The 288,358-nt window shown below is 36.7% G+C and overlaps 1 protein-coding gene across 2 annotated transcripts; it reads left to right on the forward strand.

Annotated features, from left to right (window-relative positions):
* The first annotated feature begins 3,130 nt into the window (after positions 1 to 3,130).
* Positions 3,131 to 126,519, forward strand: pcdh19 (protocadherin 19). Of its 2 annotated transcripts, none has more exons than XM_039766001.1 (5): positions 3,131 to 6,556; positions 11,741 to 12,068; positions 60,638 to 60,696; positions 65,485 to 65,657; positions 123,318 to 126,519. In XM_039766001.1, the coding sequence occupies exons 1-5, from the start codon at positions 4,422 to 4,424 to the stop codon at positions 123,884 to 123,886; spliced, it is 3,264 nt and encodes a 1,087-aa protein (XP_039621935.1). In that variant the 5' UTR covers positions 3,131 to 4,421; the 3' UTR covers positions 123,887 to 126,519. The 2 variants fall into 2 exon arrangements, with proteins under 2 accessions (XP_039621935.1, XP_039621936.1); XM_039766002.1 differs by having other exon boundaries at positions 11,741 to 11,855.
* The last annotated feature ends 161,839 nt before the right edge of the window (positions 126,520 to 288,358 follow it).

The following is a 288,358-nucleotide window of genomic DNA, read 5'->3' on the forward strand; positions in this document are numbered from 1 at the left end:
GTCAGTGTGCCGTGTAATGTACTGGTATGATGTGCAGCGTTGGTTCCTACTCTGCAGTGCTGTTGACATAGCAGCGGTTTCCCACATACCTGATCTGCATAAGTAAGTTAGATAATGGATGGATGAATACTACAGTGCTTACATGTGTGTGTATAAGAACAAATAGGGTTTTAAAATACAGAAGTTTCACTTTGGCAATCTAATTTATTCTAGATATCAACTTTCAACTGCTATCAATCAATATATTACTATATTGCAACTAAAAGGACTCACAAAATCAGGTCATCTAAGCATAAAGGGGGAGGCTAATAAATATGAATTCAATAAATCAGTAAATCAATCAATGTTAATTTGGTATGCTTTTATTGGACAACAGCACATTAAGGTATACTACACACAAAATACAAATAGTAATAGCCAGATAAGAAAATCAGTTTTATTCAATATATGTCTGTATTATTAATAAACATAACACACATTTGTATATGGTATATATCAGAATACTATTGTAACTGTAAAATAAATTATTTATAAACTATTACAGATCCATAAAAGGAAACATCAATAGTGGTAAACTTATATTAAGCATGCATATTTATATACTTAAAAGCACTTCTAACATATTCTTAAAACAACAAAAGCAAACACAATAAACAAAAATACTCATAATAGTCATAAATCACCATCCTGGAATCTTTACAAAAATAAGTGGACACTAAAGAAAGTTTACTCTGTGTATTGCTGTTAATATACCATATAAACCATTAGAAATAAAAAGTGATATGAAAACACTGGTGCAGTGCTTAAATCACCGCAAAACGAGATCATCTTTATTTTATTCCCAAAAAAAGCAGACTGCTTACAACACAAGTCAATAAATCTGGACAACTGTTTAATGTTTATCAGTGATCAGTTATCTTTAATACAAAACAACCTCCATTAATTGAAGACTGTGTACAAAGTCGAGGAGCCTCCACAGACAGCGTCTCATAACCACCTGCTGCACATGAAAAATCCAGAGAGCACTGGTATGTACAAAAATCGCCTTCAAACCACATATACGCGTCTAATTGCTTTGGCGTTTACTAAGAATTTCGCCCGTAAATGTGTAAAAGCAACATTAACTTGCTTTTAACCATCACTGATGAACTCGCCTTTAATACTATTGCAAAATGCTTTTAATAGTGGCTGCTTCCATCTAAAGGATGATTTCTCGTCACTCCTGATTTTCACCCTCCAATAAGGAACATGCACATTGACCCATGATACTTGAACACTGCGCGCATACACGCACACGCCGACATCTATGTATGTATATAGAGATGTGTGATATAGATATGTACGTGTGTATATATACATTATATAACGTATGCATGTGTGTAAATGAGACAAAGGCCATCATAAAGCTGATAAAGAGACGAGGGAGGCAACATTCTCGTCAAGCGTTAATTTATATTCTGATCAGGAGCAGCAATGCGAACAGAAAGAGTGATGAATGCTTTGGAACTTTTCAGCAAAAGCCGCTTTATTCTACTGTGCGCTATCAAGTATAATTAGGCGAATTTCGCGTGTTTCCCGAAACAAAGAGGAGACTTGTAGACTTAATACACTGTTAGCAGTACTTTCAGCAAGATACGTATAATTTCAGTGGAAAACAAGGACGATCATTTCTCTGGTGGCAATGAGCCTGTGGCGCTTTTATGTACCTATTGTGTTTGGCTTTTCGCCTTTTCCACATCAGAGGCTGTATTTTATCCAGCTCAATACACGCCGGGTTCATATTGTGTAGTCAGTGCTCTTTGTGTGAAACCCAGATTTTATAGTCTGTTTTAATGTCTCCACAATTTACAATGTCACCCAGAGTAAAAACTGTCAATGTAAAACAGAACAGGCAATGGAGAGCGTAAGAGAGCATTCATTCTGTGACAATGCGTTGAAATATAGACCTTAGATAATGAGCTTGAATTATGAAAAATTAAAATACGTGACTGCGTCGTCACGTATTTTATAAATGTGTGTATCGCGTGTGCTAACAAGGCTCCCCAAAAATATTTCCTGAAGATAGATAAAAAAAGGCATATGTTATCGATTTAAGGGCGGTTGTTCGGTTTAGTCGTTATTAAAATCTGAACCCCTTTGCTATTGGCTTTGCCAATAACGACCTAATAATGCGATAATTTTAAAGAGTTTAAACGACAACACAGATGCTTCAACCTATCATTGCCCAGCCCTCCTAGCAGTACCAACCCCACCCCCTGCTACGCCTCCCCTCCCTAAGAAAATCTTTTATCCCGATTCAACAAGACAAAACGGCCAAAGAAAAAAGCCATCGACCCCCCGTGGCGATTGCCTTAGAGAGTCGGAAAGAAGGGTAGAAGACACGCTGCAGCTCTCCGAGGTGCTGCTCAGAGTACAGCTTCATTGAAATAAATGCTGCTTGGATTTCTGCCCGATGCGAAGTCGGAACTAGGAAACATGCAAGCCGTTTTCATTCAACTTTGCCAAAAGGGGTCTATTTAAATATCGGTCTTTAACTTTCAGGATATACCAAGGTGCTGTCGCCTTAACCCCAAATTTGTCCGACTTCAGTTTTTGTTTTTTCGCTACGCAAACCGCCTATCGTATAAATCGTATAAAAACACACAGGTTTTATTTCAGTCACCAAACATATAAAATAGAATATAATCACAAAAAAAAGTTTGTGTCTGTTATAAATTCAAAAAGGATACGGGAATTCACATAAGTCATACGGCACTTTGGTCTTCGTCCTAAAAAGTATAAAATTTTAAAATTCTACTTGAAGCGTGTAAATGCAAAAGCAGCAACAAAGTAAGCCAGTCATACGCAATGAATGAATGAATGCAAAAAATAAGGGCGGAGTGGTTGTGGGGCAAATCCTCTGGCGAACAAATCTTCAAGAATGGCCATTATAATGCAATCTTTTCACACAGCCTTTTGAAGCAGCAGAAAAAAAAACAGTGCAGGGAAGTTTGCCGAGTTTCAGCTGCAGCTGCACTCGACTCCGCCCACCAGCCAATCAATCCCTCGGGTGTGGCCTCTGATTGGCTGAGGCGGGTGCGGGTCTTGAGACTGAGCGACAGGCGCTGGGCTGTGCAGCCGGCAGTTTGCACTGGAGATGCAAGCTGAGAGCAGGCTGGAGTCAGATGCACAACTGAAAAACATACTGTCTCTTTTGCTCCCCCATTTTCGAACTGGAATTTCATTGTGGCTACTTGGATTTTGGTTTTGTTTTATCCTCTTTTATTTTTTTAAGCGAGATTCACTCTTCTCATCGTTTTACAGCCTCTTGATTTTGTTCATTTTTAACTGGACCAGGACAGGATATCGCACAAACTGCATTTAACGCAAAGGAGGATCCTCTTTTCTATATCAAAGACAGCAACTGCAAATCCTAGCCGAAGGAGCATAATTCTATGAAACGGGTAATACTGGATAATTCAGCACTAGACTGAACTGGACTAGGCTGGAGCATAAAGGCGTGCTTGAACAGCGTCTTTTGCATGCTGTGAAGATCTCAGGTTGAATTTGCACGACTGGATATAGAATTTTCGTGTAGATGTGGATCTGAATCAGAAAGCTTTCTCGTTGTGCACCTGCTCAGCAACAGCACAATTATAAATCGTCACACTTATCACAGACAAATATGCACAATGGACTTCGCTAATCTTAGCAACCAACAAAAATATATTCAGTCTTTTCCTAAACATGTATGCTTATGAACAAACGCATATACAAATATATGTGTAAATATTTATAAGCAGCATTTGCTTCACATGGACCGAATTAGCAGAATCGTACATTAAGACTCCTAGTAGAGGAAATCATTTTCAAATTCAGGTTTTTCCCTTGCCGGGTTCAATATGCTTGCTTTAAACCTAAAACTAGGCATAATTTTTGTGTTATCGTTTAAATAGTTTTTCATTAGAAAGTCTACTCTAACAGTTTATAAACATGATTTCATTTAAACACCCACCGCCTTTTACGGTTAAAAGTTAAATTTGGAGGGGAAAAAATCAAACGGTTGTATGATTAAGCAATTTGTCTTCGTATTAATTTTTATCAGTTCCCCTTTTCATATGCTCCCATAATGTCATGATGCTGGACGGATAATAATATGAAAATTAACTGACAGTCATATAAAAATGAAACCCTGGCACATTAACTGAGACCGAGAAGTGGCTTGTTAATTATATTAAGCAGAACTGCATTTTTCCTTGTAAAATTGATGCCATATTTATCCGCAACTTGATTGTCAATAACTTTTAATGCAAGTGCAATATGGGTGTTTGCACCTTGATTTAAACAGAAGCTCCGATAATCAGCCATGAATTCCCAGCGTTACTGTTATTCAAAATAACAGGCAATATCACAATCAACAAGTATTGTGCCAGGCAGATGTAATGGATTTATTACAAATTCTACCGCTTTTTCTGCTGTGTTGGACTCTGGTAGAAGCTGTTATCAACCTGAAATATTCCGTGGACGAGGAGCAGAGAGCAGGGACGCCGATAGCACATGTTGCAAAGGATGCGAAAGATGCAGGGTTTGTGGTTGATCTCAGGCAGCCAGCCCTCCGGGTCATCTCCAACTCGGCTCCGCACTTGGTGGACATCAATTCCGCTGGTCAGCTGGTTACCAAACAGAAGATTGACAGGGATATGTTTTGCAGGCAGAACCCGAAATGTATTATCACTTTGGAAGTGATGTCCGTCTCCATGGAAGTGTGCGTGATTAAAGTTGAAATTAAAGATATGAATGATAACGCACCCAGTTTCCCTACTGACCATATAGATCTGGAAATATCAGAAACCGCAACGCCGGGGACAAGGATCCCCTTGGAAGGAGCCAACGATCCTGATTCGGGCATTTTCGGGGTACAAACCTACGAAATCACGCCAAATGATTTGTTTGGACTGGAAATTAAAAGCAGGGGTGATGGAACGCGGATCGCAGAGCTAGTGGTGGAGAAGCCCTTAGACAGAGAAACACAGTCTCATTACAGTTACGTGATCACCGCCCTGGATGGTGGTGAGCCCCCCAATTTCGGAACAGTGGAACTTAATATTAAAGTGATCGACTCTAATGATAACAATCCAGTTTTTGACGAGCCGGTCTACACGGTAAACGTGATGGAGAACTCCCCGTTAAACACTTTAGTAATTGATCTAAATGCAACAGATCCGGACGAAGGCACTAATGGAGAAGTGTTGTATTCGTTTAATAGTTATGTGTCAGAGAAAACTAGGGAAGTCTTCAAGATTGACCCGCGCACTGGGGTAATCATGGTCAGTGGAGTTTTAGACTACGAGGACATGCATATTTATGAGATCGACGTGCAGGCCAAAGATTTAGGACCCAACTCCATCCCTGCTCACTGCAAAGTGACCGTGAACGTGATGGACGCAAACGACAACGTTCCCGTCATCAATTTATTGTCAGTGAACAGCGGGATGGTGGAAGTAAGCGAAAACGCGCCCCTTGGCTACGTGATCGCGCTTGTTAGGGTCTCCGATCGAGACTCTGGGGCAAATGGGAGGGTGCAGTGCAGACTCCTAGGAAACGTCCCCTTTAGGTTACAGGAATATGAAAGCTTTTCCACCATTTTAGTGGACGGGAAGCTAGACAGAGAACAACAGGACACTTTCAACTTGACCATCCTTGCCAAAGACAGCGGCAACCCTTCCCTGCAGGCCACTAAATCATTTACTGTTAAGGTTACAGATGAAAATGATAACCATCCGTTTTTTGAAAAGCCCTACTATCAGATTTTTGTAAAAGAGAACAACACTCCAGGGGCTCACCTGCTGTCAGTGACAGCAACGGACCCAGATCTAGGTTTAAATGGTACAGTCTTTTATGAGATTGTGCCGTCTCAAGTTAGGGACATGCCAGTTTTTACATATGTGTCAATTAATCGCGACTCTGGTGACATTTATGCGTTAAGATCATTTAACCATGAACAGACCAGATCCTTTGAATTCAAAGTTTCAGCGAAAGATGGGGGCAACCCATCCCTGGACGGCAATGCTACTGTGCGGGTCATAGTTCTAGACATGAATGACAACACACCTGTCCTGACAGCTCCAACTCTGGTGAATGGCACAGCTGAGGTCTCAATTCCCAGAAATGCAGGTATAGGCTCTTTGGTCACAACGGTGAAAGCTGATGATTATGACGAGGGGGAAAATGGAAGGCTGTCGTATTCTATTGTTGAAGGGGACAGAGCTTTTTTTGAAATTGATCAAGTCAACGGAGAGGTGCGAACCACGAGGACCTTCGGGGAGAACGCTAAGACCATATATGAATTGATTGTGGTGGCTCATGACCACGGCAAGACCTCCCTGTCAGCATCGGCGCTGATTCAGATCTATCTCTCCCCAGCGGTGGATCCTCAGGAGTCTATAGGCACGGTCAATCTTTCCCTAATCTTTATCATCGCACTTGGCTCGATTGCTGCTATCTTGTTTGTCACCATGATTTTTGTGGCGGTCAAGTGTAAAAGAGACAACAAGGAGATAAGGACATATAACTGCAGGTAAGAAAGCTTTCACGTTTGCATTTCCACGAGTGTTTTTCAAAGCTTTAGCATCCACTGGGCACATGTAAACCAGCAAGTGCTTAAGTTTTTGCAAAAGAAAAAACACTTCCGAAATGTGCAAAAATATAACTGTGCGCCCCCTTGACTGCCTTGGGAAGGTGTGCGTGTGTGTTGGGGGGGAGGGGGCTACTTATTTTTATATGACGTTATGCATCACTATTCCACTTCGTGTAGCTGTAGTATTTGTAGTAGTAGAATTCTGCCAGATACCCAGCAAACGCATGTAGAGCACATGTAGAGCTTGATTATCACACGCCGAACAGTTACACTGAAAATCGTCAGATAAAGGCCATTTTTATATATGTGTTCTATGTATTTTAGTTAATATGGTAAAGTGTAACATTATACGGTTTACTGGGCATAAATTGTTCATTTGCATGACTGACTGGTTGCAGCTTATTTGACTGCATAAGTGGAAATCTTACTCCACATTTAGAAAGCAACTCTGCACACACTTAAAATGCCATAATGCACCAGAAGAGCAATCACTGAACTAATGTATTGTGCGTTATTTGACCGTTTTATTAATTCAAAACCAAACAACCGGATAGAACCAGAAGCATACAACAACTTTTTCTTTCCAGTGACTGAAAATGTCCTGCAAATGAACGTATTTGTTAAAAATGCTCACCAAATACCCTGTATTTAGGAACCGGTGCCTTGGTTGGAAGGCGGAATCACTGCTGGACGGAGCGGCAGCTCCATCACGGGGCGCGCACATGTACCTCATCAGACGTGTACATAACGGGACAATTAGAAATTAGCCGTTCACCTAACCTTTTTTGGATGTAGAAGGAAAAAATTTAACCGATGACTCTGTGTCTATATAGATATTCTCCATATATCATTATAGCTGATGTCCATTCCATTTTATACATATCTTTATTAAATGATAGTAACATAATAGTAACAATATATTATTATTATTATTATTATTTAATGAATAATAACCAAAACAAGCCTGATCAGAATATGCCAATTTTTGTAAGACGTGTTTGTTTATTCTGCTTATATCACGTGATTTACTCCACTCCCTTAATATATTTTATGTACATTACTGCCATTTTTGTGGATGTAAAAAGAAATACATCCTTCAAACAATGAGGCTGCACGTCTTTTTTATTTGACCGTAGCCCATGAATAAACTTACAATCAGAACAGAAATCAATCAAGTTTACATGGTAGAGGAGGCAGCGAATTGTAAATATACGAGCAAATAATAACGCACAAAGTATTGCCACTGTGTATTGATGGAATTAGATACACAATCTTGGTTTCAACTGGATGGTCATGTTTATTCTGATTAGACAGGGAATTTCACTGATAATTACTGAAAAGCACAGTCCAACACAGCAAATTATACATGCAGTATGCTAGTGAGCAGTTTACGTGACTCGCTTGGCTAGACGCGCAAAGCAGAAAGTGTCACCGAAACCCTTTACCCGACGAGTGACCGTAATGAATACCTGTGCTCTGTTATTATATGCTTTGGGTAGTACGACTGAAATTTCACGGTTTGCTCAACCTTTGCAGCTTCAAAGGAAAACGCTGAACAAAAATGCACTTCATGGAATTAAATTAGCAACATGTTGTCAAATATAGCAGCCCTCCCTCAGAATGAAAGTAACGTGTAAGTGTTGCATATAGAAAAGAATACCGCCGATTTACTCTAGTAATGTATTACCTGCCTTGAGTACACTGTGCTACCAAAACTGTGAAAAGGACATAGCATGTTCTTATTTTTGCGAATAACATAATTATTGCTTTATTACCCTGCTTTCTTCATTTTGTTTAAGGTTGCCGGGGTTGGAGCCGTCTCCTGCTGCAGCCTAGGCGTGGCGCCACACTCATGCACTTTGCCATATTCACGCACAAGGCACCACTTTAGAGTCGCGTATTAGCCAGTTTTCCCCGTAGGAGGGGAAAAAAGAACAGTCCACGTAGACACGGGTAGAACGTTAAAAATCCACTTGAGGTGGGATTAGAATCCACAGCACTGGGGTATTGAGGCAGCAGCAGTAAAACTGTGCTACAGTAAATGAAGTAGTTATGTGTGAAATGACTGTGTTGATGTCAGTAAAAAGCATATTATGACAGATTACTTGCTTTATGTTTTTTTTATTAATATGGACATTTGCTCATCACCTATTTTCTAAAGAGAACACTTTTTAAGAATACATTTAATTGAAAATTAGTTTGATTAAATGACTAAAGACTCCTGCACTTGGAATTTCAGCATTTATTTATTTCACAAATAAATTATCTATCTATCTATCTATCTATCTATCTATCTATCTATCTATCTATCTATCTATCTATCTATCTATCTATCTATCTATCTATCTGTTAATAAATCAGAGGTTTTTATAATATACACCTTAAATCTTTAAAACATACACAAACATGTTCATTTTATATTATTTTAATATTATTTATTCTCATAAAGTTCAAGTGATCAGTATGAGGCTTTATATGTGTCTTTCTACAGAAGCACATGCCTAGTTCCTACCTTATTGTTATCGTCAACGCGCCCTTTTTCACTTCAATATCTAAATAGCAAACCTTCTTTTGACTACCTTAAAAAATATTCTAATGGCATCTAAAACGCATTAACAGAATACATTTCTAAAAGTAATTGCACATTTTACATAACCAGTACAAAAAATTATAATGAAAAATATGGTGGATTATTTCAATTGAACATGACTCAATTTCAAATTCAGAATTAACTTACCATTTACAGAATGTTATTTGTTAGTTTGCTGTTATAGTTAGCCGTATTTGAAAGAATCCAAAAAGCAGTGGGAAATATAGGAATTCATCTAACAGATGTATTTTTTCTAATGTGAATTCCAAGTGTTATGCAATTGACAGTAGTTCAGTTTTGTTTACAAGATATGTGGCACCTGTGGCATCAGTATTATGTATTGCATGTAGAGGATGACTACACAATATGAAATGAACAATTTAAAAACGTGTTCCCTTCTTAATGTAAATTCTGAAATAAATGTGCAGGAATGAGGAAACAAATACGGTATAAACTGATTAATAACATGAAGTATTTCCTGGCCTCAAGCTAAATATTGTAAAGGGAAACCTAAACACCTGGAAGCAGGTGTTGTAATTGCGTGCATTACCTGACACATTCTCTGTCATTTTTGGCTACCTTTGTGAGATCATGTATCTGGCTGTCAGATGCTTCTTCATTAAAATCTGCCTTGGGCTTTTCACGGACAGATAATTGTGAAACAATGTGATTGTGGTTGCTGGGTTCTATTATGAGTTCTTGTGGTGAAAGGACATACTCAAAAACTAAAGGGTGAATAAACTAGCTCTTCAGTTCCTTTGTGGTTTGCTGTGTGGTGAGACCCTTCTGTGCTCTTCTTTGCCAGCTTCCTTTCCATGGAGTCAGTCTGCTGTCCTGTCTGTCTTGTGCAGCAACTATCTGTTAAATTATTTATATTCCAATTATCATTAAGATTTATAATGATTAGGCACATTCCGTACCACAGTCTCTCACTAGCCATTTGCTTCGGGTCACATGACGTTTGTTCTGCATCTTTGTAGCTAAAACAGAATGTTTATAACTTAATGTCTGGATAACACTGCTGCTATTTTTCCAATAGTCTTTGGAGACATCTGGTAGAAAGAACAAAGAATTATTAAAGCTTGTAATTAGAAGCAAAATACTATGAATGTGCACATTCTTCCAATAATAAGTAATATAATTTATTTATACTGCTATGTAAGTACCATATACCTGTATATGCCGCACGTGCTATATATAAAATCAGTACACAGTCTATATGAGTACACTGTAAACATTTTTTAAGAAGTATCTTAAATTTATTATGATATAAATCTAGACAAAAAGCCTTCCCTGTGTTACATAAGTACATATGGATCATCTCTGCTGAACAATGTTCTTCATAGTTAGTAGCAGACAGTTTGAATCAATAACTAAATTAGGCTTTACATGCTGTACTCCATTATGGAAAGGTCAGTTTAAATAAAACTAGTTGTATAGCAATGGCAGGTTATAGAATAAAGAGTAGGAAGTCAAAACTTAATATTCAGGAAAATGTGCTTTTCAAGTTTATCATCTAATAGTCAATGCCACAGATAAGATATACACATAGTCAGGCCACCTTTCATCCCAGGTACTTAAAAGATGTTGATTTAATAACCAGGTGTTTAGTTGGATTATGGATTCACACTACATCAAATAATGTTTTGATGATGATGACCATTTTTGAATTGTGTGAAAACATAATAAGTAATTTGTTGCTTATACATTATATGAGTTGGGTTCAACAGTTAACATTGCTTATTTAGAGAGCAAACAAATATATTACAGCTATATAGTAAAATGAACACACAGTCACATTGTATACTGTATATTCTCAATGGTAGGGAAGAAAAGGGTGGAATTTGAAAATATAATCATATCATAATCTGGCTGTCGGTGCATTAAAAAGTGATACTCGTATTACTTGTGTTACTCGTATAAAGCTCCATTCTGTAATATTAAGAAAGTAATATTTTGATTTCCTCAACTATATTATATGCTTTTTACATTTTATTTCTTTTGCTTAATTACTTAGATAACAACAAATTAAAACCTATGATGGGCTTTGGATTAATTTCTTTTCTACAGTAAGTCATCTTATTAATAAATTGGTGAATAGCATTTCCAGAACATGAACAACTTCATGTTGATGAAAATACATATGGTATATATTCCTATATGTCAGTCCAACAGCTGCCTGCAGTTGGTGTTAATGTGCAATGTCAGTTACTTCATGCTTTGACAAATTCCATATACAGATGCTATATAATAAGACAGCATGCGCAGTGGTAATCATGATATGTTGTTATTCATTTTTAAAGGGCTTCACAAGACAAATTTTAGCATCTTCAATATGACTTCTATATCAGTTTAAAATAAGGTTCAATGGCCTACTTAGCACTCCCTAGCCAGTAATTTAACAGGATTCAAATCAGAGTTGAGACTTTACTAAATGCGTAACTAATCTAACCACTCTGCTTTTTATTTACAAGTGGAGAAGAAGAAAACTTTCAATTTGATTCCCTCTTGCCCTTTTTCCTTTGTTTGCACAGGGTGGCGGAGTATTCATACGGGAACCAGAAGAAATCTAACAAGAAAAAGAAGATCAGCAAGAATGACATCCGGCTGGTGCCTCGGGACGTGGAGGAGACAGACAAGATGAATGTGGTGAGTTGCTCGTCGCTCACCTCTTCACTCAACTACTTCGACTACCACCAGCAGAGCCTTCCTCTAGGCTGCCGGCGCACTGAAAGCACCTTCCTCAACGTGGAGAACCAGAATTCGCGCAACGCAGCCCCCAACCATGGCTTTCACCACACCTTCACCGGCCAGGGCCCTCAGCAGCCCGATCTCATCATCAACGGCATGCCACTGCCAGAGGTGAGCACCCCTATGTACTACCTGCACAGCTGTCGCTTTGGGTGGAGCAGTGGTGTTGAACCACACCCTTCAAGGCCTCTTTAGTCAGTGCTTTCTCACAGCTGGGTAATAAAAATCAGCCTTTATTTTAGAATGGAAAGGAATCCAACAGAAGTAAAATCAATTCACACCAGAAACATCTATTATGTAATAATAAATAGCTCTTTTACCTATCAGTGATGAGACATGAGAATTTGGAAAAAGGGCTAGACATCATTTGTAAAGCACAAAATAATTAATAGATAGATTCATAGATTTTTGCAGTTACTATTTTAGCATTGATGAAGAAATAGCAAGCAATCACGCATACTGTAACTATTTTCTTAGAAACATGATATGATAATTTTCCAAAAGAACAGTTTAGTTTTGCAAAGTCCATGTATGATTGTCTTTAGATATGCTTGTAGTCACCAAGTATTTGAAGGATTTGATTCATGTTTGCTGTAGCCATTTTTTGTTTGAGATTTAACAGTGCTCATAAAGCTGAAATGAAAGGAAAAAGCAGGGTGAAGTAAACTAAAAAGTATACATTTTGGGAAGAGGGAGTGCTGTTGACATGACGGTGAATGCACAGATGACACAGCTTTGCAAGCTGAATAATCTCGGGAGAATATTAAAAGAAAACTTGTGTTTTAGTTTTATCAAGGGACATCTACTACAGGAGTTGCATACTTTTAAAGCAGATTTTTTCCAGGGCCCAGTTATGTTCAAAGAGGTCAGCTGACCTTTGCCATATAGACTGAAATTTCAGTGACCAGAGAAATACAATCAATAGACACAGTCTTCCTTTTCACAGTAATACATTAAACTGGAGGCTTCTTGAGTTCAATAAGGAAGATTCAAAAGACCAAGTTATGGTTATTGACGTATGATAGTATTATATTATTGTATTTATTTCATTTGCTACAGAAACAAAGACAATTTCAATTTGTCCACTGCTGACTTTATTACTCCCTTATTAATAAGTAGAAGAAAAATCAGTTGTTACATTTGGTCCTATTTAAAATTTATAGATGATTTGCAGAATTTGCAGACCATTTCAGGAGAATGTGAGTGACTCAGTTTCGACATTTTAAACTTGTCGATAAATAGATTGACCATCTGCTGTAAAATATAAGATCTTAATCCTTTTATTATTTAAGTGTTTTAGCATTCCTGTTTTATTTTTTTTAATTTTTTTTTATTTTTTGAACAAAGAGAACAATGTCAGTTTTGTAAAGCAGAAAGCCATTCTTTATTTTTATTGGATGCAGGGTTGGGTTTATGTGTGTGTGACCTAAATATGCGGGTCAGCTAAGATTGTCCCTTATCTGCAATTCTGGTAATTCTCAATAAACAGACCTTTGTTTTCGGATTAGAAATCCTATATTAGTCAGGGATGTTGAGGAGGCAAAAAAGAGTGATTTTGTTGGCTATCTAATATCCTGAAGTCTAAACATCTGATAGGTGATACCATCAGATACCACTGGACTGTACTATTAAGCAAGGCTGTGGCCTTCTTTTACACTTGTTGACAACAAAGACCTAGTTGCATTTTTTTGCTTTGTCACGATAGTCTTATACCATATAGAATGAAAAACAGTGAACAAATGCCCATCCTTTTTTAAAGACATTTTTTGTGCTGGACAGAGTTACAAGTTGTGTGCAGGTGTGCTGGATACAGAATACCCTTGCAGGTTATCAGTGCACTCAAAACGGCAACATCCCTTAAAGTGTGCACCTAAAATACACATTTATCATTTGCTTGTTGTGTAGTAGTTTTATTTTTATGCCTTGTTTAATTTACAGTATGTGTATCTTATATACTGTACACACGTTTGAGTCTGCAATGCTGAAAGGAGCATATAAACTAAGCGTGTCCTTCATCACAGAAATAAATGAAGGCAGCTAAACAGAACAAAAATTAAAATAGGATCAATTCTCAAACCAGCTTGAATCAGTTTAGGGTTGTAGCATACAATGGCAGCACTGAGTGCAAGACAGGATACTACACCTAATCATTTGCAGGGCTTATTCATGTATGTATCTGTGAGCCATTATGGAATCACTAGTTACGTAACCTAATCTGCACATCTTTGGGGATATACGAGGGAAAAACTGGAATACCAGAGGAAAATGTATTCACTCCACACAAGCAATTTGACTGAATTTTTTTTTTCTGAAAAGTCACAACCTCTAGGGCAATATGACACTGAAAATGAATTTCTTATATGTTGATAGCTTAATGTATGGGAAATAAATATTTTCTCTGAACATGCCAATTTGCAGTCGTATGTCAAAGAAGTGAATGTTAGGATAACTTGCAACTTTAAACTGTCCCAGTCTGAATGAGTGTGTTCATGAATGTGCCGTATAATTGCCGGGCATCCCATCCAGGATTTATTATTGTCTTTTGCATAATTCTAATTAGATGTGATAGTTCAGTCTTCACAAGTCTGTGATGGAACAGGTACTTCAGGAACTGAATGAAAATAGTTCCATACAGTGCAGTACTAAGTGTAGCATCTCCTCACCAAGATACGTCCAGGATGGGCTGTACCATATTGGCAAGCTAGATGATCGCTTATGGTGGCAAAATGTCATATAAAGATATATAGGAACTTTTACAGCTTAGCCTAGGGTAGCAAAAATTATAGTGCTGGTCCTGGAAGAATCACATAGTGTGGAACATCTGGAGGGGTTCAACATTTTCTAAAGACACATGTAGCCTGGAATGAGTTGTGCCTGGTACTGGTATGGCAAATAGTTGACGTTAATAAAAAGACAAATGAAAGCCAATTCCAGAAGTTTACATTACACATGTAAATGCTGCATTCCCAAGCAAAGAACAGATGAACTAGACACACCTACTGTATATATAATAATAACATATAGTCAAAAAACAAATTGAAAGGTTATAAATCAGGTTTCATAGATATGAAGTAAGCAAGTTGCCAATGCATTTTTATTGGGCAGAAGTTAATCTAAAGAACATCATAAAGATTTGATGCAAATACACGCAAGCGTGCATGAATTCCTGAACAGGCCTATCAGGCCCAAAGGTCAAAGGAATCTCTTGAAAGTGAAACCAACCGAATCTCAGAAGCTGAACTCAGGGGTAGTGGTAAGGATGTTTGGACCCTAAAGGTCATTTTCAGGTTTTATTGCCGTTCTAGGAGTTGTTCAGGGCCCCTGAAGCATACATGGCTTTATAATTGTACCAGCTGAATTAATAGGATTCTCAATTAACCCCTCCTCTTTTGCATGCTCCACGTCCCAATGTCTTTTGAACTTTCTGGTCATGGTGTGTTTGTGGAGAGCACAAAATTAGCAGAACCTATGAAGCATCATAAATGTTCATGTCAGAAATATGTCATAAATACAACATATTGATTGACAGTGCCTCAGACTGTGAGAATGCTTCTGGTGTTTATACATAATATGGTGTTAAACATCTATCCATCCATCTTCTAAACCGGCTTGATCCTGACCAGGGTTGTGGGGATGCTGAAGCCTATCTCAGCAGCATATGGTGCAATGCAGGAATAATTCTTGAACAGTGCACCAGTCCATTGCAGGTCAGACTAAATGTAAATGTGCAACATGTACATAATCTTGAAAAATGTAAATAATCTGTGATTTTGTGTCATCGGCATCCAGACTATTCCAAAACCTCCAGACATTCCCAGAAGTTCAGTGCCACCCTGTTTTGCAGGATTAAAGCTGAGAATCTAAATAAAAAATATATGACTATTAAAGAGCATTTGCAGGCAGCATGTTCAAGTGAAATGGCCAGGGGTTTGGGAGAGGGGGGAACCTGAAGTCTTGTCAGGCCCAAGGGCTTGTACACTTGGGCTTTATTCCTGCATCCATGGAAAAGCCACCACCATTAATTAATTAATTGATTATGTTTTAATATTGACCACAAAAGAGATTTAGAACACAAATCCAAAGGCATTATTACATGTGCTTTTGGCAGGAGGTGGGGGTGGTTCTGATGTTTGTTGAATTGCACAATTTATTTCTGGGATGACTGGAGTACGCTTATGGCAGGCTTTTTAACATTGCTGCACTGGCTGGAGGCACTAACAGCTTCCACATCAGGTATGTAAAATTCCATTAGTCTCAAAGATCCCTTTGGCTGTAAAGCAGCCGGCAAGCTACAATCTGCAGAGTGAAGCTGTCCTTCTCAGAACAGGGCAAGAAAATGAACCAAAACCTAGGAGAATCAGCCACGGACAAAAATTAATAGTGTGAGAAGAACATTTAGTATGTGGATCCTTTTTGCTGTCATTAACTGGCTTTCATCATTTAATGTGATCTTTTAGATTTTTATTTTTAGAATTTTCCTTAATTGCATTTTATGATAGGAAATATGGAATTAAAAAAAATATTAAAGCTTAGAAAAAATTCTTGAAGCATTTTTGTTGAATTTAATAATTTGTTATTTACTTAATTGACCTTTGTCAAAGCTTTATATGCTAATGAAAGGCAAGCCTGATGTGCTCTTCTAGGTTCTACTGTAAAGGTTGCTCCTTAAAGCACAGCGAAAGCACATGGTAATTAGACACCACTTAATTTGTAATTTGTGGTGCTCACTAAGTAATGGTAATTGGAACAAAAACACTCATCAGAAACTAGACAGGACCCTTATTGCTTCATTCTAACGTTTTTATGGTCATCTCAAGAAAGTATGATATGGATATTAGTGTGAAAGAGGCATGAGTTACCCAGTAAAATTGTTAAAAAAATCTTTATCTTTTTCAAGTATGCGGTTGAACTTACTTCTAAGTAAACTGAATTTCAATTGGTGAATAATTCACATATTCACTCCGCTAATTGATTCACCTTCACACTTCTGTGTAATTTCTGGGAATTACAGTGGATGACACTTACTTTTGTTGTAATTGCCCACAAGTCTCAGTGAACTGAAACTGGTAATAAAGTACAATTATTTCTTTCACCCTTGACTAACTCACTGGCAGATTTTATAAGGTAAAAAGCTTCCTGCACCACTACTATATATTAATATTTTTTTTTTAGATTGTATATTTATTAAGATCATGGGCAAGGTATGATGTTGAGACCATTTGCTGTTGTATATATGATCTCGAGTTTTAGAGCCACCTGCATGAACTGGCCCTACAGAATATTGTCACAAGGCATTTTTTTGTTCAAACAAAAATTTATTTTAATTTTATATTTTCACTTCTTTTGTGCTTTAAAATATTAAAACTACAACTTACAAATTCTAAGTATAGAATGTCGATATTAAAACAAAAAATTCAAGTGTCCTTAATATTTGTGTCTTGTTGCGTGTGCCACTGCACCTTCGGCTGACTAATCTGCTTTAACTATTATAATTCCTCTCCTTCACCCCATATCCCAAAGATGTGTATATTATGTTAAACAGTAACTCTAAACTGGACGTGTATGAGTGACTGTGGGTTTGTATGTGAGTAGGCCCTGCACTCGACAGGTTCTTTGCATGACCGATGCTACTGGGGTAGGATTGTGTCCCCGTGAATAAGCAGTGGAATGAACAGGTATAGCAAATTGACGGATGGCTTTGCAGCAAATTCTTGTGTAAATGGAGTGTTAACGGTAACAGTGACAGTGTTCATAATGCAGTATATAAATAGGTTGTCAGCAAAGCTTATTACACATTTGATTTTTATTCCAAACATTTCTGCAGTTGTGTACATAACCAGACCACTGCTCAGTTTTTACAGTTTAGGTGCATTTGAATAATTCATTATTTCATCATAGTTATAAAAGGAATAATGAATAATTGGTATCTAAGTGTTCTGTATTTATGGACATTTTGTGTAAAATATTACCATATCAGATGAAACTGTCTTACAGTTTTAAGCAAGAAGATAATGGAAGTTACAAAGGCTAACATAGTTCATATTGCATCCAACTGTCGATTTAATTTGAAAGGCATGTAATGCATGGATGGAAAACTTTTTCTTTCTTTCTTTCTTTCTTTCTTTCTTTCTTTCTTTCTTTCTGTTACAGAATACATTTAAACATGTAAATTACATTCATCATAAAATAAACTACAGGTGCTACAGTATCCTCCGAGGCTGATTTTGTTCCCAGTTCCCCCCCACCCCCCACCAACTGTATTCCCTAATTAAATATGCAGGATTTTGTACTCCCCTAAATTATCATCTAACTAATCCAATTAATCTGTCTAAATCCTATACAAGATGAATCAAAGGTCACAATATATTTTCTGCTTTGGGAGGCTTTGTACGAGCACTCCTTTGAGTTTGAGAGTGTTTGTTTCACCGACAGAATGTAACAAACACATGTTTCTGAATATTCTTAAAATATATAACTTTATTTAGTTTTTTTTTTTTCAGACTGAACTCTGTGAGTTCAAGTGCTTTATGTGCTTACTGTAGGTTAATGTCAAGCTGTGTTGTTTTAACTAAAGTGCTTTGAAATAAGCACTTTGATTGAATACATGCTGATGCTTTCACCATTTATCTTTTGGGTTAATACTTTTGCTCCAGCAGAGTCACATCCACAGTTGTCTGGTTTTCCGGTTTTGATTATTAAGTATGTCGAATGGGACAGCTGAGGAATGCAAAAAACTATTTCTGACCTTTTAAAATGTACATACATAATTTCATCAGTGCCAACATGTGGTTACTTAAATTAATCAATTATTTATCTTTCAATATGGAATCACAAAACTACTACTGTATACAGAGCATAAATGATTAAGTTTAGAGCAGTTTATGATAAGTGTGTGCATTTACATACATAAATATGTAAGTGCATATTCTATTTAAGTCTTTTCAAACATTGTTGTAAAATAAGCATGCATATTATATCTTCATCAATAGTCTCCCATCCTGACAGTATTTTACTTCCATGAAAACTGAAAAAGAGTGCTATTTGACCAGGGAAGCGCAAGCGACAATATTTTAATGTTAATGTGCAGTACTTTTTGCATTGCTGTGTAATGGTGTTCTAAAAATAATGGCCAACAGGAAAACTGGAAGACCATACCAATGTCCCGATAACCACCACTGTGAGAGAAAAGTGTAGGACTGGCCTTGAGATTTGCTACTTTTGGTCAATTTAAGCTTTTATTTTTGTATATTTTACTGTCATGACTTTAGGGCTGTATGTTGGCATACCAACAAACGGGTCCAATATTACGAGTTTGAATCTCTCATTCCATTATTGTCTGTTTTCTGATTTTTCCATATCTCACTGCATCTGCATGGGCTTTCCTCTAGGCATTCTGATTTTATCCCCCCACCGCCCAAAAGATGTGTGTGATAGGTAATTGGCCATTTGAAAGTGGCTGTGTGTTGGTGAGTGCGTGTGTGGTTGTTGCAACAGACTAACGTCCTTTCCAGACTCAAAATTAGAAACCCCATTTTAAAATTACACACATTTATCATTTTTTTTTATTTCTCTGTTTTATTGAAAACTTTGACAGAACTGGTCAGTGTATATTGGCTGATGAATTACATCAGCAATTCCCTTTAATATAGTATTGATGGCGTCACTTTTATTGTGTTTTGTCCTTGCCTACAATGTAGGGTTTAAGCAGGTTTCCCTTGACAGTAAAGAATACTGGAACATTCTGGCCTTGTAACCTCATGGGATTGAGTAACAAAACATAGAAAATGAAGAAAAAATGACAACAGGGGTTAAAGAAACATATTTTTTCTGCTTGTAATGCCTGCTGGTTTGCCAAAAAAGCAAAGCTCAATACTGTAGTTTTTCCAGTAGCACTGTATGACAGTTAGCTTAACGTAAATTGAATAGAAGTAGAAAATATATTAATAGGAAGAATAAAAATTTCCTAGTAAAAATAGAAGATGTCTTCAAATTAAGGGCATACATGGTACTATGCTCCAGTGAATAAATTTCATTCAGAACTGTCTAAATTTGATATTACATATGACAGTGTAAATTAGCTTGTGGGTACTTTATTAGCAGGTCATTTGCAGATGGGATTCACTTTTTTTTAAAACAAGAATGAAGAGTTTGTTACCCATAATTGTTCTATATTTTCTTCACCCTTACAAAATTATATAATAATATTATTTGATTTTAAACTGCGGTTTTTCTGTGTTGCCTCCTAGGGTTGTCCATTGGGAATTGTAATTATAGCCACCACAATTCCTAGCAAAAAGTACCTTGTTAGAAAAAAGAAAACAGCTCTAGTTAAAAGTGACTTTGCAATGCTATCTTTCTGAACAGGTCAATAAAGCTCCATCTATACTATGTAGTAGTCACTCTCCCTCGCTTATGCCGATATGTCATACTACTAGCCTAATGTACATAGTTTGATTGCCTTTGTAATAATGAAGTTGCCCTAGGTTACCATAAATAGTTCAGTTTAAAAAAATAGCAAGTCTTCTTTGGGTCACATATGTGTGGTGTGGGGGGGATTTGGCACATGAGAGATATTTATAAATTATCAACTCAAAGTAGAGTATATCTTTTTAAAATCTTAAGCACATTGCTTGTTATCACAATTTTCTCTGCCAGTTGTCTTACTGCCGGCAGTAAAAAATAATAGAAAGAGAAAGGTCGGTCTGCATTCTGTAACATGAGTTGAACCAGTTGGGATAGCTAAAGGGGTAGTGAAACAGTATTTCATTAAACCATTTCATTCATAAATATTTAAAATATTTCAATTCTTGTGCCAGTGCTAACAAGAATGATAGTTTAGTGGAAAGGCCACAGGGTTGTCCGTCTCTGACAAATGGCAACTGCATCAAAAGTTGCTGGGAACTTTTTTTTTTTAAATTTATAAATTTTTTAATACAGGAGACACAATTATCTGATAGTTGAAAGAAACATTTAAAACCGTGCTGCCTTCTCTATTCTCTTCAGTTACTTAGAGCTGTATATTTTAGTAACAAACCATAAGCACAATCCACATTCTGAGGTGTGTAAAGTGAGTTATATAAGAAGAGGTTCTTTGTATTAGCTAGTAAACATTTTTATCTACCAGAGTCATTTTATTTGTGGTTTAGCTAGGGGAAACTATGGTTAAGAACACAAAGTGGGAAATGGGATCTGCAGACAAAATTTCAAAATGCACTCATTTAATCTTAAGAATGCTAGCCTGTCTGTCCAACCATTCCTTGAATCAAGTTAGCCATGTACAAGGTCATGTGATGCAATATTGGAACTAAGCTAGCATGGAGGTCTAGGACACACTCAAGCACAAACCTGCTATCAATTGCACTAGAAGAACGTAGACCTTCCAGTGAGCCTAATCTGTCTATTCAGTTTATGGGAGAACACTGGGGAAAGGTCACACAAATTTCAAGGAGAACATGCAGACCTCACACAGAACATCACAAATGCAAGAATCAAACTCAGCTTCCTGAAGGCATGAGGCACTGATGTTGGACTGATGTTTTTTCCACGGTTGGTTCCAGCATTGATCTGTTATTGTACTGCTGGGAAAAGTAGGTCTGGAAATGAACAAGCAAATGAAACATTAGGAGATTCAAAGAACTGGCCTTTACAAATGCTGTTAAAAATCAAATTCTCTGAATAAACTATAAAGAAACTACATTTTTCTACTGCAGTTGCTCTTTTACTTAAATGTTAATTGTCATTTTTATTATCAAAGAAAGAAAACATCATTTTCAATAAATCACAGCAGAGTAGCAGTGGTTAATGCTTCTTCTGTACACTCTGTATATCAGGATTCAGTCTCTGATCACTTTACGTAGTGAGATTTCTTATGTTGCTTTGTGTTTTTCTCCTCAAGTTCTCTGGTGAAGTGCAGTGGATGTTCATTTAATAGCAGACTCTAGGTGTGCTCTATATAAGTCCATATATTTTCTCTTTGATGGACTAGTGTCCTACTGAACCTGATTCTTTTAGGACAGGCTATGTCTACTAGTGACTCTATAGTACAAAAAGCCAGTTACAAATTAATAGATACATAAAGTGTACTAGATGGATGCTTCTCATTATGAATTCAGAACTGGAAGTCAATAGAAATTTTGACAAGCTGTATTTTCTAAGTGCTTTTAAAACAATGTTATAGCATACCCAGAGGCTTTGTTTATAGGCCAGTAGGTTGTCCCTCTATGTTTAAGCCCTCAGGCATATCCTTCCCCAACCACCTGCAGTTATACCACAGCATTTTTGCTGTGCACTATGCAATAAAAATATCAAATGAGCTAAAGCTTTACACAGTGTGCTGTATGACTTTATTTTTGGCAATCATGAAAACAGTGCAGACATTAGAACTTATGCACCTTACTCCCTCATAAACACTGAGATGTGAACAAGCAGTAGCACGGTTATTGTGAAACAGCAGGGCACAGTAATTATGCAGTGTTCATCTTGATAACAGGAGGCAGACCATGTAATGAGCTGTAGAATCCTCACACGTCCTACTTAATGGGGTGTGACTGGCTACAGATTCACAGTACCGCATTCCAAACTGTCAGGCTGACAAATACAAACCTGAGCTGTTGTTCAAGTGTCTGAAGAGTGAAATGCCATTTTGTCTGTTTTGCACACTGGAAAAGTTACATGTGTTGATCTGAGCAGTGACTGTTCAGGTTCTGATTCTATTTTTTTCTGTTTTTTGACAATTTTGTGAAACCATACAAATATGTTTCCAGAAAGCACACATTTGTGATCATTTATTTGCTTTTAAAAATGTAATTTTTGGAAGTGTTAGTTAAACATTGTTCACAGAGAGATTTTGCAGAGAAATAATTGCATTAGACACACTATATATCCAGTGAAACGGACTTCTATGTGCCAAAGATTTTTTTTCCATTTTTTTCTTGTATCTTACAAATCCAGTAATTTGTCTCTTGCCCATTAGTCTATCCATTCATCTATTTTACCAGCTCATTTTTTTTTCATTTTAGGGTTTTGGGTGGCTACAAGCAATTCTGAGTATTTTTAGTTCAAGGCAGAACCATTCCTAAATGAAAGCCAATCTACCACAAGCTATGCTTATGCATACATCCCCACTTGCTACAAGTAAAATCTGTCCAATTCAGACTGCTGAGGCACAGACTGAGTGGAAACCATACACAGATTTTCCATAAACTTCATGGAGAAATCTAATATTTAAATGCAATCTGCTCTGCCACCTCTAAGCCACTTCCCTTGAAATGTAACCCCATTTATGATATTATTACTATTTTAAAATGTAAAATGGCCTATTTATATGACTGCAAATATTTCACTATGTGCAACATATCATCTTGGGATCCAAATCTATACCAAATAGATAAGAGCAGGATCTTAGAAATTTAGAGTAAATTGAGAATTACATGTGATTTGATGTTGTTCTTCAACTTGTTGTGTGCTCAGTCAGGGTAAGCCTTGTGAGTGTCTTTGTTTGATGCTGCTCGTCTAAGACAAAGGTCTTCTTTAGTCCTGCCAATGCTGGGAAAAACATCTTCCTCATTCTTGATGAAAGGAAACATGTAAAACTTGGTGTAATTTCCTCAAGACAGTATCTCATTAATACCCTAACTTACAATGTGTAGTTGCAAAACCAAAAATCTGTGCTTTTCAAAAAATCAATAGCTGACTCATCTGGTCTGTCCACTTCATCTGTGTACATGTGTATATGCATGCATTTACACAGGTATACAGTTCATAAAAGTAGAATTTTAGAAAGTACAAACATAAAATAGGAAATATAATTTTATATTAATTAAAAGAGCTTTGTGATGCGCTAACCTTCCAACATTGGTTCCTGATTTGCAGTGAATGCTCCCTGGGTAATTATTTTCTGTCTGTGGACCAAGAAGTTAATTCAATGGGTTTAGTAAATGGAAAGATGGGTGGAAGAAAATGAAAGGTTTTCATGTTGTGAACCTGGGGGGAAACTAGAGAGTCAACCCTAAGCCCAGAATAATACCAGTAAAGCTGAGATAAAAGTATAATCAATTGTTTCTTGACCAAAAGTAATTGTACAAGCGTATGTTCCACTAAAGGAATATAAATGACTCAAGAATAAATAAAACACTAAAACCTATGCGTCGTTGGCCCTTACTATAATAGGAGAATTAGTCCCTGACTAACATGTTAGGTGTCCAGTCCACTTTCCCATCAGTAAATCACAATTACCTTCTTACCTCATTCATCTTTGTCCACAATGCTACCAGTGCCCACTTGCCACCACTCTGCTCCTGACATCAAGCACATCATCCTGAAATCCAGACTGTTTCCATGTTCAAGTCTCAAAACACTTTCTGAGTCATGTAACCATAGAACATCTGAGCTAGTCTGTGAAGAGGCCGCCACCCTGGCAGCGCCAGTTGCTTCATGTAATACTGAACTCCTGCCTAGACCCTGCAGAAGACTGATGATCTATATCAGGAGGCTGTGCGTTATATATTCCTCTCTGACGCCAGCCATCATCCTTGGAATAATTAATTTGAGGGCACTATGTGGTATTTGGTATAATGGCATTCTTGCCAGGACATGTTAACATTAACATGCCAACCATGAAAGGATCCATCATACTGTAATAATAGCTCTGACTAGGTTTGCAATGTATGTATTGTTCAGGTAGACCGACTGCTCCAAGTTCCTGTAATGAAAATAAAACCAATGGGCATCCAAGACTAATGGACTATTCATCCTCAAGATGAAAACCTGAGTAGTCCAATGAAATAATGCAACTTGAACCACTTCCAATATATGTTTTTTTTCCTTTTTCTTAAATGTGTCTTATTCTTTCTTAGTTTTGAGTTCAACGCTTACATTATATGGAATGAATGTCCTTGTTTAGGGCTTGGCTGTGTACAACCATTAATATTACTTTGAAATGACATGTGAATTGCATTGTAATCTTCTTTCAGAACTGTAGTGTTTGTAGCATTTTTGTGATGTTTCATTGTGCTGCAAATCTTTAAACCAAGGATTAATTTATTCTCTTAGCTCATATAGTTCTTATGAGAATCAAAGTCATTTTCCGTAGCTTGATGGTAAAGGATAGTGCATAGTAATAATGAAATTCTGAAAATTTCTTTTAGCTCAAGATTTTCATTCTTTATTCAGTTAAAAATGTATAATTGAATAAGAAAATAACAAACTAAATGTATCCTTTAAAGATGCTAACATTCAGATATCTCTGATAAAGCAAAGCTTTTAGCTTTCATTTTCTCCTAAGTTTAAATGAAACTCCAAAAAACAGTGGAAGTCTGAAGAGAGGCAGCTGTTTCTGTCGCAACCTCTTTGTCAACTTTAGGCAAAAAAGAAAAATTAATAAAACTGTATGTAAGCATTTGATAATATGTTTGATGTGGTGAATGCTGCTGCCTTACTTGTCCAAGCAACTGGGTTCAAATCTCACCACAGTTATTGTCTGTATGGAGTTTGCATTCTCTCCCTGACATCGGGTGGGTTTTGTACTCATTGTTTTCTTCTCACACTGCATAGGAGTTTGTGTAAATATAGAAAGTGACTTGAAATTGCCCAGGTATGAGTGATTAAATGTGAGTATATTTTGTGGTGGGCTGGAGGTCTAACCAGGGCCGGTCCTTGTTTTGATCGCTTGCTGTTAAAATAGGTTCACCTGTCATAATGCTGTTGTAAAGTATGGATGGTGAATACATTTGACAAGAAAGGGCACAGTTTGAATTTTTTTTCTTTTCTGCAGGAAAGATGTTTTTATTGTTGAAAAAATCTCTCTTTAAAATGTTTGAGGAAAATAATGTAAAAGGCCTGCATTCTCTGTGCTTATGTTGTTCATGATGACTTATGTTTGGCTTGCTCTATAGAGGGAGAGCTGCCTCAGTTTTCTTTGCTGGCCCCTCTTTCTGCACTTTGTACTGGTGTAAAAAAACAAGAGAAGCATGAAAACAGCTCATATGTCTTTACCAAAAGCCCTTACCTACACATACTGTCTTGCATCCTAATTGGAAATGTATGCACTACATACCTACTAGATTCATTAAATGAAGGATCTCAGTATTTACCAGTTTTTATTTGGGTGTTTTGGTACTTGGGCTGCATCTTTTTTTGTATCTGAAGAGCGATTGTTAATATTTGCCGTGCACTCTTAATAAAAGGCATCTGCAATTAAGCTGAAAGGCAACATCTGCCAGGTGCTTCACACAAGAGGGACAATAAGCACAGCTCAGGATGAGACTATTTGAGGCTCTTGCAGGTGGATTGGACAACATTCCCTGATTACCCACAAGCGTTTCGCTGAATTGACTGGGTGAGAGAGAAGGAGAGCGAACAGTTTTAATTAAAGTCCACAAGGAGGGAAAGTTTCTGTTTAGCTGTGCCAAGCTGCAGTTTATGTGAGCAACAGTGAAAAGCTGACTTTTGGTTTAATTTGTAGGGCTAGCATTAATCCTGGCTAAGTCTCTTAAAGCTGCAGCTTTCCTTCTGTAGGATTAATGGGACATCTTTAAAAGGATCAGGGTTGCTTTTCATTGCCTATCATCAGCACTTCTCTGTAGCTTCACAAAATTTGCAAAAGTCACAATGCAGACATTGTGTTGTGCCAGATGTTCGTGCTCGTTCCAGATCATATGTGAAAACCTGCTTTGCAGCTTGCACAAACAGACAAGGTGCTGCAGTTTTTTTTTTTTACAAGGAACAGCGGTACAGGTGGAATCCCTAAAAAATGCTACTGGGCTCACAGATCAGCATCCTATCACTAGGCAGCCGCATGAGCACTATTGCAAAGGGGTTCCTACTGCTGAGATATAAGAGCTTTGATAAGTTAGTTTGTGGCCACAGATGAAAAGACATAAAGCTTGGTTAAAAATGAAAGACTTTGCTTGGTAGACTGGCTGACGCCTGGACAATGTAGTATATATATTAATTATGTATTCAAGAAGAATTACTGAGAGGACACACCCAGGCGTAATCTATTCTCCCATCCCATCAAGTGTATATTATTAATGAATTACTTTTGCCGTCAGATCTTCAATAGACCTAAGGGAGATAAATTCTTGGCTTACTAAATATTTAGTTTAAAACGGGAGGTGATGTTTAGTTGTACTGGTAGGGAAGGGAGAAAGCTTTGGTCCCTCCTGTGGGAATAGATTAAAAGTGTTCTGTCTGAGCTGCACCTCTAGTGTGAAGAGCCAGGGGAACAGACAAATATAGCGGTGTTAGCACTTGTTTGTGTGTTTATGAAAACCTTCAGCCGATAAACATATCCCATGACTGCCCCTCCCCTGAAAACACATAAAAATGGTAAGCTGCGTGCATCCCTTGAGCCTGCTAAGCATGTCTTCAACAAACACAATAGCTGGACAGCAGAAAAAGGAATGGACTAGGAAACAAATTGCACTAAAACAATGACTGGGCTTGAAAACAAAATGCTGGTCCAGTCTTAATAGCATTCGGTATACAGAAGTGTGTTTTAATGAATTCTGAAACGATGCCTGTACACTATGCATAGTTAATCATTTGAGCCAGCCTTAAGGTGGAAGGTAGGTGGTAGTGCTGGCAGACGGGAAATGTCTGTATATGGGTCTGGAATCAGTAATATAAATTGCATTATTGTTGCATTATTAAGTCTTTTGTTTCAGTTCTCTTCAATTGTCTGTACGTCTAAATAACTTTAAAGCCAAGTCTCTGTTGCAGATTCATTTGCTTTTATATTTGTTGGAAAATTAAACTGAATGAGAGTGATGAAGCCATCCTGTGAAATTCCAATTTGTTCCCCTCCTGCTTTGGTTTTCCCCTCCTTCTTTAAATTGCACCAATTGGCATTCAGGTGGCATGCTCACTAAATTGTTTTGCTTGACCTTTTATACAGTATCACTAATTATTTCCATCACAGAAGCCCTGTAAACTAGATGGGTAATTATCCTAGATTTATTTGAAGGGACAGTTATTTTATTTATGGCGAGTTAGTCCAAGCAGTTACTGTTACCACTGTGTGATCTAGCTGAAACAGGGCAGCTTAATTAGGGTAATTAATGCATTTCTCTTTGCCCCCTTCATGCAGCAAAGCATTGCGTGGGGGCACAGACACAGACCTGGCATGATAAAAGTACAGTAATGTCTATGGATGGGCAGGTGCTGTTGTTGTGGCCTAGCCATTATTCAGTTACATCAATATGAATCCTCTTTGTTCTACTAGTGATTGGGAGTTCAGGGCCAGAGAGGCACTTCAAGCCAGTGTCCTAATGGCTTATAGCCACTTATAAAGAGCTGCACTTCTTTTTCTGTTGCAAAACAGATTGTTATATATCGTGGTAAAAGCATAGCAATACATAGTAAAAGATTATGTAAAATAATTTTAAAAATGTATCTAAGATGCATTGCTAATGTTTTAGTGTTCTCTGACCTCCTGTATCTTTGAGCAGTTTGGAGCCTGCAGTTTTCTTTGCTTAGATTTCTGTAACTGGTCAAAAAGCAGAATGCACTTCTAAGCTAGATATTTTTTCTTGAACAGAAAGATAAATTTCATGTTATAGTTTGTTTATTTTTTTGACCATTTCAAGTATACCTAAGCATTAGTTTAAAGCTTTATTATTTACTAGACAATACCATACACATTTTTATCAGAATAAGCACCTCTATGTACAAAAAAAGTCAAATTTTGCTTACATATTGATTTTATTAGTGAATTGTTTAAAAGATGATTTATAAAATTGTAAAACACTTGATTAGAGAATACTAGAACTGCACACCCCTTAATAATATGTGGAATTGAACTCAATCTTTTTAAACTATTTGATTATTAAACTGGAAAATATCCTGTACCCTGTTACTCGTCAGCTTTACCGTATTATCTAACTTGGCAAAAAAATAAGGAAGATCTACAGTCCTCTGTCAGACAAGAGTCTCAGGACTGGATGTCTGCATTGTATTATGTATAAAGATTTTGGTGAACATGTGGCATTACTGTATATACAATTAATGTAAATGTAATTTTCAAAAACTATATGACTGACATTTCTTGACCAGACTTTATTTGATTAGAGTGATAAAACACTGTGCTGAGTTTTTGAAACATTCTTGCAACTCCCTGTATTTTTTGTAAGCTTTTTTAATTCCTCCCAAGTGCAATTACACCCTGGAAACAAAATCAAATACATAGCACTACAAGTAAGAAGACCCAGGGAGATGAAGAAGAAAGGACCACTGGGCCTGCAGGATATTAAGAGCAAAATAACCACAATGTCTGAATAGTTTTTATATATTGATTTTAACTTGGTTTTGGAACTTATTTATGAATGGCTTTTGTCCTCATGAATGCACTGTGTTTTTATGGATTATTTATTTACCAGATAACTTTTAATTTTAAAACACATTACATATATTTGTATAAGGTTTGTTATGTATTATGTATAGGGGCGGAGTGGTGGCTCTGAGGCTAAGGATGTGTTCTGGTATCTAGAAGGTTGCTGGTTCGAATCCCCGTCACTGCCAAAAAGAGATCCTACTCTGCTAGGCCCTTGAGCAAGACCCTTAACCTGGAATTGCTCCAGAGGCACTGTACAATGGTTGACCCTAAGGGGTATGTGAAAACTAACAAATTCCTAATACAAGAAATTGTATATGGCAAAAAAAAAAAAAACATCAGCCACCCAACTTTTTTATGTTCCCATTCCTCAAGTAGAGCCCATAGAATATGTTTATTTGTTACAAGGGTTAAATTAATATTAAAACAGGACAAAGAGGAATAAAACTTATTTCCATTTAGAAATATGCAAAATGCATAAAAACAATGTAAAGGTAGAGAAATAAAATATATTCGTTTAACATGTAAAAAGAAACTGGACAGGTTTTAATGGATTTCAATGGCCTTAAAACCTAAGAAACCTCATCCTGTAAAAGAAAGAAGAGAATAAGTCTAACATTGCATTGACTGAATTATTTAGCAGTCAGAGCTTTGTAACAAGTTGCTGTCCTGAACTCAAAGTGTTAAACAAAAGATTACCCTAACTGAGGGAAGTGATCTGTTCCCTTTGAAACAACAGCTTTTGCTTGTTGTAAGAAATTATTCAAGCATTAACATGGCACGTCTCAGTTTTCGTATGGTGGAAAACAGAACTGGAGGCCTAATGTAAATGGGAATCAAGCGTTCTTTGTTGTTTTTTAGACTTTACAAACTGCTGTATACCCAGGTTGTCACAGGAAAAACATTTAAATCCATTTCAGACCTGTAAATTCAGAGAAAAGGAAAGTTTAAAAAGTCATTACCTTTGTTACTTTGTTTAAATAGTGGGAATTAGGAATTTGTCTTCATTTTCAGTTATCTGTTTTGAAAAAAACATGCTTTTAACACTGTTTGTGCTTGGGGTGGTGTAATATGATATAGAAATGCAGATTTCCTCTCGCCTTAACAGAAAAGTTTATTAGGAATTCATGCCTTTTTTTTTGTATATATTACCGATACATAATAAATATAAAGCTGTTAATTAGTGAGCAAAAATCTGTTTTTAATTTCTGTAATTTATTAGGTTTTATAACTATAAGTGGTTGCCATGATAATGGGTATAGCACAGAGCAGAGGGCAGGACCAACAGGTTGCACAGCACTCCCTGTCATATAGAGCTGGAGGCCTAGAAGCTAACTCTGCTGCCTGGTCCTTTAATTAAATACAGAAAATGAGAGTGATAAACACACACAGGGCCATTAGAGGTTATTCTAAGAAGGGTGTTCCTAACTCTGCAAGTGATTCTGCGGATTGCCCAGGAATTAACTTCTGCTTCATGTTTTCCCTTCTGGAAGACCATTTAGTCTGGATTTGAGAAATGATTTTGGGAAAAAGCTTGACTGACAGGGATTAGAGAAAAAGAGAGAAACAGGAAATGGGAGGTTTATTCCTTCTTCTGGTCAGTACCTCATAGCCTGAGTAGTAAGGCCCTGGGTTCATTAGGGTTTTGTTTGACTTTGCTTATATGAAATCATGCATTATTTATTTGATTATTCCTTATTTCTTTCTCTTGGGTGAATATTATCTTACTATAATTTCTTTGGGTTTAGGCTGGCTGATAAACATCATCTGTCATATTGGCCATACTGGTCTACTATTAAGTTTTAGCAATGTATACCAAATACAGAAGTGCATTCATTTACATCTGTATAACACTATTTTAACTAATAATTAAGTCAGTGATTGTTATATGTATGTTAAAGATGTTAAAGGTGTCAATTATTTAAAGCAAGTCAAAAATATCCCCTCTCCAGTGCGTCCTGGATAAGCGATTGGGTCTCATTTCAGTAAACAATGACCGAGTATATCTTGGCATGGGGTCCCACGGAAGCCATGTTCACAAAATAACTAAAGCATCTCAAACTCTTCCCTTTATCTTCTTCAATAGAGTGGTGGATCACTGCATGCCAGTGAGAGTAAAAAATACATAATTTTTTTTTTATGTATTCTTACAGATGTGGAAGATACATGATTTGTTCTAATTTTCTAAAAGGATACCTCCTATTCATACGGCCTCAATAATAAAATTCTTGACAACAAAGTCAATCGTTAGCCTCTTACCCTGGGTTCACTAGGACCAGGCTTAATGTTGATCACCATTGTGTTTGAATATGGTGTTTTTTTATTGACAATCAGTGACATACACAGGAATACTGTAAATGTTTACCATTCACTTTCTGACCCTTCCAATCACAGCCTTCCTGTATGTTACAGTCACTGCTCACGTCTGTTGAGCTGTCTCTAGGATTACGACTCAGTTTAAATAGTGTGCCTAAGAATACTGAATAATCTGAATTGTTTTAGGTAAATAATGGAAAGTTCTCCTCTGTGTAGTTTATAGTTACTTTAAGGGGGCTGACTCATTGGCCAGCTCAAAGTAAAGCTGCACTGTACGAAGCCAGAGTTTGTGAGTACCAACATACCAGTTAGTCTTTGTTTCACAGTCTTTATTCCACATATGAGTATCACTCAACAACCTTCATACTTGACTATCTACCTTTTACCTTTTGGGTTGTGAGACAACATGACAGGTGCATATGGATTTTTCAGCCTGAACCCAGCAAGGCCATGTTAGTCACTCAGCGTCAACCACTTGCTCTCAATAAGCTCTTCAAGGGCTGGCCTCAAAGTTTCTTTCAGCATTTATCTTAATTGTAATTAAAGTCAGAATGGGATTGTTCATTGCCTGGCTTCTAACCTAAATTGTCACGGTTAAACTTGGTCGAAGCGTTAGACTACATGGTCCCTGTTGCAGGCAAGGCTTTTTCCCATGCCAAGGTCATAATCAAAAATAACATTTGTTAAACAATAGGATAAAATCAAAATATGAATATAATGGAATTCATTATTTTTACCTCTGCTAATTATTCAGAGTTTTACACAAAGTGGCTTAAACGGAATGTGCTAGAAATGAATAATATCAGAAGCATTTAATCCCATTGGACCTTTTACCTTTTAATGGATTAATTTAGGGGTCTCACTATCATACTTAATTTCTGAAACACTCCCTTCAGGGTTTAATGCCAAACTTAGAATCAGTCAGAGTGTAATTCTCCTTGATTATGCTAATTGAAATTTGCTTTAGGCTACTCTACGTTTATGGCAGGTTTTAATAAACACTTTTTTGAATTATCATGCCCACTAAACCTATACAAATGTTTATCTGCATACCCATCTTTTGGTCATTTAAATGGGTTGCTGAAAATACTTAATCCTGAATTTTAACAACTGGATTGTTGAATTTGTATGTCTCCAGATTTACAAATGTAGAAAGCAAATTCAAAAACGTGCAGTTTTTATTGCAAAGTGATACTTTTAAACAGTCTCTATCAAATCAGATTGTTACATTATAAAACATTATAACAAAATATATATTGATGCATTGTATGAAATAAAAATGTCAATCCATAAATATAATAATTGATAAACTGGAAATCAGTCAAAATTTGTGATAAGTAAGTGGTATTGAAAAAGGGTAGGCACATAAGAAGAGAAGGATGAATCAGATGAATCTATAAAGCTCATCGGTAGTTCATCCATCCATCCATCCATCCATTTTATGTATCTGCTCATTCCATTACAAGAAATGGATGGAAGGCCAGTCCATTGCAGAGTACATTCACTCTCTCACACACACACACACACACACACACACTGCCAAGGGATTAATTTAGAGCTGTCTTTTTGATGTATCAGGAAATGGATATAGACACAGCTTGAATTTCTAAACAGCACACAGAAGGTGACAGGACTAAGATTCAAATCCGAGTTCCTAGTGTTTTGAAGCACCAGTACTAATCACTGCATCGCCATCCCACCTGTCATCGGAAACCAAAGATCTTAATTAAATGCTTTTATTCCTGAGTCTTCATGCTTTGTTAGAAATATACTGGTATATTAGAATATACTAACAACACCATTTTGCCTTCTTTTCCTCATCCTTAATAGTTTAGCCACCAACAAACTCTTCTGCTTATTGATTCTAAAATGAATAATTAGCTGAAACTACAATTTTGGTGATGCTCCCTATGAGAAGGATAGTTTTACTTACTATGATTTGTGTACCTGATTAAAATCAGGCACCACAGGAGCTTTTCTTTCTCTCAATGATCATTGTTCACAACTCTCCAAATCATCAAAGACCTTCTCTGAATTTCTTTTCTCCTGTGTCAAAGACAGGTATTACCCTAATTTGAAAAGCTTATAAAGAAATTAATAAAAGCTGTATAAAAATTACTACATGTTGATTATATTGCTTCTTAAATTTTATTTTCCTTTATCTTATGAACACAAATTTCATTTAAAAAAGTTTCTGTTGTTTCTCATAGCTTAGAAAATATTTTTTGTTACAAGGAAGATGCTTTTTGATAGAAGTCAAAAGCTACTGACTGCCTAATGGCCTAAAACTACTTTGGTGTTGCTTAGGAAAAAATAGATCAGGACAAGGCAATTATGGTGTTCAGAGGACTTTTTTTTTCTTTTTTTATCTAAATATAATAGCACTGCTTTCTGGAATGCATGGTACATTACCCAAATCAAAGTTGTTTAGATTCAAAATGTTTTATGCAAGACAATTCTCAAAATATTCTTGTCAAAATGAATATGGTTTTCAGAGAATGAAAGTATACAAATGCAGTTAATGGGCATGCTTTGTTTTGAGTCACTTCACTGATGCGGACAACATATGTATACAGAAATCTACCTTGAATTAAAAGAAGGGAGTCACTGTTTTTATTTAATGCAGTCTTGGCTTATAGAAGTGAAATACCAAGGTGCCTGTTAAATATATTAACAGTTTGCCTTCATTGCACTTTATAGAAAGGTCACAAAGCTCCATATTTGTAAAATTTTGTTTCCACGTTCACTCTCCCCAAGAGTGAGTGGGGAACTGTCACCCATTATTTTTGAAAAATCCAATCTCAACACTGGATCTTATGTTCCAGTCTCCAGTCTCATGACATTCACTTCCTGCTGAACTGGTCTAAAGAATGTGTTGAAATGTGAGGAGGCATCTACTGTCGTCTTTATTAAATTGAGTGTTCAGTGGCACAAAAGGATTACAAGATAGCTGATGTGGGATTTTTATTTAGATTGCTCCTTTCAGATGAGTAAATGTAGCAACCTGCCTTGATTGAGGCACATGTTATGTTCAGTAAAAAAAGTGTTGGATTTTCTTTGAGTTGTGTGTATTACGTGAGGCATTTTTAGCTGTTTCCATCTGGGGTTGGTCAGTGTTGGTAGCTGTAAAGCAAATGGGAATAGTACACAAATGTAAACAGACGAGGAGTAGGCTTTCAGAGCTTATTTTCATTTTTATGTGGTTTAGTATGAAAAGGGCTGCTTATTATCTGTAAAATTCAATTAAAAAAGCAACATGACTTTGGACTGGACTTTCTCACCTAAGATAAGACATTTTGGAGTAATAAGTTTATTTAAATTACATATATTAATTAAAATGCAAAAAATGTAAATGACTTTTTTCCTTCATACACATGTCATTGTGAAGAATGACACAAATATCTTCTATGAAAGAGTGTGTAATTGTTGAAAATCTGTGTTGACCTTACTTAGGTCAGGTTAGAATCGGAGTTGATCATTATATTTAGTGCACAGCATAGTGGTGTAGTGGTTAGTGCTACTGCTTCATGAATCCTGGCATCCTGGGTTTTAGTCACCCCTTGTCTATGTGGAGTTTGCAGGTTCTCTCTGTGTCTGTATATTTTTTGGACACTCTGATTTTCCTAAAAGATGCCTAGGTTAGGTGGATTGACAATTCCAAATTGACTCTATGAGTGTGTGTGTGTGTGTGAGAGTGAGAAGGACTGGCTCCATGTATGGGGCCAGTACCTGGAGGATTGTAATAGCATTGTGGGTACCATGGACGACTCACTGCTCGAGGTACTTGGTTGCCTTTCCTTTGCTGGTTAATGTCTGTGCTGTTTTTGTACCATACCTCTTTGTCTAGGCGTTTTATTTTTAACACCTGTGCTTCCATCCACATCCTGATATTAATATTTTTTTTTCTTTTAAATCACCTCATTTTGTTTGTGTGTATGAATTTGCATTGAGACAAAGTGAAACATGTTGCAGGAGTGACCATATGTGTATCAATGTACAGGGTGCCCACAAAAACACTCCTTGATTTTAAATGGTTATAAAATCAAAATTTATTGGAATATTCTTTCACCTTTGAGGCTACAGTTTCATCAACTCATAAAGTTTCATATGGTATCTGTTGATTACATACACTATATGTGCGCCCCATCTGTTACTCGGCAAACATCGATGCGATAAATACATTTTTGTCAGCAGGTTTTCATCATTTTAAAATTAACGCCTGGAGATCTGTACAAAGTAGAAGTCGCGTTGCATTGTCCGAAGGTTGTAATTTCTGCACCAATTGCAGCTTATAAGGGTGAAAATGCAAGCGATTGTGTAAGATCTTGCTAACCGTGCTTTTTGGGACTTGTAACTCTCGGATAGCTCTACGCGTTGACTTTTTCGGGCTCCGCAAAAAGGTTTCTCTGACGCAATTAACAACTTCCTGTGAGACTTGTGGTCGGCCTGAATGTCCCTTTCTCTGGTCACAGATGCAACTTTCCTCAACAAAATTATTATACCACTTCAAAATGAACTTGTTAGTAGGTGGATTCACATGAAATTTACATCTGAAAGCACACTGCACAGTCACAACACTTTTTGTTGTATGACATGCCAACACACACCAGCTGTGTTCCTGTCGGGGGAGCGGCATCTTGAATTTCACGGTCTACTAGCAGTGCACAGAAGAATATGAGGGGAAAAGGAGAAATGTTTTGAGTTAATGTATTTGCTTCCATCTTATTTATAAACATATTCCAATAAGTTTTGATTTTATAACCATTTAAAATCAAGGAATGTTTTTGTGGGCACCCTGTATATATATGGATGAATGGATATTCACAACATTTAAAATGTTTTTCTTTTTTTCGGCAGTACATACATTGTTTGCTCTGCTTTTATATAATGAGCCTTCATTTAGCAATATGCAAATTTCTATGAAGAGTCAATGCTTCGGCTACAGAAACTGTACAGATTTCAGGTGCAAAACCTTTAACTTGAAAACAATATATGAGAAAAAAGCAAAAGAATCAATCAAATCAAATGTAGTCTGCCTCTACTTAGAAAGCAATCTGAAATGTCACTTCTTGATCGTTACAAGTGTATCCGAACCAGTAAATAAAATTGGCAATGAAAACCGAATTACATGTATAAATCTGTACAAGGCACACTGATAAGCAGAACTATCATGTGCAACCTGTAGGAGGAATATTATTGCCTTTTTCTCAGCTATATTGCATGTCATCACTTCTAAATTAAAATGTTTTTATTATTTTTATTAAATAGTAAAGTTACAGTTGGATATTTTTTCATATTTTCCTTAATCATCTTTTGGTTGATGCACTGACCCTGATTCAAGGGCAAAGTGAAGTCTTTCTTCTGTTTTAAATGCCATTTTTCCCAATGATTCACTTTTTTCTGTCCTCTCCTCCCACATACATAAGAATGCTTCAAGGTTTAAAGATATAATTGTTCTTCCATCAGTTTTTCAATGGCTTGATAGAAGGCAACATCATTATAAGTAATAACATTTTTCGCAGTTAAAGTATGGAACATTAGTTTGCTTTTATAATACGGAAGTAAACTATACTGCATAACATTATTAAAGAGAACATTTATGATTAAATAAATAAATTATACGAGTGAAATATGTTGAAAATAGTTGCATAATGGTATTCAAGATAATAATAATTACAAAGTTCATGTAAATTAATGCTTAGCTGAAGACATATTGACTAAACCACTGACAAACACGAACATTTAAAGTACTTTACATAGCACAGAATGAAAAAAATATTTATAATCTAATCACTGCTGAGCAGTTGCAAACACAATATGTTCTGGTAATTTTGCTTGTAGATACATTTGGCAAATAATATGAAGTGTAATTAGCTACTTAGACAATATAAGAACATTTGAAATGAATGCAGGGTTGTTCTAAAATTATTCAAAATGTTGAGTAGAAAAAAAAAACATTTCAGCAGCAATTTTTTTATCGTAATGGCAGTTAAAATGAAGCATCACTAAGTGTGCATTATTCACAGCTCTGTCTTCTATTTTCTGACTCTACTGTCTAATGAAAATGTAACAGATGACAGAATATCTACCATTGGATTATGCAGCTGTATACACAAACACATACACTTTATATATATATATATATATATATATATATATATATATATATATATATATATATAGTTGTGTTTTTTTACATTATATTTTGAATCAAATAAATCACTGGTTAATCATTATAATGATTATGCTAATAATAAAATATGGGCATTAAAGCTGAGTCAACTCCTGGAAAGTGTCATCAGTGTTAAGTGCTTACAGAAAGAATTTGTTTCTGCAGAACTGTCAGTGGACACCAAAGCCTTCTAGAAATTTATCTTCAAGCAGTGAATAAACTGTAGTTGGGTGCATGTTGCTGACAGAGTATGAGAGGTGAATATTGATTGCACTTTTGCTTGCAGACTGTAAAAGGGAGCATTAAAGGCAATGAACCTTCTAGAAACATGTTCAAAGGAAGCACCTCCTTGCATATGTGCTCGATCACTAGAATGGTGAGAGGGGGAAAAATTGTAATTGAACAAGTCTCTATGGCTTGTATTTATTCAGTAATATTTTAGTTTGTAGCAGGCATTGTTTTCACTGGATTGACACGAAAAAGGAAAAATATACATACTGCATTTCTCTGTAACCTTTTTACAAAACAGCAGTCAATGTCAGTGAAAACCAGAATTTCATAATGTCACAGTAAAGCTTTCAGTTTGAATAAATGTGCTTAATTTAGACTTCATGCTTATTTTTGCTGGTGCTAGTTATAAAATATAGGTATAGTTTACTAATCGAGCAAAAAATGCTTTTATCTGCAAGTAAATGCTAAATGGGTATTCTACAGTACATATATGCCATATATAATTATACACTATTATCGAATTATAAGTCAGCCTTTTTATAAGTGAAATTAAATCAGTTTTCTACTAGGAATGCTGCAATCGGTGATTGTTTTCAGAATTGTATTACAGGCTTCATTTAGAATACAGAAGGAATTTACAGATCGCTGCAGGCGGCGGTACTAAAGGCAATAATGGTGTTTATTGTCGCAAAAAAACTGTTATTGTCCCTCCAAGAAATGCTGCATTCAAAATCTAGGCATTTATTAGATTTTACTGCCCTACAGCACTCAGAGTCTAACGCAGACCTGATGCTTTGGTGTGCCAACTGCTGGGTTTCACCCTGAAGGCTTAAAGAGTGGGAAATTAACGCAAAACAAATCCTTCAAATAGGAAAATAAACAGCAAAGAGGAGAATGTTATTGTATCATTCTCACTGCCCATTGAAAAATACAACATATAAATCAGAACTACAAAGATTTAATAATATCATCACTTTAATTTTTATTAAAAGTTAAACTTTCGTAAGTGAACGCTGCTGTCTGTACTGCTTTAAATTGTTGTCATACTATATGTCATTTCATTTGCTAAGTTTCCCAGTTTGCTGAATGCCACTCTTTGTCACAGATGACTGATGCCCATTGTTGCTGAAATAAATATACCTAAACAAGATGCCAGTTTAGCGCACGGAACACACACTGTATGGATTTAAAGACTGAAATGGAGAGGCAACTCATTTAACATTTAACAAAGGAAAGTGCATAGTCAAAAAGAGAAAAAAATAATTGGACTGAGGCAGATGTAAAGATAATATTGCAATTCATCAAATAAATGGTGTTTGTCTGATTCATAGTACTTAATACAAGTTCAAGTAACCAGAATGTATCTGTTAAACTTTACACTGGCTTTGGTGCCTAGAATATCTTCATGGAAAACTCTTGCTTAGGAGTTGAAATGCACATACTGTAAGTGTGAACTTTGGTAATATACAGTAGGAATGGTACAGGATTGGTGCATTCTGGAAAGCCAATAACATTCTGCATATTTATACTGCACAAAGACCTATTTTTCTTGCTTGTTTTTGTTAACTAAAGGCATTGATTCAAAAAGTATATAATAAAATTTTAAAATAAAAAATATATAAAATTAGGTGTACAGCAATGTGTAAAACATTTTGCCAGTTGAAAAGGGGAAAGGTGAAAACCAAAGTAGAGTAATAGTGATAGTGAGAGAAAAGAGTAGAGAGAAGTGCAGCAAGTTAATTCAGGACGATTTCTTGCATATGTTTTCTCTGTTCAGTCCTGGGATTAAAGCTGCTCTTCCAGAGACATTGAGAACAAGAAAAGAAGTACCTTTCGAGAGATGCAAGATAATTGAAAAGTACGCTTGCACCTATGCTAGGCCACAATCAAAAGTTACCAAATATACATGTTTAGTCTTTAGAATGAGAGAAAAAAGGTGAAAATTCCAGAAAAAAACAAATACACACACACTAATGAAGGAGGACCTGCAGTCTCCACAAAGTTAGGGTTCGGACTGGTAAGCAAACCTTGTGGTTCAAAAAATGGTGAAACAACAATACAGAAGAAACTAAGTAAAGTATGGATTACAGACGGATAAAGTCAGAACAGCAGGGGCAGGGCTCAGAAAGGCACTAGAAACAGAAGAAAGAAGGGCCTAGCTGTGACAATGCATGCAGTTATTCCAATTCAGGAAAGGCAGTTTGATAAGTGTTAATCCTATAGTTGCAGTGGAACCTATGCAAAGAAAAGAAAAGAAAAGCCTGCAATGCTTTTTTAGGACACTACAGGAAGCCGATACTGCAGTCTATAACTAATTCCTGAGCTTTGTCTAATAGAGAGGACAGCACCACAAAATTTTGACAAAAGGTTGGAACACCTCCTGAGTAAAAGAATACATGAACCCAAAGAAATGGTGAATGACACCATAGTAACCGTTTAAATTTAGGGATTGGTGGATGTTCTGTCATGAACCTCCGATCAGGTATGTCAATAAGCATCCCTAGACTGTAAGGGTTGAAATGTGTTGCCTCCTTAAGACAGGCAGCTAAGAATTTGTCTGTAATGTATGTGGGTTGTTGACCTCCTAATATCCAATGTGTCTCGTTGTTGGACTTTTTAGTCCATTTTGTATGTTGTTATTATATGGTCACTGACATTTTGTGGAAATCTTTACATGGCTGCAACATTTTATGTATGTTGGAGCTTCTGGTTCATCTATCCACAATATATTTTATATATATGATTATGTTTAGATATGTACATACAGTATAAGTTATATGTAGATACATTTATATACTCTTTGCTATTTTCATGCATAAAATGCATATCCTGAACTATACTAGGTTTTATTAGGCTTGTATCACTAAACATTGAACTGAAAGGAATTCTACAGTAGAGTTTTTGTAGTAGTACTATGTGTTTTGTAATGTGATCATGTGAAAAACAATATAAGAGTAAACCCTTGCTAATTAAATTTATACCATTTTATTCCTCAATTGTTCTTTGATCGTTAGTATCACATTTTAGACCATAGACTGAACTAGACTAGTCCTTTATAGCCACTCTGTTTATGACATTGATTGATTAGTTTTTCACTGGGCATGTACTATAGGCTTGATCTCTAAAGGCTATTTATCAATAACTATGAAATATGAAAGAACATATTTTGGACTATGTGATACCATATAATGATTTCTAAGGTAATATGAGTAACATAGTACAAGATGATACTCTTTTGATGAGTATTAAATACCTCCTGATACATGTATTAATTTAATCTCGCTAAAACGTCTGAGTGCAAAGGTCTAATAGTCAAAGGTGATTAAAATAAGCAAATCAGTTTAAAAAATGAATACAAAAAGCAAATGGTGCAAGGTCACATTAAATAGGGCAGTAAACCTAATCAGAAATGAGATCTGTTGTTTAACTGCTGCAATTTACTGATGGCCATGGTTAAAATCTTTGCCCGTACACCATGTAGACTTTTCATATTTTCTCCATGTTTAAATAGTTTTCGTGTTTATGGAGGTGGGATAGGGGGCTGTCAGAGTGACCCTTAATATGGACTAGTATTTCATCCAGGACTGCTATTAAACTTGCTGCAGATGCTACTGGGATAGGCCCACATCCCCATGATCCTGGATTGGAATAAGTCACTTAGGTAGTGGATTAATGAATAGGAAAAATGTGCAAGTACAGATTAGATCATTAGATTAGATCATTACATTATTAGGCAAAGCCAAAGAAATAAAAGTGTAGTTAAAACAGCTCTGTTGTGATCAGAGATATATTAAGGGTGAAATCTAAGACTTCTGAGAGGAGCAAAGCAAAATAAGTTTCATTCAGTGGATTTGTGGCAGAGATTTTCAAGTTTCACACTGATGAAGTGTGGAATTAGATGCTCTTAGATAACAAGCTATCAAAGCCTGATTCCGCTTGTCCGATTTGTGCGCAAATAAAATAGGCCATCTTTGCCAGCTTTATAAGCTTCAGGAATGATTAGGATCTTCTGTTTTATACCTTATTTTGTACAAGATAAAAAAGGTAGTGGAGCTTTGCATTCCAAAATAAAATGCTTTAAGAATGTGCACTTGAGATGAATAGCATAGTTAAAAGCTATTTTTATGTCTATTCTTAGATAATAACAGAGCTATCTAGAAATGCCTGGACATATGCAGATACAGTACAACAATGCTTCAAAAGAATGTTTTATTTATTCTGGCTTTTTAATGTTACATTTTCATAGGTAGGAGATCAATGCTGAAAGTGCTCTGTGATTTCTTAGAAATGTGCAGTATACTGCAAATGTGTCTGTTTTGATTTACCTGCAAAAAGCATTTGTGCTAATGCTTACAGTGTCACTGTTTAAGGTATATTGCTTTACGAAATGAAATATTTTGGCACAGAAGAGGTTGTGCTTAGGCTTGTCCTAATTCTGCCTTTGAATACATGACCTCTATTTTCAAGCCTAATTGTCAAGAAGGACAAAGAGAGTTGTAGCAGGGGTTGTGGAAAAATCGTAATACAAATTAAATTAATTGGACACATTGTGGCTGATCCCTCTTGTTTTTGAGCTGGTGGAATCCCTTATGACCCTAAAGGTCAAACCTTGTGCATCTGGCCACAGCAGTCCACTTGCATGCTTGGCCTGCTGTTCGATTGTTATGTGTTGCTGAGCAGAAGATTGCACTGCAGCTTTTCAGATACCCTGCTGGCAGTGGAATCAGATGAGGAATGATCTGCAGTGGTATGCATGCATTCAGAGGGTTAAGCCTATTGATCGTAGGGATGCACTCCAACTTGCAGGAATAAAAGGGGTGCATGGGAGTTGGAGCACATATGTAAAAATGAGTATTGGTCCCACCTGTCGTGTAAGCTGAGTATCTAGCCTTGTCAAAGGAATGAAATGGTAGCGCAGTAATTAAATGTGATTATGTGGTGGTGGGGGTTGAAGGCATAATGAAATCCAGCGTGCAGTTCAGGTTCAGATCCATGGGTTTAGTAATGGGTTTAGTCACTTGGAAATTTAGAAATTGTTACTTTGTTGGGGTTACACTCCCAGTTCATTATAATAATGAAAGTGTGCTATTGGCCAGTTTTGAAAATCTTTAAAAACTTGTACATTGTTCATTTAAAATTGAAAATAGCATAAATGCCTAGCAGGCTATTTTATTTTGTCCTTTTGGCAAACATAACAGCAACTTTTTATATTATTTATTTATTCATTTTAAATACCTGAAATCAGAGATTTCATTATGTAACTGATCAGCTGGGGAGGCTTCAATGGGCCCCTTGAGAGTTTCAAATTTATAGTTGGAAATCCTGCTCGTGTATTGACTTTAGTGTGAGCATTTCACTCTCAAGTCTCTTTCCTGCTCTCCTGATTTTTCACATTACCAATGGCTTGCCAAAGTGAATAATGAAGGGAAGGACAGGAGTGCACAGCCTAAATTGTCCTTTGTAGTGCAAGTCTAACTAAGAAGTGTTCCTTTTTTATATTTTACAGATGTGCTGAAACTGACGCACATTTAGCCTTGGTGTTTAGTCTGGGTTGCTCTGTCCTCCTCACTGAGTTTGTAGAGTAAACATCATTTGTTTGACAAAATCGCCAGGGTGCTGATATTAATGAGCTATGATGAAGTTCTTCTTGTATCTGTTCACTAGCTCCCTGTATGCAAGCATGGCTTTGATGCATCTTAAAATAGCAGCACGGCTCTTGTATAATGTCAGATTAAGGAATGTCAATAAGAAAACTTTCTCAATCCATCTCCAAATGAGATCATCTCCATTCAGTCTCGGGCCAGAGTGTGTGCCACGGTATTCTCTGTGGAGTCCATAATGAGATGTTGCAAATTTCCATTAAAATAAAAGCATTTGAAAAGATATTTCATCAGGACATAATAAGCAGAAGTATTTTCTGAAAGGCTGCAAGTGTTGCATTCAAAAAAACTTGCCGGCTTGCACTGTATGTATTGCCTGGATCTCCTTATTTCTTTTCTTTTTTTTTTAAATATTAGATTTTGGATGAGAATGTAAGTTGGTTTTCTCTCCACTTGTTTCCACGGCACTGCATCTCCTAAATTAACAACCCAGATAGCATTCCATTCTTTGCAGAGTCTGACATCCCAGGCTGTCCACATGTCAAAACATTTCAGTGTTCGGACTTACTCATTTCCACCTTGCATGGAATGGAAATTGCACATAAGGTGTCTTTTAAAATTTTCATGAAAAGCTTCAAAATCTCAGTGTTTCCTGTGAAAAGTGTACATTAAGTGTAACTTTCTGAGCTAGTGGCTGCTGGGAAAAGGCACTGAATGTATTTCATAATTTAGATAAAGGCATTTATCTAATTTTAAATAAAATGATGATCTCATGTAATTCTAAACTCAACAGAATTTTAAAAATGATTTTTAGAAATGAATCAATAGATGACAGTGAAAGTAACAAAATGAAGTTACTCCAGTTTAAGCGTATACAATTATGGTAAACAGGGGAAAGTGCAGTTGGCACATCTGGTGTTTAGTCATTGAAAAGACTTTTGCAAATTATGTTGTCCTACTTTAGAGCTGCATCACTGCTTCAGTTAATTTCATAAGAAAATAAATCCATAATATTCCACATACATGGAAAAAAGTAAAAAAAATAAAAGCTCATAGAAAATAATAATTACTGTGCATCTACAAACTATTCGCTATTATTTTAATACAATTAAATTTCATTATTTTTACTGTTATAATAGTAATTGATAATACACGGTATTATTACATTACATCTTCTGAGTATTCAAGGAATATACCTTCTTCATTAATATATACTACCACCGCCACTGAGAAGCATATTAAATGCTGGTAGATTAAATCTAGTGGGCTTTTACTATCTTAGTACATAAGTTAGACAAATTTGTTGTTAACTTAATGAACTAATTTGTTTAAAGGCATTGGAAGTAATTTTGCTGTTTCCCTGGAAGTGTAGTTTAAAGCTGTCTCACAAAGATCCACATCTCTGGTGGAAAGGTCGATCTGCCATCTATCTTACCTCAAATTGCTGGGTGAAAAACTGCTTCCTGGCTCATCTGTCCCAAGTGAATGGTTTTTCAGACTTGCAGTGAATCGTTACAAAATGAAAGGTTGCTTCTCAAACCACAGAACACAGAGATATTAGGAATAAAAAGAAAAAAGAAGAAAGCAAGAAGGAGACTCATACTGTATATAGACAGACCTTTGCAGTGGTGACTGAACTGATCTGCCAGAATTAAGGAGCAAAAAAATTAAGATTATAATGATAACTTTCATATCTATCTATCTATCTATCTATCTATCTATCTATCTATCTATCTATCTATCTATCTAAGCATTTTGTCATATTTAGACAAAATTATATATATTAATTATACATTATATAATTATATTATTATTAAAATAAAATTATATGTATGTATATACAGCAATATATGTAATTTTGTTTTGAATAAACTGCCTGGCTGGGATATAGAAAGAAGCTGTTGCATTACATTGACAGTCTAAGGCTTTGATGCATAACTACAGCAGAGAACCAGTATTGCCATTATTATGTTTTTCTCATAAAATTTAAAAACTTTAGAAATTGCTAGTAGTTCATGTTATTTTAATTACATCAGCTGACCATCCATCCATTTTTGCATCCATTTTATCCATTGACATGCAAGTTAATTGCATTGCATGCTCATTCACACACTCACACCTATGATCACACAAAGCCATCAGGTGCTATAACGTAAGATGAATCTGTAGGCATTTGGCAGAAAACTGGAGTACCTGGAGAAAAATCCATTTGAAGAGTGTACACACTTTTTAAGGGATACTTTGATACACTTTAAAATTAATTTGACACTGTTGATTTTCCTGTGTACTGTAGAATGCACTTTTGCACCAGGAAAATAGTCATGAAAAAAATTCATGGAGAATGAGAAAGTATGTGAATCATAATTCTGTTTATGATCAACCAGTTATAACTGTCATAAAATATATTTCATCATACCCACAGAAACGCCTATGCATCGTATTACCCCAACATGAGTTCAGTGTTCTTCCCAGAAACTGGACCTGAATCTAATACAGCATCTTTAAGATTTAGTAGATTGAGAGATTCACAACATGAATGTGCAGATGACAAATCTGCAGAAATTGTGTGATGCAATCGTGTCAACATGGACCAAAGTCTCAAAGGAATGTTACCAACAATATGTGGAATCCATGCCATGAATAACTGAGGCTATTTTGAGAGCAATAGTAGGCTCTTGTCAATATTAGAATATTGTTCTTAATAATTTGTTTAGTGAGTGTATATTCATTATATGAGACATACAGTACATACTAAATACTATACAGGAAATTGCACATGCACACACTTCTATATAATACAAGTGAAAAACATGCTATTCTTGTCAACTTCATAAAGGTAATGAACTGCATCACAAATAGATAGATTGGTAATTGAGGCTAGTTATACAAGATGTGTAAGCTTGTCTGTTCCTAAAGATTACCTATTGACAACTTATCATTGGTATTAGGAATGGGCTGAGGCTCCATGAAAAGCCTTTGCTTTCCTTACTATATCAGGCCAGGAATGGGCTGTGGCCCAATCCCATCCCTTGTTTTAGTTGCCATTTTATCCTGGCTCCTCATATCTGTGACTACTGAGAAATAAATCTAAGAAGATCAGAGGAGCACTGTGGATTGTTACCACTTTGGTGGGTTCCGTTTTTTTTCCAAGTTTTGTGCTTTTCTTTGACTTTTGGTGGTTTCACCATTGTTTTGAATTAATTTAGGGTTTAGCTGCGTGTTCCCTGTCTGTTATTTACAACATTCTGCGTGAATCTTTCAGTTGTTGTTACAGATTGGTTTTGTTGCAGTTCTCCTGTCTTCCTGTGTATAATTTCCTTTAAATCAACACTTTTATTTACCATCATGTATGCTTTTCTTATGGCTTTCCCAGTCTGTAGTATCTTTCATGTTATCGTCTTCACTTTTGTAATGATCTCCCTGCCTACTTTCCTCTGATGGAGAGTTGGTCCTGGGAGACCAGTCTGTGCTCCCTCTTTCCTGTGCATTTGAAAGTTTGAGGGATTTAATATTATGGCCATGAAGGATGTTGTTCACAACAGAGAAAGAAATGTCTCATCAACAAATACAGGGTGCTTGGAAGGGTAACATGTAGTTTATCTATTAATGGAAGCCATAAATGAATCCACCACAGGAAACTTAGTTTGCCTGCCTTATTTAATTGGCAGAAACTGTTAATTAACAGTAGAACACTTCATTGTATTTTCTTATGTGTTCTTCAAGGAAAAGTGACTCATGATAGGTCAACCGCTTCTCTACTGCCTGTTCCTTAAATCAAAGGAAGGACTTACAAATACTTTCCACACTCATAATCATTTAAATACATACACATCATTTATACTTTCCAAGGTTCTGCAAAGTTGGCTTAAGTTCCCATTCTGTTTCTTTAAAGATTCTTGTGAAGAGATTTTTATTTTTCGCATTGCTTTTGGGCATGCATGGATTCTACAGTATATGCTCACTTTATTGTCTTTACTTCATTGCCATAGCAATATTAAGTTTATATAAATAAAACATCAATCAAGGAATACAATATCAGAACAACAGTAATCGTCATTCCCCCAAAACTCACCAAAAAATATTTATTTTTTTCTACTGTATAGTCTTCTGCAATTACTATACATAGTTTAAGCATGTTAAGCAGCAATATCTACTGAATGTCAAAACATTCTATGAATGTTTATGCAAGATGATGACAGTTTTAATTCATTCTTCTGATTTTCCGATATAAAATACAGAATATGTCTCTTAAAATATAAAGATACTTTGATAGATATGTAAAAAATAGAAAAATCAGTCATGACCAAAGCAAAATGTATCTTTACCAAATAACTTTGAAATGCAATCTGTCTCCTTTCTGTACTAACAATTTTGTAGTCAAATGTGGTGGGTAGTCATAACCTCCTTCAAAAGGGTGACTTAGGATCAAGATATGGATGGGGCGTGAATTCACAGTGCTGAAAACCCTTTAGCCAGCTCATAGTAATCAACCTAAAATAATGTATATGGGCATTGAGACAAATCCAGTACACACAGTATGGAAACATGTAAGTCAAATTGAGTTCTGTGAGGTGGAAGCAGTAGCTGCCGTGTTGTCGTTTCTTAAAACCAATAGTCTGAACATTTATATTATGACAGTATGCATGGAAAACAATGTTGGCAGTGCCATAAGCAATTTGTACTCAGTGTGCAAAAATACATTTGAATTAATGGCAGGATTGGATACCATTTCAAAGCATGTAATAGGTTCTTCTTTCTTTATTAGATAGATAGATAGATAGATAGATAGATAGATAGATAGATAGATAGATAGATAGATAGATAGATAGATAGATAGATAGATAGATAGATAGGCATTATGCAGATGTTTTGCTGCTCATATAAAGGAGGCACAGTAGCGTTTCTTGACACAGTTATGCTGAATGATTCAATGGCTGAAAGTGTATCAGAGAGAGGATATGCAGCATTTTTCATAAAGGCACTCAGTTTTGTTTTAATCCTCTCCTTCCCTACTACCTTCAAAGGGTCCAGAGTGCATCCTATAGATGAGTTTGCCCTTTTAATTAGCCTATTGATCTCATAAAGTGATGTTACCAGCCTGGCATGCCACAGTGTAAAAAATTGCACTTGCCATCACAGAGTTATAGAAGATGTGAAGGATGTCACTTACCACATTAAAGACAAGCGATCTCCTCATGAAAAACAACCTGCTTTGTCCATTCTTATATAGTTTCTCTGTGTTCTGAGGCCAGTCCTACATGTCATTAATGTGGACCCCCAAGTACTTGTAGGAATGTACCACCTCTACATCCTGTCCTTAAATAGTGACTAGACATAGAGGATTCTTTGGAGTGGCAAAAGTCAGTAACTGGCTTTGGTTTTTCTGATTTTAAGTTGCAGACAATTCTCTTTGCACCAATAAACAAACTTGTCCAGCTGACTCCTATACTCTTTCTTATCCCCTTTATCAATATACTCCATAAGTGCAGAAACATCTGAGAATTTTTGCAAGAGACAAGACCTGGTGTTATATTTGTAGTCTGAGATGTAAGGAGAAAAGGAGACAGGACTGTTCCTTATGGTGCTCCAGTGTTGTGTGTCTCACAAACTGCGGTCTGCCTGACAGATAGTCCATTATCAAGGACACCATAGGCTCATCCACCTGTATATATCTGAGCTTACCACTTAATAGAGATGGAGAAATTAAAAAACATTATCATCACAGTGCTACTAGCTTTGTCCTGTTGAGAACAAGCCCTGAGGAGCAGACAGGCAATCGCATCCTTCACTCCAATCTTTGGATAGGCAAACTGCAGTGGGTCCAGATTGTCTGTAAGAAGAGGACTCATATAGTCCAGGACCAGTCTCTCAAATTATTATTATTATTATTAAATTAGATGTTGTTTTTTCTTTTTTTGTAAAACGTTTCAGGATACTGCTCATAACAGAATATGAATGCAAATGAGAGTATTTATTTGTTAATGTGACCTCAACACAATTTCAGTATAGATCCAGATACTGATACTGGTTTTAATGTCTGGTATCTAAGATTTAATAGAGTATTTACTTTTCACAGAGCATATTAGGGTTTTAACAAATTACCCGGTAGAGACCACCATTGACTAGTACAGTTTTACATATTGTTCACAGCTACTGCATATTTAATATACAGTATACATATTGTATACTGACCCATTGATAAATTGGTTTCCTCTTGTTGCACTGATCTGAACACTATATCACTATAGTGACAATTAAATAGTGCATATACAGTAGCTCAGAACAGTTATTCAAGCTGAATGTACTTCTAGTCATGGACATACAGCTTTTATATGTTGACTTATATCTAATATAAATTTGACAGGCTTCTATAATTCACATTTTGCTAAATGTCTTCTCCTTGATCTTTTTAATTCATTTATTTTCTTCTCATCCTTGATTAAGCAGAGTTACTTACCCTCAATATTTTTCATTTTAATTTTTTTTTTTCTTTAACAACATTAAGAACTGTCTTTTGCATTCCTTGCTCTCATTTCCATTACTGCTAATGAAAGAAAATTAAAGTACTATAATTAATACCACATAGCCTGAGGCAGAATAGACTACACATATACCACTGGGCAAAGAAAACACTGAAACGAACCAAAACCAGGGTCTGCCAAAGGATAGTATACCTTGCAAATTTAAAGTTGCCTCTGAAGTTAAGATACAGGTTACAGTGTACAGGCAGGAAGCCAGCTGACTTCTTCTTATCTTCAAGGTAGTAGCAGAGATGTCCTATCTGGGATCCATGTAACCATGTCATGTAACCCATTACAGAAAATAAGGCAACCAAATATTCTTAAATGCACATTTTTCTTAAGGTAATCGGGTAGGTTTAGAGGTGGAGTAGTTCAAGTAGCTGTTCAAGGAACCTCTCTGATCTGGCAACAGTTTTTTTTAATTATATTTATATAGTGCTTTTATAACCTACTCAAAGCACTCTAAATAGACAATTGGAAAACCACTTCCACCATCACCAATGTTTAGCATCCACCTGGATAATGTGATGACAGCCATTTATGTGCCAGTACACTAACCACACATTAGCTGTTACGTGGTGAAGGAGTGTGAGAGGCAGTTAGCCAATAAGGGACAAGGGGTTATTTGGGGACCAGAATGATCATGCTGTGGTTGGCAATTTAGCCAGGACAACAGTAAACACCCCACTCTTTTCGAAAGATGCCAAGGGATCTTTTATGATCAGAGAGAATCAGGATCTCAGTTTTATATCTCATCCAAAGGACCATGGCAATTTTTACAGCACAGTGTCCCCGTCATTGCACTGGGGCATTCGGATCCACACTCAGACCACAGGGTAAGTGACCCCTAGTGACCTCACCAACATCTTTACCAGTAGCATCACAAGCTTTTAGTAGATAGTCTCTCATCCATGTACTCACTGGGCCTCAACATGCTTAGCTTTAGGTGGATTACCTGTTTTGAAGTTAAGGTGATATGGCTGCTGGTCAAGAACTTAGCTGAGGGGTGTGGGTTTAAAGGATTGCCCTGGCGCTGCCAGATTGATTTATAGCCAGGAGGTGAATTGGGGCAAGGGACACAGAGGAATCAGAGTAACTGTGCCAAGCAAAAGAGAGGGGGAGAAGTAGAAGGAGTTGACAGTCAGATCTTTGGTTATGGCATTGTTGGTTCCTCCCATTCAAGTCCTTTTATTAGCCGGCTATAATGATAATCTCACATTATTTGAAACCATAATTGTTGATATGCTTTACAGACTTGGCTTTGTTTCAGGTTATGGTTCCACAAAAAAGTGCATTCTGGCATTTTGGTTTTAGTTGATGGACATAAACATACCAGACAATATTATGGAGGATTTATTGACAGCATAATATTCCCTATTTAGTGACGAAACATCAGTTTAATCTTTTTTTTTAATAGAAACCACTTTAGTTTAGCATTACATGTCTACATTGTTAGAATGGATGTTTTTGGTGAAACGCTGACCAACAACTGTCAAAAATCAGGTCTAAATAATGATGTTTGTTATCATAATGTTGCTTGCATAATATTATGTATTAATATTGTATTTCTGTCTACATTTTCTGCCTGCTGGCAATTTCTAGGTTTCTGTCTTTTGTGTTGTAGACATAGTGCCATTGCCTGTAGTGAAATACTTTTATCCTGTTGATTCTTCTGAATGTGCAGTTTTATTCAGGATCAGGACTTTATTTCTACTTTAAATTTAGAAAATAATGTATACTGCAAGAAATTTTAAAACCTATTACAGTATATCAATGTACAGTAATATATCAAAGGTCAGGCCACCCTTCACTATGATTGTGTCCTTGAATGTTTTAATACTGTATTTATTTATTGTTACAAACTTGTATTAAACTTTACTAAGAAAAGATGCATGATTTAGAGAAATAAATATTAAATAATGAAGTCCGCATTGCCAACAAGGGAAAGGTAAAAAGAAACAATGAAAATAAGAACAGGACACCCCACCAACATCCACCCATATCACCCACCCTTATGACAGCCCTGAACAGTTGGAATGGAGGCTACTGTACGTAAACAGACATTGCCTTGAAAAATAATCATTCTGTGTGTTTCTAGTCATTATTTTTTTTCTGACATTAATGTGTTGGAAGTGTAGATGGGACAATGTTAACACCCTCTTTCAAACTACAGATGACTTGAACAAATTGTAAGAGTGATTGAGTGTTGTAATGTTCAGGTATCTTTTTGCACCCTCTTGTTTTTAATCCTCACAGATGGTAAACTTGGCTTGCAGCAGTCCTGCATGTTAGGCTTATTTTTTTGTAAGAATCAGCAGTCCCATAAACAGCCTCTCTCTGTGGCTAATATTCCACCTTTCTGCAGACATGATACATTTAGGATCGACCATGGGAATTGCTGCCTGCACATCTCAGGTGATTTGCAACGGATGCTTTTGGGATTGGAGGTAAAGGATTGAAGATGTTATTCTTGACATCAGATGTTAACCAGAACCCTGTGGGACTGTGTCACATACAGCACATGATGGTGTCTGGGTTTGATTGGGTTCTAAAGTTTTATACTGCAACAGAACAGTGCAAGCTTAGGGTGTTTGTTTTATTCCTACCAGCCCTTTACCTCAACTGTGTACAGCTTTAGTGAGCTCTTTGAAAAGGTACACTTCAGACAGCTTTATATTTAAATGGGCATATTTGTACCTTGGCAGTGCACATATCCTATATGGCAAATAGTAATGCATACTCACTAAAGAACTGATTAAAAATGTGTCAAGTGTGTATTTATTTCCATTTTCCTCCTTGTCTTGTCTGGAACAGGTATTAAAACTCTTTGGACACTGAATGAATAACTTATTAATAAAATTGCTATTAATATATGTATCATTTATTAATTTTTTACTGGAGGCTAGGCACAATGAGATCTATTAGTCCATGTACTGATGATTCTGCGAGATACAAGTATTAAACAGCACGCCTAACAGATGAGAGCCCACCTTTAACCCATTCCCTGTTGGTATTTGAGCTGAGAAGTCATTCAGTAATGAACAAGCAACGAAGCGTCCTCCATTTCTAATGAAGCAGTACTTTTTCAGTTAAGAGTTCTTTTAAAAATAATGTGTGGTTTTGTGATAACATTTAGCTCCATTAAATGAAAGCTCATAAATAAAAAGGTCTCTGAATACAAGCAGTAGGATCAGTAGTTTAGCAATCTAGTCTGAACCGAAAGAGTTACTTTTCTACACTAAGAACATCATGCATCTTGTTACTATCAAATTTATTTCTAACAGACTGATTCAGCACTCTATAAATTGGGATAAAGCAAGTATGACAGGTTATCACCTTTTGTGGCTATGATGATTGATTGCATATAATATGTGTCTGAGTCTGGTTTACCTTAAACATTCACACATCATATTCCAAGAAAGAATCTGTTCTTTGGTGTGCTTTGATATCTTCTCTGAAGAAAACAGAATAAATTCTGAAAGTGAAAAGGAGAGAATGTATAACCTCTTTTTAAGTCAGTATAAACATAATTTAAATAAAAATGGACATTGTTTTTTTTTACCATGTAACTAGCAGCGTATGTCATGTTGTGAAAGTGAGAAAATGATATTTATATTATGATTAATTTACTTCTTGATTTTTGTAATATTACTTACTGTGGCTTTCCAGTGTCATTCTGCCACAATAATTTCTATGCAAGGCAAGTGGTATAAATAAGCTTGCTTAAGGCTGTCTGCTCTTATATTAACATTCAGGTATGTGAAAGCACTAGTGGCTAAATTAGATAATATATAACTTGTTTATTTTTTAAAGTCACTAATTTTTCAGTTTGCTATTGTTTTAATGTGGTACTGGAATAACTATATCTATTAAGGTGTAGTGCAAGCATTGTTGTAATTAATTCTATTTTAAAATTGTATGTATTTTTTGTTTTCAAATAAAACCCAGAATGACTTTTAAGGTTGATAAATTGATGAAATTTTGGCCTATATGAAAACAAATTACCCAGAAAGGCCCAGAATTCTCCTCACAGCTAAAGTCCCCAAATATAAGAGCTCCCTCTGTTTCATATTTATCTTCTTATGTTTATTATGAATCCTAATGCCAGTTTCAGTTTGGTACCCTTTTAGTTCTTATTACTGCTAAATAATTTTGGAATGTAACCTTTTCAAGAAATTGTCCAAATATGTTCTTTTCATATTTCGAACAAATTCAATGACATTTCGTACAAGCCTGATGAAAATAAAGATTAATCTGTAAATTATTAAAAGACATTAGATTGTTAAAGAATACTGATAATAACTTCCAATATTACACTTAATAGTAGTTGCCATTTTGAAGTCATTTTTTGTGATGGTAAGTGATAGAGCTGACATTTTCTGCCATTTCTAGGAAAGTCTCTTTCTTAGACTGTGGTGTTCTCCCATAAATCGAGTAGATTAATAAATAATATTAATCCCAATAAAAACAGTCTTAAGAAAAGTGGGTGTTTTAATCTGAAAGATATTGTAATGTATGTTATGACGTGAGTCTGTTACTTAGACAAGCCTTCACTTGTGAGGTTCTGTAAAAAAAACGTGGCAGAAAGAAAAGCTGGTGCTTAGTATAAAACCTTTAATTACTCGTCTTAAGAACACAACAGCTCAAATGCCTACATGCTTATATCCCCCTGTAGGGGCTGCACAATTTACTTATGCTCAGGAGATGCACTTCCTAATAACTGGCATATTAGAAAAGATTAAACAAAATCAATCAAACAAAGGAATTTATTATTACAAAGGGGTGCATACAAACAAAACATTCACAGTATTCTCTCAACATAACAATACATTTGTAATTGAACTTGAATGTCAACTGTATTCTTTTTTATTTCATAACACCCAATACTTTTGTGCCTTCATCTTCAGTGTCTTAATGAGCGACAAAAAGGCAAAATAAATGTGAATTTTTTTATTTGACTTCCAGAGGCTTGCTAGTAATAGGGTTAGAGATCTGTTTGTGATATTGGGAAGAGTGTTTACGCCCTAAATACAGATTTAAATTTAAATACAGATATAAATGGAGACATGTTGAGCCCTTTAAGTTTAGAGAGGAGTGAAAAATCAAATGGTGTCCTACATGGTTAAGGAGAGTCCAATAGAGGAAAGGAGAGGGTTTACGTGTCTGTGAGTGCTTCTGCACTGTATTTAAGTGGACTATATTAGAGCAATAACCTCAGATAAGACTACCCATTGCATGGTGAAAAATATGTTTCAGTCTTTCTATGAGTGGAAAGGTATCCACAGCCATGTCTGGCTGCATTAAATTATTTAAACAATCATTGTAAAATATATCTGGTATGTACTGTTCATGTCCTTTCTGTGGTATGCCTGTACGTGTCTCTCATTTTTAACCTTCTGGTGAAGACAGTGATTATCAGCATGTACTGTAAAGGTTTGAGCCTGAGTAGGATGTAGTTGGGATGAGAATTAACAACTCCAAAGCTAAAGTCATGGTCCTCTCCCACAAAATAAGGTCTTATTCTCCTAATTTAAAAATGTAAGCAGTAGCCCCTTGCGAATGTTACATCTTTTTGAGTATGTGGATATTGTATTGCTTTCCTGGACTCTCTATCATTTTTCATATCCATCCTGTCATAGTTGAGGTTTGAGCCAAGTCTCAGTTGTCCTGGTGATACAAGTGCTTTATGAATAATAAAAAAAGTTTTCTTAAATAACTATTTATTATATTATGCAAGTTGAAAAATACAAGTTGCATATACTGTGTAAAGATGAATAGTAATAATGTACTCTGTAGTCACCAGGACAATGCCTGGCTTCCACACAAGTGATACAATATGTTGGTTATATCAGGCCTTTTAACACAGAACAATTTAAGAATTTCTGTCTATATGGTATATCAGAAAATACTGAATAAAAACACATTCAATTAAACACAGTTGTATGAAGTACACTACCATTTGCACATGAAGCACAATGTTCAGTCATTACAAATATGGCATTAAAAAGAAGTGCAGCATCAACACAAAATGTAATGTTTCAACAGAGAAAAAAGCATTAAACATATATATAAAAATACACATGTACAAGGTGTTTTAAATCCAAATGTAGTATATCAGCTGCACAGTAAGAATCGCAAATTGATATATGCTTTGAACAACACATACTAATACCTTTATTCTTTGTATAAAAATTGTATTCCAGCCAATGTATTCATTTTACTAGTATACATTCTTCCATGATCTTTTTGAAAAAGTCCAACTGTAAATCAGTTTACATTTCAGTTTTGATTAAATTGGTAAATGCTCTCTACTTCAGTCTATTCTGTCCAGTTATTATTTTTTATTAATTATTAATAAAAATTAATTATTGCTAACGTCAGCCAAATAATCTGTCTTGGTTTTATATGCTAAATGGAAATGATAGATACATCATTACGGTGAATGTCTTATGTTGACTATTCTTCCTGCCAAAGACACTGAAATTCTTAATACAATTTGATAAAATTCTTAACTCTGATTTCTCATTCTGCTTTAGCAGTTGCTCTCCACATATCTAAGTGTTGCAGCAAGTACGTTAGGCACTTACAGTCAGCGTTAACACACACAAGCAGAAGCCTGTCAGTGCACATTTGCCAAAGGAAAGCACAGCCTCTGTCAGCACCTGAGTGCATCACAGTGCAGGAGGTTAAGAACGAGGACAATGATTTTATATCATTTTGAATTAATCACAACCTGACTTGAGCAAAATATTTATTGAGTAATAAAATGACAGACTTATAGATTAATTAAAAACATCTCCTAAAATGGAACTTTTTGTATGTAGATTGCTAGAAATAGACAGGAAAACATTTAACAGAATGATCATTTCAGTTTAATACTGTAATATATTCTGCTGCTGTATACATACTGCAACATGTTTAGTAAATTAAATGACACATTTTTAAGTGTTACATCAATTTGTATCACTTGCAGTATACCTTTTATGAAATAAGGACATCTTAATTTTGAATTCCTTTTGAAATATTGTCACCTCTTCTCATGTTATATTTACATAGGACTGCAAAAAGGACACAAGTAAAAAAGCTTATAATTTTTATAAATATGCACCATAGACTCCAAACCCCAATTAATCCCACATTTATTTTCAATGGTTGACAATTAATCGCATACAGTTACTCATTCATTAATGAGAATTTGCTTTCTCTACCTGCAATTTTATTTATGCAAACATCAGCTCATGTGTGCTTAAGTCTGTTTTAGTGTTTTCTTATTTAATCTTGAATAAAAAGGGAAAAAAGACAGACTCATAACGGATTGCAAAGAGATGATCTTAGCTTTTAGGTATTGAACATGTGGTGCATGCAGTCATACTGATCACGTTGTGAGGAATAAAAATCCATGCAATAAGAAAAATTAATATTAGTTACACCAAATAGAGGGGCAGTTGCTTTTAGTCTCTTTAACTGATGTATTCTTTTAGGACTGAAGAGAACTTACTTCACTACTTATATGACATGCAAAAAAAAAAGATAACTTCCAAGACTTCAGTCAAAGGGTGGAGATTAGTAAAAATCATCTTTTAGTTGAAATATAGGGCGATACACAATTTAGAAGTGCATAGCTCTCTTGAGACGTTATTAATGAACTTGTTTCTATCAGTGCAAATTATAACCTAAATCCAGGTTGCAACTCCTTTCAAATTTGTACACTGTCGCTTTAATTAAGCTTTCCTGGATTGCTTGCTACCCCGCTCATTCATTAAGTTCACCCTGGGTGCTGGAGTCAAAAGAGTAGAACTATAATGAGTCCTCACAGGGACCAAACTGGAACACAGGTGGCACTTGAAAAAATATCCACCTCACAAGAGTGCAGTAGTAATTGGCAGCAACAATTACCCTGATATTAATGAAATCTGGCCTTCTGCAGATTCGCACATCATCAGTACACTTTTCGTTTACAGGAAATATTGTGTAAAGTCAATCATTTAATATCTTCTTGTATACCTATGGTTGCTATCTATCTATCTATCTATCTATCTATCTATCTATCTATCTATCTATCTATCTATCTATCTATCACTGAGAGTAAAAACATTCACTGATTTATGACATACATTTTTATCATAACCAATGTAATATCAGACATGTAATTCATATTACCATACTTCATTTATTTTAATGTCTTTACATTGTAATATGTCTAATGAAAGATGCAGGTTTAAGTTTCAAAGGTGTTATTACTTTAATAGTAAATGTGGTTAGCATACTTTAATTTGGGTATATAGCCACTTAATTAGTTTATTTAAATCCACACAAATAATAGTGATATAACAGTGATAATTAATTCTATCATGATACAGTTTGTCAGGCTGTGTTTTTATAGTCAAATTCTTTTGGAAACACATCAAAAAAGTCTTTTAATATGTTAGTGAAATACAGGACCCTTCCATGGACATCTATTTAAGCACCTGGTAATCCAAGAAGAGAACTTAAATTCACAGTTACACAAACAATATCAAGTTTGAAACAGAATATCCTTTAACTTTTGATTTTCAATCTTAACATCAACTCCAGAAATTATTCATATATTTTAACTTTGGTGAGCAGTTGAATTATACGGCAGATTATGCTGTCAAACAGTGTTTTCTCATACATGTCCTTGAAGTCCATGTCAACTCTGATAGGATCTGTCTGATATATAAATATAAATATGAATGAGTAGCATTTTCACAATGGTTTTAATCATTTTCAAGGATGATACAACAGACTAGAATTACAATTCTCAAGCCATAAAGATCTATTTACACATGGCAGAGATGGTGGCATTAGTCTGAATTGTATTGCAATAATTTCTAACACACTTATCCAAAAATCGACAGGACAGTCTCAGAATTTGTAAAGTTAAAATGAAGAGTCTATGAAACCTTTCTAAAAGCTAAAAGAATAGACACTAAATTAATTGTGACAAGTTCACTCTTTGTAACATTGCAAGTCAGGGATTTTTACCTTCTATACGTTGAACAGTTCTGTGCATATTCATGCAATGCTACTGCATGTTTATGTGCCTGCTTGGTTTATTGTACAAAATAATAGTCACAATCATTTCCATTTGAGTAATTACATTCATGGCATTTGCTATATCAACTTTGATTTCAGTGCTGAAAGCTAGCTGAGATCACCAGTACTATACTACTGGAGATATGTAAACATACCAGAGAACAAGAAAGAAGGAGAGGGCACTACTGTAGGTGCACCAGTGCTGATGCTATGTACTGAAACATAAATATTGCCTTGAAGAATGACTGCATTTTGGACTTTCACCCCTACACAAGTGAAAGGTTATTTTAAAAACAGTGCTAGCGTCAAACAAAATGGAAGACATATCTTCTAAAAGTGAAATTCATTCTCTATTGTTAAAAGTAAACAGCAATCTATCAAATATAACTGTATTGGCTGGCAATAAATATACCTTGAAGTCGATAAACCTGATTAGTGATGACAGGTTTAAGGTCTGTCCAAATGTTTAGCACAGGTCATAAAGCATTAGTGAATTACAAATGGCCTTACACTTCCATCTGCAAAATAAGACACAGTTGAAACAGCACTGCCTTGCTTTGTGATTTTTGGTAAAACTACCCATGGAAGTCATATTTTAAAATCAAGAGAAACAATGCTCAAAGTGCACTGGGGTTGGAGCTTGGAGTGTTGTCTTGTCAACCTGTTACTTTGTGTGGGCTTTCCAGTTTGAATGGATAGGTTTCCAGGGAGACTATCCTTTGAATTCGGTATTTTGGCATAAACAGAGATCAACAGTGACTCAAAACATTAAGTCCTAGAAAATTAAACCAAGGCCCTGGGCAATTGGGAAACATGCATTTTAACAGTTTTCACAACAGCAGCAATGTGCACCTGGGGTTATGGTAGATCCATCTGATAATCAGTTGTGCTTCTTTGCTTTGCTGCATGCATTAACCTTTTTTAGTTATTGCCATGAATTATTTGGGATCTAGGGTTTTTCTCCTGAGAGAAGGGGGTTGTTTACAGCTTGTGCTCTTCCCGGGAGCTAAAACTACTATATCAGAAAGTTGCCAGACATTCTTTTTGAAGATGGCAGCGCTCCGTTTTTTCTGCAGTGTGGCTGTAGGAGGCTTGTCCTGCCTTTTGCTGTTAAGCTTTTCAAAGCATGCTAAAACACACTGATGAAGACCACAAGACATTGATCCCAGGGGTTTAAAATAGATCCAGTACGGAGACTCATCTACCCAGTCCAATTATACGCCATCCCTGGTTAAGTATGATATATAAAAAGGAGAAGGCAGTAACTTCCATTATATTGCTGGATTTTTTTTCTGTCTATTAACTTGGGAAGTTATTTTTTTTTCTCCCTCTTAAAGATGAAAGCATAACCAGTTCACAGGGGTTTTTGTAAAAATAACATAACTATAGGAAGGCAATTAACATTGTTTTATTATTCAGCATAATAAAATATGTCTGTATCTTCTTTCATTCAGACGGAGAACTATTCCATTGATTCCAGTTATGTCAACAGTAGAGCGCATCTCATTAAAAGGTATGTCTTGATAAGGATATTATTTGTTTTTCTTTGCAAGCTATGAATCTATGTAGAAATGACAAAATCCCTAGAGGTCTCAGATAACAACAGGTTTTGCAAAGAATATGCTAATCGCTTTTTTTCTGAGCCCAGATATTTATTTAGAGATGTTTAAATGCAAAAATGAGGAACTAGTAGGAGTAACATAATTCTAAATAAAATGTTCGTACCAAATTTTGGCAACATTCTCAAACTAACAACAAGGTTATTCATTGTCATTTTGGTTGAATAAATCCATTTTATATGACTGTATTTTTTAATTCATGGCATAACCATAATTTAGTGATCAGTCTGAGCATTTTAATATAGAATTTAGTGTTGCATAATTAGCTTGGGGACTTCATTTCAGGGCTTAGGTGAACAGAATACTTTTTACGATTATATATTCGTTTTTTTGTGATCAAATTTATATTGAAATACAAAACAAACACTTTAAAGGGGAACAAAATTCATTCTGATGGAAATTACAATAAAATAAAACCTAATTTCTCAGCACCCACCCTACTCCATAACACAACGCCACCCACCCTGTAACCTTAAAATTAATAGGAGCAACAAAAGAATGAAGGAGGCCGTGCAGACAAGCAGATGCAGAAATAGCACAGCACCGACCCCATTATGAAGAAGAATAGCTAAAGTTTAGGGTTGCAGCCAGGACCTGGGCACATTCATGCTTAGACCAGCTCAACCAAATCCACCAATGTATCAGTATAAGAGCAACATGCCCCATTTATCCACAATGCTGACAACTCCAAAATCAGATTAAGAAAGGAAAACTGAAGTATGGAAGTAAGAAAATCAGACAGTCCAGAAAAAAAAATTAAATGCAGAAGGACTGTCCCACAACATAGGCATAAATGCACCTGAGTTGCTCAGGGAGCAAAAGGTCAGTGTATGTTCTGATGGAAGCAAAACACTTTAAAACTTGTAGATAAATGGATTCAAACCATATGAAGCAAAGCAATCTACTCTTATTATAAAAACAAAGACACCAATAGACACACTACAATAAAAGTTTAATTTCCTACAGTAGGCCTAACGAAACAAAGGAATTTAGTCTTAATGCAGAGAAAGATCATTATGCCCTTGCCATGGTTCTCCAGTCCATGAATAACCCATGTGACTCTGGTCAGCCATTTCCCTTGTACAACTGGGATGCTCTTTCTAGGTGCCACTGTTTCCTTTCTTTCCTATAGACACAGCTGTTGACCATTCTTTATTCCTTTATTTATCAATCCCTACCTTTCTATATAACTTAAGAAGATGATGTAGAATAAAAAACAATTACTAATGTGCAATAAAGCCTAAAATCATAAAAAAATGTTATACTGTAGAGCCGGAACTTAACCTGAGATGGTTGGCCTACTCATAGTCAGTTTAACCACATCATTTCTTGGCTTGTTTTTGCTACTTTACAGTATTTATAATGTTAAAGAGTCTCAGTTCTTAATTTTTGGGCCCAAAGAGGCAGAAATGGGGTTGAACTGTTATCCAAGATCAACTTGGAGAAAACGGTCATTCTGTGTGGGCTGTTTGTGGCCAGATGACCAGTTTTTCACCCCATTTATACTAGTTCTTTCCAATAGGCAGGGCACTTTATTAATATAAGATGGGTTTAAATCTAAGCAATCAGCTTAGACCTTAATGTATGCAGTGCATTGGAATATATTTTTTGTAATGCATGTAGTAATACAGTGCATTGCATTTGTAATTCCAACTGATGGCACATCACAAACAGTTTTAGTAATAAAAATGTATTGCATTTTTCATTTCAACAGATGGCACATCACAAACATTAGCATTGCTGTTACGAATCCCACACCAAATGTCATATAAGAGAGACACAGCATACAGATACAGAGATGCATACACAGACACTTGTCCTTTTATTAAGTTGGATTGCTTGAAAGTCACTAAAACAGTAAAACCAAGTAGAGGTATTTAATTTGCAATTTAAAGTGGTTGTGTTCCAGGTTGTTCTTAGTTCCTTCATATACACCTCACAATCTTAAACTTGCTTAATTTAACTCACAGGCATAGGCATCTGGAACCTAACAGAGTAGCACTGGATGCAAGGCAGGAGACAGCCTACAGCATGCGTGAGTGTACACTCACCCACATACCCACACCCATGTGAGGTCAATTTGGATTTTGCCAATATCTCAACCAGTATTTCAATATGGATGTGTGAGGACCACCAGAGTACCAACCTGGCAACCTGGTACTGGGATTCTAACTCACTCCCCTCAGATCCTTCTGGCCCTCAACACTAAGCATAGCACTACTATATCACCCTCTTTCTTTCTTTGTTGTTGTAATATGTTGTTAAATATAGTGAGTTTAATTCTTTCATAAATGTAAAACATGATAGAAAACATGAAAAGTTCAGATATTGGCCGAACAGCAGAAAAGAGATGCAGAGATAGTTGTACAGATTTACAGGATTTACACAAAAAATCAGTGAAATTGTCTGTAGAATGGTAAGTAAACAACAAATTCTCAGCTCAAGTTTGCATTGTGTGTGTCTCTTCCTTCCTTTTTCCCTGAACATTAACTTAATAACCTTAGCTATTAAATGTATTAAACCCTCTTCACATCCCACCTCTCTTACTCTCCGTGTCCCTTTTGCACTGGAATCTCTTTCTCATGCCAGTGAAATATCTGCTCTTAACTCATCCTTGGACTCTGCACATACTTTGACCACTGTTATGGAGCAGCCTTTAAATCCCACTTCAAAGGCAATCCCTACAACTAATCCACAAGTACTGAATACCCTCCGGAAGTCTTGAGATCTTACTCCCAGAGCTTTTATTTTAAGTAGCCTTAGGCATCTCTGAGTCTTTGAGCCCCAACTCATTTTTATGTGGCTCATCACTCATTGTGGCACCCAAGTGGCTTGTCCTCCATTATTTATATTGACCTGGGTGACTTCAGCCATTTTGTTTTTGCCTGTCCCAATTTTACATTCTTTTAGCTCAGTTCTGATGCAGCGAAAAAAGTAGTCTATGGCAGTTCAGTGCAATGTCCAACTTCCTGCGACACTGTCATATCCAATACATAGGTTTCAATACTTTTTAAGACCCTTTTGGGCCCTGTTCCCACGCTGTGACACCTTTTCCTGCTTGCTCTTTCTCTTTTCATTTCCTCACGCTCTACTGTGTGTTCATATATAGTGGAAGGGTACATAACTAGCAAGTGGTTAAAATGTACTATATACCTGTATATATTTTATATGTCCCAGATTGGCAAAAATCAGGAGAAGTCAGGAGACAAGTTTAGCTAGGTTGCCAGTTAAATGCTCGTGGCCTTGCTCTTTTTCTCCCTTTCTCTTTCCCTACACAGGGTAAATCATCTCTATATGTCACTTACTTGGTCCCCTTGTCCTCCACTGTTATTTGTCTTATGCCTATGTGACAGGTGCCCCTGCTAACTGCTCTTCCTGGGCCTTCAGCACAGACAGAGAGCATAATATTCTTGTAGTCTCTAGCATGGCTCTTTCTAAAATGTTTGATGTAACGTTTAAACGCAAATATGACCTTGTGTTGTGCTTTCACTAACAGACAACTTTCTCTGTTTAAGTACAGTACGTCTGAAAACTTTATTCTATTAAGATTTCTTGATTTGGTGGAACAACACACAATGCATTTTTTGTCATGTAAAATATTAGACTAACATTGTGCACCTGGTGTCTTGAACATGAATGGGTGCATTAAAAACAGCTAATAAACTGAAGAAGGTCTGTTCAGTAGACAATCTGCTTGATTATTGTTTATGCTGTCATATGCATGAAGTGCAGTATACTTTCCCCCATGTGAGTGCAGACACGTGTCTTCTTATGAAAGCCATTAACATGCATTCTTCAAAAGCTGCTGTACAGTTAGGTAAACATGCAGAACTTAAGTGCTGTCTCTGCCTTTGGCACAAAAGAATTCTCTGAGGCGGCCAGGCCTATACTAGAAGACAGGTGCAATTACATCAATAACATCTGAAACTAGCACTGCTATTTCTACTGCATGAGCAACCATTTACAACTTAAAAGTTGGTGCAAGAGTTCTAACTTTAGCATCTTCTTCTTGCAAGGACTCTAAAAATAGTGTCTTAATAGTAAAACTGAAGAAATAGAAACGTATTAGTAAAATGGGTTGGTTTCATAAGAAAGAGAAAAAAAGTGAATTAGTGGAGATGAATACTGGGTGACTTCTTTTCGTTTAGCTCAGTAAGCCAGGCAAAGAGATGAATGAAAGCATGTCACCCACTTGCTCCCGATAGCCCTCTGGTATTTCATTCTACTGTATATAGTTCTTGCCGTAATAATAGTCTGACAGGCAATTTTCGACCAGCAGCGCTCACCTTATATTACTTGTTAACCTGGAAATTATGCCTTTCATATGTTCATAGCACAGTGTATCCTTCTTCATTTTGGTCTTTTTGTTAGTATTTTATATGAGGCTCCAGGACCAGAGCTTAAGACTCATGAGAAAAGATGTTTGTCCTTTCAGCCTACAAATCAATTGAAATTCAGACTGGCAAAAAATCCTAGACTATATTTAGTTTGTCCAGAACAAAAGCTTGCAGTCCAGTTATTAATCTGATCTGGGCGCCTTGGCTGTACAGAAGAGCAGACTTGCTCCGGGGCCATTGACTCAAATGAGCAAAATAAAGTGAGACAGAGGGAAAGGTTATCTGATTGCCGTTAACATGACAGTAAATCTGTCCTTTTTTTTCCTCCCACCCTCCACATTCTAGCACATCAACATTCAAGGACTTAGAAGGCAACAGTCTCAAGGACAGTGGTCATGAAGAAAGTGACCAGACTGACAGTGAACATGACGTCCAGCGAGGCCTTTATGCTGACACAGCTGTCAATGACGTGCTAAATATGAGTGTGCCATCCACTGGCTCTCAGCTTCCAGAGCAAGGTAAGGTAACCTTTTTTAGTTGCATGGACCTTGGGGATGGCATTAGCTGGCTTGTTAGTTATGTACAGACTTGACCCGTATATTTAGTGGTCTCCAGTCAGACATTTGAGTTGGATTCTGATGCTGTAGTTTTTTCCAAGATGTGTCTTCAAAGTTCTCCTGTTAGGAAATCAGTTCCCAGAAGACATTCTTCAGTCATGACCTCTGTTGGCAATCAGTGGGAGTTTAGAAGTCATCATCTGCTACATGAAAGCTGTTTGCTTTTTAACGTATACAATTGCAAAGTGAGAAAATAAAATAGATGTATTTAGTGTCTTTACCCTAATAAATCTTGAATGCATAAATCTCTGGCATGGTAGTTCTGCACACTTAAGTTTTATTTCAGTTTCAGTACCCATATTTTTAAGAATAAAAAATATTTTTATTTTTGGATATTTCTTGGTGGTGTCCCTTGTAATTTCATACATAGGTTTTCAGAATCAATTTCTTTAAGAGAATTATATCTTGCATCCTGCCTTGCTTTTGCTTAGCTTCTCATAGCAGGCAAGAAACATTTTTGCTATAGGCATGTTTGTCTGTGTGCTTTCCTTTGGGTTGAGAATAATAAATACCTGTGCCCAATGACGATGCTGCCCAAAAAGGCTATTCATAACCTTTTCCAACCATTCAGTATAAAGATAATGTTGTGAAATAATGATGTAAGTTGTGTTTATAAGCAAATTTTCTACATGCCTAATGACTGCCCTTTACTTTACTCTTTTACCATTAACAGCTTAACATTTTTAATGTAAATCATAGGGCCTTGTTTCATCTGTGCTTAGGATTTAAGCCTTTTAAGATGTTGGTATGTACAGTCATCTTGCATTGCTTTAGGAACAGAGTTAGTTTAAGTTTCATGGTTTTAAATTTATCATCTACAGTTAACTAAAAATAGCCACTTTTAAGTTTTACATGGCATGTGGTTCAAGTTCCTGTACTGAGTGAGTGTAGCTGTGAAATCAGATGGGCACCACATTGTCTCATACAAGAACATGTCAAAGGAAATTGTCCACAAGTCAGTGTTTGGATACATATTGTAAGGAGAGTGCATTGTTGAACATTTGCTTGGTTATAATACTTTGTATCTTTTGTGTGTGGAAGAAGCATTTTCTTTTCCATAGTATTTATTACCTCAAAATAATAACATGTATGAGGATGGATGAACAGTTTATCCATCCATTATCCAAGATGGAATTTTTTAATTGACAAAAAGGGAGAAGAGTGCTGTCTGAATTACAGACCTGTTCTGTATGGTATAAGCAAACATTCCTGAATATTCAATGTTTATATACTCGGGTTGATGTCTTAAAAAACAGCACAAAAAAGAAACATTCATCATGTCCAGTTCACATTTTTCACTTTAAACAACACGATATAGGCACTGGCACGGCTATGCCTGCTGCCCACAACCCTCCCGCGTTGAAACTTCATCAATTCAAGTATTTCAAGGTGGGGATGGGAACCATAAAGGCTGTTGATTCATTCGGAACAACGTGGTGTTATTTTGGCAAAATAAATACATACACATTAATCTAGTTTTTATTCTGTCTTTTCTCTGCAAGCCATTATTAGAAATAATATTGAAGATAAAGGTCACCTGATGTATTGGAAAAAATATAATTCATTGTTATTCTCAAGCTGGTACAAAGAATCCAGAGCTGAGTAATGGCCTCCATGGAAAATATAAATATTTACATAGATCTGATTGTTTCCTTTCACATACAAAGAGACCCTAGAAATGTTCTCTTTTAGCCTCATCAGAGGTATTATTTTATGCCACTTTGCCATTACACTGTGTTAGCTGCCATGCAATTGCTTTCTGTCTTTTTTTACTCCATAGTCTAAAGTTGCATCTTTTAAAGTTGCATTTTTAAAATTTTTCATGGGTAAGTATATTACACATTAAAATGGGAAACTGAACAGTAAAGAGTGATTACAATGCTGGACAAATAAAGTAGATATAGAAACATATTTTCTGTTCAACCATTAGGAAACAAATGCAACGAAGGGCAAAAGATACATTCTCAAATTGTGTGGAACAAGGTGATTATGAATTTAGCAAAATTAGATGTAAACCATTTATTTGGCTGTTAGTTGATATGTCATCTACATGCCAATATTTTTGGAAATAATATTACTAGTCTGCAATGGGCTGGATCCCTGTCCAGGGTTTGTTTCCTGCCTTGCGCCCTGTTTTGCCTGGGATTGGCTCCAGCAGAACCCCATGACCCTGTAGTTAGGTCGGATAATGGATGGATTGACATTACTAGTAAAATATATGCTATATATCTTTGATGGGGGAGTTACTTAGATTAAAGAAATGTAGACAATGACAAGGCTGTTGTCTGTGGTAATGGTTCTTGACCTGTGGGTCGTGGAAGACATGAGTAAACTGAAACTAAATTCCCTTTTCCACCAAGTATGGACTTATTACACACAGATTGTCTGTCTTATATCTCCATGATAATAAATACTCTGATTGCTCTTGTGTATGTGCCTGGGGCTTGGATTATTCCTTCTTTATCGATATGGAGAACACGATGTTGAAATCCCACCTGCAACTGTGCTAAACAGGCTTTTGGGAACCTGCCGAGAGCAGCAAAGAACAACAGCATGGGTGCTCATTAGGGAATTTGCATGGTGGCATTAAGAAATGAGAGATTCAATTGAGCCACCAAATACAGATGGACACACAATCAAAAGATAAAATAGAACATGTTTATGAGTCCTCAGAATTGTGGAAATGTGCTGTGCTGGAATATAGGAAGTCATGGATCGAGGAACCGATAGAGTCAAATGAATTTCAGGGTCTTCCTTTCCTATTTTCTATATTGGATGGGTTCTTTATAGCTCAAAATCTGAAGGATGCCAAACATAAGAAAAAAATATATATTATAAAAAGCAACTTGGCCAAGACAGCAGAAGTCAAAGGTTGCTGGATTACTTATGAAAGTCTATCAAAAAGAAAAACACTTATTGGAACTGTTTTTCCAAATCACTTGAAATTGGATTTCATCTCTGTGAAAGTTTTATTAGAAGACAGTGAAATTTATGAATATCTGTGTTATTGTGATGTTCCAAACAGACAAATGAAATGATACTGAGTAAATGAGAGACAGTGGTGAGAAGTCATATTGAGGAAAATTTTCAAGAATAAGTTTTGAGGACTAAGTCAGGACACTGAAAATCTCAAATAACTGGAAGCAAGCAGATATTGTAAATTAAAAAAAAAGGTTGAAAATTAAAAATGAAATCTAATAAACAAAATAAAATTGCTTCAGTAGGTAGTCTTATTTGGTCAACAAATCGTTTCTTTGTAAAGAAAGTGCAAATGCTGAGTTAAAGGTGTCATGGTCTTTATAACTGGTTTAAATGAAACTTCACCAATCTGCTTGTGAAAAGCACCGACAATGACAGTGTCATTAGAAAAGAAATACAAAATGGTACTGGAGAGGACTTCTTTGGCAAAGCTAGAAATAATAATAATAAGAAGAAAAAAATCATTTAAACCCTGGTATTAACTAGTATTTAAGTACATTAAGAGTTAGAGATTTTGTGAAATTAATTCATTTTGTATCCTTGCCCTTCACTTAAGGCTTAGACAGCCTTTACAGATTCCCAATAAATGTATCCAGTATTGGCAAGTTGAATACAACAGCCAGAGACAGCAGAAGTCCTAAACACAGCTTGCCTGTTTTTGTGTGTTGTAACTCTAGTGTATAGATTAGATAAGTCTTGGTGAAAAGGCTTATTGCAAAACATTTGAATGCTCAACAGTACAAGAAATTGCCTATTTCAGACACATTGTTTAAAAAGCAACCAAACTATCACTTACTATATTATATGTATTTGAAACAACTCTTTCATGAACTTGTAAGAATCCCTAAATAATTGTATCACACATGACTATTTGTTTTTTCTATAATTGTACCTTTGATCCAATGTTTTAAAATAACTAAAATGAGGTGTTAACAGCACTGTCCACATACTTAATTGAGCCTTTCTTATGACAGATACATCTTGAACTTGTATATGTTTCATATTAAGTGGTGTATGATGCAAAATGAGAAAGTTACAAAAGGGCCAATTAAGGCCTTGTTATTACTGCAGTGTGCAGCACCCATGTCAATTAAGGCAGGCTAATTTGCAGGTCATTGTTCTGGAAGATTTACACTGGGCTTCCAGAAGGCCAGAAATTTGAAATTAAGTGAGTTTTCTTAATGCTTTTCTTAGAAAAATTGCCAATTCACAGGAAAACCAAGTTCAACTGAGCAGATATCAATGGTGTCTCTTTACAATATACACTTCAGTTTATATACATATTTTATTATTGACATTATTACTTGCTTTGCACAACAACCAAAGAAGGAAGAAAATACAAAACTCTGTATGGAGACAAGATAGAACATAGACTGCAATACTCAGATCTAACTTTGAACTTACATGCACTGTGTTACTGTTATAAAATTAGCTGTTCTTTTTTCTTTAGTTACTGGCCCAAAAGGAATACTTGTAACTATGATTCTGAAAATGACTTTATTGCTAACCCAAAATTATATTTTTAGAAGCATAGTACATTATAACAGCTTTTTATGGAATCTACAATATATACTATATGTATAAAATATATAGTAAACTGGAAGGATGTAGCAAAAAATGTAATGTAGACTAAAATATAGTGTAAAAAAGAGCAAAAAAAAAGTAAAGGGTATAAGCAATTGGCATTAGATGCGTCTAAATGTAAAGGTGAGGGATCGATCATTCCCCCTTAATGGATGGTTCTCAAATGAACATCAGCTTCCAGTGGCTTTGAAGGTTTTGTACCAGTGACCTGGAAGGGGTGGCGCTTCATGACAGTAGCGGAAGTTGGGTCTTTTGTTATCTGACTGGCAAATGAATAAAATGCGGGCGGAAAAGGAGATAGTATTAATGACAGTGCCCCCTCTTTGCTCAGGGTGGTGTTGTTTATCTTATTGGGTCTTTAAGATGTTCCCTAAGCGCATAAGCATGACTATATATACATATATATATACTGTATGTCTATATCTTGGTATGCACTGCTTAAAGTCAACAATACTATCTGTGAAATAGGATGTTATTCTGTTTTGCTAGGGGATATTGCAGTGTACCTGTAGCAATACAGACAGATAATGCTACTACATTCCAGAAGCATGAGATATGCAAAAATGGGTGTTGCTGCCTACAAGTCGAAGAATACACTGTTACATTGTAAATTTGTTATTTGTAATTAGGGAAAGTTCAGATTCAAATAGTAATAGAAAGTACAGCACAGTACTGGCAGTATGTCTGTTTATGTCTGCTATGTCCTGCTCTCCGACGGGATGTCTGAACTCTGTTATACACTTATGGGACCACCTACGTATATGCGGTCAGAAGCTGGCCAAGCAGATGTTATGCGATGCATACCTGTATATACTATATATACTATATATACTATATATATATATATATATATATATATATATATATATATATATATATATATATACTGTATATTTATACAGGAGTAGGATGTGAATTGGGTGGGTGGGTGCGCATGCAATGTAAATGAATTCATATTCCCTTTTCAATTTACTTTGCCTCTTCACAAATGTGATTGTTTCATTTTTGTTTGTGATATTGCTTCCTGAGAAATATGGCTGGTCTTCTGCCTCAAAGTGTTTAATGACTATTAGACATAGCATTAGTATTAACCCAGGTAGAGAAGTGTTTCGTTTTTGTCTTGAGAAATTTACATCACATAGTAACACCGCAGTTTTGCACCTAATTGTATGGGTGTTCTCCCGGCTTGAATTTCTTTCTTTTAGTTGGGTTAGTTTGCCAAAATCTTCATCCAACAATGGGAACTGCCTAAAGGCAAAATCTTTACTTTGCAGATACTGCAGCTGCATCCATTATTACGCAAAGACTGAAATAATATCCTTTCTTGGCTTTAAGTGATTTGACTAAGACTGCCAACGTAAAAAAAAATTGAAATTTATGAAATGTTGTTTCAGTAGTTCAGAAAACAAATAAATAGTTAAAAGTGAGTAAAACATTGAAGGAAGTTTGAATTTTGTTATGGTAAAAACCCACAACTCTCAAAACAAGGATCGACGTAGAGATCAGGCTGTAAAAAGTTGCCGCTTTTTTGGTATTGGGTTGTCTTTAGTGTTGAATCTCTTTTGAAATGTGCCCATTAATAACTGACATAATGAAATGAAAGTTGGAGTCAATTTAAGCAGAAAGTGACCTAAACTGCCAGGTTACTACAGAAAGACAGAAATCTTATCCACTATTTGTCCAAGCCTGTAACTATGAATAATTGGTTCATAATGACTAACAAAACTTAATTATAGTGAAAGGAGTGAACGTGCTTGTAGAGGTGCTTTGACAAGATTTGAATAAGACAAAATGTATTCCTCTTATAATAATAAAAGCACTACACAAAGCAAATTATAGCCTGAACTCCAGTCAGTCTTTTTCACAGGTCTTGTGCACCATCCCAGATTAATACCACAGAGATTTCTATTTCATTTTCTGGTCACCTTTTTTTCCCTATGAGTGAGATGCTTTCTTGGAATTACGCCTTTCTTCAAGAAATGCCTAATGGTCGCCAGTTGTCATTTTAAAGGAATGAAGCCATCAGCTCACATAGCCTCTGATGGTTTTTGTTGCTTTTACACCTTTGAGCCCTGCAATTGCAGCCAATATTTGGCTGTGTGGCAATTGGACAGTAGAACCTTATATGCCTAAGAATCCTTGCTGTCTTTCATAATGCCACAAACTGCACACCCCAAAACTGGGTATTCTTTTCCGCAAATGGTATGACACAGTATATCGATTGCTATCTTACTGCACAAGGGTGTCCCTTTTCCTGGTGATTCCCCTTCATTGACAAGTCACACAAACTTAGGGTGAACCATCTAGCAGCATTCTGCCATTCTGTTTTCCCTGGCATGATTTGTTTCTCTTTTATTGAGTAAATTTGTTAACAAGTCTTGGTTCATCACATCTTTTTCTATGGAATAACTGAAATATTCCTTACTTTACAACAAGCAGAAATACTGATTATAGTAGTTAATGCTGACATAAAGCTATGATCTTTCCCACAAGTAAATTCCTCTTTTAGATATACTCATTAGTCCGAATATAAAAATGTATTTAGTCCTAGGAAATGATTGAAACTTTTTGGAGTCTTAAATAATAGGACTGATACATATGCAGTAAAAGAAAGTATGACAATATATATCGGATAATTTGCTGTGCTGAATATGAGTATCTCAAGTGGAGCACTGAGGATCGCTGACATTTCATTGGTTCATGTAATATCTTGTCACCCACTCAATGAGCAAAGTGTCCCCCAGCCCAATTGTTATCCTTTCTTGTTTACTATAGCAAAGGTTTTCTCTGAGAGGCACAAAGAAGCTGCAACGTCAGCTGTTGAGAAAATAGCACAGAGCAAGCCCGAAATGACAATTTAAATTAATCAGATCAGACAGCATTTTGAATTACTTCTAATCTCAGTGATACAAATCAGCTCAGTCACTAGTACATAGTGGACTTTTCCTGGAGTGTTAAAGAAATAATCATCATAAATAAATTTGCTAGCCACAAACATGTAAAAAATAAATCCTGGTATATCTATCCATACATTATCCAACCCGCTGTATCCTAACTACAGGGTCATGGGGGTCTGCTGGAGCCAGTCCCAGCCAACACAGGGCGCAAGGCAGGAAACAAACCCCGGGCAGGGCGCAAGCCCACCGCAGATTCTGGTATATAACCAACTATAAAAAAGTGTCACATTTATTGTATACAGTGACCACAACTTCTCCTGAGTTGGTACAAAGGAACTGAAGTGTGTCATTTAATTATAGCTCATTGCATTGCAAAACAATAATGTCATCACTCGAGCTGATGATGCTAACGAACAGACTGGCTCTGAATGTAGATTGGCAATTCCAGGAAAACAGTTTACCTGCCTGAAGCAAGTGAAACCATAGCAATAAAGTGAATTACAGGTAAAAAAGGACCTTTTTACCTTTCAGTCCAGAGGTCAGAAGCTAAGCAGAACACCATGTATGGCTGCCTCTAGCATTTCTCTTTTAGAAGCTGTTGAATGAGACAGACATTCCGGCTCTTTTGTGATTCTCTTGCCTCAGAAAGTCCAGGGAGGGAGGCTTAAAATTCCTCTCTTTATTGTAATCATGATGCTAAGCACCTCCACTATCTCAACAGGGGATACTGTTTACCCCAAGGGGTAGGATGGGTCTTATTTCTTTTTCGGTAACGAGAATCTAATCTCATGAAATCTATGTGTTGATGTCTTTAATGGGCTTATGCCTGCAGGCAATTTGCTTTAGCAAATCCTCAATCATCCATATAAACCTGTGGACTTCGGATTCCCATTATAACTAACCAAATCATTCTAAAGACACACAAAAAAGACCATAAAGAAATGTCATGGATTACACACATCTGAAGAGAAAGTGCATTGACCTCATCACCTGTGAGCCGAGGGCAAGTACCTCAGACAAATGAAAGATGATATTCTAAAGCATCAAAGCTTTCTTTTTTTCTCATCAGTATCACTTGTCTAGTTTTTCAGGCTTCTTTTTAGGTCATAGTGATTTATTCTCTTGGTTTATTTTTTTTATAATCACTATTTAGTCACATTTATAAAATTCACATCATTGTAATTATCTTTTTAGGTAGATCTCATAAACTTGTTTTGTCTAAAAGTTAAGAAAAATGTGTACTTTATGTATTCTCTTAAAACATTTACAGACTTACACAAATGTCAACAAGCATCAGCAAGGTCAATGTGTTCCATGTAAGATTCCCTACAGAAATCAACAGCTGTGATTTAAAAAGTTTTTTTCTAAAATTCTCCTCCACAAAGCACTTCAAATGTTAAATGAGACTAATTCAAAATAATGATGTGAGCAAGGAAAAAGTGTGAGACAAAGTCAACATTGCACAGGTTAGCAAATGCAAAGTAGTAGCATTCTGAAATTATGAATCCGTCAGCACTGTATATGATTTTGGCAAAGTTGTGATATTATGAAGGATTTCCCCACATAAGTTATTATAAGTTAATTAAAATAAACAATAAAAGAACAAAAATACAAAATATTCCATGGCAGATAAAATTAATTTTGCATCACTAATAGCAAATAGTTCATTAATGATTTTTATTTTATTTTACACCTTTTATAGAAATGTGAGATTATTTCTCTTACTTATTAAGCATAAATGCATAAAAACTCATAACTGTATGTGTTGCTTACTTATCCTTTATTTGTTTATAACAGCAAGATGTACTCATATCATAAAGTGTTGTTTAATCCCATTTTTGTGCTACTGTAGAGATTTTAGCCTGCCACATGCACATTAGAAGAAGTCTTCCACCTGAAGCTAAGCATGTTTTGTCCTGGCCAATACTTAGATGGAAGATCATCTAGGAAAAGCTTGAGTTGCTGCTGGAAGAGGTGTTGATGTGGCCAGTAGGGGTCACTTACCTTGTGGTCTGAATGTCGATCTCAATCCCCCAGTGCAGTGATGGGGACACTGTAATGTACAAATGGCTGTTAAAACCGAGCTCCTGACTCTCTTTGGTCATAAAACATTACTAGGCATTCATTGTAAAGAGCGAGGTGTATCCTGATGTCCAGGCTAAATTGCCCATCACAGATCTCACTAATCATCTCCTGTCTCCAATTGGCTGTCTCTCACACTACTTTTCCACCTAACAGCTCATGTGTGGGGAATGTACTGGCGCGAAAAAAAGCTGTCATTGCATCATCCACGTGATGCTACACATTAGTGGTGGTTGAAGTGGCTCCTAACTTGCACATTGAGTTGTGAGAGAAAAGTGCTATATAAATGTAAAGAATTATTATTTTATTATTATTTATTATTATTATTATTATTATTATTATTATTATTATTATTATTATTATTATTATTATTATTATATCTGCTGATATTAACAGATCCATTTACATGACGAACGCATCTATTTTATATTGTACCAGTTCAATGTAGCTCAATCAGAAAATGGTGGTGTCACTAAACTCTTATCCATATCAAGCCAAATAATTATGGCACATTCACTGTTGCATGGGCAAGCATGCTGTAAAATAATTTGAGTACATTTTTTTAAAATTTCTTGGGTTTATTGTTAATGATTATGGTAGGGTAATTTATTTATCTTCTTTTAATGAAACATTGCTGCCTACTGAAGCACAAACACACTACTGAGAAATGAAGTTGAAGCAAAAACTTTAAGTAAAATCTGGATGAGATCTTGGGGCAGATTAGCTGTTAGCTAAACAAACTGGCTTGATGGACTCAATGGTTTCCTTTCATTTGTCAGATTTCTTATGTTCACAGTTAGTTAAAGACTTCTTTCATTTACTAATTCAGTCACTCTATGCATTTTTTTTATTTCCAAATAGATGTTTGCAGTGCGTAAGCCATTAAAGTGTTTACACTACTGGATCAAATGCAACTGCTCCTATCTCAGACAAATCTGTGCTGTCGTGCAAGAAGAAATATTTGATTTAAATCATCTGCATTTACACTATGAACCCAGAATCAGAATTTGTTGTGTAAAAGTACCTAGTTTTACTGCTGTAATTATTTATGATATTTGGCATTAAATTGCATTCAGAATGTTGGCTCTATGCAGCGTGCTAGACACTGTATAATCCTTTTTTAAAAACTTTAGCCATATCCAGTCCTTGGTAATGTTTGCTAATGCAAAGTTTGACACTGCCTGCAGTTCTGAGCAAATTGTGAAACTGAATCCAGTACTCATTAATAAATGAGGCTATTTGTGGTCATAAGAATTGTCACTCTGCATCCTGTCCTCAAAAAACACTGAAACCTCTATTTTATAAGAAATGGAGAAAATAAAGAACAGAACTTCAGCCAGTTTTTGAAGTAAGCTAATTATACTTGGGGTCCTCGGCACATAATTTTCTGGACATATTGGTTGTAGGAGACTGATACTAGATCTGGTTGTTGGTCTTGTTGAAACGGCATCCAATCTTTATCTAATCCTGATACAGACACACTTCATTTTACTTATTTTTTCTCAAATTATAGCTTCATGAACATGTATTTTAAAACCTTCAGTGTGGTTGTAATACTACTGATGGAAAAATTTAAACAGATTGTCTTCAAACTTTAATCTTAAATTGAATATTTTTTGTATTTTAAATTCTGAGAAAATAAGGCATCCATTTATTTCAGACCTGCTTGAGCTAACTTCAGAGTTGCAGGGATTTAAAGGTTGCTGAGGCAGCATTAGCATGAGAAAGGAAAGAACTGGGACCACCATAAGGCAAATTAACGCACATGCCTACATTCAGTCGTTCTGCACCAGTTTAGAGTTGCCAGTTAACCTTACATGCTCATCTTCACGTTATGAGAGGAAATCCATCCAATAACAAGATTTTTACTATTGATCAACAGATGAAAGTCATCCAAGCACACTTTAATCTACATTTAAAGCATATTAATGATCAGTATCTGTTTTGTGTCTTTTAGTATATATCAGACAGAATAAACACTCAAATATGCATGACCTGTTCATTTTGTAATATTATTTTTTTTAGGAAAATATTGCTCAAAATTGGAGGGTCAAGACAAAATCAAGATTACTCCAGTAATAAAAATTGATGTTGTTTTCAGTTTTGAAATATATGCAAGGTGCCAACCATGTAAACAGCAGGCTAGTCATTATCATCTACTCCAATTGCATCTAAATTGAGTTCTTCAGTAATACAAAGTAGTAACACTTCAGCAGCATTGAATGCCACTAATATGTTTTAGGCTACCACTATTCAGCACAATTCAGGAAGGGCAGTGTGAGGTGTGAAGTGGTAATTATTCTCTAGTATGCCCCACACGCACAACAATGATACATCTTTAAAAATATCGACTTGTTCATCACCATAAAACAATCTCCATTTGTAGACGGATTGTGGCAAACAGGAAGGCACTTTGAACAAACACAAAACCACAGCTCTTAAATATGCTCTGACAGGTGATCAAATTGGGAATAAAACCTCAGAGCTTTTTTTTTTTTTCTCTCTTCTGTCTCTCTCTTAGTGGCAAAGATAAAGGCATGTATATGCGCCAGTGAACAGTAACGTTATTGATGAATCATTAAAAGAATAGCCAGACTATTTTTAGCTGAAGTGCACATCATCAGTATATTGCATGACATGTTCTTATTAAATTGGTTAAACATGCAATTAACTTAAAGATTATTCTAAGCCATTATTACATCAGAGTGCTGTTACAGTTATTATTTAGCAGGCAGATAAGTGAAAGGCATCTGGTTTAATTATCGGAAAAAAAAAATGCTCCACTATTCTGTTGCTGGTTTCTCAGCCAAGATCTGTAAATTTAATATTGTTCTGTGAAAGAGCAAGTTTTTTTTTTTCCTTCTTCCCCTAAAGCGCTGAGTTTCTGAATTTCCTTGTGAAGTTCAGAGCCGAGGTCAGACTGAGAACGACGGACCTGGGAATTAATTTTTATTAAAAACCTTTGTAGGACCAGATTTATATTACTGATATTGACATCTGCTGTCAGGTTAGAACGATATTAGCCCGTTTTAACAGAGTTATTGTCTGTTGGGTCCTTTAGTGGATTTTTTGTTTTAGTTTATTATTTTATGTCATTATAGCTGTATGCTAGGGTTAACATCAAAAATATTTCTTTTTTATCCTCTCTTTGCTAACCTTGGAGTAAAAACATATTCTAAATTCACACCTACTTACAAGCAAATATTCAGTGCCATTTTAGACAAATTCAAATTATAGTTATATAGCTGCTTTTTTACATTATCTTTGCAATTAAACTGGCAGCTATTTGGAATAATCTGGCAAACTTTTCTATTTGAGACCTTAAAATCTGTTAATCCTGTATGTGTTGATCTGAAAACAACAGGTTCATAGACTATAATGTTAAAAAAGTGGAAAGAGGATATTAGTTATCTTCAAATCAAGTCCATTTAAAATGGCTTTATAAGGGATATTCAAACTAAATGGTTTCTGTAAAAAAAAAAAAAAAATGAATAAGGGCAGAGTATATAAATATAGCAAACTATCTGACAGCTAATCAAGCATCCGTTCAATCTGTGTTTTCTGTGTGGGAGACAGATAGAAAATTGCTTACTCTTGGCCAAATAGGCCATAAATAACCTTTCCTGTGTTCTCGTTATTACCCCCTGATCTCACCCTTGACTTTTTCCCGCCTTAACCTCCTTGAGTGACCATCTGTTTGAAGTGGGAATGAGTTTCTCAGCTTTGGGTTGCTTCTCTCAAGCTGTTTATAAGAATGTTTCGAACACTGGGCTCTGGCTGCTTTCCGAGAGGAACCTGTTAAAAGGTTAATGAGAGAGAATCATGCTGCCTGTAATCTGAGTTTCCTGGTGGCAGGGCGCAGCCGTTCAGTCTGTTTTGGAGCTCATTAGGTATGCAGATTGATCGGGGTCTGACATCGGGAACCACTTGCTTGCTGTGCCAGCAGAAGGCTATGCTGCAAGGCAGCTTGTCACTCCGGGCTGCCAGTCGCAAGCAGGATTTAGCTGAACCCTGTGGGATCTCCTGTGGGGTTGAGAGTAGTACTATGCAAATATAAAGATTTTACCATTCGCCAAGTCTTTTTTGCCTTTCTGAAAATTTAAACATTTACATAATTGCTGTGTTTTTCATCGAATTGTGGAAATAGTTCAGTGCGGCAAATAAAATGTTTTTTTATTTATTTCTTCAGTTTTATAGTTTTCTTTTTGTAATTCAATAAAGGTAAAATTGCTACAAATTGTCACCCCTTCCAATAGTATACTATACTGACATGGTGACTACAGCATGTAATGTTTCTAACTAGCACTGGTTTGTATTTCTTACCGTGAAAAGCAATTGTACTATAGTAAACCATACAATTACATTAAGTTCTCTACCTTTTAGGTTTGCATTAGGGTGTCAGATTGTGCATGCTTTTGACTAAAGTGTTTTGCTGCTACCATGGAAACCCTAAATATGATCTACCTAATTAATGAGTAAATTAAATCTATTTTTATTGTGTAAAAACTAGTCAACAATTAATTAATTACAGTAATCCACCCAACCATCAATCTATCTGTTTTGTAACCTGTGTGTCCAGAATCATGGAGATAATTAATACATTATTTAATCAAGCAGTCATTTATTTAAATTAAATTATCTGTCTGGCCAACTGTTTGCCTCTAATTCACACTGAAATATTGGGATGCATTTGGCATGACCTTTAGCGAGCTCAACATGTTTATCGAGAGGTAGTGTCCATATTGAGTGTGGCATTGAACAGACAGAGGTGGGAATTATCATCAAATGGAAATTGCCAGTGGAAAGGACAATGCTAGACTGTGATGTTTGTGCATTAAATTGAGGGACAATGCCAAACTGCAAGCAACCAAAAATCAGAAGGCTGCATATTTCTGTTAAGGAAATGTAGACAGCTTTTTTTGTAAAAAAAATCATGAACTTCACAGGCCAAAATACCATAGACAAATGTCAGTAGACAAATCATTTATTAGACCTGGCAGCGTACCTTTGGAGGTATATCTGTGCAGAAAACCCAGGCAGTGAACTATAAAAAAGAGGAAATATTAATCTTTCTCTATTTTCTGCACAAAAAAATGTCATTGAAATTTTTGTATAGTGCTGTTCACACACTCAAAGCTCTTGTACAAATTTCCAGCTATAATGCAGTGACAGAAATTATTAAACCATACTTCATTTTCATGCATGAATACTCACTCACATTAGGTTGAACAGACAGTAAAAAGAGCAATTTCAATTTGATTAACATTAATAAATTATGACAATATGACTCCATTAACATTGTAGTTAGTTGACAACAGAAGAAAAGAAAACAAAAACTGTAGACAACAGCACTCCTGTACAAAATAAGCCTCATAGTCAGTTTCAACAGAAAAAAAAAATCCCAGTAAAAAGACAGACAGAATCAAACTTCATGTGACAAGTGAACTGCATTCACAACTTACACACGTGTATTCTAGAAGTAATAAATACAATAGGACCCCGGTTATATAGGCCATGAGGTTCAGCATTATTCAAGACAAACCAGTAAATGTAAAGCACTACTTTTCTTGTACTGTAATTCATAACGGCTGTGCTGTGAATATTGCACTGAGTGCACAAATCCTTTACTGTAAATACCTTGACTTTACCAAGCGAGTGGTCTAGAAGGTGGCGAATGTGGAAATGTGGCTCGGGTATTGCCAGTATGTCACCAGTGTTGCCCATGTACAAACACTTAGGATTTTTGTGTTTATACATTTCTGTACTTCGTTAAGTCTTTATCTAGAATATCACAATGAGCAGGAAAAAGAAACATGTTGTGGTATCCTTACAAGTAAAACCAGAAGCTATCAAGAAGTAGGACAGGGGAGAAACGCCGCCAACTCTTTTATCAGAGTTTTCAGTTATCCAAAGTAGCATTGGTCCTCATTACTGCTGATCATCAAGGTTTTTCTGTACATATCTTCATTAAAGAGCAATAGCAATATTAATCACTAATCATTGTTTACTAATTCTGAGTATTCACCTTTGTAATATACTGTCACACTTATTTACTGTTTACAGGCATATCTTCTTAAATGATGATGCCTCCATGTATAAAGCTTATGTTGTCAAATACCAGTTTGATAACCACAACCTTTTTAGCTATTTGATGTATTTGGGATACTTTGCCGATTGTAAAAAATTCAGTTGTATTCTACCTTTTTCATTAAGGTATATGTAATTAACTTCCTAGAAAAAGAATTTAAGAGGTTACTACATTCTGTCAGATGCTATACTGTATATTATATGTCTTTGTGACTTACGTAAACCAACAAGACATTAAATAGTTTCATATTGGAGTTTGTCCACCATTATGGCCATTACTTTTACCCTGATGAATTAAGTCCCAAACTAGAATAATAGAACACATTTTCACATGTAATTAGGTGAATAAAAAGATGAGAATTCCAGGTTATTAGTAAAAAAAAGGAAAGAGTTGACAGTGGACTGCTTGAATGTGAATGTGAAAATCAAAGAAGCTATCCAAGCATATATACAAAAGCAAAAAAAATGTTCTCGGGAACGGGCACCACAATGCTTAAAAAGCTAACACCAAATATATTGTGCTATATCAAGGTTTACAAAAGCTTAAAAAGCCAGTTTTGGAGAAACTCTCTGCATTTTTAACATCAAGGATATCAATTTTCTTAATGTGAATTTTGAGCTAGAATATTGAGCTAGAGTGTGGTCCAATGAATTCTAAGAGGAGGTTAAAGCCATTTTTATGGAAGAAGAATGAGAACTTAGGGTACATGTATGCCAATGTAGGCAATTAGAAGTGAAGACTATTATCCTGTAACCTGAACATAAGCGTAGCATTTAAACAAAGTAACACCCTGTTCTTATACAAACTATAGCTTAGATATTCATTTCATAATATCGTTTACATCCATCCATCTATTATCCAACCCGCTATATCCTAACTACAGGGTCATGGGGGTCTGCTGGAGCCAATCCCAACCAATACAGGGCACAAGGCAGGAAACAAACCCTGGGCAGGGCGCCAGCTCACCGCAGACATCGGTTACATGATTTTCAGAATTTTGAACTGTACTGTAGTATTGATATGTACTTTTGGAACATTGGATGCATTTATGTTTAAAAACTCTTTTAACACATGGTAAAACTTAATAGACACAAGTATCAGCAGCCCTTGCACAGCTTTAATTTCAACAAATTCATAACAAACATTTAAAAATAACAGTTTCTACCTTATTACCTGCCATGTACAAGTTATTTTAATGGCAGAGCAATGCAACTTAAAACTCTGAATGGACTTTTGCCTTTGAACTCTTTTGATTTTTTGGTTTGCTGAACTAGATATGGACTTTACTGAAGTGATGTAGTGCTTTATTCACTCCCCAAGGAATTACAATAGTTATTGACTGCAAAGCCATACTACCTTTTACTTTCAACTTGCAGTTATATATCATCTTGTCAGTAACTATAGTTTATTCCTTGGATCTATAATTGTTCAGCATATAGCTTTCAGTGTAGTCTATGTTTCTAAAATGCTGTGTATATTGTGACTGTTGGGAAGCCAGAGGTCATCTAAGGCTCATCCAAGACTTATTGCATGTTGCCTAGGAGATGGCAAGAGACTCCATATTTGCCCAAAGTGTTGTGTGTGATCACTGGTCTGCTGTAGCAATACAGGGACTAACAGGAGCATTTGTATTGTATTGCTGCTGAGCTTTCTTGAAATCAAAAGTTATAAATTACAGCCTTAATCGTTAGCCAAATTGAGACACAACTCAATTACCATTCACAGCTACAGTCTAATTTTGTATACACTCATGCTATTTCTAGCAGAAAGTATCACCTTTCCTGTAACTCAAGTGTGAGGCTCTTAATTGAGTGATTGTCTTAGTTCTAATGATAAGGTGAAGTTTCCATCAGTTCTGAACTTTGTTTTTTCTTTTCCTCTATATTTTATACTTAGTTTATTCCTAACACCTGTTTTTGAAAACATTTCCAAAACATTATTATGCAGTTACTTTTTTGTTTGTTGGAGTAAAATCAAAGAAGTGTGAAGTGTGAACATATAAACAACCACTAACTTGTTTTAGTATGATTACTAAAATCTAAACACACTGTATATTCCATCCAGTTTGAGTTGTTTTTATTTAACATATTTACCATTTATAAGATCAGAGTACTGTGTAATGTGTTTACACATCAACAACAACAAGAACAACATTTATTTCTATAGCAAGTTTTCCTACAAATGATGCAGCTCAAAGTGCTTTACAAGATGAAGAAAGAAAAAAGAAAAATATAAAAATAAGATTAGGAAATACTAAGTAACAAAGAATAAAGTAAGGTCCGATGACCAGGAGGAAAGAAAGACGTAGTACATTTTACATGTGAGCACTCTTACAAAATATAAATGTGGAAAAACAGTAGATAATAAATGATACTCAAGAAGAATATAAGTGCAGTGATTCATCATGAATTATCATAGTATACAGATTTACCTTCTATCCATTTTCAGTACCAGGTTAATGTAAATTGGAGTTACGGATGTAATCAGATGCCAACTTATCATATCTTAGTCTGTTACCAGCTGCACACAGACAGAACCGCACACATATACCAACAACCACTGGAGCAGTATTTAAATGTGGTTGTCCTTGGATTGATTAAATAAATAAAAGAAACCATACATGATAAGAAAAAATCCAGTTAAACATGAAAATTAAGCTACCCTTTTTACGGATTAGAGTGCACTAGTTAGATCTAATATGTCACAGCTCCAGGGCGCTCAATTTGATTCCCATCCTCGTCACTGACCTTTAACATCCCTCATTTGTCTGGGTGATATTTCTCTGTGTGCTCTGGTTTCCTCTTGCATCCTAAGGATATCCCATTAGGTTAATTAGTAATCTAACTTGTGTGAGTGTGTGGGTGTGAGCACTGACATATCTTGTGATGGACTCCTGTTGTATCCAACTCTGCTTCTTGCCTTGGGCCAGATACTGTTTGAACAGGGTCAGGCTCCCAATGGTCTTGTAATAAGAAAACAACAGATTCAGAAAGTGGATGGAAGGATGGATGATTAAGAAACAGTGTTAGTTCTAAACTGCATTGAAACAGAAGGGTCTGTAACTTTGGCTTTAAAGCTGAGTCATAAATTGCTGAGAAAGCAAACTTCCTTCTTATTTGTCAGCTGTTGAAAGAATCATGTCCTGGAGCTATTATTGGACAGCTGTTTAACACCACTGTGGCAACAAATGATCAAGGAGGCATATTGCAGTAATATTTAAAGGAATTTATTAAACTTTATCTGTATTTTTCTCGGTTCTCGCTCCAATGTTCCTGTAGCCCAGCAGGCAAAGTCACTCAATTTTCTTATATGAACAAGGACTTGGAACTATGAGGTCACAGATTTGAGCCCAGGAGGGGACTGATCTGTTTTGGATATGGTGTAAACCAGACACAGTAAGAAATCTTGAGCAGCCATGCCATGCTGTAACATTAGATATTAAAGACTACTTTTGGATGAAATCATTCTTTTAAGAAAATGATATTTTCTGACCAGTTTAAGTGAAAAAGGAATTAGAAAAAAAGAATATCAAAATAAGTGCCATGTTAAGGTCATACAAATGAGTGTACAGCATAATGTGACAGAATATGGCATGTATATTATGAGCAAGGAAATATATAAGTAGAAACATAATGCGTTCAGGCAGATGATAGGTTGTTGTGTTTGCTGTATTTGAATATGCTAGCTGCGGTGGGCTGGCGCCCTGCCCGGGGTTTGTTTCCTGCCTTGCGCCCTGTTTCGGCTGGGATTGGCTCCAGCAGACCCCCGTGACCCTGTCGTTAGGATGGGTAGTTAGGATGGATGGATGAATATACTAGATCAATAAATAAGTAAAAAAATAAATACACATAACTAAAATTAAACAGAATGTTTAGGTATTGAAGTTTGATTTGCAATGTGATTTCAGATGATGTGGGAAACACTGATAAAATTTAAAGACATTAAGCCTTTTAGATTCACTGTCTTTTTAAACTATCGATTTTATAAATTTTTATCTTAATTGGAGCCTGGATGTTTATTTCTGAATATGTACCAATTGGTCCACTGAGAGCCACTGACAGATGTGGATGGATTACCATTGGCTACTGGAGACTCAAGCTAAGACCATGCTCTGAACGCAGGGTGAAAGCAGAGAAGACAGCAGAGGCATCCAGCCCAGCTTGACTCCTCATTACTCAGAGCTCAGCAGAATAAACACTAGAGAGTCTGCCCTCAGGGACTGAGGCAGCTTTGCAATGGACTCTGGCAACAGTCCGACAAAAATCTGCAGCAAAATTCCATTAACTTCAGCAGATGCACTCATTTCAGAGCGAATTATCTATGATAATCATGGATGAGTAAAGTAAAACCATCTGCAAAACATATCGCATTAAAAAGTCATTTTTTTATGCAATAACCTAATTAAAAAAATAAAAGCATTGTTCTTTAAGAATTTTTTTTTTTTGTATGTGAACATTTATGAATTATGGGAGAAATACTGTAGATGAAAGATGAAGAAATTTTAAAGCATATTACTCTTTAAATCCCATAGAAAAATCATCTGTACATGTAAGGTATTTAGTTGCTAGAATAAAGTAGGCCTTCATGCCGCCCTTTGGCCTAATCTTGTTATCAATATGGTGATGTCATTTGTGCTCATGCTTAAAAGACATGTTTTTAAAATGTTAGCAGCCTGTCACCTGTTGAGTGCATCATAATATATATTAAGTACAATGCAAACCCCCCCCACCCCCCAAAAAACACACACACACGCACATACACAGAGACATGCACTTGAGGATAGCTGGCGACTCCACATTGGTGACTGGGTAAGTACCTGGACTGCCATTCTCTCCACAGCTTATGACTTGTGGCTAGGCTAATGCCACTACAGCAGTGAATTAGATTTAGTGATTTCAGTCATTACTTTAATTTCAATTACATATTTATACGAATTACTATCAGCCTGGTCATTAACCCTTTTCAACACCAGGTTATAGGGACAAAACGCCATGGCATTATCTGTCTTTACCTTTACAAGATAATGCCTGTCATATCACTGTAGTTTCAGCTCAGCTGAAAAAATGAAATGCAGAAAAAAAGAAAATGTCTAATCTTAAATGTAATAAAAAAGAGTCTTTCATTTTTCAGATTGCTTTGTTTCATAAGTATTTTCTTTGCAGGGTTAAAATGAAAATCTTAAATTGTTGCTTCTTATCAGATGCTATGTAGCTGTTATCTCAGCCTGTATATTTTTCAGCTAGAGTAGCTTTTTTTAATGCTACATGCACATTTTTCATTACATTCGTTTTGGCAGTTTCCAGTATGTCAAATGCCTAGTCCATCAAAATAAACAAGAAGTTCATTGATAATCATTTTAATAAAGGCATACACTGGCAAAGAGGCATCTTATTTTTGATAGAGGTAAATGCTGCATTTCCAGTGCAACTGCATTTTGCTCTTTTTTCTCAGGAACAGTAAGTGTGCAGACAAAAAGAAAATGCAGTGTTCTCATCTTTGTGTTACATATTGGCCTAATAAGTCACGCCACTTTGGACATTTTCATATTTAACAATACTAATTTAAGCAGGCTTAAGCATGTTTTTGCAATGCAGCTACAGCCAGAAATCTGTAAAGCGAAAGCAAAAATGACATTCTGGAGATCCTTATAATTTACCCATAAATGAATAACTATTCAAGACCACTGCAAATCTCTGTACAACAATTCATTTTATAGAAGGCCAACAGGAGGCCTAAGAAAAATTTAGAGGAATAGCTGGAACACTAGAACACTATTGCTTGTTGCAATTGTCCTAGAGCTTTGTAAACCTTGAACACATGAGTGAATTCCAAAACAAAAATGAATATAAAAGAAACAGCTATTTCAACTATCAGAGACTACTATTTCAACTACAAAGCAATGCAAGTAAAGAAGGATTCTATGTTATGTTAAGATCAAAATTGACATTTTTAATTCTTGCAAGGTAATGGAAGCAAAATATGTGGAGCAAAACTTTAGGAAGTTCTGCAGCAAAATCTACTTCAGTGTGTAAGAGATCTGAAACTTGATAGACTACATTTTTAGATAATGCCACAGTGAGATGCCCTATTTAAAGTGTAAAGATGTGCACTCATTGTAGAAAATTAGCATCTATCTATCTATCTATCTATCTATCTATCTATCTATCTATCTATCTATCTATCTATCTATCTATCTATCTATCTATCTATCTATCTATCTATCTATCTATCTATCTATGTGAATCTTTTTTCTTTATAAGGTCCCAAACAGCTAAAGCCAAGTTTGGATTCAAGTCCACTACAAGAGACCATCATACACTTGTCTACTGTGGTGTCACCAGGCCAGTTTTAGGGTTACTATTGAATCTAATTTAATTTTTTTGAACCCTCAGAGACGACTAAAATGTGCACAAATATGGAAAGAACATAAACATTCCTCAAAGAATGAACCCCAATAAGAATCAATAAAGGATGCAAGCACTATAATTTAGCAAAATACGGTTAATTTTAATATCACTGCACTTCACAAATTTTCATGAAAAGAAAATCTAAAATTTATTGCAGACAGAAAATGTTAGATTTTGTAACATTAGCCTGATTGTAATATTTTGAAAGAAAACTTCAGTTTCTTAGTGCAACCATGGTATAACATTTTAAAGTCTCATCAGGGGTCTCTGTAAAGGACCTCTGATAAGCAGTGCTAAAGAAAGGCTAGTGTATAGTTGTATTATTCTTTCATCAGTGGGAGATTTTAGAAGTAAATGGGCGTCTTAATGGATTTCAGTTAAACTCCTCTAGATAGATTTTGCTGGGTCTAGTAAATACACTTCTTAGGTGTTAGTATTTTTTTAAATTTTTCTTCTGATATCTGTTTGTTTATTATTTTTTTCCAGAACTATACTTTTTGTCTACTCAGATAGTGGCTGAAGGAATAAAATGATTCACCCTTTAGGCAATCAATTAACCTTTACAATTCAGCAGGGACAGCTGCCCTCCATGTCCCTCCTTGCAAACAAAAAGGAATAGAAAAGAGTATTATTTACATTTTTAAAGCTTGCAGGAATGCTTTTTGAAATGAGGTTTTTAATGAGTCCTTTACTGATTTACTGCACCCAGAGGGGATTTCGGTATCATTATTGCTATCTTCCATGGGGCAGAAAAGGGGATGAAGCCCTTTCAAATTTCTGTTATTTCATTTTCCATAACATGTATCTTTCTGTTTCTGACTTTGTCTCTTTTTTCCCACCATTTGCTACTTTTCTTTATTAACCATTCCATGCGAGAACACATTGCTAACAATAGCATGCCCTTGGGAAGAGCCCAAACCCACAAAGCAAAAAGACTTCAAGGCAAGCACTATTAAAGCTGAGGTGTTGAGATAGGCATGATAAACAGAGCCAATTTTCTACTCATAGTTTGGATTCAGAAAAAAGCAAGGGCTGCCACCTCTAAAGATGACTGATAAAAAAAAAGTTGTGAAAGGACTATAATGATTCTGAAGTTTTCATGTTAGCCAGTATTTCTGAAACATTTACTATTAACTAAATGTTAGGTCTAAATATCTGCTTTAATAGTCTGTTGGTCATTACAAAACTTCTGTGATTTGCTGTCTCATATTCCTAAAATGTTTTTGAAAAACCTTTTTGACTTATAGCATCTGTTTCATTAAATACGGTAATTACTGAAAGAATATTAAATTATTTTTAGCAATGTAATCTGTCATCCTCAAGTAAATGTGACACTTAATTTCTTCGCAAAGTAAATTGCTCAGTAGTGTTTTTATTAAATATTTAAAAACATTCTCAAATGATTTTGTAAGTTGAGGTTTCGCAATAGCTTTGTTCTATGCACATTGTGTAGGGTCCAGTATTGATATGCAGATTTAAAAGGTACTATACAAGCAGCATTGTGGACAATTTGTTTTCAAAACTTGTAGCTTACCTCAAACAGGTGGAGAATCTTTCCATCAGTTCATGTATTTGGTGAGTTCACTTTTTCTCGTACATGGGGACTATTACTTGCAGTAGTAGCTACCAATCTTGAGAAAGACCTTGATGGAATACCTATTTTAGGGCATATACCCAGAATTCCTCATAATGGGAAAATATACCTGGAGCTGTGGTTCCCAACATTTTCTATGCTCTGTACCCCTAGAAAATGTTTGGTTTTATGTCTGCACCCTCTGCAGAAGTAATATCACATTTGAAGATGAAGAATTCAAATTTATTATTTTTGAACCACAAATTGAAAAACATATAGTACTTCAGATGAACAAACACCTTTATAAATTATAATAGTCTTGTAAACGTGTCCCCGTGAAGTTTAGAGACTCGATTGTCAATTTGGGGGTTTGGGTATCCCGCAAAGCATCAAGGAAATGAAAATCAGTTGAGGACTGGGATTAGAGACCCCCGTGAAGCAACGAATGCCGGCAAGCTGCTAAGCAATGAAACATAGTCGATGAGCTTTGTCCTTCGATAACATCTTCAATGCAATTAAAAAAAAAAGATATTGCATACAGCTAAAACTGCTGTGCTGCTGCCAGGACCACCAGCAGGAGAGATGGGCTGAGTGTTAGCAGCAGGTGTTGCATCTTTGTCTGGGGCAAAATGGTGTATCAAACCTTGAAATCACTGATGTTTCACAATCAGGGCTTGCACAGAAATCGATACTAGACCTCACCCTTCTCTATGGATGATTGTAGGGTCCAAATTTCATTCTTTTAAAAAAAGTTACTGACTTGTTTGAACACTTTGCCTGCAGCAAGGAACATGAACGTGAGAATGCACATGACAATTACATGCATAATGCTTGATTCTTTTCATATCATAGAACAAGCGTACTAATTAATAAATGCCCTACAAATAACAGCACACTGCAAGAAACTGATTGTACCATGATAAAGTTAGACAGGGCACTTCACTCAATTTTTGCGAATTGCAATGCAGCCTTCCTCTGTGTCGTGTTCCCTCAAATGCCACTGTGAGCACCTCAGGTTGGGAATCCCAACCCTAGAGTAAATCAGTATATACCGTATATAAAAGGAGAATATTCAAACTCCATAAACAATAGCTAGGAATCAAACCAAAAACCAAGGGTGATGTGCCACCAGGATTCTCCCATGAAATGAAGAAAAAAATAATAATTTCTCAGCTTGTGTTTTAATACTTAGCAAAGGTAAAAAAAAAAAAAAAAGAGGAAAGAATGTATACAGACTAAAATGCTATTAATATACTCTGTGGGTCTGAAGCTACATTAATTAACAGAGACGATGAATAAACACAACTTTACACAAACTATAGATAACTGAATAGCAGATTATGTTATCATAATTAATGAACGGAGACGAAATGTATACATTCTTAAATGCATATGTCTGAGTTGCAGGTGAGATTGAATTAATTAATTAGCCACAAAATGTATACAAACCACATTTGCTATAAATAAACATTACTGACACACATCCCTCCAACTTTAATTACTATCTCCAAACAGAAAATACATCAAATGTAATTTTCTCAATTTATAGAAATATTCTTGGAATGGAATGGTTATTATTTTAATACAGTAGATGCACTGTAAACTAATTACAAATACAAACTGTTAACTCTTAAGTTAACAGTTTACATTGCAAAAATGTCAATGTCTAGCAGGAAATAGGTATATATACCAAACTAATGAACTGTTTCAATACTCTGACATCATGTGCCGCACTAAATGCATATCACGCACTATTGTGTGTAATCATCTACTAATGCAACCAAATCTCTAGACTGACTTCATTATTATAACTCCTCTTATGACATGGTAATGCCAGCAAGTGAGAGAAATATGGAAACTGGTTCAGTATTGGCATGAAGATTATCTAGTCATGTTAATAATAATAATACATTTAGCTTTTCATTTTGCCATTATCCCTCACCACAAAGCCACACTGCATGTTGCCTCCTCCCTCCAGTGCCTCTCAGCTATAACTGCTGGGAAAAGCTGCCATCAGATCACATTGGCCGCCCACCAGGGGCTGAATTATAAGTGAGTGCTAGTACATTTTATAGAAAAAGGAGCCTGTGGCTGTATTGTCGACTTCTTGGTCTGTATTAATCAATGGGGTGCTTTGTCACTCGATTTAGCTAAATTGATTGTTACACCTTTAGATTAGGTCACCCAGACTGGTGATAAAATTAGCTGCCTTCTGTCACGTTTTAAGTGCATGTTGTTGTAGTAACTCTTTCAGAACTCTAGACCTTTTACATACAGCTGTACAGTTCTGTGATCTGAATCTGATTGCAATTAAACATAGAACAACCATAGTAATTGTATGAAGAACATGAAAAATATACAGTACATTTGCAAATATTAAAGCTGTTTCTTTAAGCCTAATGATTTCTATGCCGCTTTTCTACAGCAGTGACACGAAGAGTGTCCAATTGATTTTACAAGCAATGTCTGAGCAAACAAACTGCTCCATTTATTTATTACTACTTGGGTCTTATTTCGACCTAAGCAGTTATTGGGCCAGGGCAAAATCTTTTATTATCTTTATATTAGTGTGTTCAAGTGTTACAAGACCCATGCTGAAACTTTAAACAGCTATAGTACCTAAAACAAATTGTAGCTGACAACTTGGCATTGTAATTAGTATTAAATACGAAAAGACTTATGCCATTACTGATGAGGTTTAAACAGTTTTGAGAAGAAAGTATATGCATATTCTACTGGAAAAAGTGAGATTTAACAAAAGAAAAGACAAAAAATGAGAGAGTTTAAAAATTACATGATAGTGAAAAACAGAGAAAAATTACTTATATTAAAAAAAAAAAATCAAATATAGTGACAAAGCAAAGGTATTATATGTTATTGTTCTTCTTCCATGTGACCATTGTACATTGATTAGACATTCTAAATTTCCTTTACACATATGTATATATATATATATATATACTTTTTGAATCAGACATACTGTATGTATCACTCTGCGATCGAGTCCTGCTTTGCATCCTTCGTGTGGTGAGACAGGCTCTGTAGCCCTGTTCAGGAAGATATAATTTAGAATGATAAAGTTATTATATTATAACATGCTTTCTTCCCAAACCTGCTTCATAATATATGATATAATTGTATAACATATATATTATATGTATTTCATCATACAGTAAATTCAAGTGCTGTAAGCTCTCTGTAATGCTCTCAAATGTATTCTTTGAATTGTATAATTTTAGTTTTACACTACAGTTCTTCATATTAATCAATAAAGAGGTAAATGAGCACAATTATTTTATTAAAAGCATTTTAATGCCATTGTTATATGTACTAAAAATATATGCCATTTTGAGCAGCTTTATTCATTATATTTAATTAACATATTTCCTATCAAAACGCCAGGTTTTCTTTTGTAAAAATACAACAGTGAATTAAATAAATGTTTCAAGGAAGAAAATGTGACAGGTTAATTAATGATGGACTGAGCATGTTGATACTCAGCTAGATTTGCAGTTCTAACAGCAGGTGCAACACCAGACTTAAAACTGCATCCAAAAATCATACAAGACTTTAGGAAAATCTTATTACCAGGAGAATGCTATTCAAGAAATTATAAAAAATGCATGTTAGCTTAATATCTGAGAAGGTAATTGTAAGAAACTTAAAAAGATAAAGCAATTCATCCCTTGTGTGTTCTACTTAGAGATACCCACTTATTAGATAAACAATGGCAAGTATTAGTTAGTATAGGTTCTGAGGTGGATTTTCACAGAGTTGACAACTGGTTTGTGCCTTGTGCAGTATGTTGTCTGGACAGGCTTTGGCTCCTACAACCCAGATATGGATTAAGCAGGTTTGGGATTGTTGGATTGATGTAAGTAGAGCAACAGGTGTCAAAATTTAGAAGACAGCATCAGATTTGAGCCCGAAGAGGTATCAAGTGTCCCAATAGACATGTGATAGATGTATAAATGAAACATATAATACCTGTGGCTCATGCAAATTGTTTCTATAGTTGTTTAGCATTAGTCTGTTCTGGCACAAAGAGACAGTAGCTGACATTATGGTTTAGGGCTTATTCCTTTACATGATCATAAAGTTTAGTGTTTGCTTCAGGAGCATTAAGAAAATGTAAAGAGATAATGATGCAGATTATCTATTAAGTGCTATAAATGAAGAACGTACTGACATACCTTTTTTAAGTAACATTACTACTTAGATCTCAGACCAAGTCCTGGACTATGATGTTTTATTAAATTTGTTGCATGATTTCTGTTTTATTAGACAGGCCTTCTTTCAAAATGAACAACATGGCATGAAGTTTATTGGCATTGGTAAATGTCCTTCATTTAGGATTTGAGTGTTTGGCTGTGCTTGCATCCTGGAAAACTATGTAGTCATATCTTGAATATGTTTCTGCCATGTGTCTGTTCCTGCCATGACCAGTACTAAGAAACGATTTTGTTTAAAGGTGTTGGAATTGAATGTTCTTTTTTTAAAAAAGGAACAACATAATATTTTTAGTCATTGGTATGGATTAGTTATAAGGTTTTACTTATACCAATGCAATTTCATAAAATCATAATGCCCCAAAATGAACTTTTGGTTTTTCTGATTTTCAATTCATGGATATGTACTTGCTTTTGAAAATACATTTGTTAAGAAATTCTACAAGATACCATACACATTAAGTTAGCTAATTGAAGTGGTGGATTACAAACAGTACATCTCCACCCTCTGAAAACTCAGCAGACTATCACAGATGGTCAACTATTCTACTTTTCACAATTCAGTTTAGTACAATTTTAGCATTTTTTTTATTTAGCAAGTGTCTCATTAAATTGCCAGCTAGAAGGAACATGCAAAATCAGATAATTTTTCTTTGTGAAAGAAAATACAAAAATTCAAAATTGTACATAGAAATAAAATTGAGAAATATGTAATGAAATCCTGAAAATGAACAGAGACCATTGGCTAAAAAGTATATATTTTACATTTATATTATGTTTAAAAAATAAGCCATAACTCCTAATAAACAGTTTATAGAGTTTACAATTCGTACACCGCTGCACTCTGAGGTGTATCACAGACAAAATAAAAAACATGAGCCCAAAAATAGCAAGTTGTTGCAATATACCTGTAATTTAACCAAGACAGAATTGATCCTTAGCACCTGTTGCAGAGTGTCCCTCACCTGGGACCACTATCCAACCTCTGAGGTAACAATGGATACACAAGCGACTTAACCAACTAAGCTAAAGAAAGAACTTGTGGTATCTACAGGGATGCCGTCATCTCTTCACTGCAACAAGGTTGGAGGTCATACACTTTCAGAATAAAACTTGCACATTCTGAATACATTTTAAGCTATTTCACTATCCATATATGAAGTATGTACAGTATATTTATAGTGGGAATTAATGACATATTTATAAAAAAACTGAAAACAGTGATTTTTTTAAGTAAGGTATTTTAAGCGTGCTGATTTATTTTCCTTTTCGGACAATCCAATGAGTTGTTTTGATAATTTCCTTTGAAATTAAGTTTAAAGAGGACATCCATGATAAATCAAGGTGATTATGTCAGAGAATGTAGGGGATGCATTCCCTAAAGCCAATAAGGATTCTCTCTTCTGCTTACCCTACCAGGTTCTTGTCAAGCTACGATTTATTGTCTCTCTTTTTTGTTTTGTGTTTCATGCTCTACAGGATTCAGCTGTAAATTAGCAAGGAAGTTCAGTCAGGCCTAAACGCAATGTACAGCATTTTTTAGAAATACATCTAAACATTTCTCAAATTACACTATAAGGAGCATCAGGGAATACAAAAAATAGAATTTGGCAAATAAATCACGTGGTGATGGCCTTTATTATACAGCTCACAAGCCTTTTGCGACCTCCGGAACACTGATTTGTATCTTATTGTAAATTAGACAGCCCTTCAGAATGCCTACTTTCTTTAAGTGTGGCATCAGTCACTGTTATCTTTGCTATCATCTCCTCGAGGGACCCCTTCTCTTCCACTACAGCTTTGTGTTCCTGTATGGCGTTGATATATTGCAATCCTTCTGCTTGTTGAGAGGTCCAAACCAGTGAGACTCACTCTCATTATTTCAACTCATAGCACTAATTGCTTATTTATTTATTAAGTTATTTAATTATGCTTAGTATATCACAAGGGACATCTAAGTGAGGATGTGTCATGTTGCTTCTACTGGCTACAACAATGAAGCAGGTCTCCATTACAATATATATATATTGTCAGGGATGCCAGGGGCCATGACCCGGCCGGGATGCCAGGAGGGACCGGAAGAGGGTCAGAGCCCTGCCTGGATCACGTGGGCTTCGCCTTCCGGGTTGCTTTGGGGACCACGGGTCAAGGGCATGGAAGCCTTTTCCTGTAGGAGCCCGTGGTCACCGCCAGGAGGCGCCCCAATGCCTTGGGGACTTGTTTCCCCAGCACTCCTGCCACACCAGGAAGTGCTGGGGGGAAGATTTATAACGCCGCCCGGAGAGCAGCCGGGAGGACAGCCGGCACTTCCGCCACGCTGGGGCGGCGAAGGAATGCCGGGAACACCAGGTGCTCATCCGGGTCAGCTATAAAAGGGGCCGTCTCCCTTCATTCAGGGCTGGAGTCGGGTGGAAGGAGGACGAAGCAGTGGAGAGTGGAGGCGGCCCGAAGAAAGGCATTGTGGCCAGGATTATTGACTGATTGGGGTACTGTGCACGGTGTGGATTGGGTCTTTGTGACCATTGTTCTGGGTCTTTGTGACCATAATTTGTAAATAGTGTAAATAAACGTGTGGTGGTTTGTGCAAAACAAGATGTCTGCCTGTCTGTGCCCGGGTGCCGTTGACAATATATATATATATATATATATATATATATATATATATGTAGCACTTTCTCCTGGTGGTTTGTAAGTTTGTTCCTGCTTGGTCATTTTGTTTGAGATAAGATTTATTTTTTCAGTTACAAATTCACAGAATATAAGGAACTGCTTTGTTGTATTTTACACATGAAAATCTGGTCATTTTAGTGTATTTATTACATGAATTTTAATTTGTACCATATACAATCTTTTAACGTCTTAATGTGGAAGTAAACTTTACAAAAACACTTCATTTAAACGTTGCCTAATTCTTACCTGCAATTGTACATTCTGCAGTGTTTGGTGTAGAATGTAGTTTTTGATAATAACATATAAGCTGGAAAGAAAATATAAAACACCAACAAGATTCTGTCTGTTGTAAAATGTATATATCTTTAAATATTTAATGCAAAGTCAGTAAAGTGACTGGGGAATTGTGTGTTGCAAGCAAAACAATGTAAATAGTAAGCAGAAAAAGAACAGAGAGTCAAGACTCATTTTCAGAGGAGAAGCGGTATTAAACAAATTTTCATAGGTCCTACTGTGGTAAAACATTTTTAAACTTTAACTTTTCATTGGAGCAGCTTAATAAGGCAGTGGGTAGTATTGCTATCTCAGTCCTCCAAAGTTCATGCCTCAAATCAAGGACCAAGAACTATCTTTATGGAGTTTGCATTTTCTTCTTGTTTCTCTGTGGGCTTTCTTTAGATACTTCACATTCCTTCATAGACCCCAAAGATGTACAAGCTAGCAAACACAGGGCTGTCTTAACATATAGGCATGCTGGGCAGTTGCTCGGGGCGCCCCACCAGCATAGGGGCCCCTTGCTAATCTATGTATGTTGTGACTTGCTGAGTGATTATGTAGGCAGGGGCCCCAGTGCACTACTTTGTCCGGGGACCTATAATGCTGTTAAGACGTACCTGAGCAAACATAAGTATACCCAGTAATGAGCTGGCATCCCTCCTTTGCTCCTGATGCATCCAAGATCAGCTAAGACTACCTTCATGTATGCAAAGGTCAGGTCTGGAAGTATGCACTGGTATAGTGCATTGCCACACCCACTACACAACGAAACAGCTCGGAATCTTGGTTGTCAACACCCCAGACAGGCAAGCGGTCCAGTCCCACCCTCCAAAAATGACACTTTATTTGCCGCAGCCAGGTGTTATGTGGGTGTTCCCTTGGCCTGGTCCAACCACTCATGTCCTCAACAATGAGGATCCTGCGAACTGAATCACCCTAGGGGAATCGTGCCTCATGGCCATAGTGCTATAACTGATGCTCCTTCACAATGCAGGTAATGTGCCTTATTCAGGACTCCCTGAGCAACCACTCATTTCACACAAAGTCAAACCATCATCATTTTGCAAAGCAAGTTTGAAAAATGAATGAAAGGACAGAATCCTTATAAACGCTAGTAAGGAAAAATTTTGGGAAGAGACACATTAAATTCAGTTTATTTATTATAATGTTTTAACAAAAATAATAAGGAAATAGGAATTGTGTAGTGACTTACAAGGGCCCCAACATATGTTGGTGTTGGATTTCGATGTCACTACTGGAGGGATTTGAGAGATTAGAGAATTAATGAGCTGGACTTGCAAGGTTAAAAGAGCACAGACCAACAAGTGAAAGTACAATCAGTTCCATCACTGAATTTAGTCTGACAGCCATTTCCTATCCACTCAGTTATGAATGGGTCCGTGTGACTAGGCGAGCCAAATGTGACTAATTTATATGTTCACTGTCAGCCAAGGAATTTAAGAGTACATGGCATGCTAGCCCTAATGACAATGGTCATCAGCAACCTACAAATAAACTAGGGGTTTATTCTCAGCCTGACAACGGCCAACAATTTCACAACTTCACTTCAACTTAATGTAACACTTTGTAGAAGATTCAATTCTAGAAAAGGGACCCATCATTACTCAAGTTCAGAAGAATGGAAGTCATCATAAAAATATGGGCCTATCACTTCAATGATATAAGGTAGAAGGTTTAATTTGTAAAGAATTAATGGAAGTGTTTGATGAATCTCTGGCCTTTTTCAGTAGGCTGGCCACCTAAATGGCTTATTACTCCTAAGTGAATCTGTGTCTTAAAAAGCATAGATGAGACAGGTGGAATGATGTATAAACATAGCTAACATCAAGCCAAAAACAATTCTATTTCATTATCATCAATGATTGTCAAGTTCTAGTAGTAACTGTAGTATCAAGCAAATCTTGGGTTTCTTTGATTGTTTAGGCATTTTAAACTGCCGTATACACAACAGCCGCAGTACAGAAAAGAGAACTTGAATCTTCTTACTGATAAAACTCGTATTAACCATACTATATGGAATATACACTTGATTTTCTGACCATGCAATGTATTTTATGGAAGCAATAGTAGTATTAGTAATGAATATCTTGAGAATGCCATGGTTCTGAATTTTATGCAAACCACACAAAAAGATCTTAATAATGTGGGGTCAGATGGGGTAGGAAGGAAGAAGAAATAGCAGCATAGTTGGAAAAGTGAGCAAGTCGTGCTGTTTCCCACTTTTGGTAGATTGATTAGTTAACCACTTTTGTAAGAACACCCTTCTTCTATTTGTAAAAACAAGATCATAATACTCTATCTTGCAGTCCCACAGGAGTCCTCTCCTGTGTGATTTATGAAAGGCAAACAGCATTGCAAACTTGGGATGACAGCAGCCATTTGGGTTTGTCCCAGGTGAGTTCTAAGCGAGGCTATGTAGCTGAATCTCTTTGTAATGTTGCTTCCCTCCAAATTAGCAGAAAGGAAGAAGAACAGTGCTTGACCCCTAGGCTGGCCAGGAACTGGCTGCTTTTGTCTCATTAAAACATGGCCACATTTTCTCTTTCTCTTGTTGTTACTGAGGAAAATATGTGTTAAATGATTTTGTAGACACTTCAGACTGAGTTCATTTTTTTCCAGGCGTGGTATATACCTTAGAATGTCTATGTTGATACAAGCATGAAATATTCTGACCACAAATTTACTTTTTTTTTTCGAACCTTTGCCTAAATTGCACTTTCTGACCTAGTTTTCTGAAATCAAAAGAGAGAGTCTTGCCATGCAGGGAAAACTGTGTTTCACTCAGTGGCAGAGCAATTTGTGTCAACACTCAAGGTGTATTATGTTGCACTGAGGCAGACAGTGTTTTATCCTTGATGCTAAATCAAATTTTGGCTGAAGCTTGACATCGTATAGATCCCATATTTAAACATTCTATGCAGGATATCCTTAAATTGCAAATAAACTTTGAGACAATTTTTGTGACCATCTGAAAAACAACAGCAGGTATAATGACAAGTAAGAGCTAATAATCCCAAGGATTTATAAACTGTACACAGTATTTTGGGGACATTTTAAGTGATTAAGTGATTTAAGTGATTAAGTTATTTTCACACTTAGTATTATAAAAAAGAAAATATATTGTTAAAATATAAAAAATAACTATACATGCTCTAGTGTATTATATATAAAGGCATACATTGTTTACTTTTACTTCTTTCAGCAATACATTTTAAAAGAAAGCAGCTTAAAACATAACCCTTGTGTTGAGTGAGCATTTGATCTAAGGATTTTATTAAAGTATAGAATGTTTCTCCTGCAATGTAAGCATTTTGGAGTACTGTTAAATGTGAAAGGCTGGTAAAATGCAGACACATACCCTTTCTTAGCCAACATCCACAGGCAGACAAAATGTTAGCGGTACGGGAGGTCTCTGTCTTCTCTCCAGGTGGCATTAAATGTAGGGATGGCTTGGTTATTTTTGGCACGGCCCAAAGGGAGGTATTTTGTTTGCTGCAATATTGCATATTGAGAAAAACTGCGTTGTGTGCAGTAGTAAAAGTTAAGTCTAGGGTCTCTTTTCAAAAACTGTCATGCATTCTTCCTTGTTTTTGTTTTTTCCTTTAAAAAGAAAGGTAACTTTTACATACTGAAGAATTGTCATCCTGACAAAAGCAAATTATAAACAAACCTAAACATGAAAATTGTGTTAATCTATATATATAAAGGAGAGTTGGGATCTGAGAGACTGTGTTTGTGTGTTTGTGGAGGGATTGAGAGTTAAGTGGGGTGGGGGAGTCACGTGATCAACTCCCTTCCCATTCACGTCATTTCATTCACTTCATTTCGCTCCGAGCTGACGCGGTCTTGCGTTCTTTTTCCTTAGTGTTTAGTCCTTTCTCCTTTACTAATTTACTGTTTAGTACACGCGGTACTCACACAGTCACTCATAAAAGGGGAGAAGACTCCGTGCAAGTATTGAAACTACCTTGGAAGACATGCAATCAACGAGACCATTAAACGGATCTCAAGAGAGGTCTTCCAGGTTGGAAAAAAAGCTCTTGGCTGCCAAAACCAGGCGATTAAACGAATCTAAAGATGACAGGATTTCTAGATTGGGAAAAGGACGATTGGCTGCCGAAACCAGGCGGTTAAAAGAATCTGAAAAAGACAGGATGTCTAGATTGGAAAAACCACGATCCGCTGCCAAAACTGGCTGGTTAAACGTGCAGCGAAGCGCGCCAGGTCTGCTAGTTAAGGATAACATAATCATATTAGTAAATTAACACTGCTAAACTTGTAAAGTTTACTTCAATTATCTTGCATCTCAGCTTAATAAGTCAGAGTATAGATGGGTGGCAATAGGCAGCAATGATTATATATTGTGAGCCGTACAAGGATGTTCAGAAAGAACTGGCTGCTTCAGCTCTAGTGGTGATCTTCACATACCATACTCTTAGCAATGTAATAAACATTAAAGAGAACACAATTTAGAAGTATATATAAACATAATAAGAACTATGTATACACTCTAAATAGTCCAATAGTATTTCTAGAGAGAGAAAATTGTTTTAGATTTCGTAAAAATGTTCATATACTGTAATATACTCATTATAATGTGATTTTTTTTCCAAAAACCAAATGTCTGTGGAATTCTTCATATTTTATTTTGGAACCTAAAAGTTTCCAATTGGACTCACAGTGTTTAATTATTTGTTTTTACTTATTCATTCTTTCATCATTTTAATAAATTAACTTTACTGAACACTTTCTAACACAATTATTGAAATGAGCGAGGTGTTGGCTATTAAAACCGTGCAATATTCTCATTTTATTTCCCTTCTCGATTCCATGCTAAATGTTCAATACTAGCTTATGAAATGAAAGTCTAATGGTTTTCCTTCAGCCATGGCTGGGGAATTAGAGAAAGTCCAAAGAAGTTCATCTCAGGGAGAGGCCTGGGGAGAGAGAGTGAGAGAGACAGACTGCGCTTGAGTTCTTTGTATCACCCTGTATACAGCTTACATGCTCAAGTATCGGCCTCTTTGCAGATGTATTCAGCCTCATCTGCTGATATCTAATATAAACACACAGCTTCAAAACTATTGGAAGATGCAGATATTATCTTGAAGCAGGCATTGGAGCTGTCAAAGACACAATTATTTTTTAACTTAATTGGGTTATTTCTTTCAGGTCATGAATGAATGATATGAATGATTCACAGATGTGTTTTAAGGTTACTGCTATTTGCACCTATGCTATTTTAATTAGAGCAGTTGGAGAGTTTGAATTTATAGTAGAATTTAATGATATTCAGCACTGACAGAGTGTGTTGTGAACAGTGTTACTAGATTTGAACCAGTCCGGCTTTTGTTGTAGTCTAACCACAGTTTGCTGTGTTCATATGTACTTATATTTAAAAAGATACTATGAAACTCTGTATATGCTCTTCCAAATCAATATGATTTGGGTATAACTGCATCAGAATTTTAATTCTCTTTCTACATATTCAAATGCAACACAGCATGCAGACACTATGTAGTTTATTTCCTTGCCTTTACCCTTGGCCTTCTAATATGCTTTAGTGGTATTGCTGTATTATGCCCCATCTTCTTTTTCTTATTTTGGCTGCTCCCATTATTGGTCGCCATAGCAGATCATCTGTTTCCATATCTTCCTTTCCTCTGCATCTTGCTCTTTCACACCCACCACCTGCATATCCTCTGTTTCCACATCCATAAACCTTTTCTTAGGCCTTCCTCTTTTTCACTTGCCTGGCTGCTCCATCCTTAGCATCCTTTTCCCAGTTCACCCAGCATCTCTCCTCTGCACATGTCCAAACCAACACAATCTCGTCTCTCTTGTTTTATCTCAGAATGTCCAACCTGAGCTGACCCTCTTATGTACTCGTTCCCAATCCTGTCCATCCTCATCACATCCAATGCAAATCTTAGCATCTTTAACTCTGCCACCTCCAGCTCTGTCTCCTGTCCTTTTGTCAGTGCCACCATTCCTAACCCATATAGCATAGTTTTACTCACTGCCATCTTGTAGACCACCCCTTTCACTGTTGCTGGTACTTGTCAGAAATCCCTCCTGACACTCTTCTCCACCCACTCCAACCTGCCTGCACTGTCTTCCTCACCTCTCTTCAACACTCCCTGTTACGCTGTATTGTTCATCCCAAGTATTTAAACTCATCCTAATTTACCAGCTCTACTCCCTGCATCCTCACCATTCCTCTGACCTCTCCCTCTTTCACACACATGTATTCGGTCTTGGTCCTACTGATCTTCATTTTGCTTCTCTCTAAAACATGTCTCCACCTCTGCGGGGTCCTTATTCTCGTTGTAGATCACAATATCATCCACAAATATTACAGTCCATGGGGACTCCTGTCTAATTTCCTTTGTCAACCTGTCCATTACCACTGCAAATAAGACAGTGCTCAGAGCCGACCCCAGATGTAATCCCACCTCCACCTTAAACTCATCTGTCACTCTTAAGTCAGACTTCACCACTGTCACACTTCCCTTGTACATATCCTGAACCACTCTTTACATACTTCTCTGCCACTCCCAACTTCCTTATACAATACCACAACTTGTCCTTAGGCACACTGCCATATGCTTTCTCTAGGTCCATAAAGATACAATGCAACTCCTTTTGGCCTTGTCTATACTGCTCCAGAACAAACATCGCATCTGTAGTGCATTATTCCAGTGAATTTGTATCACAGAAATATACTACAATTTTGTTTACATTTAGTAACCTGCCTTTTTATCCAGTAAAATAGTGGTGTTTTCATTTTTATTCACACTTCTTGGAGCTTTTATTAGTATAGTATTTTATTTTAAATTATTGTTGGCCCTTTTATTTGATATAGAGCACTTAGGATTGGCTCTGACCATTTTAAAATATGGGTCAACAAATGTTACACCCATTTGGACAACCTTGTTATGTTTGTTTGTTTTTCAGGGACATATCAATTATGTAATTTTAACTGTTATGTATTTCATTATAATATAATTGAGGCACGTACATTAAATTTTGTGACACATGAGGCGTGGCAGATTATCTCAAGTATTCAGTTTGTTTACCACTGGCATCCATACGCTGTTGACATCATGAAATAAATGATCCGCAAATATCCACTGAGTTGTGTACTGGGATTGATGACTACATCTCTTTAATTACTTGGCTTAGCACAGATTTTTACATATCACGTATGTTATACTAAACACTTTGTCTTTCAGGTAACCCCACAGATAAAGCCGGGCGGGACAATGGTGTGATATACACTGCATATATCGTATATATATTGTGAACGGCACCCGGGCACAGACAGGCGGACATGTTGTTGTCAAACCACCACACGTTTATTTACAATATTTACACACAATAATAGTGGTCACAAAGACCCAGTCACGTGCACAAACCCCAAATAGTCCTCAAACTCCTGGCCACAATGCCTTTCTTCGGGCCGCCTCCACACTCCTCTTGCTTCGTCCTACTTCCACCCGACTCCAGCCCTGAATGAAGGGAGACGGCCCCTTTTATGGAGGACCCGGATGAGCCCCAGGTGTTCCCGGCAATCTTCTGGTCACGCCCAAGTGTGGCGGAAGTGCCGGCTGTCCTCCCGGCTGCTCTCCGGCGCGTCATAAATCTTCCCCAGCACTTCCTGGTGTGGCGGGAGTGCTGGGGAAACAAGTCCCCAAGGCATTGGGGCGCCTCCTGGCGGTGACCACGGGCCCCTACAGGGAAGGGCTTCCATGCCCTCGACCCGTGGCCCCCAAAGCAACCCGGAAGGCAAACCCCACGTGATCCAGGCAGGGCTCTGACCCTCTTCCGGTCCCTCCTGGCGTCCCGGCCGGGTCATGGCCCCTGGCATCCCTGACAATATATATATATAAGGGTAATATAATACTCATTCATGCACATATATTTTTTATATCTTGAGTCCTGCACAAATTGAATCTGCATGCATGAACAGCTACTGCAACAACTGAGTTATTTCCTTTTTTGTTTTCATTTGTTCATCTGACAGCTCTAGTTTGAGAATTCCTTTTTGCTGAATATCAAGCCCATTTTCTCTCCACAGTTTTTTTTTTTTAAAATTGCTTGTGATTTAAAGAGCATTTTGTACAGAGCATAATATTGTGTCATTGGACTGGTCTCAGAACACAGAGGTACTATATAAGAAAGGGTAGTGAAGGTTCTTTTTCTTTAGGAGTCTGCATTCCTTTAATGTGGGAAGTGACATCCTTCATATCTTCTATAACTCTGTGACGGTCAGAGGGATTTTCTACACTGTGGTGTGCTGGGCTGGTAACGTCACTTCAAGAGAGGTCCACTGAATCAATAAGCTAATTAAAAGGGCCAGCTCAGTTATAGGACGCACTCTGTACACCCTGGAGGTCGTAGTGAAGGAGAGCCGTTATGAACAATGCTACACATCCTCCCTCTGACACACTAACACTAGGAACTTTCAGCCAATGAATAATTCAACAGAATTGTGTCAAGAAACACTGCTGCGGCTCCTTTATACCAACAGCAATATGTCTGCATAATACAACACAGGGACTGGGACTACCAAGTCAGAACTTTTCTTTCTTTTTAATTTGTTTGCTTTATAGTCATTTTGGTCTGTGTTCAGCCCAATATATAAGGAGCATATTTATGTATGTATGTATGTATTTATTTATATATTTGTTTATTTTTTATTTAAAGAGCTTCTGTAAAAAAAGACAAGTTTCCCCATGGGGGCAATGAGAAGTCAAGCAAAATGACACCTTTTTTTGGCTAACTGAACAGATTACAATAATTACCCTAACCCTAACTAACAAGCTGCCTCAGAAGCTTGCATATTTTAATCCTTTCAGTTAGCCAGTAAAAGGCGTTATTTTGCTTGACTTCTCAGTGCATCCATTATGGCTAACATGGTACGACACCCTGGTACTCCTGGGAACAAATAAAGTTCTATCTATCTAATTCCTCTGCACTTTGTTCTGTCTCTAACTCTAAATTTAAATATTTAGAAGGACTCTTGAAATATCTAGTGTTACATGAAAATAACTTTAAGTACCTACCAAAGTCATGGACTAAATCTAGACATTCCCTATCAGTGTTTAGGATCCCCATATCATTCAAAGTAAATGCAACCAAGAAGAGACACAAGCTAATCTTATTCTGTGCTGTTCTTGTCTGCTCTGAGAGAGTCACTTTTATATTGCCTTTGTACTTTGGTCATGGTTTCCCATTAGTTTAAAAAAGAATGGACTTTTATAACCTCTTGCTCATACATGAGCTACACTTGCAATGCTCCTGTTGGGCTGGTACAGTCATGTGGTTAGTGACATAGGTTGTCATGATCCCGTGTATGTGACATAGGTTTTTCGTGTTCCATGCTTGAAAGTAACTGAAGTCAATTTTTTATCACCAATCCCAGCATAGTTGTACTCTCTGACTATGCTCTTATAAATTGTTTTCTGTATTGTATTCATGAGGGACATAATAAACTTCAAATTATATCTACCATTTCTTCAGTCTTTGTATAATGTTAATTTTTATACTTCAATTTACAAAATAAAGTGAATTGATGTCTAATATTCTGGTGGGTCTGGTGGTCTTAAGAAAAGTGACTTCACAGGGAATATTGCCCATGTGAAATTAATTACAGGTATGCCTCATATTGACTGTAAATTGCCTAGTTATTGACATTGTATTTGGCAGAATCTGTGTTGTGTTTTTGAAACCATTGCACGACTTTCATAGTGTTTTGGCAATGAGCATTACACTGCTCATAAACACTGGTATACAAGTGCCAAGGGACTTGATGCCTTCCATGAAACTACCCTTTTCTCCATTACACTACCCCAACCAGCCTACACTTTTGGAGTTTGGCAGGATGGATCCATGGAGTCGTAGTGTTTTTACCATATTGTGGAACTGTCATCAGCATTAGTCAACAGTCACCAATATTGATCATACCATGCAATGTTTTTTTTTCAATTCTCTAACATCCCTTCTGTGTGTTCCTTAGCCTACTTGCCACTGTGCCCTCTATTTTCATTGACAAGGGCTGAAATGTAATGGGTCTTCTTCTGACATAGTCGATCTGTAAGATTTTACAGTGATTTGTGTTTTTTGATAGACCTTTCTGTTGTTCTTAGTTTTAAGTTGACTGTCTATAGCCTTTGTGTTAGTCTACACAAGTTGACAAGTCTTTAGTAAACCCTTCAATTTTAGATCTCTTTTCAGTCATGTGACCGATGTAGAATAGGTAGGAACCTTTTCTTGATAAACTTGTGACTACAAAAGGGTTGCTGTCCCTGATATACTAATGTCAGCAAATCTAGCTCATGTCTCATGCTAAATGACTTAAATATGTAATCTTACTCGATAGCCCTCTGAATTGCATATATAATAATCAGGGAGAATATGCCTTATTTGCATTAAATAGCATTGTGTTCACAAATGTAGGAAAGGCAGGGGCATCTAATAAAGGTATATAATGTAGCATGTGTCTGAAAAAGAAAAGATAAAGTTAAATTCCACATTAAAATTAAAAGGATCTCAGGGACATCTTTTTGTAGTTTTTCAGTGTGGAGTTTTCATTCATTTTTTTTTTTTTTCTTTTAAAAATTATGAAGGAATACTCAGCAGGTAAGAGGCTGCCAAACAGGGGCACAAAGAGATTGGTGCAGGGCTGTCATAAGCCCCATAAAAACCTTTGTGTGAGTAGACAGAATTACACTGACAGTAGTTTCCAGGGGTCCTTGGGCTCCTAGCATGCTGAAGGCATATTACCTGTTTTTGCTCAGAGCAAATTCTCTCCACCCTGCCCCTATACCACTTCTCTCTATTCTTTATGCCTTCTATGTGTCTCTTTTGGGGCCTACAGCATACATAAAAAAGCACAGTGACAAAGTTCAGCCCCTGCGTTCTCATACTGACATGCGCTCTTCTACTGTCAGAATAACAATCCTAGTCCACAGCAAATTAATTCTACCATGCAACATTGTGGGGGTGCCACAATGGTAGCTCCTTTCTAACCAGACACCTCCTTGGCAATATCAATACTCTACCAAGAAAAAAGAAAAACACATGAATGCCGGGAAATTATACAAATTCCACTCAGAGGTACACTGGGTTGGGATTTGAACCTATGTTTCTGGGGGTATGATGCAGCATCAGTAAAGACTAGGCTACGATTCTAACCCATATCCTATATAGTATTTGCTTTGGATGATTGTACTATATGAAGATAAACTGATCCTTTGTAGCTCTCAGGGTTTTTCTTAGAAATGTCAGAATTTTGTTTGTAAAGACAGTCTGAACATTGCCTTGCAATACACAGTACAGTAAGTGCATCTGTGTGAAAGTGCATTTTTACATTGGTTACTTGCATTTGCTGAGACCGTCTGAGATCTCATTTTCGATAGGAACCTATTAAAAGAAGCTGTTATTACTGAAGAGCTGCAAAACACTACTGTGCTGATAAATTCTTTCTACTGAAAAAGAGAGAATGGAGGTTATGGTGGATTCTTGCAAAAACTCAGAACCTGAAAACTATAACATGATATTATGAGGCAGTAGTAAATATCTACAGTATGTGTGCATGCTGTTGTGTATGTGTGCATTGTGTACACATGTGTGTCTTTGAAGCTAGCCTTTTGTTGCCAAGGTGACACAACTGACATATAGTTCTGAATAGACTTTTCAATATGTGGGCTTCTCTGTATTTCCTGGGTTTGGTAATTACAGAGTAAATTTGAGTTACTTATTGTGGTGATCTGTTGGATTGTTCCCTATTGTAAGAGCAGGCTTTATTTTGCTGGTGGTAAACTAAAATCATTAGAACAACACAAGTGGTTCAAAGAAAAAATTACATGGGAAAAGATGTGGGGCAGGGGGCAGCTTTATGTTCTATTCTGTATTGGAAAAGTAGAATTTAGTTATTTTTAAGGTTTGTTCTTTTTATTATGTAAACATTTCCTCTAAAAATGTGTCAGCCACATATTGGCACTTTTAAATACTTATGTTGAAAATACGTTTTTAATTTTTTAAAAAAGCACAAGAACAAAATAATAAAATAGCATTTGTTATGAAAATATTATGTCTCTCAATGATCTTCAGCAATTAAGCAAAGTAAATTGCAATGTAAAGGGTGCTAATTTGAAATCTCCACACTGAGAAGTGACAACAAGTGCTGTATGTGTGGGCATTTAGAAAGTGTGAATATGTGTGATATGGTCTGGTCCAAAGAAGGTTAAATTTTGAGTGATATTTAAAGTGAAGCATTCTTCCCAAAGGCTTGCGAAAAAAAAAATACAGAGAACAGCCTTTCATAAAACATTAACAGAGATTTTTAGATGCAAGGCGAGTAACCTAAGCAGTTATGATATGTTTCTTTGAGTTCCTGACTGCTGTTCTCTGCATAACAACCTCTTTAAATTCTATGCGACATGTGAGTGTGTAAAAATGTCCCTGCTGCTTTAGTCCTGAACCCATGTTCAGTACTCAGGAGATAGGGATTAAGGCACACATCACATTCTGGTTGGCATTATACTCCAGTCCTTTACACAGATGTACAACTGTCACAGGTAAATTGCATAGTGTATATCATAGGGTAATACAGAATAACGCAAGGTGACTGTAAGGTGTTTTGCAAAGTACAAACGTATTTATTAGTTTTTCTGATCACACTGTCAACAACCTGTGTCCCTGAAAATAAAAGTCACAGATATCTTTTAGGAATTATTGATATGATTGGCAAAGAGTTTGTCATCTGGGTAAGTGGACAAGTCACCAAAGCCACAAATTATATACACATTTAGTCAACCATTTGCAGCATACTTAGAAAGACCTCATGTAAATGCACACTTTTTTTATGACAAATGTTTATTTATTTTAAGATTATCTGCGATGAGAAACAAACAGAAAACTTGAGAGCAAAGACAACCTTCATTTGTCCAGGCTTTGAAAATGTTGATACTAATAATGGTATTAATGCTTTTGATTTTTAGTCACTGTAAACAATCCCATTGTCTTATAGGAAGATACCTCATATGTTATAATGAATGTATCCCATTTTGGAAGGTATCATAAAGAATGCAATTACAAAACACTTTTCATGAACACTATAACACATTGTGTAAGTGTGTCAGCTTGTGCCAATACTGTACTTTTAACTTTAACTGCTTAGTCAATACACCACACTGTCTCTGTATCCGTCGTATGCTGACATTGCTGTACATTTAAACAGTCTCCAACTACGTAAGTGCATCTAATGGCGTAGCACTGCTAGTTTTATTCCACAGAACCCCCATGTATCCGTTCTTTATCTTTCCAGCTCATTCCTTAATCAGCTGTCAAATGCTATTCTTAGTTGAATATCTTGGTTAATTACATATACGCTACTCATGTAGGACTGGAATGTAAAAGGGTAGTTAAGGAAAAAAAAATGAATGCACCCTTCTGTGCTCAAGTACATGTTATTATCCTGCATCTTTTGCAGATTTCCAAGAAACAAATAAATTACTGTAGGATAGGCCAAGGGGGTGAGTTAACTCAAATTAGTCAATGAATTTGTATGCATGGAGGAACTGATTAAGACATCTGGTGGAATGGCAGCCTATAGCCAAAGCAGTCCCTGAGTGCCCTTTAGCACTTTCTGCCTGCATTTACAAGGTTGCCCGTTCTGGGGGTTTTGACCAGAGGCAGCGCTAAGTAGTTTCCAGTTTTCAGATAGGGACAGCTCCACCAGAATTTGAAGGCTTTCTAGCCTGGCTCACTTGTGGCTTACATGACAATTACAACAGCTAAGTAAGAGCCTTTCTCGAGTGGCTTCTCTGAAGACGTAATATTTAAAAGTGAGAGTCTGGTAACCTGGGTATGAGAGCACTTCAATAAATGTTTATTGTGAATGACACAGTATATAAGTCAACAAGAATTAAAATGTTCAGATATTCTAGAATACTGTATATACCTTTAAGGCAATCCTTGTTTTTATAACAGGGAAGACAGCATCTGTTATTGTTAGAATTGCATATTGTTGCGCTCACCAGCCTTAAAGGAATGTGCATCCCACTTCTCACACCATTTTACGCCAAGCCAGCTTTGCTGTTAGCCTACGCTGAGGATCATCTTTCAGCCTGGCAAGCTGGACACACAAATAAACAAACCATTTGAGTTAAAGAAGATCATCTGTAGCAAAAGCTGTTACCATCTCAAGCACAAACCTTCGTTCATAGAATTCCTCAGCACAGTTGTTTCTTAAGAGTGCTAAAATTACTTTTTCATCTTTGACAAAACTTGTGTATCTTATGACATAATGTAGCAACAAGAAACAGAGCTGATTTGCACCCTAAAAATACATAAATATGCAGCTACTTCTGATATGTTTGTGAAATGGGAATTTGACAGTCAGCATCTGTAGCTTGCGCTTTGAAATTTGTTTGCTTGATTGAATTCAGCATCTTTGACTGTTTCAAGATTTAATGCAAGGCTGCTGAAGACAGTGATTAATGCTACTTTTCATTTATACGGACTGCTGTCACTCTGAGAGATAGGGCGAGCTGAGAAGTACAAAGTACTATATTTTTCTCATTGTAGATGTTGGGAAAAAATAATAGATTTGGATTCTGTCAGCAGAGAAATCAAGTAACATCGCATAGATCTTGTAGTAAGTTAATTGCTGCTATGGCTGAAAAGTGGGACAAAGGCGCTTCTTTACAGCCATTTTATCTGTCCTCTCTTCCTACTATACAAACATTATTATTTTCTTCAAGAGTTATTGTATCCAAATAAAAAAGACATTTTGAAGATGTTAAAAAGTGGCACAGAAGACATGGAATTAGATGTTTTTGTGAGTGTGCACACACACACACACACACACAGCACTGCAAGATGGAATACTGTATGTGGCCCACCCACTCAGCATAGTGTTTAATTAATGATTTGTTTCATCACTGTCGCACTCCCCGGAATGCAGCTAGGAAGTCAGCTCATACTTAAAACAATAAGATTATTTCTAAATGGAACAATTTATAAACCCTTTATATTTCATTATACCTTCATCTATAAAATATATTAACATATAAATGTATTTGTGTCTGTTCTCTTTTATATTTAGTGGGCATATACTTGTAAACCTTTTTTTTACTTGTATATGTATGTATGTTGGTGTGGGAGACATGTTCTGCAGTACATAAACAGCATATTGATTGCTTCTCCTCTGCAGACTTCTTTATGTGTTGCAGTGTAAATTTTACAGTCTTGGGAAGGAATTGCTCCTATTTTGTAGTATTTGTTCTTCTGTATTAGACAAATCTTATAATATGGACATTTTAATATAAGCACAACTGTTTCCTGCATGACCCTGAATACAGGTCTTGTGTTTTTCCTGCTCATTTTATTTATCACATTTTTTTTCACTAAACATGCGGCAAGAAATTCTAGCATCGAGTATTTAACTGATACAGTGCTTTATTGAATCTTGTTTTCTTCTGTCTTAGTTAAATAAAATAATGCACAGCAAAGGTGTGGGAATATAGATAAGAAAAAAAAGCAATATCAAATGTAATCTTACAAAGAAAAATATTTTCTGAGCAGCTATTTTTTATTTTTAGCTATTCTTGCTCATCTTTCTTGGTCTTAATTTAGGTCACTGTTCATCATTTTTACTTTCTAAATTTAAGGTGTTTTATCAGATTTTTTTCAGTACCTTTCTTGAGAAAGGATTAAATGAGGTGCTTGCAGTTTAACATCCCTTACATTCTGGTCACCTAATGGGAGTAAATGAGCAGGGTAATCTTTATTTTCAGACTGGCTTGTTGTATTATGACTTCATGTATGAAATTTTACAAGCATACAAGTATTTTGAGATTGGTATACCAGGAAGTTTAATCTTTTTTATGTTATTATATATATACTGGTACCATCTGCAATAATATAAAAAGGAAGTGTGTGCTGTAATTATAATTTTACACAATTTAAATTTTATCACAGTAGACATTTTCGAAAGGCTAATGGTGTAAATATTTTTCATGTTAAGGTAATATTTTGGGGTGGCATGGTGGCGGAGTGGGTAGCGCTGCTGCCTCGCATTTAAGAGATCCGGGTTCGCTAGTTAGGATATAGCGGGTTGGATAATGGATGGATGGAAGTAATATTTTTTAAAATAGATAGTAGGCAGCCCCAAAACATGTCAAAAATTTAATTCAAGATCATAATCATACTATGAAGAAAATGTATTGTTTATGTATTTTACTTTTTTATATTAGTGCTAAATGTTTTACATTGTCTTACAGTTTTAGTGAAGATATTATTTGGCAATTTCCATTCATACAGCCTTCCTTATTAATCAAGTTCACTTCAAGATCAATCAGCAAGCACAAGCAGGGAATTCAACATGCTTCACACACATTGTCAGGGTTTTTAATGCTTAATAATCTTTTAGGTATCCATCCATCCAATGGTTTTAATACAGGTTTAAACTAATTTAACTTACCCTGGCGGTACTGGGCACAATGCAGGAACAAACTCTGAAGACGCCAATTGTCCCTTTCATGGGGCTTCCCACACTTAACCACATATGGTCAATTTTGGGTCACCAGTCTTCATAATATGCATCTTTGAGTTGAATCTGCAAGAAAAGCCACATGTGCAGAATGTGGAAACTGCACACAGACACTGTTTGGGATAAGATCCAAAACCAGGCCATTGGAGCTGTCAGGCAGCACTGCTAAACTCTGCTCCCCTCTGTCACCCTATGCATAATAATCATTTTATTAGTATTTTGCTTATTTCTCATGTTTTATACACTTTATTGTTATGCACAACATGGTTCCAATATAACAGAAAAAATGATGTGTCTTGTCATTTGTGTGACACATAAGTGACACCACATTGGCTTTTTTTGAGGATATATAGGCTGCAGTTCCCATACAAATGTGCTTAATTTAACCTTCCCTGTTAGCTACAGATTTTGTGACATTCTGTTTAACTGAATGTCCTAATTGATCACAATATTTTATTTTATAATGGATCAGCAGTCTAAAGTGAAACACTTTACTGTCAGTTTAAAGATTCTTTAAAACGGTATTTCTTAGAATATTCAGATGTATCTAGATTAAACCCACAAAAAAATAAGAAACACATTCAGACTCCACATTGACTGAAATACATGAATGAGATACCTAACTGCAAATTTAATAGGCAAGAATAAAAGACAACAAACTCTGATCTTTTCAAAATAAACATCAGCCCAAGGCAGGAACAGACTGTTTAATCAGTAGTAGTCAATTTCAAACATTGCATGGAGAAAGAATATGGATGGGTTGCAGTATATAAATCCCTTATTAAGACTACAAATGGACTTATACAAATAAAGTATTTGCACAGAGATCAAGCCATGGTCTATTAAACAGTGAAAAATGTCACTATTGGGCAATAAGTGAATGTTTCACACACACACACACACACACACACACATCATTGTGACGTCTACAGGCCCTGATTCTGGTTGCCATGTTATGGTGTGAGGTACATTTTCCTAGACAAAGAAGTAAAAGCAACGCATACAATGTAATTCTGTGATCTCATTCATTCTGTGGTGATGCTCATACTGTATAGCATGATGGCTATGAAATCTCATGGGATGACAATACCACATTCCACGCTGAATGAGTGGTCGTTAAGTGGTTTTGAATGATAATAGCTTCATACACAGAATGGAGATGGTCAATAAGTGGGTTGAAAGGCATGACAACAATGTAAAGTATATACCAGTGCTGTCTCAGTCATCAGATCTTAACCTCACTTAACACATGGCTTTGTTACTACTGACATCTTAACATGAACAAATAATGGAATTTCTTTTTTAGGAATAGTGTGGTGCATTTTCAAAACAGCTTGAGACCCTTACAGAATCTACAGCAAGTTATATTAGTACTGTGCTAGTGGTTCTCAGTGGCTGTATTATATCCGATTACATACTTTAAGTATTTCCATTATTTTGCCAGCTATGTATTGCATAAGTGCTTGCACATAGAAATATGACACAGTTCTTAATCTGATCATCAAAGGAGCTTCAAAATAAACATGATTTCAGTTTTGTATTGTTTAGGAGAGCCTCGTTAAAGACAAGAACAGAGAACGAGACAGAGGCGGAGAGAGGAATGATACAGTATATAGCTGAGATTGACAAAGAAAAATTTTGTCACATTGTGAGGAAAAAAAGACTGAGGCAGTTCAAAACGCAAAGAGTAACTGGGCAAAGAGGGGCAGTGAGGTGAAGTTGTGGGGATAAGGGCAAGAAGGTAGCTTCAGAAAATAAAAGTGGTGCAAAATTGAATGAGACAAATGTCTCAACTTTATTAATACTCACTGCATATACATATACTGGTATATGACAGAAAAAAGGGATATTTGGACATTGGACTGCTATTTCTATGAGCATTGCATAGAATGATAGCAAGCTGAATGAAGGATCTGGATGTCCTGCAGGTTGTTTTTTCAGAAATAGCCATATATTGATATTACTTCAGCAATGAAGCGAGTCACAGTTTTAGTGCTGTCACGCCTAACCTTCAGCAGTTTGAGTTAATTTCCATGTTTATATGGATTATGTACATTGAGTCAGATTAGATCAATTGTGAATGAGAGTGGGTATGCTTGAGTACACCCTGTGATGAGTGCATATTACATTCATATTTGACTCGTGACACACTTACGCTGACAAGGAAAGCTCCTGTGGCCTGTAGCACTTTATTGGGAAAAGCAAATTAACAACAGAGGCAGTGACAATTTTGTATTAAAATATGAGGGAAAACAGTTAACCGACTCATGAACAAACTAGTACTTTCTTCTTATGTACAGAAATAATTATTTAGACAGCTTGAAAATGAAGGATCTCTAAATTGTTTGACTTTTATACAGGGATCTCTCCCTTCATTGGGCATATGGATGGTTATCTAAATGTACATTGGGAAAACAATGAATAAGAACAATGTTTTTCTACTTGTCACTGTGAATTCTTGAGTATTCTTTTAACAAAATGTGTCTTTATATGTGTATGTTTTATTTTTGAATATCTCAATGTGATGGTAAGATGAAAAGTTGTTTTCATTGCTGACAAAACAATTGCTGATGGATTAGAGTGTGATGGCAGCCTTACCTCTGCCAGCAAAACACAAGAAATAAATAGTCATAAAAAACAGTCTGTTGTACAGGGCAACAAATATTATTCAACTATGCAGATTGATATCACAAAAAAAAAGTGCTTACAATTAAAATGTGAAAAATTGGATTATGAGCAGTATGGTGGTACAGCGGTTTGCTCTGCTGCCTCATAAAGCCAGCATCCTGGGTTAGAAACCTTAACCCACATCCACAAAGATTGTTCATGTTAGGTTAATTGATAATACCTTACAGCTGCAGAATATTGGTGATTCCAGATTCATTCTTCCCAATTGGCTCTTTGTAAATATGGTGTGTCAGTCCCTGCCTAGAACTGATTCTTGCCATAAGACCAGTGCTGTTGGTGAAGCTTCTGAACCCTGGCCTCACGATTGTGAACTAAGTTCATTTGAAAATTTTTTGTAATATTATAATTGGATTTTTAAGAATGTGCTTAATATGACATGATGGCAAAGTGATTAGTGGTGCTGCCTTATAGTTCAAGTACCCTGAGTTCAGACTTATTTGTGTGGAGATTTCAGATTTTAGATTCTCCCTGTATCTGTATGTGCTTTTGCTCTCGTTTTCCTCACATATCTTTAAAGACAAATGTATGTGATTAATTGGAAATTGGCTCTTTGTGGAAGTGTGCATAATTGAGTCCTAAAATGAACTGTTGGTGATTCCTTCTATGGGCCTCACAGCTTCCCATAACCCTGAATTATATTATGTAAGTTTATGAATGTTATGTCATGTTACACAGGATGCCAATGACTGGGCAAGGAGCTCAACTATTCTTTAGACACTTAAACTACTGTAGAGCTTCTGCAGTTCTGGCTGAAAACAAACCAGCTGAGATTTTGGGGCATCTACTAATAATGTCGCTATTTGTCTGCAGTAGAGTCGGTGGATGGCAGGGGTGTATGATGGTAAACCAGGCACATACCACTGGGAGGAACTACACAGGTGGAAATTTGAAAAATAAATAATGGGGTTAAGGAGGCTACATGAAGGGAAGACATGCAGATATTGGGGTTTGTTTACTCTAAGGCAAGCTATTAATAAAATAAAAAAAAAACTTTTAAGACACTACCTCAATTCATATTGTGTATGCATTTTTTTTAATTGGCATTCAGCTTTGTCAGCTTTGAGACAGCGGGATTCAGTTGCAAGTTTGATCATTATCTGCATCAATTTTTTATGTTCTGTCACTCTGTATTTGTAGGTTTTCCCTGGGTACTCTGCTTTCCACCTACTTCCCAAAGACAAACATGTTAGTTATTTATGACTCCAAAGCTGAGGTTTGTGTGTGTAAAACGGATGTGTGTTTGCCCCCTGCAGTAGACTAGGGTCCCATCTGGGGTTGGTTCCCTCCTTATTCCCTCTTCCGCATAACAGTAAGATGAAGATGTTCATAAAAACATGTCAATGCCATTTCTACTGGTTTGTGAGTTTTATTCAACTTACTTATTCAGACATTCGATGAAGATGCTGAAATTCTGCAAATTCTAAATGTTACAGGTGACTGGGAGTTACAGAACTTCATCATCTAAATAAATTATACCTCTGCTGTTTGGCCAGTGTTAGCTGATGGCTTGTTATACTATTATCCAAAATGATAATGGTGCTGAACTCCAAAGACCAGTCTGCCTGTATCATTTAGTTTTTTTTCTGTTTTTTCTTTTCTTCTTTTTTTTGTTTAAGGCAGGTTAGAGACTATTTGGATTTTTTGTTCTCATTAGCAATATGACAAATCATTGAATCAGCAGCAGGAGCCCAAAATGTTTAACAAGAACAACAAAACCAACACAGCTGGAAAAAAGCTAATCTGAGTGAAATAAAATAGAATTTATCCCAGGTTCTTCCTTTTGCAAGAAAAAGGTAGTTGTATGGAAAAAAAATAGTTTAATATATGATAATTACATACTACATAACTGAAACATGAATAGAAATTGTGTAGGCTGGATGCTTTAGAATAAAAAGAAAATATAAAGGATGGAAAACAATCAGTTTTGCTTATAGGTTCTTTCATGCTACTTACTATAAAAATGGGCTTTAAGAACTAAAAATTAGGCGCGAGAGAGAGAGTTACAGAGTGAGAATGTAGGAGTGAGCACTCAATGATAGGAGTGCACCCAAATTTGATAATATGTTAAAAGTCAGCTTTAGAGCATTTAAGCTCTTACACATCTTATTTGGTTAAAAGCAATTGACAATTGCTCTTTAAATGGAGTTGTTAGCTTATGAGAGATGTAATAGTTCCCTTTGATACTGAATTTCATAGAATGTGAAATCAAGCAACATTGGATAGCGCTTTGAGTACTGAGAAAAGCACTATATAAATGTAATGAATTATCCACCCATCCATCCATTTTCTAACCCGCTGAATCCGAACACAGGGTCACGGGGGTCTGCTGGAGCCAATCCCAGCCAACACAGGGCACAAGGCAGGAACCAATCCAGGGCAGGGTGCCAACCCACCGCAGTAATGAATTATTATTATTATTATTAATGGTCTTGCAACAGCTTAGTTCCAGAGTTAGAAGTGTGTCACACTGAATGCTTTCATTGACAATTCGGAACAGGCAATTCCCTAGTATAATGTCACTGGGATGATTCAAACAGTACAGTACCTGCATGGCTACAAATGTTTGGTCATGGAAGACCACAAGGGATGCTGTGGGTGCAGGTTTCCACTGTAAATAATCGCATCATTTCTGGATCTTATTGAGTTTTTTGTTTAAGTTGATTTCTTTTTCTTAGTTTCTCAGTTTCTTATCTCATTTCGGATTCCCAATGCCCTAATGTTTTAGGACCATTTAGCTTAGTCCTAAAATGGATAAGCAATTCTCAAGCCTTCACTTTTTTCTCTTCATTTTCCTTCTAAATATTTTATTAAAACAGACAGACCACAATGAATACACACGGTTATAAATGGAAGCAAGTTAGAAGAACAGCTGGTTTCTTTGTCATTTGCATCTTATTAGTAACTAGCTGTCCCCTGCGGCTCCTCCCACATAGTAGTGAAACAGGACAAACTTTAAAAATCAATAAAAAAAAATGTTATAAATATCATTCTGGCCAAATGGAGGTAGGTATGCTCAAATGTCAAATTTTGGCACTATATCTGATCGTGTTCAGCTCTGACGGGAGAGAGCCCCTATTTGGGGAGAAAAACACATGGCCATGATATCTCTGGCTATCAGCAGCTACCCTCTAAAACACACGTAGCTCTGATCTCTCTCTCAGAAATGTCAAATGTTACTCCTTAACAATCTGTAGATGATAATGTCTGTTGACCAAACAGGTATCACTAGCTAAGCAGAGGCAAGGTACACTCCAACATGTGGAGAGAGGTAGACCGACTCAAATGGAGGCTGGCGCGTGAGTGAGGGCCCCCAAGAAGCCCGCAGCCGCTGACTTGGATTTGAACAAATAAAGTGGTACCTCAAGCGAACTATGATACTCAGCATGATGAGAGAAGTCACAAAATCAACCGGAATGTTCAAGCAATTATAGAAAAAAACACGCATGAAAAGCACACAGACATACAGACAGGTGGACGTTGGATGTTATGTATGGATTTTATATCCGTATTTAGATACAGAACCTTTAAAAACAGTGAGTGTAGCTTTGTAAGACCAAAATAAGCAATTAAAGATGGAAAATCTTAACAAGCAATTCATCTAAAATGAAGTAGAAAAATATTGCTTCAGCAATAAGTGCTTCATCAGCAATAACTGACTTCTCATTAAGCAATTGGGTTGGACCAAAAACCTGGAGCCACCAATCCTGGGATAGCCTATGATGTCATTCAAAATCTTCAGTCTGGTCTTAAAAATTGGGAAGCAATAATTACAATATAAAAGTAAAACAATAATTTCAATAACCTTTGCCATTCACCATGTCATTAAGGAACTGGTTACAGGAAAAAGCTGCAACCATTGTAGCTCTCTGTGGAGTGAGTCATGGACTGAGCTGAATAGCCAGATTTATAATTAGGGCATGTGGCAGGTACAAAATCTCTTAAAACAGTTCATATAAATAAGCTCTGCTCACCATGGTTGAAATTAAATTGCTTGTACAAGATTCTAATATTAATACTTTCTTAAAGATTTTCTTGTCTGAAGTCACTGATCTGGTTAATTCACTCGATCTAAAGCTGATTCTTTTGCTTTTATATCACATTTCATTGTGTTTCTTCCTTTCATCTTCCTTTAATCCCCTTCTTATCACTGAATGCTACTTGGTCTGCACATCCCTACTTCAGTGTCAACATTCTAGCCAGGTATCTGCTTCTTTAAAGTTAAATATCCTATTCTCTTTCATTTCTCTCTTTCACCTCTCAAATACCCGTTTATTTCTAAAGCAGTGACATTTAAAGTACTTCTCTTGGCTCAGAAGCAGCACTTCATATCCCTAAATTTGTCCTGTCCAATCATTTAGCTGTCAAAGCCTGGCTGAAATTAGATAAAAAGAACATGTAGATATTAATCATCTGCTCAGCTAAGTGAAGAATGTGAATTAAAATGGACTCACAGTTACATTTTACAGCCTTTGCACTCAAGAGTCAGTATTAAGGGGAATGGGAAATACAACTCCCAGTGTGCCCCTGGCTTCCAGCTTGATGCTGCGTTTTCTATTTTTGGAAGTACATTAGCTTTAAATATGCTGTTAGTTGGTAAAAATAAATAAAAATGATGAAAGCAAAGAGTGTACAAAAATATGCAATCAATTCAATTAAAAATTACTCAATTAACTGCAGTAACAAACTGTCTTATTTATAGACAGGTGCCCAGTATTTTTAAGTTCTGGACATTTTTTGCTCTTTTTAAGAGTGGATATTGAGATAATGTAAGTTTTGATTTTAATAGTCCCTTTCTCAAAGAACACTATTCAGTTAATAGTACAGCTTTCAGAATGACTTGCTTTATAACAGTTAAAATACAATCAAATTAAGCAACTTCTTCAGTATCATCCAGTCATTAGTAATGGGAGAGGAACATTGAAATCTGTGGTTTCAGTCACCATGGAAATACTAACAAAAAACAATGGGACAAAAATGGCACTGATATTATGAAACATTAATTTTGAAAAACAACTATTACAAAACCATATTTATCCATTAAAAGTCTTACTACCTGCCTCCAATTTTAATCCACTGGTCTTTGACAATGATTGATGTTGATAATGTTTTAAAGTAATACAGCGTAAAGCTAGGTTTTATCATGGCTTTTAATTATTCCCAAATAATATCTTTTCCACTTTTCAGTAGCAGTTAATGGTTGAATTTAAATTATCAAAGAAGAGCAGACACACCAATGCTGAACCAATGCTGCCGTATAGCAGGTGGAATGTTGTTTCTGATTTAAGAGACATATCACTGTTTTAACAGAAGTCCTTCTCTCCAAAGAAATTAAAATATTTGAGTGCCTTCTTTTAAACCACCTTATAGCAAATTACAGATCTAAGACAGAAATAAAGACCCCAAATAAAGACTGCTTTGAACTAGGGTAAATATTGTTTTAGCCTTTTATATTTGTGAATTTCCCCTTGGGATTAATAAAGTATCTATCTATCTATCTATCTATCTATCTATCTATCTATCTATCTATCTATCTATCTATCTATCTATCTATTGTTTACTTCTTGTTGAAGAAAAGGGTCAAATGTGAATAAATGGCAGAAGGGGAGCTGATCCCAATATAAAAGATATGTTAAATACAAATCCTGCCTCAACTCCTAAGAAGAATTATTCAATGAAACAATATAAATGACTTTGGAAGGATTCAAATTTTTACCAAGTTGCACTGCATCCTGTCTGCCATTGAACACTTTCAGCCAACAAATTATTTAATGGAAGTGTGTCAAGAAACATGGCCAGAGCACCTTTGTATCCCTTCATAATGTGACTTCTCTCTTTTCATTAGCCAAGTCTAATGGTGTTAGAAACACAGGTACATTTTATTATATTTGATGCATTACATGATATTGAGTCACAATAGGACAGTCTTATGCTTAATTAATTAATTGGTTTAATTTTTTGCATAAATGTATGTTTATATGTCTCATTTAGTAAACTACATTTCATGCTTCTAAGTAGTACTAGGGTGTTGTACCGTGTTAGGCATTATGAATGTAGTAAAAAGTCAAGCAAAATGACACTTTTTATTGGCTAACTAAAAAGATTGCAATATGCAAGCTTTCGAGGCAACTCAAGTCCCTTCTTCTTCTTATATAGTATATATACTATATAAGAATATATATATTCTTATGTATATGTGTATATATACAGTATATATATTGTGAACCTCGCCCCGGACACAGACAGGCAGACACGTTAATGTCATTCACAAACACACGTTTATTTTTCATCCTTCTTTACAATTCAGCTCACTAATCCCCAATACCCCTCAGTCCAGGCCACTCCAATGCCTTCTCGTTCTTCTTCTCTTTTTCCTCTCTATCTCTCTCTCTCTCTCTCTTTTCTTCTTACCGCCTCCTCCCTTCTCCAGACGTTGCCGCTCTTCCACCCGACTCTTGTCATCGACTGGAGGGAGACGGCCCCCTTAAATAGGAACCCGGATGGGCTCCAGCTGCTTCTCGGCACTCCTCCGCAGACACGCCCCAGTGTGGCGGAAGTGCCGGCTGCGCACCCGGAAGCCGTCTGGGTGTCCCCTGTCGTCTTCCCCCCAGCAGTTACTGGTGTGACGGAAGTGCTGCGCTCCAGGGATATTCAGGCACCGGGGCGCCACCTGGCGGTGGCCACGGGTCCCTACAGGGCTGGGCTTCCAAGCCCTTTACCCGAGGCCCCCAACATAACCATGCAGACGCCCCCTCGCGGTCTGGAGGAGGCACAAGCCCTCCTCCTCCTCCTCCTCCTGGGTGTCCGATGCCACAGTATATATATATATATATATATATATATATATATATATATATATATATACTATGTTTGAGAATAACATTAGAATATTATATTTACACTTTTTTAAAAAAAAATGTACAGTAGCACCACTTCCTTTCATAGGGTATCATTTTATTTTGTTTTCTCACTTTTGCTGTCTCTCTTCCTTCCTCTTCTTCTTTTGATATCTTCTAGACAAAAGAAATTAATAGTAAACTGAATAATATAGAATAAAATAGAATACACTGATTGGCTTCATCACTCTGTCTCCTCTCCACCAGTAAGCTGGTGTGTGGTGGGCGTTCTGGCGCACTATGGCTGCCGTCGCATCATCCAGGTGGATGCTGCACACTGGTGGTGGTTGAGGAGATCCCCCCCCCTGTTTGTAAAAGCGCTTTGAGTGCCTTGAAAAGCGCTATATAAATGTAATAAATTATTATTATTTATTATTATTAAACTAAGTATATTGTACTGCCTTATAAAAAAAAAAAAAAATTATACATTTTAAAAGCACACCTATTCCAATGCTAACTGTGTGGGCGTGGAGTGTGATTTGAATGCTTTACTTAATTATTTTCATCCACATTTGGTTATCTTAAATGCCTTAAGTTTTGCTATTGCTAATGATCTGAAAGTGATCAGAAGCCGTTTTCACTTTAAAATAAATTGTGTATTTCTTTTTTACAGATTCAAGTGAAGGTTTTCACTGCAGGGAGGAATGCCGGATTCTTGGACATTCAGACCGGTGCTGGATGCCTCGTGTACCGATGCCAGCCCGGGCTAAATCACCAGAGCATGGACGCAATGTTATTGCCCTGTCCATAGAGGCGCCCACAATGGATGTCCCTCCATATGAAGAGTGTGGTACAAAAAGAACTTTTGCCACTTTTGGCAAGGACGGTCCAGAGCCAGGGCAGGATATTGAGAGGAGTGAAGTGAAAGTAAAAAGGACAGTGGACCTACCCATCTGCAGCCCTAAGATCAGTGGGGCTATTCGGGAAGCTGGAAATGGGCGAGAGGCTGTAAGCCCTCTTACTTCCCCTGTGCACTTAAAGAGCCCACTCTGCTCTAAACCTCCAGCCTCCTACAACACTCTGCACAGCCGTGACGTTGAAAGGATTGTCAATCACAGTTTTCTGCGGCAGCCCGAAGGAAAGGACAGCGAACCAGCGGTCAGGGAGATTAATCAGCTGCTTCACGACAGCAGAGACAAAGACTCACCTGGCGGAAAAAGGCTAAAGGATATTGTTCTTTAAAGAAGAGGAGATGTTGGGTATTGAAATGTGGAAAATGCCTGAAAAGTGCAAAAAACCTGACAACACATCGGCAGTGGGCACAAGAATGAAATCGTTACATTTCTTTTTTTTGTTTCAAAGGATGGAGTTGTCCCATGGGAATGGCCTTGGCATCAGGAGCAAGAGCACATGTGGGTTTGTGTTCCAGCTGTTTTTTGTTCACTGTACGAGGAGAGGAAACTGCAGTGTTGCTGTTTACTACGTAACATGCCAAATCAAAACACCCACCATCCCCTTTTTTGCTTTGTTTCCCTGGAAATGAGGACCTATCCAAATATCATTTCAGAGCTCCTGTGATAAAAGACACAAACAGAGCCGCGTGTTTTCTTTTAATTTGACAATAAAATACCGAAGCTGGTATACCATTTTTTTTTTTCGCTTTTTAAAAGCAACATTTTGCATTCTTCATTTGTTCCCCTCTTCATTGTTGAAACACTCAAAGCATAACATATTTGTGAATCACCTTTTATTTTATGTTTCTTGGTTAGAGTGGCTACTTGCTTTTTTTAATAGAAATGCGAAAAAATTCAACAAAACAAAACAAAAAAAAAAAACTAAAGCCTTCACGTCTGCCATTTTTTCTCTTTTTATTGTTTCAAACAAAATCACATTGTATAATAAGAGAGGTGCTCTTTGTGTTTTCCTTGATCTATTTGAGCTTTCCTCATGGCCACAAGGCTGTGGGTGATCTTTATTTTTTATATTTCTGAAGATAATTGAACACTGATAGCCATCCATGAGCACCTTCAGCCTACAAAAACAAACAACAAATGGACTGGTTGCATTCCTACAAGAAAAAAAAAAGGATTAATTTCTTTGAGTCTGTCAAGTCTTTTTCTGGGGAGAAAGGATGTAGCAAGAAATGTTTGTCTCTGTTTAGTAAAAATGAAGAGGTGCACAATATTTAAGATGCCTAATATCTGGAGTGTGAGGCTTTTCGCTTTGAAAGAGGTCATTATTCACTACACACTTTGCTGTATGTAAGCTCTGTATAGGTTTTATTTTTTTTTATACTGTATCAAGTTTGTATGTGACAATCCCTTTACTGTTTCCTTGCAAAGAATAAAAGAAGGGTGTTCAGCTGAAGCAACTTAAAGTTTTGTTACACAAACACGTGAAAAAAAGAAAAAGAAATAAAGTGAAAAAACTATATGCCAAAATATATTTTATAAAATAATTTAAAATGTATTATGAGAAATTTAATGCTGTATAGTTATTTTATTAGTAAGTTATACTTGAATTAACAGATTTTTTTTTCTTTTAATTTGCAAATCGAAAATGGACTCTTGTTTACTATGTTACCCCCAGGCAACTATTGAATTGCAGTCTACCTTGTTGTTAAAAAGTTTCTTATTGGTCAGTTCTTGTGCCATCAAGTTTCTGTGAGCTGTGTGGGCTAATACAGTGTAGGGAGAGTTCAATGCCTTGTATGTCTAATTTAAAAATAAATAAACAGCCATTCACCCAAATGTAAGGACAAAAAAAAAAACACACTATGGGTACATATGGAAATGTTTAATCTTAATATTTAAGTTTAAAAAGGTGTAAAACTAGCTTTGTGAGCTGGGATAGTGGTTCTATAAATTTCACGGTTGGTCTGATGCTGTGCATTTCAGCCAGAGTTCAAGTCATGTACCTTTTAGGGTCATCCTTCTGTTAGGGGGGCAATTCCAGACTCTTTCCTGTAATGGGAGAAAGTTGGATGCACCACTAAGAGTGTGGAACGCCAAGCTGGAAATGATACCATTTTCACACATAACGTGCTTTTACTGAACCCTTTATTGGACATCCCTTCTCAGAAACACTGAAGAGCTTTTGCTTTCTGCAGTCATGTAAAAGTCCATTGGCATTCAATCAATGTTATTATTAAAATGCAGTGGATGTCTGTTATTTGAGCTCGTCTGCATAGCTGTTAAATATAAACTGTGACGACGATTATCAGAAATTACTAGCAGGATGTAAAGTGCCATTCTTCAACAGGCACTTCATTCAGACTACCGTAGATGTTACCACATACACTGCTTTAAAATTAGCTTTGAAGCTTTTACACCAAAATGTATTTCTGTAGTGTGGGATCTCCACATTTTGGAGAGCTTCAGTGAAGCTATGCTTGAAAAAAGTAAGGGTATAATTCCTGTTCAGATGCACGTCAAGGAATGAGTGAAGAAGCGTGTGAAAATGGTATTACATATCCCTCATTCCCATTTAATCAGAATACTCTGCAGACCTGGGACACGATTGTTCCAGTGTTACCTCTCACAACAGATTATGACCAACAGTGAGAGGCATCAATAAATCTTTTAAAATTTTCAAACTGGAAAAAATAAATAATAATTTGGAGGATTAAGATGCATTGTGAATATGTTTTATTTTGTTAGATATGAAAAACAGTCAGTAGAAAAAGATGGACTTTCTCTTGCTTTGCAGTTCAGACCCCATTGGAAAACAAGACATTTTAACCATAAAGAATTAGATAAAAACAGGTTTGTAGCTAAATGTTTACAGGTTTCGCCAACAGCTTGTGGCAACATGAAAATCAGAATAATCACTGAATGTATACAGCAACTTATTATTAAACTATTAAATGTTCTCCATTAAGTAGTATTGTGGTGTATTTTCCTTCCCTGATTACATGATTCTGAAAATGACAATATGCAGCATAAATTTGCTAACATGGAATTTCCTGGTCTTGACAATACTGCAAAACAGACATCCTAGACATGGGCGGTGATGACAAGAAGTAAATGAAGCGAGAAATGGGTAGGTGGTGCTTCAAGATCAAAATGGTTGGGTAGCAAGGAACAGTGACACACAGAGTTGGGCAGGAGCCAACAAGCAGAAGAACTGAAATGCAGATCAGCTTGAGATAGGAGGGCAGCTGGATAGTGGATCATGCCACCCTGCTTTTTAAAGATATGATTGGGGTACCAGGGTACCAGAAAACTTGAATTAGGAAAGTTCAGAACAGATACAATACAAAACACTCCTGGATTGGCAGAAAAATATATCTACAATTTTTGTTAGATTTTTTGAAAAAGTCAGTACATTGGTGTCAGAAATGGTGATGGGTAATTCACATGATAAACAGACAAAGACTACACATTTAGGCCAGTGCCAGGTATGAATACTTCATAACAGTCAGAAAAGTCACAAAGCTTTACAGGATACCTTCTCAGTTTACTCAGGAGGAATGGTCATGATAAAGATGGGCATATGGTATCGAGTTTGCTTTCATTTAAGAATACTTGACAAGCTAACTATGGCCTAGCCTGATGTACCTGCTTCACTGCACGACAGATGGCAAGACTGTGTTTTCATTACTAAGAATCATTCATTCTTGAGTCTAATGATTTAAAATTAAAATTTAAGGCAGACCCAATGGAAGACTATTGTCAATGTGTACTTGTTATTTTTAATCAAACAATTCACTATTAATAAGCATCGAGATAATGAGTAAACCCAAAATGAAATAAAGCTTCAGTAAAATTTTTGCATTTCGAAACATGAGACTAAATATTTTAGCAAGTGTTTAATGACTAGCAGCATGGGCCTGACTGCAACAAATGAATTACACTATTCAAGTCTTGTACTAAAGAATTACCATAGGTGGTGAATAATGACCAGAATTGTCTTAGGTACCTTGTGAGGTTGGTGTGGTAGTAACAAGAAATGAAGTAAAAGCAGTGAGTAAATGTGAATTGTGTTGCATTCAAAGTGATGATTCAAACATTCAGTGTGAATAGAAAATGGAATTGAACGTTGGAAATAATGAACACATGACAGGTGTAGTTGCTGTTTTGAGGAAACAAAATGCAAAGGAGGCAACGTGATAATAGAGTGATTGTTACAAGATTGTTTTTTTTCTTTCTGGCAAGGGTACAGAATGGGCATATGTCTATAATTTGTCAGAAGTGACAAACATATAACTTATGGTCAGACTGTTTTTGGTGTACCTTTATTTTAAAAGATGGAGGGATAAGTATACAGTCCAACTCCCATTCATTTTATGTTACTGGCATAGCTTTAAAATTCTGACATTTTGAATGGATGTGGCAGCTCTAGAGAGGACTGGTGGGTGATATTCAAGTTATCCTTTTAAGTGATTGCAGTCAGTGTAGTGCCCTATTCAGATATTGAAGGCAAATGGCAGCATTTTTTCAATGCCCGAATGACTCCAATTAAAACACAAGAAGGCATTTCATTAGAATACTGAGCATACAAAGGGAAATCGATGCAAATAGTAAAGTATTTAAATAGTAACAAGAAACAGCAGTGGGCAGCAACAACGTATTCTACATGGAAGTAAAATGAAATGCAATGGGAGGAGATATAAAGGTGAAAGTGTTGGACATTCTCAAGTAAAATGTAGAATGATGAAGGAAATAAGTTGATTCCAGAATAATGAAGTGTAACAGGTCTCAAGTTAAGTGCTCTTGTTACAATAAGATAAGTCAAATATTGAAGAGTGTCTTTCATTGAAAGGCCTTTTCTTTAAGTTTCATTGGCTAAGTTGGTTACTTTCAGTTTGCGTAAGAAGAGGAGTAAACAAACTTGCATCTTGAAGGGAGAGCAAATTACTTTAAAGCCACCAGCTATGCAAAATAAACCCTTTTGCAAAAATAGACAGAAAAAAAGTATAAACTATAAAGAATAAGAATCCAGGCATCCCCCAATTTGCAAAGCTAACCTGTTCTTGAAAACCCATTTGTGTTGTGACTTTTCATAATATGAACGTAATAATTATACTTAATTTAAACAGAGAAAAATCTTAATCATTCTCTGGCTTCAAAGAAATGACACCCATTTTTACTTACATAACATCAAAATAAATGAAAATTGTCAAGGGTAGGTTAATAAAAACATTAATGTGCAAGACAAACCATAAAACAATTTTTTGTCTTCATTAAAACGTTCTATCAAGGCTGCTCAACTATGCTTAATCACTTCATGTTTCCTATTCAAAGGAATGGCCTTTCAATTTTTTTTGTACTCATAATCTTAAGATAATGAGCAACACATATGTCAAGTTGTCAGAACAATAGCACTTGTGAAAAACACTACGGCTACGAATGCAGGTTCAGCCTTGAACCTTACATTGAGCTCCATTCCACAGACTACAGCAAGGTGTACTTGGAATGACTGTGAAGATGACGGGTGTTAGTGCTAGGGGCTCGTGTTTCAAAACCACATCAGACTTGATCTTCATAACTGACAATATTCAACTTAATTTCAGTTTGTAGGACAAAAAAAGGCTATTAACAACAACAACAACAACATTTATTTATATAGCACATTTTCATACAAACAGTAGCTCAAAGTGCTAAATAACCTTTTTTCATACATTCACATTTTGCTAAAATGGTTGGTTGTTTTTATTTTAGGGAAGCCTGTAACCTGTTACAGTTGTGCTTGAAAGTTTGTAAACCCTTTAGAATTTTCTATATTTCTGCATAAATATGACCTAAAACATCATCAGATTTTTCACTCCAGTCCTAAAAGTAGATAAAGAGAAACCAGTTAAACAAATGAGGCAAAAATATTATACTTGGTCATTTATTTATTAAGGAAAATGATCGAATATTACATATTTGTGAGTGGCAAAAGTATGTGAACCTTCAGTATCTGGTGTGACCCCCCTTTGCAGCAATAACTGAAATTAAATGTTTCCGGTAACTTTTGATCATTCCTGCACACAACATTTTAGCCCATTCCTCCGTACAGAACAGCTTCAATTCTGGGATGTTGGTGGGTTTCCTCACATTAACTGCTCATTTCAGGTCCTTCCACAACATTTCGATTGGATTAGGGTCAGGACTTTGACTTGGCCATTCCAAAACATTAACTTTATTCTTCTTTAACCATTCTTTGGTAGAATGATTTTTGTGCTTAGGATCGTTGTCTTGCTGCATGACTCACCTTCTCTTGAGATTCAGTTCATGGACAGATGTCCTAACATTTTCCTTTAGAATTCTCTGATATAATTCAGAATTCATTGTTCCATCATCGAAGGCAAGCCGTCCTGACCCAGATGCAGCAAAACAGGCCCAAACCATGATACTACCACCACCATGTTTCACAGATGGGATAAGGTTCTTATGCTGGAAAGCAGTGTTTTCCTTTCTCCAAACATAACACTTTTCATTTAAACTAAAAAAGTTATATTTTGGTCTCATCCGTCCACAAAACATTCTTCCAATAGCCTCCTGGTTTGTCCACATGATCTTTAACAAACTGCAGACGAGCAGCAATGTTTTTTTTTTGGAGAGCAGTGACTTTCTCCTTGCAACCCTGCCATGCACATCATTGTTGTTCAGTGTTCTTCTGATGGTGGACTCATGAACATGAACATTAGCCAATGTGAGAGAGGCCTTCAGTTGCTTAGAAGTTACCCTGGGGTCCTTTGTCACCTTGCCAACTATTACATACCTTGCTCTTGGAGTGATCTCTGTTGGTCGACCACTCCTGGGGAGGGCAACAATGATCTTGAATTTCCTTTATTTGTACACAATCTGTCTGACTGTGGATTTCTGGAGTCCAAACTCTTAAGAGATCGTTTTGTTACCTTTTGCAGCCTGATGAGCATCAATAACTCTTTTTCTGAGATCTTCAGAAATCTCCTTTGTTCGTGCCATGATACACTTCCACAAACATGTGTTGTGAAGAGCAGACTTTGATAGATCTTTAAATAACACAGGGTGCTCACTCACACCTGATTGTCATCTCATTGATTGAAAACACCTGACTCTAATTTCACCTTCAAACTAACTGCTAATCCTAGAGGTTCACATACTTTTGCCACTCACAAATATGTAATATTCGATCATTTCCCTCAATAAATAAATGACCAAGTATAATATTTTTGTCTCATTTGTTTAACTGGTTTCTCTTTATCTACTTTTTGGACTTGAGTGAAAATCTGATGATGTTTTAGGTCATATTTATGCAGAAATCTAGAAAATTTTAAAGGGTTCACAAACTTTCAAGCACAACTGTAAATGCTAAAGCAAACATCAGAAGAACTATCAACAATGCCTAACAAAGCTCATAGAGACGTTACTAAATAGAGAGAACAAATAAGAATATGATGTTGGCTGTGAGACAGTAAATAACCAAACTGTACACTAGGTTCCTAAAAGAAGTAAATAGAAAGGCGATGATAGACAAAGAAAAAAATTCAGCTAAAGTTGTACTGGATGTTTTGAACTGGAAATTGAATGATCTGTGCAGCCTGATTTAACAGAAAAATTCTGGTTGATTGCAGCAGAAGTGTAGAAAAAAGGCAATGCACTGGAGTGTTGGTCTTATTAAGGAGCTAAGCTTTAAGAGTAGGCAATAAAGATAGTTGAAATAATTTTACAGTAGAGCTTTTAGAGCAGGCATTTTACAAACAAGGTCCTGGAGGGTCATAACGTTTTACTGTAATTCTTGTTTCCCAAGTTTTAAATTGAGACTATGGATTCTGAATATCAACATAGTCTGTCCCAGGGGTGAGCAACATCAATCCTGGAGGGCCACAGTGTCTGCAAGTTTTTATTCCAACCTATTTTTTTTAATAAGAAGTCAATCACCGTTGAAGCACTCAAGCAACATATGTTTCATTTTAGTTGTCTTGCTTTTTAAGGTTCCCCACCCTTAATTGCTTCATGTAGTTTTTAACAGTTTCATTCATTGTTTTTAATTGCTGTTTATTAGTAATAAGAATGAAAATGGCAAAGGAGGCAGAAGTTCGACATCTACCTTCTGTATGTATTTGCTGGGAACTATCAGGTTTAATAAAACATTTCAAAGGAAACAGAAGAGAAAAAAGTGAAGGACTATGAATTACTTACCCGCTTCAGGCTTCAAATCATTTGGATAACATCTTTGTAAAGGAAAAAAATCTGAGATGAAAGAATGTTCTAACATGGCAGAGTAAAAAAACACTAACAAAGATCGGTTTCTAATTAAGCAATTGGATTGGAACAAAAGCCACAACAAAGCCACTACTACCCCCCAGGACTGACTTTGTAGATCCCTGTTCTAGAGCATTAGGAGGAAGACTGTGTTAACAAAAAAAGCTGATCTCGTGTATAAACAATAGGTTTGTTTTTTGCTGCATGAACATTATAGAAAAGATGCTGGGAGAGGAAAAGAAGCTATTTTATCCATTTTAAGATATGCAAAATCAATTTGACTGGGTGGCTCAATAACTAGTGCGGGGGTCATCAAGAAAATTTGGAGTCAGTGACATTTTAGTGTCTGAAATGATGCTTGTGAAGTAGAAGCTGTACGCATATCAGGCTAAAGCACAACTGTGGTCAGAAAGGCAGATTGGGATGCTAAACATTGTGAAATGAATGCAAATGCACATATCTATCTTCTTATATAATACTCTGCCGTGGCTGTTCGTTTGTCTGTCCAGGATTTTAAATCACCTGTAGTTCACAAATTGTTTGACCTGTTGACCTGAAATTTGGTACACTTATACTACGTGACCTCTACTGTCCGCTTTCGGGGTGAAGATTTCCATCACTCAGTTCTCATCCCTACCACTTTCACCGTCACTTCCTCTTCCTCTTCATATCTTAAATCATTCTTGAGGCAGATTGAACACTTAAGTGCCAGCTTAAGTGAAAAATTAAGAAAAATGTATAAGATAAAAGATGTAAAAGATGACGACAAAAGAAGAGAAGAAGCGGGCCGCTTGGGTGGAGAAAAGACGAGCTGCTCATGAAGCAGCAAGCGCATCAACCTGTGAGCAAACGAATGCTAAACATAGAGAGAAAGAGAATGAAAACTATAAGTCAAGTGTATTCACTGCACGCTATCGTGGCATTACCGGTTCATTATATTGGAAGTGGTGGCCAAGGATGGCCATTTGAGGCTGACTTGGTGGCTTGTCTATATTACAGTAATAATCTTGTTGTGGAGGTGTTATGCTGATGATTTTGTTCTGGTGATGTAAAGCAAAGTAGATTTGAAGAGAAATTTACCAATATTGGAAATCTGCTATGGAAGCAAAAGACAGGTGCAAGAAAGCCGAACGTGATGTCTGGAAAGAAAGGGGCAAGATTTGATGAAGAGTTAAGTGTATAGTCACACAGCATGTGTGATAAAAGTGCTGAGAGGATCTGTTTAGTGTGTGGGCAGCTGAAAAGGGATTCATAGAGGATGCAGTGATGTGAGGAGTAGACTTTATTTCATTGTATTGAAATGCAAAAATATTTTCCAGTTATCCATCTATCGAGGCATTTTCTCTTTACGATTACAATGAAATCAAAATTCAGGCACCCTAAAATATGTTCATTTTTCACTAGCTCTTAGATTGGCTTATCATTCTGACATATCTATAGTCAGCGAGTATAAACAAAGACATCTCAGAAAGAAAAGTCAGATGCACTCCTTTATTATTAGATTCTTTTCAGAATAATACTGACACATTTTAATACAAATGTTAATCAGTAATTGAGGTTTAATTAAAGTTATTTCATTTACTTCACTAAAAGGAGATGTGACAGGAGCATCTTTAGCAGCCAAGTCAGCAGGAGTAACAAGAAAATGCTGAAGATTTTCTTTCTGAGACTTCAATGAATAAAGCCTCCTTATATGTTTCCTTAGACATAAATTTATTGGCAACAATAGTTTGAAAGCATTCAGCAGCACCAGTAGCATAAGGTATAAGTAATTTAAAAACTAACAAGTGAAAAGGTGGCTTTCCAGTTGAATAGATAATCAAAAACCAAATGGCCTTTGATGACTCTTTGTTGTCTTATTTTGATCAATTTCATTGTAATACGGTGTATACAAGCAGATTGTTGAATTTGACCTTTTATTTATAATAAATGAAGCAGATATATAATAGCTATTATGATTTTTTTCTTCCTCGTCTTGGTTCAAATGCACATAATTCATTTCTTTGAAAATTCACCTTTCACACATGAAGATTCAAAGGATAAAGTTATCCTGTTAAATGCTTATATTTGGAACAGTATACAGTATGTAGGTGACAGAAAAGAGCCCTAATTGAGCACTTGGTGTCTAAACATTTTCTATAAATATGTGCTTGTCTAAAAATCTTAAGTGTCCAAAATAACACATGCCTCCATATAGCATTTACGTTCTCTGTTGGAGTAATATTCAGCTGCAGCATTTGCTGAATTGCAGCAAATTGATTCATACAGCTGTAGTTATTTCCAAATTGGTCAAGCGTGTAAGGAAGATAAAATAGTGGGGGAAAATGCCTTTACCAAAAAAAGCACCTTAGCACAAAATTATACACAAGCCACTTCCATATCTTTAGAATTTTAAATGCGTCCATTTCAAACAGGTCACTACAAACATCATAATGTGGCATGCCATAAAATATTCTACAATCATAGGTGTAGAAATCATTTTAATTAAAACAGTTTATCTGACACAGTTGTTTCATAACTTTAATATTTTTTAAACACTCGGTAATTCTTCATGAGAAATGCAATGGAATTCTCTTGACATGCATTTGATTTTGCTCGGCCATTGGTTAATCATTTCAAAACAGCTTAAGTTTAGAAGAAATGTGGAATTCTACAATGTATTAAGGATTTAATGGAATTAACTGGAAGGCAGTCTTTCATAGAAAATAATATGCTTCCACCAAGCTTAATATAAGTAATTTTGTGCAATGTTTTGAGTATTTCAGCATTCCTTAATTTTATGTTAATATTGTCTGCTGTAATAACTTGTTTAATTTAACTGTGCACTGGAAAAAATAAACTATGATCTAGACACTGGAACAACCTTCAATAGTGAATACAATTATGGTACAGTCTGTGAGTTTTCAAAAGTACTGAGGAATATTTACTAACATCGATCAGTCACTAACTCTTTTTCACAGTATACAGTGACCATATAGTAAACAATCAAAATAGGCTAAATAAAAATAAACACAATTAGCCTCAAGAAAACAGGATAAAATATAAAATGAATTTATCCATTCTTTCATTTTATAACCTATGATCCACTCCAGGCCCTAGGAGAAGCAGTTCCTATACCAGTATCATTGGGCACATGCTGACAACCACCCTGGATGTTCATCAATACATAGCAGGGTACAGTCACACATGCACACCCCCAAATCAAACTCCTAAGGACCTCCTGTATCATAAAGTCACCAGCTAACCTAACTCGCAAATATTTGAAGTGCTAGAGACAAACTGGAGGACCCAGATAAAAATCCACACATACTCACAAACTCCATCCATTTGTGTTTGAACCCAAGATTTGAGAAATGTAAGACAGTTACTGCACTCCCTAACTTTTGATATCAATGAATACATGTTAGATGATAAAGGGTCTGCAAAACTAAAAGTATCTGGATGCAAGGAGGATCCTCAAATTTTCATCTTATTGAGTTGCAGTCATTGCAGGTTTTTGTTCCAATTTTCTAAATCAGAAGTCAATTATTTCTGATGAAGCAAATATTGCCCAAGAAACAGTTTTGCGCTTCACCTTAGTTAACTCACGTTTGAAGAGTTGCAGGTCTTAACTGACTTTTTTAAAGTGTTAAACAGTTTAATTAAAGTGCTTAGATGCTTTTTGCTTTCTTATTCAGCAGTCAATTAACAATGAGGCACAAAGGACAAAGAAACCAATAGCTTACGATCTAATTTGATCCATCTGCATCTGTCTAATCTCATAAAGGGTTTTCATAAAATATGCAGAAAGAAATACAAGAGAGAAATAAGCATGTCAAGGATTCAGGTCATAAACCATTTCAATGATATTCTCAGAAAAGACAAATCTACATCATAAGAATGACCTGGCGTGGCAGAATAAAAACATTGAATAGCCTTAGAATCAATTAACAAGTTTTGTTATCAGCAAAAATGTAAAGGAATTGTGTTGAAATGAAAACCTGCTGCTACTGTGACCCACCAGGACTGAACGGGAGGACAGTTTATGAGTTGTCAGTACCACAGAGCTGACAACAAATATTTAAATGAGAAAATATTTTCAGAGGTTTAGCTAATTACAATGCATTAGAAAAAGAACAAATTAGAAAAAGTGCGCATGGCGTAACATTCAGGTCCATTTGATGACTTTGTTAATTGATTTAAAAGTTTAAAATGCTTTTTTAGTTACTTCATCAATTTATTTCTGTTACTGCTTATTTTTGTTTATTAAATATTTTTGTAACAGTGAGTCATATACAAAAATAACAACGATAACACAATGCAATTAAATGTGTTAGTCAATTACATTCAATACATTAAACAGTACATTTTTGCAGTACAATGCACTTTTAATAGTACTTTACAATGTCCTATAGTTAAAAATGTAAAACAAATGAACTTTTTTTTTTTTCATTTACATCAAGCAGCAGGAGAAGTGAGTGGGTAGACAAGCGGTGTTTGACTAGCTCGTATCGGAGATTCGTTTTGTATCGCAAGCCAAATTAACATTTAGAGATATCTCAAAATTAATTTTGGATATCTTAAAATGTAATTTACTTTTTAAGATATCTGAAACTCGCTTTGAGATATCTTAAAATAATTTCCTTTACATTTTAAGATATCTGCAATACATTTTGAGATATCTCAAATGTATTTCAAGATATCTCAAATACAGTTTCAGATATCTCAAAATAATTGTGTCTGCATTTCAAGATATCTCAAATGAATTTTCAGATATCTTAAATTGACCTTTCATGCATTTTAAGATATCTTAAATGCATTTCAAGATATCTCAAAATCATTTCCTGTAAAATTGCCTATTATTTCAATGGGACTACTTGTTTATTATAAGATATCTTAAAATGTATTTGAGATATCTTGAAATGTGCAGGAAGTCATTTTAAGATATCTTGAAATGTATTTGAGATATCTGAAAATGGACAGGAAGCTGTTTTAAGATATCTGGAAATGTATTTCAGATATCTTAAATTGTATTGTAGATATCTGAAAATGCTATTGAGATATCTTGAAATAATTGAGTGTCCTTTTAAAGATATCTTAAAATGCATTTTAGATATCTTGAAATACAATTTGAGATATCTTGAAATACATTGTTAGATATCTGAAATGGAGCAGAGACCCATTTTAAGATATCATGAAATTAATTTTAGATATCTAAAAATGTATTTTAGATATCTGAAAAAAAAATGAATTTCAAGATATCTTGAATGCTTTTTAAGATATCTAAATTATATTTCAAGATATCTCAAAATAACTTCCTTCTCATTTTAAGATATCCCAAATTCATTTTGAGATATTTCAGGAAGTCCCATTGAAAGAATAGGAAATGTTACAGGAAGTGATTTTGAGATATCTCAAAATGTATTTGAGATATCTTGAAATGCACAGGAAGTTATTTTAAGATATCTCGAAATGTATTTGCAATATCTCAAAATGCACAGGAACGTATTTCAAGATATCTCGAATTGCATTAAAGATATCTTAAAATGCATTTCAGATATTTCAAAATGTACAGCATATCATTTCAAGATATCTTGAAATCTATTTAAGATATCATAAAATGCTTTTAGATATCTTAAAATAGATGCATTTTTAGATATCTGTAAGTCAATTTGAGATATCTAAAATGCATTTCCAGATATCTTAAAATCCATTTTGAGATATCTCTAAATGTTAATTCGGCTTGCCATAGTTTTGGCTGTCAGACAAGCAATATATCCGAAATGCACAAGTTGAAGTAAACTCTTCCAAGGGAAATTTGAAGCAGAAAAAACTAAACCATAATTGAAAGTTGAATGTTCTTTTGATTTAAACTAGACGAGTTCTCAAATTTGCCAAGACTTTTTTTCAGTGAGAGATCTTAAATCTTCAAAAATTTGTACAGATCAGTTACTTCACAAATTTCCTTGAAGAATAAATGTACTGATTTTCAAGAAAAACAGTTGACTGGGAGACAAGTTGTTTCGTGTGGACAGATAGACAGACCAACCATCATGGAAATCGCAGCTGGTGCTTTTCATATTATCGACAAACACTACTAAAAAAACAAGGAGTTAGATTGCAAAAACGCTTTCTATTGCTAGCATGTCTTTATTATTCTGTGCCTGTTATTTACATAATATGCCATTCATATTTTTTATGTGTAGTTTTATTTTGTTTTATTTCCATTATTTGCTATCCTTGCAATAATCATATATTTTGTTGTTTTTGTGACATATTCTTTAATTCTTTGCACATTTTTTTAATTTTTATTGAGTAGGAAGTAACTGAATAGACTCAGTTTTTCCTTTGATTCTAACATGGAGAATTGCCAAAAGATGTGTCATCGGAGATGTTCTGATATACGGGACAAACACTTAACAATCATTAGCATTGCCTTTAACTGATTGATTTTGTGAATTTTACTATATTTCGCTGAAATAAATGACTCCTGCTGAATCAAGGTCAGCAGTGCATTGCAGGTTAATTATAAAAAATATAGCTTAGAACAATTTTATAACATGAGCAAAAGAATAAAACAATATTTATAAAAGCAGAATTCAATTAAAAGTGCTTAACTACTTTCATGTTTAAGCCAAGCACATAAAAGAAAAATCACAGGTGCATTATTTTACTTTTAAGTGTTAGAAAGTCTGCAATGAAGAAATGAATAACTATTGTACATCTTTCTGTATGAGAGCCAACTATTGCATGCATAATGCTTCAAATTAAGATAAATGGAAGCCAACAAAGTATTCATGTATAGAAAATGAATATACAACAAAAACAACAACTTGGAAAAGGATCATCCATGAGCTGTAATGTAGCTAAAGAATAAAAGCTAAATTCTCAGAAAAATCATGGTCAACATGTGTATGTTGCTTTATGAATTTTATAAATTAGTCAAGTCCCAAATAATGTGCGTTATGTAAAATATGGGAATTTCACTACTTTTAATAAATACACAATATTTTAAGCAATTACTGTAATCAATCATTATATATTTGATACCTTTAATCTTTCTCCTATTGTGCTTTTTATTTTGAAAATGCTAAATGAGCAGAATTACTAACACATAGCAATCAGTGCAAATACATTATCTATTCATCTGAATTGTATGAATAATATCAAATTTATAAATGTAATACTATATAGCTCATTTCTTTTTCTAACCTGCTTAACCTAGACCAGGATCCCAGCTTGCATAGGGCACAAGGCAGGAACAAACCCTGGACAGGACACCAGTCCATCGCAGGCCAAACACACACATACACACACCCACACACACACACACACACACACACACACACACACACACACACACACAGCACACATTTGGGTCAATTCACCTAACCTGCATGTCTTTGGAAAGTGGGAGGAAACCCTTGCAGAAAAATGAACAACAAGTGAACTCTACACAGGGTGGACTGCTTACTACGGGGTTCTCCTTACTGCAAGGCAGCAGCGCTACCACTGCATCACACTGTCACCCATATACTATAGGTTATATTTCAAATAAGTAAGAGTCTATTATGACATCCAAAACTACTCACATTAAATATATTTGTGTAATAATTCCTGATTGGAGATGCACTTACTTTATGGATATAGCATGTAGTATCTCAATGTTTTGCTTGTTACATTTTTCTTAATCATTAATAATTTTGCAGAAAGATCTAAGGCTGTAATTAGTGTTAATCATCAACAATCATGATTATTGTTTTTACTACGCATTTTAAAATGATTACGATTTAATCATTTGTTTAACATTTACAAACAACACTCTTGTACAAGACTAGGCAACTATTTCTCTATATTTTCTAAATAAAGAAAATAAATAGAGCTTTTCAAGAAGACCTGTGTTTAAAGGAAAAAGATGTGTCAGAACATTCTTATTTAGCAAATAATTTCCTGAATTAAATCTAATTATGAGATGTTAAAATTTTATGTATATTTCATTTTCACATAATTAGGTACAGTAAATCAGTCTAAAAAACCACCCATTCACAATTAATAAACAAGATTAAAATAAAATGAATGAACATGAAGCACCATAGCGTACATTCAAAAAAGGTCAAGCAGTTTATGACAATGTTAAGTATTCAGGGAAACCACACATACCAACTAAAGAGAAAAATATATAATGCCCAATTCTGCACCCATCCCTTCTTCTATCCACCCATCACAGAGCCCTCCTATTCCAGTTTAGCCTCATGGGACGCAGAACATCTGCTGAAAAAGTAAATAGTAGTATATTTCCCTTATTTGCTGCATATCAAATCTGGTGGCGATGTTAGCCAATTATAAGTCAGTGGTGGCAAACTGATTGCCAAGGTCTATAGTATACAAAAAAAGAAAAAAAAAAGATGATTTGTTTGTAAATATTGACACGTAATGTTGAATCATGGCTACAATTACAGCAGTTAATTTAAATATGTATTCATTTTGTTTTAAAGCATGAATTCAAAACTGTGAACCATCACAATATTAATTTAGAAAATGAGCTGGTGATTATGAATGAAACAATGGTGATTAAACTGGGTTTTCATAAAGAGAAAATGTCTAATCCTCCTAATGTTTATCACTATTTCTCATTTTCCAAAGGGAGGCAGAGGAATCAGCCCTGAGATTTCACAAAAAACTTTCAAACATTTTTTATTCAGATGTTACAAGTAAACTTTCTGTGTGCAATATTTTACATTCACATATCATATATCACATACCAGATATTTGTCCAAGTCCAGATTCTCGGCTGGGTCACCTGAGCGAGGGTGTATGATGTTGCGAGACCCGAAACGCCTGATGACCTCAGGATACAACACTGATGATGTGTCCCAGTGCATCCAGGTGATGTTTCTTATACAGTCAGAGCCTGGCACAGCCAGTGACTCCTAGGAATAGTCTAGGTGACAACCAAGAATAGCTTGGTGACTACTGGAAAGTCAGTTGACAGCATGGAAAGACGGCAACGGGGACAGTGTGGGCTAGCACCCCAACCTGTGTCTTCCGTGAGGAAGAACCCCAACTAGCTACGGAAAGCCCTAAAAAGAGATACCCCCAGGAGATCCCGAGAGGGGGGGAGGATGAGATCTCCAATCGGACGGACAAAACGTTGACGACCCATGTGAACGGACAGACTACGAGTATAACATGCATGTGTGGAAAGCTGTGCAAGAACCAACGTGGCCTAAAAATCCATCAGGCCAGAATGAAGTGTCTGGAGCAGGAGAAGGAGGTGCAACGCACAGGTCTTGGACCTGGTGAGACGCAGGGGGAGCCCGGCCAGGAGGCAACCCACAGAGCCCAGTCCCTCCAAGCACCTGAGCCTCCCGACTCCGGCAGAGTAGTTCCACAGCAGCGGATTAAGTGGACTCCAGCCGGAGAGATTGGATGCAGTTTGATCAGGACGTGTTCAACATTATCCAAGCCACAGCCAAAGGAGATGTTGACAGGCGACTCCAAACAATGACCACGATCATCGTCAGTTATGCCTCTGAGAGGTTTGGTCAGGTGGAGAAGGGTAAGACCAAGTCCACCTCATATACTATGAACCGCAGGGCCCTGAACATACATCAAATACGGCAAGAGCTTCGAACCCTCAAGAAGCAGTACAAGACAGCTGCTGATGAGGAAAAGCAGGCATTGGCAGAACTGCAGAACATCCTGCGGAAGAAGCTGTTGACCCTCCGCAGAGCAGAGTGGCATAGGAGGCGGGGAAGAGAGAGAGCAAGGAGGCGGGCAGCCTTTATTGCCAATCCCTTTGGTTTTACCAAACAACTGCTAGGGGATAAGCGCAGTGGGCATCTTGAGTGTTCATCGGAGGAAGTGAAGCGCTTCCTCCAGGACACATTGAGCGATCCTAGGAGGGATCAAGATCTTGATGCCAATAAAGCCATCATCAACCCTGCCCTCCCAATAACAGCATTCAAGCTGGGGGAGCCAAGTCTGAAGGAGGTAGAGGAGGTCATCAAGGCAGCCCGATCAGCTTCCATTCCAGGCCCGAGCGGCGTACCATACCTTGTCTATAAGCGCTGCCCTGCGCTTCTCCAGCACCTATGAACTTGAAGTGATCTGGCGAAGAGGGAAAGTTGCTGACCAGTGGAGGTGTGCTGAGGGGGTATGGGTCCCTAAAGAGGAGAATTCCAGGAACATCGACTAGTTCCGAATGATCTCCCTGCTGAGTGTAGAAGGTAAGGTATTTTTCAGCATCATTTCCAAAAGACTGACAGAGTTCCTCCTAAAGAATAACTACATCGACCCCTCTGTTCAGAAGGAAGGGGGTTTCCTGGCTGGGTCACCTGAGCGAGGGTGTATGATGTTGTGAGACCCGAAATGCTTGATGACCTTTAGGATACAACACTGATGATGTGTCCCAGTGCATCCAGGTGATGTTTCTTATACTGTCAAGGTAAATCTGTAAAGATCCTGCTGATTCTAGGCTGCCTTCAGTTTGATATCATCTGTAAACTAGCCAGGATGTTATTCATATTCTTATCAAAATGTAAATGTATATTAAAAAGAGCAGACACACTGCACCTTAAAGTCTCACTTGTTTTAGCTTGATCAAAAGTCTCCTATTTGAGATGTCCCTGATTAGGTCTATTGTTGTATCTTCTTCACACAATCTTCTCTGTCTAAACCCATGCTGACTGTTCCTTATTGTTATGCATCTGGTCACACAAAGTTATGTGTATTTTAAATTTTATTGTTGTTTTTGCTAAATTTAAGTATTATTTTTCAAGTCCATGTGTTTTTTCTGTTCATTTAATATGTGATGTGATAACTTTCAACTGTCCCTTTAACCGCACTTCCATTCCTTGTTCTCTCTGGATGTTTCCCCAAGAGACAGACCATCCTGACATCAGAGCTGCTGGGTGCTCCTTCTGTCTTTACATTTGATCCAGTAGCAGGATTCAGCAGGCAAACATTTTGCTACCTTTGAAGTTTGAGAGTATTGTAATTTATTGTTGGACTCTCTGGTTTTCTGATTTTGCACTCTCTGTCTTGAGGATTCTGATTTCTGGAATTTGCTCAATTAGGACAACTCTCTTTGTGCTTCTTTTTGCTGTTAGAAGTTTTACCTTGTATTTTTGATATTTTGTAATTTTTTTTTATAAAGATGCCCTTTTTGTACACAAGATGGAGGTTGGAAGTAACCCTTCTCCTTTTGGGGATTTTGCTATTTTTTAAAGGTTATGTATAGGTATTTTGGCAGCTACCAAATGTTATTCTGAACTAGCTGGGGGCCGAGCTGGGTTAAGCTGAGGCTCTGCTAGGGAGACCAGTGAAAGTCTTGTCCAGCCTTATTAGTATTTTGGAGGCCTCAACAGCCCCTTTGATCATATTTGGAACTCCAAATCACAATACCCAATACATCTGTTTTTAACATGTGATGCTTAACCTTTTTCTTAATAATTGCTTCCAGTAATTCACCCATGATGCATGTAAAGGCTTATAGTTACTTGGATTAGCTACTTAGATTAGCTTTATTACCTTTTTTACGTAATGAGACAAAATTTGTTTAGAGAGTTATGTGTAAACTCAACCTGAAAAGTGCCCAAAATTGCAATAGGGTATATGTACACTCTGTTCTGGATTCCATGTCAGCCAGCTGCTGCACTTCCAGTGCTGATATCAAAACTGATTAGCTATGGCATTTTTCACATAATCTCTTCAAGATATACCCAGACTTATTGGTAAACAACATAAGCTGCATTATTCAAAAATTGTGCCAAATGTCAGAAACTAAAAGGGAGGAGGGCTTCAAACTATATGTTTCAAGCTGCAACCCCAATTATGAAGGTAAGATCCAGACAGGGATGAGTCACCGGTAAAATGAACTAGCATTGCATGATCAATAGCAGGATCGCCTATAAAAACGATGACCCTACACCGTCGCAGGGCTTTTTCCAACTAGTGCGGCAAAAGGCAAGCAAACCACTTCAAGGAGCCATGTAAAGAGCAGAGAATCCATCCATTTTGGTGCTCGGTGCTGATGATATAATACATAATAACATACTGTATGTCTGCTGGACATCTTACCTTGAAAAAGAGAGAATGTCTCTGTTTGAGCCAACAAAATGATGAATGCCAAACCGCTACTTCATTGTAAAGCTCTCAATTTGTTTCCTCAGCAGGAGGATCTCCTCTCTGAAAGTTTTTTAATCAAGAGGTGGGTCTACAACTGCTGGATCCAGAGCCAAAGCTTAGTTGAGGATCAGCTACTTAAATTGGCTTTATTACCTTTTTTACGTAATGAGGCAAAATTTGTTTGGAGTGTATGTGTAAACTCATCCTGAAAAGTGAGGATTTAATCAACCACCTCCTCACCCAGTGTGTCATCCTCCATTGATCGCTTTCTCCTCTCCCAATTGCCTGTCTCAGACCCTGGCTCGTGAAAATCCTCTTTTTTAAAATGCCAGCTACAGACTCAGGTATGGGGACTAACTATAAAGCTCTCTCTCCAGATAGAGATGATCCATTTAGATCGAGTTTCTGTATTGGAGGGAAATGTATGAAGACTAAGTTCCTTGTTGTACTTACTGGAAGCTCAGAATAAAATTGTGCAACAATGTTCAGCTGTAGAGCAATCTGTATGCTGAAACTTAAACTTCTTTTTCTCTGACAGTCTCGCCACAAAACAAAAATAACATCTGCAGGATGGACAACAGAAGTGACTGAGCTGGCAGGGATTTCACCAGAAGTACGTCAGCACTACCATGTGCATATAGCCTATTATAGTTTGAAACCTGAGAAACATAGGTAGATAGACAGAAAGATAAACATGGAAACTTATTTTGATAAATCACTAGCAACATAAAGATTAAACATAAACATAAGTTAAGATATTACTCATCTCTATATATAATACAACAAAAGATCCGGTGTCCCTGCCCAGGAGTAATGTAGCACTGCAGTCACAAGGGGACAGGAATGTCCGAAGAAGGCAAAAGGAGCACAAAGAAAGAAGGCGGTAAGGGCTAGCATATCAACATTCACTTCAGTACACATATACACATCAAACAAGCAGTGTCGCTATACCTGCTATGGCTCCCTTCTTCAGTTCAGGAACATATAGTCTTCCTCATCAGGTTGGTCCAGGGGCTTGCAGATCAGCGGCTGAGATTGGGTCATCATGGAGGGGAGGAGACAGAAAAGAAAAAAAAAAGAGCTAAGTCAGTGGCTGGATTAAAAGGCTCCCTGCATCAACCATTGGCTGACGGATGCATTATGCAGTGAGGCTGTGACTTGTACTTGTCTCGGTGGTGCAGAGAACCTTCTGTTGCCTCGCGGGTGGATGAACAACGATGGACGCGTCACCTGTGTGCACTGGGAGGGGGGTGTCTTAACAGGTCTTACAGGGCATTTTATTGTGCTAGTTTATACATAATGGAGAAGGAATGAACATTTTATTGAAAAAAAAGAAAAAAACAGGCAAAAACAGACATAAACGTAGCAGTTTCTGACCCTATGAACCCAATCACACAGTTGCATAAATATGAAAATAAAATTGTTTAAGTCAGCGTTTCTCAACCTTTAAGTATTTGCGACCCGAGTTTTCATAACAGTTTTAATCGTGCCCCCCCTAACATTTTTTTGAAATATAGATGCATATTTTATTATACCTACTTAACTTTTATCAACATTTATCTAACTCTATATTTATTGTTCTAGTATCAGAATGTAGTTTAAGTTAATTTGTTTTGGTTTCAACAGATTTTTTTTCATATTTTTGATTCTTGTTTACTTTTTTTCACATCTTCGCACCCCCCTTTTTGTTACTTCATGCCCCCCTAAGGGGGCCCACCCCACAGGTTGAGAACCACTGGTTTCAGTTATCAATAATCAACTTCATGTTATTGGATTAATATAATTCTAATGCTACAACTATACTAACAATCTTTACCTTTAATATTAAAAAACAAACTTCATCTATGATTCATATGGAATATGAAGGAAATACAATGAGTTTACGAAAAATATTATGCAAAAACCATTAATACAAAAACATAAAAAATATTTTTGGAAAATAATAAAGTTTTGGTTGCAGAAAACATAACATTGTGGTGAACGTTTAGAAATTATAAATGGAAAAAAAATGGAAAGTAAAAACTCTCTAATGCAATGTTTATGGAACATTTGATTACCAGAAGATAAGCGTGTGTATCATAAGTTCAAAGAAAAAAAAAAAGAAAAGCACAATACACAAGACTGTTAACCTCTGTCCTCCTTCATAAATATTATACTTAGATAGTTTAAATATATTCCACTTATTATTTTTCTAAAGCTAGGTGTACTGGGAGCATAGCAGTACACAAGTTTCTTTAGTGACGTTAATTAATTAACATGCATGTCTTTTCTGGTACAGAAGAAAACTGAAGTACCCAGGGTAAAGCTCACAGTAAGTGAATGATGGAAGACCGTGCACACTTTACACAAACAGTGACCTTGATCAGAAACTGATGCCTAATTTCTGGAGCTATGAGAACCTAGTGGTACAAATTTGTTAGTTTTCGCATACCCCTTGGGGTCAGAGTGCAGGGTCAGCCATTGTACAGCTCTCCTGGAGCAATTGAAGGTTAAGGGCCTTGCTCAAGGGCCCAGCAGAGTAGGATCTCTTTTAGCAGTGACGGGGATTCAAACCACCAACCTTCGGGATACCAGCGCAGATCCTTGCAACCTACAGTAAAATAATGATGAAACAGGGAGAAAAACCTAAACAGATCATGAACTATTTACAGTAAGTCATTCATCCATTCATATTTTGAAAGTGTATAATATGCTACTGGGTTTCTTCACTGAATATAAGGTAGAAAGAATAATAAGGCTGTCCATCCACTACAGCTTACACTCACAATGCATATACACAAAACTAAAGTTGCCAACTAGCTTATCATGCACATCGTTCAGATGTGAAACAAATTTGGAATACCTAGAGGAAAAAAATTACATGCAAACATGGGCAAAATGTGCAAACTGCAGCAGTTATAACCATTGCCTCAATCTAGTATCCAATATTCATTTATTGATATTCGTAAGAAAAGTGCCCTTTGTTTTTTTATGTATTGCAATATTTATGACATTTCTTCTTACAAAACAATTTTATCAAAGCACTAATGCCTCCCACTTTTGACAGTTTTTCCCATGATAACATAGCATCCTTGATAAAGTAGTCAGATAATATATCCTTTGACCATCTTTTAGAAATAAAGTGATATTATAGATTTTTAAATGATTTGGAAAGTAGTTAGTGAAGATTTATGTTGAATTTGTACAAGATCTCCTGTAAATCCTAGTAAGTGCTGGCTTCAGTGTCTTTTCCCAAAATTTTGTTATGATTTGTATAACTATCAGGAGCAAACCGCTGCATGCACACTGTTAAGTGGATCATCAACCAATAAAACATGTTCAGATCTGCTGGTGACTCTTGTCATCCAGGTGGTCAACTTACTGTAGGTCAGGTACATAAATTGGGATTCAAGGTCAGTGCAGCCCTGAAATGTCCTCTTATTGATGTAGCAAATGAAATATTCTAGGCTGAAATAAATTGTTTTGCCAGGGTTCGTGCATATGTATACATGTTTGAAATAAGCACTCTGTTCTTTTTTGAATATTTTCTTTTTAGTTTTAACCTCTTTAATGAAGGCACAGGGTACATCCCACACCAAAAATACATTTTAGTTGACCTTTGTGGTTTCAACTAGCCAGGTATGAGTGTGTGTGGGTGTGCTTGTGAGTGTTCCCTGTGATCGACCTGTGCTGGGTTCAGGTAGGTTCCTTCATTTTGTATGTTGCTGCTGAGACAGGCTCTAGTGCAGCACATCCCTGTAATTGATCAAATAAGTTTGTAATATTGAGAAATGAACAATTAGATGGGATGATGCAGTCATTTGAAACTAATGTGCAATCAGAGTGTAATCTTAGCTACAGTATGTTTATTTATTATTGTTCTTTACATTGTCACGCACGTGCGAGTAGTATGGACCAAGCAAAGGTAATGCCATGCCAGGCCAGGGTGTGGCGGGGTGCACTAAACCTTCTCCTGTTGTCTCTACAGACCAGCCACGAGAAAATCTGTCTGATCCAACATTGAAGAAGTCACTTTCACTTTTGGTTCTGATGCCCAGAAAGACATAACTTCCGCTCACAGAGCCCAGAAAGACATAACTTCCGGTTCTGGTGCCTAAGATGACATCAGAAGAAGGTCACTTCCCATTCCCCTACGTCATTTCTGGGTCAATCACTTAAAACCGCCTTCTTTCCAAACCTTCATCAGTTCATGTCTGGACTCCACACCAATCACTTTTTGGGAAAACCTAACCCATTGCAGCCAGGGATAATATACGGGTGGCTGCCCCAAACCTAACCTTTTTAAGTGTGTGATCCTTTTACAACATTATACAGGTATCTAATGTGCTCATGAGATGTGTACTTTTAAGTGTATTGTTCCTAGATATATATATCCATCCATTTCAGAGTCCATTTTTCCAGGTAACAGTTATGAAGAACTGAAACCTATGTGTACAAAGCAGGAACCAATCTTTGGTGAGGAATCTCATTATGGCACAACGTGTTCTCCCACACATGCATTCTCATGGGTCAAATTTGAATTCACATTTCAATTATTAGCACGTGTGTGTGAATAAGGAAAATTGATCCATTCATCTAACAATCCCATAGTTTTCTACATTAGCTGTCCTGGCCAGAGCCTATCATATCCAAGTGGCAGAAGACAAAAGCCATTCCAGAAAAGGAAGCTGGGACCCTTGAACCCTCACACCCCCACAAACAGCAGCAACACATATAATGATACATCTTAGAGTAGCCAGTTCAAAAATGATACAGTACATTGTCAAAAATACAGAGAAGAGAATGATTTTACGCTAAATCCCACCTCAATTTGCAAAAATGCTTAAAAAAATGATGACGTTCATATTACTCGGTTCAAGCTCTTTAAATCCTAGGCAGCCACACATATGGTATTTTAAGCACTGGCTGATAGATATTGAAATGATTTTCTTTTTCTGATTCTCCAGCTAATAGCAAAGCACATTATATGCTGTGTATCTGAAACTACAGGAGCTTGCTTGCTTTAGGCATTTGCTTTGCTCCTTTAATTTTACACTCGAGTTAGTTGAAAGTCACATGGTAAGTCTAAAGGAGCAATCTGGAGGGGGGCCAAGTAGTCTGGGACTTTAACCATTGTGAACAGTGTAAGAGAGCTAGGGAAAGAAATACAGCATGATTTAGCTTTTAAGGGCAACGATGCCCTACTACATTTTTTTTTTCTTTTTTCAGAAATACTCTGTGTATAGCTAATTTTCACTGTACCACATTCATTTATTTGGCAGATATTTGTTCAGAAGATTTGATTTTGTGGGAGATGGACTCACCAAGATTATAGATGACAAATCCACATTTACTCTCTCTTCGACTAATGCTTTTTGCAACTAGTTCAGGTGCTTCCTGCCACGCTTCATTGAGTTTAATATGGATTCTGGACAACACATCAAAGCTGTTGGAGTCTCTCCTTTTCCCTTCAGTTAATATGTTTTTGGGCAATATTGTTTGTGCTCTCTTCTTGGAATGCAGTCATTGTAATATTGAGCTCTGGCTTTTCTATTAGCATTTGTTAAACTGTTGATGCAGAAGTTTGCAGTTGTCTTGGTATTTATAAACTTGGGAAAGGGTAGTCAGTAATGAAACTGCAACTGGGGGAACTCAGAAATGGTTTAGTGCTGCACTAGGTGCAGAGAAGCTATCATTTTTAAAGAAAATACTAACAGTTTAATTTGGTAAATAGAAAATAAATAGATTTTGTAATGAAAAAACAAGCTTCATTTTATATTATTGTATGCATATTTATGGAGCATATACACCACAGCTGTCGAACTTCAGGCCTGGAGGGCCGCAGTGGCTGCTGGTTTTCATTCTAACCATCTTCTTCATTAGTGACCAGTTTTTGCTGCTAATTAACTTCTTTCGCTTTAGTTTTACTTAACTTGACTCAGGCCCATTAGTTGTCTCTTTTTTTAATTAGAAGCCAAACAATAATGAGACACAAAACGAGCTGCCACATGATGAGCTCACCAGTGCAATATCTGAAAATATAGAAAAGTGAAGGTCTCAGTAAGGTTGATCTCTCAGGTCACCAAAACATTTTGACGAACAGAAAATCAACAGTTTTGGAAATGTCTTCTGTGGTAGAATGAGAGCAGCAACAGACCACAAAATTAAATAACGGGCTTAATTAATTAACAGCAAGAATCAGCTTTTCGTTAATCCATTAGTTGTAATGAAATTGGTTGGAGTTTGAAATCCCAGTTTAGCTGCTCATCTGTTGGCTCGTTTCACATCTCATTTTTGTTTGGCTGCCATTTCATGAAGAAATGAATCAATTCAGAGGACTGACTCCTTAAAAACAGGGCTATTAAAATGAAGGGAAAAGGAGTCAATTAGCAGCGAAAACTGGTCAATGATAAGGAAAAGGGTCCGAATGAAAACCTGCAGCCACTGCGGCCCTCCAGGCCTGGAGTTTTACACCCCTGACATACACAATAAAATTAGGAATTAATTATATGTGCTATGCAGGCTTAATGTTCAGCTTTGGCGTACCTGATTCTATACTGAAAACAAAGTGAACTGACCAGAAAAAAAATATTAGCACATCATGTTTGTAATAGGCAGGATTGCCTTATACTGTATATACAATTAAGTAAACGTTTCATTAAAAGCTTTTCAGTAAACTTATTTTTGTTTTCTTATAATGTGTTTCACCTTAGTAGTTTTATCGGACAACTTCTCAATGACCAACCATTGTTTCCAGGATAATTTTTTAGTGTAGGTAAAATAATTTTTCATAGTATAGGTAATATGTTATCAGATATAATTCAAAATCTGGCCCAGGAATTCACATAGCTTTCCTTGCACTCTGATCACTCATGTTGGCAGGTGTTCTGTGCTCAGTGTTTCAAATTAATAAACAGTCAACATTTATGCTCACGTGACACAGTTATATGTCTGCTTGCTTTATTGGGGTCAAGTATGCATAAGAATTTAATTATCGTTGTGTTGTGCAGCAATAAAGAAACAACGCTCAACTAGACATGATATAAATTTGATAGATTGAAGGTGGATGTTGCATAATTGAATGGCAGAACAGATCCTCTCAACAGTGGTCGATGATTCCTTAAATTGGCCTAAATGTTTGTACATTTCAAATTAAATGCAAATAACATGTAACCTGAAAATAGTTGCATTCCAAAACAATTTCATTTTAAATATGAAAAATAAGATAGAAGAAAGACACAATGCCACAAATGTCAAAACCTTTTTTTGCAGTGAACAGATGTTGCAGACACAGTTCCAAGAACCCAAATATCCTTTCAGATAAATTCACAGACCTTTAAGTATTTTTGGTAAAATTCTTCATAAAAGTGAACTTTCAGAGTCATGTGTAATAAAATGGAAATATATTATCCATTAACTGACTAGGTTCAAAATCAATTGGGCTTAATCAATAAGAGTTACAAATTTGCTCATCATTGGCTGGTTTCTTCATGTAGTATCTCTGCCACAGACACACACACACACACACACATACACAGGCAGACACCATGAATGAAATGGTCAAGCCATGGTCAGAGATACCTAATACATTTCAGCCAATCCAAAACTCAGAGTTAAAATTTTGACCCCCCGTTATCATATATTCACTTATACCTGGGAACTTATGAGGGATAGAAAACAGGTCTAAAGTTTTTCTCTAAGTGATCTAAAATGTGCTAATAATAATAATAATTATGCATCCATCCATTTTCCAACCCACTGAATCCAGGGGTCTGCTGGAGCCAATCCCAGCCAACATGGCAGGAACCAATCCTGGACAGGGTGCCAACCCACTGCAGGACACGCACAAACACACCAAGCACACACTAGGGCCAATTTAGAATCGGCAAACCACCTAACCTGCATGTCCTTGGACTGTGGGAGGAAACCCACGCAGACACGGCGAGAACATGCAAACTCCACGCAGGGAGGACCCAGGAAGCGAACCCAGGTCTCCTAACTGCGAGGCAGCAGTGCTATCACTGTGCCACCGTGCTGTCCAATTATTATTATTATTATTATTATTATTATTATTATTATTTATATTATTATTATTATTATTATTATTATTATTATTATTATTATTATTATTATTTATATTTATTTATTTCCCATGGTAAAGGTGCTTCACAGAGTCTCATAAAGAAGCGTCAGGTATATGTTACATTGGATGCAGATTTTTCCTGAATGGAACATTAAAACTGATAGCTACAGGATATACAAAGGCATTAAACAGAATAAAAAACAATAAACCAGAGTAAAATATTAAATTCAATAATAAGAAAGCTTAGCAAATAACATCATTTGTGATATAACACACACACAAATTATACTGAGCATCTGGACAGAGAAGAAGACAGAAGAGGAAGAATGAATGTCAGGTTAAGTTAAATGCCTTCCTGAACAGATGAGTTTTAGGTTGGTTTTTAAATGAATGAATGGAGTCAGCTGATCTAATAAATTTTGGGAAGTCAATCCAAAGTCTGGGAGCTATAGAGCTAAAGGTCCTGTCACCCATAGAGTGCAAGTTAGTGTGAGGCACAACAAGACTGACAAAATCAGAGGACCTTAGTGAGCGAACACGAGCATAGTGATGGAGAAGGTCACTGATGTGGTCCGGCGCGAGGCAAATTTTTTTTGGAATCCACACATTTTTTGGCATGTGCGTATCCACTATATTGAGTTTATTAATGGTGGCAACATTCTAATTTTAAGCGTGTAGTTAAGAACATTCTGAAATAGAAGATCTTTGAAAAGCTATTTTTGAACTGGAATTTTTGTTTCATTTTAGAATAAGGAAACAACAAAGCTTAGTGTGTGTAAGATCCATTTTGAAACAGACTGGACAAACTACCATTTCATCACATTAAATATACTGTATTTAAATCAAACAAAAATGAAAATCTAGATATCTATAACAACAAATGAATAAAGAAAGGCAGAATTTATTCTAATGCCTCTGTCATCTGATTGAACATAATATTCATAAATCTATTTTTAGTCAACTGAAGTTGATTACAGCTAAAAGTGGACCATTTTCTAATCAGTTCTCACTAAATAAACAGCTCTTCAGGAGAATATTTCCCACAACATATTCAGTATACAGGGCAGAAACAAACAATACTTTTTGTCAGTTTTGGAAGGAATGTCAATGTCATCTGCAAAACTTATTAATTTGGGCAAATGTACAAACAAATGTGACAAAGATAATCAGACGTAAAGACATTACATTTTTACAGTCTGTTCACCTTCAATTTTTTATTGAGTAGTTCAGACAAACGTTACTATTCACATTTGAGAAATGATAGTTTGAAACCTGAATAATTCAGTTGATGATGTGTAAGCCTGTCCATTCCAATTCAAAATATGACCAAGATCATTTGCAAAAGCAGACCAAAAGGGGAGTGAGTAAAATAACACAAGGAGACACAGTAGAGTACAATCAGAACAAAGATAGTTTTACATTAATGAAGTACTGTATATGTTCTATCAAGAAATAAACTGAGAAAATGTTACAATGATGTTACTAATTCCATCCATCCATTTTCCAACCCGCTGAATCCAAACACTGGGTCACGGGGGTCTGCTGGAGCCAATCCCAGCCAACACAGGGCACAAGGCAGGAACCAATCGCGGGCAGGGTGCCAACACATTTTAATCTCAAGATAAATTACAGTATTGCAATGAATTGCTTTTAATTTAAAAAAGAGTTTATTTAGGGCATACATATGTCACAAATAGTTTTCAATTCAGCTTATATTCAGTGAAAAGCAGTAGCAGACACACATTAATGTGATTCTAGGGGTTAGCTTAGAAGTAAACCAAGGTTGCTCCTCACTAGGGTGAAATTATATCAACAGTCAAGAAGGGGCAAAGGAGATGTGGTATAGGCCCACTGTAGGGAGAAATAGATCTAAAGACAGGAATTAAGAGTGATGTATAAAGACTTAAGAGGGAAGGAAGAGGGTGTTTTAGTATTTGGAAGGTGAAGAAGCCACTTACAATAGATAAAAAGTGGCAAAACCTATTTCCGAAAGGACAAGCACAATGACAGGAATTTTTTTAGTGAAAATGTTTTGTTAGTTATACTACATTAACCATTTTTTCTAGGTTTCCTACTTCCTTATGTGTTTATTTATTATAAACACTTTTTTAATAAACTTGGATTTTTTAGCATAATTTTGGGTGTTGGAACATACTAAGGGTATTTTTTCACTAAAACATTCATGGGACAGAAACCTTAAGTAATGTTTATAGCATCTTATTGAATCCATGTCTTGAAGAATTCAGGATGTTCTGAAGGCACAAGGCAGCGCTGCCTGATGCTAGATAGGTGTACACTATAAAGAGTCCACTGAATGAGTTTTGGTAACAATAATTTAAATCCATTTACAAATGATTCTAATTATATGTATGAGATGTCAGTCCATCACAATGCACAAATGGGCAAGTCATATGTTTTAATTTCGACCAATAACATTATGTAATAGGAAACAGATGAATTACAGTTATTGATGGTTCTTGTCATTTGTATATTTACAAAGTTTTATCACATGATTCCCAGTTTGTGAATCTACTAGTGAATCTGTCCTCAGTTACATTATTGCCTAAAGTGCATCTTTCAATATCCTGCATTTTAGGCTAATAGTCATTTGTTAAAAATAAATAAATAAATAAATACATACATACATACATACATACATACATACATAAATAAATAAATAAATAAATAAGCTGCAAAATAGGGTATACTGGTGCAGCACTTGATAGGTACACACAGAGTATATACAGAGCTTAAGTAGGAAAGTGCCTAGGAGCTGATGAAGATTAAATATCATCACCTTGAAGTTGTGCAGCATGTCATTAGAAAAGGTTACAGAAGGACATTTGGTGTATGATATTGCCTAAACTGAGGCAACAGAAATGCTTGGACAATGAATATAGTTTGTTTTTTTCTTGTTTTATGCCTTTCAGCTGCTCAAGAAGAAAACAGCTTCATAATGGCTAGAGAACTAGCTGCCTAATAACACTTGCTAATATGCATACATCTAGTAGCTATAAAAATGAGGCATGACTTGAATAGCTAATTATAATGACAAGATGGGTGAACTATGATTTTTTTACAGTATATTTTCTATATAAGAAAAAATGACTAAATGTATGCATGTTTAACACTACAGAATTTGCTTAAAAATCAAGGAGCACTTGAATTAAATAATGTTTATTGTTGATAAGTGTAAAGACTGAGATGTAGGAAGCAAATATTAAAAGATGAGTGAAACAAAAGCCTAAAGGTGCAATTAATTTTAAGAACACTGAGGTTTAATTTGATGTCAAACCACATTGTCCTAGGAATATAGTTATGAAATTATAAGCATCCATTTGTTTAACTTTAGAGTTGTGGAAGAATAGAAATGGTTATCCAGTAAGGATTAACAGACACACAAAACAACTAAGTATCATCTTATAGCTCAACAACTGATAGGTGTCAACCATGTACATTTTGTTAGATGAGTATACACATCTATTTCTTTCAAAAACTCTAATTCCTACAACATGCATTTGCCTTTTCGCTGTTTGCATAACAAGGTTTCCATGTTCAAGCCAAAACAACATCCTATTTCTACCCCATATTAGTATATACTTTAGTTTTCCCTTCAAGATGTTAGGAAAGATTTGCTTACTTATATACTTGTGCAAGTGTGTTTTTTTTCTTGCATAAATAGGTTTTTCTCATATGTCCCAAAGTAGTGCATGTTACATTAATTTGCTGCTGTAATTTAGCCTGGAGCCTTCATGCCATGTTTTGGGTTGGATTCTGCCTTTATGCCAAATGATGCCCAGCAGGGACTGTGGTCCTCAGGGCTTGGAATTAAGTTAAATGTGCTCTTTAACTGTCTGATGAATGTTATGGATTATCAATATGGTCTATATGCCTCCTGTTGGACAATTTAAATAGCCACACCTCATATTTGAGTTGCATTTTATAAACTACCATAAACATGTTTCTTTAGTGAGTGATGAGGCTCGTAAGCATCTGTGGCAAGGTGCACTTTTAAAATAAATTTAACAAAACAGTGCATGTGGGCTTGGTGGATGTGGGTGCTTACGGTAATGTGAGCATGTGTCCACCGGTGTTTAATGGGGAAATTGGCTAATTCTCATTCAGGTGTTGATGTGGCTGGTTCAGCCAGTTTCCCCATTGACACTCCATGGGGTGTAATTAAGGTGCCTTCAGTTATTAAGATGCTATGAACCTCCACCTGCATCCTTGACCCAATACTAACTAGCTTTTTCAAAGAAGTATCTGACGTGTTAATTGATAAGTGTGCTTGACATAGTAGATTCATCATTAGATATGGGGGTCTTCCCAGACTGTCTTAAGACTGCTGTTGTTAAACCCTTGCTCAATAAAAATAATCTCGACTCCTCTGTTTCTGACAATTTTAGACCTTCTTCTAACCTGCCATCTTAAGTAAAATTCTAGAAAAGGCAGTCATTACACAGCTAAATGATCACCTGAATAAAGAGTTATTCTTGACAAGTTTCAGTCAGGTTTTAGAACAAATCACAGTAAACTGCACTTCTTAAAGTAGTAAATGACCTGCAGGTTAATGCAGACAGATGCTGTTTATCTGTTCTCATCCTCTTAGGTATGCGTGCCGCATTCGATACCATTGATCACAACATTCTTACAAATCACCTTAGTCAGTGGGTGGGCCTCTCTGGCTGTGTATTAAATTGGTTTGAGTCTTACTTAAAAGGTAGAACATTCTTTGTTAGTTCATACACACATGATATTATATATGGTGTTCCACAAGGATCTATCCTGTGTCCACTTCTCTTTTTGATCTACATGTTTCCATTAGGTCAGATTATCTCAAATCACAACGTGAACTACCACAGCTATGCTGATAAAACTCAACTGTATTTATCAATAGCGTCTGATGAAGCTGACTCTGGTTTCATTGAAACAATGTCTAATTTGTGTTTCTGAGTGGATAAGTAGTAATTTTCTCAAACTAAATAAGGAGAAAACAAAAATCGTAGTTATTGGCAAAATGGATATAGTGAGGGTATTAGAAATAAACTTGATCCATTAGGCTTAAACGTCAAGACAGAGCCTGCACTCCTCTTAGGACTACCCAAAAAAGACAAAAATCGGTTGCAATTTGTGCAGAATGCCACTGCACCTTAGGTAGAAAAATAAAATCCAAGCACATCTCTCCAGTTTTGATCCCATTACACTGGTTACCCGTGCCAGTTAGAATTGACTTTAAAATACTGCTTATGGTTTACAAAGCCTTAAATAATCTTGATCCATCCTATATTGCGGAATGCCTGTCTCCTTACACTCCGAATCATAAGCTTAGATCTTCAAATGAGTGTCTGCTTATAATTCCAAGAGCTAAGCTTAAAAAAGTGGTGAGGCAGTCTTCTGCTGTTATGCACAAAAAATCTGTAATAGCTTAGCGATAGAAATTTGCCAGGCTAATACGGTGGAGCACTTTAAATATTTGCTAAAAACACATTATTTTAAAATGGCTGTTTCATAGCTACATTTTAGCGTAAAGCTGAATTATAATTTTCTTCATAGCTCCACAATCCGTACTAACCCCTACTTTCTCTGCTGTTCTTTTTCCAGTTTTTTTGTGGTACTGATTTGCACCACCACCACCTGATCAAAGCACCATGCAGTCCTTACATTGATGGATTGAAGGCCAGATGTCCACATGACCATCATCATCAAATTCTTTCACATGAAAAATGAAAACCACGAGGACTGATTTAAATCATTTATGTTAGGTAAAATGCCCAGTGGGGGCTGGGTGGTGGCCTCGGAACTCCTGCAGATTTTTTTTTCCTGTCCTCCTGGCCATTGGACCATACTTTAATCTTTGTTATTTAGTATTGCCTAATCTTTATTTATTTATTTTTATTTTTATATTTCTATTTTTATAAACTTTTCTTTCTTTATCTTGCAAAGCACTTCATTTGTATGAAAATGTGCTACATAAATAAGTGTTGTTGTTTGCAGAGTCAATGGAGATTCTAATCATGGCTTTCGAGAGATGGAGTGAATAGTTTGAGTTTCTGGGCTTGCGAGTGTCCTGGATAAAAACCAAGATCCTGGCCTTTAAAGACTTCTTGGGCATAGTAGCCATAGCCATCAGCAGTGTGTCTGTTTGCAGAGAGAGTGTCAACCTCGTCAAGAGGTTTACTTTCCTCGGTAACAACATTCATGTCTCTGGTGACTCTTCCTATGAAGTCAGTAGATGGATTGGGAGAGCATGGGGGGTCATGAGTCACGGGAAAGGGGAGTGTGGCACTCTTTGCAAAAGAATGAAGGTCCAAGTCTTTAGAGTCCTGGTGCTCCCAGTTTTGCTATATTGTTGCAAGATACAGACACTATCCAGCAACCTAAGCCAAAGACTGGACTATGTCTCTTTGGTGAATCCTTAGGTACCGCTGGTTTGACTTTGTGTTGAATGAGTGGTTGCTCATAGAGTCACGAATGAAGCACATTACCTGCATTGTAAGGGAGCGTCAATTACACACTACATCTATGCGATGCGATTCCCAGAGGGTGATCTAGTTTGCAGGATCCTCATTTTTGAGGACCTGAGTGGCTGGTCCAAACCAAGGGGATGCCCACATAACACCTGGTTAGGGCAGATAGATGGTCATTTCTGGAGGGTGGGACTGGACCACGTAAATGTCTTTGGGGTTCCCAACCAGTATCTCAAGCTGTTTCATCATGTGGTGGGTGCAGCAAAGTGCTGTACCAGTACATGCTCCCCAGCCTGACCTTACCTAACATTACCTAACGAACAATAAATTATAAGGAGCCAGAGCTGGTTAGACCGGGAAAGGAGATTTTAAGAACAAGAGAAGGTGATTTTGATTAAGAAGTGATTCAGAATTAAAGTTATGTTTGTGGAAAAATTAAATGAAATGAAGGGAAGAGAGGCACAGAAAGGAAAGGGGCTTCACTGTGTCCTCATAGAGAACAGAGTCAATCCAATTCCACTACAGCTTGGGGGACATTATGGACTTGGGGTTGTTCAGCCAGTATCTCTGAGCAGAGGAAGAAGGCAAGTCCTAGGATCTAATTTCCGTGACAAAGGGTGTGCCTCCTCAGGGAATACAGTAGACACAGAGTACAGAGTACAGAGGAGGAACTGCAGAGAGTTACATGCAAGTGTGAGTGCAAGTATGGAGTTGGCAGTGGAAATTACGAGTTACTATAATGCCTCATTGGTGAAGCAGAGAAGTACATGATGGGGCTCTGTCAATGGATGGAGTACTGGGACACACATGATGGATTGTTTTTTTCTGGATAGGACTGCTATTCTTTCCATGGGTTTTATGAATTTTAATGTTTTAAACTTATTCATGGGCTGATGGGAATGTACTTTTTTAAATGGGATTTATTTATTTACTAGCAAAATACCCGCGCTTCGCAGCGGTGAAGTACTGCATTCAAATTTTTATTAAGAAGAAAATTAAACCTTTTTAAACTGTGGGACAATATGCCAATAATTATTTCTTAAGGATCTCTTTTTATACCATGTTGTCAGTTCGGCCCTCCGGTTGTAACATGACCAAGCTGTGCGCTGAGCTTACTCTTGAGCATGTAACTTACAGTTGGCCATGTGAACAGTAATCTTGTCTCAAATCTCACAGCTTGGATTGCTGCTGTCATAATCGGTTTGAGTTTCATGGTTTGTTTCAATTACAACAGTATTTGCAGGATTTGTTGTGTTGAAGTGACATTTGGCATCTGTCAAGCGTTGTAAGCACACAACCGGTTTCATCGATAAAATCACATCCAGCTTTTGAGAGTTTAAACATTCATAAACATCAAAGTGTCCACTACTGAAATTGTCACCTGTGAATCTAAGATGTTTAAGAGGCATTGGCGGTTGTCGAAAGGTGTAAAATATTTGGCCATTTCGGTACACTTGAAAGCGACAACCGAACAATTCAGCGGCAGCCATCAACTCACATGCAGAACCATAGGTGAAGGGCTTAAGCATTTCACTCTTCTAGTGCTCCTGTGTAGTATAATTATCTCCTGTACCGTCATCAGTCCACAACCTGTCCCAGTCATTCAATACATAAGACAGAATGTTCCTCCGGATATCAAGAGTGAGCCTGATATGGCCGTGCAATATGTAACAAAGAGAATGGAAAAGGTAGGTGGTATCACCGGGCATGGAAACCACTCGGTAAGTGACAGTTCTTTGATCGATAGAATTTCTTGAAGATGGGCCCATAAGTAACAAAGACTGTTGAAAAGTTCAATATGGCGGCCGACAGTGGCATCATACTACCGCAATAAGTATGTACATTGGTTTCAGTTAGTGGAGGGAAGCCGCCTACCAAATTTCGAGAAGATGGGGCCATAAATAAGAAAGTTTAACATGGCGGACGTTGTTGACCGTTATGACCATTACGTGTAGAATTTCGAAATGAAACCTGCGTAACTTTTGTAAGTAAGCTGTAAGGAATGAGCCTTGCAAATTTCAGCCTTCTACCTATACGGGAAGTTGGAGAATTAGTGATGTTGGAAAATTCAATATGGCGGCTGACAGTGGCGTCATACCACCGAAATAAGCACGTACATTGGTTTCGGTTAGCGCAGGGAAGCCACCTACCAAATTTCGTGAAGATAGGGCCATGAATAAGAAAGTTCAATATGGCGGACATTGTCGACCGTTATGACCGTTACGCGTAGAATTTCGAAATGAAACCTGCTTAACTTTTGTAAGCAAGCTGTAAGGAATGGGCCTGCCAAATTTCAGCCTTCTACCTACACGGGAAGTTGGAGAATTAGTGACGTGTGGAAAATTCAATATGGCAGCTGACAATGGCGTCATACCACTGAAATAAGTACGTACATCGTTTTTGGCTAGCGCCGGGAAGCCACCTACCAAATTTCGTGAAGATGGGGCCATAAATAAGAAAGTTCAACATAGCGGACGTTGTCGACCGTTATCGACCGTTATGACCGTTACGTGTAGAATTTCGAAATGAAACCTGCTTAACTTTTGTAAGTAAGCTGTAAGGAATGAGCCTGCCAAATTTCAGCCTTCTACCTACACGGGAACTTGGAGAATTAGTGAGTGAGTCAGTCAGTGAGTCAGTGAGGGCTTTGCCTTTTATTAGTATAGATTGAAGATATTTATAACTGCACTAGAACACTTTTTGTAAATAAAAGCATTATTTGCACATTTACACCATACTCTTGCTGTGCCTAGCTCATCTCATTCATGACTATCTGTGGTCCAGGTTTCAAGGATGGCTGCAGCTAACTCAGACCAATCACATAGTGGTCTACAGTGCTTTACCATTTATACCATAAACCAAGGTCACTGGACACCAGTAAAATATATATGTGGTTATCAAAAACATGTGATCCTAGTCTTTTAAGAGAAATGCCAGGAAAACATTTTTTTCACCATAATTCCATGAATGCTGGCATACTTATTATAATATTCACAAAACTTTTGTATGCCATGCAATACCTCCTCAGGTGTGAAGAATTTGGTGGATAAAGCAGCTCTTAGAATTCACAATTTCAACAACTTGCAACCAACACAGTGTCAAAAGGGACTTAGTCATAAATGATAGTTCTTGACATTCCTCACTGCTTTTCCATGATTGAGTGCTGTAAAGTGTGTCACACAAGTGATTAGGAGGCAGTCAGCAAGCCCAAAGGTGAGTGAAACATTATGAGACAGGGGGTTGATGTGCGGTACTGTCTCTCTCCCTTTCTCATCAGACAAAAAGAAGAAAAATAAACATGATGATGATGATACTTCCAGCCCTTCACAATGACAATACTACCGGCTCCTTTTGATGACATTACTTCTGTCATTACCTCAGTTCCAGTCCATTTTTGATGACGTTGCATCTGTCTCACAATTTCAATGTTATCTCCTGCCAACTCATTTCCGTTCTCCATTTTTGTTCTGTATAAAAACGCCATCTTTGAATGGAATTTTGTTAATCACCATATATGTTTTTGATCACTAAAAAGTCTTTGTGTTTTCTTTTCTTGTCCAACGAACATTATATGGGGACGGTGCCCAAACCTTTTTCCTTCGTGGATGTGCTTTATTTCTGGGAAAAAATCCATTACAACGGTTAAAATAGATCAGTTTAATAGCAAACAGTTATGTGAGTCTTTTGAGGCATGCTAGTAATATGAACTACACTCTCAAAATCATACAAAATAGTATACAAGATCTTGCGGCTCTGACTTTGACTGTGATTTCTTTAGTATTGGGTAATCACCATGCTTCCATTATTTCAACTGTTGTTTGGACTCTGGATCACTGTGATGTATTAAAGTTTCATTGCCAGTTTCAAAATACTTCCTACAATTTTCTCAGTCTATATTTATTAACTCAAGATTATCCGAAGAACATAACAAGCTATAAGCGCTGGTTAAGTTAAAGACTTTCAAATATGAATGCAAAAAGGAACCTAGCACAAAAGCATGAGATATTACTTGTTAAGGGAGATACAGTGCATCTGGAAGTATTCACAGCGCATCACTTTTTCCACATTTTGTTATGTTACAGCCTTATTACAAAATGGATTAAATTCATTTTTTTCCTCATAATTATACACACAACACCCCATAATGACAATGTGAAAAACGTTTACTTGAGGTTTTTGCAAATTTATTAAAAATAAAAAAACTGAGAAATCACATGTACATAAGTATTCTCAGCCTTTGCCATGAAGCTCAAAATTGAGCTCAGGTGCATCCTGTTTCGCCTGATCGTCCTTGAGAAGTTTCTGTAGCTTAATTGGAGTCCACCTGTGGTAAATTCAGTTGATTGGACATGATTTGGAAAGGCACACATCTGTCTATACTGTATAAGGTCCCACAGTTGACAGTTCATGTCAGAGCACAAACCAAGCATGAAGTCAAAGGAATTGTCTGTAGACCTCTCAACCATCTCTGCAGCAATCCACCAATCAGGCCTGTATGGTAGAGTGGCCAGACGAAAGCCACTCCTTAGTAAAAGGCACATGGCAGCCCTCCTGGAGTTTGCCAAAAGGCACCTGAACGACTCTCTGACCATGAGAAACAAAATTCGGTGGTCTGATGAGACAAAGATTGAACTCTTTGGTGTGAATGCCAGGCGTCACGTTTGGAGGAAACCAAGCACCACTCATCACCAGGCCAATACCATCCCTACAGTGAAGCATGGTGGTGGCAGCATCATGCTGTGGGGATGTTTTTCAGTGTCAGGAACTGGGAGACTAGTCAGGATAAAGGGAAAGATGACTGCAGCAATGTACAGAGACATCCTGGATGAAAACCTGCTCAAGAGCGCTCTTGACCTCAGACTGGGGCGACGGTTCATCTTTCAGCAGGACAACGACCCTAAGCACACAGCCAAGATATCAAAGGAGTGGCTTCAGGACAACTCTGTAAATGTCCTTGAGTGGCCCAGCCAGAGCCCAGACTTCAATCCGATTGAAAGTCTCTGGAGATATCTTAAAATGGCTGTGCACTGACGCTTCCCATCCAACCTGATGGAGCTTGAGAGGTGCTGCAAAGAGGAATGGGCAAAACTGCCCAAGGATAGGTGTGCCAAGCTTGTGGCATCATATTCAAAAAGACTTGAGGTTGTAATTGCTGCCAAAAGTGCATCGACAAAGTATTGAGCAAAGGCTGTGAATACTTATGTACTGTACATGTGATTTTTCAGTTTTTTTATTTTTAATAAATTTGCAAAAACCTCAAGTAAACTTTTTTCACATTATTATTATGGGGTGTTGTGTGTAGAATTCTGAGGAAAAAAATTAATTTAATCCATTTTGGAATAAGGCTGTAACATAACAAAATGTGGAAAAAGTGATGTGCTGTGAATACTTTCCGGATGCACTGTATGTTAACTGTCTAGAAAAGGATCAGCAGCTCTTTCTGGTTTCCATAGTTGTTCAGACTTTATCATTTCTGCAGTGATGACAGTAAATGCCACAATTGCTCAGGATTCAGATATTTTTCATTAATTATAGATTTTGTGATAATTGAAAATTTCCTGGCATCACTGTCTCTTTACACATGGAATAATGACAAAACTATGTACTCATCAACAATAGTTGGTTTATTTGTAAAATCACACACAGGAACACCAAACAAAGAGAAAACAGAAAGTAACAAAGGTAAATGGGCAAAAACAAAGACATCTGCTGCTCCAAAAGGCCTTCCTACACAGTTCTTTGCTTTTTATGTCTGGTAGGGGTCATCCTATGTTCTTATCCTTTAAACACCACCCCAAAGCTCTTCATCTTACCTTCCAACCTATCTTCTTTTCTCCAATCAGTCTCCAGATTCAAGGCAACAGTAATAAAGGTCAATCTTTAAACCACATCCTGGATTTGCTTCTGGGTTAAATCCTGAAATTGCCTCCAGAGTTGGGACTTGCCCTAAAGACATTTGTAGCCAGCCAGGCATGAATGCCTTTCAGAAGCTTTTGTCATTACTGAATCCAAGTCTAAAAGGTATCTCTTAACTCCCCTATTATGAGGTAATATGGCTTCCTTTGTCCGAGTCAGGTACCAATGTGATACATCCTATCAATCAGTGTGAAATAAATAGGTCTTGTGCCAGTTCCCCTGGGCTTACTACTTTCACTGATACCTTTGGAGGAATTACAGGTGTTGTATTTGACTGCCCCTAGTCTGTCACTGCCCCCCTCTAGTGTATTGAGATGTATGAAAGTGAACCAGTTCGGACCTCTTTTGCTCTTCTTGGGTCTTAGTAGAAAATTGTACTGTCCTTGGTCATATTTGTCTCTTTCTGCACCTAGCAATCTTTTGCCAGTTGAACAATCCTTAATGGAATTCTTCTCACATTGTGGTCCATGATATTCAATGCACCCTGATATTGGAAGTATTAGAAAAAGACCACTTATTCTCCCCTTCCATTCCAGCACCTTAATACTTCTTTACATCTTCAAAGATATAGTGTAATCTCACCACTGGAGCCTTTTCTGGGTGACCCATTAACTACTATGACCATCCAACTGTGCAATTTCTTATCCACAATTTCATTACACAACAATCAATTTATATTGTGAACAACTGAAACATATAGTGTCTAACTTTTTACTCAAGCATGATACAATACAATCACTGAGAAGACCACAGTGAAATACTGTACCTCTGTAATGTGTTTTAGAAGTTGGACTGCACTGTGTGTACGACTGATTTACTGAGACACAAATAGACAGAAGTGCTAATAAAGAGTAAAATACTGCAGCATTTGCTGATGTTTGCAGTGTATGTTGCCATTTTAGACTGACAGCAAGATCTGAAGTCGGACATGCCCTGACTTTCTGAGTTGGAAATCCGACTTAAGGGGGGCATTCCAGTTTAAACCTTTGGCAAAGAACTCAGAACTTTCTCATATCACACTTCAAATGGAACACATCATTAGTTTTGTACTGTTATCTACTGCTTCTTCACCTCTGTATCTTCTTTTATATTCACATTCCAGGACAATTTTAGTCAAGATTCAAGTTTCTTTTTTATCTGTTTGTACACATGTTATATTTTAACAAAAATCCCCTAAAAACATCATACTCTGTATACCTTATTAATTGTTATGATAGATCTGCTGAGAATCCCTGAAAGAGAATAGTGGTGTTATTTATTTCAAATGAAAAAGTCCCAAAAGCTTCCTGTTAGTAAGAAAAGCCAGTGACTAATGATGTGTTATTGATTAATTCTTTACTATAATTATTTAAGTATAAACTCTGTGATGTTGTGACTAAGAAGGGTAAGACACAAAATGGGTGCTTGAAACATAGCGCTCAATAGACACCAAATTTATTGAATAACAAGAAACCGAAGAAAACAACAAAAACCTTTCCACAGTCTGCTGTTAGGGCCGCTATGCACACCATTAAAACAACAAATGCCACTAAACTGTTTGCACCCCTTTTTTACACTGCACTTTAAATTACCTTCCCTGTACACTCTCCATGCTTCTTATCTATCCTTATTCACAAATACCACCACCCTCCTTCCTTCCTTCCTGTTTCACCTCCTCCTGCATTTGCACCTCCTGCCTCTCTATACAGTCATGCAACCCACAGCCTCTCCTAAGAGTTATGTATTCCCCTAAACACAGTAAATAGCAAACATCCTAAATATTAATTAGAAGAGGTCACACAGTATGTTATAAGGATGTCCATAATATTATCCTAAACATTTGTAGTATGTAATTTTGAGTTTAAGAAGCTGTATCTCCAGTGAACTTATACCTCCAGGATCCCATGTCCATGATTCCACTTTGGCTTGGTCTGCACACTAGCTAAAACCAGTATAAACTTTCTCTATCCACTCAGATCTGAACTACAACCTGTCTTGACACCCAGTAATCGAATCTTGATATTGGTAGATTAATATCCCTCTAACAAGAAGGCCATATTAGTTGCCTTTATATAAGATTCATTTTCAGATTTATGAAATGTACAGTGCTATAGTAGTGGCATTACTGTCCAATAGGTCCAGAATCCTGGTCTGGAAATACTTAATGTAGAGATAATATTTTATTTTTCTTGTTGGAATGGGTTTTTGACAAGGACTCTGATTTTCTTTCATTCCAACAACAATTGGTTAAGCTGATTATTATCTTTAAATGGCCTGATTGATCTGCTATTGAATGGAGTCCTTTACAGGTTTAACTTCACAATGCTGCTGTGATACATACGTTTCAGTCTCATGTGTCCCCAACTGGAATGAACAGATTGAGAAATGACTTAAATTGATTAGAGAGCTTTACCAAGTTGGGAGGCCAGTGTAATGGAAGAACCGGGAGAGATATTGTCTGGTGACTATTTTCTCTCCCCGTATTCTAGACTGTGGAATCCCTGAGTTTTGGTACTCATTTGGATATCCACAGGGCATGCTGAGAACTGGAGTTCTGCAGTACAGCCCTGTTGGTTTCTGTGGGTGAGCAAGCTTTCTTTATTGCGGCTATGCTGTCTCTATCAAATGTACCAAACCTCAGTTCCTATCCTTCCTTTTTCTTTCCCCACATAACCAATCACCACACAATAAACGTCTGTGAAGGTAAAACTAGCTATAAGCTTAGAACGATGAGTGCTCATATCTTTTAAGAAATTTCATCATGAAAATTACATCAAGTATAAATCTTAGGACTCTAAATGTTCAGAGAGTTGTAATATCATGAAGTTAAAATATTCTGTGTGATGACCACTGCCTGTGGCTCCTCTCAGCGCAAGATGAAGTCTGTTTAAGAAGCATGTAGTGATTAACGACTTGGCTGGGGAGCACTTAGAATACAAAGCATTTAACATGCTACTTTAGTTACAATGGGATTTGAAAAACTCTACTAAATTAAACATTGATTTTAAGATGAAGTTTACGACATTCTACTTTAATGACAAAATAAACGTAAAGATTAAAGTAGAAATTTCAAGATTAAAGTCAAAATTGAATCTTTAATCAAGACATAAACAACAAAATTAAAGTGTAAATCTCGAAGTGGACTCTTTTTTCACTGTGTCCCTATTTTTCTTTCTTCTCTGTGGCCCTAATACACTTCCATAAGGATCGACAGACACAGCAACTGGACAGCCACACAGACAAACCCACAGTCTATCACTTAGATTGCCGATCTCTCTTTTAAACATTATTAAACATGTTAATGCAAAAGAAACACAGCTTCTAAATTCCAAATACTAGATTAGCAGCTGCCTTACAGTGTGAAGTGCTTATCACATGTTGTCTTTAAAGTCAGTTTACTCTAATGTTGTTCTGTTCTGTCTCTATCCTGTGCAGACTGCGGCTGACCCTGTCCCAGCCTCTGCTGTCTCTCTCTCTCAAATCCTCTCGAGGAAAACACCTACGGTTTCCTTTAAAATCAAGAAATGGAGATGGAGTAACAGAGACATCTTTTTGAGATGTCGGCTTTGCTTTGTGTTTGAATAAAAGCTCAGATACTTAATAAAGCTTAAGTGCTAAAATAAAAAGATCTGATTCTTCAGTCCTTTCCTGCCTGTCTTTTCATACTGCATATGCTGGGTCACTAAAGACCCAAGGAATGTAATAATGCTTTCGGAAACTCCCATGTACACAAGAGTTAATTGGTTACAAGTCATTATGGAAATTTGGCATGACTGAAAGTGTTTTTCAGGTCAGGTAGCTGAGGAGAGTTTTCTTTCCTTTTTATAACATATTGCTGTTTCCCCTCAATGTTATACAGATAATTAACTAACTCAAATATATGGGTTTAATCTCTGCTTCCTATATTGTATATGGCTTGCCTCAGAAAGAGACAGCTTGGAAAGTGCAGAGGTACACTACTTGGCAAGAAAAGAAGATTTAAAGAGGAACAGAAAGAAGAATTGGTTCAGAAGGTCATCAGGTGACAGAGAGAACACTTGCAGCACATCTTTTTACCTGTCATTTCATAAATAAAAAAATGCTGAGTTTTGTTGTTTGTGCAGTATATCCAACATGAAACATTTTGTTTTTAACTCTTGTGCAATGGTTCTAGAAACTGAAATAAACTCATGTCTCCATCTACAGAATAATGAATACTAATATTTTTTGTGTTTACTGAGTAATTCACAAACAAATGCATTACAGGTGTGTTTTACTTGAATTTTATATAAATGTAGAGTAAAACCCCAAATGATTGTACATATATTGCCAGTAAAGCAGTCATTTTTACTAATACTTAATAATTTAACAACGTACAGCATCCTTCCACATACACTGCATATTATTTTTGTTGTATCTGCCTAGATCTTAATATTGAAAAAACAGTATTCACCAATCAATGCCTCTCTTGAGGCTTTCATTTGACATTAAAAGGCTTACACAGGGTCTGACTCTGACACGCTGCATATTGTTCCTTTGCCTTAAGCTAGGCTGCATAGTATTTCTGTGATGTTATATACTGTACATAATAAAAGTTCTCAGGGAGCCTGAACCTGTATTGAGAGTATTCATCACCAAGCAGGAATCAATTTTGGATGGAATGTCAGTCTCTACTTCTGAAAATAGTCATACACATACTGTACTTACTTATTAATACAGGGCCGGTTTTAGAGATTTCAACTGACCTAGCACACAGGCCTTTGGCATTTGAGAGAAACACAATGCTGATCTACACAGAACATTTAGACCTCACTCAGACAGTGGCTGGGTTGGGATGTGAAACTTTCAGATAGTAGGGACCTGGTTGTTAATCAACAGATCTAGGATGCTACAATGGAGCTTTCTTAAATGCACTCCTGACTGTCTCATCCTAGGTGTTGAACTGTGAATGTTGTCTTGCCTTATTTCCTATATTGGCTCAGAGGCAGATGGAACTTTGCCGTCCACCACTGGTAAAAACAGATTGAAACAGAGTAATGTTTGAACTTGCTGCCTTCAAGTGTTTGACATTAAATCATGTTCAGATGAAGTGTGTCTTTACAAGCTACTCTTTTCCACTAAAGATTTCACTGGAGCAAATGTTTAAATAAAAACAGAAATCAAAACTGTTGTTTAGTTTTGGTAGAATAAAAGAGTTTAATAAAAAAAAAAGGTGCTGGATGATAAAATTCCCACGATGTAGAAATGTTAATATGTACAGATATGTCTGTATTAGGTTTCATAGGAGACTTACCTAGTCAACCCTACTATATACTAAGTTGCGTAATTCCCTTAAACTGCATACATGGTACAACATATATATTTGGAGCCATACTATACTGTACATGTTAAGGACATTATTAGCACTGTGTAGTGTCACATAGCTGGTTAACTGTCAGAAGCCTACCTGCCATGATCTGTAGTTTATTTTTTTGTAGTTGTTTCTTGGCCTTTAAAAATAATCAAGGCATCACCTTCAAAGACTGGGTGGCCAAAAAACACAGTGGATTAATTTATATTTTATTTAGATACATTTTGAATAATGTTTAAAAGTAAATACATATTGCAGTGGCATCATTTTCTTTGTGAAATGGGCACCTCCATTTTGTGCATTGAGTTTACAGTACTGTGGTTGCCAGGAACTTACTAGGCAAGGTTAACAGGATGTATGTGACAAATGACATAACCATGTCAAAGGTATAAAGGTCAGCATCATGCATTTCCTGGTCTGTCCAAATTTGTGAATATAACAAAGAAAGGATTAGCACTCCCATTATTGTTAAAGTTTTATTTTTGGCAACTAATTCTTTTATTAATTGACTATGACCTTTGTCTTACACTTTGGCTCAGGTTCTGTGAAATTATTTTGGATATCAACTTCACTACATTCTTCGATTTATGATTTTGATTTTACGTTCTCAGATTGTTCATTAGAATATTGTCTTCCAGGTATTGACCTTTGCCTGTTAATAAAAACCTAATTTCAATTAGTTCTAATTTACTGTATATACTGTTTCAGTTCACTGCCTTGGATAAAATGCTGATCAATCCCTTGGACATCCACGCACAGATTCACGCTCCTACAAAAAAGCATTCATATTGGGCCTATTTAAAGTCAGTTAATTTAACCTGTACATATTTGAGAGAAAAACAACAATTCCTAGGAAAAAAAACATCAACACTGGAATAATATGCAAACTCCACAGACTTTGATGTAATTTTGAACTGAACTCAGATTTCTGATGCTAAAGAACCATCACACAATGAATTCAATGACTTCAGTATATCGAAACAAGGATGTTAAATAAGGCTTTTCAGACAATTTACTGAGGAACTCAAAGGAAAGTCTGGCCTGTGAAGTCTTGCTGTTGTTTCTATGTTGTCCCCAGCAAAGAAAAATACATACCAGGCTATTCCATTTGTCACTTGTTGCTTACAAAAGGGGCTACCTGGATCTTCTACTGTTGATTAACAAAGAAACCATCCCTTAGGAGAATCAAGAAATGAGGAAGAGGACCAAAGGGATCAATTGATATTTCTATATCTGTTGCACATAGCTTCCCATGAGAGTAATATGGTTGGTGAAGCACCTCTCAGTCTGTTATTCTTTCTTTGATCAGCTATGTAGCAAACAGGCAGGTAAGTCTTTCTACAAACCCTTGGTTGTCTCAAGATGTGGTTCTACACCTAAATATATGTAAGTACACAAGGGCATTTGAACAAAGTTATCTACTGAAATACTATGCTTATTATTATTAAAGTTATGTTTTGTTAATAACAGAATAAAAACAACATTACTACATATTTTAGTCATACTGTATTTTAGAATAACGAGGTAACAGAGAGATACAAAATTATTTTAACGAGAACAAACCAGAATAGCAAGTCATTTCCTATGTGCCTAATATTCACAACATATTATCATGATAAAAATAACATTAGGTAATTTGTATTTCCTAATCTTTTGTTTTATCTTTGATTATATAACAGCTAGTTTGCAAAGGACAGGGTCAGGTTACATTCTTCTGGCATAGCATACTGATTCTTCATTTATCTTCTTTGAAAAGAACTCATTTTTTATTAAACCCAGATGTTTTAATTATCATTTTTTTGAGGAAGTCAGTGACATAATTCTTAGGTATATAACATAATGGTTATTATAGAGCAGACAAGAAGAACAAGGACGGTTAAGTGATCTACAATGGGTTACTACACAAATATTCATGCACCCATATCGTCGCATTAAATGTAACCTAGAAAACATTTCAGGTTGCTCATGCTATGTAGCTACAATCATTTGTATTGTGTTTGCCAAGGACGTGCAATCATCTTGCCAAAACTATGCATTTTCCATAATATTTTAATTAAATAAGTCCTCTGCTTTGTTATAAATGAGTGTTTCAGTAATAATCATTTGTTTAGAAACAATCTTGGAATGAGAGGTGCTTCTGTTCCTTTCTTTTAGTGAAGTAGTTTATTTTGAAGTGGGTGAGAAATTAAAGCAAATTTTACCTGCCCTCACTAATATAACGAAGTGCTACACAGATTCTAATGATAACATCCTTGTAAAAAAGCCAGGCTCTTCAACATAAATGATCCTTTGCTGTACTTTAAAATGTCTGCACTCCCTGGTTTAAATGTGGCCATTGCCTATGTATTGTTCTTTATGATAGATAACATAAATGTTGTAAACATTTGAAATGCAAAGATTTAACTGCCAGTAACAAATGTAAAAATTAAACACAGAGCTGTTTTGTGTCTCTGTTATTGCTTATCCACACAAGTCAAGGATTTGCCTGTACTCTACTGACAGAGATACATTATTGCAAGTTGATTAGTTGACCTGCAGTCCTTACCTAGATATCAATTTTCATTACAATCCTTCAGCATCATGAGGTTTAGTACTCTGATCTTCCAGATATATACCTGCAATGTGAGTTTCATGAATATATCAGAACAAATCTCAACATCCATTTTACGGTATGGAATAAATATGAGTACAGGGTAAGATATTTTATGTTCTGTTCCCAAAGGTAGAGACAAAAAGCATACCTTGAATGCAAGGAATATATACACATTACATACACATATTGAATGAACTTGCGTCTCCAGTGGTATGAGGTATCTTAGCTCACCCCTTCATAACTGCACCTCAGGAACTGGCTTGGGCTCTGTCTTTATTTCTTTTTGCTGGATATTCGCCCCCAGTCCCTCCTGTGTCAATAGTTATGCTGCGCTAAAAATGTAGCAATTACAGTACATAATGACGACAGTAAAGGAATATAAAAGACATCTAAAAGGGTAGCATCAATCTCCCATTGTGCACCTTGCATCTTTGCAACATCTACCATTTTGAGCACCCCAAATTCTTTTAGTGTTTTTGATATGTTTACTTTTCCCATGTGTTGAATACATTTTTATTATACCAAGTGCTTCTGCTAATTTTCTGATATTCATAGTATGACTTATGCCTACTTCTTATTCTACCTTTGTCTGGTGCTTGTGGATCCCTTCTGCCTGATTAAGTTGACTCACAGTGCATCACTTTCTAATTGTTCTCTCAATTATTCTTTTGGATCAGGAGTTTGTTCATAAATATCTTCATTTTACTTATTCATTATACCTCTTTTGATGTTAACTTATCTTAATCTGCACTCCAGTAATGGTACACACTGTTTTAAGGAAGTGCTCTTTTACTGAGCACCTCCTATCAGTATGGCTTCCTTATCAGGGAGGCTGCAGCTGCTTGGGATACACTGAATGGGCATTCGTACCTGTTGGATTGTGAATACAGTATATGACAATGTGCCACTGTTTTAATGGCAAACAGATTTAGAAGCAAGATTTAGAAGAAGATGAGTTTGGTGTGACAATTATCTGTATTATAATTTTTTGTAGGTATATTATTGTACCAATTTATCCCAGAAAAAATAGAAGCCCTAGATGTCCTACTGTGCCTAGCTAAATGGGTTCATGTCCCTTTCTGTCAGCTGGGAGGGTTTGCCCACCAGCCAAGCAACACAAAACCACACCAACATGCCTCCTAAAATGAATCTCTCTTTTCTTGCTAATCTCTCTCTCTGCCAGCTGAGCTTTGACCTCAGCTTATCCTCTAACGAAAAGCTCAATAGGTCACTGGCAGGGTGCTATCTTTAGATGGCATACTTGTTTTTTTATATCCCAACTAAGTTGTTTTTTTTTTTGCAGTTCTTGTCTTCTTAGGGAGTCCAAGTTGGGGGGCTGACAAGAAACAGGGTTTGTTGAAGCCCATTGGGGTATTGCTTGTGTGATTTTGGGCTAGACATGAAATAAATTGTTGTTGTTGATGAATTATTTTAGATGCAAATCATTTTTGTGGTTGAGCATATCACTTGTGGGTCCTGAAACAAACTCTCTAGAGAGTTCACTGCCAATATGTGCTGTTTCTAAACTTCTCATCCTCAAATTATGCAGAAAGGAGCAGGCAGCCTTGATTGATCCTAGGCAACCTTTCCTCAAGCACAAGAGAACCCTCTGCTGCCACCAATTGGACTGGGCAGAACTTCTTCCTTCTGCTAGCAGCCCATAATATTTCTTTCATTTTAGTGTCCTTCCCTTGGAGTAACTACTTTGGTGGTACCACTTGTAAATAACGATTGTCTGGTGACTGCTTTCACACAATGACACTTCCAGCTGCTCTGTACTAACCGACCCTTTAGGTCCATTGCATAACTTCAGCACCATGCCCCTTCTGCCCTGGAAATGCAGCACTATCTATCTATTTATCTATAAATACGTAATCAATTTTTTCACCCACTTATCTAGATCAAGGTTGTGGGGTATAGAGCACATATACATGTGTGTGGGTGTTTGTGTGTGTGTGGGGCAGGGGAAGGAAGGAAGAGAGTAAGGGCAAAAGAATAAATGTATTAAATCTTCCTTTATATAGAGAATGAGGCAGCAGTGTCTTAGCTTTCTATTTCAATTTCCAATCCGAGTTCTTTTTTTTTTTTTTTTTACTGTAAGTAACCTTTTTATAAATGTTAGGCTGATGTCTAGAGAAATGACCAGCAGCACTTATTCCAGTATTACAGTAATTCAAAGCGATGGATTCTGGTCCGCTGTGTGATCAAAAATGTGCAAAGAATAGCTAAAATTACAGGAGCATGTCACTTCAAATGTCAGTTCATATATCTGCTCAAGCAAATGCAATCGCAAGTGAAGAAAATCCATGATACTTGCCGTTACTTTTCCTTGAGAATATGTATATGTGAGTCAGTGTGTGCACAGGAGTTAGTGCCGTTTCGAAGATGTTCTGCTCACTGTTACAGTGAAGATGTGTCAACTTGTTTCAATCAGACAATCATCTCCCGGAAAGCTAAAATGCAGGCAAGTTTACAACAGCTTGTTATTTTTTCCTTTCTCTCCTGGACTATGAAAACAACGAAAAAAACAATAATCTGAGTTCTTACTGATGTAAGAATGAATATAATGTGAATGTATATTGAGTATCAACTTTGTTATTTTTTCTTTCTGTAGTTATATTTTCAGATATAAAAGACAATAACTCATACTTTTATTTTCCAATATAGGTTTGAGGGGCCCCTGAACCTCATCTTCACTAAGCACAATGAAGAAACTAACTCCTGGCATAGCAAGTTCAATTCTGTGTTACCAGTCAACGTAGCCAATGTCTAGCATATAGGAGAAAACCCATGAGGACATGGGTGGATCATACTGTACATACTGCACAAAGACAGTGCAGTAACTGTGCTAAACACCACCCTAGCAATGAGTCAGTTACCTTATAATAGTAACATTCCTGGCATTCAGAATCATAAGTGTATTCTTTAAATGAAAACTGATGATCCAAATCTGCATATAGTATATGATAGTAATACACTTTGTAAAAATGTACAATATGAATGAAGTCACATTAAACTACAAAAAGGATATTAATTTGGATTTGTTCTATTCCATTAACCACGTAGCAAATACACTCTTATAAACATTTCCACTGACTGTCCAAAATGTCTTCATTTTGAACAGAAGTTAACTTCATTCAAATATATGGCACAAAAATGAAGGACTGTCGCAGGAGCTGACTACCTAGAGAATGCAAAGTAACCATACAAGGGAAGTTAAAAATACAATATTATGTCAGCTGTATTATCTCAAATTGTTCCCCTTAGTGATGAGCTGTTGTCATATTTTCTCAGTAAATATTTGTCTCAACTGGATTATGCTTGAGGGCAAACTATTATTTCTGTAATGGAGGACATCTGAAAAGTTTAGTTGCCACCTACTGTGAAGTTACAAATAGTCTAGCACCTCCAGACTAAATATTGATCGTCTTAGGAGGATTAGGCTACAGATAACCTGGCTGATGACAGAGTCCATATTCAAGAAAAGAGACAGTTAGTTCTCAGTCATTAACATGCATTCATCATTTAAATCAGAGTAAGTTTTCAAGTGACCCATGAAAATGCCAGCTTTCAACATCAGAAATAATCAAAGTGCACTCACATCTATATACTTAACTTTCAAAAAGTGAAGGTTTTTCTCAATAAGAGAAGTAAGTCTTTATATGAACGCAATATTTAAACCCATTGCTCAGAAGGTAAAGAGTTAGGATGTAGCCCTTATGGTCTGATTATGTATTTAGGGGGTAGTTACTCTATTTTTTACCTAAAATATGTGCAGATGAATGTTAAATGTTGTACTATTCAAAAGCAGAGGGGAGATAAATGGAATACTGTGTAACATCAAACAACAAATGCTCCATTGTTACCACATAAGCCATAGCTGATAATACATGGAAAAAATGCAAAACAGCTCAGGGTGAGAGTTTGCTTTTTAGCACTAAAGGAGACTTGCAGCAAATTATGCTTCATTCTCGCTGATTAAAATATTCGTTTGATTCTCAATTTAAAAGGCTGCTTGCTAGTCAGTGCTGGGAAGCATGCCTTTAAAATATATATTTTTTAAACTTAGAGTGGTATTTACTATGTTCAATGTGTTGACTATTACAATAATTTCCATATTATTCTCATATTAAGGGTTTTTTTTGTAAATTGTTTATGTTAGCATGTACAAGTAATACATTAAAGCTATTCAATTAATTTCAGTCCACCTATTCATTTTCAAAATTTGCTGTCTGTCAGGCAATCCTGATTGCACCAGATGCAAAGAAAAAACTAGTCCAAGAATGACACACGTATAATCTAGGGTACTTTCAAGCACACTCATTCCCTAGTTATCAGGACAATTCCGAGTCTGAAGCCACACTTGTGCTTGGTTGTTGTCTGGTAGCCTAAGTCATCAAACTTGCCCCAACTAGGTACAAGGAAAGCATACAAAGTTCACACCTTGACCATGAAAACCCAGGACACTAGAGAGTGAGACAGCTGCACTTGTCATCGGGTCAACCATCTCAAGAGTGTGTCCTTTAACAGTAAAATAATATGGCCTTCTAACAACCATTTGTAAGTATAACTGTTGAAGAATCCCAACTTCTCTTGACAGTGGTGCTTGTGTTTGGATGTATTCATAATTATCATGTGAACATTTCCATAAGTACACATACAGTATTGTATGTATTTAACAATTTATCTAGCACTTATCAGAGATTACTGTTGAGGGCACATCATTTACACAAGGCGAAAATGAAAGAATATGAACCAAGTAAGACTTCAGAGTTAGCTTTTACAATAAAATAATCCCAATAAATGTAGTTAATGGAATTTAGACCAAAATAAATTATTTTTAGTTCCTTGAGTTTTAAAATGCAGATCTGAACTGAGCATTAATGAACAAAATTTAAAGACCACCATATTAAGCCTTGCAATTCTAAGCAGCATTTATTGGAGCAAAGCTAGGGATCAGGCATTCAGGAGATCTGGGCAAAGTGCATAAATAAAGAAAAACTGTGTAGTTATGGACTACAAGCAAAGAACATGAGGCAGCCTACTGGCTTTTTGTTTTCATTACTCTAATGGGGAAACATTGAAACACTAAAGCAATTTGTTTGTTTAGCTGCTTGATTTGTTCTGAAAATAAAATAAGAGGTGTTACACTCACTGAGCATCTTTTCATAAGTTGTCAGCTGCCTGCCGTTATAGCTGACAAGATACAAATGAAGAAGCCATATTTTTAAGGGGAAGAAAAATCTAGGACAGTCTGCAGAATAGAAAGGTTATTGGCATATATGGTGATTTCTATTTTAAAGTTGTTTTAAGTAGGTTGTTGCCAATCTTATTAAAGCAATTAGATTAATCAGGTTGGTATTTATGTTGCTTTTACAAAAGTAGAATGATTGCATTTTCTATTTATTTAGGCTGAAGCTACATCTTCATTGCTTAGCTCCATGATGGGTAGGGCATTACTGAGAGTCTCTTAATAATTTTAAGCAATTGTAATTGTAATTTTCCATTTTGATGTTGTGCTTATCTCAGTGGCCATTCGTGATTGCTTCACCAAGGCCTTCCGTTAGCTTAGAAATCCCAGAAGTGCATTCAATTTTTTTGAAAGAATTCAAACGTATTCCTAGCTCATTTATTACATTAAATTATGATCTGGTACACCCAGCAAAGAGAGGAGCTCTCGCAATGTCTCCTAACACAGCAATAATGCATAAATGAATTAAAATGGCAAGTTTATTAACAAAAACAAACCCAACTAAAAATAAAGATTGGTAAAACACAAAAGTATAAATAAAGAAGCAAAACATCAAACCCTGCTGCCACTCTGATATTATCTTGTCTTGTATTCCTTGTACCCCATAGGAGGTTTCCTGCTGCCTGCTCATCTACCATTTCTCAGTCCTTCTGAGACTGTGTGCCATCAAGTGGCTTTGAGGTTTTTCCATGTCTGGCATGTCTTCTGACTTCTAAGCGTTTTAATAAGGGAGGAGATGCTTGTTTCCAGAATCCAAAGGAAACAGTTCATGTTTTCACCCAGGACGCATCTCTCTCTCACTCTCTCTCTCTGTTTCACATATTGATGGCCCTGTGCTCTTCCAGGGCACACAGCATACATGTAGGACAAACATGTATTCCCAAACTTTCTTAACTAATGTAATGATTTCTGTATGTTCACAATGCCAAAAAAGGCGAAGGCCTCAAAAGCAAAAGCCAGACCTTATGATGTTCAGTGCCTCTGAACCCCTGCACAAAATAAACCCTGGACATCTTGCAGTTCATGACTGACAGGAAACCAGTAGTGAGTGAGAGGCATAGACAAGATGTGAGGTGCAAAAATAAAGTCTGTTCTTTATTGCAGCCAGTATCAGTTAGCAATAACCAATAATCAGTGTCCTCAACAAAGTGAATTCAGCATTGACACACAAAAGGGAAATGCAAAAGTGAAAAATAAAGGACTATTTACAATATTTAAAACTGCTCCTTATGTAGGGAAATGTAGGGAGTTATGTAGGGAAATGAAAATCAAAAAGAAAAGTGTTCCTTCCTCCAATTAAAGAAAGTCCAGGAAGTTATTCCAAAAGAAAATCAAAAGGAATCAGAATTATTCCAAAAATCACATAAATACACAACTCACCACTTTACTCCCAGTGATCAATCCAACTACTCCTAATAACCTGGAGGTCTAATCTGAAGCACCTTACACTTCCTTCACTGCTACCTAAAATGATTACCAGATCGGAACAGCAAAAAGACAACCCTAGCACCAGCACAAGTGTTTTACACAGCCTCACACAGAGTTTTTTCAACCAATCCCAACTGACAATCTCAGTACGTTCCCAATCATCAAATACATTATGATGTTAGCCATGTGACTTGTTTTGTTGTGGTTTGAAATCACTATGATTATCCCTATCACTCTCACTTGCATGCATGCAAGGCTCTTCTCACCACTGCTCCTAGTAGCTGTCTAAACTTTTCTTGCAGTCCTTTTCCCTACAACTGTTTATGCTCCAAAGTGCCAAACTTCTCCAAGGATGATGGTCTCATTTTACCTGGACCTATGCTTGTGCTGGAGAATGTCAGTATGCTGCTATCACCAGAGCCTGACTCTCGACACCAATCCTGTTTCTAAATTTAAGTGCACCTTTAACTATTTATAAAGTGATTCTTCAACTATAAAGTGTTAATTCTGTTAAATTATATGAAAAACTGCTATCCCTTTGACACAGACCTTGTAGGACAATGTGACCATTGCCCATTCTATTAAGCTTTTGTAGCACACCATGCCTATTAAGAAAGTCAAGTTAACAGACATCCAGCTGCACAAAACCCTCACTTACATTGCAAACTAAGTGACTGAACTCCAGTTTGTTCCAGGAGAAACCTGTACTTCATCTGATAACAAAGGTGTTAATCAGAGTTGAACTGAGATCTTTGCAGAGGCCACTCTGCAAACTTCTTTCAGGCCAGAAGGCACAAAATGGATTCGAACAAATACAAAGGCCTATAATTCAAAGAATGGCAAATAGGATATATATAATAACTCACTTATAAGTACTCATAAATTTTGTAACTAGAAAGTGACGTTTAGGATAGAAGGATAGAATTCATTCTTAAAAATCTGCTGCATTCACACTTCTGAGCACACTCAAGATTTTCTAGGAAATGTTAGGGTCACTACTGAGCACATTCTCCAAAATGACTGGATATCTCTGAAACTTCACTCTGAAACTAAAAAACCGATGAGCAGGTTCCTCCCTTGGGTGCTGAAAGCTCTGACAGTTTCTCCTCTTTGTGGATCAGAAAGCTGAGATCCAGCTTGCCAAGACAAGCACTCTGCCAGTGGGCTCAGAGGACTGAGAGGCAGGTATCACTTCAAGAAGAAAACTTCAGTGTCTAAACTCTTGGTGCGAGAAAGAGTAATGCTTTTCCATATGAAGTTGCAGACAACACAGCAAAGGGTGAAAGTGACGGAAGCACTGCACACCACAGACAAAGGATTACACATTAAAGAGAAAAATTGCACTCAAATGCAAGAAGAATCCTCCATTTGAACAAGGAGAAACAATAAAGCCAGAACTCCACACAACATAGGACATCTTTAAAGACTTGGTGTCGTAAAACTATTTATCTGTAACAAGATATATTAGAATTCAAAACAACAAGTGGGCGGCACGGTGACGCAGTGGGTAGCGCTGCTGCTTCGCAGTTAGGGGACATGGGTTCGCTTCCCGGGTTCTCCCTGAGTGGAGTTTGCATGTTCTCCCCGTGTCTGCATGGGTTTCGTCCGGGTACTCCGGTTTCCTGCCACAGTCCAAAGACATGCAGTTTAGGTGCATTGGCAATTCTAAATTGCCCTTGGTGTGTGTGTGCGCACCCTGTGGTGGGCTGGCGCCCTGCCTGTGGTTTGTTTCCTGTGTTGGCTGGGATTGGCTCCAGCAGACCCCCGTAGTTAGGATATAGCGGGTTAGATAATGGATGGATGGGTGGATAAACAACAAGTAAACAGTCAGCCTCCCTATATTACTGTATATGTTTGTCTGATTCATTTGTTGTTTATGTCTATATATAAATCTATATATCTTATACATAAACATATACATGTGGAACTGTGTCTGTCTGTCTGTCTGTCTGGCCCGGAAGTGCGAGGCTACACCATGAAGCTCAAAGAGCTGGCAAGGTGGCCCAAGTTAACGAGTCGAAGGAATAAAGAAGGACAAGGCTACAGCATGACGTTCAAAGAAAGACAAACGAGAGAGAAACTCACTTAGCCGCTAATAGACAAGGGGGCGAGTACATCCACAAAATGAAACCGCAGACTCTGCATTTCAATTTTTTTTCTGATGATTTCAATACTTTCTAGGAGTATACAAACATATACGCTAGATATGCAGTTATCATATTTGTATAATCCTTGTGTTTATCAATAAATTGTGTTACTCTGTTTCTTAAAACAAACATGCTTCAGTTGCTTTGATATAAGTCTAGATGTGCCTCCAACAGTGAAAGGAAAGTTACATAAAGTAAGAGCCTTACCAAATTATTTGATTAATTTCTGGCATTTCCAAAGGCAAAACAGATAATTGATTAACAAAGATAAATTGATCCTGCTCTAACCTGTGTAAGTGTGGCAAGATGATTAAGGGGGCGTTTGCTGTTTACTGTTAGCGCTTTTCAGTGGTTTTATTGATTGTGTCATATTACATTTTAATTCGTTTTAGCAAGGAGCATTCACATGCCAGCGTGCACAAGCATTAATTCATTATTATCAGCCGACAATAGTGCTGCAATCAGGGGTGCCACCTGAGCGCTACTATTTATTGTTTTTGGAACATGCACTGAGAACACCTTTAGGAATACACTTTATCTTCTCCATGTTTTGAATAGACTGTTGTCCTTTAGACAAGTAATTCTCTTGAGTATTTGGTCACTTTTCCTCATCCATCTTTGGTTATGACTATCAATGACCCCGGTTTCACGGAGGAGTTGTAGGCAAATTGGGCATCACACCAAGGTGTAGGCCTAGACATGCAGTGTTAGTTTTATCACTGCTTTAGTCGCATGCTTTTGGCCTGCAATGTTACAAAAACTTGGTAAAAGCATAAAAAAAAATTCCCAAAGGGAGAATGGAAAACTGTAAACAAACCTCTGGCCCAGGAAAACAAAACTGAGTTCATTCATATTTAAAGATTTATTCAAACATTCAAACATTTTACAAAAAAAAAGCAAAGGCTGCAATAAAAAAGAAGAAAAAAGGTTTGTCTAGAGGTAAACAAATTCAGTCAAAACCCACAAGCAGTACCTTGAAAATAAAGCCAGAAATAGAAACCCAGTGGAAATCCAACTATAAATGCAAAATCAGGAGCCAAAGAACAAACGATAACATCAATGCTGAAGCAGCCATTTCATGAATTTCTGTTTAATAGGTTTTTATTGTCTGGAAATTACAACTAACTTGTATTTTTGTTTTGAGATTTCCACTTGTGATCAATTTTGTAACCTTGTTTTATACACTTGTTCCCAGACAGTCCCCCAGACTGATGCTGCTCACTTATGCTGACCTCTTTTGTAAGTCATACTCCTCATTCTTAAATAATACTGGGGGTGGTCCCACAGCTGCAGTATCAGGTAATCACACCCCCACCAAACTCCACATAAAAGATTACAAGGAGCAAAAGTTGAAAGTTGAAGAATCACTTGACAAACAATAATCAAGACAAATTATTAAATAATCAAAACAATAGTTATAAGTACCAGATCAATAACAAAATACATCTAAGCAAGGAAATGAAAAGAAAAAACATGAGAGAGGCCAGGGAAGAAGCACTGGTTAAGCCATAACATGTACAAACTTCACTGCTGCCAAAGTGTCTCTCTTTCCCTCTCTCATAATGGCTGTCTGTATTAATATTTTTACTCTGTGACGACACTTAGCACCTGAGCACCACCTCACAACCCATTTTCAAGTTGCACATTTGGATTTGAAGTCACAAAACATGCACAGATACATCCAAGGTTTACTTTTTATAACACATACAGCTTCACTTACAACATTTTTTAAAATATATTTATATCTTGTATTAATTCTGATGAGTCTACTCAGGGTGTTCCCTCCATTTCTTTCTGTTAGCACATGGAGTTCACAGCATCTTTCCAGTTTGAGACGTTAGTGAGATAAGCAGCAAACAGCAGTGGAGATGTATTACACTTGAGCAGCACAATTACCTGAGAAAAGGAAAGAAAGACAACAGATGTCTATGCCCAGAGTTTAATTAAGGATTTGCCATTAAATTCACTGGGATGAGACAGAGAGAGAGAGAGAGTAATATTCCATTTTCTTTGTTTCTTAATGACCTTATCTCTTACAGCATTTATTATTAATTACATAAAAACAGAATAAGTACAAAAACAAAAAGTAGACAACATAACTAGGAAAAAAATCTGCAATCACGAAAGACACTAATTTTTCATCCTTAAGGCAAGAACATAACATCATAAAAACATTAGATCAACTGTAACAAGAGAAGGCCATTTGGCCTAACAAGCTCACCGATCCTGTCCAATATATTCTCCAAAATAACATCTAGTTGAGATCTGAAGGTCCCTAAATTCCTGTTCTCTTACACACTACTTGCTAATTTAATTCGTTTCTGTGGTTCTTTGCACAACATTTGCCCTTACTACTTTCTAACTGAGTTCTTGTTGAAGAATTTATTTTAAAGTAACAGCTGCAATAACTGTATTTATTCTCTTTAAAATTATAAACATATGTCTTGTTTATCTCTATTTGCTTCAGCTGAAAAAGTTCAACTACTCTAATCTTTCATACCTCTCATGTCCCTGGGATGTTTAAAGTAGTGGTTGGGGATGGATGATCATGCTTGCATGGGAGTGTGCAAAGTGGCGGACAGCCAGGACACTTACCTGGCTGGGATGCCTTCATAAAGGAAGGACGGGAAGAGAGAAAAGGCACAGGGCCTTATCTCTCTTGGAGTGCTAGATGGCCTCCTGGGTTGCAGTAGCACGTTGGATTCCCACAGGGCTACTTGAGAGTCGGAGTATAGTAGACCCTTTTGGGTTCCGCCAAGGTGTGCTGCAGGGATTGCCAAACCTTTCCACCTCTGGACCATGCTAAAGGGCCACCAGAAGTACTCCCCAGTGCAGGATAAAAGAAACTCGCTGCCAATGCTCCAAATCTATGGTTGCTGGGAGGAATGGAAGGGGATGAGAAAGAAAGAAAGAAATAGTGCTGTATGTTGTAATTCTTGTGCTTTGTAACTGTGCTAGTTGGTGGGAAAACTATTAGGAAGAGTTTCCCACAGCACAATAAAAAAACGTGTGTGTTACTCAACTTGTGTCTGCGTCTGTCTTTGTCGGGTCTGGGGAACTGGTGTGCAGGCCACAGTAATTAGTTCCAGTTCTTTCACTGGACAGTTGTTCCCATGGGTCGTAATTTACACATCATGCCCACAAAAGGATTAAACAGCAGTCTGCCCAGGACATGGGGAGACATCCAAGACACAGAGGTTAAAGTGAAAGATGGAAAGAAGGCAGGATTGGGAGGAGCCTAAGTAAACAGCAGAGGCAGGCAGTCATGGAAGTGAGTCCCCAGAAGAGGAGCATGGGGCTCACACAGCTCAATGTGGATAAAGAAGGTCACTCCTTAGGTCACTTCCATCTTAAATTTGTATAGTGGTGGTGAACAGGAGTTGAAGTGAGGCTCAACATGGAGCCCCACAGACACAGAGGGACTGGCAAGCAGGGACTCAAGCCTGGATTTGAGCTGGTTGACCGTTCCTGTTGCGGGGACATCTCCACTGGCTGCCACACCCTTACAGGATAAGCAGATGAGACATCGATGTGAGAAAGAAGCACTGAGGTTCACGATTGTTTTAATGAAAGCATTACTGCCATGATTTTAGTCTCATTTGTATGGATTTGATAGGGTGCTCCGTCCCCTGCTCGCTTCGCTCGCCAACCCCCGGGTTTGGTTAACTGAATATATAATTTAAAGAGAATTTTCATTCCATGTTTGGATTTACATTGTGACAACACAATGTATAACTGCCTGTGAGTAAATATCATTTCTTTCTCTCTAATAAATAAACCAGCTTTTTCAAATATTTGTCCCTGTGATTTGTTAATTGTCAAAACAAAAGCTATTCTCCAAGCTCCAATAAAATCCAAGCTCAGAGCACAATATATTGTAATGTATATTCTAGCTTGCCCTTACCATTCCTAATACAATATATTTCCTAAGTATTTAATTCATTTCTTTGGGTCATCCCACAGGGATGTGCATCAATTAGCCGAGGTATCTAGAGTGTGACTGGACACTGCTAACTAGAGTTTATGGTTTTCTTCTCCTCTTTTGTCAACTGGACATAGTTAAAAAAATTACACACATATTGGACAGATATTGTTAAGTTCTGTTTATGTTCATTAGTTTCAAAATACTTTTTACACTTTACTGTGTCTTTATGTGAACTTATTATGTATCTAGTAATTTGTAAAGTTTGCATATAACTGTGAATTTGCTCTGAGTGCTCTGATTCTGCACTCAGTGAAATTAAATGGATCTTTTGCCTCTTGAATAATATTTATTTCCAACTGCCTTTTAGATTTCCAAGTTGTTTTTTTTAATGGTTGCTCTCATGTTCTACAGTCAGTGCTGGAGTTAATAGTTTTATACATTGTGACTTATACAGCTGTTTTCAGCACTTTATTTATCCACCACATAGTTCTTTTAAATTTCTTACTTCTTCTAACTTTTGGGAAAAACTTCTCCTGCATAACGCGTAAAAAAACTTCTAGACATGCTGCACATTTCCTCAACTGTCTTCACATTTAAATGCTTATCCTAACTAATCATATTTAGGCTTCGTTGCATCTTTTAAAAATTTCCTACTAAAATTAAACTTAACTGTTTTAGTTTTTGAGCATGTGCTCGGCCATAACACATGTGAAATATATTTTATTATGGTTACTAGGTTCTATGTTTCAATCACACCTACAGTATAGTCATTGCTTACCTCTAGAAACTCCTGTACTTGTGTCTTGCCGTGTATAAGATCTAAGTTAATATCTGGGTAAATTACATCCCCCATGGCTATAAAATCCCCTTCTTAAAATTCATTTTAAATATTACAAAAGATGCATATTGCAACTATTCTCTGTAATAGGAGGTTTATAATACACTCCTAATTTAAGGCCTCGGTCACTAATACTTTCTATCCATCCATCCATCCATTATCCAACCCGCTATATCCTAACTACAGGGTCACGGGGGTCTGTTGGAGCCAATCCAAGCCAACACAGGGCGCAAGGCAGAAAACAAACCCCGGGCAGGGCGCCAGCCCACTGCAGTAATGCTTTCTAGTGAAATCCAAATATTCCCACTAAGGTGTGACTCACAAACTAATTGAAGACTTGCATTCAAATCCTGCTTTACACAAATTGCAATTTCCCCCATCTTTTTGGCTCTTCCTGACTTTCCTAAATAATTCCTATGTTATACTATTTCAGTCTCTATTGTTTAGCCAGGTTTCTGTTAACTGTATGTATGTTAACTTTATGTGCAGGTACATATAAATCAAACTCACTTATTTTATTCATAATTTTCTCTAAGTCAAGTATTTTTTAATGTATTACTTAATATAATTTGGCTTTTTAGCAGTGGAGTAAAACTTTCAAAGTTATCCTGTAATTTTTTGTTAATACTGCTCGTCCTTTTATGTCAAGATCTAAAGTTGGCCTGTTCTAAACTCCCTAACCCTCCATTCCATCCATCCATTTTCTAACCCGCTGAATCCGAATACAGGGTCACGGGGGTCTGCTGGAGCCAATCCCAGCCAACACAGGGCACAAGGCAGGAACCAATCCTGGGCAGGGTGCCAACCCACCGCAGTAACCCTCCATTCCCCAGGTAAAACTGTCCTTAACTTGCCTACTCATATGTCTCACCAATGCTTTCTGTTCAAATGTAACCTGTCACGGCTGAACAGGCTCCATCTGTTCCAGGAATCCCAATGTCCCATAAACCCATGCCACTCTCTCCTATATGAAGATCTGAGCCATTCATTAAGCCTTCTAATCTTCTCAGTCTTTTCTGGCCTGGCATGTGGCAAAGGCAGAATTTCAGAGAAAACCATATTATTAGTTTTACCCTCAGCGTGGCACTTAACTCTTTAGATTTGGATTGCAGAACTAGCTAACATTCAATAGCCAAAATAATGCATCATTCAAAATTAAAGTTCACCAAATAAAAACATTTTAAAATACAGCAGATGCTTATATAGTTTACTAAACTGGTAATGCCTGGCATGCATTATATTTAGTTACATTTTCCAGATACCATTATTTGTGCTTGCTTTTCAGCCATACTGTGTACTGTTACAATGTCCCTTGCAGGTTACATGATATGCAATATATGTGACGTGTTGTTTTATACTTACAGAATTTTATCATTTTCTTTTCATTTTGAGCTTCCTATAAATTTTTACCAGTATTTCATGGGTGCCATTTTACTATATTTTTTGTTTTTTTTTCTGGGATAGACCCCTGCTTTTTTTATTACTATTTTCCTTTCATATCTTTGTTCATTTCTGTTAATTCTGTCCTTGTGGTTTGCTATGTTTTACCACTGGCAGTACTTTACGTGATCATACATGCCTATATATGATGGTGGCTTGCATCTCTTACCATATTTTCTTTGGATCTCCTTTAAAAAAAATCTTTCCTGAGCTCTTTTTTATTAACTTTTCAGGAAGATACACATACTTTTTTAGAAGACGTTAGTATTAGAACCTTTTTTATTTTCTTAAACTTTTTTAACTCTTTGCATATTACTTTTTTGATACTTGGTTCTCCATCTCACTCCATGGTATGCAGACTTATGACTGGCCCTTGAGATAGATCTCCTGGGGACAGATTTATAAAACTGAAACATTTCAAACTTCTTTTTGTGTATAAGCAACTTTCCACACAAAAGTTGGATTTTACAAAAGAAAACATGATGGAAAAATTGGAAATGACGACACCCTTGATCAAGTTGTGAAATGCAGCCAACTAGTTAAATGATGACTCACTACTATAATAATTCATATCACCAAGTTATTATTACTATTATTGTGACAAACATATTAAACCTCAAATGTGATGAATATGATGTACAGACTCAATTTTAGTTCCCTTTTAAGAGGGAACATTCTGCGTATTTGCACTGAAGAACTTTTTGTGTTTTTATATAGCCTACCTGTTGTCACTATCGACATGTCAAGATTATCTCAACAAAACATCACTCCATAATGCCAGCTATGCTGGATTCAGCTACATTCAGTTTTTGTTTGGAGTGGGTATACATGCATAAGACATAATATGTTTTTGCCTACATAAAAAGGCAATTTGCAGCAATGTCCAGTTTTTTAATGGACTGTACTTGGAGTACTTTACTGCACTCATATTGCAATAAGAGATCCTAGTGAGAATGATGCTGCTTTTGTTATTTGTGACCAGTGACATTTTATTACCACACAAGTCATTTGTGATGTCAAGATGAGACTGACAAATGGAGACCTAGATCAACCAATGGTTAATTTATTTTGAGGCAAAATAGCTTTGGCAGATATAATGGTACTGTACATGGTGGGAGGGCTGTTGGTAAGGTAACTGGGTGAACCCTCAGTTTTTCTTCTGGTCTATACCAGGGATACTCCATTATGGTCCTGGAGGTCTGCTGTACCTGCTTGTTTTCATTCTAACCAGTTTCAAAATCAGAAGCCAGGCCTAAGAGATAAGGAAACTTGGTAATTAATTATAGTAGTTGCTGGGGCTTTTATTCTGCAAAGACAAAAATTCCAGATTTTTTTGTTTTCTGAGAACTATATCCATATGTTTTACGGTTGTTCCCTTCTCTCTTGATTATTTCAAAATATCTTATTAACTGCAGACCTTCAGGACTATAATTAAGTACCCCTGGCCTATACTATTTACTGTAGCAGAAATCATGTATTACATATACCAGAGGATAGTTGATACCCATTTAGATGCTGGCATCTTACACCTTTCCCCCACTCCCAGATTAGAGACACTACAATCACTGTTGGCACATTCCACTCCAGAGCACAGCACGATGTGTCAGGAGAGAGGCTGCTCTACCAGCCAATGAAGGTCTGCTGCATCATAACATAATTGCATATGCATGAGGTTTATTAGCATAGTCCATATACGATTGTTTAAGGGTGGCATTTGGACAGGGTTCAAGGTGTGTTAACGTACACACATTTACAATAGGATTGTTGTTTAGGTAAATTGTGTAGAAATGTTCATGTGGCAGGTTTTATAAATCTGATTTTTGGTGTAAGCATATTTTCATGTTCAAATCCATGTAAAGTTTTATAAATGAGACCCCTAGTCTTAATCATTTCTCAGGGCACAGGCTGCTTCATAATACCCCTAACATGTACTTCATTGCTATTGCTACATATTTAACTGTATATTTATAAGAATCATTTTTTTCTGTTTGTGATTTTGGAATAGTTATGATTGAATAAATCACAGATGCATTTTTTTTATCACTGTATACTTGCACTTTGGAAGTGAGGGAGTGGGAGTGGGGGGTGTTCTGTAAACAGCAGCAGGCAAACTCCATAGAAAGCTTTGCATCTTTAAAGGGAGTCTTTGTGAAAGTAACAAGGGAGGGTGGTGATTATATGAATGCTGATGGAGGGTTTAGTTGATCAGAGAAAAGAGCCAAACATGAGTTCTGCACTTGTGAAGCTAATAAAGAAAAGCTAGAGATTTCATGATTGTTCTAAATCAGTGGTTCCCAAGCTCGATCCTGGGGACTCACTGTGGCTTCAGGTTTTTGTTCCAACCAACTTCCGTTTTTCATTGGATTCTTAGCCTAATTAAGTGAGTCATTATTTCCCAATTTCTGTGTTTTGAAGTCAATGTAGAAATTACAAACTAAGTTTGGTAGATTTTTATAAAAATGTAATAAGCAGTTATATGGGGAATATGTCATTTTTGTTAAGGTCGTTAACAGTATTATTAACCTAATTTTCATTCTGCTTTTCTAGGTGTTCTGGTTATTTGTTATTTACTAATTAGCGAGTCTGACACTAAAATTGTTGCTGCTTTCATCATCCTGGGTGTCTGCTGTGCTGGTTGTTAATTGTCTCTATTAGGGTTAAATGAAGGGAGCAAACTACACAGGAAAAGGGGAAAATAATAGGAAAACAACAAAAGAGAGTTAAGTATTAACTGTTGTGTTTTTCTGAATGCAGAATAAAAAAAGAGGGAAAAATGACCAGCTAATTAAATGAGATCAGTTGTTATCGAGTATTATCACTGATTGTGAATCTGGTTGGATCAAAAACCTGTAGCCACAGTGGTTTCCCAGGATCGAGTTTGGTATCCACTGTTCTAAATAAAGCTTTTTCTTTATAATAAACAGCACATCATTGATTTTGATTTCTATTAACTCAGAGCTGAATGATGATACTTTTAGAAACGGGGAAAACGCCATGCACAAAAAGTGCATGCTGATCATATTGCCACAATCAAAGTGAGTGAAGATGTCACAGCATGTAGTAAATAATCATATCAAATCAAATGATCACTGAAGAGTTATCCTCCCTTAGAAACCAATCCAGTCTTTGGTCTACTTTGATCTTGACATTGACCAGTTTATTTCAATTTAAGAATAAAACAATAATGTTCAACATTCCTACAGTTAACTAATATCTCACTATGTCTAGTGTCTGTTGTCCTGTTGCTGGCCTTGGATGAGGTCTTGCAGATCTAAGAGCAAAAACAAAGAAAACAAAAATACAAAAAATAATTGTAAGTAATAGGCTTTCAGCAACAACATACTGTATTTACAAGTTGGTTAGAAGACTCTGTTTAATAATCGGTTAGGGCAATACTACATCACTCTGTATAATGTTAGGTGATAGCAGTTATCTTTATGTCCCATTAAACATTTAAAATACCACTGGAGGGTGAAACGTTTCATATAACAGAAACATCTACTTCAGCATGAAGCTAAAATGATCTGCATACCATATATTTATGTATTTACAAAACACTTATTGTAATGTTTGTTGATGCATTGAAGCATATCCTCTGTGGATGATAAGCAGATGTACAACATGTAATAAATTAATCTTCATTAGTGCACCAATTTTCTTTATTAAATGAAAAGGAAAGGGCACTAAATTATCAGGGAAAAATTTCTCCAGGGAATAAGCAGGCAAACCAGTTTTTTCATGACAACCTGACTACCTGACTTTTTCTCCATGAAGCAAAATAATTTATATCTCATCTTCTGAACTGACTGACCGTAAGCTTCTCCGCTCAATGAAAATAAATATAGTTAATGGCAAGGCATGTACTGCATCTTCTAAATATGAGGATATAAGAAATGAGAAGGTTAATTCTAAAGGGTCATAAATATTAAGATTATCCAAAAAAAATCACATCACATTCATTCTTTCATTTCAAACAGTTAAAGCAAAAGTGCATGCTGAAATGAGATCAACATATCAGCTACTGCCATTTTCATTCAATTGACATATTTCATAACTGCAAAGTTAATTTTCAAGAAACATTACACCAATCAGATATTTCATATATTTTATTCTTCATTTATTATGTACAGTAATCCCTCGCTATATCGCGCTTCGACTTTTGCGGCTTCACTCTATCGCCGATTTTAAATGTAAGTATATGTAAATATATATCACAGATTTTTCGCTGGTTCGCGGCTTTCTGCAGACAATGGGTCTTTTAATTTAGGTTACATGCTTCCTCAGTTTGTTTGCCCAGTTGATTTCATACAAGGGACGCTATTGGCGGATGGCTTAGAAGCTACCCAATCAGAGCATGTATTACATATTAACTAAAACTCCTCAATGATATAAGATATGCTTCCCGCGCGGTGCTTGATTGTTTGCTTCTCTCTATCTCTCTCACTCTCTGCCTGACGGAGGGGGTGTGAGCAGAGGGGCTGTTTGCACAGAGGCTGATTGCCTAGAGGATACGGACGCTCCTCTACAAAATGCCGCTTTATCGCGGTGCTTCGGCATACTTAAAAGCATGTATTGATTTTTTGATTGTTTGCTTTTATCTCGCTCTCTCTCTCTGACGGCGCTCCTTTGAAGAGAAGATATATTTGCATTCTTTTAATTGTGAGAAAGAACTGTCATCTCTGTCTTGTCATGAAGCACAGTTTAAACTTTTGACTAAAGGGTGTTATTTCATGTCTAGAGGGCTCTAATAATGTTAACAGTGTGGGAGAGTTTCTAAGGGCTTAAAATATATAAAAATAACCATACAAACATATGGTTTCTACTTCGCGGATTTTCATCTATCGCGGGGGGTTCTGGAACGCAACCCCCGCGATCGAGGAGGGATTACTGTACTAATACCTCATGAAGTAAATCATTATATTTCTTCTAAATGCCCTGAATTAGGGCAGCTTTTGCTAAATCAGATCTCTTTTCTTTGGTTCCACTTGCTATCATTTGTAAAGTGCTTTAAATTATACTTTTTATTTGAAAGAGCTACTGTATATAAATAAAATGTGTTGTTGCAGCTATGGCACAGATGTTAACTTCTTCTGATATAGTCATGAAACCATTAACTAAGTACAAACTGTAAATTTGCAGTTTAACCTATGAATTTCATTTCAGCTTGGTATATTGTGTTATTTTCATGTTCTGCTGTGTATAGTAATGCCAAGCCTCAGAATACTTCAGCTCCAGACTTAGCTGTGGTGCAACCACCTTGTGAGACTGTGCTGTTCATTTAGGCCACACCCCTTTCACCTTTTACTTCGATGCAGCACATCTGGTTGCTTGGCAATGACTACAGCAGCACTCCCACACGCACTGAGTTATGTTTCAGTTCTAGCAGTATTTCATTAGGCACTGATGTAATTACAGAAAATGATTATTGAATCTTCTTATTAATTTTTAATTCTGAAGTTACCTGTCCTTTGGTTATCCAGGCTTTGCTGTCCAACTTCTGTTATTTCTAATATTTATAATTTTGTCTTTGCTTGCTCCTTTTGCCCCTATTTTTGCATGATTAATCAACAAGTGTAAGTATGTGTGTGTTTTAGAGTTACCTATGATGTACTGGCATCCCATAAGTGTCACATAAACTTTGAGCCCAATGTTGCAGGGATAGAATATGGTTCCTGCTGACCCTTTAATGGATAAAAACAGGCTCTGAACATAGGTCAATGGGTCCTTTGACCCTTTCACTTGTGCTTGACTTGACATGCTGAGAAGCTGTTGGACTCCTGCAAATAAAATTTGTGCCAATAAGCGTTTGGCTATACAAATGTGTTCACTGATAAGATGGCATCCAAAGAGCTAGAACTCTGAACCTGTACTTGTCATTTACAGGTATATCCAATGTGTAGGGCTTCATAGTGAATTTGGTTAAAATTATAACAAAATGTTTAATGGATAGAATTAGTTAAGCAGTGTTTTGCTGTTGTTTTTAGTGAATTTTATGATTTTAGATCCATTCACATATCAGTCATTTGTGATTTGTTTGCATTTTGACAACAAAAGGCTGTGAAGATAAGCAGAAATGCCATACATTCTATAATGGTGTGTCCATTACTTAAAACCTTGATTAACAGTTTATTTAAATGTTCCAAAAAGGTCACAAATGAAATAGAAATATACTCTATTAAAGTAGTTATTTCCCAGTAATGCAATGTGTGACAAAATATTCTGATGCATTCATATTTTGCATTTAATATGATTTTGCTGTTGTAGTATCAGTCAATGCATTCAACAATAAGAAGCATATGCACATCTTGTTCTTTTTACACATTAACAGCATTATACATTGTGGTTATACAAGAGAACAAAGATAAGTACAGGCCATATCATACTGATCAGAAAATAAACAAGAACATCATAACCAAAAGGGCCAGGCGAATCCAATGCAATTAGAGTCAGGTTGCCTCAAAGTACATTGCAAAACAAATTCTATTTTCCGCGCTGAGCAATACAACTACTGAACAACATTCTGTCTCCCTTGCACTTTGTTTTCCATACTCCACATCAAGTTCCTCATCCACATCAATATTTTTTATGCTGGTATTCAAATGGTGATGTAACAATGGAGACCAATGTCATAAGTTAAGGGTTCTAAAAAACACAATGAGATGCATTATGCCTGCACTTGTTTTTTTCCCCTACTAAAATTTACTCTAAAAGGGTTTTTAATATTGGTTGGACATCAAACTGAACTGTGACCTGCAGAAAACTAACTCTTGTCCTGAGATAAAGAAGATGGATTGTTACTTTATTACTCAGAATTATTCATTGCATTAAGTTTTATTATACAAATACTACTGGGATCATAGTCAGATGCACTTGAACTGACATTTGTTATCCTTTCACCAGTTTTTATAAGATGTGTGTGGCCTCAATTAAGTATATTGCAAAAGATGTGTTTCATTTTACTTTGAGCCCTTAATCTTGGCATAAAATTTTAACCTTATATATTGTGAAGTACAGTATAACATTTTACGGTGTATATAATATGCATGCCTGCAGTTTTTTTTATTTGGTATTAGATTACTTTTAAATTACCTTGCATCGAATGAAAGTGAAGGCACATCCATCTTTCAAAGTTTTACTGCTAGCTTTCCTTCATAGCAAATTCTCTTGCTGTTTATTTATGTTCCCCTAATGGTTTATGTGACATGCTTTTTAGCTTGGAATGTTTGAAATCTTTCTGTGACGTAATTTGTCTGTCAGGTACAAAGTGATTGAAGCCATCTGATGCTATCTAATGCACCACAATTGTGTTGGTGAGGGGATCAGTGACAGCTGCATAGAGGTATCAGTACATAAGAATGAATGCAATTATCAGATTCACAGCATACTGGATTTTTTAGATACAAAACAGAAACATTAAGGTATCCAGATATTATACAAGAGGGAACTGTAAAAATTATCATGAGTACTTCATCAAATAAGTGTAAATGCTTCATATTAAATGCATGGAATTTTATTATAATGGAGCCACAGAACGCAAGCAAGATTAAACCAGTGGCATTAATTTAAAGCATGGTACTTGATTCTAATTGTTATTTGTCTTATTTCTCACTATTTTTTCCTTTTACTGTCTTCTGGGAAAGTTTTGGTTTGTAATATTCTGTCTTATCGCATCTGCAGGAGAGATAAAGGAAGCACCTTTTTGAAATCATTGTTGAATGTGGCACGAAAAATGAAAAAAATGACAAATATCTGCAAGTTAACCCGATATTTCAAATTGTAATGTAATTGCTGTGTACTAGAGTCGTAGATAGAAGGATTCTAAATTGAGATGAATAAAGATTAATTTTAATGTCATTATTTCACAAAAACCAGATAAACTAAAGAAAGCAGGATTCTTAAAAATTAATACATAAATGAATAAATATATATATTTATAAATTCTAAAGACAGCATATGATTTACATAATTTGATGCCCATGTAAGCAGGAGTATTCTGAATTATTATTATAACACTTTTTATAATGTATATATAAAACAGAGTGAATCCATTTTTTGTAATGGAATTCAGCACTTCTTTCTAGACTAAGGATTTTCAATGAACAAAGTCATACAACTCCCAAAGATGCTATTTATAGCAATAATTAAAGGCTATCCATTCACTAATCAAAGCCCAGTCCAACAAATACTCCATCTGGCACACATTCAAACAATCACAACATTGAATCAGACAAAAATCAGGACAAAGGCAGGCAGGTGCAAAATACACTGCAATTTCTATCTTCTGCTATGAATTGAACATTTGGAGAAGCATGGGCTGGCTTTTATGAAGTGCTCGACTCCATAGTGGCATGCAGTCTTTAAAGTAGGCTACTTTGCAAATGTTGTAATAATGAATGGAATGCTGATATTTTACTCTAATCTTTCTTCCTCACAAATTAAAAACTAAAATGAAAAACGACTTTTACCGGAAGCAGCATTTCTTTCTGTAGGTACAGTATACAATATAAAAATGGTATTATCTTTTGACATGTAAGACATCTACACTTTGACTTTAAAGCTGTATATTGGGCTGCAAATTCTAAGTCTCGTTTATTTAACTCTGAAAATTCATGGACGTTTGTTTGTTCCAGTGTTATTTATGATTTTCAATGTATGACTCTAATACATATACTGTATAGGAATAATATCATCTTTTTCCACCTCTCCGAGTTCACACTGACCACAGTTTTCATCCTTGGTTGTCTACTTTTATTATAGGCAAAACTGGGGCTAAAGAACCCAAATTCTTTCAGGATCTGTCTTGTTTTACAGAACGTATTGTAGGTGGCACTTAGATTTTCTTTTAAATCCAATAATGTAAGTAGAACAACACAAGTCTAAAAATTTGAAACTGTGATAAGACCATATGGATGGACTGGGGATAAATGAGAAACTGGAGCAGCTCTGTATGAGGAATACTTGTAGAAGTAAAAAGTGGAAGATAATGATAGAACACTATACATGCAATTGATGCCATAAGAAATATTAGCTGAAAAAATTGTTTTAAAGTAGACCTGGAGGAATGCAGTGGTAGAGAAAGCAGAAAGAAAAGATGGCTGGATGATGTAGTGGAGAATCTAGGAAGAATGGGGTTTCAGAGATGTAACGTGAGAATGGAAAAATAAGAAAGTGGATATGTATCATGGAGGCAAGGGTCCTACATGGCCTGCATGTATGTGTTCATTCAGATTTATTGGATCTGAAACTGTTTAATGTAATGGGGGCTGAATATATGAATAACAGGAAAACATTCCACATAGAATGGTTTTATTAGTGGATTACTTTTGGGTTCTGCCCATCAATATATATAAAATGCTGAATGTTGTGCTCATCCGTGTCACGATTACTTGCAAATCACTGGAGCTAGAACCTTAACATTGATCTTAATTGAAAGCTTATGATGTTATATGTGCTGGCAAAGCAAAAAATGTAGGTAGCAGCAAACACCACAAAGTTATCAGGGTTTGTGTCGTTCTTACGGCAAACTGCTTGAGAGGGTGACAAGGCAGGAAGGAAAAGAACAGCAGTGACATCCACTGAGTGTGAAGCGCATTGCTGAAGTCACTCATAGGAAGAAGAAGAAGAAATGTACAGGATACAAAATGCATGTGTTAGACAAATGCCTGGACAAACTGACCTGTACTTCTATCCTCACACCAAAGTGATCATTAAGACCACAAAATACAGTGGTATACTCCTTTCTGCACCTACTGAGCAGCTAGCTAACACTAAGATTAATTGTCATACCATAAATTCTCCATGATACAGAATACAAGAACAACAATGACAAAGAAAAAAATGTATTTATGTATGTACAATGTATGTATGCATGTGCCAACAAAGATCGTCAAATAGTCACAACTTCCAACCATATGCAAACATTGCTCTTACATCCTTATGTAAATTTTTGGGTGAAAAGCCCTACTTATGAAAGGTATATCTGTGATATGGTCACTGTCGAGCAGTATTTTTTCATACTGAAATCGAAAGAACATTTGTCCAAAATAGAAATGTTCAGCTTAATTTGTTTGAACCATCTTCATTTGAGGGCTATAGGTCCGCATGTTTCCTAGTTTACATTTAAAACAAGTGCAATGAGTAAAGCAGCAAAAACATTTCTGAAAGAACTGGAAAGTTTTTGGATAAGTAAAATACTTGGAAAGTACATTTTTATTTAAATAAACTACAAAGTGGTAGATGAAGACAAATGCAACATTAATAATAAATATGAGATGAAAGTTGCTTAGCTACAAGAACGAACCATCAAAAATGATTAGGGGTTTCCTATGACACACAGTTTCCCTTGTTCTACTGAGTAGAAAGACAGTTCAGTTAAACAGAGGACCAGAAGTTTAATCTTGACCCAAAAATGGGTCAAACTTCATTACTGGTAATTTAAACTATTGGATCATTAAAACCTTAAACCCTAAATATTGTTAAGTCAGTAATGTAGCATAATATTAATAATACTACATGAGGTCAAAACCTTTAAACATTAAACACGCAAAGTAACAAATGTGCAATGTTTGATTTGTATTCTCAATCTCAGGTGACCTAAAAGTGAGTAGTGCATTTCCAGTTGCCCGTGTATTGCAATGTAGTAGTAACTGCACACACAATGGCATCACCTACAGAAAAACACAATGTCAGCATGCTAAGACACAAAATATTTTTACATACTCAGAAATAAACACTAAATTAAATAAAGAAGAAAAAACATACAGAAAGCCATGTTGTAGACTCCAAGGAAAATAAAAAACAAAACCAAATCATAACACCACCATATCATCTCCTTGGCAAATCACCAAAGCAGGTAAAAAGCAAATAAAAAAGTATGCAATTAAAACCTTTTCATTTATTTGTGAACCAACTTATCTTAATACACAACAATGGCAAGTTGGAGACTATCCTTTGTGACAGAATTAAGGTTTTCTCGCACCAAAATAAAATAAAATAATTATTTATTATAATAATAAAGTGCACAAAGCACGCTCCTCTCCACAATTCTCCAATAAACCAAGACGCTTAGCCACCCTGCCTCCTAACTCAGCTCGTCCGTCTGGGATTTCCCACAGTCCTTTATACTGCTTAAACCGGAAGTGTTTCACCCTCTCTGTCCATGTGACCTGGAACACTTCCGGGTCAGATAAAAATTCCTTTTTTCTTCACCCAGGAAGCACATCGTTCTCTTTGTCCACGTGACTATGACGTACTTCCTGGGCGTAAGGTAAATAGTTTCTGGGCCTCCCTGCAGCGACTCCTGGCTGCCCCCATGGTATCCAGCAGGGCTGTGAATAAAGACTCCAATGTCCATAATGCCCTGCTGGTCTTGGGCACCTCCATACTGCAGGGAGGGCTCCACCTGGCGGCGTGGGGGTATTGGCCGGGATGAACAGCTGGCCATTCATCACACCTTGTAGCATTAGAAGAAAGACAGGAGCAGGTAGTCCATATAACTACAATCATTTATGCCAAGCATTATTAGTATATATAATCAAGTTGGAGGTCTTTGTAATGTGGAAGGATTCCAGAGTACCGAGAGAAAGCCGATGCAGACACAGGCCCCATTATGCAAACTTCACAAAGTCTGTAAGCATGCCAGGATTGGAGCCTAGGACTCCGATGCTTTAAGGCAATAGTTTAAAAGAACTTTGCTACATGGGTTTTATTAGGATCATTAAAAGTCTCAAAAAGCAATGATAAAATGACCAGCAGAATCCTTCAAATTGTAAATTACACACAGAAACTCTGGTGCAAATTAAGGGTAATTGCAGAAACAATGAAGCACTTCTGTTAATCACTACAGTTAAAAAACAATTCCTATATACATACCCTTTCCTTCCACACTGGTGACCTCATTTATAAAGCTTGCATACACCCAAAATGAGGCTCAAAATGTGTGTACACAATTTTCCACACAAATGTCAGGATTTACATAAGGAAACTTGATGGGGGAACATGCATATATTTACAGCAGCAGCTCTAACCCATGCATACGCAATGTTTTGGAGAAATTAGGAAATAATGACACCCTTGATTAAGTAGCAAAATGCAGCCAGACCAGCTAAATGATGACTCATGTGTATAATAACTATATCACTGAGCCATTATGATAATGTGCATTGACATCATAAACATATCATACCTCAAAAATTGCTGAAACGATGTACAGACTATTTTGTTTTTTTTAATTACCAATACTGTGTACCTGAAGTGAAAAATTGTTTTTTTTTTTTTTCTTTTAACACTTTAGAATACCTGTTGTCACTTCTTTGGTAACCGGACAACAGATCAGGAATATCTCAGTCAAGCTTCACTCTGTCATTCCTTCTCTGCTGGAAGACTTTAGCCAGATGATATGCTACAAGCACATACAGTACATATAAAATAACATGTTTTTACCAACATAAAAAGGCAATTTGCAGTAGTGCCTGATTTCCCTAACATAATCGGAAAACACTTTAATACTCTCATATTGTAATAAGGCTGTGGTGGGTTGGCTCCCTGCCCAGGGTTTGTTTCCTGCCTTGCGCCCTGTGTTGGCTGGGATTGGCTCCAGCAGACCCCCGTGACCCTGTAGTTGCGATATAGCGGGTTGGATAATGGATGGATGGATGGAAATTCCAATAAGGGCTCCTAGAGAGAATGAAGCTGCTTTTGTTAACCAGTCTTTTTCTGTTACATTACAAGTCATTTGTGATGCCAAGATGAGAGTGACAATTGTCAGGAATGCTCCAGCATAATGTTGTATAAAAGAGCATCTCCAATTACAGATGCCATTCGCAGATCTAAATCAGAGAGCATAGTGTTTTTAACTCTTCCCATTACACGCATAATCTGCCAGTGACTAGCAATCTGTTTCATCACCAGGAATTGAACTTTTTTATTCATTACTTATTTTATTTTAGGCATAACAACATTTACAGTAGCAGTAACATGTTAATTAACATTTAACATCTAACACTCACACTTTGGGCCACTAAATATAGGATCTTTGTGTGCCCCTAATTTAGAAACGAGAACTTCTGTTTTGAACTAATGGATGTGTCATGTGGGAGGCCAACCAATGAGGGTCTTCAGCATCATGCTTGTATATGTATGAGGTTGATTAGCATGGTTCATATACAGTATGGTTGTTTCAGGGTGGTTACTGGGTGGGGTTTGAGGGGGCATTCATGAACTCACAATTAGAAGATGATTGTGATTTAGAGTATAAGGGTACATTGTGTGGAAATGAGCATACGCCAAGTTTTATATATCTGATTTTTTTTTTTTTGGTGGCTGTATATGTATTTTTATGTTCAAAATCACGCAAAGGTTAAAAATGAGGCCCCAAGACTATGTGCTTTGTTAAAAGAATGTTAGAAAAATTTTCATGAGAACAGGTGATTCAGCCTAACAAAGCTCACCAATCATATCCACTTCATATCAAGTTTTCAATGCACCTACTATCCTACTGCCCACCATACTATGTAGTAATTTTTTCCACGTGTCAATAGTTCTCTGAGTGAAAAGAAAAATCATATGTCAGAAATGTACCCTTAACATGTTTCCATCTGAAACCGTGAAGTTCCCAGGTATAACTTTCACATGAGCCACACATTAACACTTCATTTTGTACCTGCTTTTGTAGATAAATGTTATTAGAACTGGGTTTCAGATTTTAAGTCGAGATTCTTTCACCTTCTTTTTCTGATTGGCTCATGCATTAAGATGAGTAGTTATTGCTACTGTCTTACAGTGTTTAGGTTTGATTTTTTGTTTGGCCTGTGACCATGGAGAATTTCGAATATTTTTCGCCCAAGCTTTTTCGGATTTCTACTCTAATCCAAAACATATGCCCATGTTAAGTGGACACTTTAAACTGAGAAACTGAATTGCCTTGCAAAGGAAACTAATTATATAATTGCCAGTACTGGCTTGGCGGTCCTCCTGGCCACCTACATACCTCCCCATAAGCTATTCAACTCCTTGGCTTGGGGCTTTTTATTACCAAAACAGAGCAATTTTCTATTTGGTGTTTTAACAACAGAAAAAGAACTGATCAGAAGATGTTGTGTATATCACAACAGTTAACAAAATACTGTATTTCATAAATAAAAACCTATGAAGACAAAAACAAAAATAGTGCACACTTAATACTAATTCATGTAAGGAACAGAGAACTTCTGCTCACTAGCACTGTATTAGCTTTGTATCCACTACTGTATTCAAGATAACAAAATATTTATTTCAAATAGGCAATGGCTCTCCTTTTAAATATTATTATTATTATTATTATTATTATTATTATTATTATTATTATTATTATTATTATTATCCATCCATTACTACAAACCTTTTCAGGTATAAATATGGACTGTGCTCCATAACCCCCATGTTGATAGGTTATGAAAATGGATAGATGGGTGTACTGCTAGTATTGTGCATTTTATTGTTAAAAGCACAATTTACAGTAATTCAAAATGCTGTACTTTTTATTATACTGAAGCCCACAAAACATTTGAAAAATATTTCCAAGGCACCCTGAGTTTTCACTTAGATTTAATCCTTCCCAAAGCTTTAAAAGTGACAAATGCGGACTATTCATACTTAGCTATACCAAAAAAAGTATGTCCTTACTTGAATCCTAAGCAGTGAAAAATCTAAATTGTTACTTATGCCCACAATCTGACATTTTCACTCTAGGTATTGCTAACTAGGAAGCATGCATGCTGCTGTGACACTTGGCCTTTCTTGTGGATACACTGATCCCATGTAAGCTCTAAACACTACTCCCAAAATTCTCATGTGAATCTCGCCTGAATGACAATCCGCACAATAAAAAATCTAGCTTGGAAGCCTCAGTAGATAACTTAACACTTTGCCTGTGGCTTCCATGGTAACGGATATTGCCAGCAGGTGTAAATGCTTCAGTATTTCACGCATTCTCGCTTGGTGAGCGCAGTCTGTGGTAGACATTTTGAAATTTTTCACTTTCGAGCTGCCATAAAGAAACCAGTTTAACCTTTGACTAGCCCATATGGGCCTGGCTCTAGGCTTTCCCAGAGTGTTGCTTGAATCCCTGGGACATTGTGCTGTGCAATTAAGGAATTCTCTGCTGCAATGCCCTAAACCTAAAAGCAGTCCTTTTAAGCCCTTCACAAAATAAGAGGCATTAAATGAATGTCACACAATTTAGACAATTGTATTCAATTCAGATTTACAAGAGCAAGAAAGGTTTTATTTGAGGGTACATTTTTATAGATAAAAAAGACCTTCAAAGGACTGCTGTGAAAATTTGATACTTTTTTCAGTTTTTTAGTCAAGACATACATTTAAAACATCTGATGCTGTCAAAGTGGTCTCTGAAAGCTTGGGTAACCAAATCTTAATGTAAGAAACAATTTTTGGTAACTTTCTTAGCTATATTTTAAGAATTAAGTTGTTTCCACAATCATAGCACCCTTTCAAAGTTATGTAGAAAATATATTGTCTACATCATGAGAAAAAGTAGCAACTCCAATAAATCGGAAAAGAAATTGATTTTTGCTGACAGAGAATCTCAGCTCTGTCATCTGCATTGGATGAATTTTAACTTAATCTTCCTACCAAATTGGATCAAATTGGTTATAAATAACTTTGATAGTGAGTGTACATGCTTGTAAAAGAAGGTGTGATGATTTTCTGGTCAAATCTGGTTAATCTGGTTGAAGCAAACGACATGCACATTTCTGTAACAGTGTATACTCTACTTATTCTCAGGTAGTTATTAGTCCTAATTATCTCAGTTTCAACAACACTGAAAATGGAGACAGATAGTGAAATACAAATACTTACTTTAATATAAAGGTTAAATGCAAACAAAAAACAAGGAAAAAAAAACAAGAAAAATCACAGATGTGGACAAGGATCTTTTCTCCCACTCAGGGTGAAAACAATTGCCATACTCTTCTAGTGAGAAGTCAAGCAGAATGACACCTTTTATTAGCTAACTAGAAAGATTACAATATGCAACAAAAAGTTCCAGGACATCTTGCCTGAAGAAGGGGTCTGAGATGCCTCGAAAGCTTAGCCAATAAAAGGTGTCATTTTGCTTATCTTCTCACTACAGCCATAATGGCTAACACGGTACAACACTCTAGTACCATAATTATCTACAAAAATAGTGCTGTCTGTTGAAGGTGACAGGTTTTTTTATGTCTTTTTTTGAACATTTAGTTACATAGACGGTGGTGCAGTGGTAGCACTGCTGCCCTGCAGTTAGGAGACCTGGGTTCGCTTCCTGGGTCCTCCCTGCGTGGAGTTTGCATGTTCTCTCCGTGTCTGCGTGGGTTTCCTCCGGGTACTCCAGTTTCCTCCCACAGTCCAAAGACATGCAGGTTAGGTGCATTGGCGATCCTTAGTTGACCTTGGTGTGTGTGCATGTGCCCTGCGGTGGGCTGGCACCCTGCCCGGGGTTTGTTTCCTGCCTTGCACCCTGTGTTGGCTGGGATTGGCTCCAGCAGACCCCCGTGACCCTGTAGTTAGGATGTATCGGGTTGAATAATGGATGGATGGATAGTTACATAGGCAAACTGAGTCCACAATTCCTATTATAGGAGAACAGGGAGATGAATGGGATGGATGCAAAGCAGAAGCCAGAACAGGACAGGGTATTATTTTATCATACTCATAAAATTTTTATCATTTTGAAGCCTTGATTTACCTAGAAAACTGATTTTAAAGAAGTGGGAGTACACTGCAAATTCAGGAAAAACTTACAGGGAGAACAACTGAACTGCACCCAGACAGTGATCACCTGGTGTAAGAAAAGGACTAGGCAACAATAAAGAGTTGGGGTACCACCCTAGTCACACTGTTTAATCAGTCAAATCAAAATCAGAAAAAAATACACACAATAACGGCAGAGATATTTTTGCAGACCAGAGTTCCAAGTGAACTAACAGATGTTAGTTCCGGTTTGGAGTCCTTCAGGTAGAAAGAGGCAGGTCAGACACCGGGAGTGAGGTCAGAGGTGTTATAGCCATCAATCATCCTGTCTGTAGAGGTAGGAAGTGAAAAGGCATTACAGCACAGTGCCAATTACTGGAGTGGAAGTAGAATTACAGTCACTAGAGCCCTTCAGCTCTCCCCTACAGACATACGTGTGGCACTGATAAATAAAAGTAACATTCTTACAGCTGTAAGGCAGCATTGCCAGTCTATCCACCACTATACAGATACTGTTCTATCTTACATTCATGCCTATAGAATATACTATACTACTATATGGAGCCAGTACTATACAAATTACAAAGGAGGTCATTCAATTAAAGTTCTTTAAGACCATCCTATAAAACAAGGCTATTTAATTGCATCTTCCAAAAAACTGTATATTACTACTGTGCAAGTCCCCAGTTTGTGCCTATGGAGTATGATGAAATTTGGGTACTTTTGAGTGCAAGCCTTCACACTTCTAAATGACATACTTTCACCTATCAATGCATAACCATTTTAATTAAATGTTGCAACAGGAATATGTCTTATAATGATTGTTCAGCACTTCACATCTATAAATATGTCATGTCAGTTTTCACAGATGTTACAGATATTACCCAAAAATGTAAAAGATGTCATTAGGAAGTCAGTCCATCACTTGACTCGATATAGAATGCTAAGAAGCAAGCCCTCTTTGCAGTTGTGCCAGACTGCATACTCACTCCTACATAGTACAGTTTGATTATTCTTCTCATCTGGTTACTCTCTAATTCTCATCTAGAATAATCAAACTCTACTGTCTATATATCTAAAATGTACTAAATGAGAGGCGATCCAGCTATTGTATACAATATGGATGACATCAGAAATAAAGTCCTTTACCATTGGAAAACAGTTGTTATTATTTTATTATTAAGATTTCTGAATCTTATATTTTACGTTTTAGGGGAGGGAGTTGTGAACAATTACTAGAGAGGGGGACAAAATTGTCAGTTTTATATAAAGTTCAAAACCTTGATGATATGAGTGACAGCCACACCTATGATAGTGTGCTCAATTATACATTAGGTATTAGGTGGCGAATGGTTGGAAGTGACAGTAAGCTAATGAAAGGCAGGGGATGATTATGGAGCCAGAATGACTAGTCGAAAGCGTGCAATTAAGCCAGGATATTAGGGACAACTTACAATTTCTTTATGGATACCTGTGGTCTTTTATGACCACAGAAAGTTACAACCTCAGTTGTATATCTATCCATTCATTCCTCCATTTTCTAACCCGCTGAATCCGAATACAGGGTCACGGGGGTCTGCTGGAGCCAATCCCAGCCAACACAGGGCACAAGGCAGGAACCAACCCACCGCAGGACCAGTTGTATATGTCATCCTAAAGATTGCTCTGTTTTTACAACTGTGTCTCAGTCACTGTACTGAGGCATGGAAAACCACACAAAGACCACAGGGGAAGCACCTGGTGGCCTCACCAACATCTCTTCTAGCAGCAACTCAAGCCTTTCCTAGATGATCTCCCACCAAGTATTGGCCAGACACAAGCACGCCTAGCTTCAGGTGGATTACCTGTTCTGAAGTGCAGGTGGTATGGCATTTAAAAAAAATACTGAATACTCATTATTTTAGCACAAAACACTCTTGACAGAGTTTCTGGTAAGTCTTTTCATATTTTTTTGTAATCATTTTAGAAATCTTTGATTAATCTTGATTATTTTTTCTATTATTGTGTTCTACCCATTGTCTTGGGATACTGCTTGGAGGAATATTTAGTTTAGGTCATTCCTAATACAGAATTCCTTTCTGATCAATTATTTACTGTATATTTCTAATAAAGTAAATAAAACAATTCAACGTAACTTTTATTGCACAATCTCTACCCTGGCAACAAACCCCAGATTGGGACTTGAGAATTTGAGAATTGAGAATTTTTATTACATTTTGCCAGATTCATCTTTTTTTTATGGTAATATTTGAGTATAAACCAGAATTTAATTTTTCTGCTCTTTGTTGTCAGGTAGTCTTAGATTAATATGTTCATACCATTTTATTTAATCATTTCAACCAAACTGAGATCATTATAGTTTTTTGTTTTTTTTTTTCCAGAAAATTGTACTTTTGTAGCTCCAACCTTATCTTCAAAAACACAGCTTGTGATGTCAGGTTTTGCATCTTGGAATGGTTATGGTAATGATGGACATGCTGCCAGATATTTGTGACTGGTAGGCCCAGTCATATTTTTAATAAAAAACAAAGTACTGTTTTGCATAAAAAAATCATATTTATATTTTGCACCATCTTCATAAAAAAGGCAGTGTGAGGAAAACAAAGACAAGTAAATTAAAAGCATAGCATTTTAAGTGGGCAGAAGTCAAAACCAGAAGAACACCATAAATAGCAAAAACATCAAATAGCAAAACTTTGATCAAAAATCAAAATCAGAAAAACAAACATGCAAGGCTCTGTCTCCCAGGATCAAAAATTAGCTATCATTCAGCAAAAACATTTTTTGCTCTAATCCAAAATCTTAACGACCTTCTGAGTGATGACATCACACAATGTGCCGACATGAAGCGAAAGTAAGATGTTAACAAGTTACAAGGACCAGATGAAGAAAAGTAGCCAAAAGATAGACAGGGGTCAACATTGGAGAGGCTAAACCTCAAAAAGAAAATTGCGAGGCATGGAAAACCACACAAAGACCACAGGGTTTGTAGCCCCTGATGGCCTCACCAACACCTCATTGTGGATGCAGCCAAATAGTCTTTACAGTTGTGCTTGAAAGTTTGTGAACCCTTTACAATTTTCTATGTTTCTGCATAAATATGACCTAAAACATCATCAGATTTTCACTCAAGTCCTAAAAGTAGATAAAGAGAACCCTATTCATTAAGGAAAATGATCAAATATTACATATTTGTGCTATATTAGAACTCAGGAATGCGAGGCAACCCGGGGCAGACAGATAGAGCTCTTCCAGGAAGGCCACAAGACTTTCTGTGGGGCATTCCTGACAGTGTAAGTGGTTCCAGGGATTTCTCTGGAATCGACTAGTCGTCCAAACCTAATCTAAAGTGGGCCATTTGGATTTCTAAAAAATAAGAACAGAAACTGATTCTCCATGTTAAAAACCCAGAAATTATTGAAATGATTGAAAATCCATGAAACATTTGTGAAGGAAGACATAAGAAAATTTTTTTTTAAATATCTCATCATAACACATGTCATGGGAATGCACGGTCAATAACACAGACACTGGCCAACAAAATGGCAGCTCATGCAAATCACAAAATGTATGCAACTATAATAAAAAAAAAATGTAATTTGTATGCTTAGATTTCATACCCAGAATTATTAGATCATTGATAATTACACAACAAACAGCATGATTTTCAGAAAAGTATGATATGGATATTTGAAAATGGCTGAAATTAGACCACTGCTACTTTATATACAGACAAGACTGAAAAGGGATCTGGTGTTAGTCTCTGAAGTGGAAGAACATAATATTGAGTTTAAAAGAATGCAGCTAACAAGTGGTAGGAAGTTATAAAAGGACTCTTAATGAATAGGTTCAACTCTCGGTTTTATTGTAAGTGTGTGCCCCTTAATGGTGGTTATATTGTGCATACATTTGTTGTCGGTGTTAGTGATGCTGCATTCTGGTGGTGCATATGTAATTAATACAGCATGAATCATTTGATTAATACAATATTTAATTAATTTGGTCTTAAATTATGCCTTTGGGGTTCAACATGGTTTTCAAAGCCTTTAAAACATATTTGGCTGGTTGCATTTTAATTTTAGTGGCCTGGGTTTAATTCTATTCTTTGGTTGACTCTGAGTGAAAGGTACTGTATATTCTGTTGATATTGGTTTGTCTGCTGTAGTATAGGATGTTTGCTGAAAGAGACACTGACCTTTTGTCACACAGAATTTCTTTGATTTAGTGCTTCATTGAGGAGTATATTGGCATTTCTGCAATTCATTTAATTTGCTTTCTTTTTAATATGCTTTATTAAAATAGTTCTCAGAACCAAGACAAGGATTCATTCATTTTAAAAAAAGATTATAATGATTAGTGCCCACCCACAGAAATCCAAATGCCTCACTTTAGATTAGGATTGGATGAGTGGTCAGTCCCAGAGAAATCCCTAGAACCACTTATTAGGAGAGGAATGTCTCACAGAAAGGCTTGTGACCTGCCTTGTAGAGCTCCCTCAGTCTACCCCAGGCTTCCCAGAGTTTCCAAGCCCTAATATAGCTTCATTATTCAGGTAACTTTTTCTTCTCCGTCCCGTACTCATATAATATTTGAAAAATCTCCCATCCACTAACCTCTGATCTGAGGAAACATCTTCAATATTCTCTCATTTTACCATAACCTTCTTAATGGACTAAAGCTCCCAGAGTAGTCACATCCAGGGCACATATTAAGCATGGCTTCCTCAAATGGATGTCAGATGGTATGCCATTAACCTTGGCACCTCTTTATATTTGGGAAACCATGTAATAGGTGCTAAACTCTTGAAGACCATAACTTCCTCCAGTGGAAGCTGACCTATATTTCTGATATCACCTTTTCAGGCCAGTTCCTAGACATACTTTATGAGTAATTAGTACATAGAATGCTTAGAGCTTAGAAGCTGAAGTGTGCTTTTAAGAATAAACTGAGGTACATACACCATTTGGCCACAACACTGAAAACACTGACTGGTGAAATGAATAACATTGATTACTTCATTACAATGGCACCTGTCAAGGGTTGGGATATATTACAGTCAATCAGTGAACGGCCAGTTCTTAAAGGTGATGTGTTAGAAGCAGGAAAAACGGGGAAATGTACAGAACTGGGCGACTTTGACATGGGCCAAATTATGATGGCTTAGACAACTGAGTAAGAGCATTTCCAAAACAGTAGCTCTTGTGTATGCAGCATTTAGTACCTACCAAAAGTTGTCCAAGAAAGGACAAATGGGGAAGTAGTGATAGGGCCATGGGCATCCAAGGGACACTGATGCACATGAGGGGTAAAATCTAGTCTGTCTGATTCGATCCCACAGAACAGCTATTGTACCAGAAGTTGCTGAAAAACTTAATATTGACCATGAGAGAAAAGTGTCAGAACACATGTTACATTGCTGCTTGCTGCGTATGGTGTTGCATAGCTGCAGGCCTGTCAGAGTGCCCATGCTGACCCCTGTCCACTGCTGAAAGTGCAATGGACATGTTAGTTTCAGAACTGGACCATGGAGTAATGGAAGCATGTGACCACATCAGAGGAATCACATTTTCTTTTTAAATCATGAGGACAGCTGGTTGCGTGTTCGTCATTTACCTGGGGAAGAGACGGCAGCAGGGTGCATGATGGGAAGAAGGCAAGCTGGCGGAGGAAGTATGATGCTCTGGACAATATTCTGCTGAGAAACACTAGGTCCTGGCATTCATGTGGATGTACCTACCTAAGGATTGTTTCAAACCATGTACACCCCTTCACAGCAATAGTATTCCCTGATGGCAGTAGTCTCTTTCAGCAGGATAATGCACCCTGCCACAGTACAAAAATTGTTCAATAAGTGTTTGAGGAACATGAAAAAGCATTGATTTGGCCTCCAAATTCCCCAGATCTCAGTCTGATAGAGCACCTATGTGCTGAAAAAAACTAGTCCTCTCATGCCCTACCTTGCAACTTACAGGACATAAAATATCTGCTGCTAATGTCTTGGTCCCAGATACTACATGACACCTTCTAAGGTCTTGTGGAGTCCATGTCTTGATGGGTTAGTGGTGGTCTGGTACCATGTGGTGGCACCTACACAATATAAAGCAAGTGGTTTTAATGCTGTGGCTAATCAGTGTATAGTTTAAAATACAATATATTAATTGGCTAAAAGAAATACAACATCACGTTGTGACATGCAGAAATTTTGTGACTTTATAAGATCATAATTTAAGAAACTCTGTCATTATCACCATGCAAGCTATGACCTTAATATGAATAATGTGAACAACTGCCCTTTAAGCTTAGCTGCTGTAGGACTGGTGGTTTATGAATCCATAAGAAATAAAAAGTGGTTGAAAAACAAGTTTTACTTTATACAAGGTATAAAAGCAAATACTCAATGAGATGAATATGAAACTGATATATTTTATTTGTAGAACATTCCATTAAAAATGACATAAAGGTAACAGGCTGGTTAACGAACTTATCACATCTTTGCTGCCAGTTTAATAGTCTGGCAAGATTTACATGGCTAAAAGCAATAAATTATCTAAAACTAAAAAAGCCGAACATTCATCAGTGGCATTAATTTGCTATAAATATATTAGGCAAAGAGATAAATCTGTAAGAAAAGAAATTAAAAAGCTAGCCTTATTGTAGTAGCGTTTAACCAATTTCTGATACTTCTGAGAACAGAACACTTGCTAAAGGTAAGCAACCCATACCTTTAAAATTTTTTTAATTTAACTAATAAAATTTAGCTAAAGCTTTGATGTGTTAAAAGTCTTTGTATGAGGCAGTAAACATTTCTGATTTCATTTTTCCTCTTAATACCATTTTTATTGAAGTTAATTTGCAAGTTTTTGGAAATATAGTACTCATCAGTCCTTAAGAGTTTTCTGTGTAGGTATAGAACTTTGTTAAGCTGATATGTGAAAATTTACCCAGTACAAAAAAGCCAAACTCTTTTTGTCAGTTCAAAGTTTGAGAATGATGTTAGCTTGTTCTCTTTTTAGAGAAGAGTCCCTGAGCAGGAAGACAAACAGCAAGCATACTGTGGCAACTGTCAGGAATGAGATATGTTCTTTAATCCACTTGGTGTGGTCTTGGATCTTGACAGTTTACATGTGTTCCTCAAAATGATTTGCCGGCTATCATGTTTTATATGGAGTCTCTGAGAGGACATGGTGTACATTTTTTTTTTCTGGGAAACTATTTTGTGCACACCACTTACTATATCGAGCCCACAATTTACTATAATAATAATAATAATAATACATTTTATTTATATCAGCACCTTTCCCATGCTCAAGTCACTTACACCGCTTACTATGTCATGCTCACAACATACTATCTCATGCCCACCACCACTTATTTTAAGGTTGCACCAGCTATTTATTATTGAGTGTGTGCCGCATACATTCAGATGAGCACCAAATATTATTTTGCACAACTGTACATCATTTTCTCTGAAAAAAATTAGATGATTTTTGCCTGGGCAAACTTGAATACCCTAGCCAAATCCACTGGCAAAATGAAAGTATATGGGGCACAGGCTATAGAAAGTGGTGGGCAAAGATAGTAAGTGGTGAGCATGAGATTTCCCAGAAAAAAAAAAGTGTACACCATGTCCCCTCAGGACAACTTAATTTACATTATACTTACTGTATGATTATTTAGATTTTGCAATTATTGGTAGTAATAAATGCACTATTATTTTGTTTAATATGTTATGAGTTGTCACCATTTTATTTGCGATTTCTTTTGACCGCAACAATATTGTTGTTAGTTTTCATCCAGCTTGCTAATACGTGACCTGATGCTGATGCTGTGTGTAATGTCAGCATGCCTTGACTATATAAGATGGTGGTGCCCATGCTTTGTTATCCTATCTTTGAATCAAATAAATAGTAATACACAAAGGTCTACTTAGGGCAAATTTATAAATTAGCACAGGAATCTTTGGTTTTGACTCCCTATCCTTTTTAATTTTGACTTCAATTATTTTTCCCTCTCTGGTTGCAACAATAAGCTACAATATTTCTTTCCCAGTTTTGACCCTTGTCTGTTTATTGACAGCACCATTACTACATTCCTATTTGCTTAACTTCATTTCTTGGTAAATTAGTTCTGACAAACTGTACACATACTGGTCTGTGCTCACAACAACCTACATACTATTACTGAGGACATACTGTATGTGTAACCGAAGCAGAGGTTCCTGTTACAGTAAAGAGTGTCCAGTGGACAGTATATCTCATATTGGTGGTTAATAGTAGGACAGCATGCATGGATTTTGAAAAAAAGGCGACAGAGTTAATTTAATTTAGCATATATGTGTTAGACCTATGCAAAATATGTGGGCAAAATATGTGTTTTTTTCGTTATGTGCAAATTTAAAATACTTGAAAGGTGAAAAGTGAAAGCTGCTTTATTCACAATTTTGTAGCGACTTCCAAGGTATATTCTCAATTTTATTACTAGCCAATAGTACTAGGGTGTTGTACCGCGTTATCCATTATGAATGTAGTGAGAAGTTAAGCAAAATGACACCTTTTATTGGCTAACTAGAAAAATTACAATATGCAAGCTTTCGAGGCAACTCAGGCCCCTTCTTGATTACATCTTGCCTGAAGAAGCAGCCTGAGTTGCCTCGAAAGCTTGCATATTGTAATTTTTCTAGTTAGCCAATAAAAGGTGTCATTTTGCTTAACTTCTCACTACATTACCAGCCAATTAAATTCAGCTCAATCAAACAGAATATTTGAGATTTTTTTTTTGTTTTGTTAGTTTGTTCTACCAGCTCTGTGTTGTGATTAACCAGTTGGATGCAATGTTGTTGTAATAAACATTGCAACAAAATAAAGAATAATGAATCCCACTAAAAACATTTTATTTTAAACTAATGGCATTACAATATTTTTTCTATTTAAAAGTCTTAATATGGAAAGAATCCTACATGTGCTCTATTATTTAGATTTTCATGTTAAGGAGTACTATGGTTTACTGACAATCCTGGTCACATTTTTTCTTTTTATTTGTTGATTATAAACACTATTACTAGACCCCCTGTCCATATGTCTCTTCATACACACAAGGCTGCCTAGTATAAACACAACATAAAAGCATATGCAAGAGCATCATGCTATGCCTTTGTAGCAGAATTTCTTTGTTTATGTCAATGTTAATAGAACGTTAAATGTTGCCCAAAACAGGCATTTTAATGCAAGACTAGGGCTTTCATTGTGCGAAAAATTTGTGATGGATTTAGAATTATTGAACACCAGACTCATTCAGCGGTTATGACTTGGTTGTATTTGAAGATAATCTTGATTTGATGATTACAGGTGTATGTTTTAATATTTAAATAATTATTACTTAATAATTTGTGTGGATATATGTAAATGTCATGCTTGCACAACATAATTTTTTTTGTCTTTTAGTTCAAAGCTAAAGCTAAAACATATAAACATATAAAACGTTTTTTTTTTCCTGCAGCTGGGTTTAAGAGAACAGCAAAAGGTCCTGTTTGTGATGTCAGGAAAGACTCACACACAAACCTCTCCTAACTTATAGCAAGCCAATATGGTATGATCTATTAAGCTAATGGGCCAGCTTTTGGAAACGGAGTATTCAGATAAAACTCACAAAGACATGGTGGAGGAGAACCTGCCAGCACTATGTTTCCCTTTCCCATTAATATGCTTTTGATTAATATGCTGTCTACTGAAAGCAATAGAACAATTTTTATTGATGTGAGGCCATTTAGCAGTAAAGAGCAGACCAGTCCTATTTTCCAAGATTCTCCAAAAAAACATTGAGTTAAAATTTGAAATTAATTTATTCCATGTGTCTATGTGAAGAAACATTTTCTGACATTTGCACAATAATTTCCTTATGTCACCATGTTCTTGATGAAGAATTTATTTTAAAATAACAGGTACAATATGGGATTCTTAACAATTACAGTATGTTCATTGCTTTGGGTTCTGCAAACAGTAAATCTTGTATATGAGGTACAGTATGTGTTATACTGAGCTGTATGTGATTTGAGAGGGAGCACAGTGTGGGGACATCAGTTGCAGGAGAATAGGTTTGTGGCTTTGCATTTACATACTGCTTTCTCTACTAGTAAGAATACCAAATATGTTGCTGGTTGCTACATTTCTTTGTTGTTCTTGAAACTTATACTACTAAATCTAGTATAAGTCCTATACATTGCGCAACATGTTAGAAATTAAAAGACAATTGCATGTCAGAATAAAATAAGTAGTCTTAAATTGATACTAAATCAAGCAATGAAATATTCTAATTTATAATTTGCATAAAAACACATTCTTCAAGAAAACGTAAACTACCACAGGCTTTAAGTTGTAATATCTCCTCTTTTGGAAGATGTGGAAGATGAAGTATCTGGCCCGGTTTGCCTGCTGTCCTCCCTCCCATGTACAAATACCACCCACCATTGAAAAATTATGACTACATAATTCACAGACATACAACAGTGTTATTCGCTAAAAGCAAACAGTTTCTTCTCGAAATTAACCGCTATGCTTTGTTAATAAGTGAACATGCCCAGAAAAGTATGCAGTATAATATATATAAGTTTGTATTCAAGCCTTTGGGGATCACACCAATTAACTATTACTAAAAGCGTGAGTATTTAACATGTGAATTACAATTTATTATTAACCTTTCATAAAAATTAAATTAATCATTCTTAACATAATCAGTAACTACAGTCAAAATGATACAATTAATTATTTAATTAAACGAAATAGAAGGAATGCAGACAATACTAATCAATCAAGCACTAGTTTGAAAAAATGATTTGTAACAAGAAGTCAGTGCCACTATGAGCAGCAGACCAGTTCATATCAACATGACAGACCTCTTGCTGAGATGGCAAGCTGTAGAGTTAACTGTAGAGCAGCATTAAGCCAAAGTAACCGAAACAAAAAAAAAACCAACCAGATAATAAATGCATTGCTGGTTTTGAACACCATGATGAGTGCTGCAGGCTTAATACAAGACTACATCAGTTAGAAATTAAATTAACAAATGCCACACTTTATTAATGACACAGTTAACACCAGAAACTTTTACCACCAAGCCAGACAGCACACACATATATTCAGAGCAATGGAAATAATGTGGTGGGTACAGGACATGCAAACACATACAGTAAAGCTCAGAAACAGACCAAAAGTAAAACCTCACTCCATACAGAGCTCACTTGGTATTTGTCCAGTACAATTTGATTAGGATTGTCCATACCCAAGTCAACCATAGTGATCGAGCTTGGCATATGTGATTCAGTTTGACTCTTCCATTCACCTTGTTCGTGGCTAATGTCAGTGCAAGTCCTACTCTTAATGCCTGAGAGCTGAGGTCTGTTGTCATTGATGACTTTCGATGTTTGTGCAAGCACCTGCTAAAAGTAACATTTAGTTTCTGTCAGTCTGGGTGTAAAATCATACTTGCTAGGTTGCCTGCCCTTAAAAAATGGTCAATTCTGTTCATTATGAATATACAAATATGCAGATTTTATACAAAAGACAATTTTCCTCATTAAATAATTTTTCATGGACTGGTTTGCAAAACATCTGCACTTTCCATGATGTTTCTGATCTGTTTACTTTCATTCAAAAAGTAATTTATGACCTCTTGGAGAATGGTATGTTTTTTTTTTTAACTTCACTTATTTGTTCATAATGCCTCTATTTAATCCAGTAAAAGATTGTGGGGGGGCTGCACTGTAACATGCCAACACTGTAGACAATGGATGTAATTCATTGTAAGGCTACATTCACTTATACAGCTACACTGCCTCACTCATCCACACTGAAACACTGCTAATCTACCAGAGCTTGGAATACCCTGGAGAAGCAAATGTCAGAGTCAGAGGGTTCTTGAGCATATTTTTGAGCTATTTTCATCCTTTCTTGCTTGTCATGTATCTTTGCTTTATTTACATTTCGGCATTTGTGCATCACAGATGTCATCAGAATCTCTTTGGACAGTGTGGTTGACAGTAAAATAAAAATCAAGACAAATTGGGGGGATGGTAGAAGTAAACATGAAAAGTCTAGTGTTTAAGAGAATAAGACAGGTGAACAAAGGATGTGTTTAAAAACAAAAGATCACACAATTAAAAAGAAAAGAACAGTTTGCTTTCTTTAGTAAGAAAAGAAAATACCAGAAAGAAGCAAATCAAAGCAAAGAAGAAGAAGAAAAAGGAAAAATTCAAAAGCTGAAAAGAGAAAGAAAGCCGTTTTATAAAAGAAAGTTTTAGTGTTCTAAGCAGAAAGAAGAAAGCACACGTTGACCAGAAGTGCTTGGAGTACAGCACCTTGGGACAGCTCTCCCATATTCAAAACAGACCAAATAGCTTTGGATATCAAAGTTATTCTGCAAATCCAAGCAAGTCACCAATCATGTGGACATAATGTCTTCTAAGTACTATTTATTTAAACTATTTGGTATTAAAAAAATATAAATTGGCAAGGGTCATATACAATATGGCAAAGGAAAAGACACAGACGTCAAATACAAAATTTATAAAAAATAAATTGAAAGAAGCCCTCAGAACAAGAAAAATGTAAAACTCAGTAGGTTTAGAAAAGAACATGATCTCTGTGCAAGAAAGAGAAGAGTAAGAACTTCAGATGGACAAAGAAAATTTAAGCAGTCTTCAAGTAAACACGATCTGAGCTTTCCCAATTGATATCCCCTGCCCCTACGTGACTTCTAGGCATAGCATAGACAGACATGAAGAGTCCGTCACAAGCAGCATACAATATATTTTGAAGGGCTGATGGAAGAGCTCCATACAATCATGAATTCATTGGTGAAATACCAGCTCCACTCCCAATCATATATTCAAAGAAAAGAAAAAATGTCTTTAGACCTCAATACAACCTCAATACAAGCTCAGATGAGTTTATGACTAAATTACCATTTAAATCACCTTTTAAATCTTTTTTGCTATATAAAGTAAGTAATGTCCTTGAATTTTCACCAGGAATTGGTCCACTACTGCCAGGACAGTTACAATTGCTGTGCTACTGCCAGGACTGCCAGCAGGAGAGATGGTCTGAGTGTAAGCAACAGGTGTTGCATCTAGTTTAGTTCCTCCTGTCCCCCAAAGCAAAAATGTCAATCAAACCTCAAAATCAACGACATTTCACAATCAGGGCTTCCACAGAAATCAATAATAGACCTCACCCTTCTCTAGGGATCATTGCAAAGTCTTAATTTGCCTTTACGAACGCTTGGCCTGCAGCATGTAACCCACAAGAACAGCTCATTCACAGGTGACAGTTGGTTATGTAATTCGTGATTCTTTTCATATCATAGAACAGGAGCACAAGGACCTACAAATGATGGCATACTGCAAGACAGCAACTGCACCACGATAAAGTCAGACAACAAACCACACTCAATTCTGGAGAATCGCAATGCAGCCTTCCTCTTTGTCACAGTCCCTTAAATTCCGTCTTGAATTCTTTGGGTGTGCGAGCACCGCAGGTTGGGAATCCATGTTATAGGTGAAAGTGACTCAAGGGACTACACTGAAATACACTGCTCTGTAATGCATGACTGGCAAGTCTACCAGTGTAGTTGTGCAGCCCCAGGCAAGCAGGCATGGTGCTTGGTAAGTAATATTTATTTAAGCAAGCCTGAAATCCAAAAGGCAAACAAGGTAATTACACACAATCCTCAAACAAAGCAATATCTAAACTCCACCAGTTTTTACCTCTTGCCCCTCATTATGTGACTGCTGTAGCATAGCAAAAGAGACACACAGGAGCCAGGGCAAATAATGTTATGGAAAAGAAAGGAGAGTTGAATGACGAGTTTTGGCAGACCCTAATAGAACAAGAGTAAAGAACACAAAGTTTTAGAAATTTTAGTGCTGGTTCTTGGAATCTCCTTGTAGATGGAGTTTGGTTTTCCATCAGTTCATATTTAATGTGAAGAAATAAAGGAAACCCCCACCACCACTAGCGTGATACTTTAACACATATGGCTTTATTGAAAAAGAGTACATGGGTGGTGGTGGACGTCTTAGTCCCCTTTGGGGGTTTCCAGCAAGTTGTTTAAAGCAAGATGTATATGAACATTTCAAACAAATCAAATTCCATATCAGTTCTTTTACTTTTCAATTATGGGAGTGTTGCATTTTCTACAGGACGTTTGGCAGTCCTAATTCATGTGCCTTTTTGGGATCCTTTATTCGGAAAGATAATTGAAAATAAACAATCTAGTAATCCAGCAGCCACTTTTTTATTAAATGATTTATTTTTCCCGTTAGCTAGATCATGATCACACAGAAAACAAACTTGGATACAGGGCGAATAGGCAAATTAGCCTTTAAATACCACCATATAAATTTATTAGGACAGAATTACACATTTTTAAACTTACCCAAATTGACCTTTTGTTTGTGTTCAAGATTGAGCTAGACGGCCAAATGGTTTTGTGTTAATAATGCCAAGAAAGCCTGGGTTATTAAGTTATTATTACAGACAAACAAAAAGAACATTTTGGACCCCCATGGTACCTCCAGTACAGCACAGAAGGAGATTCCTAGTAACAACACTATGTGAATATATTGATAAATATTTATTTTTTGTTGATTGTTTTATTCATAATTGAGTTGTGCTTCAACCATACACTGGAAAAATAATCCATGGCATTAGGCTCTTCTAAAAATAAATCCTGAATATGTACCTAAGATCCACTGAAAATGCAGTTTTCACATGAAGGGGGATCTTGTTCCTTGTTTAAAATGTTCAGGAAATGAGAATTGATTTGTAAAGCATGGCGAATCTCAGCACATATGAATGAGATGATCCTATAGACTTTGCAGAGGGGATTAATTCTCTTGGATTATTGTATGAAGGCACTGATTTATGGGATTCACTGAAGGAGAAGTTAAACAAGCAGCTTAGCTCACTATGTTACTGTCATCTTAAAATTAGACCAACAATTTTATGACCTATAGAGTTTCTGATGATACTTGTAGTCGTCTGTTAGTTTTTATATTGCAAAAATGGGATAAAACACCTTCTTATTGCAGCAAGATAAGAAAAAGTAAAAATAAATACTGATTTAGAAAAGATAACAAATGTTTACATAGCTAACAACATATCTGACTGTCTAATTAGGTAACTAATTTATTAATATGCCATAGACTTGCATGAATCTTCCCATATTAACATGTACATCTTCCTTTACTTTGACATTAGACTGTTGAGATTTTGGCATAACTTTCCTGAGCTGGTTTTACAGAATTACGACTGCAGAAGACACATATTCCTACAAACTGAAAAAATTTAAAAGTAAACTTTGATTTCATGTCATGTTTTAATAGCACTAATGAAAGCACACTATGTCAACAAGACTGTCCTTGATCTGATGTAACTTGTTATTTACACAAAAATCTGATTTTATGGTTGTGGAAGATTTAATTACTTGGGCATCTGCAAACATACAGGAGTGGGAAAAGGTCTGTGACTTAATTTCTTACAGAGTAGCAGGAATTCAGGCTTCAGAAACATTAAAAATGGAAACCATGAAGTCAGTGTTCTTAATCTGATTATTACAAGTTCAGCAAAACATTTTTTATTTGTTATACAAAAGCTGGTATTTCATTGCTTTTAAAAACATATTTCATGTATTAGTACAGTAATCCAATAGAGTTGTACATAGATGTATTTCCTATTTGTCTCTACTTTTACATATAAATCTTCTCTTAATGCAAAATAAAAATAAATATATTAGAAAGCTGCAAGATGATTAAGATGATTAAGAGCTAGTTCAGCATTTCTCAGAAAATATTTTCAGGCCTACAAAGTTGCTCTGATTCATTATGATTAGTACAGATACATTTGGTTTTACTGTGAATGTTATGTTTAATTTTGTGCATAAGTTCTGTAGGAATTGAGTATACAGTTATGGAAATATAAGACTTCAAAGAATACACAAAAATGTAATGTGCCCAGCATCACAAGTATAAAAACATGAGCTGCCTTGTATAAGGAGAGATTTCATGTTTTCATTTTAACTCATTTATTAGTTACAAGCAAATCATTTATTGTCATTTGACTCAATTTTGTAACATTCTTGTTTCAGTGTTTAAATTGTAAAATGACAACAATCCAGAGATAGGAAATTTGTCAATGTTGTGCATTAATGTTAAATAAGTTGGTGCATATGGTTGGAAATACTCTCCAGCAAGTATTTCAGTTCTACTATAAGCATTCTTGTAAACTGCAGGCAATTAGAATTGAACAGATTGAAATACAAGTGTCACGGATGAACTCAAATCCTCAGCCCACGTTTAGCATTGTTATATGGTAGCAGCAAGAACAATGAACATACATACACAGAAAGGACTGAAGATATGGCGTTTAAGGACACAGACCTGCCACAGTAAACTGTGGAAAAAGAACAAAGGATAAAATAAATTCATGTTTCCATGCCAGACAATAGTACATTATTAGATATCAAAAAACATATGCATAAATGAAAAAAATTATAAATAAATGCAGTTTAGAAAGAAAGAAAGAAAGAAAGAAAGAAAGAAAGAAAGAAGCTATCAGACCAGTAAAAAGTAGCTCCAAAATGTTCCAAGTTCCAAGGTTCTAGGATAAGTAATATGCTTGTAGTGTAAAAGTATACTGTAGTAATTCTATACCATCACAAATAATCACCACCGACCCCAACCATTCACAAAGGCAGCCCTTCATCCCATTGTAAGCTGGGTTCAACCATTAAGACCATTAAGTTGCATCTTAGAAAATTTCTCAAGTTTTTTCAGATTCAAAAGAAGTTATGCACAGTAATTGTAAACAAAATCCTATTATATTTTCAGAAACTATTTACATTCACAGATTTATAGCATTTTAAATATTAATAATTACATTATCTTGATTTTTGTGAAAAAGATCATTCCAAGAAAGCACTGGAACTATTCTGGGGACATCTTCATTGAGCCCTAGGCTGAGCTTTTTAAAATACCCCACTGACATGACCATGAATGTAGATTTAGACAGTACCATACTGAATACAGCATTTAAGAGGAGACACGCTGTTACTGACATTGCAGATCCATATTCAGATAGGCAAAATTCTCATTTTTAATGTCTATGATGATAAATGGCTTCACGAGATTTATTTATAACTTGGGATTTTATAAAATGCCTACCTGGCTTCACTGTAGAACGCAGCAGTGAAATGTGAGGGACTATCGACATGGTAGGAAACCTACATAGCAGAAAGGGGAATCAGAAAAGCATAATACTGTTTTGTGAACTAAAATGCTTAAATTAAATAAAAGCTTACTAAATGTCTTCAAAAAACAAAACCCAGACTGTGAGATGATTTCAAAATCTCAGTCTGAGCTCAAGCTGGAAGGCAAGTTTTTTTACAAAGCAGCATGATTGGGACCCTGGCTGCAAAACAAATCTGCATACACTGTAGCCCTCCATGGACTGAGATGAGCAGCCAGGCTTAAGAAAACAATATCTCACCTCTTCTCAGTTTTGTACGCTGTATCTAATTTTTAATTACAAATATATGCACTCTACCTAGCTGTCTTTGAAACAATGGCTGTGATTACTTAGTCTTACTTATGGCTATAAAGAAACCAAGCTTCCATGTGCTTTAATTCCACTGTGAGCCTCCACACCTTACCCAGCCTGTCCCCGAATGTTATCAAACAAAGTGCTCATTGAATGCAGCAGGACAGGGCGACCACAATACGCAACTAGTCAAGATGGATGTTTCTTTGGGTTTCCAGGCATCAATGTAAACTGAAGCAGATAAGATTCACACTGAATACTTAGTTTTTGTTGATGGCTTCTTGGTTAGATGTGCTCCAAGAACCATGTGCTCCACTTTTGGAACTTGTGGGACATTAACATTGCAGTCAACACCGATAGGCTGCAGAATAACATATACTGTATTTAACTAGTCACTGAACTGAGCTGTTTAAGTTCCATTTTCTGTGAAATGTATGATTTTGATGCTATTATATGTATTATATATTTGCAAGCTTTATTGAATTTAACTAAGCTAAATAAACCTCTTTAACTGTAACAAAGGGCAGGGTGAAGTGGACAGCCACTCAGGGTCCCCCACACCTGTCAAACCCCCACCCCACTCCATACATACATGTTTAAATATTGGAATAAAGTGACACATACTCTTAATTTAACTCAAGAAAAATAGCTGGGGGGCAGATGCATTATTTAAAACCAGAGACATATATGTCCGGCACTGATCACATCATCAGTTGTACACTAAAAGTTATTGCAGAATATGACATAAATAAATTAACTTGTAAAAAGTTTGCCGGTGCAAGAATATAGATTATTAGCACTGATTGAGCTAAATAACTGTAGTTAGTGTGTGAAAAGAAAAAGGAAGCAGAAGAGGGAGGAGGAATATGTGGCACATTAAGGGTCTTTTGAAAGGTTTTGTTGAAGAAATCAAGAGCAAAAAAAAAGAAAAAGGACATCAGTGGTGATAACTATTTCATCACATGACCGCTACCACCTGCCATCACCTGTCTGCACAAGAATCCAGTAATACTTGTCTCCTCTCAACACCTCCATGCCCAGGCCCCTACAGCACCAATCACTCCTTGAGAGGGTCCAGATCCTACCTTATATACATTCAAAGGCTAGAAATAATCTTTTAAAAATAAAAATACACTGTTAGACCAAATGACTGATTTCTAGAAGACAATACAATATATAATGCAGATTTGAAATATTTATATTTGCATTGTTGCAGTACAATATACAGTATTTTACATTAAAAGTATCCCAAACACCAATAATGTTGAAACTGAACTAAACAAAGAATAATTAAAATAAATATAAGTAACAGCCTAAGCACAGATTACATTTTGACACTGCATGAATATTTTGAATTTTTTCATCCAACAGAAATGATATCCGTATTAAATAAGCACAGTGGCAAAAGGGAACACAAAAAGGCAGAATTTGGGTATCAACTACCAAAATGGAAGGCTTAGCAAACAATACCATTCCTGAACTTGGACTGACATTAGAGATCCATAACCATAATACCAACATACAGGACCCACAACAAGAACAGCGTTTCACTGACCTACATTCTTTTAATAACACTAACAAACCACATATGGACAGCACAGCTGGTGTGTTTTAAACGCATAGAACAAAGGGCTAGATATACTAAATGTGGATATGTAAGTCCAACATCAAAAAAGGTGCCCCTTAATCACTCTAATTACAGTGTGGCAATAATAAAAAGAGAAAGAAAGCAAGCAAAGATAAATTTATCTGAATTTTAAAGCCGATGCATTGAAAATATTTTCGTAACTCTCAAATGACATGAAGAGGCAAACTGATTGATTAATTATGTTTAATACATGTTTTGCTTAAACAGCTGTGAAACATTTTTTACATATAAGGATTCATATGAGTCAAAGTTTTAAAAAGTACATACATCATTTATATGACCAATATTTTATTTTTATTTTTTTAGCATGGAATTAACTTACCATACCCTTTCTGCAGAAGTATTTAGAAGATGCTACTATGCTGAAAGTCATTGCTATTGTATATTTCAGTAAAGTTTTACATGACCCTGAGCTCAAGATGAATGGCCATACTGTACATAAAAGGTTTATGCATGAATGTTTTCCTCAGGGTATACAGATTTTTGATTTTGAAATTGACTGAAATTACTTAAATTAGCTCAGTATGATGAGCTCTGCTGGGATTAATAGGTAAAACTAGGTCAAGACAGGATTCACATCTCATTGCAGTGTTAATACATTTGGTTAGAGAATACTTGCATATCCCACACTAGTTACTCCACAAATATCTAATAATTTTAGGTATTTCAGAATACATTGAGTTGCTTAATAACAGCATATTTAGCACAGAGAATAGACTTAATCTCATAATCTTGGTTCAGTTCATAGTTCCAAAGCCACCAATTCTTGGCAAACATGTAATTCAAACATGATAGACCCTGATATTGCATTGTGAGTGCAGGAAAAAAAACAGCAACTTGGTTGTAATTTTTTGTTGTGTATTACAAAACATATGGGCAAATTTCAGCAGAAAGTATGGGAATTACACACCATTAAATGAAGGTACAGTAGATGGTTTCCATATGTTGCTCTAATTCAGAGACACATATTTCAGTTGTCTATGTTATCAGAAATTGCAGTTAACAAGACTGACACATAACATTCACCATGAGTTCAATGAATGCTGGATAAACATAATGTATATTTCTTATCAGTTTAAAGATTTTTTCTCTCAGAAAATAGCCTCACTGTACTTAAATATACTGAAAAAACACACATACACTTCAAAAGGGCTACTAGAAGTCCAAGGAGTTTGTTTCCTCCCAAGAATGGTGGGACGGTCCTCAGAAGACCAATCATTTCAGGTTATAGCCTAGAATGGAGCTGTAAGAAGTAGAAGGGAGAGCAGAATCACAGTTCATTTTCAGGCACTGTAGAAGCATACAGTTTAGACAAGATGTTGCTCAGGGTACATTAGAACAGATCTAATAAGAACAGGACATTTAGACCAATAAAGCTTGCCAATTCTATTTCTTCCAGAATGACTGTAGTCAAGTTATGAAAGATCATGAAATTCCACTTTTTGCCTCACTGCTTAATAATTTATTCTGTGTGCCTATGATTCCCACTGTTAAGAAAAGCTTTGTAATTTTTGTGTAATCTATCCTTGACAAGTTTTAATTTGTAACACATTTCTATCACAACATGACTGAACACATATCATATTCTTGGTAGCCTTTCTATTGGTTTGCCAAGCACCTATAGCAGGAGTATCACAATGGCAAAAAACAAAAGTGCTGCATTTGCCAGTTGAGAAGGCATAGGAGGCTCTCATGTATTGGCAGATGTGCAATGGCTACTACATCAGTTACAGTTGAAGACTGCTTATGATTCCAAGGATTAATAAAATAACAGTGGGAGGTCGAGCATTTAGTTACAGGGCCCCTAAACTGTGGAATGGTCTTCCTGCTTCTATAAGAGATGCCCCTTCAGTCCCAGCCTTTAAATCCCAACTGAAGACTCACTACTTCAGTTTAGCATATCCTGACTAGAGCTGCTGATTAACTGTACAGACTGCATCTTTGTTGTTAGTCATTAGCACTAAAACATAAGTAACATGATAGTTATAATTGAATACTAACCCATACCTATTCTGTTTCTGTTCTCGGTACTCAAATGTGGCAATTGGTGCCACTGCCCACCTGCCAAGTTATTTGCCTGCCTATGGCCTATAAGTCATCCCTGATGGAGGATCACAGGAATCATGGGAAAGAGGGGTCCTTTCATCGGATTGGCTGACGGAGCAACGTTTCAGTCGTGGCATGGCCAAATGGGGGAGGCAGCTTGATGGATGAAGTCTCCAGGGCTCTAAAATTATCCAAATTTTATTATGTGATATCATCTACTGTTAAATTGTACTCCGTACAAAATTTTTATTTTTATGCTGTATTAAGGATTTGGTCTGTTCTGTGTATTGTATTGTATTGACCCCCTTCTTTTGACACCCACTGCATGCCCAACCTACCTGGAAAGGGGTCTCTCTTTGAACTGCCTTTCCCAAGGTTTCTTCCATTTTCCCTACAAGGTTTTTTTGGGAGTTTTTCCTTGTCTTCTCAGAGAGTCGAGGCTGGGGGGCTGTCAAGAGGCAGGGCCTGTTAAAGCCCATTGCAACACTTCTTGTGTGATTTTGGGCTATACAAAAATAAACTGTACTGTACATACAATTTGCTTCCTAGATACTAAATGGCTGACAATTTAACAAGTGCGATGGATTCCTGACACATTGACACAAGAGCTTCTGGCTAACTGGTTGCAGCATAGGTCACTAGCAAGGGGAACCTGAAAAAGAGATAGTCCATTCAAATGCATGTTTCTGTAGCAAAAAGGGTTGTCTGTGACTCCAGAAGTGATTTTGGGGCTTGGTTGGAAGTGAAACATGCAAGGTGTTTAAAACAGCTATGAGCTGGGGAGTGGTTTGGACTTGGGTCATGAGCGAATTATAGTGAAGGAAAGGGAGAAGTTGGGGTGAGAAATGGAAGTACTTTAGAGATGGGGAATTGGCAAGCTACACTACCAAATTAACAATGGTCCAAGACCTACTGTATACAGTATGGTTCTGAGAAGTGTATAAGATTTTGTTTTCCTTTATTTACTTTGTAATTTATGCTCTCTTTTGTTTATCCATCACGTTTGATTAAATAATAATAAACATCATTTTTAACAAGTTTGGCCACCCTGGCTTTATTGTGGCTTGATGCAAGTTTAGCCACTTTGGCTTTATCGTGGCATGACAGGGAAACCATAAGGACATGCAGGGAAACCATAAGGGCATGCTCTCCTGGAGCAATGACTTTTGGAGTTAACAGATTTTATCAGATGATATTTCCAACCATTTTTCACTTGGCTTGATTTTATCCAGTAACATGCTTCATGGAGCCTACAGCCTCTATCACTGGTACGAGGGAGGAACCAGCACTGAATGGAAGGCCAGTTCATCACAGTGCTCATTTATAAATGTGTCCATAATAACTTATACCAGGCCTAGTTTAGATCTACCAATCACCCAAATTATCTGTGTTTGGACTTTAAGAGAAGCCTTTGGGTAGAACATGCAGCACCAGGCAAAACATAAACAAGGTGCATTGAAATTATTACTAAACAGTAGGTAGCTGGAAATCAAATTTTAATGCGCATTTGTATAAAGCAGTCAGTATGCTTTAAAGTTTTTTAAAAATTACAGGTATAACATGAAAGAAAAAATTAATGTTTGAGTATGGTTTGGAAATGTCTGTCGGTTTAATGCTTTTGTGCATTTTGGTAGAAGACCTCCCGAGATGTGAATTACACCCCAGGTTACCATACCCATTTACTTCCTAAATACATAATTAATCCTTTTACAAAACCTTGGATGCCTTTTTATCGGACAGATGTTTAGAGCGCAATAAGTGGGTCAGGTTGAAAACATCAGCTTTTAATCGCATAAGCTGTTAATGCCAAGAGCAAATTATGCTATCATTTAAAATGTTCTGCCTGCAAAGAGACCTGAAGGGCCAATTGCGAACCAGAGGAATTTAATGTTGAAGCAGACTGCCTGAAAGCATCATAGTAAAAGGACAGGAGGCACTATAGAGCGGTAAGAATTTTCAGGGAAAAAATATTGTTTGAGTTGATCAATTGAGCAGAGGAAGGTTAATGGCTTTCTGTAAGAATGCAACACATTTCAAGGTTACTGTCAATGCAAGGGGCATTTCTCTGTTGACAGAAGGGTGACTTGCTTCAAGTAATACCCTTTCAGTTAAAATTAGATATTTTTATTAATGTAATATTAAAAAGCCAAAATTATAACTCTATACTTGTTATATCAATTTTCGAACAGATCCACACAGGACTAATTTAAGATCTAACATGCTTGTTTGTCTTGTTTTCTGCCTATTTCCTTTATTTAAATGTCTTAATAAAATAAAATATAAAGAAGCTACTTTTGGAAATTTGCATTGCATCTTTTAAAATGACTCTATGCAACCGCAGAGTTAGTGATTGGAAGGGATTCTAGATGTTAGCTACATAGACATAACCAGGGTCAAATTGGCCTAAAAGTGACAAAAACATACATAGCAGTAATTTAGTCTTGCTCCCCGTAACATTACTGACCAAGCCAAGCATGAGATGGAAGTAGTAAACATTTTTATTTATGCGTTTGGAGTGACAAGCTATTAAAACCTATTGCAGCTCTGCTTCGCTATATTTGTTCATTTTTGCAATGCTTCATGAACAACAGTATGCTTATAGAACAACAGCATGATGGCACACTGAAACACTCATGGAAGACTATGATGGCTAGGCACAGTCAAGTAAACTCCAACAGCAGTACTTCACACCCATAAACAACTTGGAAGAAAAGCTAACAAAAACTATGCTAGAGACATTATCTTCTGTCTTAGAATTCAAACCACCACTTTTGCACAGACATTTCAGCTGGCTATTTTGACAGAAGTGAAAAGATGTACTTTCTATTCCAGACATGAGCTCCATTAATTTCCTCAGCCCATAATTAATGTCCCTTTTCAAGAAATCCTAATGAATATACTAGGTCACTTAAAATATCTGCTTGAGGGTACTAATAAATATTGCAATAAACAGCAAAGGAACAATTTTGATTTGATGTCATTACTGTCAAATGCTCCCTTAAAAATCACATTTTCTTTTTCACTCAAATATCATGAATTTAATGGGCAATTTGTTTTCATGAGGCACCAAGGAGAAAGCTCTGCCAATAGACTATTGCATGTGTCACGATCTAGCTAAGGGCAAGCTTAGGAAAAAAATCATTTTCTTTATTGCCAACTGGATTTTCTTACTTTTGATTGGCAGAGGTTGAGTTACCTACTTGCTGGATAAAATCATACAAGCAGAGTACAGTTAATAAAACAATGGACTGGACATGAACAAACAAAACAACAAATAAAAAAAATTGGCGCATGGCAATAAATATTTAATTGTCAAAATGTTAACGATTGTGTAAGTTTAGGTGTACTGTAAATAAGTGTAAATAAAGACAAATGCCACCTAAAGAGGAATAGCAAGCTGAGTAACCACCAGCTAGATTGTGGATTGGCTATCTTGACAGGAACAATATGACAGCTGCAAAAAGTGTTAGTTGGTTAAGAGGAAGGATGGCGACTGCACTTTGCTGGAAGACTGAGCAAACACAAACCAGCTGCTCCCTTGTGTTATGATATAATTTACAAAGGAAAAATTCAAAACCACTCAAAAACTCTTTGCCCAAGTGAAATAAAATACTGTTTGGTATAATTTAATATATCATTTCAATAAACAGCAAAACAAACTTAATTAACTCCAAAAAATCAATAAGTTTAAAACTCAAAAGCATAAAGAACAAAACTAAATACAGTAAACCCTCGTTTATTGTGGTTAATCCATTCCAGACTCTACCGCAATAAATGAATTTCCACAAAGTAGGATTCTTTATTTGTAAATCTAATATTTTCGCAGTTAGAGCATAGAAAACTTGTTTACGACCTTCTAAATAAGTTTTTTTTTTTTTACATTATTAGAGCCCTCTAGACATGAAATAACACCCTTTAGTCAAAAGTTTAAACTGTGCTCCATGACAAAACAGAGATGACAGTTCCATCTCACAATCAAAAGAATGCAAACATATCTTCCTCTTCAAAGGAGTGCGCGTCAGGAGCAGAGAATGTCAGAGAGAGAGCGAGAGAGACAGAGTGAGAGAAAAGCAAACAATCAAAAATCAATAGGGCTGTTCGGGCTTTATGTATTGCGAATCACCGCCAGACAAAGCAGCTGCAAGGAAGGCAGCAATGTGAAGGTAGTCTTTCAGCATTTTTTAGTGGAGCGTCTGTATCCTCTAGGCCAGTGTGCGAACAGCACCTCTGTTCACACCCCCTCTGTCTCAGAGAGTGAGAAACACAGAGAACAGCAAACAATCAAAAATCAATATGTGCTATTCAGGCTTTCAAATATGCAAAGCACCGCACAGGAAGCATATTGTATATCATTGAGGAGTTTTATTTAATAAGTAATATGTGCTGTGATTGGGTAGCTTCTCAGCCATCCGCCAATAGTGTTCCTTGTATGAAATCAACTGGGCAAATCAACTGAGGAAGCATGTACCATAAATTAAAAGACCCATTGTCGGCAGAAATCTGCGAACCAGTGAAAAATCTGTGATATATATTTAGATATGCTTACATTTAAAATTCGCAATGTAGTGAAGCCACGAAAGTCGAAGTGCAATATACTGAGGGATCACTGTACATGTAATTTTAAAATAATTCTAAAATGGCAAAAAAAAAAAGACAAATAAGGAAGTCTATCAAAAAAACAAGTCCAGATCTGCTAACTCAAATTACAAAGCCTGAAAAGAGTGTCAAGTGAGGCAAGTTGAAAAACTACCATAAATGATCAAGCGATCAATGAACATACAAAAAGGGGTGAGCACAAAGGAAGCCTAAGAAGAGCAAGTGCTTTGCAAAGTAATTATAAGGAAAGTGAGCAGGTAAACAAATCATACCAAAAAAAAGAGGAAAATCAGTTATAAAAAAGAGATAACACCATTTCAAAATCTTGGTGGTGAAGTGGCTGGACAGAAGCAGACTAGCACCAAACAGCACAAGACTTTTCAGGAACAGAATGGTCACCACTTAGCTCTCTGGAGAGGCAAACAATAATTCTGTGTAAAATGGCTGTTTGAACAGGAACACGATACGTACTTCAGTTGGACTCAACTTGCACAGAAAGGTGACATGTTGAAATAAATAAAAGAAAAAAAAAAATCCTTCCTCAAGATTTTATTTCTGTAGCTCATGCTCAGTTCAGAAGTCCATGTTCCAAACATACAATAACATAACATGAATAGATTTAAGTTTCTTTCTCTGTTTCTAAAAATACAAAAATATTTGGAGAAGAGTTTGCATATGCTGTCAAAAGCACCTACTGTTGTCATCATGTCTGTCTGTCTTTAAGCAACAAACAAGTTGGTTCCTAATGGACCAATTTTGTTGAAATTTGGTAAATCTATTCTTCAAGGGAATTTCTCAGGTATGCTTGCTGGGATAGGCTCCAGCTTCTTCACTATTCAGCCCTGGATAACCAAGTTGAGAAAACGGATGGATGGATATTCAATTTTTATAGAGAAAAATCAAGCAAGCTGTAAACATTTTGGACATGTCAAAGACTCCCATTTAAAATAGACTGGCATTTTTTCTTAATTCTCTGTTTTAAAATTAAGAAACATTCTGTTCTGATTAATGTAAGTTTTAAAATATACCTTGAAGGAGTTTACTTCAACTTTATTTTGTAAATAAAGCAGCTCTTGACTAAAAAAGAGATCACCAACACGAGTTTTTGAAATGTGTGCAACAGGAAATACACTTTCATCTGTGGTTTGTGCAAAACTCTCCTCCAGCAGCACATTTCTGTTACTGCCTGAAGTTTTATCAGATAAAATAAATTACCTTTGTACCCCTTAATGTAAAAAATGACAACAAGAAAAACAAAACATTACTAATCCAGAATTCAATGGAAGAGAGCTCCCGGCATGATGGATAAAATCATGCTTAGTTTTTATGTTACAGTAAAAATAAACATCATGCATAGCTATATTGTTTGCAGAATGTAATGATTCAATAATTCACTGACACACATGCTGTAATGACATGCTATCAAGTTATGGTTCATTTAAACCAAGGCTTGTGTGTTAAATAAATCATAAATGAGACTGATGCACTGGTACAGCGTGTTGCCGCATCCACCACATGATGAAACAACTCAGGATCCTGGTTGGCTAACCTCCAAGCAGACATGCGGTCTAGTCCCACCCTCTGGAAATGACCATCTATTTGTCGCCACAAGGTATTATGTGGGTGTCCCATTGGCTTAGTCCAGCTGCTTGGGTCCTCAACAATGATGATCCTTGGGAATCGTGCCACATGGCCATATTATTATAAGTGACAGTCCCTCATGATACAGGTAATGTGCCTCATTTGGGACTCTGTGAGCTATCTCTCTGTGAGCTATCCCTCATTAGAAATAAAGTTATACCAGTGATAACCAAGGACTCCTCAAACAAAAGCAGTACACAAGGAGTCCAGTCTTCATCTCAGGCCACTGAATAGCATCCATGTCTTGCAAACAAATAGCAAAATAGGAAGTATCAGGACGCTAAAGACTTGGACCTTTGTCCTTTTGCAAAGATATTGAGAGTGCCTCAACCTCCTTTCCAGCGACCTCATGACCCCCCATGCTCTCCCAATCCATCTACTGACTTCATAGGAAGAGTCACTAGAGACATAAATGTCGCCGCCGAGGTAAGCAAACCTCTCGATGTGGTTGGCACTTTCTCTGCAGACAGACACACTGCTAATGGCTGTGCCCAAGAGGTCATTAAAGGCCTAGATCTTGGTTTTTATCCAGGACACTCACAAGCCCATGCACTCAGACTCCTCACTCAGTCTCTCTAGAGTCCTGATTAGAGCCTCCATTGACTCCATGAAGATCACAGCATCGTCAGCAAAGTCAAGATCCTTGAATCTCTCTTCATCAACAGATGTCCCACAGCCGCTGGACCACATGAACCTGCCCAATACCCAGTACATGCAAGCATTGAACGAGGTAGGAGGAAGAACATACCCCTGACAAACCACAGAATAAACTGAAAAAAACACAGAGGTTCTGCCTCCACTCTGCACAGCACTCACAGTACCAGTGTACAGGCCTGCCATGACATCTCTGTGAGATTGGGTGGTTCAGAGCTAATTGGAGGATCTCCTTTAAGAACTGTGAACCTTAAGATGTCCAATGTCCTAGCTTGAGGATCAACTTTAAACAGCTGCTCAAAGTAGCCAGCCCAGCTGGTCACAACTGCAGCGACATCTGTAAGGACTGTTCCATCACCTACCTTGACTGCGACTCTTCAAGGAACAGATATGAATGTGCAAAATGCATCAATTTCTTACCTCGGCAGCGACATTCATGTATCTGGTGACACTTTATATATATATGATTGTTTTGTGAATACCCCAAACTTATCTAAATACCTTGGCAGTTTCAAACTCTGTACTGTGAGCTAAGATTCCTTCCTGTTTTAGCTAAATACACACGGTGCAAAACTAAAAGATATTTAATAAACATTGCACATGTGACTGACACTTTGATAACATTTCATAAGTAAACAAAACTTTACAAAATGACAAATCTATATAGACTCAACACAATATGTGAAAACAATGAACGCTAATATCACGCACTAACGTGTAGCTTTGAAATAAACAAGAATCGTTTTGATTCACATGAGCTTAGAGTGCATCAAGGCAGTATGATCTGCATCATGCAAAATTTGAAACTCACAATTTTCTGAAACAGTACATAAATAAAATGCTTGATGAGTTTGTAATTCTTAAACTTAAACTTTCTATTATTATTTCGTATTAATAACAAAATACACTTGAATGAAAATGCTGGCCTTATCAAAGTGCACAAGATGACTTACACTACATGCAGCAACCAATAATTTTAGCTTGATCGATAAACATAGATTTTACTTCTCCTTCACAATTTTTTTGTAAATGTTTCTTTCATTTAAGTTTAAGAAATATTAACTAAAATTAACCATAAACCCTCTACAAATAACAACTCTACTTAGTATTAGGAATTCAAATTTACATCATTTAGAATCTGGTGTATGTGAACGCTGTTTCAGCCTGTACAAGCCTATGGGCTCCATTTTCAACTATAAGATTTTGTAAAATGTCATTTAAACAATATCCAGTACAGTATTTACATACTTAATTTGTATGTCTAATTGTATTCTGTAGACACCATTACTTCTGAATATGAGTCATTATTACAAAAAATGTAATAAACATAAATGTGATATCTATCTCTTTGATGAAGTAAATCAAAAAAATTAAAAATACTCTAACTTTCAGAACAGTTAGTTAAGCCCCTAAAAAACGTGTTTTTCAGGGATGCATGTGGAAAACCCAAGAAGATTCAAGCAGAACATACAGACTTCACATTGTCAGTGCCTGTTCTCTGATCTTGGATCCTGAAACTGTGAGGGAGCAGTATTAACCATCACACTGACTGGGTCACTAATATAAAAGTAACTCACGTAAAAACAATAAAATAAAAATAAACAGCTTATTATAAAAACTAATTTTTGTCTATCAAAATCTAAAATGTTTGGCAACTTCACTTTCTTAAGATTTAAGTATTAAAAAGGAATGGCTTGATGGATGGTGCTTAGACATTTCAAGTAAACGAAAAGATGTTAACAGCACCACTGCAACAGTTTCATTCTCCATGGAGCAATTTGACATGAAAGGTAATAAAATAAAGTTCAAAGAAATTTCATTTTCAACACTTCATAAAGGTCATGCAAAAGCCTTTTAGTATAGCACCTGCTCCTTAAATTAAAAAGTACATAGTACTTTAGAAATGGGTACTGAAAATTATGCAAATAGAGACTGAAATTGGTTTCAGGTTTCCAAGCAATGCAACATACTGTATTTAATTGCTTAAACAAATCTGAAAGAATGCGATCAAAATAATAAAAACTTATTAAATGACCCTTGGTATAACTTGCAAAAAAATTAAACTTTCAGTCTAATCTCTTATCCTATATATTTTGTTTTGTTACATGTTTGCAGCAAGCACAGCAAAATACAAAACGTGGCAATATTGCAACTTTATTTTGTCACACAAAAGACCAAAAACTGTAGATTTCTATTGTTTTATCTAAAAGAATACTATCTAGGGTGACATCAGGCTCTAAATCAGGTTCTGAGAGCATAATGAATTGGCACTACAGCAAGCAGCTTGCCTCTTGAGTCTTTCATCGTGCCCTCGGGGTGTAGTACGACATACTGTGCTTTACAGATCACATTCATTTGGCCCGCACTACCATAAATATCATCTTTTTTTTTTTTTTAACTAAACCATGGGTAATTTTTAACATCCATGGACTTAAGTTATGTGATGCTTGAAAATAAATAGTATTAGCTTAACAAATCTTAATTTTATTAGTAATTAATGGCAAAATTGCCTTTGAAATGTAGAGGAAACATTGGTATGCTAAAATGGTAATATAAGCCGAGGAGAGTGCAAAAGGAGGATTCACAATTAGTAAACAACAATATTTCAAAAAAGCATCTTTTAATTTTGCAAAATTCCTTTAGTCTGTTTTTTGTGTATTATCAACCACAGCTAACATGACTAACTTAAAGAGAATGTTAAGGATTTGCCTTCAGATATTTTATGATTTTTTTTTAAATGCCACAGTACAATGAAAAACAGTTCAGTTCATTTGATAGGACAATGAAATTCTAACATGGAAGTATAATGTGCCTTAGACTAATAGCTTAAAAACTATGACTAATCCCCTTATTAAATTAAGTGGAAAATGGATAATTAACGAAGAGAGACACCCTTTTTGACTATTCAGAATTAAAGTTGAAAGAGTCCTCTGTCTTAGTCTCTATGGCATGGCTAAATGAAATACGGTGTCAAAACATCAGGCAAGTTTAATAGATAGTTGCTAATTTTGCCTAATAATTTATATAAATCGTCTAGAATATCTTAGGGTTTTGTTAAAAGTGAAACAATTATTCAAATAACATTGGCACTTTGACTCAGGATTATTAAATAATACTTTTGTTCTAAAATGCTTTTATTTACTTTGGTAAAAATGAAAACTGGAAAATGGGAATTTTTGCATAAGGATGTTGGCATCTGAAATGTTGAATTCATTCCACAAAATCCGCTGTATTTTTGAGCATTACAGAAATTAAACAAAAAGGTAGCTGTTATAAACCAGAATGTAAAAACTGTAATACTAAAATCCACAGTTAATTTTTGACACCAACACCATTTAAAAGTCAAATGTCTGCTAATCTGTTTCTAGAATCAGACCATCAGACAATCATAAATTCTCAGTTAGATTAGTACAGTTCTCTTTTCAATGATCTTCCCTCTCAAAGTATTAACAAATCAAAATGCAGTGAAAGAACACCTTGCCTGGCCCAGTTATACTGGCTTCCTGTCCATTATTGTATAACAGTATATTTTCAGAATTAACATGTCAACTCAAGTAAATGCAACATATTCAATGACCACAGTCAGGGCCATTCTTAGTCGAGCAGGGCAGTTGCCTGGGGCCCCAAGACAAAAGGGGCCCCATCATTCGAGGGTTTTTTTTTTTGTTTTTAAGATCGATGCAAGCTACGTATCTGTTCTACGAAGTTTAATGCTAAGCTTACTGCCCTTTCCTGGGACAGGGACGAATTGGAAATGAATCCACAAGAAATTAGCTTTCCTGCACCTGAAAGCTTGCACAGAAGAAGAGTGCGCAGACAATTTGAGTCAAATTTTGACTACGAAGCGCCAGATCAACCAATACTTGATCCAAAGGATAAATATCGCATTGAGCATTTCCATGTTATACTTGACCAAGTGATATCGTCAATGTCTGAGCACTTTGACCAAATGAAAGGTCATTATGATTACTTTGGTTTTCTTTATATTTATGAGAGAATAAAATTTCTAAGTGATGCGGATTTGATTAAATCCTGTCAGGATCTCAATGCGGTATTAACAGATGAAACGACTGGTTCCGATATTGATGCTCAGGACATGTTCTCTGAATTGCGTATTTTGGCAAATCTAGTGCTTCCTAATGCTTCTGCACTTGAAACATTGCAGTTTATATACCAGAACAGCTTGCAAGATTCTGTTCCAAACGTCACAATAGCACTATGTATCGCCTTGACCATACCAGTTACTGTCGCTGCTGGGGAACGCAGCTTTTCTAAGCTAAAGATAATCAAGAATTACCTCAGGACAACCATGTTACAAGAATGATCGAATGCTTTAGCATTAATGTCCATTGAGAGACATCGCTTGATTACTTGGCATTAATTAAAGATTTCGCAAGTGTTAAATCGCAAAAAGTTGATTTCGTTTCTTGAGCTTTATTCTGGAATGTTCTTTATCCCAAGTCTTAATTTGGTAGAAAAAAATGGAAAACGGTATAAAAAACACTCTTTTTTTAATTGTGACAAAAACAATAAATAAAATGCTCTAAAATTTATAAAAATATGCACCACTGCACTGCACATTTTGTACACTCTGGGCTTAGCTACATATCTCCACATGGTGCCCAGTGGAAACAGGTTACATCTGGCTGAATTGTAGCTAATACTACACGCACTGGGGTCCCCACAGTCTAATTATTCCCAGGGCCCCCAACGTCCTAAGAACGGCCTTGCCACAGTGTATGTATTATACTCAAAGAAGCCATATCAACCTACCAAACATTTAACAAAAAAGCATGAAGAGTTTTAAAAAATGAGAGGAGTATTCACTTTGTCAAGCCTATTTTGATAGCTAAAAGCTAAGCTTTTCCAAAATTTCATACTGATTAAAAGGCACCCATGCTTCCACTTTAATATCTTACGATATCCCTTGAATTTTGACTTCTCTCGGCTGCTCCTATTAGGGGTTGCCACAGCGGATCATCTTCTTCCATATCTTTCTGTCCTCTGCATCTTGTTCTGTTACACCCATCACCTGCATGTCCTCCCTCACCACATCCATAAAACTTCTCTTAGGCCTTCTTCTTTTTCTCTTGCCTGGCAGTTCTATCTGTAAAATCCTTCTCCCAATATACTCAGCATCTCTCCTCTGCACATGTCCAAACCAACGTAATCTCACTCAGATTTTGTCTCCCAACTGTCCAACTTCAGATGACTCTCTAATGTACTAATTTCTAATCCTATCCATCCTCGTCACACAAAATACAAATCTTAGCATCTTTAATTCTGCCACCTCCAGCTCTGTCTCCTGCTTTCTAGTCAGTGCCACCGTCTCCAATTCATATAACAAAACTGGTCTCACTACCATCCTGTAGACATCCCCTTTCACTCTTGCTGATACCCGTCTTCTATTTGCATTTATTTCATCCCATACCCGATTTTTACTCTATGTACCTACTGTAACTTTATGGATCTCTTACTGATAATCAAATCCTTAGTTCTGTCAGGTAATATTCACACAACCCATCAGGCAAACAACCAGAGGAAGAAAGTACTGGCATGGTGAATAAAGTTTGTTGACTTCTTATTCACCACCTTGGTGTTCTGGCCCAAGGACCTGCCATCCTGCCTGCCCACACTTACTGCCAGCTCCACCTTTTGCTTTAGCTATGTTAGTTCTACTGTTTTTTCTGTGCCACTCTGTTATTTAACTTTTCCCCACTCTTTTTCTGTTTCTACTTGGTTTCTACCAGAGTATACCAATCAAAAGCACCCAGAATTACTTTCCAGGGCCCCTTTTTATTTGACAGTCATTTGCATATGCAGTCAAATTAGAAAAGCACTGATTTTTCCATCCAAGTCCTCAGAGCCCCTCATCTTTCCTAGCCTTAAGCAGCCCCGATCTGCATTGTATGTCAGCCACAGTCCCTTTATTAGTTATTCCACTGGACATTATAATGTTTACTGTACTTTTCCTAATGTTTGTTTCCCTTTACTTTGCTATGAACTGAAATTAACCTTCCCTGTCATCTTTTTTTGCATAGCTTTGAATTGCATTTGTGTGTGATTTGTAACTCATTATATAACATTGTGCAATGTGAAAGGTGCTATGTAAATTAACATTTGATTGCTTTAAGCTGTTGAGAATGTAAGTGAAAATTTAAATTGTATTGTATATATTATACATAATGGATACACAGTAGAGCTTATATTAAAATATACAATTTTCTGTTGGTTCCAAGGGTAAACAAATCTACTGTGGCAGGGCCATGTTTTAACTAGAGAGTTGTGGAATGATTTTGCTTGATTTCGTCTCAGCATTTAAATTTAGGCTGAAGACTCACTTCTTTAGCCTAGGATACCTACACTAGAGCTGCTAATTAGGCTGTTCATATTGCAACTTCATTTGTTAGCTTCTCAGAAATAAAATCTTTCAAATCAATATGAATTGTTGCTAATTCTCTTTTCTGTGTCATACTGTAATACTTGGTGCCATTGTTACTGCATACTGTATGCCAAGTTACTACCCCAGTCCTACCCCAGCCTATGAAATATAATACCGGAAATCTAGGAGTCCTGAGGTCAAATATGTAACAATTTTATTTTCATTTTACATTGTCTACCATGTAAATATGAGATGTTCTTGTAAGTTCATGTTGTAAGGTTTAGTAATTTATTGCTATTGCATTATTGTTGTGAAAGTGTTCTGAGCCTGTACTCACTGAAGAGTGGTATACTGAAACAAATTGAACCCTAAATCCAAAGAGGACTGTTTTATTTATGTTAGGTAGAATGCCCAGAGGGGACTTGGCAGTCTAATGGTCTGGAATCCCTACAGATTTTATTTTTTTCTCCAGCCGTCTGGAGTTTTTTTTTCTGTCCACCCTGGCCATTGGACCTTACTCTTATTCTATATTAATTAATGTTGACTTATTTTATTTTCTTACTGTGTCTTTTATTTTTCTATTCTTCATTATGTAAAGCACTTTGAGCTACTTTTTGTATGAAAATGTGCTATATAAATAAATGTTGTTGTTGTTGTTGAACAGAATATCAACTTGAATGTTTCCATGCAGCAGGCCAGAGGAGCAAAAATTGTTCAATAAAAAAGTACTGGTTAAGATTAAGGAGATTGTAGATAGTAAGACCTTTAGAGTTATAGCTATAATCACTTTCAGCAAGGTGCTGGAATATTCTTCAAGAACTTTTGTTCTCAGTGACTAACCCAAGTTCAGAATGGAATAGGGTATTATGAATCCCATATATTCCTTAACCTTGTATTGATGGCCATCAAATGCAGTTTAATGCCTTTTTCAATTCGCTTAAACAATAAACTGGCCAAACTTTTTTTATTTTTATTTTCAGGAATAGAGTAAACAATGAGCAATACTGCTGCAGAACAGTATTGGCCTTGCTAGCAAAAAGATTTTGCAGTTTAAATACTGGCACCCATAGAGTCTCCTTGTTCAAGCTATAAAGTAATTTTAATGGTCTGACAAATGGATTGAGACATATTATAGATGCATTGTGGCTCAGGATTAAACCTACTGTGTACCTAACAGATCAATTTTTGATAATATGTTTCTAATTTAAGATTTAATTGCAGCTTGTAACTGTTGGTGGATTTAATGCTTCTTTGATTTCAATAGCTCAGGATATAGCTTTTTACACTGTACAAGTGCCTTGTGAAAGTCTTTAAGACATATGAATTTGGATATAACTTTATTGGAAGGACTATGTTACAATTTAGCAATGTTTTCCTAAAAAGTATTGCTGTGTTGAGGGGTCCCCTCACATTAACGATCTGTATGTACCACATGTACCATATGTTTCAAAGGTAGAATTGTCTCAATATAGAGATATTTGCTCCATCAACTTGTGTAAATGCTATGCCGCCTCAATTTAAACAATTGTCCTAATCACGTCAAGTCTATGAAACATTTATTTGTCTTACCTCTGTGCCACATGTTATATCAAAACATTATTTAAACAAAAGTGTCAGTCAATTAGGTATGGATAGATAGATAGATAGATAGATAGATAGATAGATAGATAGATAGATAGATAGATAGATAGATAGATAGATAGATAGATAGATAGATAGATAGATAGATAGATAGATAGATAGATAGATAGACATGGACTTTTCACACGTCTGCCATCAAAGAGAAGATATTGCAGCATCAAAGCCAAATCTGCCAGGCTGCAGGAGAGTTTTTACCCCCAAGCTGTTAGACTCCTTAACACCAGGCTGCCCCCTGGGACTTTCCACACGGCCTCAACCACCTCTCAAAAAACAGAACTTTTAAACATGAAAACCACTGTCCTGCAAAGATGAGTGTGCATGTAGAAAAAAACTGAAAATCTCATACTGAACTTTAAGGATTTTGTCACTCACGTTATCCTTCTGCTGTGAAACATTCTGACCTGTCATTATTTACACATGTCTTACAACTATTATCATACACTGATAATTTCTTTATTATCTATATCTATTAATCTTCAATCTTTAATTTTTAAATTTTAATTCTATTTTTAATTTATTATTTGCATGTCATGTTGTTACACTGTGGACCCTGAGCTTCGCAATTTCGTCTATCTGTATACTTGTCTATGGTTGAGATGACAATAAAGTTCACTTTGACTTTGACTTTGAGATAGACAGATAGATAGTGTCACACACGTGCGCATGGGAGGCAGCTAAAGGGCTTGAGTGAAGGCAGTTCTGAGGCATGCCGGGATGTGGCAGAATGCACTGACTCTTTTTCTCCCTTTCCTGTAGACCATTCCCGGGAGATTCCACCTGGCTCTCTTGACGTCACTTCCGGGACCGAGCCAATGGAAGTAGACCTTACCAGCTCCGGCCCCTCTGACGTCACGTCAGGGCTCGATCCAATGAATGAAGAACACGTGCCCGATCCTTATGACTTCACTCCCCTTTAAAAGCCTGCCCCTTTTCCCTTTTCCCTCAGTCTTGTTCTGGACTTGGTTGTATGCACTTCAGTGCTGCTTATCTGATAAAAAAACGACTTTTGCAGCCAGGATACCATATTATACGGGTGACCGCCCCAAACCTTTATCTGTTTATGTCTCGTTTTTGTTACAATAGAGTTAACTTTATTTGTTCCTAGGGGGCAATCTGGCTTTTTACAGAAGCATTTTAAAGTAAATAAATACATATATATATATATATATATATATATATATATATATATATATATATATATATATATATATATATATATATATATATATATATATGGTCGGAACACACACTAGGATGATTAAAATGTAATAATATTTTAAAAAGAAACAAAAGAGAACTTCTGACTTGCCAGTTAAAGTCCCACTATGGCATTATACAGGCATATTGCTTATGATATAAAGGTGTTTCTTGACGCACTTTTGCTGAATAATTTATTGGCTGAACGTCCTTACTGTTCGTGTGTCGGAGAGAAGATGTGCAGCATTGTTCATAATGACACAAAGTTTTGTTTTAATTCTCTCCTTTGCTGTGACATCCAGGGGTACAGAGTGTGTCTTATAACTGAGCCTGCCCTTTTAATTAGCTTGTTGATTCAGTGGGCTTCTCTTGAAGTGATGTTACCAGCTCAGCACACCACAGAGTAGAAAATCACACTGGTCATCACAGAGTTGTAGAAGATGTGAAGTATGTCACTTTCCACATTAAAGGAATGCAGTCTTCTAAGGAAGAAGAGTCTGCTCTGCCATATATAGTTCCTCTGTGTTCCAAGACCAGTCCAACCTGTTATTGACGTTGACACCTAAGTACTTGTAGGAGTGCATCACCTTCACATCCACTCCCTGAATAGTACTGATCATGGAAGCTATTTGGTGTGATGAAAAGTCTATAATCACTTCCTTAGTTTTGCTGATATTAAAGTACCGACAATTCTCTTTGCACTAAGAAGCAAAGTTCTCCACCTGACTCCTATACTCTGTCTCATCCCTTTATCAGAAAACCCCAAAGTGCAGAATCGTCCAAGAATTTCTGCAAGTGACATGACCTGGTGTTATATTTATAGTCTGAGGTGTACAGAGTGAAGGGAAAAGGAGACAGGACTGTTCCATGTGGTGTTCCAGCATACAGTCCTTGAGTCACACAAACTGCGGTCAGCTTGACAGATAGAATAAACTCAGGAAAAGTAGTTTAATTTTTGGACTGATAGACAAACCTGAATAACTATTATGTTTCACTAGCTAAAATTTTAGGTTTAAACGGTATGAAAGGCAAATATTTAATAAAAAGTGAGTATGAGCTACACGCCAAATGCAGCCCATTATCAAATGCATGCTAGACACTTGCACCTCAGACATGTTTGAAATGAATGCAGTTATTGCCAGTTAATTTAATGGAGCTATAGTCACAGATTCTTTTCTACATACCAAACAAATAAGATATTCTTAAACAGTGTACCATTTTAAATGTGTTTTACAAATTCGTTTTTATGCAAATTTTAAACATCCTTTTTAAAATCAAAGGTATGACATATTCACTGCATTTTAATTTCTTATCTTCTACGACAAAGTATTCTCTTACAGATTTTCTGTTTGAGAAAACAAAGTCTTCAATTTTAGCAAATTTGAATGGTGACAAAACTAGGATTTATTAAAATTACATGTCGTTTCTTAAGATGACAAAATAATCGATACAAAATAAAGTTTTAGAATTCAGTTTAAACAATGATGTCTTGCAAGTATGGAAATGATACTTTCAATTCATGTTCACTTGATATAGTCATGATGAAAACCTTTAAAAGCCAGCATGGTGAATTAATGACTATTAGATATTTTTTCTTGGCATATGGAAGTTTGTGGAGCAATGCAGTTAGTATTTTGAGTAGCAAGGGTGTATGTTAAAAATAATACAAATTTTTCTTTGTGATTTTTTTATTTAAATAAAAAGCAATTACTTTAACCCTGCGGTGGACTGGTGCCCTGCCCAGAGTTTGTTTACTGCCTTGCACCCTGTGTTGGCTGGGATTGGCTCCTGCAGACCTCCGTGACCCTGTAGTTAGGATATAGCAGGTTGTATAATGGATGAATTGAATTACTTTAACCTCATTATCCTTTTCTATATGTACATTATATACTCACCTAAAGGATTATTAGGAACACCATACTAACCCCCTTTCGCCTTCAGAACTGCCTTAAATCTACGTGACATTGATTCAACAAGGTGCTGAAAGCATTCTTTAGAAATGTTGGCCCATATTGATAGGATAGCATCTTGCAGTTGATGGAGATTTGTGGGATGCACATCCAGGGCACGAAGCTCCCGTTCCACCACATCCCAAAGATGCTCTATTGGGTTGAGATCTGGTGACTGTGGGGGCCATTTTATTACAGTGAACCCATTGTCATGTTCAAGAAACCAATTTGAAATGATTCGAGCTTTGTGACATGGTGCATTATCCTGCTGGAAGTAGCCATCAGAGGATGGGTACATGGTGGTCATTAAGGGATGGACATGGTCAGAAACAATGCTCAGGTAGCCCGTGGCATTTAAACGATGCCCAATTGGCACTAAGGGGCCTAAAGTGTACCAAGAAAACATCCCCCACACCATTACACCACTACCACCAGCCTGCTAAGTGGTAACAAGGCATGATGGATCCATGTTCTCATTCTGTTTACGCCAAATTCTGACTCTACCATTTGAATGTCTCAACAGAAATCGAGACTCATCAGACCAGGCAACATTTTTCCAGTCTTCAACTGTCCAATTTTGTTGAGCTCGTGCAAATTGTAGCCTCTTTTTCCTATTTGTACTGGAGATGAGTGGTACCCGGTGGGGTCTTCTGCTGTTGTAGCCCATCCGCCTCAAGGTTGTGCATGTTGTGGCTTCACAAATGCTTTGCTGCATACCTCGGTTGTAACGGGTGGTTATTTCAGTCAAAGTTGCTCTTCTATCAGCTTGAATCAGTCGGCCCATTCTCCTCTGACCTCTAGCATCAACAAGGCATTTTCGCTCACAGGACTGCCACATACTGGATGTTTTTCCCTTTTCACACCATTCTTTGTAAACCCTAGAAATGGTTGTGCATGAAAATCCCAGTAACTGAGCAGATTGTGAAATACTCAGACTGGCCAGTCTGGCACCAACAACCATGCCACGCTCAAAATTGCTTAAATCACCTTTCTTTCCCATTCTGACATTCAGTTTGGAGTTCAGGAGATTGTCTTGACCAGGACCACACCCCTAAATGCATTGAGGCAACTGTCATGTGATTGGTTGATTAGATAATTGCATTAATGAGAAATTGAACAGGTGTTCCTAATAATCCTTTAGGTGAGTGTAAACTGTACTCCTTCCCTATTTGCTTGTATCTATGTAAATTTGTAAAACTGGTCTCTCACCTGAGATTTTACTGTGTAACTGTATAAGACCAGTATAATGGACAGCATTACAGTAAATATATCATAGAATAACATTATTGCAATCTTACACATTCTGTACAAAATTATAAGCCTGGCTTTCATGTTGGTCAGCTTTTCTGCGTCTCTATCAAGTCTCCCAACTTTATCTCACATTTCATGTTTTCATTCTCAGATATCATTCTGTCTGACAGCCAAGCAAGAAGGAATAAAATAGCTTATATTTATTGAATACGTCTGATTTCAAAAGGGAGAAATCGCTTGAAAGTTGCAAATACTGGTGAAGCACAAAATGATGGCTATAAAAGTGTAAGTGCAACACGAGTTAGAAATCCCTTTTAAATTGTATGTAATAGGTGAACACTTTTCAACCAAAAAGATAATTGCTTGAACATGGAAAAATATTTCAGCCATCTGATTTTTATTACTATACATAGTGCATGATTCACAAGCAAGATTTTTACTATTCTACACTCCATTACTATTAAGCATAAGAAACATTAGCTTCTAGTATGTAAATGGACCTGTGTCTAGTATGTAAGTGGATCATTGTACATTGCTTTGCTCAGAAAAGCCCTTTATTAAAAACTCTGCTTTGTTGTTAAGTGATTGATCTGCTTGTAATTCAGAAAAAATCAGCAAAATAAATGGCAACAAGAATTGCTTCAATGAACACTACAGATTCTAAAAGTTTTAAAAGTAAAAGGCTGAAAGTAGTTATTTTTAAAGAGAGGAAGAGGCGACTATTTTTACCAGTACCTCAATAGGAGCGTGACTTGATTCTACAGTTCTTAATGTTGCAGCCAGAAGCCAATAGTCTTTTCCCATAGGGGACAGAAATATGAATTCAACAAGAATACAGCTAATGAATCTGAATTTCATTTCAGCCACCAACCTGCTTTTTAATAGAAGAGTATGCTGTTATTAGTAGAATTATCCTTTAGGGATTATAAAGTGGTAAAAAGCAGTAGGACAACATTTGCACAGAACATCAGAAGCCCAGATAAGAAGAAACCTGAGGAAACAATGGGAATGAGAATTTTCTTTACTTCAGGGAGGCAGTGAATTTAGGAAATATTGCCTTTTGTAAGTGTGCACTTAGCCATTATTGCCCCAAGACCTGTTAATTCTGGTTCAATATTAAATCTGTATCAGCCCAAAGGGAGATGAACCAATTTCTATTAAATTCTTTAGCTTCCACAGGTGAAACAGGAGGTCAGGAAAATCAGACTTTATAATTTGTCTGTGTGAATTTATAGCCACTGAAGTTGAATGAATTCATGTTACCCTGAAAAGATTTCACAATTTTTATTTACACAGCTGCTACTAATCCGTCAGTTTTATAATTAAAGACTTTGTGTATCTGGATGACTATTTAATGTTCCTGCAGGTCTGAAACTTAATTACATAGGCCCATAGTCATCAAACAAATTTGAGACTTTAATTAAAATTATTGTACTATTCAGAGATAATTAAATGATAAATATAATACTTATACTTGTTTTCCATGTCAACTTAGATCTAGTCTAAAATCTGATTTAGGATGTATTGTTATCATAATTGAATTGGTCTCATTAACATTGTTAGACTTTGTAATGGTCATTTTGAGCAATGCTTTATTTACTGTATAAAACAAAAGAAAAGTCAAAGCTCAAAAGGAATTAATTAGCAAACTGCATTTCTGGTGATTGATTTGAATGTTACATAGCTGCTTTATTACAGAAGAATTGAAATCAAATCTAATATGAAACAACAAAAAAGCAGACTTAATAAACAAGACAGATCAAAACATTTGCCACCATACAAGATTTTTTCTGCTCTTTCACATTTGGCTAATTTATTTTTATTCTTATTTTGTTTCTTATTTTTATTTGTGTTCTTATTAGGGTCAATTAAAATTGTGGCTTTTAGTGCATGGAAATACAGATACTTGGGCAGCAGAGTGTGATTTCAATTATATGTATTTTTCTCATTTCAAAAACGGTTAATTTATTTACTGAAAAGCACAGGAAAGCTGTCCTGATGATTTGATAATTAGTAAAATTTGGACTTCTCCTTTACTAATATTTTTTTCCAAACATTCAAATCAAGCACAACATAGAGTATACAGTATACAGTATATATCATTTAATTCTCATGCTTGCTTACATAAGTAAATAAAAGTGTTATTAACGCTAATGTTGGTGCCCATCTTTTTTGCACTTTCAAATTCCTACATTAAAGCTTTAAAGAGTGTGTGTACATCACATATGCACATTATACTAGTACCAAAACAAGACTGAACTACTACATTTTAAATGGAATTACACCAAAATTATGCAAAATGTGGTTGAAGTGGTTGCATACTAGCAAGAGTAAGATATGTAACACATCATGAGGAGGACTAAAAAGCTGGCAAAAATGACAAAGTATCAGCAATTATTTGTTTCCATTTCAAGCACTGCTCACTGCAGGTTAAAATGTGACTTTGCTTTATGCTGCTTTTATTTAAATGTGAACTCTGTGTCTTTAAAATTAAAAGGAAAGGCAAGCATAAACTGGGCAGTCAAAGTGAGATATTACAATACTTTGCTTATAAGGTAAATGAAATAGTTGAACCTGAAAATATTACAGCACCTGTTTGCAAATGGTGTTGCAAGACTTGCGTCACCAAAGAACAATCAAATCTTTCTAAGTATTCATCCCTTGCTCATCCTGCTCTCTTCTAGTATCTCAGAACAGAACTGATATGTGTTAATTTGCAATGTAGTCTATGCATTTCACAGACTTTTAAATAATGTGTATTTCACTTATAATATTGTAGCAAGCCTAGCATTGGACTTAGAGGGACATGTTCTCCAGAAAGCCAAAGAGCGCGGGTAGGGGTTGTAGGCTAACAGTATAAAGTAGAGTACCACACCATTCCCCCAGTTCCACCATAATCTCTTTGAGACATCCTGGAGTCTACACTCGCAGGCTAATAGGCCTCAGCAACATGGAGGTATGTAATAATTAATAATGAAAACAATAGATATCTTAAGAAAAAGGTAAAACAAAATATCAATACTAGGCCCATGTAAAATCACGACAGCAAGGACACCTAGAACCAGTGGGGGAGTGATATAAGGAAAGTCCTTGGGATTCCAACATCTTAATTCTAGGAGTTGTTTTTCACTAGAACTTAAAATGTCCTTCCAGCCTTTAGGCCAATTACCTTGTAGTGCAGTGGTTGGTGCACAAATATTTGTCTGTTAAAAGAAGAATACATGAGAGAGGTTTTGTAATTAAAGAACAATCTTTTATGTTTGGTTAAAATGTGTACCCTACCATCTAGACAGAGGATGAAATCTCATTATTTCTAGACCCTGTGCTTTGGTTTTGTTATCCCCTTGTTCAGGATGCTATTGTTTTGTTTGTAAATTACCTTATATGGTCACAGTATAGCCCATCCATCCATCCATTATCCAACCCACTATATCCTAACTACAGGGACTGGAGCCAATCCCAGCCAACACAGGGCACCAGCCCACTGCAGGGCGCACACACACACACACACACACACCAAGCACACACTAGGGACAATTTAGAATCACCAATGCATCTAACCTGCATGTCTTTGGACTGTGGGAGGAAACCCACGCAGACTCCATGCAGGGAAGACCCGGTAAGTGAACCCGGGTCACCTAACTATGAGGCAGCAGCGCTACCCACTGTGCCACCGTGCCGCCCCAGTATAGCCCATCCCACCCAAAATGTAACACAAGGCAAGAATTAACCCTGGATAAGATACCAGACATTTGAAAATTTACTCATACATACACACACACTCAATCAAATCACACTAGGCCAATTTAGACTTATAGGTTAAGATATTGTATTCATGTTTGAGATGTGAGAATAAATTAGAATGTTCAATGAAATCCAAAAGGGATAACATGCATTCTCAGTTAACTCAATAGTTACAATATTTATGTGAGACTATGATGCCATCAAGTCTTAAACACACTCTACATTCATAGATACATTTCTAGAAAAAAAATAAATAAATACCAGCTACTGTAAAACAACACCGTGGTGTACAGGTTATTTCAAATCAAGTTTTTTTGTCACGTGTCCATAGTACAATTATAATGTGTTCTGGAATATCTTTTCAGAAACCCATGGAACAAGGCAAACAAAGTAGTTTAGCAGAGGTTGCACTGCATGTTCTTCCTGTAACACTACATCCATTTATTTCTAAAGGAGTGTGGGTTGTGTGTGCCTATAAAATGGTTCTGCAAAAACAAAGAGTACCCAGAACTCTGACAAGTGGGTAGTTATTTACCAATTTGAGCACCAGGAGATATCTGGTGTCTGCACCTTCATGGAGGAGATCACCATGGTATAATAAAACTCCAGTAAATTGCGATGACTATTGCGATTGACCTTGAAGGAGGACTGGTCCTCTCAGATGTAACAATCAGCTGAGAGGACTGTAAGGCAAAAACATACACAACTTGTTTTCCTACTCCAACTGATGACTATTAACTTTCTATTTATAACAACCATAAATGCCATGCAAGACATTAACACGCAAAAAATATACATCTTTAAATTGAATAAATAGGGTTCATACCTTTTATTTATTCATTTATTTAATTTTGTTTATTAATGTATAATATACTTGTACGTTGGTAAACCCTGTTAATTGAATATATTGTCTTGTTCTTTTTTAATTTACTTGAACTTGCAAGTGTCAAGCTCAGATTTTGGAGGATTTCAGGAGTAGGGAATCCATTCCCAGGCTCCCATTTACCAGGAGCCCGGGATTCCCAGATATTTTCATTCCCGCATTCCCGGGAATGAGACTGCTGTAATTCCTGGGAACGGCCAAGCTTGTATATATAGCGTGTAAAAGTGTAAAAATCGATCAAGAAATAACAGAGTTACAGTATAGTTGAAAATAATTAAGTGGCACGGTTTTTTGGCCTACAGTGTAGTGTTTTGCTGATTAATTCAGTCAACAACAGAGCAGCAGCAGTCCCGGCTCCCACTAAGACTGAGCACAGTGGACTGGAATGAGTCTGCACTCTGCAGTTCACGAATGCCGGGACGGGGCAGACTTCATTGACGTCTGTCAGACAACAACTTTGAACAGCAACTTGAAATTGCAATGCGTCAGTCTGTTGCATCCGCATTATCTGTGCCAAGAAGCTTGCCATCACAGAATGATGACAAGAAACTGGATGCATCAGTAAAAGCTGAAATGGCAGTGTTTCAGAGCAACGGCAAGCGCGGGCGTTGTTTAGAACAAGCGTATCAGTATCTGATGACTGTGCCGTCTACTTCAGTGTAGGCAGAGCGTGCTTTCTCAGAGGCTGGCTTAGTCAGCATGAATGTGCGCTCTCGCCTGGATGACCGCACGCTGGACATGTTGTGCTTTCTACGCTCTTGTTACCGCAACTAACTAGATACATGTACTTATATGACAGCATGAACTGCTTGTAGATAAGGTTAGTCTTTTATTGGTGTCAACATATTGCATTAGTTTTATTAAAAATAATAATTGGTCGTTCTAAAACTGTTCACATGTGAGATGCCCGTGCACTGTGTCATCCCCGGGAGCCCGGGATTCCCGAATTCCTGGGAATGGATATCATCCCGTCTGGGAATGGATTCCCTATTCAGGAGCTACAGGTTTTTCTTTCCACCTAGTTTCTTAGTTAGTAACTAATTATTGCTAGCAACCGAACTTACTTCATTTGTGTTAATTGAAAACCTTCAATTCGGCCAGACAATGATGAGATGTGAAACAAACCAACATGAAATCAGCTAACTTGATATCATTTTCTTTTGCTTGTCCATAAGATAATTTCATGAGGAAAGGTTGGTAATTGGGAGGTAGAGAAAGACAGCAATGTTTTTTCTTATTTCTCCTTTCTATCTCAATAACTTTAAATGCCAACATAACGATAGGCTTCACAGCCATAACACCTGGCAATAATATGAAATCTAGGCCAAAGCTATCATATGTAACAATATGATATCTCAACTTATGACTACAAAGTGTCCAAAAAAATTTAGAAGCAATGAAAGCTGGAATGTCAAAGGTCTCAGTAATTAATGAAAAAGAAAGAAAGTATTCTCTAAACTAACAGGTCTAAATGCTAACAGAGTATTTTTACAGGAGACTCACTTAATAAGTAAGGACAAGTTTCGGTTGCAGAGAGAATGGATTGGCCAAATGTTTCACTCCAGCTATACAAAAAAATAGTGGTCTGGGAATCTATATAAACAGAACTATTCCATTTGTAGTGTCAAATGTAATATCTGATCCTGAAGGGCGATATGTTATGGAGATGGATAATTTATTTAATATTAAAGTGATTTTGACAAATATCGATGCACCAAATGTGGATGATAGATTTTCATCCAAAATGTATTTACATCTATTCCTAATGTGAACATTCATAACATTATAATGGCTAGAGACCTTATTTTGTTTTAAATTCAGGTCTATATAGGTCTTTAGCTACAGTGATGATAACATCTAATACTGCAAAAATAATTCCACGGTTTGTAATGGATCACAACTTATCAGATCCAGTGAGGTTTTTAAATCCTAAACTAAGAACATATTTCTTTTTCTTACTAGTACATCATTGTTACTCAACAATTGATTATTTCTTCATAGATAATAATTTTTTGCCCAAAATCAAGTCTTGTAAGTACAACACTATTGTTATCTTCAACCACGCCCCTCTGACCGTGGAGTTTTAATCACTATGCTCTGCACACTCATCTTGTAGCTGGTGTCTTAACCTTCTGTCATTAGCTGATGAGAAATGTACAGAATTCATATCCAAACAAATTGATTTTCTTGAGACAAATGCATTCTCAGAGGTCTCTGCAGGAATACTCTGGGAAAATCTGAAGGCAGTTTTAAGACAACAGATTATTTCACATCCTTCTCACAAAAATAAACTTTAAACAAAGAAGGCATCTGTGTTAATCAGCAAAATTACCAGAATAAATTCCAGAATACACCATGTCTCTAAATGAGGCACTTTATAGGAAAAGACAGGTTTTGAAATCAGAATTGAACCTCTTGACAACTAAAGAAATGGAACAACTCATCTTTAAATTGTGACATCACTATTATCAACACGGAGAGAAGGCCAATAAGTTCTTAACCTAACAAATCCACAAGGAAGTCCACAATGCAATAACAGTAATTACCAACACAGACGGAGATAAAATCATTGACAATAAAAATATAACCCACAAATTAAAAGAGTACTATAAATCCTTATATTCTACTCAGTTTAAAGAACATAAGACTGAATAAATCATTTTTTTTTCATTTGTTCAGATACCCCAGTTAGATACTCTTAATGCTGTGGAACTGGATAAACCTCTGACACTCTCAGAATTATTAGACACTATAAACTCATTTCAGAGTGGGAAAGCAACAGGTCATGATCATGACCCAATAGGGTTTTATAAAGAATTTTCAAATAAGTTAGCTCTACTATTATTAGCAACGATTATAAAAGCTAGAGACAATAGAATTCTATCCCAACTTTCTTCTTTTTCTATTTCAGAGCAACCCCATATACATTAACAAATATTTTTTTAAGAAATTAGATCCAATCATAATCTCACTTCTTCAGAATTCAAAACATCCTCGCATCCAAAGAGTGACAACAACATAAAGCAGACAGGACATGACAGTACCTAACTTTCAATTTTATTACTGGGCAGCAAATATACAGACCATAAAGACCTGAAGATTGACACAAATTGATGAATATACATAAGCCTGGTCTGCAATTGAATTTAAATCTTGCAGTACTTCTTTATATACCCTGCCCTGTACCCTAGTAAATACAAATTATCGTCAATACAATGATATTCCAATTGCCCTTCATTCACTCATATTGTGGAACCAATGTAGGAAGCATTTTAAGACAGAGAAGGTCTAATCTGTTGCACTTCTACATGACAACCACATTATTTAATGTTTGGAAAATGTCCAGGATTAAAACACCTAAGAGATTTGTACATAATGTCTTTGCATCCTACGAATTAAGCTTCAAATTTAAGTTCTCATCAACACAATTTTTCAACTTCTTTCAAATTAAACACTTTGCTAAACTGAACCTGCCCAATTTGCCTCACCTCCTGCCTATTTCTATTCCAGAAGAAATTTTCATCAATCTTGAAGACTCAGGTAGCATCTCTACAATATACAAAAAAATGTTAAAGTCTCTTCTTTTCAAAGACCCCAGGGTACACTGGGGAAAAGATCTTTCACTTAATATTTCAGAAGAGGAATAGAAGGCAGCCATGCACATAATAAACTCTAGCTCCATATATGCAATGCACTCAGTCATTCAGCTTAAAATCTTTTATCAAGTGTATCTATCTATTTTAAAATTGTCCAAAATGTATCCAGGGCAAGATTCAACCTTTGAACATTGCAGCGTAGCTCCAGCCTCACTAGGCCACATGTTAAAGGTATGCACAAAATTAACATCATTCTGGCATTCTGGGCAAAAGTCTTTGAATGCTTATCAGACAGACTTGTTGTCATAATCACTCCTAACCCATTAACAGCCGTGTTTGGTGGATTCCCAGATGGGCTTAAAGTGGAGAAGGAGAAACAAAATGTAATTGCCTTTATTTCACTACTAACATGTAGACTTATCTTGCACAAGTTAAAGAATCCCACCCTTCCACTTTTAAGTCGGTGGGTAACTAATGTTCTGTACTATCTAAAATGGAAACAATCAAAATCTCACTAAAAGGACCTGTTCAAAATGGTTTTAAAATATGGCAGGATCTAATCAGTAATATTTTAGAATAAGCTTCTATATCTGAGAAAAGAGTACTCTTCATTCCTTGCTGCCTTTAAAGATTTGCTGTGGTTGTTGACTCTACTCTTTCTCTTGTTGTGGGGGTTTAATTTGGTTTCTTAAGTTTGACTTAGTTGTATGGAAAGTTATTTACTTCTAGTTAAAATTTCTCTATTATAAAAAAAAATCCTGGAAAGCAAAAGCAAGGTGACGATACGTGATCTTCTCGGAAGTTTTCGGAAGACATTTAAAATACCTGCAAGACAAAAGAGACTTGCCACAGACTGTCTTAGCGGGGACCATAAACATGAGACTTGGTGCTAAGAGATTGTCCCAGGGACGTCTCACAGGGACGTGGAACATGAGATTCTTGCAAGACATGCCTTACTTACAAAAGATATCATATAAGAGCATACCCTTCAAAAAACACTCAGTTGTGTAAAAGCACGTAGCACACACACATCCTGTGCTCTCAGCACATATAAAGCGTATAAGGTCAATATGGAGAATAGGGACCCAAAAGCGCTGGAGAGAAAAAAAGGCAGATAAGAGACTATGAAAGCAGTGGAATTTCGAAAGGCTCAAACAAACAATGGCGCGATATACATGCAGAGAAAGGTACAGAATATGAATGCAGTAAAATTCGAAAGTATTGTAGCGTCCCAGACAGGTTGAGGCCTTTTTGGTTTTAAGTGACTGTTCGTTCCGATTGAGGGAGGGCGGAGTACAACACGGAAGATTGATAGCGGGGTATTGAGTGGTAAGAGGGGGGGCGAGACCCAAGGGAGGAGGGGTTGGAGAGGGTGCTAGAAAGTTGTGTTTGGGGTTAGGAAGTCAGAAATTGTTCAAGTAAAATTTTTGTGACACTTTATCACGTCAGCCGCTACAGTATCAAGGAAAAGATAGAAAAGATTGCATTACCGCAAAACAAACGGTGATTAATCATCAGAACCAGGTGTAATTGAAAAAATAGCAGGACAAATTGAGGTCAGAAATAAAAGGCGAAGAGTAGACTACAAAGTCTTTTCGAATTCGCATCATTCAATGCGCAAAACGTGGATTTACACAATAGTGGACTATACACTATGAGAATCTGTGGTCCCAGAACAATTAAAGCAATTACAAGATGAATTTCAAAGAATACACAATTCGGTCAGGTGTATATTGATAATCACGGAGAAGCGATGCAAATTTTAACAAACATTAGAAAAAGTCACATTATTTATTAGAGAAACAGAAACAATAGTCACTCACAAGCAGTTATATGTTGTGTTGTCAAAATGTGTCTCCAAATAATGTTTTTAATGAAGCTTTAAAGTAAAAATGTAAATAATGAAATTGAAACAATTCCAAAGAAAAAAAATATTTAAAATTGTATATCTGATTAACCAAACACAGGGGTTGGTAAGCAAAGTAAAAAATGTAAAAAAACAAAAAGAAAAAAAGAAAAGTCTGGTGTGGCAGAATGAGAACATTAACAAGCTACAGAATTTAAAACTGAAAAATGGCTTCTAATGAAGGAATTGGTTATAACAAAAATGGTGGTCCTCTAGGAACGGAATCTGAGACAATCAAGTTAGTTGGTCAGCTTTTCTGGCATCTAATTATCATCTCGCTGTTGGTTAAAGAAAACAGAAAGGAGTGTGAATTGTGAAAAGCAAGATAATAAAAATTAAAGCAAAAGAGAATGTTCTATTAACATCTGTAACTGGTTTATAATTAAGGAAGAGGCTGAAATAAAAACTTGTAGCCCTCTAGAATCTGAGCTTAACTCCTGTGCTCTATTACCTAGTTGAGGAATATAACTCAGTTCAGATTGAGTATAGTGCAAACAAAATATAAAATCAGAATCCCCTGTTTACTGTCATATAACATTTTTAAGAGATGACAATTACATTCATTAGTAGCTTTGATGTGGAAAGGTGGTGTATAGCTCTATGACCTACTGTTATCCTATTCTGCACCAAGTCAGCAACTAATAGTCCTAAGGCTCTCGTGACTTGGACATAGCAGGCCAGATATTATGGAAATACTCTTGGTGGCCTAATACACACCATAATGAAGAGGATGTTGATGTTATGGTGATTGGACTGTATCGTATTTGATATCTTTTGTCCTTTATGTCTCTACATGGTTTTCTTAGATGCTTTAGACAACACACACACCTCCCAAGTTAAACAGAACGTATGCAAGAGAAAAGATAAATACGTCAGTCATATACAACTCCTTTAAAACATTTAAACAATGGGGAAAATATATGAAAACCTATCTGTCTTCCTGGTTTTCACAATAAATGCAATTCTATTTTTGAGGCTCTGACTGATATGTTAAAATGTGAAATTGTTAATCAGGTCAGTGATGTCTATTTTTCCTGACATGACTTAATTGTCCAAGAGTAAGAGTGTGCAATTTAAATAGATGCACATTACTTTCTAGAAAGCAACTTTTCAATATTGATGGCCACTGATGGAAACTTTTCTAAAAATCAAATCGAGCTTTTCACTTGCAAATGCACTGCCTTTGAAAATGGGTTTATAAGCTGAACAGGCTGTAGCTACTTCCTGTTATTGAACATGCTGGGGAATTAACACCACTATGGTCTTTTTTTTTTTGGACTGCTTCCAGGCAGCAATGATTTTCTTGCATTGGAGCAATTACCCCAATGGGACATAGCTTTATAAATTCCAGGAACAAGCACACCCCCTTCGACATCAATATACTGGGATTTTAAACAAGTGTTTGAAATACATATTTATGTACATACAGCATACTCTCTGACATACAGAGAAAAATGTGGCATTTTGTAAAGTAGAGTAAGCAACTTTCTTTGCAATGTAAAAATGATAGATTTAACGGCTTAATGCTAAACAAATGTGCAGCACACCGAACGCATACTGTACACAGTATGACTTAATTAACCTTATAGTGAATTTTAATATTAATCAATCCAACCATTTCTTGAGCCCATAATATTTAGCTAGTTCTTCCCAACGTATCTTTTATCTAAAAATTTTTTAGTCCCTCTTTATAATAAAATGTATAACATCTTGAAAATAAGCACAAAAAATAATATAATGAAGATTTAACTTGAAATTTAAATCCCATTTCTGTCTTCCAGAATTATACTTTCATCAAGCCAAATAGGGACATGAAGAATTCAAAACCTACAGAACTGAACATTAGGCTGTTTTTCAGAAGTCAAAAGACACACAAAGTAATCAGTGTTTATCCTCAAACTTGGACAATAAGGTCCACATTGAGTTGGCTTATAAAGCATCATTGATGACATCTGGGGACCTGCTCCCAGCAAGTCCCACTCAAATCCTAGCAATGGCACCTCAAAATAGTGCGATCCACAAAAATAAAATGCCAGTGTGGTAAAAATAATGTGATGCCAAATTTCAAGTACTAGGAAACTACTTTAAATCAAGAAAATAACATTACCTCTGGAATCCCTGATGTTTAAAACACAAATGAATTCTACAGAAATTAGGTAGAAAAATGGATCAAGTCCGGAAAAAACTCAAATGTAAAAAATCATTACATACTTTAACTGCAGATCCTTGTTTTTTTGCTGACAGCAGTAGACTCTGCTGTCTTGTCAACTGCCATGATATGGCAATGCATGGAAATGTTATCATGCCTCTTTTGGCACTACAATTGCACTCTCTTAGTTGGTCGAATTTAGTCTGCCATTTCTCTTTATCTGTGTGGTAAGTCTACAATGTCTACATTCATTAATGGTCTACTTCCCAATACAGGGCTTGCTTTGGATGGATTATTTTGGGTGATGCCTATTCTTGAAACGTTTATAGTTGAAATCCTTAGCAGAATTGATACGGTTAATGCTCACAGTAATACTTTTTGGATCTCAGCTGCTGTCTTATCCACTTTTGTGTGCCATTGCAAACTAATACACCCACATAATTCACAGGTAACTGTCTACCTGGTTTAAATGACATACGAGTATTATTTGATTGACCAGTCAAGAGTGGCCACTTAGCCTATAGATTTCTGATAGAAGTTAATACACTTTAATATTTTGAGAAAAAATGTATATTTATTTAAAATCCAACTAAATTCTATAGAAGTTTTTTCTTAGAATAAATCAATGGAAGCTGGAACATATCTCCTATTTTTTCTTAGATTTGACAAAAAAATTGACATTTTACTAAAACTCTAACCCTGCATTAAGTTGAAAATAGAGGAGCCATTGCAAATCATTTATTTTGAAAAGAGTTGCATAGTGATGTTTCAATTCAGAATAATTTTTGGTCGGTACCATTCAACCAGCTTTTGTATGATAGTCTGTGGTTAACCTGTCTTTGTCAAAACAGTGGACAACTGAGGTCTGCCTTTAATGCTGCTTTACTCTGGGCTGGCACCTCACATTGGTCTGGTCTGCCACAGGAAAAGGCTGTAGCCATCGCAACCCAGAATTTCATCAATAGATTTGAAATTAAACATTTGCATATTTGTCTGAAATAAATTCCAATGGCTGTTTTCATTGCAACAAAATTAATCTGAAACCAAATTTTGCCTTTAATATAAATCCTCATTAATTTAGTCAGCTCACAAAATGGCTGCAGTTTAATTGAAACCATCTACAGGTACATTTTCTATTATACTATGACTACAAACATTCTACCAAATGCTATGCAGTTCATTTCAATAACTATAGAGTAGAAAAGCTATAGATAGCTCAGACAGTATAATGACTAGTATTCCACAAGTTAATTTATATAGTTGTATATAGTCTCTCATTTATATGCTTCATATAGCATACATGAATCCCATTTTAAATTTACCAGCCACAGTTTTTTGTGTATTTAAAAAAATCCTTTAGTTATGTTTATCAATGATTTCTTTTAGGCAACTCCAGTTTGGACTCAAAAGTGTTTTAAATCTTCTTGTGTGCTGTTTAACTGGACTTTTATATACTAGGTCATATAAGTATGACATGTATACAAAGTATACATGCCATACTTTGGATTACATGCAGCATACAAATTCTGAAATGAAAATATCATCACATGTTAACGTAGTGTAATTTTAGTAAATCATTTGAAAAAAACCTTGATTATATGTATTATTATCTGACAGGAAGTTAAACATGCTTCAGATATGCATATTGTGAATGGCAGCATTTTAAATAATTCAGTCTTGATTAATTTATTGACATACAGGTTAAGTATGCCCAATTTGAAATATCCAAAATCTGAAATGTTTCAAAATCTGAATCGTTTTGAGAGTCATCATGAGACCACAAGTGGAAAGTTCCACACCAGGGGTCTCCTTTATAAAACGTTACTTGGATTTGAGTGTGAAAATATATTTACACCAAAAAGTGGATGTGAATAACATATGTGCAGATTCAAAATGGATACTGTATATGCTTTCAGAATCGGATGAGGGTGGGACAGAGTTCCCTATGAAGCTTAGAGCACCACAAGGCCACTACATCTGATTGGCAATAGGGTAGAGATCCCATGAAGCATTGAGCACTATGAAGAAACTGAAATTGATTGACGACGCTGGGGTTCTGGTGGGGGGAGGAGTGGGGGTGCCCAGTGAAGCACTGAACACCGCTAAGCAATAAAACATAATCAATGAGCTTTGTCCCCAGTGAAGACAGATAATCACTGCATTTACAAGTGCTGTGTGCCACTGTTAAAATGGCAGCTGACTTGTGTGTTAATGGAATGTCACTGCTTATGGTTAACGAAAGCGGCTTCATTCACACTAGGTGCCCTGATTGCAATATGATTTCTATAAATTGCTTCAATTATATTAGAAAAAATGGACACTGCTATACATTTCTTTTTTATGTTGTAATTTTTTTGTTGGCAAAAATTAGATAGATAGATAGATAGATAGATAGATAGATAGATAGATAGATAGATAGATAGATAGATAGATAGATAGATAGATAGATAGATACTTTATTAATCCCAAGGGGAAATTCACATAATCCAGCAGCAGTATACTGATACAAAGAAACAATATTAAATTAAATAGTAATAAAAATGAAAAGAATTAAAATAAAATTAATGTTCGCATTTACTCCCCCGGGTGGAATTGAAGAGTCGCATAGTGTGGGGGAGGAACAATCTCTTTAGTCTGTCAGTGGAACAGGACAGTGACAAAAGTCTGTCACTGAAGCTACTCCTCTGTCTGGAGATGACACTGTTAATTTAAAAGAATGACTTATACATCATATTCATCACTTTTCAGGTTTTTCCCACCAATGCACATTATAATTTGTGATATGAATTATCCATCCATCCATTATCCAACCCGCTATATCCTAACTACAGGGTCACGGGGGTCTGCAGGAGCCAATCCCAGGCAGGGCGCCAGCCCATCGCAGGTGATATGAATTATTATGCATGCAAGTCACCATTGAGTGGTTTGACTGCATTTTCCTACTTCATAATGGGTGTCCCCAAAATATATCATTATGAACATGCAGATATTCTAAAATCCAAAATACTTCTGGTACCAGGTGTTTTGGATTATGAATCCACCAGTATTTTAATACAGCCATTATCCTGTTTAGAAACCATAAACTAAACACAACTCAAATGAAAGAACACTATATGGGCATATATGCCATTTTTAAATATTGAAATCCTCACAATGAAACAGTTTGAGATTAAACGTTCTAGCATCTTAAATCAAAAAGACATTTAACAACCTTGCAATAAAGAAAAAGAGGCTCTATTTGGCTAAAGATTGACCACGTATAATAAACTTAAAAGGAAACAAAATGTAAAAAGAGACAAAGTCATGAGAAATATTAAGGTTCCAACTGGGAAATCCCATTTGAATATTGTCCTTGGGCAGGACAGAGTCACTGGCCTAACTGCTGATGTTCTTATGAATGCCCACTTCCTGTGCTAGGGTCAGTTTATCCTTTCTTACTAGAGGGGGTTCGGAAGTGACATTTATTTTCCATGTCGGACGTTTTTTCTTCTGTTGTAGACTTAACATCTTCTAGCAGTATTTCCATGTCACCAGGTCAACCATCATCTGGATACTCTCTGAATCAAGGCACCAATGCTAAATAAGAAGTGAAAATGTAACTGGAAAAAGTTAATTAAACAGTAAGAGCTTACTGCTTTCTATGGTATGCCATTTCATGAACTGAATAAGTTAATAGCATTTATTTTTCCTACTCTGTTTCTCCTAAAGCATAGAAATAACCAAAAAGCTCTCTTTGCAGATTGATACTATGGAAAAAAAACAACATTCTGACTAAAGTTTGCATAATGCATGAAGCAAATTCAGATAATTGTGCTTTGCAGAAAATAGTCACACAGCTCAACCAAAAACATTGTTTCTATTTTCATTTAGCACTTACAACAGCTATTCATCCATTCATTTTCAAAAGCGGGCTGTTACACCTTAGCCAAATGAGTAAGAGTCAATCTCTAATTGCTTTGGAAGGAAATTATGCACTCTCTCATCTGCCTTCATCATTTACACAAGTCGCACTTATGTTCTATTTAAATCAAAACCCATATCTATTTAGCCATGAATTTATTATTTGATAGATAGATAGATAGATAGATAGATAGATAGATAGATAGATAGATAGATAGATAGATAGATAGATAGATAGATAGATAGATAGATAGATAGATAGATAGATAGATAGATAGATAGATCTACAAGGGGTACTTAACCTTCTCCACCAACAACAAAGAACATAAAATGACAGTTTGAAACACTAAAGTGCAACCAATTGTGAAATGCAAGATCAACAGCAGACTGGTTGTCCACTACCAGTGCAATTGCAAGTTCAAAAGCTTCCTGCATAACGTGTCTGTCTTCCGCTGGTTGAGGTGGGGAGCATTTAAAACCGGCCGCTAAAATGGCCATGGGTGCACTGTCTCCTCGCTTGTGCAGGAAGACTATCTGTTCTATTGATCTGAGAAAGGAGCGGATGCAGGATGACATTATCGCCCCGCTTGCATGCTGTGTGTGTTTGAGTGACAGCTCCTGTTTGGATAAATGCTCCTGTCTTGACAACAATAAAACTGTTTTTTTTGGAGAGGGGGGGGGGCCTGGACTTGCCTTCTCCTCTCTTTTGTGAGTCTGTGACCCACACATCACAATATACCTGGGAAAATATTTGCATTGGTTTTAATTCTGCTGTAGTTTTAGCTCTTGTATCCCATGTTCCACATGCCTCTGGTTTCTCTCAAGACACATAGTATTATTCTGGCTTTACAGTTTTTGCTAATTTCCCTCCTGATATACTTTGTGAATATAAAGCACCTTTGAGGTCCTCTCCATTTTGCTCTTGAATTTTTTATTCTAGGTGCTGATTTCAAAGTGATACACTAAAGATTGCAAACACACTTGTTCCACAATACATGCAGAATATTGTTTCAGCTTTTAGGCAGAGTGATGCCAGCAGGGTGTACAATAAACAAAATGCTCTTAATTCTGGTGTTTTTATTACTGTTAGAATTGTCTGTCTACATTCCAGTCATGCACAGTAGGGAAAAAATGTAATAATGTAACTTTTTCCATGATGCATGACTGCTTATCATATCAGAGGGAATCTGGTCTTTTTACTGGGCCAATGCCTATGGTCATTTTTCATTAGACACAGAACATTTCAGCAGTGCTATATGTAAAATTAAATGCATTAATAAAAACAATAATAAAAAGCAATCACATGCATAGAGAGACTCTACAACAACTCACCGACTCAGTTGCTTTGGTGTCTCTCTTGCTGTCATATCTGGGCATCCAAGTAATTAATCAAATGGAATTCTGAACTTTAATAGCCAATGCTGTGCACTAAACACATTAATTAAACTTTCTTCTATTAACACATAATGATTTCATACTGATCAAACAATACTTTCATTCCTTAACTTCTAAAGATTACTGTTGCTTCAGGAGAGGTGTCTTGGATATTGATTAGTTTTCATTCAATTATAAATGACCTATTGGCATGATTAATGCAGTCTGTAGCATTTGAATTAGGTCATCAGCTTCATGGTAAATGCTACATACTTGAAAAATATATACTGTACATAAATTCCCGTTATGGTTCTTTGTGTTTGGGAGACAAAATATGTGTCAAGTATATCTTCTTTATTTCTCATTTTCATGACTTTCAAAAAATGTAAAAGCTAAAGGCAATACTAATAAGCACATTTATTGAGCTTTATTTTGTGTCTAAACTTGGTAAATATTTAGGTCGTACAAAAGGTGCACTGTATTATCTGTAAAGGTTGAGTTATTATAACTTATAATTGCTACCTAGCTGGCTGAGGTACAGGTAATCACATTACCTAAAGAAACATAAGGACTATCCACTGTCTTTCTTTTCATTCATTCTCTGCACTTGTTTAGTCCAACACAGGGTCATGGGGAGTCAGAGCTTTCCTGAGTGCCATGCAGGAACTAATGGTACTCAACTTCAAGGGACACCAAAGCGTTAACTCACAATAAACCAATATGGCATCACAAGTGAATTTAAATGTGTGTCTTTGGATGTTAGGAGAAAACACGGCATGCAGAGAACACTTACATGGGACAGTGACAACGCAGGACTCTGGACCAAGGCAGGAGGGCAACAGCACAAATCACTGTCTCTGTGCTGGTCATTGCTGAAAAAAAAGTTTACAATAACAGAGGCACATAACATAGATAATTTAAAACAAATTTATCCAGTGCTGAAGAAAATATCTCCTGATTCAAAAGAAGGTACAAGTGGACTGACTTTAAGAAAATCTTAAATTCTCTAAACAATATGAAATAAAGCAGTTTAAATACTGTATGTGAGTTTACTCTGGATGCCTATATCCTGTACCCATCATCTAATTTTGACTGATGATTGACTAGGATTCCAAAAACAGCCAAGGCTCTCCTGTCAGAGTGGTGGCTCTGAGGCTAGGGATCTGCACTAGCAATCAAAAGGTTGCTGGTTTGAATCCTGTAAAATGCCAAAAGGGACTCTGCTCTGTAAGGCCTTTAACCTACAATTGCTAAGCGCTTTGAGTAGTGAGAAAAATGCTATATATAAATGCAATGAATTACTATTTAAAAAAAATATATATTATTATCTATATATATAATTCACTAAGGGAAGACACCCATGGAAAGCACGCCGGAAGGGCGTGGATTCACTAAGCCGCCGACAAGTAAGACACTTATTTCGACGCAGGAAGGAGCCATGCCGGGGTGAATCACCATATGCAGCGTGTAAAACGGTTTGCCAGGGTATCCCATGGTATCCTTAAAACAATCCTTTACAACTGAGGTTAAAACACAATGAAGTAAGCAGTCTTTAAAACCGAAGTTTTCAGTTACGACGCACGACTGCGTGCACCATAGCTAATTGTTTTACACGCTACATACAGCAATTCTCATCCACGACAAACATGCGTCTTCTTAGATGCTCCTGCAGGAACATGGAAAGTCTACGTGAATCACAGGTGCATCTGGACTGTGCAAAGACAACAACGACTCAAGTGACGAGTTGGAGGTGGGCACATGAGCGATGGCGGTCCGCCAGTTTTCAGTCATGGACGATTGTGTGTTGGTTCGTTCTGTGCATTGTTACAATGTTGCTTTTCTTGCTGATTTATTACATTACAGATTTTTCAAATGTTAATTTTCTCCCTGTGCTTAAAAATCATTAAAAAACCGGCCTGATTATGCGGCGTATGGTACGCCGTGGGTTGGCTAGTTATTATTAATTAGGTAAGGGGACTTTAGGCAGGCTAATATTGTGGCTGAACAGAGAGAAACCTATTTGGATATGGGGAATCAAGCTAAAGTGCACTTCATATGGGAACACTACATGGCGTTTGGAGTCTGTTTGTTTGCTGTTCTGTATAGCATAAGCCGGTGATAATAATAAAATTTCATAATTTGTTTTTCTTTACTTTTTATATAGTTGATAGCGTACATTCAACCTCCTAGAATTCAATTATTTCGTTATTTTTACATCCTGACTGGTGATTGTCAGGCTATTAACTTAAATATCACTAGTTCTTTTGTAGGTGTTCATGTAGCCACTCTGTGTTTAGCACACACCTAATACAAACAAATAACTGAAATTAAAGTTAGGAGATTGTAAGGGAAAATAAACCTGTAAGATAAGTTTATTGATGGATTATTGTTGCTCACAGCACCAATAACAGCAATTGGAGACTGACCCCCTATTGCTGATATTGAAACTGCACCAGTCCACTCTTAAATGGCAGCTTTTGTGTATGCTGTACCCTCAACTGTAAGTTACTTCTTTTTCAAAGTTAATTCATTAAAAACATGCAAGCAATATAACAGTGGTTCTCAAACTGTGGGGCAGGCCCCCCTAGGGGGGCGTGAAGTAACAAAAAGAGGGGCGCGAAAATGTGAAAAAAAGAAAACAAGAATCAAAAATACGAAAAATACAGCAAATGAAACCAAAACAAATTAACTTAAACCACATTCTGATACTAGAAAAATAAATATGAAAAATATCATTAATTAAAAAAGATCAAATTGGTATTAGTGGGCTCCTTTCAAAAAAACGCTGGGGGATTAAAACTGTTATGAAAACTCGGGTCGCAAATATTTAAAGGTTGAGTAACGCTGCAATATAACAAACAATCACACTTCTATAATGCAGAGCTGTGCTCCTGATAAAGAAGAGTTGAACAACACTCATTTAGTCTCTCAGTTGTCATTTTATAAAGAGCATTTCAAAAACAAAGACCATCACAAACTACTTTAAGACATAAGATTATTACAAGAGAAGTCATGTGGTTACTACATGAAGAGTAAGATAGAAGAGAAATCATTAGTAGCACAAACTGAGTAAGCTAAAAAAGCAAAAGGAAAATTTCAACTGCAGAATGGGTCTTGAGGTTAAAGGTGCTTCACGGACATAACGGGATGGCATTTCTACAGAGATGGAACCATAGAGACAGAAGGGTTACCAAGAACAATACATTAGAGCTTCAACAATAGTTTCAAAGATTCTTAAGGTGACACAACTTTATTTATATAAGAGATGTAGGCTTTGCAGGTGAATAATAAGAGGCTTTATATGGTTAATTTGTCCCATGAGTCAGGACTAATGTCAGTAACATTTTAGATTTTGATTAGATTAGATTTAACTTTACTGTTATTGTACTGGTACAACAAATTACAGTTTAGCATCTAACCAGAAAGTGCAAATAGTAGAGTAAGGTGCAATAGACAGTGGGTGCAAATAGTACAATAAAGTGCAATAAACAGTAAGGTGCAATAAGGCAACTATATATCTATAGCATTTATCTATATGAATTTACAGGTAGTAGTATATACAAGGAAGAGTATATAGATATGATTACTGATCAGTAGGACAGATACATGGTATGAATAAATGTAGATATATGAAATATTTTATGTACATAATAGATGTATGTAAACAGGTGAAAATATACATAGAGTACAGTGAGAAGTTGTTGGTATGTAGAAAGGTCAGCTATTGAGTGGTAAGGGTTGAGAGTTCAGAATGGTGATGGTGTTGTAGCTGGGTTGAGAAGTATTCTTGATGATGCTACGAGCCTGTCACAGACGCTGTATGGCGCAGGTCAGCAATAGTCGACAGGGGCATTCTGATGGTGTACTGAGCACCACCTGTTGCAGGGCCTTCCTTTTAGCTAGGAAGCAGTTGCCAAACCACACTGTAATGCGGCTTGTCAATGTGCTCTCAACAGTGCAGTGGTAAAAGCTCAACAGAATCTGAGGAGACAGGCAGGATTTCTTTAGCCTCATCAGAAAGTAAAGTCATTTTTTAACCAGACTGGAAGTGTTAATTGTCCAAGAAAGGTCTTCAGAGATGTAGATGCCCAGGTGTTTGAAGCTGGAAACAAACTCTACATCAGCCCTATTTATATTGAAGAGAGCCTGTCTGCTGCCTTTAATTTTCCAGTAATCCACAATGAGCTATTTAGTCTTATTGGTGTCGAGGGTGAGGTTATTGTCAGCACACTTTGCTGCCAGGTGCTGAACCTCCTCTCTGTAGGCTGATTTAACATTCTCATTGATCATTCCTTTTATCGTGGTGTTGTCTGCAAACTTTATGATGGAGTTGGAGCCATATAAAGGGACACAGTCATGGGTGAAGAGGGAGTAGAGGAGAGTGGGCCTGTGGTATAGCGGGTCTACAGCTCAGATCAAAGGCCACTTTTTAAATAAATAATCACCGCCCTTGCAGCTTAGAGAGGGGGCATGGTAGTGTGGCCGGAGTGGTTCCTGGGTGATTTGTGATGCGGACAGTCCTCGTTTAAATGCACAGGTGAGGAGTCGTCCGCATCTGTAATTGTTGCCGGGAGCTGCTAATTGCCACACCTGATCCACATCCCCGTAATATTTAATAGATGTGCGAGGCGGATGGAAAGTAAGGAAAGAAGAGTGAGAAGGAACAGAGGTTAATGGGGAAGAAGGCAACAAGAAGAAGAAAGCTGGTGCGTGAGAGCCCCGGAGGAGTGTTTGGCTGACTCTCGGAGGGGTCAGATTGAAGTGGTCGCTCCAGCTGAGCAGTTTGGAGTAGCTGGAGTGACCGGTAGTGGAGTCGACTGGCCGCTGAAGAAGGCGGAGTCGTGGAGGCTTTGGGTGTGTTGAGCCCCAGCGTGAGTGCCCTGGGCGCTGGGGAAGGAACCCAAGTCTCTGTCTGTCCGGAGACCCACGTAGCCGGGGATCGGAGGGCTACCTGACCAGTATTGAAGGTAGCTGCATTTTACTAGTAAGGTGACTTCCTTGTTGCAGGGCCCGCAAGTAGAAGAACGCACCAGGCTTTAGTTTTAAAGAAAGACTGCTTCCAGCCATTGTTTTTAATCTCGTTGTTTTAAAGGATTTTTTTTTCTATTGTGTTTTTAACCGCCATTCTTTCACCTGTTTTTATTGGACTATTTATTTGAAGATTTAAGAGATATTTATTTAGACACTTTGTTTTTGATTTTGTTGATTTTTAATATAAGCACTTTGCACTTTTTGTACCATCCCCTTGCTTTGTTGTGTCTCACTGTCCAGCTCATCTGTGACATTACAGACGGTGTCAGGTTCAAGAGCTCCCAGAAGCTGGATAGGAGCATGGAGCAGAACCCGCATCATCACAGGGCCAAGTACACAGCCCAGAAGAACACCAGTATTCAGGTTTAGGGTAGAGGATGTCTGGTTGCTTAGCCTGACAGACTTGGATCTGTTGGTAAAAAAGACCAGTGTCAAATTACAAAGATAGGTGCTGATGCCAAGGTAGCCGAGTTTAGTTAACAGATTGGAGGGGATGATAGTATTATATGTGGAGCTGAAATCAACAAATAACATTGTGACGTAGGAGCAGTTGTTATCCGGGTGTGTCAGGGAAGAGTGAAGAGCCAAGGATATGGAATCCTCCATTGACCTTTTGGGATGATAGACAAACTGGTAGGGATCTAGTATGGGAAGTAGATTGAATTTGAGGTGAGCCAGAATCAATCTGTCAAAGTACTTGGTGATGATGTAGGTGAGTGCAACAGTGCGATAGTCATTCAGTCTCCCTGTAAGAGGATTGTTTAGGCAACAAGATAATTGTTCTGGACTTAAGGCATGCACAGCCTGTGCCAAAGGCTGATTGAAGATGTTACTGAAGACCAGAGACAGTTGCCCAGCGCATGCTTTAAGCACATGCGTACATTCACTTTGCTCAGTGCAGACTGTACGGGGAGGTGGTAGGTCTAGGGGAGGGGCAGTTTCATTTGCAAGTGTTTTATTGTCCCGATCAAAATGAGCATAAAAGTTGTTTAGCTCGTAAGGAAGGGAGACATTACTTGATGTTGAAGTTGTATTCACTTTCTTGTATTCTGTGATGTTCTGAATGCCTTGCTACATATACTATATTTGTGTTTGGAGTTTTTGAAATTATCCTCAATTTGTGGCTTATATTTCTGTTTGGCTCTCCAGATGCACTTTTCAGGTTGGTCCTGGATGAGCCGTAGCTTTCACCATCATCAGATCTGAGAATGGCATTGCCAGCTTTCAGCAGGAGTCTAATCACTCTATTCATCCAATGCTTCTGGTTAGGAAAGGTCTTACTCTGTTTGTGTGTTACAATTTCATTAATGCTTGCATTGATGTAATCTAGAACAGACAAGGTGTACTTTTCAGTGTTCACTGGTAACAAACAAGCTCCAGTCTGTGTACTGAAACAGACTCTGCCTCTTCAGGCCAGACTTTCACCGTCATCACTGAAGGTCTCACACACATGATAAGTGGTGTGTATTTAGGGAGGAGGAGCAGGGAGAGGTGATCTGATAGTCCAAAGTGGGGGAGCAGAAAAGCCTTGTAAGTTTCAACAATCTTTGCATATATACGTGGTCGAAGATTCTGTCTCCTTAGGTAGGGCAGAAGACGTTTTGATGAAATTTGCAGAATACAGTTCTAAAGTGGCAATGACTGAAATTGCTCAAAGTAATGAAAGCCTCATCTGGATGTGCCGTGTGTTGTCTGCTAACAGCAGTATGCTGTTCTTTCATTGCAAGCTTGCATTGGCATCCAGTGGTACATACACAGCTGTGATAATAATAGACGTGAATTCCCAGGATAGGTAAAAAGGTCTACACTTAATCGTCAGATATTCCTGACCAGTAAAGCAATGTCTTTCTGTTACAAAAGTGTCTGCAAAACAATCATTGTTCACATAAACACACAGACCTCTGCCTTTGACATTACTGGTATTCTCTACTGTTCTTTCAGCTCTGAAGATGTTGCACCCCTCCAGATCAACAGCGATGTCTGGGATACAGTCATTACAGTCTGAAAATCATTAGGTTGCAGTCCATAATATGTGAGTGTGTGAGATGATCTGGAGTTGTGCTTCATCTACATTGCTCATCAGAGACTTAACTTTAGCAATAAAAATTCTTGGCAGAGGTAGATGGTTGGGGGTTAGCTGAAGCCTTACCCGAATACCTCCATGCTTCCTTGTACTTTGTGTTTGAACTTGACAATGCCACAAGGCTCTTCCTATCACGAGAGCTGATTCGCTAGACCATGGTATCCTGGCTATCTCTGGAAGAACTTGAACGTTGTCCAGTGCTGCATTTTTGTAAAGGGAGGGAATATTCAAATATTTTAGTGGTTGGTCTCGTCCGTTGTGAGAGATGGACGTCTGAAGTGGAGCTCCGCTAGCAGCGGTGTTATTTTTCATATTATCTGCTTATTATCCTGAGATATCCTGTATTTATCCAACACGAGGGACACTACTACAGTATATATAAGCATATATAAACATGGCCAACAAGAAAGGAGGTTTGAAAGAACCGAAAACTAAAGCTGTAACCAAGCTAAGATCAGCAAGCCCTAGTTCAAGATATGGCCTTTCAGAGACTGACCTGGATCAGATGGGCGAAAGCCCAGACTCTTCGGGACCACGGTCCGCTACATCGTTGCCGGGTGACAGTGAAATGGGGAGCGAATGTACAATGTGGCAGCCCCGGCCAGGACACCCAGGAGGACCGGAGGAGGGCTTGTGCCTCCTCCAGACTGCGAGGGGGCGACCGCCCTGGTTATGTTGGGGGCCACGAGTAGAGGGCTTGGAAGCCCAGCCCTGTAGGGGCCCGTGGCCATCGCCAGGCAGCGCCCCAGTGCCTGTAGAGGTCTGGAGCCCAGCACTTCTGCCACACCAGGAAGTGCTGGGGGGAAGAAGACAGGGGACACCCGGAGGGCTTCCGGGGCGCAGCCGGCACTTCCGCCACACTGGGGCGTGTTTTAGGAGGAATGCCTTGAAGCAGCTGGAGCCCATCCAGGTTCCTATTTAAGGGGTCGCCTCCCTTCAGTCGAGAGCGGAAGTTGGGTGGAAGAGAGACGGAGCTGGAGAGAGGACTGGAGGTGGCCAGGAGAAGGAAAGGCACAAAGGACTGTGAGGCCTAGACATTGGGAGAATGATGCAAGAGGCACTGGGGAGTGCACTGTAAATATTGTAAAATAAACGTGTGTGTGGTGAACTTAAGATGTCCGTCTGTCTGTGTCCGGGTTCAAGTCCACAACAAGCATGAGTGAAGTAGGTCCCGATAGCTCGCTGTTTGGAGAATATCACCTGAAACTGGAAAAGGCCTTGAAGTCCGCGATTTCAATTACTCCACACAAGCCGGGAACATCGGGGACACCAGCTACAATAGAGTCTGCCGCCTCACCTACGGTGCAAGAAAGAAGAATAGATCTGTCTGAACTGAAGGTGATGTTCGCTGAGGTTATGCAAGAGATAAAGAAAAATGAGAAGGCAAATGAGAAGGCAAGGGAAAAGGCAAATGATAAGCTTCGACAGGAGCTTCAACAGGCAAATGAGAAATTACGACAGGAGCTGCAACAGGACATAAAGAAGAGCGAGAAGGCAAATGAGAAGCTGCGACAGAACCTGCAACAGGAGCTGCGACAGATGCGGCAGCAGGATAATAAAGTCTTTAAAGATATGCTGGGTAAAATGGAAGAACACATTCAGGAAATCTCGGTAAAACTGAGCACGCTTGCTTATCAACTGGAGGATGTCAAGGAGACATTCACGACTCGGATTGAAATAGCCGAAAAGTGCCAAAGAAAATGCGGTAACTGTCAGCTCCAAATGCAAAAAACTCGGAGACAGACTGGCAGCTTTGGAAGATGGAATCAGAAGGAATAATGTCAGAATTGAAGGTCTGCCTGAGAATCGAGAAAATCCAAACCCTGTGAAATTCGCAGGTGAACTTTCTTCTAAAATAATTGGAGAGGACTTTAAAGCAGATTCTGAGATAGCAGCGGCTTATCACGTATGCTGATAAAATACCATTGAACCTAGATCTTTTATTATTCGCTTTAAAAGATTATCATTTAAGATAGAGGTGATGGCACTCCTTAGACACAAGCAAGAGATTATATATGAAAATAACCACATCCGTATCTTCTCTGACTTCTTTCCAGCAACAGTTACTAAATGCGCAGCCTTCTACAACATTAAACAGCGGTTACAGCAAGCTAATATCAAATACATCCTCTTGTATCCTGCCAAACTTAAAGTGGAATCGCAGGGTCAATTCTATGTCTTTGCTAGCAAGGAAGAAGCAGAAAAGGAATTAAGAAAGCTGATCCCGGGACTATTCTGATACATAATAGTGAGTCGTGGCAGTTAATGATATGGCAAGGATTAATAATCCACTGTCTGTTTGTTTAAAATACGGGTTTTTATCATTATATATTCTTATTATTACACATTATTACTCGGGTGCTATCTGTTTATGTTTTATTATGCTTTTTCCTTTTTTTTTTTATTTTATCTAATTATTTTCTCTCTACCCTAAACGAGACTGTTTAACATAATACCCTTGGTTTATTGTTATTGCTATTATTGCATTAAGACTTATTATGCTTATTCTGGACAAATTTCTAACACCATTCCCTGGGTTTATTATCCGGGTGTATTATCTTAATACACTAAGATTGCTGAAGATTATATATATTCTAAGTGCACAGTTTGTTAATGATTAAATTTTATGCATATAGTATTTAGACTATATTGGTAATAGATATCTCTATTTTTAACCCTAAACGCTGCATGGGGCTTGTTTTGCTTTGGACGTGCTCTGTCTCTGGGTAAGTCAGAGGACTGGGACTGTGTGAAGTGGGTTCTAGCCTCACTGGGGAGGCAAAAGGGAGGGTGGGGGGCTAAGGGGGGGAGAGAAAGAGAGCAGGCTAGATCTATACCTAATCTATCCTTTTAATCTTTATAATTATAACTACCAACGTAATAATAGGCTGCATGGCAATAACTCTTGGGGAAATAGGAAATTAAGACTGAAGCTGTCTCACTTCCAGTTAAGACTATAAAATGACATCAAAAACTCAGAATCAATGTCTCCATGATGGGACAGTTAACTTCGTGAGCTGGAATGTTAAAGGCCTGAATCATGAATTAAAGAGAAAGAAAGTACTTCTCACCTAACAGGTCTAAATGCTAAAATAGTATTTTTACAGGAGACCCACTTACTAAGCAAGGATCAGTTCCGGCTGCAAAAGACTGGACTGGCCAAATGTTCCATTCTAGTTTTACAAAGAAAACTAGAGGTGTGGGAATTCTCATACATAGAACAGTCTCATTTGTAGCATCAGATGTAGTATTGGATCCTGAAGGGAGATATGTGATGGTCATGGGAGACTTATCTAACTGTAAAATGATTTTGATAAATGTTTATGCACCTAATGTTGATGATAAGGAATTTATACAAAATTTATTTGCATCCATTCCCAATCTGAACACTCATAAAATTATAATGGCTGGGGACTTTAATTGTGTTTTAAATCCACTCTTAGATAGGACTTCTCCACAGGGGAACGCATCTAACACGCAAAGATAATTACAAAGTTTATAACTGATCACAACTTATCAGAGCACTGGAGGTTTTTAAACCCAAACTCAAGAACATATTCTTTCTACTCACCAGTACATCATTGCTACTCAAGGATTGATTATTTTTTATAGATAATAACTTCTTGCCTATGATTAAATCTTGCAAATACGATGCTATTGTTATTTCTGACCATGCACCTCTGATCTTGGAGCTAAATTTACTAAGACCCACATACTCACCTTGCAGATGGCGTGTCAACCCGCTTCTATTAGCAGACGAAAATTGTACAGAATTTATATCCAAACAAATCAGCTTCTTCTAGAGACAAATACATCCTTAGAGATTTCTGCAGGAATACTCTGGGAAACTCTTAAGGCCTTCTTAAGAGGACAGATTATCTCATATCTTTCCCACAGAAATAAATTAGAAACCAAGAAAGTAGCAGAGATAAAAAGCAAATTACTAGAATAGATGAAGAACATGCCAGACTACCAAGCGAGGCTCTACATAGGAAAAGGCAGGCTCTGCATTCAGAACTAAACCTCTTGACAACTAAAGAAACTGAACAACTAATTTATAAATCCAGACATCATTACTATGAACATGGAGAGAAAGCTAATAAGCTTTTAGCTCAACAAATTCACAAGGAAAAAGTGCGCAACGCAATCTCAGTAATCACCAACATAAACAGAGATAAAATCATCGACCACAAAAATATAATGCACACTTTCAGAGACTACTATAAATTCCTATATACTACTGAGTTTAAAGAAGACAATACACAATCTAATGCATTTCTGGATACATTACAGATACCACAAATAGACACTTTTAGTGCGGAGGAACTTGATAAACCTCTGGCGTTATCAGAATTACTAGATGCTATAAAGTCACTTCAAGGCGGGAAAGCAGCAGGCCCTGATGGCTACCATGCATAATTCTATAAGAAATTCTCCACTCAGCTAGCTCCCCTCCTATTAGCAACATTTACAGAAGCCAACTCACCAACTAAATCAAACACCCCAGAAATATTATTATCATTGGATGCAGAAAAATCATTTCACATGATTGAATGGAAATACCTTTTTACTACATTGGAGAAATTTGGGTTTGGCTCGAACATTTGTGCATGGATCAAATTACTGTATATCAATCCAGAAGCTTCAGTTTGTATCAACAACATTTGTTCAGAATATTTTAAACTAGAACGTGGTACTAGACAAGGATGCCCCTTGTCACCACTACTATTTGCAATCGCCATTGAACCACTGGCAATACATTGTCGAAATACTGATCAGATAAAGGGATTAGCAGAGAAGGACTGGAACAGAAAATCATTATATGCAGATGATATTGTACTGTATATATCAGACCCACAAAATTCTGTGCCTGCAGTCTTAACAGCACTCACAGAATTTCAAAAGATCTCTGGTCTCAGAATTAATCTGAATATAAGTGTACTTGTTCCAGTGATTTCACAAGTATATAATATTAGATTAGACACCCTACCTGTTATAATTGCAGAACAGTTTAAAAACCTAGGGGTAAACATCACAAGTAAACATAAAGCTCATCAACAAAATTTCGCTGTCTGCATGGAAAAAATTAAGCAAGACTTGCATAGATGGTCAACCCTTCATCTCACTCTAGCTGGAAGAATCAACACTGTCAAGATGAATATTCTTCCTAAGCTTCTTTTTTATTTCAAAACATTCCAATATACATCAATAAATCATTGTTTAAGCAATTAGATTAAACAATAACCTTATTTATTTGGGTCTCAAAACATCCACGCATCCAAAGAGCGATCCTACAAAGACAAAAGGCAGAAGGCAGCATGGCTCTACCTAACTTTCAGTTTTATTACTGGGCAGCAAACATACAAGCTATAAAAAACCTGGACACAAATAGAAGAACATACACAGGTTTGGTCCGCAATAGAAGTAAAATAATGCTGTACTTCTTTATATTCCCTGCTCTGTGCCCCAATAAATGCAAGTTATCGGCAATATACTGATAACCCAATTGTGCTTCACTCACTTAGAATATGGAACCAATATAGAAAGCATTTTAAGATGGAAAGGCTTTTGTCTGTGGCACCTCTGCAGGAGAACCACCTTTTTCAACCCTCGCGAACATATGCTGTTTTTAATATCTGGAAAAAATTTGCGATTAACTTGCTTAGAGATCTTTATATAGACAACATCTTTGCATCCTATGAACAATTACATTCCAAATTTAACATTCCAGCTACACATTTTTTTCACTATCTTCAAAATCTTGCTCCCTCATCCATGCTGGAAAAAATATTGCTCAATCTCAAGGACTCAGACACCATCTCTGCAATATATAAAATCATTTTACAGTCCCTCCCTTTCAAGGATCCAAGAGGACACTGGGAAAAAGATCTCTCAATTAATATATCAGAAAAGGAGTGGAAAGTAGCAATGCAGAGAATTCACTCGAGCTTCATATGCGCAAAACATGCGATTATACAACTTAAAATTATATATCGAGCACATTTGTCTCGTCTAAAACTCTCGAAAATGTTTCCAGGGCATAATCCAACCTGTGAACGCCGCAAACAAGTCCCAGCCTCACTGAGTCACATGTTCTGGGCTTGCACCAAATCAACATCATTCTGGACCAAGATTTTTAATTACCATTCAGACAGCCTTGGTCTCACAATCCCTCCTAACCCAACAGCTGTGTTTGGGGTTTTCCCAGATGGGTTTAAAGTGGAGAAAGACACTGACACAAATTGTGATTGAATTCACTACACTTTTGGCAGACAGACTTATTCTGATAAACTGGAAGAACCCAAACTCTCCTCTTTTAAGTCAGTGGGAAACCAATGTGTTATACTATTTGAAATTGGGAAAAATCAAATACTCAGTTAGAGGATCTGTACAGATTTTTTTCAAAATATGGCAGGATCTAATCAGTAATATTTTGAAATAAGCTCTTAAACCACAGAAGAAGCAACTATTTCCGTATTTCTTTGTCTTCTGCATTAATCCCTATTGGCTTATTAAACTTATTATTTTAGGTATGTTTACAAGCCTTAAATTTTACGCCGTTTGTCTTGCTCTCTCTCTCAGGGGTGGGGGTCGATTTGTTCTTAACTCAATTTTACTTTTTGTTAAAATTGATTGATCTGTATGGAATGATTACAATAAAATTAATAATAATAAAAAAAAAAAAAAACTCCTTGAACCATCACCTTATTGTGGTGGAGGGGTTTGCGTGTCCCAATGATCCTAGGAGCAATGTTGTCCGGGACTTTATGCCCCTGGTAGGGCCACCCAAGGCAAACTGGTCCTAGGTGAGGGATGAGACAAAGAGCGGTTCAACAAACCTCCAATGACGAAAGAAAACTTTGGACAACGTTTTCCCTTGCCCAGACGTGGGTCACCGGGGACCCCTCTGTAGCCAGGCCTGGAGGTGGGGCTCGATGGCGAGTGCCTGGTGGCCGGGCCTGCACCCATGGGGCTTGGCCAGGCACAGCCCGAAGAGGTAACGTGGGTCCTCCTCCCCATGGGCTCACCACCTATGGGAGGGACCAAGGAGGTTGGGTGCAGTGTGAGTTGGGTGGTGGCCGAAGGCGGGGACCTTGGCGGTCTGATCCTCGGCTACAGAAACTGGCTCTTGGAACGTGGAATGTCACCTCTCTGAAGGGGAAGTAGTCTGAGCTAGTGCGCGAGGTTGAGAGGTTCCGACTAGATATAGTCAGACTCACCTCGACGCACAGCTTGGACTCTGGAACCAATTTCCTTGAGAGGGGCTGGACTCTCTACCACTCTGGTGTTGCCCCCGGTGAGAGGCACCGAGCAGGTGTGGGCATACTTATTGCCCCCCAACTTGGAGCCTGTGCATTGGGGTTTACCCCGGTGGACGAGAGGGTGGCCTCCCTCCTTCAGGTGGGGGGAAGGGTCCTGACTGTTGTTTGTGCGTATGCGCCGAATGGCAGTTTGGAGTATCCACCCTGGAGGGGGTGCTAGAGGGCGTACCTTCTGGGGACTCCCTCGTTCTGCTGGGAGACTCCAATGCTCACGTGTGCTCGTCACGGATTGTCCATAACAAACACCATGTTCAAGCATAGGGGTGTTCATATGTGCACTTGGCACCAGGACACCCTAGGCCTCAGTTCAAGATTTTTGTGGTCGTGTCATCGGACTTGTGGCCACATGTCTTGGACACTCGGGTGAAGAGAGGGGCGGAGCTGTCAACTGATCACCACCTGGTGGTGAGTTGGCTTCGATGGTGGGGGAAGATGCCGGTCAGGCCTGGTAGGCCCAAACGTGTTGTGAGGGTCCCCTGTCAGAAGTAGCTTTAACTCCCACCTTCGGCAGAACTTTGACCACATCCCGAGGGAGGTGTGGGACATTGAGTCTGAATGGGCCATGTTCCGTGCCTCCATTGTGCCGCAAGGTGGTCGGTGCCTGATGTGGCGGCATTCCCTGAACCCATTGGTGGACACCGGCGGTGAGGGATGCCGTCAAGCTGAAGAAGGAGTCCTATAGGACCTGAGGTGGGCTCTCCCATCTCTGGGACTGAGGTCACCGAGGTGGTAAAAAAACTCCTTGGTGGCAGGGCCCCAGGGGTGGATGAGATATGCCCGGAGTTCCTCAAAGCTCTGGATGTTGTAGTAATGTCTTGGTTGACACGTCTCTGCAACATCGCATGGACATCGGGGACAGTCCCTCTGGATTGGTAGACGGGTGTGGTGGTCCCCTCTTTAAAAAGAGGGACCGGACGGTGTGTTCCAACTACAAAGGGATCACACTCCTCAGCCTCTCTGGAAAAGTCTATTCAGGGGTTCTGGAGAGGAGGGTCCGTCGGATAGTCGAATCTCAGATTCAAGAGAAACAGTGTGGTTTTCGTCCTGGTCGCGGAACAGTGGACCGGCTCTACACCCTTAGCAGAATCCTAGAGGGTGCATGGGAGTTTGCCCAACCAGTCTACATGTGTTTTGTGGACTTGGAAAAGGCTTTCGACCATGTCCCTCGGGGAACCCTTTGTGGGGTACCGGACCCCCTGATAAGAGCTGTTCGGTCCCTGTACAACCGCTGTCAGAGCTTGGTCCGCATTGCCGGCAGTAAATCAAGCCCATTTCCAGTGAGAGTTGGATCTGCCAGGGCTGCCCTTTGTCACCGATTCTGTTCATAACTTTTATGGACAGAATTTCTAGGTGCAGCCAGAGTGTTGAAGGGGTCCGGTTTGGTGGACTCAGGATTGGGTCACTGCTTTTTGCAGATGCAGTTGTCCTGTTTGCTTCATCAGGCCATGATCTTCAGCTCTCTCTAGATCAGTTCGCAGCTGAGTGTGAAGCGACTGGAATGAGAATCAGCACCTCCAAATCCAAGACTATGGTCCTCAGCCGGAAAAGGGTGGAGTGCCCTCTCAGGGTTGGGGGAGAGATCCTGCCCCAAGTGGAGGAGTTCAAGTATCTCGGGGTCTTGTTCACGAGTGAGGGAAGAATGGAGTGTGAGATCAACAGGCAGATTGGTGCGGCATCCACAGTAATGCGGGCTCTGCATCGGTCTGTTGTGGTGAAAAAAGAGCTGAGCCGTAAGGCAAAGCTTTCAATTTACCAGTCGATCTACGTTCCTACCCTCACCTATGGTCATGAGCTATGGGTAGTGACCGAAAGAACAAGATCACGAATACAAGCAGCTGAAATTAGTTTCCTCTGCAGGGTGTCTGGGCTTTCCCTTAAAGATAGGGTGAGAAGCTCAATCATCCAGGAAGGGCTCAGAGTAGAGCAGCTGATCCTCTGCATCGAGAGGAGTCAGATGAGGTGGCTCGGGCATCTGATCAGGATGCCTCCTGGACGCCTCCCTGGTGAGGTGTTCCGGGCATGTCCAACCGGGAGGAGGCCCCGGGGAAGACCCAGGACACACTGGAGGGACTATGTCTCCCGGCTGGCCTGGGAACACCTTGGGATTCTCCTGGAAGAAGTGGTTGGGGAGAGGGAAGTCTGGACTTCTCTGCTTAAGCTGCTGCCTCCGCGACCCGACCCCAGATAAGCGGAAGAGGATGGATGGATGGATAATAAAAAAAAGAAGCTTTAGTCGGCTATACGACGTATTCTCACAACTGCATCAGGAAAATTGAAAAATATAGTAACCATAATACTACTAATTCGCAAAAACTGAGAAGACGCAGGGTGTCGCAATGCACACAAGCCACTGCCATGGTAATTATCAGACTAGTATGGTATTACTGTTTTTGAGACTAATATTGTATTGTATTGTAATTTCAGACTAGTAATGCTTATACATTTGAAAGGAATACCATTTAAGAAATAGAAAAAAAAGCAACCCAACTGAAAGTGTGATCCTTGCATCTAAAATGTACAGAATTTTTATTTATAGTTAAGAGAATGCAAACACAAAAGCTGTGTTATAGAACCTCTTCACATTTGTACACACACATTACTCAGTCCGTTTCTAAAGATAGAAATCTTTATTATATACAGTATGCTACATATTTAATTTCATTTTGAATATAATTATTCATTACACTTTCACAATTGTTTTGTATTACAGGAAGATTACTCATATTGTGAGTTGCTCCAGCCACATAATAAATATACTGTACATAAAAAAATATACCAAATGTATACTGTGCAGAAACTAAATCTTTTTTTTATGCCCCTTTAGAGGCAGTGTGGCCGAGAGGCTGTCATTCAGCTATAAGCCTCAAGGTTTGCACTTCAACTCACATCTCACTGTGTAATCCTATGCAATTATTTTTAACAATTAACCTTAAACAATCTTACTATAGTTCTGTACATTCTTAGTTTGTTTAATCCAAATCTGGGCTGCAGGGACCTAGAGCCTGTTGGCATATGTTAGCGTAAAACTTACTGTATTAAATTTTTAAAGTGCCTCTAACCGCAACTGCCTGTTTAACTAAGACATTTTGTAACATTTGTACCTGGAGCAGTTGCCAAGGAAACAATGAGATAATGACAAATACATGTGTTTGTTTTGTCCTTTGTAATAATTTACATGTAAGAAGTCCATCAATTAACCAAATATTTGCCACAAACTTTAAACTTTTTAACTGTTTTGGAATATTTAGATAATATTAAGACATAGGGGTGTTAAAAGAATGTACCATTTATCTATATAGTGATTGGTGTAAACTGACATGCTTCATGAAGGTGTTATGTAAATTAACGTAACTTATTTAAGAATAAAGCTTTGCTAGATTAGTTAGTCTTGTCACAGTGCACATGACAGGCTCCATCAGGCTTGATGTAATAAAGGATGTCCTTCTTAAATTCATTGTTAACCGTGACTCACAACTACTTTTTATTTACAGAATATTTTCCCCTAACACATATGTATGAATACCATTTAAGGTTATAACAGGGAAGAATTTAAAAGCTGCACAGATCTTTATGTGTATTGTGAAATGTAATACTATTATTTGATCAGTGGCCTAATACATTATTCTTCTCCATCTTGTATTTCATTTACTTTTTTAAATTATTCTGAACTTAAATGTATCATTTGTTTTGTGTCTCTGTTTAGTTTCAAAACAATCATGTTCTATAATTATGTTTTGATTACACTGTAACATCATCTATCCTTTTTAATGAATGCTGACATTTTGTGGCTTATCTGTCATGATGCCCTCGTTGGTTGTTAGTTTTTTGAGTCCTAGAAGTTGTGATATCACTAGTGTGATGCATTGAACACTTTGTCCAAGACTATGGATAGCTTCAAAATTTTTTTGCGAGCATTTCTTTTAAAAAAAATGTTGGCTTTTAAAACTTCTTGCTAGGTTTACTGCATTTGATTTTGCTTCTCATATTTGGCATTGTCAGACAATTTATTGTCTTTCTGATTTTGACTGTTTCCTGATTTACACTTCATTTTCTGTCCCCTTTTATTTGCCCTTGTGGCCTGTCAATTCTTTCTTTTCTAGCAGAACAAATTGCTTCCTCTTGTTGTTCTCAGACAGACACCATAATCCAAAAGAAGTATCTTGACTCTGCCCATTTCAATTCAAACAAAACAGAGAAAACTCATCAGTCTTTTAGCATTACTGCAGGAGTTTTTTTGTGATATGCCCTTTTTTCATGTGTCATCTTATTCTAAAAACAGCTATTAAATGGGTCTCTCCTTTTTGGAACACTGACCCTTTTTCAGATGTCTTTTATTATTATTCTACACTGTCCTCTCTCCATCCAGCACAAGATATTTATTATAAGATTTTAAAATTCTTAAACTCCTTTTCCATTCAACTCCAAATATTCAAAATTTCAAATATATTTAATGGTGTTAACTGTCCAGTGTACATTGTCACCCTAATTGTATCCTTGGTTTAAAGTTTTTATTTACTGTATTTAATTAAGAATAACATAATGACAACTTCACAGCATCCATTTTGCAAATGCTAAGAGCATGTATATTATGTAGCAATATTACTGGCTTGTTACAGAGCAATTTTCTTTCCATAATATTTACATAAAATACATGGCATAACATGGTAAACTAGTTCAAAATATTTATCTGTCGTAGTTTGAGATGCAGTTCAGAATTCTGAGACTGACCAGGACAGTTAGTATAGTTAAATAATGGAAGGATATTGTGACAAGTGAAGAAGCAAAGAAATATGGCCACATTAAGTAATTAAGGATAAATTAAACAGCCTTTGAATAAAGTGTTACCCTTTAAAACATTTTCTTTCTATGAAATTCTTACAGTTTGTTAAACATTTTACAATGTTTACACCAGAAATAATCTGCAGTTCTGATATCGTGGACATCAAAGGCATAACCTTAACTAATCAACCTGAAAGCGACAGACTACCTTTGATAGCTTTACTGCTGATTAAATTTTTTTTTCCAAAATATACCTCAAGGTCAGCAAAAACCCACTTTATAACTTCTAATCAGACAAAGAGGCTGAACATTCTTTTTATAATTTTAATTATTAGTCTTTTCATTTTTCAATGAACTTCCCAAATCACTCTCTCAAGTAGTATGCTGGCACTTAACACCCAATTTTTATCAACGAAGTTATGATGTGATCTCAAGCAGGGCCTAGAATTACTAATTGCAACTGTGTCTACAAAGTAATAGGACTCCGAGACTTAAGTAATTTTAGTCATTGGAAAAGTTCACAATTTAACTGAAGCAATGCCTACATATATTAGTCTAGAATTGTAGTGAATCAGGTTGGCTGTTTGCATCTGAAAAAGTAGTGGCAGTTTCTTTTATATATAGTGTGCATACAGATATTGTCATGGAAGGTGCTACAATGGGACAGCTTAAGAGTTATGTAAGTGGGTGGGGCAAAATAAGTAAGTACGGGTATGTCCAGGGAAGTTCTTCTCTCAGCCCAGTGGGAATAGAGATACAGTATAGGTGGGAGGTTATCTGTTGAGCCCAAGGAACACCTAATATGTTGTTTGCTGTTATTGTTAAGAATAAATAAAGAAACGTTTAACAACTTGGACGTGAGATCAAATCATGGTATCAGAAATGCCTCAAGAGCAAGAGAAAGCATAAACAGAATGCCGAAGTTCAACCCACCAGAAAAAGAAAACTTCAATTTCATATACCCAACATACAGACGGGCATGGCGCCAAATATTCACGAGGTACAAAACAACCACAAAGCTAACAGAAGAAGATAGAGACATTTAGGTCACCACCCTAATTTATGTGATGGGCTATGAAGCAGAACAAATCTTCAACTCATTTACCTTTGAAAGAGAGGCCAATAAAGAACCATACAACAAGGTACTGTAGAAGTTTAATGAGTGCTTTATTCCCAAAATATAATCCATGACAGTGTGTCTTTTTACCAGCATGTACAGAAGCTGGAAGAGAGTGTAGAGACATTTATCTGAGCTCTATATGAACTTACAGAGAGTTGTGACTTTAAGGAGAAGAGAAACAATCATATCAGAGATAGACTCGTCTTTGGGATTCAGGATAAAAAACCTTTGAGAAAGCTTCAGTTAGCAACAGATCTCACCCTTGAGACAGCAATACAGATGGTGCGGCAGGCCAAAGATGTAGTACAGCAAATCAACCAGTAAGGAGAGACGCTAGGGCTGCTACAAGAGATTGCACAGAAACTACAGGAAAGGAAAAACGGCAGGGCAGCCTGTGAATGGAGGGACAGAGGAAAACAAAGGAGAAACAATGGACATACGTACATGTAAGTGTGGGAGATGTGAGAAAACGCCTCACAAGGAACTGGCGAAATGTCCAGCTATTAAGTCAGAGTGCAGAAAGTGCCAGAAAAAAAGGACACTGGGAAAGAGTGTGTTATTCCAAAGACATCTGTGGAAGGAAAGGCAGTCAGTGATGAATACTAGACAGTCTTGCTGGAGCTAAAAGGTACACCTATTAAATTTAAAATTGATACTGAAATTGATGTTGCTATCATTACAGAACTATTAAAATGAACAAAATCCTGCAAAGGACTAATGTAACCCTAATGAGCATGGGTGGTAAACTGAACTGTATAGGACTGTTTAACTCTTGTATTGAGTGCAAAGGGAGAAAATATTCTTGCATTGTGAACATGGTAAGAGGCCCGAACATCATCAGCCTGCTAGACAGAGTGACAGCAACAGAGATGGGACTGATAAAAAGAATAGAACAAATTTGCACTGTTTGTCCACTATACTGCATCCTAAAGACAGAACCGATAAAGATAAACCCCAGAGAGGGAGCAGAACCATATGTGGTTTGCATGGCCCGAAGGGTACCATTGCAGCTCCTTATAGTGAAAGTTACAAAGTCCACAGATTGGTGCACACCGATGGTACCAGTAATGAAACCCAGTGGGAAAGCAAGGATATTTGTGGACTTAAAAAATCTAAACAAGGAAAAGATAATGGTTCATGTTACCGACTGTGGAAGAGACATTAGCCAAGTTGACAGGAGCCACTGTGTTTTCAACCCTTGATGCAGCCAGCGGTTTCTGGCAAATTCCGTTACATGAGGAAAGCAGCTTTCTTACGACCTTCACTGGGAGTGACTGGCATTCTGAATCAAAAGGGTTACCACAGTTTGGATGTTATATCAACAAATGGTGCCTACTTCGATGAATCAAAAAATTGAATAAAATTTTATTCACTTAATGATTGCTTGACTTATTTTTTTTTTGCCATTGTTTATTTGTTTTGTGTCTTAAATTCACAACACATTATGATATTAAACTGTGTGCATTTTCATAAAAACTTAAAAACTGAGTAGTTCTAAACCTTTTGACCAGTAGTGAGTGCATATACTATAAATACTAAAATGTGTAATTTCAACCCTAAATTTGCCTACTTACTCTCACACAGAGTTCTAGATACTACAATATTTGAAAGCTTTATCATAAGAAACAAAAAATGAAACAGAATGTTGAAGAGTTGTGTTCCTAGCTGGGAAAAACCCTCTGTTTGTAAGATAGATAAACGGCTGATGTTGCATCTGTTCTACAGCTCAATGGTCTTAAAACCAATGATGGCTCCCTCTTCCTGACTCCTTTATCTCTTGTCTGCCAGGAGAGGTGGAACTACAGTGACAGCAGAAGAAGATTCAGACCCATCTTCTGGAGCATTCTAATCTGTACAAAGGTCATAGAAAGTGGGTTAGTAAATGTGAAGCACTCTCTCTTTTCCCCCATACCCCTATAAAATCAGTCCATATGTGTAATATGCAGTAAAGGCTATAAACAGGTTAAATTAACATCCATCCATCCAGCTATATCCTAACTACAGGGTTACGGGGGTCTGCTGGAGCCAATCCCAGGGCGCCAGCCTACCACAGGGCACACACTACGGACAAATTAGGATCGCCAATGCACCTAACCTGCATGTCTTTGGACTGTGGGAGGAAACCCACTCAGATATGGGGAGAACATGCAGACTCCATGAAGGGAGGACCCTGGAAGTGAACCCGGGTCTCCTAACTGTGAGGCAGCAGTGCTACCCACTGCACCACAGTGATAACCAGTTAAATTAACAGGTAATTGAAAATGATAAACATGTAATTTTTAACCAAAATTAACACATTACTCTATGCATAATGGAGAAGACATAGTTTTTTGTTTCAATCATAGAAACTTAAACCCTGGACAAAGATTTTTGAACATGGGAGCAAAACATTAAATAGTGAATATACAGCTTATTTACAGGTTCTTGTTTTCTAAACCAGCTGATGTTTTTCCAAGTGTGAGCTGCAGTGAACTATTATTGAGCCTGCCTGTTTGTGAGTTGTCTGTTCCCAAACACGTTTATGTGGTGTTGATTTACAATATGTTTGTATGGTCAACCTCAATTGGGTTGCAAGCACAGCTATAGGCATGTCTGTTGTCCGCTTCTTGACCACTGTGTCCTGAGCATCCATTAGCAGAGAAAATCACCTGTGATTTTACTGTGCATGCCTGGCCCAGTGGTTGAGTAGTTACTATTCATCTCTATTGTTCTTGGTTTAAGTCTGAGTCTATGAACTATTTGTGTGGAGTTGGTTTCCCCAAGATCTGGGTATTACAGTTTCCTCACACATACCAAAGAAATTCAGGGTAGGTTGAATGACAAACCTAAATTCACTCTATGTGGGCAAGCTTGTATTATGTTGAGTTGGACAGCTTTTTGTCACTTACTCAGTACTGCCATGATAGAGTCAAATTCTCCACACTTAACCCTGTTTTGGAATAAGTATATTCATTAATTTGTTTGGTAAAGATTAATCTTTATGCAAACCATGCTGTTACATTTCAAAATAAATGTGTATTCTTATTTGTAAATATTGCTTACATTTCACAAATATAAAAAGACCAATTGATAAGGAATATACTGTGTTTCCTGTTTATTCTGGTTGATGTTTTATTTGGTTCAGTTCACATGTCCTTTCCACCCAACTGGCTGGTCAATGTGACCGCATTATATATGCAGACAATGCTGTTTTCATGGAGGTATGAAGGCACATTAATGATGTATTTTTTGGCACATAATTCAGGTGGAGAATGGGCAAGATTCAAAAAACAGTTTATTACAAATAAGAAAACCTGCTGAGGTCTTCATAAATGAGAATATCATTCCCTCATTGCTGCATTGTATTCATCTGGGACTCCTGTGCCCAAGCCTGGGATAATTCTGGGAAAAGTTCCAGAAAAAATGCAGTATTATCCTTGGTTATCAGCTCTTAATCTTACTGTACATATGTGGAAGATATGAAACAAACTATGCTGAGTTGAGCTCCACATCAAGCAGTTTCACAACAACTATGACTCATTGGAGTTGACGTGGTTGAGCATTTTCTGCATTGTACCTTCTCCACATTGTTGAATTTCTGTCCTGACAAATTCAGGCTATTCTACAGTTGTGGTGAAGTGCAATGGGATACGTGTTGGTGCTTGAGTTTTAAAATAAGAAACAGTGAGGCTTAAGTTCCGTGGGTGTGGGTGTGGGCAGTAATGTAGCCGTATGTCCCCAGAGTATTTAAAAAGGAAATTGGCTGATCACATTTGCACGTGAATGCACAGTTGTTTTGGCTGGTTTCTCATTGACAGTCCACAGGTCTCTAATCATGGCACCTGCACCCACAGACTATAAAGGAGCCTAAGCAGGGTGAGAGAGAGATTTTGAAAGGGAAAAATGATGGAGAAAGGTCAGAAAGGGAGTGAATCAAAGAATGGTAGTATTGCTGGACAAGAGCAGGCAAGATTGGGCAAGAAAGCCAGTGCAGTGGATAGGAAGGTTCACATTTGGCAGGTGGCCCTGCAGAGTGACAGGTATGGCACACCTGGGGCCTCATGTATAATGCCGTGCGTAGAACTCGCACTATAACATGGCGTAAGCACAAAAGCCGAAATGTGTTTACGCACAGAAAAATCCAGATGCAGGAATCTGTGCGTACTCCAACTTCCACGTTCTTCCGCTACATAAATCCCGATCAGCGTGAAAACTAACGCTCATGCACGCGCATTATGTAACATCCCAACTCCTCCCAGAATTACGCCTATTTGAATATGCAAATCAATATAAATCGCCCTTAAGCGCAGCCTTCTGTGAAAAGCACGGGGGAAAATATAAGAATTTCAGCGAATACCAAGTGGAGGCAAATGAAAAACATACTATTTGTTCAAATAAACCGTGGTATAATCAACAAAAGGAAGTTGATCGAGTGACATAGCATGTTGGAGAAACTTGAAAGCTCACATTCACAAGTCGCCGTGAAAAGCCGAGTTGTAAGCCCACTGTCTGAGTGTCATATGAAAGCTTATTAGGGTACAGAGAAAAAAGGCACACAGTGAGGAAAAACGAAATGTCAACTTCAATCTCGACATTTCCACTTTAATCACGTAGTTTATTTTGTCATTAAAGTAGAACATCATAAACTTCATCTTAAAATCGTTTAATTAACCAGTTTCTCAAATCACATTGTAATTAAAGTAGCACGTTAAACGCTTTGTTTTGTATTTGATCTTCTATGTGATCTATGTGTGTGAATCACTACTTGCTTTTTAAACTGGCTCTCTTCCTCCAACTGGACACAGAATCAATTACATTCGTAATATTACAGTTCTCTGAATAACTAAAATACTGAGATGTATCATGATATAATTTTCATGATGATAGGAGTTAAAGCACGTTATTAAACATGTGTTTCACTTGATGAAATAATTTATTGCAGCAGTACAATCAGGGGCTCTAGGCTTGTGGTGGCACTGGGCAGAGGAAGAATCGGTGGCTCCTTCGCCCGCCCGTCAGTAAGGCAGCTTATGCACAGTGGATGGCCACGTCCGTTGCACTGCATAGCCGCCTCGTGCTCATGACACAAGCATTTAACTTTTGCCGAAATTTGTCGCTGTGTTTTTAGCTGTGTTGTTATTTTCTCTTTCTGTTTTATATTCAATATATATTGGCGTAGCCGTCACTGCAGTCAGTGCTTTTCTTTCCCCAAGTAACCGATCGCCATACAATCAGCTCTGTAATAGGCGTTAAGCCATCTGTAAGCTTAGTGCCGATTCTTCAAAGCGTTTAAAGAACATTGAAATATCTTCGTAGTACATGTTTAATTATTCTATCCTTAACGACACTCCCAGTGAAGAATATAGATTATTTAAATGAAGTTAAAGTTTTATCTGTATAATATAATAAACATATTTTGCTGAATTTCACCATATAAATGATATCATTTCTGTTTCTGAACCGCGAGGTCCGTACAGGAAAGGCTTTAAAACATTTTGCAGTGGCTGAGACAGCATGTCCTTGAAGCTGTATACCGATAATTCCCTTTCCGATCAGCTGCTGCTGTGATTCACACTCAGATACAGTGATATAAATACTCTGAGTGGTGCAGTGAGAGAAATATTGAAAAGATGATCCGCTGTGGCAACTCCTAACAAGAGGAGCTGAAAGAAGAAGAAGAAGAAGAAGTGAGAGTAACAACGCTAAAGCAGTTATGGTATTTGGAATACTATGGCTGTTCCCTCTACCATTATATTGTTACAAGTTAATTACAATCAGATGCATTACACTAATAAACAATATGCGGTTAGTTTCGGTGTATTTATAAAGCCGCGTCAGGAAAATAAGGTGTAACCACACAGGAACAGT

The sequence above is a fragment of the Polypterus senegalus genome, chromosome 10 (genome assembly GCF_016835505.1).
Source record: "Polypterus senegalus isolate Bchr_013 chromosome 10, ASM1683550v1, whole genome shotgun sequence".
Classification (NCBI taxonomy): Eukaryota; Metazoa; Chordata; class Cladistia; order Polypteriformes; family Polypteridae; genus Polypterus; species Polypterus senegalus.

Bases quoted from the DNA above. Each gene is read 5' to 3' on its own strand.
- pcdh19 (XM_039766001.1), top strand. From the start codon at position 4,422: ATGGATTTATTACAAATTCTACCGCTTTTTCTGCTGTGTTGGACTCTG. The intron at 6,557-11,740 runs GTAAGAAAGCTT...TTGTTTGCACAG, and splicing joins ATAAGGACATATAACTGCAG to GGTGGCGGAGTATTCATACG. The intron at 65,658-123,317 runs GTAAGGTAACCT...TCTTTTTTACAG, and splicing joins CTCTCAGCTTCCAGAGCAAG to ATTCAAGTGAAGGTTTTCAC.